At 43.0% G+C, this 288,358-nt stretch overlaps 6 protein-coding genes across 35 annotated transcripts; 3 read left to right on the top strand and 3 right to left on the bottom strand.

Moving 5' to 3' along the window:
- The first annotated feature begins 28,438 nt into the window (after positions 1-28,438).
- WFDC5 (WAP four-disulfide core domain 5) lies at positions 28,439-35,348 on the top strand. The gene is given in 4 exon segments (XM_023549889.2): positions 28,439-28,523; positions 34,503-34,640; positions 34,727-34,893; positions 35,199-35,348. Coding segments are annotated over 4 exon segments (540 nt in total).
- A 7,067-nt stretch (positions 35,349-42,415) lies between these two features.
- On the top strand, positions 42,416-51,190 carry KCNS1 (potassium voltage-gated channel modifier subfamily S member 1). Its single transcript, XM_064276430.1, has 5 exons — positions 42,416-42,572; positions 43,980-44,257; positions 46,294-46,432; positions 47,182-48,338; positions 50,720-51,190. Exons 1-5 carry the CDS (start codon positions 42,416-42,418, stop codon positions 51,188-51,190), a joined length of 2,202 nt encoding a protein of 733 aa, XP_064132500.1.
- A 13,464-nt stretch (positions 51,191-64,654) lies between these two features.
- Positions 64,655-164,973, bottom strand: STK4 (serine/threonine kinase 4). Of its 2 annotated transcripts, none has more exons than XM_003411728.4 (11): positions 164,854-164,973; positions 159,188-159,268; positions 155,773-155,901; positions 153,349-153,463; positions 150,688-150,852; positions 142,981-143,148; positions 141,242-141,379; positions 132,978-133,106; positions 132,158-132,344; positions 112,135-112,292; positions 64,655-68,783 (listed from the first exon to the last, which is right to left on the bottom strand). In XM_003411728.4, the coding sequence occupies exons 1-11, from the start codon at positions 164,886-164,888 to the stop codon at positions 68,625-68,627; spliced, it is 1,464 nt and encodes a 487-aa protein (XP_003411776.1). In that variant the 5' UTR covers positions 164,889-164,973; the 3' UTR covers positions 64,655-68,624. The 2 variants fall into 2 exon arrangements, with proteins under 2 accessions (XP_003411776.1, XP_023406049.1); XM_023550281.2 differs by lacking the exon at positions 64,655-68,783 and adding an exon at positions 83,656-85,925.
- Positions 164,974-171,559: 6,586 nt separating this feature from the next.
- On the top strand, positions 171,560-216,383 carry TOMM34 (translocase of outer mitochondrial membrane 34). 11 transcript variants are annotated; one of them, XR_010319290.1, is made up of 9 exons: positions 173,473-175,990; positions 177,361-177,513; positions 179,831-180,000; positions 182,813-182,960; positions 185,032-185,158; positions 187,205-187,318; positions 198,009-198,219; positions 207,088-207,241; positions 215,650-216,383. XR_010319290.1 is itself a non-coding variant. In XM_010591715.3 (7 exons), the coding sequence occupies exons 1-7, from the start codon at positions 171,636-171,638 to the stop codon at positions 185,510-185,512; spliced, it is 945 nt and encodes a 314-aa protein (XP_010590017.1). In that variant the 5' UTR covers positions 171,560-171,635; the 3' UTR covers positions 185,513-186,379. The 11 variants fall into 11 exon arrangements, 7 of the variants coding, with proteins under 7 accessions (XP_010590017.1, XP_064132195.1, XP_064132196.1 ...); XR_010319289.1 differs by lacking the exon at positions 215,650-216,383 and having other exon boundaries at positions 207,088-209,365; XM_010591715.3 differs by lacking the exons at positions 187,205-187,318; positions 198,009-198,219; positions 207,088-207,241; positions 215,650-216,383 and adding exons at positions 171,560-171,762; positions 185,408-186,379 and having other exon boundaries at positions 175,876-175,990.
- Positions 171,873-222,077, bottom strand: PABPC1L (poly(A) binding protein cytoplasmic 1 like). Of its 19 annotated transcripts, XM_010591711.3 has the most exons (15): positions 221,852-222,073; positions 218,943-219,136; positions 210,793-210,908; positions 209,365-209,504; positions 209,099-209,193; positions 203,574-203,711; positions 200,640-200,735; positions 196,400-196,666; positions 194,351-194,441; positions 193,623-193,751; positions 193,026-193,132; positions 191,724-191,811; positions 190,198-190,328; positions 189,648-189,722; positions 189,150-189,260 (listed from the first exon to the last, which is right to left on the bottom strand). In XM_010591711.3, the coding sequence occupies exons 1-14, from the start codon at positions 222,042-222,044 to the stop codon at positions 189,654-189,656; spliced, it is 1,854 nt and encodes a 617-aa protein (XP_010590013.1). In that variant the 5' UTR covers positions 222,045-222,073; the 3' UTR covers positions 189,150-189,260; positions 189,648-189,653. The 19 variants fall into 19 exon arrangements, 13 of the variants coding, with proteins under 13 accessions (XP_064132194.1, XP_064132187.1, XP_064132188.1 ...); XM_023550273.2 differs by lacking the exon at positions 190,198-190,328; XM_023550275.2 differs by lacking the exons at positions 189,150-189,260; positions 189,648-189,722 and adding an exon at positions 191,224-191,340 and having other exon boundaries at positions 190,243-190,328; positions 221,852-222,074.
- Positions 222,078-223,926: 1,849 nt separating this feature from the next.
- YWHAB (tyrosine 3-monooxygenase/tryptophan 5-monooxygenase activation protein beta) lies at positions 223,927-249,600 on the bottom strand. The gene is made up of 6 exons (XM_010591710.3): positions 249,468-249,600; positions 231,649-231,951; positions 229,423-229,546; positions 227,798-227,961; positions 226,302-226,397; positions 223,927-225,914 (listed from the first exon to the last, which is right to left on the bottom strand). Exons 2-6 carry the CDS (start codon positions 231,940-231,942, stop codon positions 225,858-225,860), a joined length of 735 nt encoding a protein of 244 aa, XP_010590012.2. The 5' UTR covers positions 231,943-231,951; positions 249,468-249,600; the 3' UTR covers positions 223,927-225,857.
- Between the last annotated feature and the right edge of the window lie 38,758 nt (positions 249,601-288,358).

Below are 288,358 nucleotides of genomic sequence, written 5' to 3'. Positions count from 1 at the left end.
AATTTTTGGCTCGCGTCCCCACAAACTTATACTCTGTGGGTCTAGAGGCCTTAGTTCCAAAGGGAGGCATGCTCCCACCTACAGACAGAACACGGATTACATTAAACTGAAAGTTAATAATACCACTTGGCCACTTTGGGCTCCTCATGCCTCTGGATCAACAGGCAAAGAAGGGAATTACCATACTGGTACTGGATTGGTGTTGTGTAACGGAGGTAAAGAAAATTATGTCTGGAATATAGGAGATCCCTTGGGGCATCTCTTAGTACTACCACACTGTATGATTAAAGTCAATGGATATCTACAGCAACCCAAGTCCGACATGACTACTAATGGCCCACACTCTTCAGGAATGAAGTTTTGGGTCATTCCACCAGTCAAAGAACCATGACCAGCTGAAGTGCTTACTGAGGGTTAAGGGAATATGGAATGGGTGGTGGAAGAAGGTAGTTCTAAGTACCAGCTACAACCATGTGACCGGATGCAGAAACAAGGACTATAATTGTTATGAGTATTCCTTCCTTGCATGTGTGCATCAAATATTTTTGTTCTTTGCACTTATAAAATATAAGCTGTAAACTGGGCTACCATATTTTCAGTTGTATGCATGTTATAGTTGTATCATGTTAGGCACAAGTATGACTTTATAATTATCTTTATTTAGAGACTGTAGGGTTTAGGGAGATGTGTACAGGTGCCAAGCTGACAAGGCGTGGGCTGTGATGGTTAAGGTTGTGTGTCAACTTGTCTGGGCCATGATTCTCAGTTGTTTGGATGCTACACAATGATGTAGTTTGGCCATTATGTAATGATGCAGTTTGGCAGTTATGTAATTTTGCAGCTTTGTAATGATTTAATCACCTCCATAATGTGATCAGCCAATTAGTTGCAAGGGTAGTTTCCTTGGAGGGTATGCCTGCATCCAATATATATGGCCTTTTGGGCAAAACTCGCTAGCTTTTGCTCATTCCAGATTCTGCATCTGGTTGGTCATCATCTGACCTCTGATTCTTGGGACTTGAGATAGCAGCCTGCTATACTGCCTGCTGATCTTGAGATTCATCAGTCTCTGCAGCCTGTGAGCCAGCAGCCTGCTGTCTCACCTGCCCATCTTGAATTCATCTGCCTCTGCAGCCCGTGAGCCAGCAGTCTGCCATCCGACCTGTTGATCTTGGGTTTGTCAGCCCCTGCAGCTACATAAATCAGGAGAAGCCTGATGCCTAACCCAAGGACTTGGGACTTGCCAGCCTCTATAACCACATAAGCCATTTAAAATCTCTCTCTCTCTTTATATATATATACACACACACACATGCACACATACATACACTTCACTGGTTTTGCTTCTCTAGAGAACCCAGCCAAAAACATCCATCTTGTTTAGCTATTGTTATTTTGATGCTCTGTTCCTAGCAAGCTCATCACAATTCCTAACTGAGACACAAGGTCTCAAAATATTTACTGCCTATGTTGCCTCTCTGTGGAATCTATGGCAGGAAATGCTCTACCAAAATGATGGAGCAAAACGAAAAAGAGAGAGACGTGGAATCCAGAAAACAGAGGTAAAATACAAAAGACAGGTAAAAGTATTTCCCAAGAGGAAGCAAACATAGAAAACTAGCAGGGATTGGCTCAGGAATACAAATGTGTAGGGATGTTTCCAAGAAGAAAATGCCTCATGTGTATCAATGTATTGAGACTAGATTTGGGGATGAATCAGTGATAGAAACATAGAAAACTAAACAAATGATAAAGGCAATTATGAATTCCAAGGGAAAAAATTATTATTTTTAAAAAAAAAGTAGGTGTGATTATGTGTACCACTTGGCTGCACTGCAAAACATATTTATATACTCATACTAATATAAAAACTGAATATTCATTTAACCAAATGGTATGATAATGGGGAGGGAGGGTGAGCTTGTAAGAAAGTTAAATCTTCCCTTTGCAAAGACCAAAGTCAAAAGATAAACTCTAAATCAAAATTTTCAGAAATGGCAACATAATATGTTATTTAGAATCATGAAGGCAAACATTAGAAAGAGCCAGAGTAGATAAAAGTGATTACTTTGGCGAATCCAGGTAAACAGGAGTTATAGAGGAGACAGTTTCCCATTTAAAACTTGGTTTTAAACTTTCCATTTTATACTATCTACACCCTGCACTTTACACTATGTACATCTATCATACATAAATACACATATCATGCAATAAATCCCACAAAAGAAGCTCATGCCCTTTAGGGAGAACATTATTAAACTGTATTAAAAGACATTAACAGAGACTTACATAAATGGAGAAATAAGCTAAGTACTCAAATAGTAAGACCCAATATCATAAATATGTTCAATTCTCCCTAAATTGTCTAATAGACAATGTAATGCTAATCAAAATCCCAATAACTTTTTCATGGAACTTGGCAAAACGATTCTAAAATTTATATGGAAAAGCAAAGAGACAGGAAGAGACTTCTATTTTCAGTAAAAATGGGCTAGGATATATGAAACATCTGTCCCACTAAAGATAACTGAAAATGCTGGATGAAACTTTTAATCCACCTAAAGACACTGAAAGTCTGGTAGGATAATGGAGAAGGGTGAGGTCAAATCATAGGAGAAAACAGAAACCCAAAGAGGTAAGCAGAAAACTAGAGCCACACTTTTGCCCTGAGAAGGAATTCTGGCCAACTTGAATTTAGATCAGCTATTTCACCATCAGAGAGGGCAGAAGTCAAGGCCCGTGGCCCCCGTCAGGTAGGAAGTCTTATAGGAAGCCCTACCTACATTAAACTAAGACCCCCAAAGCTCTAAACTCTCAACATAATGGTGAACAAGATCTATATTTACCCTCTCAACTCCAAGGGCTGCAGGAAAAGTAGTTGCTGAACAAGACAGGTAAAAGGGGGAAAAAAAATCATCCTGATGGTGGCCACAGACTAGCCCTCATATTTACATGCAGCCCAGTTATTTAGAGTTTGGGTGATCCCTGATTCGAGGTTCCTCCAGGCACCTGGCAAAAACAAACCTGAATCCTCTCTGTTGGACAGTACCTTTATCTGAGCCTTGGGGTAAACCCATAAATCATTTTTAAGGGCAATGACCAGCACACAATCAAAGATACTAAGTACATGAGGAAAGAAGCAAATATAAAATCAGCTCAAGTGAAAAACAGCCAGTAGAAACAGACCACAGAGACTTCAGGTACTGGAATCATCAAACACAAATTATAAAATTACAATGCTTAGTGTGTTTAAAGACAAGCTTCAAAATATCTGCAGGAAACTATAAAATATGACTTAAGATTTGAAAGAAAAAACAAATGTTTAAAACATACCATTTGTTATAGCATCAAAAATATGAAATAGCCAGGAGTAACTCTAAAGAAATATGTGCCATGTATGTGCCAGTAAAATTATAAAACTTTTTTGAACAATATTAAAGAAAATCTAGTAAATGAAGAGACGATGTTCATAGGTTGAAAAACTTAGTATTGTTAAGTATGTCAATTTCCCCAAATTGTTTTACAGATGCAATGTAATCGCAATAAAAATACTAGCAAATTGTGTGGGTTTGTTTTCTTTTTTTAAAATACCACTTGGAAAGCTGATTTGGAGATCGTGATGAAAATACAAAGGGCCAAGAATAGTCAAGACATGCTTAAAGAAGAGCAAGAATAGCAACGCTTAACATAAAGCAATAGCAATTACGATACAGTGGCAATGACAGAAAAGTAGACAAACAGACCAATGGAGCACAGCATGGAAGTCAGAAACAGACTTAAGCATATGTGGAAATATGACTGATTTCCATGCAGTGAGTGTAGAAAAGATAGTACATCAATAAATGGTGCTAAGAATATTGTTTATAAAAAAAAAAAGAATACTGTTTATCAATATAAAGAAAAGTTTAAATTGGATTCCTACCTCCCATAATACATAAAAATCACTTCTGGGTTGTTAAACATCCAAATGTGAAAAAATAAAACTAAGAAACATTTAGGAAAAAAAAAGAAATACCTTTATGATCTACCTTACTCTAGGGAAGGAGTTCTTAAACATAACCTACAAATGTAAGCTATAAAAGAAAACATCAATAAAATCAATTAAAATCACCAGCCAACTGACTGGAAGAGATCCATATTTATGCCTATTCCCAAGAAAGGTGATCCAACTGAATGTGGAAATTATAGAACAATATCATTAACATCACACGCAAGCAAAATTTTGCTGAAGATCATTCAAAAACGGCAGCAGCAGTATATTGACAGGGAACTGCCAGAAATTCAGGCCGGTTTCAGAAGAGGACATGGAACCAGGGATATCATTGCTGATGTGAGATGGATCCTGGATGAAAGCAGAGAATACCAGAAGGATGTTTACCTGTGTTTTATTGACTATGCAAAGGCATTCGACTGTGTGGATCATAACAAATTATGGATAACATTGCGAAGAATGGGAATTCCAGAACACTTAATTGTGCTCATGAGGAACCTTTACATAGATCAAGAGGCAGTTGTTGGGACAGAACAAGGGGATACTGATTGGTTTAAAATCAGGAAAGGTGTGCTTCAGGGTTGTATTCTTTCACCATACCTATTTTATCTGTATGCGGAACAGATAATAAGAGAAGCTGGACTATATGAAGAAGAAAGGGGCATCAGGATTAGAGGAAGACTCGTTAAAAACTGCGTTATGCAGATGACACAACCTTGCTTGCTGAAAGTGAAGAGGACTTGAAGCACTTACTAATGAAGACCAAAGACCACAGCCTTCAGTATGGATTACACCTCAACATAAAGAAAACAAAAATCCTCACAACTGGACGAATGAGCAACATCATGATAAACAGACAGAGGATTAAAGTTGTCAAGGATTTCATTTTACTTGGATCCACAATCAACACCCATGGAAGCAGCAGTCAAGAAATCAAAAGACGCATTGCATTGGGCAAATCTGCTGCAAAGGACCTCTTCAAAGTGTTGAAGAGCAAAGACGTCACCTTGAAGACTAAGGTGTGCCTGATCCAAGCCATGGTATTTTCAATCACATCATATGCATGTGAAATGTGGACAATGAATAAGGAAGACCAAAGAAGAGTTGACTCCTTTGAATTGTGGTGTTGGCGAAGAATATTGAATATACCATGGACTGCCAAAAGAATGAACAAATCTGTCTTGGAAGAAGTGCGGCCATAATGCTCCTTAGAGGCAAGGACCTTGGACATGTTGTCAGGAGGGATGAGTCCCTGGAGAAGGACATCATGCTTGGCAGAGTACAGGGTCAGCGGAAAAGAGGAAGACCCTCAATGAGGTGGATTGACACAGTGGCCGCAACAATAAGCTCAAACATAACAACGATTGTAAGGATGGCACAGGACCGAGCAGTGTTTCGTTCTGTTGTGCATAGGGTTGCTATGAGTTGGAACTGACTCGACGGCACCTAACATTAAAATTAAGACACTGTAAAGAGTATAAAAAGACAAAACCAGAAACTAGGAGACAATATTTGCCACACTAATAACTAACAAAGGATTAGTATCCAGAATATGTAAAGAAGTCCTACACATCAATTTTTAGAAAAGCCAAACACCCAATAGAGTACAGAGAAATTAAAAGAAATTTCACTAAATGAAAGACAAGTGATCCATAAACACACGAAATGAGATTAAACTTAGTTATAGACATGCAAAGTACAGCCAAAATTTCCATATCACATCCTCCAGTTTGAATTATTGATTAGTACTAAATGATGCAGAGGAAGTGGGACAACGGCAATTCTCACACACTGCTGATGAGGGTGTAAACTGGTGCAATCACATTAGGAAACGAGCTGGCATTGCCTAATAAAACTGAATATGTGCATTTGCTTTGACCTTGAAATTTCATCCGAGGTATACACTAGACCTAGGATGGAACTCTTAGGAACGAAAAAAACTCTTGCACATGTGCACCCATGTACATGTACAATAATGTCCATAGCAGCATTGCTCAGGACACCGAGAAACCAAAAAGAATGCAAATGTCCATCAACTACAAAATACATAGATCGGTTGTGGTATTTTCTGACAACAAAATGGCATTTGGCAAAGGAAGGGAAAAAACTGCTGTAAGCACTCACTTCAAAAACAGTATTGAGCAAAACACATAAAACATAAAGGAATAATTAGAGAGTGGTGATGCTGATAGAAAGTTCAACAACATGCACACCTGAGCAAGCCATACAGAAGTAAGACTTTAAAGGAAAACAGGGAAATGATTAACACAAACTTCAAGATAGTGCTTACTTCTGGGAGCAGTGATGGTCATGTCCCATTTCTAAACCTATTGGTTCATAAGTGCTGATTTATTATTACTCCCTGAAAGGTACAGAATAGTTATTACATTCTTTTGCATGTATGATTTATTTATTTATTTTTAAGTACCTTCAAAAAACAACTATGAAAGACATTTTGGGGACAAACGCAGAAACTTGACTATAAAGTGGCTATAAAACATGTCAGAATTATTGTAAATTTTCTTAGATGTGATAATAGTTTTGAGGATATGTGGAAGAATATCTTTATTCTTAAAATTTGCAGGCTAAGGTATTGAGGGGTAAGTGACATGATGTCTGCGATTTACTTTTTTAAATTTTTAGCAATAAATATATATATATATACACATATATGTGTATATAAATAACAGGAGCCCTGGTGGCGTGGTGGTTAAGTGTTCGGCTGCTAACCAAAAGGTCAGCAGTTGGAATCCACCAGCCACTCCCTGGATACACCCTGGGGCAGTTCTACTCTGTCCTATAGGGTCGCTATGAGTTGGAAGTGACTCAACAACAATGGGTTGGGTGTGTGTGTGTATATATATATATATATATATATGCATAACTGAAGATTTTTACCAACTTCTGCAGTCTGAAATTGATCAAACATGCAATCGAGATGCATTTATTACTGGTGATTGGAATGTGAAAGTTGGAAACAAAGGATCGGTAGTTGGAAAACTTGGCCTTGGTAATAGAGACAATGCTGGAAATCGCATGACAGAATTTTGCAAGACCAATGACTTCTTCATTGCAAATACCTTTTATGAACAACATAAACAAGCAACTATATACGTGGACCTTACCAGATGTAATATACAGGAATCAAATCGACTACATCTGTAGAAAAAGACAATGGAGAAGCTTAATATCATCAGTCAGAACAAGGCCAGGGGCCAACTGAGGAACAGTCCATCAATTGCTCATATGCAAGTTCAAAATGAAGCTGAAGAAAATTAAAACAAGTCCACAGGAGCCAAAGCACAACCGTGAATATATCCCCCCCTGAATTTAGAGACCATCTCAAGAATAGATTTGACACATGGAACACTAATGACCAAAGACCAGACAAGCTTTGAGATAACATCAGGGACATCACACATGAAGAAAGCAAAAGGTCGTTAAAAAGACAGGAAAGAAAGAAAAGACCAAACTGGATATCAGAAGAGACTCTGAAACTTGCTCTTGAATGCTGGGTAGCTAAAGTGAGCAGAAGAAAGGATCACATAAAAGGGCTGAATAGAAAATTTCAAAGGGGGGCTTGAGAAGACAAAGTACTAAAATGAAATGTGTAAAGACCTGGAGTTAGACGACCAAAAGGGAAGAACACACTTGGCATTCCTCAAGCTGGAAGAACTGAAGAGAAAGTTAAAGCCTTGAGTTGCAATACTTAAGGATTCTATGGGCAAAACATTGAACAATGCAGGAAACATCAAAACAAGATGGAAGGCATAACATAGTTCATAAAGAAAATGTTCTACATCCTACCTTGGAGAGTAGCATCTGGGGTCTTAAAAGCTTGCAAGCAGCCATCTAAGACACATCTATTCAGGGCAAAGGAGAATGAAGAAAACCAAAGACACAAGGAAAATATTAGTCCAAAGGACCAACGGACCACATGAACCACAGCCTCCACCAGCCTGAGACCAGAAGAGCTAGATGGTGCCTGGCTACCATCACCTACTGCTCTAACAGAGAGCACAATAGAGAGTCCTGGACAGAGCAGGAGAAAAATGTAAAACAAAATTCAAATTCACAAAAAGAGACCAGATTTACTCATCAGACAGAGACTGGAGAAACCCCTAAGACTTTGGCTTCCGGACACCCTAACTCAGAACTGAAGCCACTCCTGAAGTCCACCTTTCAACCAAAGAGTAAACAGGCCTAGGAAACAAACAATAACACATGTGGGGAACATGCTTCTTAGTTCAATCAAGTATAGGCAACCAAATGGGCAACACCTGCCCAAAAGCAAAGATTAGAAGGCAGGAAAGAACAGGAAAACTGGACAAATGGACACGGGGAACCCGGGGTGGAAAGGAAAAGGGGGAGAGTGCAGACACACTGCAGGGATTGCAACCAATGTCACAAAACAATTTGCGTACAAATTTTTTTAATGAAAAACTAATTTGTGCTGTAAACTTTCACCTAAGAGGCAGTTCTATTCCGTCATATAGGGTCACTGTGAGTCTGAATCTACGCAAACAACAACAACAACAAAAAGATGGAAGAAATACACAGAGTCACTGTTCCAAAAAGAATTGGTTGATGTTCAACCATTTCAGGAGGTAGCATATGATCAAGAATCAGTGGTACTGATTGAAGGAAGAAGTCCAAACTGCACCGAAGGCATTGGTGAAAAACAAGGCCCAGGTATTGATAAAATACCAACTGAGATGTTTCAACAAACAAAGGCAACATTGGAGGTGCTCACTCGTCTATGCCAAGAAATTTGGAAGACAGCTACCTAGCCAAACTGCTGGAAGAGATCCATATTTGTGACCATTCCAAAGAAAGATGAGCCAATAGAATGCGGAAACTACTGAACAATATCATTAATACCACATGCAAGTAAAATTTTGCTGACGATCATTCAACAATGGTTATAGCAGTACTTTGACAGGGAACTGCCAGAAATGCAAGCCAGATTCAGAAGAGGATGTGGAACCAAGGATATCATTGCTGATATCAGATAGATCTTGGTTGAAAGCAGAGAATGCTAGAAAGATGTTTACCTGTGTTTTATTGGCTATGCAAAGGCATTCAACTTTGTTGATCATAATAAATTACAGATAACACTGCGAGGAACGGGAATTCCAGAGCACTTAGTTGTGCTCACATGGAACCTGTACACAGACCAAGAGGGAACCATTCGCACAGAACAAGGGGATACTGCGTGGTTTAAAGCCAGGAAAGGTGTGCATCAGGATTGTATCCTTTCACCATACTTATTCAATCTGTATGCTGAGCAAATAACCCGAGAAGATGGACTATATGAAGAATGCAGCTTCAGGATTGGAGGAAGACTCATTAACAACCTACATTATGGACCTAATACAACCTTGCTTGCTGAACACAAAGAGGATGTGAAGCACTTACTAATGAAGATCAAACACTACAGCCTTCAGTATGGATTGCACCTCAACATAAAGAAAACAAAAATCCTCACAACTGGACCAATAAGCAATATCAGGATAAATGGAGAAAATGCAGAAGTTGTTAAAGACTGTATTGTATTTGGATCCACAATCAACACCCATTGAAGCAGCAGTCAAGAAATCAAACAACATATTGCATTGGGCAAATGTGCTATAAAAGATCTCTTTAAATAAAGTGTTGAAAAGCAAAGATGTCACTTTGAGGACTAAGGTGCACCTGAATCGAGCCATGGTGTTTTCAGTCGCCTCATACACATGCAAAAGTTGGACAATGAGTAAGGAAGACTAAAGAAGAACTGATGCCTTTGAATTATGGTGTTGGCGGAGAATACTGAATATACCATTGACTGCTAGAAGAACAAATAAATCTGTCTTGGATGAAGTATAGCTGGAACGCTCCTTAGAAACACAGATGGCAAGACTTCATCTCATATTTTTTGGACATGTTATCAGAAGGGACCAGTCCCTGGAGAAGGACATCATGCTTCTTAAAGTAGAGAGTCAGGAAAAATGAGAAAGACCCTCAAAGAGATGGACTGACAGTGTCTGCAACACTAGGCTCAAACCAGTCAGTGTGTGTTTCATTCTATTGTACATAGGGTCTCTATGAGTCAGAACACACTCAACAACACCTAACGACAACAACGTATAGAGATATAGATACAGATCCCAACATGTTAACAATTGTTAAACCATCCAGTTGTGGATCACGTATCGTTGTTCTGTTTTCTCAACTTTTTAGTATGTTTCAAACATTAATAATAAAAAGCTAGGGGAGGAAATAGCCAGCATACTCCGACATTCTCCCATTTGTCCATCAGTCCCCAGACTTTAGCCCTATTGCACACATGGTCTAGGTTCAAGGAGACAACTGGTTAGATTGCATTCAATGGCTCACCACCCAGTAAGGAATTTGATCTCTTCCTGGGATGGAGCGATCCTCCCTACACCTCTTCCAATCTCAATTCAGCCCTTTCCACACTTTAGGTGCTGTCTCTGACCATGCCCCATTCCCAAATTTCGGTAACTTAGGATTCTTGGCAGCAAATTTCAGAAACCCAACTTAGACAAGCTTAGACAGAAAAGTGAATTTATTGGGTGATAACCAAACCATGAGAAAGGTACAAGTGGGGCTGACAATAAAGGGAAATAAAGGACTGGATAGCCTCAAAAATATTCTCTGTCCATCTCTCATCTCTGCTTCTAAGCATTTTAGATTCATCTTCTCAGACATTCTTTCTCACCAGGGCTGGAACCATGGTTCTGAGTTCCTGGGCTTGTACGTGCCAACTTCACCAAAAGAAATGACTTCTCTCTCTTTAGTGCCAGTTAAAATAAAGGACTTCAAAGGGCCTAGGCCACAGTCTGGAGTTGGGGGTAGTTGGGCTTTCATGAGGAGTAGGCCCCACAGGGTTGAAAGGAGGGAGGAGAGGTCCCCCAAAGGAAAGTGGGGGCACTCTTCCCAGAAGGAGGGAGAGAGACTAGACAGACAGCATCATAGATGTCCACTACATGGGTGATGTTTGTTTTCTTCCTTTCTCATTTCTGCACTTCCCCAATTTGCTTCAATGAACAAAAGCTTCTTTTGTAATCAGAAAAATACATAAATAAATATTACTTTGTAAAACATGATAAGATGGTCCTCAAGAGTAGGATTTCTCAACCTAGGCACTACTGACATTTTGGGCGAGATAATTCTTTGTTGTGGGGCTGCCTGTGCACTGCGAAGTGTTTAGCAGCATCCCTGGTGTCTACCAACTAGATGACAGTCGCCCCCCTACACACAAAGTCGTGGAGGTGCACCCACCCCCAGCACCAGCAGCCTTCCAAAAGAAATTCTAAAACCCAGAAATCTAGAGAATACATTCAAAATCCTGGGGGGAAAGAGGTCCAAAATGAGAAACGGAGATGCTGGTTTTCTTTCAGGATTGCTCAGTGGCCAGGAGAACAATTCCTAGGAAGGAAGTACCATTATTAAGTCCGTTTTATGAATGAGAAAACTGAAGCAGAGACAGGTGGAGCTGCTTGCAGAGTCATGCAGTTGGTGGGAGGTCCCAAGTCTGCTTTGTACCATATCACATTGCTTTGGGGTGGCCACGACATGGGCCGGTCAAGGAGACACGGAAGATGGAAACTAGAGCTTAAAGGCTTCAATGCATGGTCATGAGGCCCAGGACATTTTGAGGACTGTCATTCAGATTCTTCCCTGGGGTCAAAAGAGAACTCAGGATGAGCCCAGGGCCATGCAGGAAGGCATGATGGTGCTGGCCTGGGGTGAGGCACACATGAAGAGGGCTGAGCAGAGAACATCCTGGATTTGAAGTAAGAAGTCTGGCCCTGCCACTGCTGGGCTGTGTGACCTTTTTTCCTTTTTCTGAGTGATCGCTTTCCTTTTCCTGTATTGCTGTTCCATCTTCCAAAAACAATTTGGTCCCAGTAGCTCCTAACAATCAAGCAGCTCTTCTCTTTACGTGAAGAAAGAAGGTCAGGTCTTGGGACAATCAGAGTGATGTCCCAGTTTCTGTTCCCCTCCCTGGAAAGGGGTAGACATTTCCTGAGATAGCTGGGAAAGTGCAGTCCTTGCCATCTGTGAACCTTCAGCCCCACCCACTGGCACGCCCAGCAGTGACCATATAAAGCCAGGCTCAGCCTCAGCTCTCAGTCAAGCACCTTCCAGCAACATGAGGCCCACCAGCTTCTTGGTCCTTACAGTGTTTCTCGTTTTTGTGACTCTGGTGGCTGGGAAAAGAACCCAAAAGGGTGAGTGGATGGAGTGAATTTGGGTGGGGCTGGGCCAGAACAAGGCGCTAAGGGGCCTTCTAGAGCTCTAGGCATGGCTGGACCCCCCACCTCACTGCTCTGGCCTCCTCCATCAGATAAAGTGAAAGCAGGAATTTGCCCAGTGGACAACAGAATTTGCTTCCAAGCTGATCTGCCCCGGTGTGAGAGAGACAAGCACTGTGCAGGGAATAAGAAGTGTTGCTTTATGGACTGTGGCTCTAGGTGTGTGGTCCCTATGAAGACACAGAAAAAAGGTGAGTAGGCCCTGCCCCCTAGGTTTGGTGCTGCTTGCTTCCACTGCCCCTGTCTGTTCCATGAAAGTGCCAGAGGAATCAGTCCTTTTAGTGCGGTATGGGCAGGGATGGTTAATAGCTGGCAGGGCCCTCAGAGATCAACTAGTCTGAACATTCCTAGTGTAGGAACAAGGAAACCAAGGCGTAAAGAATCGTCAAGCTATACCAGAGCCAGAAAGGGAGCCCAGGTCTTCGAGCACACGGCTCAGGGATCGTCCCCCTCCACCAAGTTTCCCCCTCTGGGAGTTGCTCTCACCTGGCACCTGCCTCTGAGGGTCCTGGGGCTTGGAATGTGGGAGAAGCTGAGATGGGCAACCCCGGTGCTGAAGTCCCTTTCCCCAAAGAAAGGGAAGAGTCTCCCAAGAGTCTCCCAAGAGTCCAGAACCCAGAGGCTAGCTTTCCTTCTGGGTCCCTGGTGCCCCCTCCCATCCGAGGCCATGGTTTGGGGTCATCACAATGAGTGGCATCTGGTTCCAGGGGAAAATGTGATAGTTGAAATAGGGAACAGGGTCTGAATATGGGCTTCCCTTCTTTTGGAAAATCCAGTCAGACGTTACAGCCTAGTCCAAGGCTCAGTCAAAGGAAGACTCAAAGGCAGAAGTCAAGTTCAACATCTAAACCAAGGTCAAGTCAAAAGAAAAGCCAAAGGCAAACATCAAGTTCCAGCAAAGGTCAATAAGCGTGGCACCTGCCCCACTATTCTGATCTATTGCACCGTGTTGAATCCCCCTAAACTCTGTCATAGCGACGCTGAGTGCCCAGGAGCCAAGAAGTGCTGTACAGGCCACTGTGGGATGACGTGTTTGGAGCCCCAGTGAGGTGAGGACTGGGTGGAGGAGACAATCCTGGTTGGTGGGGAGAAAGGAAATGGGGAGGGGATGGAGAAGCTGAAGCCTCAGAGGCCAGTTCTTCAGAGGTAGAGGGAATAGGGAGGGATAACAGTAGCCCTGAGTGGGCCACATAAGGAAGGGCCCTTGTCTATTGCAGAAAATCTTACGTCTCTGAGAAGAAAGCAACAAGAGTGCTCTGAACAGTGTTGCCCCATGTAGGTAACTCCCTCCTCTCTCCCCAGGTGAGGCCTGTCTGTAGGGCACCTCTGTGAAGTAGCTGGGCTGCAGGCTCCAGTCTGGTCCCAAGTCACCACACCCCCCATTGTTCCTGCCATCAGGTTGCCCAAGTATATCATGCACTGACCAATAAAGGGTCCTGTCTGCTGCACGTGTTTCTGGTTCCTGTTACTTCTGGTCTCCTGAAAGCTCTGGGGAAAGTTGAGAGATCCCCTCTCCAGGGGAGAGAAAAGAAAGGCCCCTGTGAATGAAGTGGAACAGGAGTGGGAAGAGAAGGCCTGTTCCCAGGGTGTTTTAGTAGAAACCCAGTATCACACCTGACGGCCGAAGTCACCACACTGGATCTTGGAAATCTGGAAATCCCTTCCCCACACCTGCAGGCCTACCTACGTTCACCCCAACTATTCCGCCACATCTGATGAAAGACCTTCAACTCTGAGAGTTCTGCCACTTTCACCAGTCAAATCCTGAAGCCCAACCTGCACTTCCCTCGTCCCCTTTATCTAAGGACTCCTAGAGCCTAATTATATTCCAGAAAGATCAGAAAAGTTCTAAGGCAACAGTTACTGGGTGGTCCTTGCTCTTTAGGCATTTCCCCTGTAGAAGCCTGAGGTTCCTCCATTAGCACTCCAAACCTCGGTTAAAAAAAAGATCACATTAATGAAAGATCACATTAATGAAAAGATCAATAAAATCAGCAAACTCTTAGCTGGACTAACAAAGAAAAAGAGAGAGAAGATGCAAATATCTAAAATCAGAAAGAAAAGTGGGGACATTACAACTGACCCTGTAGAAATAAAAGGGATCATAAGGAAATACTATGAACCATTGTAAGTAAAAATAAATAAATAAATAGATAACTTTGACGAAATGGACAAATCTCAAGAAATAAACTACAGAAATTGACTCAAGAAGAAACAGAAAATCTCAACATAGCCATAACAAGTGAAGAGATTGAATCAGTAATCAACAAAACTCAACAAAAATAGTCCTGGACTAAAAGGCTTCACTGGGAAATTTGACCAAACATTTATAGAAGTAGTGACACCGATTCTTCTTAAACTGTTCCAAAAAATAGAGTAGGGAACACTTTCAAATTGACTCTATGAGCATTACCCTGATGGCAAAGCCAAACAAAGACAGCACAAGAAAAGAAAATTGCAGGTCAATGTCCCTTATAAATACAGATACAAAAATCCTCAACAAAATACTAGCAGACCAAATCCAACAGTATATTAAAAGGATTATACACCATGATCAAGTAGGATTCTGTATTCCAGAAATGCAAAGATGTTTCGACATTAGACAATGAATCAACGTAATATACAACATGTAGGGTCGCTATGAGCAGGAATTGACCTGATGGTGATGAGTTTTTGGTTTGTTTTAATATATCACATTAATAGAACAAAGAAAAAGAACTATCATCATCTCAACTGACAGAAAAAGCATTTGCCCAAGCCCAACAGTCTGTCATAATAAAAACACTCACCTAAGAAGAGAAAGGAGATCCCTCAATATGATAAAGGGCGCTTATGAAAAGCCCACAATCTAACATCATACTCAATGGAAAAGACCGATAGCTTTTCCCTTAAGACTAGGATGCCCACTCTCACCACTGATATTTAATATTGTCCTGGAAGTCCTAGCCAGGGAAATTAGGCAAGAAAAATATACTGAAGTATCCAAATCAGGGAGAAGTAAAGCTATTTTTATTTACAGATGACCAAAAAAATATATAGAAAATCCCAAAGAAGTCACAAGAAACTTTTAGAGCTAATAAATAAATTTACCAAAGTTACAGGGTACAAGGTCAACACACAAATATCAGTTGAGTTTCTATATGCCAGCAATGAATAACCTGAAAGGGAAGTTAAGAAAACAATTCCATTTACAATAGAATAAAATATTTAGGAATAAATTTAACCCGGGAGGTGAAAGACTTGTGCACTGAAAACTATAAAACATAGCTGAAATTAAGAAGATCTAAATAAATGAAAAGACATTCTGTGTTCATAGATCGAAAGACTTAATATTGTAAAGATGACAATACTACCCAAAGCAATCTATAGATTCCACACAATTCCTATTAAAAATCCAACAGCCTTCTTTCCAGAAATGGAAAAGCCAATCCTCCAATTCGTATGGAACTGCAAGAGGCCCCAAATAGCCAAAGCAAAAAGAACAAAGTAGGAGGACTCACACTTTTAAATTTCAAAGCATAAAGCTATAGCAACCAAAACAGCCCGGTACTGGTATAAAGACAAACACACAGGACAATGAAACAGAATTGAGAGTCCAAAAATAAACCCATATACTTATGGCCAATTGATTTTCAGTAAGGTTGCTAAATCCATTCAACAGGGAAAGAATAGTCTCTTCAATAAATGATGCTCAGACAACTGAATTTCCACACGCAAAAGAGCAAAGTTGGACCCATACCTCAAACCATACGTGAAAATTAACTCAAATAACCAGCTGTAAGAACTAAAACCATAAAATTCTTAAAACAGGAGCAAAGCTTTGGGACAGATTTCAACAACTGATTCTTAGATATGACACCAAAAACATGAGTAACAAAAGACTAAATAAATTGGACTTCAAAATTAAAACCTTGTGCATCAAAAGACTTTACCAACAAAGTGAAGAGACAACCCACAAAAATGGGAGAAAATGTTTGGTAAACATATATTTGATAAGGGTTTAATATCAAGAGTATAAAAAGAATGACTACAAATAAGCAAGACAAACAACACAAGAAATGGGCAAAGGACGTGAATAGGCATCTCACCAACAAAGATATACAAATGGCCAACAAGCACATAAAAAGATGTTCAATGTCAGTCATTAGGTAAATGCGAATCAAAACCAAAATTAGATACTACTTCACCTCCACTAGGACAGCTATTATCAGAAAAATGAAAAATAATAAGTATTGGCAAGGATGTAGGGAAACTGGAAACCTTATCCGCTGCTGGTGAGATTGAAAAATGATGTAGTTGCTGAAGAAAACTGTGGCAGTTTCTCAAAAGAGTAAACAAAGAATTACCATGTTGTTGTTGTTAGGTGCCGTAGAGTTGGTTCCAACTCACAGAGACCCTGTGTAGAACTGAATGAAACACTGCCTGGTCCTGCGCCATCCTCACAATCATTGCTATGTTTCAGCCTGTTGTTGCAATCACTGTGTCAATCCATCTTGTCAAAAGTCTCCCTCTTTTTCGCTGACCCTCTACCTTACTATGCTCGATGTCCTTCTCCAGGGACTGGTCCCTTCTTTTTTTTTTTTTAATTTTTATTGTGCTTTAAAGTGAAAGTTTACAAATCAAGTCAGTTTCTCATACAAAAATTTATATTAAAAAATCTATATACTCCTAGTTGCTCTCCCCTAATGAGACAGCACACTCCTCCTCTCCGCCCTCTATTTCCCTGTCCATTCAGCCAGCTTCTGTTTCCCTCTGCCTTCACATCTGCCTCCGGACAGGAGCTGCCCACATCGTCTCATGTGTCTACCTAATCCAAGAAGCTCACTCCTCACCAGTATCATTTTCTATCCCATAGCCCAGTCCAATCCTTGTTTGAAGAGTTGGCTTTGGGAATGGTTCCTGTCTTGGGCTAACAGAAGGTCTGGGGACCATGACCTCCGGGGTCCTTTTAGTCTCAGTCAGACCATTAAGTCTGATCTTTTTATGAGAATTTGAGGTCTGCATCCCACTGTTCTCCTGCTCCCTCAGGGATTCTCTGTTGTGTTTCCTGTCAGAGCGGTCATCAGTTGTACCTGGGCACCATCTAGTTCTTCTGGTCTCAGGCTGATGCAGACTCTGATCTATATGGCCCTTTCTGTCTCTTGGGCTCATAATTACTGTGTGTCCTTGGTGCTCTTTATTCTCCTTTGCTCCAGATGGGTTGAGACCAATTGTTGCACCTTAGGTGGCCGCTTGATAGCGTTTAAGACCCCAGACACCACTCTCCAAAGTGGGATGCAGAATGTTTTCTGAATAAATTTTATTATGCCAATTGACCTAGATGTCCCCTGAAACTGGGCTTCAAAGCATTTGGCTTATTCAGGAAACTTCTTTGCTTTTGGTTTAGTCCAGCTGTGCTGACTTCTCCTGTATTGTGTGTTGTCCTTCCCTTCACATAAAATAGTTCTTGTCTACTATCTAATTAGTGAATACCTCTCTCCCTCCCTTCCTCCCTCCCCACTCTCATGACCATCAAAGGATATTTTCTTCTCTGTTTAAACTATTTCTTGAGTTCTTATAATAGTGGTTTCACACAATATTTGTCCTCTGGCAACTGACTAAATTCACTCAGCATAATGCCTTCCAGATTCCTCCATGTTATGAAATGTTTTATGGATTCATTATTGTTCTTTGTTGATGCATAGTATTCCATTGCGTGAATATACCATAATTTATCCATTCATCTGCTGATGGGCACCTTGGTTGTGTCCATCTTTTTGCTATTGTAAACAGTGCTGCAATGAACATGAGTGTGCATGTATCTGTTCGTGTAAAGGCTCTTATTTCTCTAGGATATACTGCAAGGAGTGGGACTGCTGGATCGTATGGTAGTTCTATTTCTAGCTTTTTAAGGAAGCACCAGATCAATTTCCAAAGTGGCTGTACCATTTGACATTCCCACCAACAGTGTATAAGTGTTCCAATCTCTCCACAAACCTCTCCAGCATTTGTTATTTTGTGTTTTTTGGATTAAGGCCAGCCTTGTTGGAGTGAGATAGAATCTCACTGTAGTTTTGATTTGCATTTCTCTAATGGCTAATGATCATGAACATTTCCTCATGTATCTGTTAGCTACCTGAATGTCTTCTTTAGTGAAATGCCTGTTCATATCCTCTGCCCATTTTTTAATTGGGTTGTCTTTTTGTGGTTGAGTTTTTGCAGTATCGTGTAGATTTAGAGATCAGACACTGATCGGAAATGTAGCTAAAAACTTTTTCCCAATTTGTAGGTAATCTTTTTACTCTTTTGGTGAAGTCTTTGGAGGAGCATAGGTGATTTTTAGGAGCTCCCAGTTATCTAGTTTCTCTTCCGGTGTTTGTACATTGTTAGTAATGTTTTGTATACTGTTTATGCCATGTATTAGGGCTCCTAGCATTGGGACTGATCCCTTCTGATAACATGTCCAAAGTTGTGAGATGAAGTCTTGCTATCCTTGCTTCTAAGGAGCATTCTGGCTGAACTCCATCTGAGACACATTCATTAGTTCTTCTGGCAGCCCATGGTATATTCAATATTCTTCACCAACACCATAGTTCAAAGGCATCAATTCTTCTTCGGTTTTCCTTATTCATTGTCCAGCTCTCTCACGCATATAAGGTGACTGAAAATATCATGGCTTGATTCAGGTGCACCTTGATCTTCAAATCAACATCTTTGCTTTTCAACACTTTAAAGAGATCTTTTGCAGCAGATTTGCCCAATGCAATGCATCTTTCGATTACTTGACTGCTGCTTCCAGTGTTGGTTGTGGATCCAAGTAAAATGAAATCCTTGACAACTTCAATCTTTTCTCCATTTATCATGATGTTGCTTATTGGTCTTGTTGTGAGGATTTTTTTTTCTTTATGCTGAGGTGTAATCCATACAGAAGGCTGTAGTCTTTGATCTGGATCCGTAAGTGCTTCAAGTCTTCTTTGAGTTCAGCAAGTAAGTTTTTTTCCTTTTTGCATTCAGCAAGCAAGGTTGTGCTATCTACATATTGTAGGTTGTAAATGAGGCTTCCTCCAATCCTGATGCCATGTTCTTCTTCATATAGTCCAGGTTCTCGGATTATTTGCTCAGTATACAGATTGAATAATCATGGTGAAAGGATACAACCCTGACACACACCTTTCCTGATTTTAAACCACTCAGTATCTCCTTGTTCTGTTAGAATGACTGCCTCTTGGTCTATGTACAGGTTCCATGTGAGCACAATTAAGTGTTCTGAAATTCCCATTTTTCGCAATGTTATCTATAATTTATTATGATCAACAAAGTGCTGATCATACGGTAGTTCTATTTCCAGCTTTTTGCATAGTCAATAAAACACAGGTAAACATCTTTCTGGTATTCTCTGCTTTCAGCCAAGATCCATCTGACATCAGCAATGATATCCCTGGTTCCACGTTCTCTTCTGAATCCAGCTTGAATTTCTGGCAGTTCCCTGTCAATGTACTGCTGCAATCGTTGTTGAATTATCTTCAGCAAAAATTTACTTGCGTGTCATATTAATGATATTGATCAATAATTTCTGCATTCTGTTGGATCACCTTCTTTGGAATGGGCACAAACATGGATCTCTTCCACTCAGTTGGCCAGATAGCGAGCTGTCTTCCAAACTTCTGGGCATAGATGAGTGAGCACCTCCAGAGCTGCATCCATTTGTAGCAACATCTCAACTGGCATTAAGTCAATTCCTGGAGCCTTGTTTTTCATCAATGCCCTCAGTGCAGCTTGGACTTCTTCCTTCAATATCATAGGTTCTTGATCATATGCTACCTCCTGAAATGGTTGAATGTCGACCAATTCTTTTTGGTACAGTGACTCTGCGTATTCTTTCCATCTTCTTTTGATGCTTCCTGCATCATTCAATATTTTTCCCATAGAATCCTTCAATATTGCAACTTGAGGCTTGAATTTTTTTTTCAGTTCTTTCAGCTTGAGAAATGCCAAGCATGTTCTTCCCTTTTGATTTTCTAATTCCAGGTTTTTGTACATTTCATTATAGTACTGTACCTTGTCTTCTCAAGTCGCCCTCTGAAATCTTCTGCCCAGCTCTTTCACTTCACCATTTCTTGCTTTTGCTTTAGCTACTCTACATTCAAAAGCAAGTTTTAGGGTCTCAACTTACATCCATTTTGGTCTTTTCTTTCTTTCCTATCTTTTTAATGACCTCTTGCTTTCTTCATGTATGATGTCCTTGATGTCATTCCACAACTTGTCTGGTGTTTGGTCATTAGTGTTCAATGTGTCAAATCTATTCTTGAGATGGTCTCCAAATCCAGGTGGGATATACCCAAGGTTGTATTTTGTTTCTCGTGGACTTGTTTTAATTTTCTTCAGCTTCATTTTGAACTTGCATATGAGCAATTGATGGTCTGTTCTGCAGGTGCCTTGTTCTGACTAATGATACTGAACTTTTCCATTGTCTCTTTCCACAGATGTAGTCAATTTGATTCCTGTGTATTTCATCCTGTGAGATACACGTGAGTGGTTGCCATTTATGTTGTTGAAAAAAGGTATTTGTGATGAACAAGTCATTGGTCTTGCAAGATTTTATCATGCAATCTCTGGCATCATTTCTATCACCAAGGCCATGTTTTCTAACTACTGAGCCTTCTTCTTTGTTTCCAACTTTTTCATTCCAATCACCAGTAATTATAGATGCATCTTAATTGCATTTTTTTTTTATCAACTTCAGACTCCGGAAGTTGGTGAAAATCTTCAATTTCTTCATCTTTGGCGCTAATGGTTGGTGTGTAAATTTGAATAACAGTCATATCAACTAGTCTTCCTTGTAGGTGCATGGATACTATTGTATCATTGACAGTGCATTGTACTTCAGGATAGATCTTGAAATGTTCTTTTTGATGATGAATGCGATGCCATTCCTCTTCAATTTCTCATTGCTGGTATAGCAGACCATATGACTGTCAGATTCAAAATGGCCAATACCAGTCCATTTCACCTCACCAATGCCTAGGATATCCATCTAAGCACTCCATTTTATTTTTTATGACTTTCAATATTCCTAGATTCATATTTTGTACATTCCACCTTCCAATTATTAATGGATGTTTGCATCTGTTTCTTCTCATTTTTAGTCATGTCATATCAGCAAATGAAGATCTCAAAAGCTTTACTCCACTCACGTCAAGGTCAACTCTACTTTGAGGAGGTAGCTCCTCCCCAGCCATATTCTGAGTGCATCCCAACCTGAGGGGTTCATAGATAGATACAACAGAATATTATGTATAGACACAACAGAATATTATGCAGACAAAAAGAAATGAAGTTCTGATACATGCTGCAACACAGTGAACCCTGACAAGATTATGCTGAGTGAAACAAGTCAGACACCAAAGGACACATATACTGTGATATATCTAGATATAGGAAATATCTAGAATAGGCACATGCATAGATGCCAAGGCTTATCAGTGGTTACCAAAGCCAGGTGGGAGGGGGCTATGAGGAGGTATTGCCTCAGGGGTACTTTATTTCTGTTAAGGATGATTAAAAAAAAATTAGAAATGGATAGTGGTGACGGCTGCACAATATTCATGTAACTGAACTGTAGGCTTAAGAGTGGCTGGATTGGTGAATGTTCTGTTATACATATTTCACCACGATCAAAAATTTAAGTTAAAAAAGAACAACCATGGATTGGTTTTTTAGAATTTAGCAAAATGATTACTAGGTTCATGTGGAAGAATAAAATGCTTGTGACATGGAAACTGAAAATGTAGATTAGTGAGGGGTAACTGGCACAATACTTCAGTTACTAAGTGTATTGTGAAGCTACAATAACTACAGCAGTACTGGCACAAGAATCAACAGTCAAAAGAAAAGACAGAAAACCCAGGAACAGTCCCTTTTACATACAGGACTTGAGTTTTTTATAGAAGTTCTGATTTCTAATCAATGTAAAAAATTTGCGTTATTCACTAAATGATAATGGGACAACTGCTAAATAACTTTTCATAAAAGTTCTTTCTCTATCTCACACTCTATGCTAAATTAAATTTCAGCTGGATTAAAGAATTTTTTTTTAATCACAAAAGAATTATGAATAAATATAGTGAATATTTATCTGGCATCAGAATCAAAAGGACTTTTTCAGCATAAAAACAAAGGGAGAAAATATAAATGAAAAGACTTTTGACTACCTCAAAATTTAAAACTTTGATACAAAGCAAAAATAAGGAAAAAACATTTCCAGTACCAGATTAAAATAAGCATTTATCAAGCTCATCTCATTCAATCTTATAAATACTCTCTCTTTTATGGAAGAGTAAACTTAGGCTTAAAAAAGTAACTTGTCCAAAGTCACTCAACTAGTAATTGGTGGCACTAGGATTCAAAACCAGGTATGCCCGACTCCAGTATCTAAGTACTAACCACTCTACTATGCTGCCTCTCGTGTAAGACAAATTATGTTCATAACATATAAACAGCTCTTATTTCAAGACCCAACTATTTTCTCCTTTGAACTGTTTGGTGATACTATGTGTTTTCACTAATGAAGACATGCTGATTAAGGGACCAATTCAGAATTTTTGTTGAGTTATAGATTTCGATACCCACTACCTGGGATCCCAATTGTCCCAGCAGACCCTGGACGATATAAATCCTACCACTATGAGTCAATGATAAAATTGGGGTTTTATTTCATTTTTTTTTTTAATTTCTTGAAAATTTGCAAAATATGAGGTAAAACATGAAGGCACCTGGCAATGACTGCACATACATTTTATTCTAGTCTCCTTCTTATCCTTTGTTTTTTTTTAATGAAACTTTTCAAATCATGGTAAAATACATTCTTCAATACTGCAAAAGCAGTACTTACAACCCAAATAATTAAAACCAAGGGATTTTTTTTTTTTTTATCTCAGGAAAATTACCACTACAATGCATTCTTCAATACTGTGAAAGTATTACTTACAGGCAAGTAAAACTGAAGAAACTTGAGTCTCAGGAAATTACCACTACTATGTATTCTTGGTTATAACAAAAGCAGTTCTAACAGCTAAGAAGCGGAAACAGCTGGCCTGGAATACTGCAGAACTGCTCACAGTGGTGCATTCCACCTGCTACACGTTGAAGCAATGATTGGGCCCTAAGATTGAATGTAGGCTAAGAATAACCTACAGGAGTTCCAATCTCTTGAAAAGTACCACCGCAATGCATTATTCCTAGTAAACCAAACCTGTTGCCGCCAAGTCGACTCTGACTCATAGCGACGTTATTTACTGTTCAGAAGCTAGAAAAGCAGGAAGCCAGTAATATTTGGAAAGAAAGAACAGCATCAAGGAGAAAATGGCCACAATGACTGAATGAAGACTGGAAATAGCTTATTCTCATGATAAGTACATGAGAGAACATGAGAGTACTAGAGAACAAAATAACTGGGAAACATAGTGAGGAGGCTTATCTCACAGAAATAAAGGCAAATCTGTAAAAAATTAGGAAAATTCACACATCTGAGAGGCATCACCTAAGAAAATGCTCAAGCTACACAAATATGAGGCACAAAGGGTTCTAGAGTTTCACACATTTCAAATGGTTCCTTCCTTGAGGTTTATGGGGCTACCTCCTTTCGAAAGAACTCCAGAGGCATAAAAAGTGGGTGGGATACCGTATGTTCCACTGTCTTGAAAGGGTCAATAATAAAAATGAAAGGACCTCCAATAAAAATGGGAAAAATACAAAACTCACAAAAGAAAAAATACAAATGACCAGTATAAACATAGGAAAATTTTTCACTCTCACTAATGACGAAAGACCAGACGAGTTGTGGAATGACATCAAGGACAACATACATGAAGAAAGCAAGAGGTCATTAAAAAGACACCAAAGAAAGAAAAGACCAAATTGGATGTCAGAAGAGACTCTGAAATTTGCTCTTGAACGTTGAGTAATGAAGAAGAAATGATGAAGAAAAAGAGCTGAAGAGAAGATTTCAAAGGGCTGCTCAAGAAGACAAATCAAAGTATTATAACGACATGTGCAAAGGCCTGAAGATAGAAAACCAAAAGTGAAGAACACACTTGACATTCCTCAAGCTGAAAGAACTTAAGAAAAAATTCAAATTGCACTATTGAAGGATTCTATGGCGGAAATATTGAATGACGCAGGAATCATCAAAAGAAGATGGAAGGAATACACAGGGTCACTATACCAAAAAGAACTGGTTGACATTCAACCATTTCAGAAGGCAGTATATGATCAGGAGCCGAAGGTACTAAAGGAAGAAGTCCAAGCTACACTGAAGACACTGGTGAAAAACAAGGCTCCGGGAACTGATGGAACACCAACTGAGATGTTTCAACAAATGGATGCAGCACTGGAAGTACTCACTTGTCTATGCCAAGAAATTTGGAAGACAACTACCTGGCCAACCATCTGGAAGAGATCCATATTTATGCCTATTCTCAAGAAAGGTGATCCAACCAAATGTGGAAATTATCAAACAATATCACTAGTATCACACGCAAGTAAAATTTTGCTGAAGATCATTCAAAAGCGGCTGCAGCACTGTATCGACACGGAACTACCAGAAATTCAGGCCGGATTCACAAGAGGACGTGGAATGAGGGATATCATTGCTGATGTCAGATGGATCCTGGCTGAAAGCAGAGAAAACCAGTAAGAATACCAGTTAAGATGCTTACCTGCATTTTATTAACTATACAAAGGCATTCGACTGTGTGGATCTTAACAAACTATGGATAACACTGAGAAGAATGGGAATTCCAGAACACTCAATTGTGCTCATGCAGAACCTGTACATAGTTCGACAGGTAGTCATTTGAACAGAACAAGGGGATATTGCGTGGTTTAAAGTCAGGAAAGGTGTGCGTCAAGGTTGTATCCTTTCACCGTACTTATTCAATTTGCATGCTGAGCAAATAATGCAAGAAGCTGGACTGGGCATCAGGATTGGAGAAAGACTAATTAACAACATGAGTTATGCAGATGACACAACCTTGCTTGCTGCAAGTGAAAAGGACTTGAAGCACGTACTGATGAAGATCAAAGACTACAGCCTTCAGCATGGATTACAACTCAACATAAAGAAAACAAAAATCCTTACAAGTGGACCAATAGGCAACATCATGATAAACAGAGAAAAGACTGAAGTCAAGGATTTCATTTTACTTGGATCCACAATCAACACCCATGGAACCAGCAGTCAAGAAATAAAACAACATATTGCATTGGGCAAATCTGCTGCAAGAGACCTCTTTAAAGTGTTGAAAAACAAAGATGTCACCTTGAAGTCTAAGGTGCACCTGACCCAAGCCATGGTGTTTTCAATTGCCTCATATGCTGCAAAAGCTGGACAATGAATAAGGAAGACCAAAGAAGAATTGAGGCCTTTGAATTGTAGTGTTGGTGAAGAATATTGACTATACCATGGACTGCCAAAAGAAAGAACAAATCTGTCTTGGAAGAGACACAACCAGAATGCTCTTTGGAAGCAAGGATGGTGAGACTACATCTCACATACTGTGGACGTGTCATCAGGAGGGATCAGTCCGTGGAGAAGGACATCATGCTTGGTAAAGTAGAGAGCCAGCAAAAAAGAGGAAGACCCTCAGCAAGACGGATTGACGGAAGACCCCCAACAAGATGGATTGACACAGTGGCTGCAACAATGGACTCAAGCATAACAACAACTGTGAGGATGGTGCAGGACCAGGCAGTGTTTCTTTCTGTTGTCGCTATGAGTCGGAACCGACTCGATGGCACCTAACAACGACAAAGTATTCAAAGAAAGCCAATTAAAATGAGATACCATTTTTCATCGGCAAAGATATTTATATAATTGCTACTTACTATCCTATATTTGGTGAGTGTATCTGTTAAGGGTATTTGGTTGTAAGCAACAGCAACTAAACTGTGGACTTTTCTCTTTAAAACACCGCCTGCTCTGGTCAGGGTGCAAATGGAGGTTTTGGAAAGAAAGTCCAATGAGTCTAACCTGGGTCAAGTGCCCTCACCTGTGACAAAAAATGTACCTGGTGATTGGTAGCCAACCAGAATTACAGGAGTTGGGAGCACTGGCTCCACCAAATGAAGGGATGCTAGGCAGACAAAAACAACAGATGTCTACTGCAGAGTGCGTGGAGGCTCCCAGACAGGCCTGTACTTCCTTTTTGAAATGAAATTTCACCAGATATATTCAAAGCCTGAAAATTGATCATGCTCTTTGAGCCAACATTTCTACTTTGAGAAATTGACCCTAAGGAAACGGAGATGTTTGCCAAACTATATGCAAAAGATTGCTAACACAGCTTTATTTATGAGTGAAAAATTGGAAAGACCTACACATTTTGCAATATACATTTTGGCACATCGATCTTACAAAATCCCCTGTACCCATCAGAAATCATAATACTGGAGAACATGTCACGATATAGGAAAAAACCTACAAAATAATCTTAGTTGAAAAAGCATGTCTTCAATGAACATGTGTAATTTGTAATCAGGGGGAAAAAATAGCTTCATAAGCTTTTCCTCTAAAATAAAGCTGCCAAGTGGGGGGCGGTCAGAATTTCAAAAGTACTATCAGATCACAGAAGACAGGGCCCCTCTTCTCCTGAGGGCTTATAAGGCAGCATGAGGGATTCAAGTTAAACCTTAAGAAGAACTTCCTGACTCTAAGGGCTGTCCTGGACAGGAATGTGTGAGTGGATTGTCACCTTCCTTTCTCAGGGCCACATGAGCTCCTGCCCTGCTTCCAGGGCTCAGGAACTGGATGGGAATCCTGTGGAAGCCATGGCAGAAGTCCCAGATTAGTCAGGAAGTAGCTGTGTGTCCTTGGGCCAGTCCCCTCCCATCTCTGGCCCCCAGTTTCCTCATTTTTCAAATGCGAGGGCGTAGAGGAAGGACTTGCTCACCTCCGGTCCTGATACAGTACTATGCCTCTCCAGAGTTTCTGTCTGAGGCCCCTTACCAGCACCCCCGTGCTCTTCCCACACCAAGTCCAGGTGCCTCTCCTCTGTCAAATGCAGAAACCAGCATAGCAGATGTGAAATCCAAGGTGGGGTCCGTGACTGAAATGATTTTTTTTTTCCCTCATATCCCTTAGGGCAAAAACCTGTTGCTGTCCAGTCGATTCCGACTCGTAGCATTCCTATGAGTTGGAATCAGCTTGATGGCAGTGGGTTTGGTCTTTTCCTATGAGTTGGAATCAGCTTGATGGCAGTGGGTTTGGTCTTTTCCTATGAGTTGGAATCGGCTTGATGGCAGTGGGTTTGGTCTTTTTTTTTTTTTTTTGCTTATCCCTTAGGACCAAGGAAGGTAGCCCAGAGGCCACCTATCAGAGACCCCAGCCAAACCAAAACCCATGACCCACAGGCCCCAGACAGCTACAGCAGGTCCAGGCAGGGGGCAGGTCTACCTGATGCCACGGGAGGTGATCTCACCAAAGGCAGAGTGGCCTCCCTGCCGTCCATCACAGGGGCCAACAGGAAAGGACCTTACTAGGTGTTGTCCTCACCGGGGCCAGCCTGGGCCAGCCTTTTCCAGCAAGGAGCTCTGACCCTAATCCCTAATGCTATCTCCCTTCCCAGGCATGCAGGAACCCCTCCTTGCCATTCCCAAGCTGACTTCATATCTCCTGCCTGAGCCATTGCTGGGGCTTCAAGCCCCTTAAAAAAAGTTGCCTCCGAGAGGATTGTGACTCACGCGACCCCGTGTGAATGCTTAACCATTTGTACCAGCAAGGACCCGAGATCTAGAAACCTACAAAAGAGGGCATCTGTTTCAACCATCCTCTCACCCTTTATACAGATGAAGGAAACTGAGGCCTAAAGAAAGACAAAACTTGCCCGAAATCACAGTAATACAGGCAGGACTTGATCCTCGTCCCCCAACAGCCAGGACATGCTTCACCCTGCCATCCGGTCTTGCACAAGCACCCCCTTGCATGGAAGCCCTTGGGTAGTGGGTGGGGCCAGGATGAGACAGACAAGTGCCACTCCATCCATGTCCACCTCCTCTCTTTCCTCCCCTGACTCAGCTGCTTTAGCCTCCCCAGAGGTGTTAATTTGAAGGCCCACGGGCACTGACCTTACTAGGTGCCCAGGGCAGAAACATGAGGGCCCAGAGACTCTTCCTCCTGGTTGCCCTCCTGGCTTTGGGGAGCCAGCTGCCTGCTGCCTCAGGCCGGAGGAAGGGAGGTGAGTGACGGTAAGGTGGCTGGGAAGTTCACCAGGGGTCCGGGGAAGCTTCCAGCCCTGGGTCAGAAGTTGGTAAGAAAGGGAATTGAGTTGAAAACGAGACATACAGATAGAAAAACCCTGTGAACAGATTATGGAGTCACCTCTGAAGGGCTTTACCCATCTCCTCTGGGAAACTCTGGGCTGGACTTGGATCCTCAGCTCCAGAGGCCAGGTAGAGAGTAGGGGCCTGGTGAAAAGCAGGCAATGCAGTGAGTTTACATGCGTGCGTGCACGCATCTCTGGATATGGGGACACCTGCCTTCTAAGTCTTCCTGCAGCTTGTGTTTTTGCGTCTGGCAGCCTGCCTGTGTCTGTGAGTATCTGAACGTGTCTTCTGCCAGTTTCTCAGTGCTTGTCTGTGCCTGCATAACCTTCTGAGTGAGTGTGTGTGTGTGGACACGTGCACACACACTTCTCTGTGTATACGTGTGTCTTTGAGCCTACTGGTCTGTGTTACTCTCTGTCAGCACATGTAGACTTAGGAAAGAGTGCACACATGTGTGTTTGAAGTTGTGTGCCTATGTGTGTGTACATGTGTGTCTCTCTGTGCCTCTGGGGGGGTGCTGTCCGTGCATGCTGTTTTGTGGTTGTACCCACAGAGGTGTGTCTGGATCTGTGGGCCTTCACAGCAGGATGATGACCCTTTCTGTGATGGGCTTTCTCTGGCCCTCCCCATCCTCTCAGTGCAATCTGTGGAAGGAACTGGAGAGTTGAGTGGGGGCACGGTTTCTGGAGTCTATTGGGAAGAGGCTCAATCACAACAGAATCCCCTCCCTACCCCACCCCTGAAAGCCTGGGGCTGGCCTGTTGACAGGTGAAGGGGACGAAGCCACCGGAGAGGCTAGACAGGTGCCTACCCACGTGGGTGAGGCCTCCTCCACCATCCCCTTCTGGAGCTGGAACACCCTGTCCTACATTCACAAGTGCAGCCTTGGCTCTGCCTTGAGGGAAGGGGACAGTAATTGGGACATGTCCCCCTCTTCCACAGGGTCTTGGGGAGTGGTTCACTGCATCCTTTCTTCCACCCAGCCCACATAAGCTTCCTCAGAGACAGGGGTCTCTCCCTGGAACGTAAGCACTTTGGAGAGGAGGGTGCTCAGAGACACCCTGGGCTGAGGAAGGAAGGAAGGCACTACGTTCCCAGCCCAGGTCTAGTCCCAAGGCCCACTGGGATTCCTGAATTCCTGAGCCATGAACACTCCTTGCTGCAATGTTGTGAGGCTGGGACTATTCTCATCCTCATTTCACAGAGGAAGTAGAGGCACGGTGAGAAAGCGACTTGCGCAAGGCCAAAGACTAACTCTGAGCTAGTGTCAAAGGTGGCATTTGAGTATAGGTCTTTGGAATCAGGAAGGCTCGCCTCCCCAGCTCACTCCTTGTAAAATGGGATCCGATGCCTCCCTCAGGGTTAAATATGTCTTGAGTAATTACAGGACCTCCAAAGGCCTGGCATACAGTTGGTACTGAGTAAGTGGATGATTTGGGGGGCACTGGGAGGGCACTCCCCGATCCTGAGCCCACTCAGAACCTCTCTGCAGACCCAAGTGTGACATGCTGTATGTATGTCTGATACATGCGTATCTCCTGCAATTGACCCCATCCCCATCCTTCCCAGGTTTCCCTCGCATGAGGCATCTGCCCTGGCTCGCGGGGAGACAGGGTTGAGGCAAGGACAGTCTCGGTTTGTTGTCTGTGAAAGCACAGCCAATTCTGTTTATAAGTCCCCCTCCCAACTCACTCAAATGTCTGAATGTCTGATATAAAGGGCATGGCACAGCCCCTGGTGTGCAGTAAGTGCTTATAAGGTTTTGGTGAATATATCTGTATCTGTGTAGTCCTGTGCATGTCTGTGTGTCTAGGAATGTGTACGTGTGTATATGTCTCTGCTCATACACACGCTTATATATATGACAGTGTATGTCTGAATGTGTATGTGTAACTATCTGTGCACACATCCATGTGCGCAGGCATGTATGCTGCTGTTGTTAGGAGACATCAAGTGGACTTTGACTCACAGAGACCCCATGTAGCAGCAGAACAGCCCCATAGGGTTTTCTGGGCTGTAATCTTTACGGGAGCAGATCGCCAGGTCTTTCTCCCACAGAGCCGCTGGGTGGGTTCCAAGCACTGACCTTTAGGTTAGCAGCCGAGCACTTAACCATTGTGTCACCAGGGTTCCTTGTTGGCAGTATATATGACAGTATATTTCTGTACTAGACTATATGCATACTTCCCCGTTCATATATATAAATATGACTGTGTCTGTGATTATACATATATAATCATCTGCATGTATGTCTGAATGTGTGTACATACTTGGTTTATCCATATGAAACTGCTGTTTTTGTAGATCAAAAAAAGGTGAATATTAGCAATTCCATGTGGTTAATTCTATAGCTAATTTTGTATATATGTCTAAGTGTGCTTGTATGTTTGATTGCATATTTGTATGTATGTCTGTTTGTAGAAATATACATATTTAACTGTGTCTGGGTATGATTGGAAACCCTGGCGGCGTAGTGGTTAAGAGCTACACTGGCTAACCAAAAGGTGAGCAATTCAAGTCCACCAGGTGCTCCTTGGAAACCCTATGGGCAGTTCTGCTCTGTCCTATAGGGTCACTATGAGTCAGAATCAACTTGATGGCAGTGGGTTTGGTTTCGGTTTTGGTTGGGTATGATTATTTTATTCTCTGAGTCTACATATCTATGGGTGGAGTCCCTGGGTGGTGCAAACAGTTAACCACACTCAGCTGCTAACCCAAAGGCTGGAGGTTTGAGTTCCCCCGGAGGTGGTCTCTGAAGAAAAGCCTGGCAACCTACTTCTGAAAAATTAGCCACTGAAAACCCTATGGAGCACAGTTCTGCTCTGACACACATGCCATGAGTCAGAGTCAACTCGATGCAGCTGGTTGGTGGTATAGCTGTATGACTGCCTGTGTGTATGCGACTGTGCTTCAACGCATGCATCTGTGATGGGGAACCTAGCTTCAGTGCCTACATCTGTGACGGGGAACCTAGCTTCAGTGCGTACATCTGTGATGGGGAACCTAGCTCCAGTGCGTACATCTGTGATGGGGAACCTAGCTCCAGTGCGTACATCTGTGATGGGGAACCTAGCTTCAGTGCCTACATCTGTGACGGGGAACCTAGCTTCAGTGCGTACATCTGTGATGGGGAACCTAGCTCCAGTGCGTACATCTGTGATGGGGAACCTAGCTCCAGTGCGTACATCTGTGATGGGGAACCTAGCTTCAGTGCCTACATCTGTGATGGGGAACCTAGCTTCAGTGCCTACATCTGTGATGGGGAACCTAGCTTCAGTGCCTACATCTGTGATGGGGAACCTAGCTCCAGTGCCTACATCTGTGATGGGGAACCTAGCTCCAGTGCCTACATCTGTGATGGGGAACCTAGCTCCAGTGCGTACATCTGTGATGGGGAACCTAGCTTCAATGCATACATCTGTGATGGGGAACCTAGCTTCAATGAGTACATCTGTGATGGGGAACCTAGCTTCAATGCGTACATCTGTGATGGGGAACCTAGCTTCAGTGCGTACATCTGTGATGGGGAACCTAGCTTCAGTGCGTACATCTGTGATGGGGAACCTAGCTTCAGTGCGTACATCTGTGATGGGGAACCTAGCTTCAGTGCCTACATCTGTGATGGGGAACCTAGCTTCAATGTGTACATCTGTGATGGGGAACCTAGCTTCAATGCGTACATCTGTGATGGGGAACCTAGCTTCAGTGCGTACATCTGTGATGGGGAACCTAGCTTCAGTGCGTACATCTGTGATGGGCAACCTAGCTTCAATGCGTACATCTGTGATGGGGAACCTAGCTTCAATGCGTACATCTGTGATGGGGAACCTAGCTTCAGTGCCTACATCTGTGATGGGGAACCTAGCTTCAATGCGTACATCTGTGATGGGGAACCTAGCTTCAATGCATACATCTGTGATGGGGAACCTAGCTTCAGTGCCTACATCTGTGATGGGGAACCTAGCTTCAGTGCGTACATCTGTGATGGGCAACCTAGCTTCAGTGCGTACATCTGTGATGGGGAACCTAGCTTCAATGCGTACATCTGTGATGGGGAACCTAGCTTCAATGCGTACATCTGTGATGGGGAACCTAGCTTCAATGCGTACATCTGTGATGGGGAACCTAGCTTCAGTGCGTACATCTGTGATGGGGAACCTAGCTCCAGTGCGTACATCTGTGATGGGGAACCTAGCTTCAGTGCGTACATCTGTGATGGGGAACCTAGCTTCAATGCGTACATCTGTGATGGGGAACCTAGCTTTGGAGGGAGGGTTAGGAAAGGCAGGTGGACAGAGTTGAGGGTGACTTCCCAGACCCTTTCACTGTCCCTACACACTCCAGGCTTTTATTCCCACCTCCACAATTTGCCACTTGAAATGCCAATTCTCATCCCCTTTCCTTAGCTGTCTCTTCTCCAAGGCTCAGTTCCTGCCCCTCCTCCCAAAAGCTCTCCCTGACTCCATCGCCTGGCCCACCCATCCTGCCCCAGCCCATTGGGTGCTCCCGGCTCTGCATTCAGGCAGCTTCCTCTGGCCTGGGCTTATGAGTTCAGGACTAAACCCTGGGCCTCAGGCAGTCTCCCAGGTCCCATCACAGCCCGAGCCTGGGGAGGAGCCACTAATCAGAGTAAGGGTGCCCTCACAGGCTAAGCCACTCTTTCTCCAGCTGGGGGCAACAATTCAATTCAAGCCAACCCAAACCAGCAAATGAAGTTGAGCACTTACAGTGTGAGGAGGGTCCCTACGGTATGTGCACCCAGCACCCAGGCAGGGGCTGGAGGCGGGAAGGGGGACACAGAGGTAAAATCCCAGCACTGGATCCAGCTGCTGGGTGGCACTTGAACCCTTCTCAGTCGAGGTGAAGGTGGGCATCCAGCCCCTTTCCCGACAGTTCAGCATTGGCCAGAGCAGAAGGTAGAAGTGGGCAGAGGAAGCACTGCGCTGGGAGATAAGGATTCAGATCCCAGCCCAGGCTGTGTGGGTCTGCCCAAGTCACGGCCCTTTCAGACCTTGATTCCTCCCTCTAAGTGGAGGGAGAAACGGAATTCAAGCCTTTGGTGTAAACTCTGGAAATGCGCCCAAAATCCTAACAAGAGGAGTGGTTAGTCCAGCCTGGGACAGAACATTCTATAGCTGTTCAGAAAAACACCTCAAAGACTGAGTTAATACTCCATGCCTGAAACAATGCCACTTGTGACAGTGACGAGCACCACACGATGCAGATGTGCCCACCCGAGGCCACGTGACAAGCCTGGCAATGGCTGACACACAGGTGAGGCTTGATCTCACATCAAAGTCCTTTCTTTCAGATGTGCACAGAGGCCCTGGCATTTTGCACCAAGCACTGTGCTAGGGACCAATAGTCAGCAAAGGAGACATGCTCACACAGCCTCGTGCCAAGTGGGTACCCAGACACACAGATGCAGAGTGACAGGCTCTGAAGGAAGGATGCTGTGGGAGAGTATGGGTCAGAGGGAGGGCTGATCTAGTCAATCTGGGGGGACGAGAGGTCTCCCTGAGGGCGTGAGGTTTTTAGTTGAGACCTAGTGAGCTGGCCAGGTGAGCTGAGTGTAGGAGAGAGTGCCAGGCAAAAGGCAGACCAAAAGCAAGGGCCCTGCAGAGGGAAGTGGCTTGGAGTAAGTCAGGAGCCACAAAGCAGAAAGAGTGCCAGAGAGATGGGCATGGCCTTCTATCATGTGAGTTTCAAGCCCTGGGAGGTGCGTGTCAGCTTTCCTTTCAAGGACAGAACACTGAGGTTGGAGTAGTAAGAGACTGGCCAAAGGACAAGCAAGAAGTAAGGGGTGGAGAATTCGGATGTGTTTCCCAGGCCTGTGCATATTACCTAACTCTGAGCATGTCTAGGTGCAAGGTTTGGGGGTTTTCTTATAGAGAAATCAGGGGGCTGCCCACCAGACGACGGGCCCTGCCTATCAGTGCCTGACCAGTGTATGGATGACAGCCAGTGTCCCTTCCGCAAGAAGTGCTGCTACCGAGCTTGCTTCCGCCAGTGCCTCCCCAGGGTCTTTGGTAGGTGCCCCCCAACCACCTTGCTGACCCCCACATCCCAGGACCAGCAGGCATGGGCAGGGCTCACCCAGGCCCCTGTGTTGCAGTCAAGCAGGGTCGCTGCCCCAAGGACCGCCTGTACTGCCTGAGCCCCACGCAGCACCTGTGCCATAAGGACTCGGACTGCTCAGGCCCCAAGCGGTGCTGCCACGCAGCCTGCGGCCGGGACTGCCGAGACCCCGCCAGAGGTATGGCTCCTGTGTGCATGGGGTAGGTGCCTTCCGCCTCAAGCCCCAGCTTAACAAACCCAACATGATACTTCCCCAGAAGCCAGGTCTCCCTGGGACCAGAATTGGGGTGGGTAGGGGCAGGAGAGTCCTGTTAGGATGTGAGAGGAGCTACGGAGCCTTGGTTCTCCTACTGGGCTTGCTGTGTTACCTTCACCACCCCCTAAATTGCTCTGGGCTTCAGTTTACCCTTTTGAAGATGGTTGGAGAGTGCTGCCTTGGTGGGAAACTAAGCCCAAACCCAGAGCCCTACCTTGAGAGGTATTAACCCCTTCCTTCTGTCTCTCCTCAGGCTAATTCTGGTTCAGGATCCATGGCTCTGAACCTCAGGGTGGGGTTCCCAGGAAGAACAGGTGACAGCGGAGAGCCTGGGACCCTGATGCCCAGGCAGCACCATGTCTGCCAGCAGAAGCTCCAACCCTCTGATCAAACACCGATCTGATGTCACTTCCTTGGAGTGGTGCTCACCCCCATTATCCTCCTCCTGAGCATCAAGGGTCTCAATAGACTAACCTCAAGGGAACTCCTTTCTGCCCACCACCTAAGCACCTTGTTCTACTGCCTCATGGAGCTTCTGGCCCCTCCTAACACTCACTGGGTTCCTTCTCATTCCTTTGCACACACTGTTCCTTCCACCTGAAATGCCTGTCCCCTTCTGCCCCTCCCAATTTTCTACTTGACCTCCAAGGCCCAATTCAGGCAGCCCCCTCTTTGTGGAGCCCTGAGCCCTCCTTGAGGCAGCCCGGCCACCTAAAACAAGTTCCAGCAGGGGTGTGGAAGCAACAGTCCGCTGACATACCCCATTCACGATTTTTGCCATGCCTGCAAAACGCCAACGTGACAATTTGTGTACTACCTGTACTATTATTTACCCTAATGGTTTTCTTTAAAATAACTCACTTTGGTATACAAATAAATTTATTTCAAAAATATATATATCACTGCTATAAATGAGATAGTCAAGACCACCTGCCACAAAGAATGTAACAGTGACCATAAATACATGGAAACAGTTAAGTTCCATTAAGGTCAATTATGTCAGATTAAACTATATTAAATGTTATTAAATTCTAGCTGGTTATTGCCACCTACCAAGACTATGAGCCTGAGACCTACTCTCTGTCTCTGCTTTTAGAAATGAACATTAAAAAAAAAAAAGTTTCCATCGAGTCAGTGCCGACTCATGGCAACCCCACGTGTGTCAGAGTAGAACTGTGCTCGATGGGTTTTCAATGGCTGATTTTTCAGAAGTAGATCACCAGACCCTTCTTCTGAGGTACCTCTGGGTGAACTTGAACTCCAACCTCTCAGTTAGTAGTCGAAAGCGGTAACTGTTTACACCACCCAGAGACAGTAAGAAATGAACATCAGCAAGGGCTAAAGTGGTGTTAAAGACATGGATCTCTAAACTGAGACTTTCTCCCTGGTGTAATCAGAAGGGTTGAAAAGAGAGCAATTATCTCACTCCAAGAGTCAATACTGTGCAACGTTGCATCCAGACGCACTCTGAGATCACTTCAATTGCCCCACACTTAGGGAAACAGTGCCTGAGCTGCTGGGTATGGCAGACCGTGTTGTTTGGCCCCAGTTACCCCTTCCTCCCCATGCTTACCACGGCTTCCCTGTGGGAAAGGTGTACATCCCCGCCCCAATGATTGGGGCTTGGCCATGGGACTTGCTTCGGCTAACGGAATGTGGGTGGAAGTGATAGCGTGCTAGTTTCAAGGCGAGGCACTGGCCTTCTTGGAGCTTCCACCCCCTACGGTGAGAGCAGCATTCTTCCAGGGCAGCTGGTCTCAGGGTAAGAGACACGGGGCACAGGCCTGACGCTGAGCTGTCCCAGCCAATACTCCAGATTGGGAGAGAAATAAATGTTTGTGGTAGGAAGCCACTGAGATGGGAGGGGGGTGTTCGTTACACAGAAGCATCAGGATAAGAGCTTGACTAGTTCAGATAATGAATATTAGCTTCTAATGAGTGTCTGTGCCCCACCCATGCCATTCTGCTATCCCATAATCCTGAGGAAGATGGGCATTGTCATTCTCATCTGATAATGAAGAAGTCAAAACTTTGAGATAAGTGACTTGCCCAAGACCCCACAGCTGAGAAGTGGTCTAGCCAGGATTCAACCATACCACATTCCTTTTTACTCATTGCCATCAAGTCGATTTCAACACATAGCAACCCTACAGGACAGAGCAGAAGTGCCCCACAGGGTTTCCAAAGAGTGCCTGGTGGATTTGAACTGCCAACCTTTATGGTTAGTGGCTGTAGCTCTTAACCACTACCACCAGGGTTTCTCGTTCCCTTTTAGATAATAACAAATTCAGTACAAGCTAACAATTATGGAGCAATTACCCCAAGCCCACCATCCGTCAGTTTGTCATACTGTGGTGGCTTGTATGTTGCTGTGATGTTGGAAGCTATGCCACCAATGTTTCAACTACCAGCAGGGTCACTCATGGTGTACAAGTTTCAGCCGAGCTTCCAGACTAAAAAGGCCTGACAATCTACTTCCAAAAATTAGCCCATGAAAAACCATGTAGATCACAATGGACCATTATCCGACTCACTTGCTTTGGACACGTCATCAGGAAGATTCACTTGCTGGAGGAGGATATCATGTTTGTTGACAAAGACCGTCAGCAAGGGTGAGGGAGACCCTCAGTGAGATGGACTGCCATAAAGGCCTTAACGGTGAACTCAGACATGCCAGTGACCCTGAGGATGACATAGGATCAGGCAACATTTTGTTCTGTTGTACGTAAGATCGCCATGAGTCACAGTCAGTCAACTGGATGGCATCTATCTATCTTTCTATCTATATACCCTGTAGTAGGTGTCATTTTAATTGCCTTAAAGGTATAATCTCATCAAATTCTCCCAACCTTACTAAGTAGGTTTTATTATTTTTCCTCCTTTCGCATATGAGGAAACTGAGGCACAGAGAGGTTAATTTGGCCAATGTCATACAGCTTATAAGCAGTAGAGTTGGGATTCAAACCCATCAGTTTGGCCCCCAGAGTCTACATTCTTAGTGACACATTAATTAAATTCTTTCTTCGAAGATTCCTTCCAGGTCTAAAGACTCAGTTTGCACATATGAAAAATAGGGATAACAAAGACCCAAGAAGGTTAAGTGATCAGTCTCAATTCTAGGCAGCTGGAATCTAGGCCTGCTGTGCACAGCTCACTCTCCTCGGCTTCTTTCCTGAGAGGCTTCAGGGAGAAAATTAAGGGGCTTAGCAGGAGGCATCCAGGTAAGCCATTTAAGACTTGACTGCTAAAGGAGCCCGTGGCTATCCTGGGGCTCTGAGTTCTGAGCTAGCAGCAGGATGTGGGAGGTCACAGGGTGTGGCTTCTCTGACTATAGGTGGCATCATCTGCATAGTCTGTCCTAGGCGTTACCTGTTCTGCTTCCTGGCTCACTATCTGTACCATCTATGGAGTGCTGCTCTGTCCTCAGCTACCAAACCCCAACCCTGCTCCATTTCTACTGCCTATCACTGCCCTTCTAGTAACTCTCCTAGGTCCATTTCAGGCTCCAACCTTGCTTTCCTCCACTCGCTTATTCAGTAAATCTTTGCTGAGCACTTAGTATATGCTCTGGGTCCTGCTTTCACAGAGCTCATGTACTAGCGAATAAGACAAAGCCCCTGCATGGTATGTGAGGGATGGAGAAATCCAGGAGGCTATGGGGGCCCAGCTTGGAGTCCCTAGGCCATGCAAACAGTTAATGTGCTTGGCTGCTAACTGAAAGGTTGGAGGTTTGAGTCCATCCAGAAGTACCTTGGAAGAAAGGTCTGGAGATCTACTTCCAAAAAATCAGCCACTGAAAACCCTATGGAACACAGTTCGACACATGTGATGAGGTCACCACGAGTCGGTATCAACTGGATGGCAACAGGTTTTTGTTTTTTACCCTTCAGTCATCAGTTAAGATCTGCTGGTGGGCTGGGACTCTTTAGACTCTCCTTGTATGCAGGCATAGCAGCCTTGGGGAAGCCCTTTGACAAAGAGATGCAGGTGCTAGCTGTCAGAAGGGAAAACATACCAAGAACCAGTATGTGCAAAAGTGGTAAAGGGATCCGAGGGGACACGGGCAGAGCGCTGACATCGCCTGCTACATGGATGAGAGCCACACAAGCCACACACTAAGAATGGTGTGAGGGGAAGTGAGAAGTAGCCTGGGTCTCCAGTGCCACGCATAAGCAGCTGCACCAGCCCTGCCCTCCCTGCCCTGCCCTGTCCTAAAGAAAAAAGAAGTATTCCCTCTGGTTAGGCCATCACAGTTCAGCTTCTTTTCCTAAAGCTAAATTCAATCCTAACTGATAGCCAGTTAAGCACTGAACTACTAACTGAAAGGCTGGCAGTTCAAACTCACCCAGAGGCGCCGAGGAAGATAGGCCTGGCAATCTGTTGCCAAAAGGTCACAGCCATGAAAACAACCCATGATGTCACCATGTTTCAGAATTTACTTGATGGCAAGTGGTTTTTTGGTTTTTAACTGGTATGCCGGATAGAGGACAGGAAGAGTTGTTCACGGAGAGAGAATGGCATGTGCTAATCCTCTCCACAATCTTGAGAGGTAAGTGTTGTCCCCATTTTACAGACAAGGAAGACAAGGATCCAAGAGGACAGATCACTTGGCCCAAGGTCACACAGCAATTTAGTGGCAGAGGCAGGATTCAAACCCAGTGTATTAGTTAGCTATTGCCGTGTAACCAATTACTGCATACGTAAGGGCATAAAACAACATGCATTTATTATCTCATAGTTTCTGTGACTCGAGAATCCAGGCACAGCTTAGCTGGGTCCTCTGCTTCAAGGTCTGCTTTGTCAGCCAGGGCATGAGTCTCATCTGAGCCTCGCCTGGGCAAGGATCCGCTGTCAAGTTTGTGTGGTTGTTGGCAGAATTTCCAACTTCTCCAGGGCTGTTGGACTGAGGTGCTCATTTCCTAGCTGTTTGTTGGCCAGTAACTGCTTACATTTCCTTGTCTTTCTAACTTGCTTCATCAAAGCCAGCCAGAAGTCAGGATGTTACCTGACCTAATCATAGAACGGCACATCCTATCACCTTTGTCTTGTTCTACTCATTAGAAGTGAGTCAGTGAGTCCAGTCCATGCTCAAGGGCTGGGCATGAATACCAAGAGACAGGCATCATTAGAAGCTTCCTGCCACACCAAGGTCTACGTAATTCCAAAAGTGTCTGTGCTTTCTGCAACATCCAGCCTGCTCTTTAAGGCCAAGCTCAATGGGCTCACGTGGCCATTTCTGTCCAGGGACTGAGGCAGAGTCTGGGGACAGCCTGTGCACGGCACATAAAGGGTAAGGTAGCCCCAGAGGCCCCTAACGCACCCCTTCCCACTCCTGTCATTCATGAACTCATCTAAAACTTGGTCTACCTCTCACAATATGAGCTGGGGATGAAGCTAGATCCTGGCTTCATTCTCTTCTGCCCCTGGGAAATAGGTCTGTCTTTTCTCTTTTTGGGAACCACCTCTCCAGCTCTAGGAAGAACTACTGAGTTTTCGGTTAGTACAGGCTGCCTCAGTTTCCCACTAGTAAAATGAAAGCATTAGGCAAGAGGATCACTAAGCACCTTCCTACTCTAACTTCTTGCTCTGAGAGAGAAACTAAAATGGCACAGTCTATAGCTACGCTGTCCAATATGGTGGCCACTAGTCACATGAAGCTACTGAGCAGGTGAAATGTGGTTAGTCCAAACTGAGATATGCTGTAAGTGCATGTGGTAAGCAGAATTCTAAGATGACTCCCAAAGTCCCTGGTGCCTGTATAATCTCCTTCTCTTTGAGTGTGGGTAGACCTGTGAATGTGTCTTATATGGCTAAAGGGAGCTTGCCCCAGGTGGGCCTGACCTAATCAGGTCAGTCCTTAAAAACCAGAGTTTCCTTGGCTGGTCACTGAAGAGCAAGCCAGCACTCCAGGCTGTGCAGGAGAAATGAAACATCCATGTTGTGAACTACCCATAAGGGGCACGTGGCAAGGAACCACAGGCAACCTCTGGGATCTGAGAGCGGTGCCTAGGGAACAGCTGCAGGAAAACAGGGACCTCAGTCCTACATCTGCAAGGAAATGAATTCTGCCCACAATCTGTGAGAATCACAGCCCTGGCGGACACCTTGCCTCCAGCCCAGAAGTCTGAACAGGGACCCTGAGCAGAGGATCCAGCCATGTGCCATGCTCAGACTTCTGACCTACAGAAACCGAGATATTAAATTTGCATTGTTTGAAGCCGCTAAGCTTATAGTGATGTGTTATGCAGCCATAAAAAACTAATACACTAGAATGCAAAGGCAGTACAAAATGTGAAATACCTCACTAATAATTTATGTATTAATCAAGTATACAAGATAAATGGGCAACACCTGCCCAAAAGCAAAGACAAGAAGGTAGGAAGGGACAGGAAAACTGGACAAATGGACAAGGGGGAACAGGGGTGAAACACAGGGAGAGTGCTGACACAATGCAGGGATTGCAACCGATGTCACAAAACAACTTGTGTATAAATTTTTGAATGAGAAAATAATTTGTGCTGTAAACATTCACCTAAAGCACAATAAACCTAAAAAAAAAAACAACTTAGCAATCAAGACAAATAATATTTTAATGCAAAATAAAATTCTGATCCATGTTGCAATGATAATATGTTGAATATACCGAGTTAAATAAAATATAATCAAAGTTAGCTTCACCTGTTTCTTTTTACTTTTTTTTTAAAATACTGCAACCAGAAAAATTTTAATTATATGTGTGGCTCGCATTATATTTACATTGAACAGTGCTGGCCTAGAGGTCTAAGAAGTCAGTCTTATGAGCTCAGGTAAGTCACCTTGCCTCTCAAAGCCTTGCTTATCTGTGCGATTTGAATAATAATTGCACCTATGCCATTTGCAAGGGGCCCTGGTGGCATAATGGTAAGGCACTGGGGAAGCTGCTCTCCGGGAGAAAAAGCTGGCAATCTGCTCCTGTAAAGATGACAGCCTAGGAAACCCTTTGGGGGCAGTTCTACCCTGTCACATGGGTCACTATGAGTCAAAATTGACTGCATAGAACCTAACAACCACCACCCCATCTGCTACTTAAATGAGATGAGGCTTGTAGATTACTTGGCCCAAGGTAGGTACTCAATAAATGTTTTATTATCATCAGGATTAGTTGTCAAATAAAAACAAATCCAGATTTAGACAGGGAGAAGCTTCAGAAAGAAAGAGGACTGCAATAGAGAGAGTGTCCTCATCTCAGAAAACAGAAAACGGATTTTCTTTTATAGGTAAGGAGGGGCAAGCAGCTATAAGCAGAATCTTTTAAGGGGATGCCAGACAAGCAATCGGCTGCTAACCAAAAGGTCTGCAGTTCAAATCCACCAGCCGCTCCTTGGAAACCTTATCAGGCAGTTCTACTCTGTTCTATTGGGTCACTGTGAGTCGGAATCGACTCGACAGCAACGGGCTTGGTTTCGTTTGGGTTTGGACAAGCAAGGGAAAATGACCACTGGGGTCTTGCTGTGGTCAGCTGATTCCCAGGAGAAACTGAGAATCACATTCCACTTTTTTAGCGCTTGCTCCAACTTGGAGCAAGCAGAGTTCAGGGGCTGTAGGAAGGAGAGAAACCTGACCAAGTTTGGTCAAGCCAAATCAGAGGGTAAGACATGGGCAACCTTGGGTCACAGTAGTAATACTACTTGTAAAATAGTAATCCTTTCTTGTATTGAGTCTCCAGTGCCCTCTCCCCAGCCGGGCACACATGCTTGGCTGCTGAGCAATGTGTGCTTGCTGATTACACAACCTTTGTGAAGCTCTTTCACACAAGCTCTTCCTTTACCCTCAGAACCCTCCTGGAAGGTGAGAATTTGGGCCCCATTGGCAGCTGAGGAAATGGAACCTCAGGGGGGAAATGCTGTAGGCTTCCCAGCCAAGAAGGGGAAGAGCCAGGACATGAGCCCAGCTCGGTGAGAGCCTCTTGGCTCACAGGGTGGAAGAACGTTCTACGAAAAAACAAAAAATGCTTTACCATCGTGGATTCCGACTCATAGCAACCCTACAGGACAGAGTAGAACTGCTCCAAAGGATTTCCAAGGCTGTAACCTTTTTTTTTTAACCTTAACCTGGAAACCTTGGTGGCGTAGTGGTTAAGTGCTATGGCTGCTAACCAAAAGGTTGGCAGTTCAAGTCCACCAGGTACTCCTTGGAAACTCTATGGGGCAGTTCTACTCTGTCCTATAGGGTCGCTATGGGTCGGAATCAACTTGATGGCACTGGGTTTGGTTTGTTTTTTTTTAACCTTTACCTGTGAAAACCCTGGTGGTGTAGTTGTTAAGTGCTACAGCTGCTAACCAAGAGGTCTGCAGTTAGAATCCACCAGGCGCTCCATGCAAACTCTATGGGGCAGTTCTACCCTGTCTTATACGGTTGCTATGAGTTACAATTGACTCCACCGCAGTGAGGTTTTCTTGGTATTTGTTTGTTTGTTTGTTTGTTTTGGAACCTTTACCCACACAGCAGTTGGTGGGTTCCAACCACCAACCTTTCAGTTAGCAGCCTAGTGCTAAACCACTGTGCCAGTTCTCCCGCTCCCTAATTCAGACCCCAGTGGCAGCCTTGGAAGACGTGAGTTCCAATCCTAGGTCCACAGCTCCTAGCTGAATGCCCCAAGCCAGTGACTGGGCCTCGTGTGTAAGATGGGGGACCAAGGCACCTGTCCCTGTCAAGTTTGTCAAGAATGAAAGAGAGAATTCACCTAAAGCTGACTGCCACACACACTAAACGCTCCGTTAAGGAAGCTATTATTACTGTCTGGAAATCCTGGTGGCATAGTGGTTAAGAGCTAGGGCTGCTAACCAAAAAGCCTGCAGTTCGAATCCACCAGGCACTCCTTGGAAACCCTCTAGGGCAGCTCTACCCTCTACTACCCGGTCGCTATGAGTCTGAATCCACTCAAGGGCAATGGGGTTTGGATTACTTGTTACTGTTGTTGTTCCTTTCCCAGAGAAGCTTTCCCTGAAAGCCCTCTCTTGGGGGATCCCATCCCTGCAATGACCCCTGTCCCCAGGTCCCTGGTCTCCAGACACCAGCCCCCCCCCCACCAAGTCAGGAATAGAAACCACCGCCTCCGCGGCATCCCTCCCTCCCCCGAAGCGGCCCGGCAGCGATCGATGCGGCCTCAGCCGCGGGGGACCGAGGGAGGCCAGCAAGGAGCAGCGGCGGGGCCTCCGACAGCAGCGCGACTCTGCAGAACCGGGCAGAGACAACACCAGGCGCGGCCCATGGCTCCCAACCTCGGCGCCTTCAGGGACTGACGCTCAGGGCGCCTGGAAGGGGCCGCGACAGGTAAGGGATGCCCCTCGGGTAGGGGCGTGGTCCGGGAAAGGGGTGGAAGGAAGGTTGACTGGGGTTCCAGTGACTTCCCCCTCCCCGGTATCCCCAAGGAGGGAGCCATGTGGGGAGGATGACTGCGTTTCGGGGAGACCGAGGCAGGCTCTTTGCTGATCTGTAAAATGGGTTAAAAAGCCTGTAGGGATTAAGCAGAATGCAGTGTATGGTGCCCAGTGCTGTGACCCACACACACCAAAACAAACCAACCAACCCGTTGCCATCGAGTCAATTCCAACTCATGGTGATTCTACAGAACAGAGCAGAACCGCCCCACAGGGTTTCCAAGGAGCGCCTGGTAGATTCGAACTACCCACCTTTTCATTAGTACCTGTAGCTCTTAACCACTACCACCAGGGTTGCCTGATCACACATAGTGGAATTCAAAATAAGTGTGTGGAGACTGGAGTCAAAAAGTTTGGTTTCTAATCTCAACTGTGCCATGGACTAGCTGGGCGATTCTGAACAAGCCACTTAATCTTCTTAACTGTCCTTCAGATTATCCCCAAGAAATGTTTGTTGAATTAATTACTCCATTTCCTGGAGCAGGAAAGTGAGTTCCAGAAAGAGGAAAGGGATTTGCCTGAAGTCACGTAGCTAGTGGGTGATGGAACTGGATTAGAAACCTCCTCTTCTGACTCCAAGTCCAGGTGCAGGGGTGCGAATGGAGCTGCATCACACGTGCATTTAATATGCACCATTTATATGCCAGGGACCATGCTTCAGATAAGCACCTTGCATCATTTAATCCTCATAACTTCATCAAATCATAAAGTATGGTATTCCCCAGTTTACAGATGGGAAACTGAAGCTCAGAGAGGGGAAAGGACCTGCTCAAAGTCACATAGCTAGTAAGAGGCAGACTCGGAATTTGAACTCAGGTCTGACCAGAGGGAAATACAGGGGATTGATTTTTACAGAGCCCCTACTGGGATGCAGGGGCTTTGCACATTTACTCCTGTGAGCCTTCACCGGAGGTGCTATTATTCCCGTTCTGTAGATTACAGAGCTGAAGCCAGAGCGGGGAGGAGACTGGCCTGAGGGTTCACAAGTGACACAGCCAAAGACAGAACGCTGACTTGCCTGACACCAAGCTCAGAGTAAGCGAAGGGCACCCCACTTCCTGCCAGGCACTGGGCCAGGTGCTTGGTGACACTCAGTCCTCACATCAGCCCAGGAAGCAGGCATTACTGGGAAGCAGGCATTATTGAACCCACAGTGCAGATGAGACACTGGAAGGCAGGGGGTGAGCCACTGGCCCTCACTTCCAGCAGAGTCAGGAGTCGGTGGGCAGTGGAAGGATCTTGCATTTCTTTAATATCCACTAAAGCCATAATTACCTTAATCCTCCAGCGATCCTTGGTGGTAGGTGCTATTGTCTGCATTGTTCAGATAAGGAAACAGGCCTGAAGGACAGGCATCTTCCTCAGGGCCCCAAGGTTCAACAAAAACCCACTGCCGTGGAGTCGATTCTGACGCACAGTCAGCCCTATAGGACAGAATAGAACTGCCTATAGAGCTTCCAAGGCTGTAAATCTTTTGGAGCAGACTGCCACATCCTTCCTCCTAGGAGTGGCTGGCGGGTTTGAACAGTCGACCTTTTGGTTAGGAGCCTCCGGGCCTAACCAAAAGCAGTCACCAGGCCTCCTTTTAAGGTGCAACGAGGGAGAGATACACCCAGGTTTGCCTGACTCCAGAAGACAGCGGAAACAGGTGGGTAATTTCAGAAACCTATTCTGTGAAGCAGGCCTGATAAAAACATTCGGTCATTTAATCTCTTTAACCACACTGGAGGTGGATATTTTTACTCTGATTTAACCACACTGAGAGGTGGTATGGCTTGACAAGGTCACACAACAGAGCCAAGGTCCAAGGTCAGGTCTGACTGACTACAGATGCTTTACAAGGTCGAAGCTAGTGGCTTTCTGACTTGAACATGCATCAGATCACCCTCCAGGCTTGTTAAAATACTGGCTGCTGGACCCCACTCCCAGAATTTCTCATTCATTAAGTCTAGGGCAGGCTGCCAATCTACACCTCTAACAAATTCCCAGGTCATACTGATGCTGCTGGTCCGGGGAACACACTCTGAGAACCGTGGGACTAAATTCATCTTCCCGACAACCCCGAGTGGTAAGTACTTCTATTCTCATTTTGCAGTGGAGTAAACTGAGGTTCAGAGTGCTAGCATGTCCAACATCCCACAGTAGGTCTCTGGTTTATGTAAATCCAAGTTTGCCTGCAAAAGGGAGACATATATGAGCACCTACTAGGTGCTATGGAGCCCTGGTGATGCAATGGTTAAGCGCTCGGTGGTTTCAACCCATCAGCTGCTCCCTGGGAGAAAAGACCCGTCTCTCTGCTCCTGTAAAGATTATCTGCTCCTGTAAAGATTACACCCTAGGAAACTCTGGGGCAGCTCTACTCTGTTCTATAGGGTCACTATAAGAAGGAATCTATTCAATGGCACACAACAACTACAACAGGTGCCAGGCCATTCTGCCATTTATCCACTTACATAATCCTTCAAGAAAGAGTTCAGCATGTTTTTTTACAGGCGGAAAATGAAATGAGACGGGGGAGGGTCAGTGATCTGGCCAAATGGGGGAGGGAGAGAGAGAGATTAAAACCCAGGCCTGACTTTGAGTTCAGAGGACATCTGTATACAGGCGATTCCCATAGAGCCTCCAGCATCTCTGGCTGGTGGATATTGTTGTTGTTACGTGCCGTCCAGGCGATTTTGACTCATAGCGACCCCATGTGACAGAGCAGAACTACCCCATAGGGTTTTCTAAGCTATGATCTTTATGGAAGCAGATCGCCACGTCTTTCTCCCACAGAGCCGCTGTATAGGTTCAAACCGCCAAACTTTCGGTTAGCAGACGAGCGCTTAACCGTTGCACCACCAGGGCTGGTGGATGAGGCCCGGGACTTTAACCTGAACCTCCCGGAAGAGGTCGGAGATCGCCCTCAACTCACCCTTCTGACAGCCGCAGGCTGGCGCTCAGCAGCCACTGTGAGGGTGTCCCATGGCCCCCGCGCTGCAGTCTCCTGGCGGCGAAGGGACGAGGTGCTGCGTGTGAACGTGGGCGGTGTGCGCCGGCGGCTGAGCGCGTCCTCTGTGGCGCGCTTCCCGGGCACACGGCTGGGCCGCCTGCAGGCCGCGACGTCGGAGGAGCAGGCGCGACGCCTGTGCGACGACTATGACGCAGTAGCGCGCGAGTTCTACTTTGACCGGCACCCGGGCTTCTTCCTGGTCCTGCTGCACTTCTACCGCACCGGCCGTCTCCACCTGCTCGACGAGCTGTGCGTCTTCGCCTTCAACCAGGAGGCCGACTACTGGGGCCTGAACGAGGGCGCGTTGGCCGCGTGCTGCCGCGCACGCTACCTGGAGCGTTGCGTGGCGGGGCCGCACGCCTGGGACGAGGACAGCGACACGCCGAGCAGCGTGGACCCGTGCCCAGACGAGATCTCCGACGTGCAGCGCCAGCTGGCGCGTTACGGCGCGGCCCGCTGCGGTCGCCTGCGTCGCCGCCTCTGGCTCACCATGGAGAACCCGGGCTACTCGCTGCCCAGCAAGCTCTTCAGCTGCGTCTCCATCGGCGTGGTGCTCGCCTCCATCGCCGCCATGTGCATCCACAGCCTGCCCGAGTACCAGGCCCGCGAGGCCGCGGCCGCGGTGGCTGCTGTGGCCGCGGGTCGTAGCGCGGAGGAGGCCAACGACGACCCAGTGCTGCGGCGCCTCGAGTACTTCTGCATCGCCTGGTTCAGCTTCGAGGTGTCGTCGCGCCTCCTGCTGGCCCCCAGCGCGCGCAACTTCTTCTGCCACCCGCTCAACCTCATCGACATCGTGTCTGTGCTGCCCTTCTATCTCACCCTAGTGGCAGGGGCTGCGCTCGGCAACCGGGGCGGCGCAGGCGGCGAGGAGCTCGGAGACCTGGGCAAGGTGGTGCAGGTCTTTCGCCTCATGCGCATCTTCCGTGTGCTCAAGCTGGCACGCCACTCCACGGGGCTGCGATCACTGGGCGCCACACTCAAGGTAGGTTCTCCGAGGCAGGATTGGAGGACGGCAGGTGTAACCACCCGGCAGGTTAGCAGGTGAAATTGCATACAGGCCTACCGTGTCTAGGCACACAGTCAACTGAGACGGCCTCCTTTGTGCCAGGCGTGGGGCTATTTTACACCCAATCAGACCCAACAGCCATGTAAGGAAGGAGTTATGTCCGTTTCCCAGGGTAGAAAACTAGGGCATAGCTTTGCTTGTCTTTCTTAAAAAAAAAAAAAAAAAGACAAAGGTCACTTCTGATATAGGTGTCAAACATCATATAATATACAGCAGAAAAATATGCAAAGCGGGAAGCTAGCTGGCTTCTCTCCTAGAGCCTTTTTTTGGGCATTATCAGGAGCACAGATAGTCACAGGTCACCCTTAATAGGCTAAGTCTAGCAATAGCCCAGGAGCTAACACTCACTAAGCACTAATTCTGTACCAATTTCACAGCCATTATCGATCCAGTCCTTAGGACAACTTTCTCAGGAAGATGCTATTATTAACCCCCTTCCTGTAGATGAAGAGCCCGAGGTTCAGAGGGTCAACTTTTTAAAGCGTCCTTGCAAGGTCTGGTACCCTCCTTGTGCCAGGCAGGCCCTGTGCTGGGGTGAAGCACAGCCCTGGAGAACTCACAATTTGGAGGGGTGAGGTTAGCCTGGGATGGGGAGGAAGGCAGAGCAAACAGCCGTGCCAAGGCTTGGAGGTGAGAGAGGTCAGGCAGAATGCTGGGAGGAAGGACCTGGAGGAGGGGGGTGCCAAGATTGGTGAGTGGGACAGGGTACTGAAGGGCCGCGGTCTCAGCCCACTGTTTGGGCCCGTGATGGGTTTAAGCAGCGGCAGATGCTATTGTCATTATTTTGTAGGTGTTGAAACTGACGCTCTGAGAGGTGGCAGGATTTGTCAGAAGTCCCTCAGTGAGTAAGTGGCAGAGCTCAAGGAGAACCCAGCTGTGCCTGACTCCAGCACCCTCATGCTTTCTCCTAAAGCTCACTTCAACCCTGCTAAGAATCTCTAGAAGGTGCTGAAAGATTCCTCCCATCCCATGGCTTAGGGAAGCCTCTTGCCGGCCCTCACAGCAGGACTGCCAGAATACTGGACACAGGCAGGGTGTCTGGGCATAACCTTAGTGCCGATGGACGGGTGCTGGGAATTGCATTAGCCAGCTCCTCTGAGCTCCGCGTCTCTGCAGAGAACATCCTTCTGCCCCAGAACTCTCCTCTGCTCCCACCATGCCAGGTGCCAGAGCTTGACTGGACCAGCTTTATTCTGCAGAGAGGGAGAAGAGCATTGATCAGGGCTGCGAGGGTCCAAGATGCCCTAAGACCACCTTGCCACTTAAAGTGAGGCCCCTGACCAACAGCAGCTTTGTTGTCATCACCTAGAAGCTTGGTAGAAACGGAGATGCTCAGGCCCTCCTCCAGAGGGCTGAGTTAGGTTCTGCCTTTCAAACAAGATCCCCAGGTGATTCTTTTAGAGGCCCTGCTCTGGACTCAGGGTTCTCAACCTCAGCACTATTGACATTTGGGGCTGCAAAATTCTTTCTTGTGGGAGGGTGGCCCTGTGCATTGTAGAATGTTCAGCAGCATCCCTGGTTTCCACCCACTAGACGCCAGTAGCACACCTGTCCCAGTTGTGACAACCAAAAATGTCTCCAAACCCGTTGCTCTCAGGTTGACTCCAAGTCATAGCAACCCTAGAGGACAGAGTAGAACTGCCCCATGAGGTTTCCAAGGAGCAGCTGGTGGTTTTGAATTGCCAGCCTTTTGGTTAGCAGCCACGCTCTTAACCACTGTGCCACCAGTGCCAGATGTCCCCTGGGGCACAGAGTCGCCCTCAGTTGAGAACCACTGCTCTAGGTCTTGGTCTCAGGGACAAAGCCCACACTCATAGGCAGGACATCCTATGAGGGGTCTAGGGAGCACGCATCCTTTTCCCAGCTTCCTCAGGGGGCAGAAAATATTCAGTACTTGTCAGAAATGTGATAGACCAGTCAAAATACATGAAGCTAACTCTGCATTGTGCAGTATAAGCTGGTTTACTTGGTTCTGCAACAGCATAAGAGCCATAAGCTTTTCATTCATTGGCCGCTGCCAACAGTGTCTTCTGCGTTAGGAAAAAAACAATTGTGGCCTAGCAGGCACCCTGGAAAACAGAAATTAGGCCTGTGTTCCAATGCCCTGGAGTCTTGCTGCCTATTATAGTTAGAAGATCTTAGTTTGAAGTCAGGGAGCTGGGTCGTGGCACCAGATCTACCTTCCAGGGTGGCTTTGGGCCTGTCCCTTCTGCTCTCTGAGCCTCACTTTCCCCATGTGTCCACTATGAGGTCTGTATGCCCACCTGGCTCTGACGGGTTCCTGCATTTTCTTCCAGCACAGCTACCGCGAGGTGGGCATCTTACTGCTGTACCTGGCCGTAGGCGTGTCTGTGTTCTCTGGCGTGGCCTACACAGCTGAGAAGGAGGAAGATGTGGGCTTCGACACCATCCCAGCCTGCTGGTGGTGGGGCACAGTGAGCATGACCACCGTGGGCTACGGGGATGTGGTACCAGTGACGGTGACTGGCAAGCTGGCCGCCTCAGGCTGCATCCTGGGGGGCATCCTGGTAGTAGCGCTCCCTATCACCATCATCTTCAACAAGTTCTCCCACTTCTACCGGCGCCAGAAGGCCCTGGAGGCAGCCGTGCGCAACAGTGACCCCCGGGAGTTTGAAGACCCGCTGAGCAGCGTTGATGGGGTGTCAGAAGCGTCCCTGGAGATGTCCCATGAGACCTCTCAGGAGGGAAGTTCTGCAGACTTGGAGGCCCAACACCCCAGGGAGCCTCCAAACTCTAAGGCTTATTAAAGCCAGGGCTCCATGTCCCCCTTTCCATGCCCCAAAAATCAGCTGAAACAGAGCAGAGATTCCTCCCTAGTTGAGTTCTTCATGAGAGCATGGCCTGCTCAGGAGCCCTCACCCTGGCCTGAGAGATGAGACCCAGAGGCTGGGTCCCTTCCTCCAAAGGCCCAGGGCAAGTAGTGTTACCTGAGCTTCTGTGAGTCTGGAGAGTGACCTGGAGACCTTTATAAATGAAACTTCCAAGCCATCCATGGAGCAGGCATGAGCCAGAGGGGGAAGGCCGAAAGGATGCTCTTTCTGTGTACCTCCTATTAGTCATATATCACATTTGACCCTAGGTTGGAGGCTGAGAATTATCCCCATTTCACAGATGAGAAAACTGAGGCTCAAAGAGGTACAGCTGAGTCGCGTAAATGTCACACAACTAGAAGCAGTGGAGCCAGTTTTGGAATGCAGGCTTGTTGATCTGCCATGATCAGTGTATCTCCCACCCCTTTCTTCTGTCCTCACAAAGTTTGCATGCGGGTTTAGGGGATTCGGGGATCCCTGAAGTTGATCTATAGAGTTAGAACCGTCTGTGAGAGCAACGGAAAAGACCAGACAAGAGATTCAGAAGCAGGAGCCCTGGACCTCAGCTGTGTGTTCAGCAGGAGCTTCCAACACCAACAGGCATCAGCTCTGAAATGAGGCTTTGGAGCAAAGAGGAGAGAGCTGCCTCCTTAGCTGATTTGCAAAATTTGCTAAGCAGTCATATCCTGCAGCTTCCTCCCAAGACTGGCCTGAGATCAAGAAAATCTGAAGGAGCTCTTGCTGGGTTGCCGAACACCTGAGGTCTCCAGTGGGACCTGCTGTGTGAAGTACACAAGTCCCTGCCCCATCTCCAGATTCAGCCCACCTGTCACACAGTCACAATCTGTGACCCAGCGGGAGATGAAAGCCTAATGGAGCAGGGGAGACACTGACTTAAAGCCAGCTCACCTCTGAAATGTTGGTGGCAAGGAGCTGCCAAGCATGGACGCCTTCCCCTTCTTCACCTCCCTACCCCCAATCTCCAGTGCTACACTGAGTTTCCATCCAGGAAAATGCTCAGGAACTCCGGTCCCTGTTGGCCAGCTCTAGTTCCCCATCCTCAATGGGAGCATATCTCTCATATCACTTGCTGAGTCCCTTCTCTTCTTGCTTAAAAAGTGGGCAGAGGGACAGCTCCTGTAGCAGTTTGCGCATGCCGTTGCTAGAGCACTTGTCACTGTAGACATTGCCTGACTGGATCGCCCTGTCCCACCACTGAGCTTCAGGATGGGAGATGTCGTGTAGTTGACCCTTGGGCTTGGTGCAGAGTAGGCGCTCGGGAAATGTTGAATGGGCCAATGGTCCATCCAGCCTACCCTGTGCGAGCACTGAGAGCAAAGAGAGACCCAGCCCTCAAGAGGGGGTAGACAAGACTGAAAAGGAGGTCCTTGCAGTTCAGCTCCCCTTCTCCCTCCTTGGTTTTTGAGGCTTTTGCAATGATTTCCTTGTAGGCTTTTCATTCACTCATTCAGCAGTTATTGAAAGGATCATAAACTAGGGCTTTACACATGGCCTGCACATATGTTTTGTTTAGCTGAACATTTTTTTTTAACTTGAATGCCTTTGGGTGGGGCGTACACTCTTCAGTTCCCTGCAGTGTCCTCTACCTACCACCCCCCCCACACACACCACAGTGCTACACCCCACCACCTCTTAGATTTAATTTACCCCCTATGGCCTCTGACTTCTTGAGTATTTGAGAGAACTGGGTTTAAGAGATACAATGGCAGACAAAATATATAATCCCTGGGTGGTGCAAAGAGTAAATGCACTCAGCTGCTTAAAAAAAAGTTGGAAGTTCTAGTGTACCCAGAGAAACCTGGGAGGAAAGTCCTTGTGACCTGCTGCTGAAAAATCAGGCATTGACAATCCTGCGGAACAGTGTTCTCCTCTGACACACGTGGGGTCGCCATGAGTCAGCATGGACTCAACAGCAACTGTTTTTTGGTTTTTATACCCCTGAAGCTTACAGACTAGGGAATTCTAAGCATGCATAATGTAACAGGGACCATTACCTGAGAAGGTAAAAAAAAGGCTTCCCTGAGGATGTGACCATCTGACCTGCCACTGTAGGATTAATAGCAGCTAATTAAAAAAAAAAAAAAAAATTTTTTTTTTTTTTTTTTTTTAAATTAAAAGGAGATCCAAGCAGAGGGAATTGCATGGGTGAGGTCTTACGGCAGATACAGAACCTAGTACATAGTAGGCCCTCAACACCTGTTACATGGATGGATTCCAAGTCTCCAGATTGGAGTAGTGACTGGAGCTAAGCCAAGGGGCCTCTAAAGAAGTCACCATGCACCAGCCCTCCTGCACACCTTTTAACATCTGGGCCCAGCTGTTCCCAGGTTGGGGTACAGAGACTGCACGAACCACTCTTATACTCTTGCTGGCACACCAAGCAGCCGTGTAGCTTCCCGATTTTCTGATCCCACAACAAGTCCCTAAAGCCGGTGTAGGGAAACATCAGGGGAGAACTGTCTGGCCTTCATCCATCAGGAGACTGTGTCTGGTCCTGGCAGAAGAGGACCAGCTCACTCCCACCTGAGTGTATCAATTAAAACCATTATGCAAATAAAGAGCCTGGTCCCAGGGACCTGTTTCTGCCTGTATGAAGCTTGCTGCCTGACTAGCTTTCTGGGTGATTGGGGAGGGTGGGCCATTCGTGGAGTGATTCGGAAATCCACATTCTCTGGTTCCAGTCTTGGATTTGACACGGGCTTCATCTGTGTTGTACCAGCCAGTACAGGTTGCAAGTGACAGGAGCCCAATTGGAAGTAACTTGGTCAAAAAAGTAATTAATTAGAATAAATTGAAGTGATTAACAAATGTTATAATTAGGGTTTTTTTGGTTGAAACAAAACAGAAACTGGTAGACTAAGCAAAAAATGAATTTATTGCAAGGTGCTATTAATTTCCTGTGGTTGTCTTAACAAACTTCCACAAACTTGATGGCTCAAAACAACAAATTTATTGTTTCACAGTTCTGAAGTCCAGACATCCAAAATCAAGGTGTTGACAGGGTCATGGCCCTTCAGCAGCTGTAGGGGAACCTCTGCTAGTGTCTCATGGCTTTCAGCATACCTTGGCCTTCCCTGGCTTTATAGCTGCATCATTCCAGTCTCTGCTTCTGCTTCACATCACCTTCTCCTTTGTGTGTGTCAAATCTCCCTCTGCTTCTCTCTTTCAAAGATACCTGTGATAACATTTGGGACCCACCCAGGTAATCCATGATGACCTCATCTTCAGATCCTTAATCGCATTTGCAAAGACCATTTTTCCAAATAAAGTAACACTTAAAGAAGTTCCAGAGATTAGGATGTGGACATATCTTTAGAGCCACCATTCAGCTCACTACAAAAGGGCATCAGGGAAGCCCATCCAAGCAAAGGGAAAGTTGACCGATCATACCTCAGGGAATGTAGAAACGAGGGGAGATCTGGGGACCTCAACAGCAGGACTCATGAACCTGTTTTGGACACTGCCATCCAAATGATCCACCTCCAATCACCTTTCTTCCCTGTATCATTCAGCTCATACAGTTCAAATCCCAAGAGAGAGGTTGGTTTGCCTAGATTGGTTCATATATCTCCTTTGGTGGAGAAGGAGGGCAGGGTACCTGGAGTCACATCTGTACCAGATCACATGGGGGAGAAAAGGTGGTTGCCCAAAGAAAAGTCAGTGTGTTGTCACCAAAATAAAGGGGAAGCATGTTAAGAGACAAAAACAGCAGGTGCCCACTACATTCCAACCCTTGACTTCCCAGCATACGCACATACACTCCTACCTTCTTCCTATACGCATAGTTTTATAAGTGCTTCTCTCTAACCTAAGGAAACTACCTGGTATATAACCAAAAATACACTGATCATCTCCCCAAAGAGAAGAAACCCTAAGGTCATGCCCTGTTACTAAATCTAGCTCTAAATTCATTTTTCATTCTTCCACTGATCCTGTCTCAATGTTGTACAACATAAGGAATAAATGGGGCACATAACTGCCACCAGCACACACTATATACAATAGTAGACGAAAGGGACGGCCAACAAAGATGCATCAAGGAGGAAGGAAGACAGGCCATGCTGCGTTCTCATTCTTTCGGTGGTAATGAGGCTGCAAGTTGGCATTTATAACTTTCCTTCTTTGCTAGCCATGTCATTGTCTCTCTGCCTTTGGCCAGCACCTCAGTTGGCTAGGATTCTTTGCTCAGTGGGGTGACCCAAACCTTTATTCCTAGAGAATTAGAGCCGTTGGTAGTCCTGCCTGTATAGGGAGATGCCTCAGAATTCCCTCGTTGATACTTGTACTCCTTTCTGCCTCCTTTGTGTAGCAGTAACTGTATTTCCTCTGGGCAGTTATGGTTGATGACCTTAGCCAACATTGTAATTCTCCTTATATTTGTCCACCTAGGGATGAGAGGAGCTAAAAATGTCCAGGTGGCAGTCTGAGTCTCCAATGGATACAGGGTTGTACCCCTTAGTAGAAGTATTTTTCTCTTGGATACAAAAATCTCCAAGTCAACAGAACTCAGAGTCAGGGATTGCTGTTAAAAAAAAAAAAATTTTTTTTTTTTTTTTGTTGTTAGGTACCGTCACATTGGTTTGGACTCATTGCAAACCCGTGTTACAACAGAACGAAACGCTGCTTTGTCCTGCACCATCCTCACAGTCGTTATGCTTGAGCCCATTGTTGCAGCCACTGTGTCAATCCATTTCCTTGAGGTCCTTCCTCTTTTTTACTGACACTTCACTTTACCAAGCATAATCTCCTTCTCCAGGGACTGGTCCCTCCTAATAACTTGTCCAAAGTAAGTGAGACAAAGTTTCACCATTCTTGCTTCTAAGAAGCAACCTGCCTGCACTTCTTCCCAGACAGATTTGTTCATTCTTCTGGCAGTCCATGGTATATGCAATATTCTTCACCAACACATAATTCAAAGGCGTCGATTTTTCTTCACTCTTCCTTATTCATTGTCCAGTTTCGTGTGCATATGAGGCAATTGTAAATACCACGGCTTGGGTCAGGTGCACCTTAGTTATCAAAGTGACATCTTTTCTGTCAATTCCCTGTACAGAGTCAGGGAAAAAAACAAAAAAAAAGAAAAACAAAAAACCCATTGCCATCTAGTCAATTCCAACTCATAGTGACCCTGTAGGACAGGGTAAAACTGCCCCATAGGGTTTCCGAGGAGTAGCTGGTGGATTTAAACTGCTGACCTTTTGGTTACCAGTCAATCTCTTAACCACTGCACCACCAGGGCTCTGAGTCAGGAATAGGAAGTAATAAATTTTCAAGTGGGTTGTTAGGATTATCTGGTAGAGATGCAATTCCTTGATGGTGAGCAACTTCTCATGCAATCAACTTGTACTTTTAGGGTCTGCTTGAGCCCAGTCTTGTGCCCATGGGGGTACACTTGATGATGAGAGTCTTTATCAGGCGTGCTTGACTTTATGTCTGGGTGGATGATACAGTACCTGGATTACGATGGGCACTTTGGATCACAGGGCTACCTGTTATACTGTAGTTATACCTTCATTCATCACCAAACCCAGTAGCAAGCCAGGATCTGATAGCAACAAAACTAACAAAATCCAAATAACATTACGCCTCTTTTGTGGTGGTAGAAGTTCCAAGGTATAGCTACTTGTCTTTCACTTTGAAAGGGAAGGGGTTGAGGTTTGAGGAACTTGTGAGCCAAAAAAAAAACAAAACCCACTGCCGTCGAGTCGATTCCAACCCATAGAGACCTTATAGGACAGAGTAGAACTGCACCATAGAGTTTCCAAGGAGTGCCTGGAGGATTCGAACTGCTGACCTCTTGGTTAACAGCCATAGCACTTAACCACTATGCCACCAGGGTTTCCGAATTTGTTAGCAGGAGGCATAAAACCCATCCAATCCAGCATCAGTCCAATCCAGTCCTATGGCATGAGATCTTGCTTCATTCAGAGCCTGATGAATATTTTGATGACCAACCATTCCCACATAATCTGAGGGTTAAATGCTAACACTGGCCTCCTGCACCTCTGGATTCTTCCTCCTCTTGAGGAACCCATTTCAATTGGAGCCCCTCACCTAGCATTCCTGGTCTAGACTTTTCTCAAAACAACGATAAAGAAAGTGTTCTGGGTTCACTGGGGAGCATGGTTGGAGGCATTTGTGGGCAGGAAGCCCAAGATCGATCCAATCCAGCATCCCTGTCTTCAGAAGCTTTGAATTCCTTCCTCTACATGATGCCAAAGGATATGAGGCCTTTATGTTCTATTTTATGTGGCCAGTGTCTGGTCCAAGTTTGCATTAGCTAATCCATCAAATTGTTCCAACATTGCCAGCTCCAGGAGTTAGCCCAGTAAATGCAGAATCCCTGGTAAGTGCATCTATATCAGTAAGATCAGCCTGGTCCAAAGTTACATTTCCCCTTCCTTCATCAAGGACCACAAATATCCCCCAAATTTCTGTTGGTATCAGTTAGCAAGGTTCTGCAATTCTATGTGAGCCCAAGGTTCTTTCCTACTCAGAGCCTACTTTTTATCCCCTAGACCAAACTGATCCAACCTCCAGCTAGGCAGCCTGAGGTGGTGGGGCAGGGGTTGGGAGGAGCAGGAAGTTGTGAGCTTTTTCCTGTAAGGGCCTGCTTCCCAACTGGTGTTTTCTAGGGCCTTGGAATTCTCCCACATCCTCTCATATGGCCATTCCACTTGTAATAAACCCACTCCATCAATGCCCAACTTCTGAAATGTGCAGCAGGGTTATGAATTCAGCAACCTGCATAATTAGTTTGCCTGCTATGGTTTTGGGAGATCTCAACCCTACTGCAAGTCATGAGGCTCTTTGATCATGAGCATAGAAATGCTCTACATTTCATTCTGGCCCTTAAGGTGAAAAAGTGATATCAGGGTTTCCTTTGTTGACTTTCCCTTTACATTTAGTCTATGCAGTCAAAACGAAGCATTCTATTCCATAGCCTGGGCATTCCTCACCTCCTTGAAACTGAACTAACCTTTCTCAGAGAACCACATCCTCAGTGGCCAAATGATACCAAGTAATACAGGAAACAGCTCTCTACCACTGTATACTGTGGTCTGCTAGTTTCCCAGACCAGAGACCAAACAGCAACCTTCCTGTGTTTTGCCCCATCACAGTCCAGTAATTTTGAATACCCCACATTTCCTGGAGGATATGTTGTGTGCAACTTGATTCTAGTTCCATTCACTGTATCGGTTAGGAGTCTTTGTTTGCAAACAACAGAATCCAACTGACAAACTTAAGCCAAAAAAAGAAAAAAGACATCTTTGGAGAAATAATGGATTAGGATCAAAGTAAAAAAACAGGCTTTGAGAAAGATAGGAATGAGGGCAATAGAGGGATCTAGGTAGTTAGAACCCATGAATCACCTCTTTAGAGCACTACAATTAAAACAACTTAGTGACAATTGCCTCCTTTTTTTGTGTCACTCCACTCAGGCTAAAAGCTCCTTGAAGATGGAGTCTAACTGGACTGGTTCTGAGGAGCCCTGGTGGTGCAGTGGTTAAAGGCCTGGCTGCTAACCAAAAGGTCAGCAGTTCGAACCCACCAGGTGCTCAGTGGGAGAAAGATGTGGCAGTCTGCTTCCATAAAGATTTAAGGTCTTAGAAACCCTATTGGGCAGTTCTACTCTGTCCTATAGGGTCACTATGAGTCAGAATTGCCTCAACAGCTGTGGGTTTGGGGCTGGTTTTGGGTCACCTGCCCATCTTTTGACTGGGGGTGGCAGGGGAGGAGCTATAATAGACAATATCACCAGGACATAGAATGACAGAGAGGTAGTTCCCTAAAGGAAAAGTGGGGCGGTCTCAACATGAGGGAAATGGGCCCTGGGTAGGCAAAAACAACACTTATCTATTACAACACCCTGGGTGGGAATAGAGGGAGGTAGCTGGGCTCCAGCAACAAGAGAAACCAGGAACTCAGGAGAAAGAGAGAGATTGATTTCTGCGTCACATGGTTACTAACATCTCCTAAGTGCTACATCTTGTAGAGCCTCCACCAGAGAACTTGCCAGTTCCAGTTTGAAAAGTCCATCAGAAGGACTCTGACTGACCCAGCTCGATGAAGTGACTGGATTCCTCAACTGTGGCCAAGGGGCTGGGTCTGTGAGCACATGGCAGTCACCCTACGGACCCCATGGCTGGTGTGGGAGTTGAGCAGTTCCCAGGAGAGAAAGGGAGTGCTGGACAGATCCCATAGTTATCCCTCAGGGTCTTGTTCCCTTGGGCCTCAGCTTTATCCTCTGTAAAATGGAGAGATGATGTCCATATAGGCTTAGGAGTAATTGGGTCCTGGGCCTAATGGGTAGATGGGATAGCTGCTCAGGATATCTTGGGCTCTGGGATGTGATGTGCTCATTGTTAATGCTGAAGAAACTGTCTGTGATAGTTTCTCCCTATTTGTAGTGGCCTCAGGGTGGAAACTTCCCTGGTGAGTGAGACAAAATGTTCTTTAGGGGCTGTCAGATCTAACCCTTGATCTGCCCCCTCCCCAGCCTCATATTAGAGATCAGAAAACTGAGGCCCAGAGAGCTCCAAGGTCACACAAGAGGTCAATCCCATACCTGAGTCCCTTTGGATAGGGAAGAAATTTTTCAGCTCAAATAAGGACCCAGCCTATTGGAAAATGAGCGTGAAAGGGAATCTGGTTGACGTATAAAGAATTTTTTGAGGCTCCCAAGAGTGAAGATGACCTAGAAAATAACAATAACTACCCTTCACATGTCTGTGCCACTTCACAGTTTACAAAGTGATTTCACGTCAGTTATCTCATATACTTCTCACAACAACCCTGGATGCCATTGCAAAACACTACCGTCATCATTGGACAGATGAGAAAACTGTGGCCCATGATCAGACAGTTAAGTAGTGAATCAGGGATTCAAACCTAGGCTTCTAATACTAGATTGTACTCACTTGGCATCATATGCCACTATGGTTACTTTGGATTTGGCAAGCTTAACTCCCCAGGCACCACTGAAGGAAGTGGCCTTGAGCATGGACCCTATTATGAATTTTTTCTCTCCTCAGGCTCTGGACACAGCCCTTAGGTGCTGGCTGGGATGGTCCTCACTGACTGCCAGACATCATATCCCAGTCCAGTCAGGTCCCATGCCTGAGCATAGAAAAAATGCTCCAGGAAGTTGAATAAGTTGAGAAGCTAAACTTTGAGAAGAAACAGACACAGTCTTTCAGAGTCCTATCTGCTAGAATTGAAGAGAAGGACAAGAGCAGATACCGAACTGGTGTTTAACCTTTTCAGGAGCACTGAGTTCAGGAGCCTCGGGAAACGCATTCATCTAGGAATCTGGAATCAGACCTGGGTTTAAATATTGGCACTGCCACTTACCATTTGTGTGAGCTTGGATTGGATCTGTTACACGCTAAGGAGCACCATCTCATGCCAACTGGCAACTGGTATCCAAAGCCCTCCTCCTCCTTTCCTATCTAACTAGATTGGTAAGGAATTTGTTACAAGTGATGAAAAACCCAACCAAATGCCTTAAGTACAGGTGGATTCAAAAGTTCAACTGAAGTCACCCCGTCTCCTCTCCCCACCTCTCTCTCTGCTCCGCCATCCTGTGTTGGCTTCATTCTCAGGCAACGGGTTGCTAAAATCGTTTGAATATGATGGGAGAATGTGAGGGATGCCACTTGGGCCAGAGAGAAGAACATGGGCCTCGAGGCCAGACAGACATGGGCTTGACTTCCTGCTATTTATGAGCTATATGATCTTGGTTGGGTTTCTTTGCCTCCCTGAGCCTCACTTTCTTCACTTGTCTTAGTCTAACGTGAAGTTCAAGTGAGATATAAGTGAAAGTGCCTGGCACAATAAATGTTAAATATTAAACAAACCAACAAAAAGCATAGGAAGGAAATAGAGCTCAACGTTGTCTACCAAGGCTCTTGCTTTCCTTGGTGGTTGAGCAACTCTGAGAAGAAGACCTTGGGTATGGAAGTAGTTTGCATGTCTGTTGTTGTTGTGTGTCATCGGTGGATTCCAACTCATAGTGACCCTATAGGACTGAGTAGAATTGTCCCATCGGGTTTCCTAGGCTGAAATCTTTATGAGACCAGATTGGCATATCTTTTCTCCCATGGAGTCATGGTGAGTTCAAACATCAACCTTTAGGTTAGCAGCCTAGGGCTTAACCATTGCACCACCAGAGCATGCCTAGAGATCACAAACCAGACTCACTCTTACACTTGAGGCCACAGTTAGGGTCTCAGAATGAACACCCGAGTCAAATAGCCTGAGCTGGAGTCCAGATTCAACCACTGACAAACCCTGGGCCTCAGTTGAATCACCTTCAGCAAAGGCTAATGGGCTAAGAGTCATCATTCCTTACATTTGCATAGGACTGGGTGGTTTCTAAGGGCTTTCCAATCCACCATCATGGAAACTTCCAAAAACAGAACAGTGGAGTAGAAGGCAGAGGGTTTTTAGTTTGTTTTTCAAAGTATAATATACACACACCAAAAAAACCACAAATCCTAAGTGTTCATCTCAATGAGTTTTCTCAATGTGAACAGACACATGTAACTAGCACTCAGATAAAGAACTAGACCAGCACCTAGAAGACCTCCTCATGCTTTCGTTCAATCACTGCCCCCCACCATCAAGGGTAAGCATTATCCTGACTTGTAACATCACAGATTAGGTTTCCCTGGTTTCAAACTTTCGGCCATATTGTTGTATGTAGCTATAGTTAGTTCATTCTTATTGTTGTAATCAATTATATGAATCTACATTTGTCCATTCTATATTGCTGGGTATCTGGATGGTTTCAAGTTTGACAAAATAATGAATTATAATGCTGCTATGAATATTCTTGTACATGTCTTTTGGTGAGAATATGTACATATTTCTGTTGAGGAAATAGCTAAGGGTGGAAAACTGCTGAGTCATAAGGTAAACCCACCAGAGTTCCGGTTGCTCCACAGCCTCACAATTAGCATATTCTGTCATCTTCATTTTAGCTGTCACGGTGAGTGTGTAGTGGAAGCACATTATAGTTTTAATTTGCATTTTCCTGATAACGAAGGAAGCTGAGCTCTATTTCATGAAGGCATAGTTTTGAAAAGCTGACCATCAGATCATGTCATTTGCCTGCTTGAAAAGCTGACCATCTGATCATGTCATTTGCCTGCTTAAAACCCTCTGGTGGCTCTCCATCTCACGGGGAATACATCCAAACCTTTTCCCGTGACCCATGAAGCCCTGCACACTCTTGCCTTCACCCACCTCTCCAACCTTACTGCCACTTACTCTCTCCATTGTACACTGTTCCAGCCATAATGGCCATCCTTTCATTTTTCCGATAAAACTTTTATTCCTGCCTCAGGGCTTTTGTTCTTGCTGTTCCCTCCGGAACTTCCACCTGCCTGGCTCCTTCTTGTCATTCAGTGCTAAGAGGTCTTATTTCAAAAGCCATCTTTTCAGAGGCTTTCCTCAATCATCCTGTATAAAGCTGCCTCCCAACACAGACACACACACACACACACACACACACAAACGTCACTCTCAATCCCATGGCTGTTTTCTCTATGGTATCTCATTATTCTGAGATGATCATTTATGCATTTACATGTTTCACAGAATCACTGTGAATGACAGCTACAAGTCTAAGCCTCTGTCGGCATGCTATGCTGCAACAGTGACTCAAGATACCAGCGTTGCTGCCCCCAGTGACGCAATTTTTTGAAACAGAGACCAACTCTTGGTAAAGCTCCAAACAAAACAAACTACAATATCTCTCCGTTTCTACATCGTTCATTCCCGGAAAATTACACGTGTAGTTAAACTGTGCACAGAGAACTTCGTGTTCAGATGTAAATGAGGTTTGGTTTAAAATCAGGTATTCATAAATAAGTTCTGCCCTGACATAAATGTCCAGTGGGGCACTTGCAGGGCAAATTTCTTGTTGTGCAGGACTGTTCCAGAATGCACTGCAGCACGTCGAGCATCCCTGGCCTTGCCCATTAAATGCCCAATTGTTGTCACAACTAAAAACACTCCTACACCAAAACTCCCAAACACCTCCTAGTGGGCAGTCTTGCACCCTTTGAGGATCACTGTCAGACTGAGAACCTATGACCAGAAGGAGGAGGGAGGGAGAAAGTAAATTCACATTTACTAAGCACTTACATTACTAAGCACTTACATGCCAGGCGCAATGCAGAGCCTTTAAAATTATTTTGTTCTCACAAAGACTTTGAGGTATGGTAGTATAATATAGAATTATGCATCTACAGAAAGGGTATACCCTCCCTCCTCCTTCCAACCATACGTTCTCAGTCTGGCAATAGGGGACCTCTAGGGTCGCTATGGAAACCCTGATGGCACAGTGGTTAAGTACTATGGCTGCTAACCAAAAGGTTGGCAGTTCAAATCCACCAGGTGCTCCTTGGAAACTCTATGGGGCAGTTTTACCCTGTCCTGTAGGGTCACTATGAGTCGGAATTGACAACGGCAACAGGTTTGGTTTGGCTTTTGGGGTCACTATGAGTGGGAATCAGACTTGACCGATGGGTTTGGTTTTGGTTTGTTATCAGCCCTGGTAACAGGCAAGTACACTGAGTATTTGAGGGAATACAGCAAGTTAATTACATAACAAGAAACACACACAAATCACCCCAACTCCCAGAAAAGCTGGCAGAATAGCATGACAGATATACAAAGAGTAGAACTACCATATTAAATACTGTAGAACTATTTGACTTAGGTGTAATTGTGTTACACGTAAGTGTTAACTCTGCTTCCTCACTGCTGTGGAGTGACTTCCTGAAGGAGGAAGGGCCATCCAAGGGCAGCAACACCCTGCTGCTCTTCTCTGAGTGCTGGGCCGTGCCCGGCCTGGCTCCACGCAACAGCACATGGGGATGAAGGATTCCAAGGTGGTCCTAAACCCAGGCTCTCTGTTCAGGCTGGTCCCTCCACCCAGGACACCTTTGCTCCATTTCCTACTCTTTATCCACCAGGCCAACTCTTGCTCAGTTTTCAAGTTTCAGGAAAAGCTCCCCTGGACACCCAGCAGAACTGGTTGTCATTCCCTCCTCTGCGTCCACAGGCCCTGCACTTGCTTCTGCCGTAGCAGTTCCAATGTTGTGACATACTTGTGTGCTTGACTGCCCCCTCCCACTGGCCTGCAAGAACTGTGTCTGGTTCGTCTTTATATCCCTGACTGCTAGTTCAGTACCTGGCACGCAGTAGGTGCTCAACAAAAATTTACTCCCTCCTGTAACTATCCGCCCTCCCCACTTTGGGTCCTGGAATAAACACACCATAGCCTCAGTGACAGGAAGGCTGACAATACCATTTTCCAGGATATATATGGAGAATCTCATTTTTTAAAAAAAGAGGGGATAGTCTGTGTTCCAAAGGGCAGTTTATTTAAAACAAAGATGACAAGGTGTAGGAAGAAAAAAGGAGGGAAAACAACAATTCTAATATAAAAGCTCACAGGAAGCATCTCAAAAAAAAGGCGGGGGGAGGGCAATGGAGGACGCTGTGTCTCATACATATACAAACTGCTGACCTTGATTGATTATGTACATCCAAACCTTACAAAATAGCATTTCAAGTAGCATTTAAGCCAGTGTTATTAGTTTCCGTTACAAAAAGTTAAAGCTACAAACTTCACATTTTAAAACTGTACATCAGTAACAGCATTTAAGCTTTTTTTTTTCCAAGTTGGTCCAGTGCGAGCTGGTGGAAGAGATGTTTTTCCAAACACAAACAAGAACATGGATTTGAAAGACTATGAATATAATCCTGATGAAACCACCAACACAGAGCTTAAGACAGGATGGGGTGGGGAGACTGGATTGGGCGAGAACAATTTTCCAGTAAATAAGGAGCTGCAATCTTTAGAGGCAACATGGTATGCTAGAAAGGGCACTGCAGTAAGAATCAGAAGACCTGGAGCCGAATCCTGGCTCTGCCATATTCTAGCTGCATGACCTTGAGCAACAGACTTCACCTCTCTGAGCCTCGGTTTTCTCATCTGTAAATGAGGGCAGTAATACCTGTATCTCCCAGAGCTAAGATGGAATAGATACGGGACTATTCAGATCTATCTATTTCCTCTTGTGTGAGCTTTGGTAGTTTGTATCCTTCAAGGAGTTTGTCCACTTCACTAAGTTGTTGAATATATTGGCATAAAGTTGTTGATAATATTCTGTTATTATTCTTTTAATATCTGTAGGATCTGTAGTGATGTTACCTCTCTCATTGCTGATACTGGTAAGACCTACTGGGTTTTAAATGGTATAATACATTTCTGGCACCTGGTAGATGCTAAATGTTTCCTGGATCACAGTCTATAGCCTCAAGTAGTCAAGGCTACAGTTCCTAAATTGCCTCAGATTATTGGTTGGTCCCTATCTATCTAATCTTATCTATCTAATTGATCTATCTCCATCCATCCAACCTCCACCCACCCACCCACCGAGCCAAACATTCATCCACTCAATTGTTGGTTGTGGGAAGGAACAAAGGAGGAATACAGAAATCTAATTTGAAATTACTGATGGGGAGGCAATTAAGACATTCTTAGAGAATCTGAAATATTTTTAAAGACACAATTAGGTCTTTAAAGACACGATTGTTTTCTTTGAGGCAGAAAACAAGTGAGGGGCTCAGAGCTCCCTGACAGCTTGAATACTAAGTGCTCAAGCAATGATTGAAGCTCAGGTCTCAATAAAAGCAAGCTGACATATCCTGAATTTAGTATTCAAGGAAAAAATGACTAGGAATGCTCCTCTGCCATTCTGCTACTAGAAACAAATACACCTTCTCAGGAAATTTTTCTGATCCAAAACAAATAGGCTTCTGGCCAAAGGGCTCTGTCTAGCCAGGCTGGTGAGTTAACGTACTGTGTTGGACCAGACTGTGGGTGCACACATGCTTGAGACCAAATAAACTACAGATCAAGGCTCATGACCCAAGAATATTTATGGGGAAAAACTGAACCTTTTTTTACGTGGATCTGGCCTAGGAAAGGAAAAATGGGCATTTCCCTCCTGTCTGGCCAATTGCAAAGTCTTTTGTTTTAAGAAAGAAAGAGACTGAGACAGGACTGTCAATTAGCACAGCAGACGGTATGGGCGATACACATTCAATGCTTTGGTTTCTAAAACTCACTTGGCTGTTACACTTGATTACTAATTCAGCTGCTTCCCAACCCAAAATGCCAGCTAGAGTACAGACTGAGTCTACGCAAGAAAAGGTGGTCACTTTATTTGAAACAGGCTTGTTACTTTCCTTTTCCCTATAAATATTGGTCCCATATGGTGATGCTATGAATCCTAGTTCTACTAGCTGTATTGTCTTGGGAGAGAACCTTTTCTTCTCTGAACTTTTTTTTTTTCATTTATGAAATGGAGATAAAGTACTTAACTCACAGGGTTATTGTGAAGTCTGGAGCTGACATATGTAAAGAGCCTCATGGCACACAATCAGTGGTCAACAAATGCTAGTTGCCATTATCATCCCAAGAGATCCTCAAACTGTCCTGTCTTTCTGTATCTGCCACACAGCTGCTTACCTGGCTAAACCCTGAAGACTAACAACTGCCTCTTGCATTTTGTAAATCTTGTTTTAAATGCAAGGGACAGAAACTGGCCACAGGAACATTCCCCACCTTTCCACTGATTCCCAGGTTTGGGGAGCAAAAGCAATTATGGAGTCAGATTACAGGATCCTCAGGAGCAACCCAGTCATGGCTCCCCTACTGAGGGGAAGAGAGATTAGAAAATAAATAAGTAAAAAAAGACATCTGTCCTTTCCAACTGTCTGCTTTTTGCTGGTGACTAATGCCATGTGGTCCTGAGCCAAAACTTTAGAAGGATGGCTCTGTGCTGTCTCATCTGCTTCAGGCTCTAGATCTGCCTGCACGGATGCTGGGCTGCTGTCCGTCAGACCCTGCAGAGCTCAGACTTGATAAAATGAACAAACTGGCTTCCCTTGGGAGCCTCTTCACAGCCAGGTCATCCACTTAAGAAGCAAAGCAAAAGCAAGTTTCCTTAGCAGGGTCCCCAGAGGCAGCTTAACCAAGTGACACAAGTCTCTTCCCAGGAAGAAGAGGCTGCTCTGCTTGGTTCAATGGCCCAGGAGTGAGGAGCCTCAAGTTCTTGCCCGAGCTCTTCTCTAACTTGCTTTGTGATTTTGGCCACGTCACTTCCCCTCTCTAAGCCCCAGCTTTCCCATTTATGCAGCGGGGGGGTCGGACCAGATGATCTGACGGTCCCTTCCAGCCCTCCGTGTCGAATTGATCCTCTTGGAGAAATCTGATTTTCATCTACACTTTCCAGACCCCTTAGCAGTAAAATGAAAAAGAAAATAAGTCACATATTTGAATACGGGTCACAAAGCAATGAATGCCCTCTACCCCTCTCTGTAAGGAATGCAGAGCAAAACGCAAAGTGTGGGATCTTCGCACAAACAACGAGAGCTTCGGAAACCCTCTCCCTTTTATGGACTGAACATGGCCCTGTGTTTGCGAGAGTTCCTGGTCAGCCTGTCCCCTCCCTGGATTGCATCTCCTCTTAAGGCACTGGGCAGAATCTGTGCTGTCACTTAGGCAGTTGGGAGAGTGGAGATGGATGAGAGGCGTTAACACAGTAAAGACCAATTTGCAAAAAGGGGGCCAGGCTTCTCTTGGAACTCAGAGAGGAAACACACCCACCTGGGGCTCTCTTGGATATCACCGGTGGCTGTGGAAGCCACCGGTGACGCACACAAGGCTGAAACCATGGCAAAAAAACTGGCTCCAACTTAGTTTATAAATGCAGCCCTGCAAAGGGTAGGGCTGCTCCTCGGATCCCAGTGTCTCAACAGCCTCCCGGTGTCCTCTTCCTCGTGTTCCACAGTACCATCATCTTACAGAAAAGAGGCAAACTGTTTAAAACTGTACCTGTACAGAGATGCCACCACACTCAGTGGGGAATCTATAATTTATATATATATGTATATTTATATATTTTAAAAAGTCTTCCAGAAAGAACAATTAAAAGCTATTGGGAGAGGAAAAACAAAAGACAACGTAGAACTTTCCCAGCTAACACTCAACTAGGAAGGAGTCTCTGTTCCTGGGACTTAAAACTCTGGTTTAAAACACCAATATAAATCTCTGAAATAATATACCCGACCCATTTAAATACACATCAAGGTGGCGCGCTGACTGTCAAAGTAGCCCTTCCCTCTGGCGCACATTCCTGAGTTCACAAAGGTGCTGTGGAGAAACGACAGGGCAGGACTGCTGGCTAACGAGCGTGAGTGGCGAGCAATCACAGCATTCACGGGAGGCCGGGTATGCAGACAGGGCTCCGGGGCCTGGCCATGCTCAGAAGTTCTGCTGCCGCCGCTTCTTAGCCTCAATGGCATCCAGGATTGGCTGCCGCTTGGACTGGTACTTCTGCCGGATCTCTTCGATCTCTTGCTCCATCATGGGGTCAAGGGCCAAGAGCCTCTTCTGAAGGTCTTCCACCGTCCAACTCTTAAGCTAGAAGAGAATTAGAAAGCACAGTCATCATAAAGCCTCGATCAGTGGAGAACAGTCTTTCCAGGAAGCCAGGGAAAAAGGAGACAAAGAGGATAGTGTGGTCAGACCAAGTCTGGGTAGGGGTAGTTGGACAGTTCATTCAAATGAATGAAATACCCAGAAGCTTTTTGGAGATGGTTTATCCCTGGAAGAGTTCTAGGTGTTAATCTCTTTGATCTACTGTGTCCTGACCAGGAACTTAATTGCCGTCAGGTCGGCTCACCATATGCAACAAAACAAAACATTGCCCGGTTCTGTACCATCTTCATCACCATTGGTATGCTTGAGTCCATTGTTGTAGCCACTGTGTATTTTGAGTGCCTTCCAACCTACAGGGCCCATCTTCCAGGGCTACAAAATATTCTGTTGTGATTCATAATGTTTTCGTTGGCTAATGTTCTGAAGTAGATTGCCAAACCTTTCTTCCTAGTCTGTCTTAGTCTAGAAGCTCCACTGAAACCTATCCACCATCAGCGACCCAGCTGGTATTTGAAATACTGGTAGCATAGCTTCCAGCATCATAGCAACACACAAGTGACTACAGTATGACAAACTGACAGACAGGCAGTGGGCCAGGAACTCAGTGAATAATACTTTATGACCCTTGTCTTTTAAATTAATTAAATATAGGACCATCGTTTAAAAAAAATGTTGCCACTGAGTCGATTCCAACTCATAACAGCCCTATAAGGCAGAGTACAACTGCTTCATAGGGTTCCCAAGGAGCAACTGGTGGATTCCAACTGCCGACCTTTTGGTTAGCAGCCAAGCTCTTAACCACTGTGCCACCAGGGCTCTGATTTGTTGTTAGGGCACAGAAGTAACACTAACAGTGTGCAAAACAGTCGTTTCCTCTGGGTTCCTGAGCATCTGGACAGTGGCTCTCTTTGAGGATGCTGCACCAGGGTAGACGCTGAATGAGGATCACATGCTTTCCCCCGACCCCTGCCTCCAATCCCATTCTTCCACTGTCTTTGCACTATAATATGAATCACCACTCACATTCATTGGGAGCTAATTCTATGGAGCCCTGGTGACGCAGAGGTTAAGAACTATGGCTGCAAACCAAAAGGGTGGCAGTTTGAATCCACCAGCCACTCCTTGGAAACCCTATGGTGCAGTTCTACTCTGTTCTATAGAGTCACTGTGAGTCGGAATCGACTTGATGGAACCTAACAACAACAATTCTATGCCAGGCACCACTCTAAGCTCTTTATGTGGATTATCTGTGTAAATGACTTGGGAATATAGATGCAACCCTTGGAGGAGGGGATGGATGGAGAAACGCTGAAACTTTTGAGATTAAGTTTCTATCATCCAGAGAAAAAATAGGGCTCAATATATAAATTAATAATAACAGCTAGCATTTGAGCAGTGTTTTCTATGAGCCAGATACTAAGTGCTTTACGTACATTGATTTATTTAATACTCAACAACTCTACGATTTCAGTACATTATTAACCACATGTTAAAGATGAAGTCAAAGAAGAGGGTGGTAGCTAATTTGCCCAAGGTCTCACAGCCAGTAAGTGGCAGAGTCAAGGTTCAAATCCAAGCACTGTGGCTCCAGAGTCCATGCTTTTAACCATTACCGCAGTAGAGCAGAAAAGCAAAGCACAGGCTTTAGAACCAACTCAACCTATGTTTACAACATGGCTCTCTGCTCCTGCAGATGCAATGAGAGTCTGGCCAATTACCAATGTCTCCAGGCCTTCCTTATCTACAGATGTGGGATACCATGTTTGCTATAAGAATTAAATGAGACCATGGCCATAAAGTTCTTAGCACAGTGCCTGGTGCACTGTGTGCTTTAAAAATGGCAGTGGCTGTCAGAACCCTTTGTCTTCACCAAAGCCCAGGAGTAGGCCTGCACTTGACCGGGGTCTGCAGCTGTTGGACGGGAGGCTTTGGTGCTGTATGTATGGAGTGTTTACTGACTCAAAGCAGGGCCAGTCCTTGCTGGCAGGGTGGGGGGTGGGAATGAATGCCAATGTTATGCACAGCAGGTGGTGACAATTTATTTTGTGAGCTCACAACCAGTTTAATAGATACAGTGTTTCTAGAACTCAAAGGCTAGCCCAAGTCTTACAAGGGATCTGTTGTGTCCACATTTATAAAACCATCATCTCCCTCAACCCCTTCCTGAGGCCTCAACAGGGAAGTGGGTACAGAAAGGTGGGTGAAGGAGCCTCTTTCTGTGCACCCTTCCCTTTCGGAAGGTTGGGATGTAAGCTAAGTGTGAAGGGCTACAGTGGACTCTCTAGAAATGTGGTTCAGTGACCTGTCCCCACAGAAATTTTCCTTGGCCTGCTCCAGAGAGGTTGACTGAGAAGTGAGAAAAGCCTAACAGTTCAAGACGAAAGGTTCTTTGTAATGTCAGCATGGAAAGACTCGAGAGTGTGGGGAAATGCTGGCAAGTTGGGCTGCAAAAAACACATCTTTCTTTCCAGTCTATGGTCTTATACCACCATGGAGGTTGGTGTTCTTGGCCCAGTGACACCCCAAAGAGTGATGCTTGCCTAGTCTTTAGCTTTTTCAATTCCTTCTCCAAAGACGGAATACCCCAAACTCAGAAATAAATGTTACCAGAGACAAAGAACTTAATCTTTGGGATCATAAATCCTAGATCCATACTTGCTGTGCAACCTTAGACAAGTTACTTCTCCTCTTGCACCTCAGTTTCCTCATCTAGAAAAGAGACATTACTAGTTCCTTCATCCTTGGGTTGTAATAAGGATTAGATGAGATAATGGGTATGAAGTTCCTAACCCGGAACTTCACAGGGAATTTCATGGGATGTGTTTGGCAGGTAACACACAGCCCATAAATGGCAGCTATCATCGATATTATTGTTGCTGTAATTAATATCATTGGAAGGTCTCTAATTGTAATCTTCCATAAACAAGCTGTTCCTGTAAGCTCTGACCCAAGCTAGAATCAGATAAGTGAAAAAGAAAATATTCTATTTCCTGTTAGCACTGCTGAAGAGCTGGCACTTTCCCACAACGTCCCTTATTTATTGTTAGTCAGTTTTAACAAAATACTTTTCATCCACCCAGCCATTCAACCATTTATGAAATATTTATTTTTAACAGCTTTATTGAGATAAAAATAGAACCATATAATTCACCTATTTGAAGTATACAACTCAATAGTTTTTAGTATATTCACAGATATGTGTAACCATCACTATAGTCAATTTTAGAATGTTTTTATGACCTCAGAAAGAAAACTCATACCCTTTAGCTATCAACCTTCAAATATTTACTGATCACCTACTATGGACCAGGCACTGCTCAAGGCACAAAAGATACTTCGGTGAAAAAAACAAAACAAAAAACATAATAACAATTAAAAAAAAAATCACTGCCCTGTGAAGCTTACATTTTAGTGGAGAAAGATGGACAAAAATAAATAAATGAATGAACACAGTGACTTAGCAGACTATTCTTACATTAAACCCCCCCCCAAAAAAATTCTAAACCCCTCCTCCCCAAAAATTCTTACACTAGAAGGTGATATATGCTATGGGGGAAAAAAGAAAGAAAAAATGGGGTAAAGGAAGGGGAGTCAGGATTTCAGAGGGGAGACCTGCTTTTATCCATCCATTAGGGTGAAGAGTAAAATGCAAAATGAAGAACTTGCTCCCTAACTTCGGCTAAGTCCCTGCTCCTCCCTAGGCCTCAATTTCCCCGTTTGTAAAAGAGAGGGCTGCCTCTCCTAGGTCTTTCCAGACTCAATGTTTCTCCTGCATGGAGAATGGATCACCGACATTAGAATCACTGGTTAAAAATACAGATTTCTGAGCCCCTACCCAGTTACTTGATCAGATTCTGGGAGGTGAGGTATAGGATTTGGCATTTTAAAGACGCTATTCAGGTGTTAACTTATACATCCTCAAGTTTGAGAAGCATGATTCTACACTTTCCTTTTTTTGTTCTTCTGTCATCAAAATTCTCACAAATAACTGCTGCCTGTCTCTAGCCGCAAGCTTCTTCTAGGTTTCCAAGTTCTAGGTTGTTGCCCTTGATTCTGATCTGAAGGCAAAAACAAACACCCTTGCTTTATCTCAGCCACCTTCAGACTAATTTATGTGCCCTGCAGCCTCTGGGGCTTAAGTTACACCTGACCTATAAGGACGCAGCCAGCCAGTCACTGTGGATGACTCGGTCACACCATCCTGATATGGATTTTTCTGAAAAACAAGCTCAGAGAATGGTGTTATGGCGCCAAGTACCAAATTTCACTTTCCTGGCCCTGGGTGGCATAAATAAATTTCAAATGGATCTCCTGCAAGCAATAACATAACTGTGGTTCTACTGTTTTGTTGTGGCCAGCATCCTGGAGGAGCAAGTTCTTAAACCAGCCATATAGGCCGCTTGAGCTGTTCTCATTAGGTAAAGAAGATCTCACCATTTAGCATCTCATCCCTCTCTGTGAGGTGACTCGCACATTTCTAGACCAGACCGCAAGTCTCCTCTGAATTCTCCAGATCAAATCCTGTTGGTTATCTTGGATCCTGATTATTTCATGGCAGCCTGCAACTCAACACATCTAAAGCAAAACTCTTGATTCCTAGCCTCCTTTATCCCCAAACCTCTTCTCCCTATTTCCCAGACTTCCCCATCTCAGGAATGATACCACCATCCTCCCAGGTGCTCGAAATCATCCCCAACTCTTCCTTCCCCTCACCAGGCCCCTGCCCACACCCAATCCTTCAGCAGGCCTATGGATCTAAGCTCTGAAACACACTGGTATAACTCAGATCCACCACTTCTTTCCATCTCCACCTCCAACCCCTCAGTCCAGGCCAGCATCATCTCTCAGCAACAAGCAGAATTAAAGTTATATGATGAACCTGGTCACATTGCCCTTATGTTTCCTACTGCACTCAGAATAAAATCCAAACAACACTCCAGGGGCTACAAAGGCCCTGGCTCCCCCTCCAACTTCATTACCTACCACTTTCCCCTTTGCTCACGACCCTCTAACCACACTTTATTTCAGATCCTCAAACAGGACACTCTTTCCGGGCCTACGCAGTTAATGATCCTTCTGCCCGGATGGCTCCTCCCATTCTGTCCTTATCCTTTAGGTCTTAGCTCAGATGTCAAAACCTCAGAGAAGGTGAACAAACCTCCTGTGACCATCTTATCTAGAAAGGTCACTTCCTCACCATTATTCTCCAACCAAAAAAAAAAAAAAGCACCTTGTAATTAAGTTTATGTATTGCCTTTTTCTTGTTTTGTGTCTGTCTCTTACTAGGAAGGCAGTGACCTTGTCTGTCTTGTTCACTAAGCTAAGCATAATACCAGTTAAAGGAATGAGTAAGTTACCCTTCATTTTGGGGCAAACAATAATGAAAGTCACTGAACAGAGCAAGTTACACTAAAAGCACCACCATGTACAACAAGGGTCGGGTTCAGTGTTGAGAGGATGGAGTGTGATGTAAGAGCGAGCTCTGCCCTCAAGGAGCTTATAAGCTTACAAAGGCGATGCCTCTCAATATTCTTTTGAAATCGAAGAATGTTGTATTAACTGCCAGGAAGCAGGTGTCCAATGCTGGGACTGTAATCTTCTGTAAAGGGCATGTCCATTTTAATTCTTCATTTGGACAAAAAAGAACTTCTACTACAGGAAATGTGCTTTGGAAGAAATGAAATAATCAAAAGAATAAGAGACATGACCGTCCAGACATGAAGAAATGAATGCCTACCCCAGAGCTCGAGGCTTATTGCTGAAGGTCAGTTATGCTACAGGATGGATCAAGCGCAGGGATAGGTCACAGTAGGAAGGAGAAACTAAAATAAGCCTCTTAATGATGGTGATTTAGAATTTCCTGACCACTTAGAAGTTAGTCAACACGTCAGTCTTGGGTAAATGGAAGAGCCTGGGCTCTGAGTCCGAAAGACAGCACTGCTGTCTTGCAGCTGCACTCAATCACCATTGTCTCATGGACACTGAGACCTGACTCACCACAGCCTTTTACCCAGCGTGACGACAATTCCTACCGAGGTCTGCGCAAGTAAAGGCGGCGACATACGTGCAGGTGGGATCGCTCTTAAAAGATGTGGTCTTTGGAAATGTGTTGTATCTTGAAGTACACATTTTTTAGTCCACCTTACTACTGGATTCAACACACAGACATGGAAGAAATATATTAATTACTTGAGCATCTGCCGTGTGTTAGGCACCGAGCTAGGCATTTTACTGGCAATATTCCATTGACTCCACACAATATCTCTGTTAGGTAGGTACTATTCTTATCCTCATTTTACAGATGAGGTCAGTGACGATAAGAACAGGCAAGCAATTTGTCCAAAGTGATATGGCAAGTAACTGGAAGAGACTGTAACCATAACTTGAAGGATTTCTGGAAATGAGGCTGCGTTAGTGTAAAACATGGGAAGCCTGGAAGAACTAAGAATTTAGCTGACACGTTAAATACGTCAGGTGGTCTTCACATTAAAAAATGCCACCATTAGCAGTGCCTAGTGACCTGACCTGTCCGGGATTTAGTTTCCTCATCTGTAAAATGGGGATGATGCTGCCTACTTCACTGCCTACTCCATGGACGACGCTGCTGCTGAGGTGCAGCAACTCAATCGCAGGTTGCTGAACACAACTTAAATCAAATGGATACAACTTCGCTGGCAGCTACATTAGGCCTACAACAGTGTGGGGCAACTTCGCTGGCAGCTACCTTAGGCCTACAACAGTGTGGGGCAACGTTGGGTAACGTGAAAACAGAGGACAATACCTTCAGAGAACCAACTGGGTTTATGGGCAAGAGCGCTGGCTTTGAGTCAGATGGACCTGGGTTCTCACAGGAGCTCTGTCCCAGGGAGCAGGATGCCTGTGGACAAGTTACCCAATATGTGCCTCAGTTTTCTCATCTATTCAATAGAGGACAATAGTGTGAAGTTTCGAGATATTAGTAAAACATATAACATAGTATCTGGTGAGCACAGAAAGCACTGGATCAATGGAAGCTACCACCTTAAATACTTTTTCGGAAAATGGAGTAAATAAGTGATATAAATACAGTGAAATCTGTGAGAGCCGAAACGTGGCCGGAATACCTTGTTTTTCCAGGTCTCACAAGTTTTTCATCTTTGACAGGGTGCAATCTTACCACTTCTCTGTGGCTCGGTTTAGTGGAAAATATTTGAGTTTCTCTTCTCTGACAGGTTTCTGCCTCACCCAGGTCCTGGCTTTCATAGGTTTTACTGCAGCAGCTGCTGTTGCTGTAAGAACTGCACTGGATGAGCTCACAATATGGTACAGAACACACAACACACACTAGTGAGGTTTCTTAGTGAACTCTGTGAGGAACCCAAAGCAGACGAACTGGCCTTGTTCCCTCTAGGGCAAACCACACCCAAATCCTCAGACTCCCTACATTGGTACGAATACGGGAGACTAATGGGAACTGACTTCTTCTCAAGTAGCCTCAGCAACTCGGAAGTTTTGGATCACACCATGTCAGTGTCAGTTGCGTAACTGGCCCCAAAGACCAACTGAGAAGATCCAGCTGATATTTCATCACAAGAGATAATTCACAGGAATTACACTGACAATGAGCCTATCTTGAGTCAGCGGAGTGAAGCTGAACTAAGCACATGAGAACGCAGAGCAGAGCTTCCCCTGCCTCTGATGCTGCCTACTTCACTGCCCACAGTAACGAGCAGCTCTGGTTCATACCCAAGGTACAAGGTTTAGACCTAGTTCAAAATTTTGTTCCAATGCTGCGAAAAACTCTCACCTCAGAAGTCTACTGAGCAATGGTGTAATGTGATATCCCTATAAAACCATCAAAGACTTTCCAAAGCTTTTAAAGAAAAGCTTTCATGCCATACCTACTGTACCTGAGCACGCACAATCCTGCCTCCAACGGCACAAACAGGATTTCTCAAACGCATCATCCGTTCTTTGACAGGCGAGTCAGGCCAAAGCGTGTCACAGGTGATGTTTTACTGTGGCCAAGAATGAGGAAAGAACACACCCTTGGAATTTACCAAGATTACAGGGAAGCTTGATAGAAGCTAAAAAGTCAAATCAAGCCATCAATGTGCCATTCTACACTTCAGCACCATCTACTATAAAGTAAACACAAAAATGTCAGTCAAAAGGCATCTAGGGCATTGATTTAGCTCCACCAGAGACACATGTTTACCTTTCTTGATGTGAACTTGTCTCTACCTAGGGATGGATTCTAGTTTGGGGAGAGGTGACTCTAGTAAGGTCAGATTTTCAGGTGATGCAGTCATTTGCAGCAGATGAGTGAGAAGACAGCCAAGTTGAAAAGCCAGGAAGCTGATACAGCGAAAAACAACTTGTGTAGATTAAGTAAACACCAGATCATTCCATTTCAAAAGATTTTGTTCCTTAAAGCCTGTGAGAATTTTAATGAGAAATTTCCTCTGATTCAAATTATGGTCATGCCAAATTATGCTTCCCTCAGACCCCAGTAACATCTTCCTAATGCTTCTCCAAGAGGGAGGAAAAGTAGCCAAACTATTCTCAGTTAACGGTCACTTTGATTCCCTTTTGGGTAGCCAAACTATTACCGGTTAACGATTACTTTGATCTCCTTTTGGATTTGTTACTTCAAATCAACACATGGAATTCCTCTGTCATCAGACTTGCAACCAAAGAAAACATGACTGCATGTACAAAATATTGACCCAGAAGACTTGAATGAAATGTTGACCTTAGGCCTGGGTAAAACACAGAAACTTAGTTCCAGGCATGGTGTAATGACAAGGCTCTAACCTGGATCAGAAGGCTGGGCTCAAGCAACCTGGAGACTGTGTCCACATAGCCTCATACCTAGGGAGGTTTCAATACATATACTGTGCGTGTGTGTGTGCGTGTAAATAAGGGATACGATTTGATAAATGGTATGACTAAAAACATAAAAGGCAAAAGGTTTTTTTTTTTTAAATAATGAGGTTTTACTATAAAGTATCATTTGTATACCGTTAGTTGTGGTTTGTTGAGGATCATTCTTAAATTTACATGACAAAATTAATTTTTAAAGTAGTACTTTTGTATGCTTAGAATTTACTCCAACTCTGTTCCAGCATAATCTTTCACAACTTATTCTGAAAGTCATAATGTACCTGTGTTGTTTGTTTGTTTGTTTTGTTTTGTTCTGAGAGTTTTCAGAATGGCCTTTGGCCAAAAAGGTATTAAAGTTTTGACCAAACCCAGATGTTTTCCTACCCTCATGACTCTGGCTCTCAACAGCAATAATCCACAAGGAACTTCCATCTTCCCAAATGCAAAAGGTCATGGATCCCAAAGACACTGCATTCCTAACACCTAGCATTTTATCATTAATTATAAAGATGCAGCAAGCGCCTGCTCTGTGTCAGACACTTGTGTAGCCTGGACTGGGGCAGAGCTTAGGATGACAGAGAGGTGTGGCTGAGTATGGGTGGGTATGGGATGGAAGGAATATAGCAGGATCCCTTCCCACTAGAAGTGAAATGAGGGAGATAAATCATGAAAACAAGCTACAGTATGAGACATTATCTCATGTAATCTTCACAGCAGTCCATGAAATAAGTAGCATTATTCCATTTTACAGAGGCAGAAACTGAGGCTCAAAAGGACACAGGAATTTTCCCAAGATCCCAGAGTAGTCCAGTTAGGATAAAAAAAAAGCCCAAACCAATCTCATCAAGGCAAAAGGTGCTACAGGAGTTGAAAGAAGCGGTCAAAGTCTCTGAGAGAAGGACCTTACCTTTTTATACAGTTATAGTGCAAAAAAGGGATCATCACTCTAATTTCTGGAGAAGTCTGAACTGCAGAATTTTTTAAAAATGAAATGCAAAAATTTTATTCCAAGTAACTATGACACATTGAGTACAGGGAACTAGTAAAGATAGATTAAACTTAGGTAAATGAAAAGATTTACGAGCTCAGTTGTCACTGTTACTAATAATGGCTCAAAATTCCTCCAGGTGCCATGTTTTTTCACACCTCCAAGCTGCTGCTGAATAGAACTCTGTCTTCTGCTTTGGGAATACCTATTCCACCTTCCAGCTCAGCTCCAGCTCCAGCTCCTCTCTTGCTCTCACTATTTTTTCCTTTTACTAAAGTGGGAGCTATTTCAGAACAGGGACTATGTTTTATACATCTTCAGAGAGTCAGGCCAGCAGATGGAGTTTTCAATAAATATTTTATAAAGGATATATCCTTCATCTTTAAGCCTTTACTTGAGAATGATACTGACTTTTTTTACAGGGTTCCCTCAATTGCTAGTAAGATGCTGAGCTTTTCAGAAGCTTTGAAAGGATATAATCGATACATAAGCCTAAGAGGATAATATAAGTTCGTTAAATAAGGTTATGTCAATTACTCAAGATCGACCCATGCATGCCAAAATGAAAATGAACAGCAATGTGGCAATTGCAATAAAGTTAAAGGAAAAATGGATGTAAAAATCCACTCTAATTCTGGTTGATCAGGACTACCCTTTAAGAAAAACTCTATTTTAGAGTAGCTCTAAATTGGTGCTTAAATTTCACATTTAAGAAGCCAAACTGTGAATGGAACACTTTCCGGATGTTAGTACACACGTTAAACCTCCTAGGAGAACTGTGAATGCCCGAAGGAGGTGCTGTACAAGAATAGGGCTGAATATGACGATCCGAATATTTGAAAGCACTAAAGGGACATCAAGAGTATCATCATTCTTACAGGGATATCGATCTTTCAGAAAATGTGAAACCCTAAAACACATACTGCACCAAGGGGCTGTTTTAATGTAGCTTAATAATTCAGGTAAAGAGCTAGCTAATCACGTAAGAATCCCTGCAAGCTGTGCCTCTGTATACTTCCTGGGCTGGAAATTTCCAAAACAGCAGAGAGGCCAGGATATTTTCCTCTCTTCCTGCCAAATAAAAGAAGCCCCAAGAATCCCAAGCATAATCTGAAAGCTAATATGCAAACTGATCTCACTTTAACAGATGTATCCCTAAAAAGTATCTTCAGACTAAATAGGATCCAATTTTGAACACATTAAAAGAACAAAATGTTTCCAGAAAACTAGTCAAGAATGCAAATAAACGCACTCTGAGCAAGCTACTTTATAGGTCTGGATTTTTACAACTTGGGCCTTCTTAAAGTGGGAAAACTTGTAAGTAAATGACACTCAATTTCTGAAAAGCATTTAAACCCCTGTAAGGCCTGTGACTGCCTGGCACTCCAATGCAATGAAGGGTCAGAGATTCTCAACCTGAATAAGACATATTCTTATTCAAAAAGACATATTCTCTCCAGCAATCCTATGAGAAAAAAGAACTCTGAAACAAAAGTACACAGCCAGCTTACCTGTGCGGTGCAATGGATTGCTTTTGCATGGCCTTTCTCGCCATGGTCTTGTAACTCCCACCCAAGTGACTGGGTGGACTGTGCAAATACGATAACTGGGGCCCACCAAGGGCATTGGTCCATTTTGCCTTAAAAGACAATTCCAGAGCAGAGAGGGGATCCCATCATCACCAAGGAAGAACAGCCAGAAGGAGAAAGCACGTCTTTTGGACCCGTAATCTCTGCACTGAGAGGCTCCTAGACCCATGAGACAGAGAGCGAACTGTAACCCTGAAGATGGTGAAGAGTGGTGGCAGAGAAACGGCACCGTGCAGTGGGCTTCTCGGCCCATGGAGCAAGAAAGCTGAGTACGTTTGGGCCAAGGCTTACTGGTAGAGTGGGGTGCCTCTGAGCACTTATTGGCAGGGGCTAAAAGAGCTTTTTAACATTTGCCTGGGCAGGTCAACGGCCTAGGGCCAGAGAGAAGTATTCCTGGGAGCACAGCTAAAAAGAGGTTGTCCTAATAGAAGAACTATATCCTGAGTGTTCCTGAGCCTGAACTATAACCTTTAACTTCCCTAATAAGCCCTAATAAACTTCCCTAACAGAACTCTGTGAGTTCTATGTGACCACTGCCATGAATTATCAAATGCAGCAGAGAAGTAGAGAGAGCCATGAGAGGGAGGGATGGTGTCCAAATTGGTAAAGATGGCGGAGAGAGGAGGTATGTCTGACCTCTGCCTCATAGGAATTGGCCTTAGGCTATTGATGTGGATTCTTCTTCTCCCTTGTTAAGTTAGAGGAGGTCAGGCGCTGCCTCCACGCAGTTTTTACAACCTGCAAGGCACGTCAGCAATCTCTCTGCAACAGCCATAATCAAGTCTTGGGATGTGAACCCCCTGAAGTGTCAAGAACATAAATGAGGTCTAGATAGAGGTGTGTGTGTCTGTACACACTCAAGACTATCAAATCTGCCACACCCCATATATGCTAGGAATTTCTATCTTATTCCTTCATTTTTCTGATTTAAGACTGAAAAAGATGGTTTCATTCCTTATTCTATAAAAGCATTAATACACATATGTCCCAGATACTTTGGGATATCCTTATTTCATGAAATTAGATTCTTTTCAATAAGTATTTGTTACAGATAACAAAATGTGACCTAATTTATGCCTTGGTAATACTTTTCAAATGTCTATAAATTCACAAACCAGAAAATATTCTTTGTAAAGACCACGTGTCTTAATTTTACGATTCAGAAAGCTTGCTCATCATTTTCATAGCAGTAAGCTCATTTATGCTCAGCCCTTCTGGTATGAAACTAGTCTAACATTTGCATCCTAAGTGTTTTCTTCAAGTGAACAAGCATCTGGAAGAAAGAAAGAAACTGTTCCCCATCTGGGATCTGACGTACAACCTGGAATGTATAATGGCGGGGAGAGGGGAGAACAGTAATAACACCGTAAGTGTACATATCACAGACAGGTCCCACGGGAAGGTCTAGAATGTAATGTTTACATGTCTATAAACCTGAAACTATGTAAGTTGTAACTTTCATAAACCCTTTTCCCCTCATCAAGAGGCTGATTATTAACAGCACAAGCATATGCTTGTTACTGCTTTTGACTTGATAGTATTCCTCCTCAAGAGAACAGGGAGAGCCTATCAGTTATCAATTTACTGGCTCTCAGCTCCACACGCACCCTCTACATACCCTCTGTGATACACATAGGAATTCCTTTGAGCACGTCTCCTTTGGAGTACATGCTGTTAAGCTTTCTCAATAAAGAGGCTGGAAGGACAGTACAGGGGGAAAGGGGGCTTGGCAGTGTGGGTATGAGGACAGCTGGTGGAGCAGCTCAGCCACTGCCTTCTATGTGACCTTGTAGCCTCAGCCTGGTCAGGACCTCTTGGCTGTGACACAGAGCCCCACCTTGGCCCACATGCTCTGAAAGCCTCCTGCCCTACACCAGGGTCTGGACTCTCTCTGTAAGCTCTGGCACCACTTGCACATGGCCGCCTGTGGCCTGGTGGGTCACACGCAAGCTGGCACTCCCTCTTTAAGCTCCCTGTGCCCCCGTGGGCCCTATACATTCTGAAGGCCTCCTGCCCCTGCCAGTGCCCAGACCCGTAATGCACACCCAGGCCCCCAGATGCTGACTGCCTGTTCCCTGCCTGAACTCTGGGGGACTGCACCCCAGAGACTGGTCCAGCTTTGGGCTAGCCAAACCAGCAAATGTTTCTGCTATTCCACAGCTGAACCACACCTCTTTCAATAAGGTCTAAAACCCTGGCAAGTCTGTCCTTCTTTGGGTACTCTCCCTGAACTCAAAGGTATCATATAAAGTTTCCTAATATCCTATAGTTGCTCTTTTATCATAGTTAGCAATGCTTTATATTAAATTTCTCCTCTTTAACTTACTGTGTGGTTTCTGTCTCCTGCTTGAACCCAGATTACTACAGGGTACAAAGTGAGTACATATGGGCATATGCTGGCCCACTAAAGGAAAAACTTCCCAAATGCCAAACCCCAAATCAAACTTTAAATTTGAAACATGCCAAAGTAACTTCAGATCCAGAGCTGTCTGGTACATGTACTTACAGGCTAAGTGCAGAATTAAAATACTCTCATTTTCTTTCACAGTAACTATCTTAATGGTAAATAGATGAACGAATTATACTATATCCACACAACTGAAACCACTCAGCAATAAAAGGCACAAACCCAGATAGATGAAACAACATGGGTGGATCTCAAAACAGCATGCTCGGTGAAAGAAGCCAAACATGGAGAACTATACACGGTATGCTTCCATTCATATGGCATCTAAAAGAAATCAAAACTACAGGGACAAAAAATAGGGCATGAGGAAATTTCTGGGGGGGGTGACAGAAATGTTCCATATCTTGATCATGGTGTCGTGTACACACGTGTGCCTTTGTCAAAACCCATCAAACTGTACACTCACTAAACCTCAATAAACCTGACTTTAAAAAATAACAATCCTATCAAATATTGTGGAAGGTAGCTAACATAATATTTAAAGGGAATTTTATAGCCTTAAATGCATATATTAGAAAAGATGAATGACCGAAAATTAATAAGCTTAACTCTCCAGATGAAAAAGGAAAAATAAATAAATAGATAAATCCATAGACAGTATAAAGAAGAAAATTATAAAGGCAAGAACAGAAATTAATGACTTCAAAAGCTAACACTCAATAGCAAGGATCAACAAAACTAAAAGTTGGTTCTTTAAAATGACTGAATAAAATAGAAAACCTCCGATTAGTTTGATAAAGAAAAAAAAGAAGATAAGGGGGCAGGGAACTAAGAGCCCTGGAAATAGAACAACCAGAATGCAACTAAAGAGAGTGCTGACACACTGTGGAAAATGTAACTAATGTCACTGAACCACGTATACAGAAATTATCAGTAAACTTTCACTGAAAATACTGTATTTATATATATATATATATATATATATACACACACGGAATGAAAAGCAAGATATAACTTTTTTTTTTATAGTAGATACAGCAAATTTAAAAATGCAAAACTTCATGCCAATAAATCTGAAAACTTAGATGAAAGCCAAGTGGGGGGAGGTGTGGGAGGGGAAGAGACTAGATTAATCTGGAATGAAACCAAAAAAATCCAAGGACAGAAATCTGGACCCCAAGGACAAAGTAAGACGAGCAAGATTGTTTAAAACACGGACTCAAATAACAGAGTCACGCGGGATGAAACAATCTTTGAAAACAAAGCCAACCATGATGTTATTCAGCAAAGGCACTTTCCCCACAAGCAGAAAAACAATTAACTCCCAACTTCCAGTTCTGGCAATTTGGCAGACTACTGAGATAACCAGAAACTTCCTCCTGTGAAAGAGGGAGCAATCCCAAGGGAAAGAACCATTGTGTGTATGCTCCCTCCTTTCTCAGGACGCTAACATTGTTATTCCAGTAAAGCTCATTAAATGAACAGCAGAAAGACAACAAAGAGAGTTAGGACAGAAGGGTGAACAGAAGCCCTGCCCGTGTGGCCTTGGCGAGAGGCAGGATTTAAGGACCTTGTTGTGTAATGATAATAGTAACAATAACAATGATAAAAGGCAATTATTTTTAAAACATGTATTAACTGTTCATTATTAGCCAGTCACTACTTGTGTGCTTTATATGCATTACCTCATTTGATCATCACTAAATTTTGTAGTTGTGATTATTAACCCCATTCTATAGAAGGGGAGTTGAGGCTTAGAAGGATTACAGAATTGTCTGAGACTGCACAGTCAGCAAGCGGCAGAGACCAGCATGGAGTGTGGTTCTAGCTGACTCTAGAGTCTGTACTTTTAAAGAAAGTATCACCCTACATCTACTATTCGTTAGGTGCTTTCACACTCATTATCTCAAATATACAGAAAGAATGAAGGACACTGGCACCACTAAAGCCCATATGGTGTGCAACATAGGAAAACAGAGAACACCCAAGACATAAAGTAAAACGTGTAAAAGCCAGAGCCTGTGTAAGGTGGAAACCTGTCAGAGAAGGAAAAGTCAAATATTTTCCACTAAAACAAGTGACAGAAAAGTAGTAAGACTGTCAAAGTGGAAAGGTGGAAAACTTGCAAGACCTTGAAAAACAAGGCAGTCCTGTCAAGTTCTGGCTCTCACAGGTTCTGCTGTAGTTGCCTGCCTTAGTAGCTATGAGTTAGAGTAAGGCTGGTGAGTTACCATAATAGTAAGTGGTTAGGGGCAAGAGACTGGCTTTCTCCATCTGTAAAATGGAAAATCCAGATAATCCCAACTAACCTTCCGTAAGGTCTCTGTGAGAAATAATCAAAATAAACCCATGACAGAATTTCCTTGGGGATAAATTTTGGCTGAAATAAAAAAACAATGTCATCAGGCAGAACTTTTGAGGAATGGTATGGACTACATCCCTACTTCTGGAATTCTGTCTTCTTCTCAGAAACGACCAGAGTTGGTCAGGAGAACATTGGACAATGCCACTAGTTACGGACTAGCAGCTAGGATCTGGAACCCATGCCCTTTGAAGCCCCTTTCATCCGGAAAGCCTGTAATTCTCTGACTCACAGAGCACTGGAGAAGCTTATTGAGAGAGACAATGGCTTCTGGGAATTCAAGATATATGCCCATTTGTCAGCTGTGCTTCCAGTTAAGCCACACAGAAGTGACCCCGGCATAGTCCTAGGGCCCACGGTGCCCAGATTACTTGTTTGCAGTTTTTAGGATTTCTTTCTGAACTTCTGTTCTAAGCCATCCAGATCTAAATTATTTCTTGCCACTATTCACACTGCCTCTACCAAGATTCGCAAAACCCACAGTCTGGATGCAGCTCATTGGCTGTGTTGAGATAAAAAAAATCACCCTATATTTTAACACCAGGGAATAATTAGCCATGAAGAGTGAACTCCAGAGAAGGCTGCCAAGCAGCCACGGATCAAGCAGAATCAACCAAAGGAAATGAAGAGCAACATCAAGCTCACAAAGGCTGATATCATTTTAAACAACCTCCTGGGGCCGCAAACCACAAGAATTTAAGTCTTACCCTCCATGCCATTTCAAAAACTGAGCTAAAAACCAAGCTCAAATCAGCTAGCACGATTCACCAGCAGAACCAGGCTACTGTGGTTGCGGGACAAAGACGACATTCATTTGCCGTGTGGTTTCCCAGAAAGCATATCTAAACAGCAGGTTTCCCTGGCAATTCTGGATACATATTTCTTTTTCAGACTGCTGTTCTTGGCTGGTTTTCTAAAAGTAAAAAGGACAAGATCTCATTATATTCCAAAGTACAAATGAATTCAGCCCCAACGTACCTTAAACCTGGCTATACCAGAAAAATAAATTTGAAATGAAAATAGTGTACCCTGTCAAGAACAATTTGGGATATTCTTCTCACCAGGAAACTGCTCAGCATGATTACCTCAGTAAAGATCCATTAACATGCAGCTGGTGTTTACCCTGGCTAGCTCCTGGGCACTCACATGGCACTGCCAGAACAGAGACCTGTGGTCTCCATTCACCTTTCTTCAAGCATAACGAGTTGCTCTCCAGTCAATTCTGACTCATGGCGACCCCACGTCTGTCAGAGTAGAACTGTCCTCCATAAGGTTTTCAATGGTTGATTTTTCAGAAATAGGTCACCAGGCCTTTCCTCCGAGGCATCTCTAGGTGGACTCTAACTACCAACTTTTTGGTTAGCAGCCGAGCACATAACGTTTGCACCACCCAGGGACTCTTCACCCAGCATAATGTTGTTGTTAGTTGCTGCCAAGTCAATTTCAACGCATGGCGACCCCACGTCTGTAGGGTAGAACTGCCCCACAGGGTTTTCAAGGCTGTGACCTTTTAGAAGCAGGCCTGCCTTCTGAGGTGCCTCTGGGTGGATTCGATCTGCCAATATTTTGGCTAGTAGTCCAGAGCGTAACCGTGTGCACCACTGAGGGACTCCTCCTCCAGAATCTAATAAATCATATTCGAAAAGGGTTAAAAAGCAAACAAGCCTGGAGATAAGCCAGAAAGGTGGTGGCAAAGTCTGAGGCACAAGGTTTGATATTTAAAATCCTGGCTTAATTCACACACTCAACAGACCAAAAAAACAACAAAAAGCAAACATGAAGCCTCGACTCCTAAATCTCTCAATGATAATAAGAAAGCCTGGCTTAATGAGTTAGAATGGTCTAAAAGCAACCTAACTCCAAACTACTGAATGCCAAACAAAAAGATAATAATTAGAAAAAGATAATATAACATGATGAACTACTATGTAACCATTAAAAGTGATGACTTAAAATGCTTTTAATGATGTGAAAAACTGTTCAAGATACATTTGGTGAAAAAAATCAAGATACCAGATTATACATACAGAATAAACTCAGCTGTGTAAAATAATATATAAGAAAGTGGAAGGAAATATCTTGAACGTAAACAGTCACTGTGGCTGGAGGGTGGTGGAATTATAATGACATTTTCTTCTTAATGTAAGCTTTTCTTCAACATCTAAACTTTCTACAATGGGCATCTACTCTTTTTACAACTGGGAGGGGGAAATGGCATTGCAACACCCTAGAAGAACAAACCTACACTAAGAAAAAAGAAAAACAGTGATATTTATTAAGTGTTTACATGCATTATCTCACTGGATACTCATAACAGCTCTATGACATAGGTATGACTTTTGTCCTTATCTGACAGAAATTGAGGGTTAGACAGGTGGCATACCTTGCCCAGGTGACATGACAGGTAGAGAAGAAGCGATATGAACCCTAACAGAATGACGCCAGCAATTTTAACACCCTGTATACTTCCTCTCAACCACAATAACTGAACCTGCCTCATTACCTGCAAGCTTGAACACCTGAAAACAAGCATCAATGATAAAATCCACTTTCGAAGGCAATGTGGTAATTTAGGAGAATATGACTACAAAAGATCAATCTGCCAAGAGACTAAGACACTCAGGTAAAATTTCAAACTACGGGAAGTGAAAGCAGCTCTAATTGAAGCAATACAGAGAATCTGTGTGATAAATGGAACATCACTGAGGTTGAAAACATACAAGCACAACAAACTCAATCCACAGCTAGAGTCCACAGTGCAAGAGAAAGCTAGGAATAACGCTCAGAGACAGATCCTTGATAGCTATCAAATTTCCAAGAAAAAAAGGAAAGCATTTAAAGATACAATCACTAGGACCTGGACAGAAAGCATATGAATTTGCCAAAAAAAAAAAAAAAGTCCCCCAGTAACAAAAGACTAGAGAACAGAAAAAAACTGAGGAGAAAAATAAAAAGCTCTGTACTTGATGCCCAATTATATAATCTGCGACCAACCTAGGTGAACCCCATCACTCTTTTTTCAGTCCAGCACTGAAGGCCTTATGGTTAGAAATAATCAATTTTGCTTGGCAAAAAGGCATCAAAACACAGAAGTACTTTGGATCAAATTCTGTAGAATCAGCCTATTTAAAATGCATTAAAGTTAATGCCAAAACCAATACGGTGTTCTGGTCACAGTTCCCTTCTAGAGGTTTTAAAAGCAGAAAAATACTGAAACTCAGTTTGATACGGCAACTTTCTATCTGTAAATATAGGCAACTTTAAGATACTAGAAGCCACCAAGATTGGGTAAATCCATATTCATCACGTGTATTAAAAAGCCTTGATTGTTAGGAAAACTAACTAGCTGTTTAAGAAAATATAAAGCTAGGTTGCTACTTTACTCTTTACAGCAAGACAAACTCTAGATGGATTAAATATCGAAAAAGAAAGCACATAAACATTCTAAAACAAAGTAGGGGTTAATATTTTTATAATTTCAGGATGTAAAACACTTTTATACACCTGACATAAAATTCCAGAAACCACAAAGGAAAAGCTGATAAATCAAAATACATAAAAATAAAAAATTTCTGACACAATGTGCGAAATTTTTCTTTAAAACATGGAAAATATTTTTACCATGTATGTTAAAAGGTTCAAAACCTTACCTGATATACATATTTGCATTTATGTACCCAACCAAACCAAACCCATTGCCGTTGAGTTGATTCTGACTCAAAGCAATCTCACAGGACAGTAGAACTGCCCCATAGGATTTCCAAGGCTGTAATCTGAACCATGGACCTTTCAGTCACTTAACCACTGTGCCACCAGGGTTCCTTCATATTTATATTAAAAAAAAAAAACAACAAAAAAAACCTGTTGCTACTGAGTCATTTCCAACTTGTTGCAACCCCACAGGACAGAGCAGAACTGCTCCATAGGGTTTCCAAGGAGCGGCTGGTAGATTCGAACTGCTAACCTTTTGGTTGGCAGCCGTAGCTCTTAACCACTGTGCCTCCAGGGCTCCTACTTGTATATTATGTATAATATATAATAAACTATTTATATATACAACTCTTAAAATCAGTGTGGAGGAGGCAGGTCCAAGATGGCAGAGTAGCCAGACGCTTCCTGCGATCCCTCTTACAACAAAGACCCAAAAAACAAGTGAAACAGTTATATTTATGACAAGGTAGGAGCCCTGAACATCAAAGGCAAAGTCAGAAAACAGACTGAGCAGCAGGGGAAGAGAGAGACAGTTCAGAGGCAGAGAGGAGCTGCCGGACCTGAATCGCCGGGATCCCTCAGGCGCCATTCCCAGGTGCAGCTGTGGCAGGCTGGTGGTAGCGTTCGGCTGCAGTTTCCTCAGGGAGAAGCAGCCAGTTGCACAGCCTACTCACACCTCCGGAACCAGAGAAGAATGGCGCTCTCAGCAAAAGCTAAGTACTTGTGTATATTTTCCTGTGCCCCCACCCCCCAAGCCAGCTTCAGCGGCTGTTGATTTCCCTGGGCCTGAGATAGACACTGTTGAGCACCCAGAGCCATCCTCCCAGCCTTGGTGTAGGAATAAATTCACAATTAGGGGAAAAGATAATCTGACAACTCCACTAACTGGGGGAGCTCAGGACAGAAGCGGCTCCTGTCCAGGCATAAACAGTCTGTGGACTTTGAATACCTTTCCCCCCTGCATGGATCTGTGTGGGCCTATTTCAGGAGAACTGGCTCTTGTTGGCAGACTGCAACAGTTTTAGCTGTGCAGCAAAGAGGTGGGTGTTTGATACTTGACACCACTTTGCCTATTAAATACAATCCTCACCTACCTACATCGGGGTATAAGGACTGGTGGCTCCACTCAGGTCACCCAGCCACCTGCAACATGGGTCCAAGGATAACTGGTACCTCCCAGTCCTTACAAACAAAAGCACTGGGTGCCCACAGTCTGTCTGCAGAACCCATGAACCTGTACACTCTAGGGAAAAGGGATGCATTCCTCACAGACATTTGGGGGACGGTACTCATCCCCCTGCCTTGTTCAGAATGTGACCCCCTGCTGCAACCAGATACCGGTACCTACACCAATTACCCCTGCCCCTCTAAGACTGTAGAACAGGGCCTGTACCACACACTTGATGATCAGCTACCTGGACACCTGAGCTGAATTCATACAAGAAAACTGAATGGACTCTTAGACTGATATACCTGATCACAGCTCTAGCCATCTGGTGACAGGACATCAGAGGTTCAAAGGTGAAAATAATCAAGTTACCCATCTGGGCATATCAAAACAAAATAAAACATGAAGCTAGGATACAGTAAGCAAACATAAAATAAACTAATACAATAACTTATAGGTGGCTTGGAGACAAGAGTCAATATCAAGTCACATAAAGAAACAGACCATGATCGCCTCAACAAGCTCTCAAAACAAAGAATCAACAGATCTTCTGGATGAAGGTGTCTTCCTGGAATTGCCAGATGCAGAATTAAAAACATTAACATACAGAACTCTTCAAGACATCAGGAACGAAATTAGGAAGGAGATCAGGCAACACGCAGAACAAGCCAAGGAACACACAAAGTAGCTGAAGAAATTAAAAAGTTTATTCAAAAACATAATGAAAAATTTCATAAGCTGCAAGAATCCACAGAGAGACAGCAATCAGTAATTCAGAAGATTTACCAAAAAATTACAGAATTAGACAACTCAATAGAAAGTCAGAGGAGCAGAACTAAGCAAATGGAAGGCAGAATTGGTGAGCTCGAAAATAAAGCACTTGGCACCAATATATCTGAAGAAAAATTGGTTAAAAGAATTTTTAAAAATGAAGAAACTTTAAGAATCATGTGGGACTCTATCAAGAGAAATAACCTACGAGTGACTAGAGAACCAGAACAGGGAGGGACAACACAAAATACAGAGAGAATTGAAGATCTGTTGGAAGAAAAGTTCCTTGATATCATGAAAGATGAGAACATATCTATCCAAGATGCTCATTGAACTCTACATAAGGTAGATTCTAAAAGAAAGTCACCAAGACCTATTATAATCAAACTTGCCAAAACCAAAGATAAAGAGAGACTTTTAAGAGCAGCTAGGGGTAAACAAAAAGTCACCTACACAGAACAGTCAATAAGCATAAGCTCGGACTACTCGGCAGAAACCATGCAGGCAAGAAGGTGACGGGATGACTTACATAAAGCACTGAAGGAAAAACATTGCAGCCAAGAATCATATATTCAGCAAAACTGTCTCTCAAATATGATGGTGAAATTAAAACATTTCTAGATAAACAGAAGTGTGGGGAATTCATGAAAACCAAACCAAAACTACAAGAAGTACTAAAGGGAGTTCTTTGGTTAGAAAATCAATAATATCAGGTATCAACCCAAGACTAGAACACTGGACAGAGCAATAGATGTCAACCCAGACAGGGAAATCACAAAAATAAATCAAGATAAACAAACAGTCACAACAGGGAAACAGCAATGTTATTATGTAACAGAAGACAAAATTAAAACACTAAAGAGGGACTAAGAAATGTAATCATAGATCTTTTATGCGCAGAGGCAGACAAGGCGATACAAAGTGTTAAAAGTTAGGTTTAAACTTAGAAAAATAGCGCTAAATGTTAAGGTACCCACAAAGGAGATTAACTACCCTACTTATCAAAATAAAATACAACAAAAAAATAGAGACTCAGCAGATACAAAATCAGAAACAACAAATAAGAGGAAAAGACAATATATAAACTACTCAGCACAAAAAATTAAGTGGGAAAAAGAAACTGCCAACAACACACAAAAAAAGACATCAAAATGACAGCACTAAACTCATAACTATCTATAATTACACTGAATGTAAATGGACTAAATGCACCAATAAAGAGACAGAGAGTGGCAGAACGGATTAAAAAACACGATCTGTCTATATGCTGCCTACAAGAGACACACCTTAGACTTAGAGACACAAACAAACTAAAACTCAAAGGATGGAAAAAAATGTATCAAGCAAACAACAATAAAAAAAGAGCAGGAGTGACAGTATTAATTTCTGACAAAACAGACTTTAAAATTAAATCCACCACAAAGGATACGGAAGGACACTATAGAATGATTAAAGGGACAATATACCAGGAAGATATATCCATATTAAATATTTATGCACCCAATGACAGGGCTATAGATACATAAAACAAACCCCAACAGCACTGAAAAGTGAGATAGACAGTTCCACAATAACAGCAGGAGATTTCAACACGCCACTTTCAGTGAAGGACAGGACATCCAGAAAGAAGCTCCATAAAGACACGGAAGATCTAAATGCTACAATCAACCAACCTGACCTCATAGAGATATACAGAACATTCCACCCAACGGCAGCCAAGTATACTTTCTTTTCTAGTACACATGGAACATTCTCTAGAATAGACCACATATTAGGTCGTAAAGCAAGCCTTAGCAGAATCCAAAACACTGAAATATTACAAAGCATCTTCTCTGACCATAGGCCATAAAAGTAGAAATCAATTACAGAAAAAGCAGAGAAAAGAAATCAAACACTTGGAAACTGAACAACACCCTGCTCAAAAGGACTGGTTTACAGAAGACATTAAAGATGGAATAAAGAGTTTCATACAATCCAATGAGAATGAAAACACTTCCTATCAGAACCTTTAGGACACAGCTAAAGCAGTGCTCAGAGGTCAATTTATATCAATAAATGCACACATCCAAAAAGAAGAAAGGGGCCAAAATCAAAGAATTATCCCTACAACTTGAACAAATAGAAAGAGAGCAACAAAAGAAACTCTCAGCCACCAGAAGAAAACAAATGATAAAAATTAGAGCAGAATTAAATGAAATAGAAAAAAGAAAAACAATTGAATTAACAAGACCAAAAGCTGGTTCTTTGAAAGTTAACAAAATTGATAAACCATTGGCCAAACTGACAAAAGAAAAACAGGAGAGGAAGCAAATAACCCGAATAAGAAATGAGATGGGCGATATTACAACAGACTCAACTGAAATTAAAAGAATCATATCAGATTACCATGAAAAATTGTACTCTAACAAATTTGAAAACCTAGAAGAAATGGATGGAAACCTTGGTGGCGTAGGGGTTAAGTGTTATGGCTGCTAACCAGAAGGTCAGCAGTTTGAGTCCACCAGGTGCTATAGGGTCGCTATGAGTTGCAAGTGACTCGATGGCAACAGGTTTTTTTTTTTAGAAGAAATGGATGAATTCCTAGAAACACACTACCTACCTAAACTAACACATTCAGAAGTAGAACAACTAAATAGACCCATAACAAAAAAAGAGATTGAAACGGTAATCAAAAAACTCCCAACAAAAAAAAGCCCTGGCCCGGATGGCTTCACTGCAGAGTTCTACCAAACTTTCAGAGAAGAGTTAACACCACTACTACTAAAGGTATTTCAAAGCACAGAAAAAGACGGAATACTACCCAACTCATTCTATGAAGCCACCATCTCCCTGATACCAAAACCAGGTAAAGACATTACAAAAAAAGAAAATTACAGACCTATATCCCTCATGAACATAGATGCAAAAATCCTCAACAAAATTCTAGCCAATAGAATTCAACAACGTATCAAAAAAATAATTCACCACGACCAAGTGGGATTTATACCAGGTTATGCAAGGCTGGTTTAATATTAGAAAAACCATTAATGTAATCCACCACATAAATAAAACAAAAGACAAAAACCACATGATCTTATCAATTGATGCAGAAAAGGCATTTGACAAAGTCCAACACCCATTTATGATAAAAAATCTCACCAAAATAGGAATTGAAGGAAAATTCCTCTACATAATAAAGGGCATCTTTTATGCAGAGCCAACAGCCAACATCACTCTAAATGGAGACAACCTAAAAGCATTTCCCTTGAGAACGGGAACCAGACAAGGATGCCCTTTATCACCGCTCTTATTCAACATTGTGCTAGAAGTCCTAGCCAGTACAATTAGGCTAGACAAAGAAATAAAGGGCATCCGGATCGGCAAAGAGGAAGTAAAATTATCTCTATTTGCAGATGACATGATCTTATACACAGAAAACCCCAACGAATCCACCAGAAAACTACTGAAACTAATAGAAGAGTCTGGCAGAATCTCAGGTTATAAGATAAACATAAAAAATCACTTGGATTCCTCCACATCAACAAAAAGAACATCGAAGAGGAAATCACCAAATCAATACCATTCACAGTAGCCCCCAAGAAGATAAAACACTTAGGAATAAATCTTACCAACGATGTAAAAGACCTATACAAAGAAAACTACAAAGCTCTACTACAAGAAATTCAAAAGGACATACTTAAGTGGAAAAACATACCTTGCTCATGGATAGGAAGACTTAACATAGTAAAAATGTCTATTCTACCAAAAGCCATCTATATATACAATGCACTTCCGATCCAAATTCCAATGTCATTTTTTAAGGGGATAGAGAAACAAATCACCAACTTCATATAGAAGGGATAGAAGCCTCGGATAAGCAAAGCATTACTGAAAAAGAAGAAGAAAGTGGGAGGCCTCACTCTACCTGGTTTCAGAACCTATTATACAGCCACAGTAGTCAAAACAGCCTGGTATTGGTACAACAACAGGCACATAGACCAGTGGAACAGAATTGAGAACCCAGATATAAATCCATCCACATACGAGCAGCTGATATTTGACAAAGGCTCAGAGTCAGTTAATTGGGGAAAAGATAGTCTTTTTAACAAATGGGGCTGGCATAACTGGGTATCTATTTGCAAAAAAATGAAACAGGACCCATACCTCACACCAAGCACAAAAACTAACTCCAAGTGGATCAAAGACCTAAACATAAAGACTAAAACGATAAAGATCATGGAAGAAAAAATAGGGACAACCTTAGGAACCCTAATACAAGGCATAAACAGAATACAAAACATTACCAAAAATGACAAAGAGAAACCAGATAACTGGGAGCTCCTAAAAATCAAACACCTATGCTCATCTAAAGACTTCACCAAAAGAGTAAAAAGACCACCTACAGATTGGGAAAGAATTTTCAGCTACGACATCTCCGACCAGCACCTGATCTCTAAAATCTATATGATTCTGTCAAAACTCAACCACAAAAAGACAAACAACCCAATCAAGAAGTGGGCAAAGGATATGAACACACACTTCACTAAAGAAGATATTCAGGCAGCTAGCAGATACATGAGAAAATGCTCTCGATCATTAGCCATAAGAGAAATGCAAATTAAAACCACGATGAGATTCCATTTCACTCCAAAAAACACAAAATAATAAATGTTGGAGAGGCTGCGGAGAGATTGGAACTCTTATACACTGCTGGTGGGAATGTAAAATGGTACAACCACTTTGGAAATCTATCTGGCGATATCTTAAACAGTTAGAAATAGAACTACCATACAACCCAGAAATCCCACTCCTCGGAATATACCCTAGAGAAATAAGAGCCTTCACACAAACAGATATATGCACACCCATGTTTATTGCAGCTCTGTTTACAATAGCAAAAAGCTGGAAGCGACCAAGGTGTCCATTAACGAATGAATGGCTAAATAAATTGTGGTATATTCACACAATGGAATACTATGCATCGATAAAGAATAGTGACGATTCTATGAAGCATTTCATAACATGGAGGAACCTGGAAGGCATTATGCTGAGCGAAATTAGTCAGAGGCAAAAGGACAAATATTGTATAAGACCACTATTATAAGATCTTGAGAAATAGTATAAACTGAGAAGAACACATACTTCTGTGGTTACGAGGGGGGGAGGGAGGGAGGGTGGGAGAGGGTTTTTAACTGATTAATTAATAGATAAGAACTGCTTTAGGTGAAGGGAAGGACAACACTCAATACATGGAAGATCAGCTCAACTGGACTGGACCAAAAGCAAAGAAGTTTCCGGGATAAAATGAATGCTTCAAAGGTCAGCGGAGCAAGGGCGGGGGTTTGGGAACCATGGTTTAAGGGGACTTCTAAGTCAATTGGCAAAATAATTCTATTATGAAATCATTCTGCATCCCACTTTGAAATGTGGCGTCTGGGGTCTTAAATGCTAACAAGCGGCCATCTAAGATGCAGCAATTGGTCTCAACCCACCTGGAGCAAAGGAAAATGAAGAACACCAAGGCCATACGACAACTAAGAGCCCAAGAGACAGAAAGGGCCACATGAACCAGAGACCTACATCATCCTGAGACCAGAAGAACTAGTTGGTGCCCGGCCACAATCGATGACTGCCCTGACAGGGAGCACAGCAGAGGACCCCTGAGAGAGCAGGAGATCAGTGGGATACAGATCCCAAATTCTCATAAAAAGACCAAACTTGATGGTCTGACTGAGACTAGAGGAATCCCGGCGGCCATGGTCCCCAGACCTTCTGTTGGCACAGAACAGGAACCATCCCTGAAGACAACTCATCAGACATGAAAGGGACTGGTCAGCGGGTGGGAGAGAGACACTGATGAAGAGTGAGCTAATTATATCAGGTGGACACTTGAGATTGTGTTGGCAACTCTTGTCTGGAGGGGGGATGGGAGGATAGAGAGAGAGAGAAGCCGGCAAAATTGTCACGAAAGGAGAGACTGAAAGGGCTGACTCAAGAAGGGGAGAGCAAGTGGGAGTAGGGAGTGAGATGTATGTAAACTTATATGTGACAGACTGATTGGATTTGTAAACGTTCACTTGAAGCTTAATAAAAGTTAATAAAAAAAAGAAAAAAAATGCAAAAAAAAAAAAGGTCAGCAGAGCAAGGACGGGGGTTTGGGGAACATGGTTTAAGGGGACTTCTAAGTCAATTGGCAAAATAATTCTATTATGAAATCATTCTGCATCCCACTTTGAAATGTGGCGCCTGGGGTCTTAAATGCTAACAAGCGGCCATCTAAGATGCATCAATTGGTCTCAACCCACCTGGAGCAAAGGAGAATGAAGAACACCAAGGTCACACGATAACTAAGAGCCCAAGAGACAGAAAGGGCCACATGAACCAGAGACCTACATCATCCTGAGACCAGAAGAACTAGTTGGTGCCCGGCCACAATCGATGACTGCCCTGACAGGGAGCGCAACAGAGAACCCCTGAGGGAACAGGAGATCAGTGGGATGCAGACCCCAAGTTCTCATAAAAAGACCAGACTTAATGGTCTGACTGAGACTAGAGGAATCCCGGCGGTCATGGTCCCCAAACCTTCTGTTGGCACAGGAGAGGAACCATCCCTGAAGACAACTCATCAGACATGAAAGGGACTGGACAGTGGGTAGGTGAGAGATGCTGATGAAGAGTGAGCTAATTATATCAAGTGGTCACTTGAGACTGTGTTGGCATCTCCTATCTGGAGGGGGTTGGGAGGATAGAGAGAGTTGGAAGCTGGCAAAATTGTCACGAAAGGAGAGACTGGAAGGGCTGACTCATTAGGGGGAAAGCAAGTGGGAGTATGGAGTAAGGTGTATATAAACTTGTATGTGACAGTCTGACCTGATTTGTAAACGTTCACTTGAAGCTCAATAAAAGTTAATTAAAAAAAAAAGTCAGTATGGAAAATAAGAAATTCAAGGAAAATTAGTTAAACAGCACAAACTAGCAAGTCACATACCAAAAAAGACAGGGAAATTTGGCAATATGTATCACAATATTGAATTTATAACTGTTTGACCCAATATTTCCACTTCCAGGAATTAATTCTAGAGACATATATGCCACGCGAAGATGTTCAGTAAAACGATGTTTATTGATATTGAAAAGCTGTAGGTCACCTAAATGTCCATGAATTGGGGATTCATGATTTGTCAGAGGTGACAACCACAAATGTTTATAGGGGCCAGGACAGGCTCAACAAGCCAGTTAGAAGACAAAAAACAGGAAGTGGCAGAAGCTGTAGGGAACTGGAGTGCGCACACCCATTTTAGTAATCCAAATTGTAAAAATTCTATGTGCCACAACCAAAGTGGCTCTCCCTCCCCCAGCCGGCACACACTCTTGGGGTTAGACGTGTAAACCATAGCCAAAGGGTAAGTACTGCTGTCTGTTCTCTCTGCGGCCAGCCTAAAAGGACCCCCTTACTCTGAATGCTCATGGATTCTATCACATTTGAGTAGCTACAACAGAGTTAACTGGTGTAGCATCAGAGATCTGCAGGAATGGACAAAGCCTTAAAGGTCATCTAGTCCAACACTAAGCCTTTCTTGAGGCTGCAATCATTCCGCCTTGTCTCGGTCCAGGTAAAGACAGCAGAGAGGGGAAGCAGGAGGATAGGGTGGAAGGCCAATGATCAGGAAATAAGGACTAGGCTCTCCCATGGGACTTTCATTTTCTACATGACCAAAATGGGATGGGGGGAGAGGTGGTGGGGATGATAATAAATAGGTGAAATCTTCTACACCACGTATCTTCTGTGTAACTGTGCACAAAGCTACATATACTGATCAAATACCAGGAACTCAAGCACTAGTTCTTAAAATTCTCACATAAAGTGCTGGACTCACATAACTTCTGTGTGAGCTATGCATTACCTCCACTTTAAAGATTAGCAAACAAAGACCCAGAGAGTTTAAGAGCCCTTGAAGACCTTCAACTCCATCTTTATTTAGCAGATAAAGATTCGGAGCCCCAGAAAGGTTAGGTGGCTTCTGTAAGGACACAAAACTAGCTACTGTCAGGTCCCAACCCACTACTCCCAATCCACTGCTCTTTTTAACCATATCTAAGCTGACTCTCTGAAGGAGCCAATTCATCAATAATACAGGAGTGCCAGGCACTTTGCTAAACACTTTACATGTTTTACCCAACTCTGATCTAGTGGATTCCCAAAATCACAGTTCTGATACTGAACTTTTATCAAGGGGGTAAAAATCTAAACTCCACATCTATCAAACTTATAATCCAATCAACATGTTCCTATACACAGAAACGACTGGATATTACCCAAAAAGAATCTGCAAAGCTCTGGAACCTTTTGCAAATAATGCACAATGTGCTCAAACAACACAGTCTGCTGAGCACCTGTGCGCCATGGCTGTTGGCCAAGGGTTGGGCACTTCAGACAAAGAAAACGCACAGTACCTGGATTAGATGAATACTCACCACCAGCGCATATATGACTTCTCATGCAAACAAATGCATACTATTTCAAGAAGAATAATGGTCTGGACATCAGATAATCTAGATTTAAAGCCTAACTCAATCAGTTATCAATCATGTGCCACTGGACACGTCACCTAGCGTCTCCGGACCTCTCTGCTAAATGAGTGGGAATAAGATCTATTGTGCAAGGATGTTGTGAGAGGCCAAAACATTCAAAGGAGCCTAAAACACAATAGGAAGAAAGGCCTGGCAGTCTATTTTCAATAAATCAGCCAATGAAAATCCTATGGATCACAATGGTTCAATTTGTGCATGCGGCTGCCATGACTCGGGGGCCGACTTAACGGCAGCTAACAGCAATGACCTCACACATGAGTACGTAATAATTGTTATTTTCATCTCAAATTCTACAACCTAGTTTTAAGAGAACAAGTGTCTGTGCCAATAAAATTTAAAATAAGACAACAATGAGCAACCAATACGAGAATTACTAAAAATGTTCAGTATCTCCCACTGGGGTAAAAAAGCAAACTAACAGAAAACCCCACACTAATCAGACAACAGACAATAGGGTATGACAGAGGGACAACTGGGGAATAAGTGTCCAAATGAGAACAGCAGACTGTGACAGAGGTATCACCACACAACATATCAAATGTGTGCTTCAAGTCCCCTTGACTTCCAGCAAGCAAGGTTGTGCCATCTCCATATTGCTGGTTGTTAATGAGTCTTCTACCAATCCTGATGTCACATTCTTCTTTGTACAGTTCAGTTTCACTAATTATTTGCCCAGCATACAGACTGAATAAGTATGGTGAAAGGATACAACCCTGACACACACCCTTCCACAGTATCTCCTTGTCCTGCTGGAACGACTTCCTCTTGGTCTATGTACAGATTCCACACGATCAGAGTTAAGTGTTCTGTAATTCTCATTCTTTGCAATGTTATCCATAATTTGTTATGATCTGCACAGTCAAACGTCTTTGCACAGTTAATAAAACATGGGTAAACATCTTTTCTGGTATCCTCTACTTTCAGCCAAGATCCATCTGACTTCAGCAATGATATCCCATATTCCACATCCTCTTCTGAATTCGGCTTGAATTTCTGGCAGTTCCCTGATGATGTGCCATTGCAATTGCTTTTGAATGATCTTCAGCAAAATTTTACTTGCGTGTGATATTAACGATACTCTTCGATAAAGTCTATCTTAGTCTGGAAGCTCCACTGAAACCTGCCCACCATGGGCAACCTGGCTGGTATCTGAAATACCAGTAGCATAGATTCCAGCATCACAGCAACATGTAAGCCACCACAGTACAACAAACTGACAGATGTGTGGTGGGAAGGGCACAGTGGGCTGACTGGGCTGGGAACTGAACCTGGGCTTCCCACATGGCAAGTGAGAATTCCACCATTGAGCCACCCATGTGCTGCTGGCGGCCTGCCTGTGGCTTGGCCAATCATTCTGGCACAATTATAAACCCAAGGCCAGAAAAGCCGTATATAAGAGAAACCTACTGCACCACAGTTGCCATTGTTGTTAGTTGCCATCAAGTAGATTCTGATTCATGATGACCCCATGTGCGCAGGATAAAACTGTGTTTTCAAGGCTGTGACCTTCTGGAAGCAGATTAACAGGCCTGTCTTCTGAGGCACCCCTGGGTAGGTTTGAACCACAAACCTTTTTTCTCACTCACATACGCACAAATCTATCCTATTGGTATGGTTATTACCTCCATTTTACAGATGAAGAAATTGAGGCTCAAAGAAGAGAAGAAACTGGTCCAAAGCAGCTCAGTAAATGGTGAGATCAGGATTAGAACCTTAGAAGCCTGACTCCAAAAGTTTTAACTACCAGGCATACTGCCCCTTAACCAAAACGGCAGAATATGTACCACTGTCTGAAAGCAGAGGGAAGAAAATCATACAGGAAATACCTAGAGAAATTTTTCCAGAATTGCAAGACAGAGTTTCCCGATAGAACGGGGTCTCCTAGGCCTTGAACAATGAATGAAATAATGTCCACACTAAGGCTCATTATTGTGAAATTTCATAACACTGAGAACAAAGATTCTACGTGTTTCCTAAAAAGCAGGGTAAAGAGCAGGAAAATAAATAGTAAAAGCTAATAAAAGACCAGATATCCAGGAATCAGAACAGCATCGGACTTACCAACAGCAACACTAGATGCAAACAACAATGAATCAGTGCCTTCAAAAAATCTGAAGGAACTTTTCCAGTCTAGATTTCCATACCGAGCCAAATTATGAAGTGAATGTGTGGAAAGGGGAAAATCAATTTTCAGATATACAAAGTTACAAAAAAATTACCTCTTGTTTACATTTTTCTCTGGAATTACTACAGAGTGTTCTCCACTAAAATAAGAGATAAACCAAGAAAAAGAAACCACTGGACTCAGGAAACTGGAGGTTCAACACATAGATGTGAGAAAAATGATCATGGTGAGAAGAGATAAACCAGGATGACAACTAAGTACCAGGCACAGAGACCAGCCAGTTCAGATAAGTGTATGTTAGAAAGCTTCAGGAGTAACGGATTTTCTTAAGAAACAATGATTTCTTTAACAAATTGACCAACTATCTGATGCATCTAAACATTCTGAGATTTAGAGGTTATTTTTGTGATAATTACATAGAAAACTATATATTGTGTATACAGAAAACCAAAATAGCAAAACAAAAACAAATATTTCCAGGAAAAACGAAAATGTGCAAAAATGAAAAAATAATCATAGTATACTATATAAATCAGCTCTGAACAGCATACAAACCCATTTATAGCCATTAATGTAAATACTGAATACTGATCTAATTAAAATTAAAAGCCAATTATATAGGATACAAGGCAGGAAAGACTGAGTGCTTGCATGTGGTGAGGGTGGGGAGAGGAAAGAAAGCTAAATTCTTCTTTTCCCAAGTGTGAAGTCAAAAGATAATGCCTACCACTGAAAAGTCAGGAAGTCATAATATAAGAATGCTCTCTCTTAAAAGATATGATGGTAAAGTAGGGGTTCTCATAGAAGAAGAAAGGAGATAAATATAGGGAGTGAGGGAGTCAGGAAGAATGTGGGGTTATATCTGAATTGGCAGATCATCATGACTTAAAAAGAAAAATACACACTCACACACACATTTGTTTATTGGCACCTACACATGGATTCAAGGAGCCCTGGTGGCACAACCGTTAAGGACTCAGCTGCTAACAAAAAGGTTGGCAGTTCGAACCTACTACCCAGTGGCTCTGTGAGAAAAACACCTGGCAATCTTCTCCTGTAAAGATTAAACCAAACAAACCAAACCTGCTGCCATCAAGTCGATTCCGACTCATAGTGACCCTACAGGAGAGAGTAGAACTGCCCCATAGGGGTTCCAAAGAGTGGCTGGGGGATACAAACTGCCAACCTTTTGGTTAACAGCCGAGCTCTTAACCACTGCACCACCAGGGCCCTGTAAAGATTACAGCCTATAAAGCCCTACGGGGCAGTTCTATTCTGTCGCACTGGGTCACTACAAGTTGAAACCAACTCAACGGCACCTAACAACAACATACAGGGATTCTACTAGACATCAGAGACACAAAGATGAACAGGCATGGCAGTAGCTTAACAATCAGTTTACCAAGTCTAGGGGTGAATGTCTCCAAGGACAGAGGAAACAGATTTTTGCCTACTGACCCCCTCCAAAAAACCATGCATTTGAGGACATGTCAACATCAAATTCCTCACACAAGGGATAACGAGTGCCAGAAAAATGAGGTAAATATTAAAACTATCTTTAAAAGATAACCGACAGTTTAAAACAAAAACAACATATTATGGGGTTTATAGCATGTGTATAAGTAACATGTACAAAAATAGCACAAACAAGGCGGCGGGGAATAAAAGTGATTTTTTTAAGAGGTACAGAATGATAAACCCCAACCTAGTGATGGAGGGTACGCTTTTTCTTTCAGAGGCCCTGGGCTACATAAGCAAATAGCTACTTTCAGAATTCTAATAGAGATTCTTACTTTGGATAACGGTGAGAAAATTGGCAAAAATCTCCTACCTTGTCTTCTCAACATTTCATGTCTCAGGAATACAGATTACTGCTGTCAAGAGTCCATGGGAGAAAAAAATGTGAGGTAAAGCTGAGAAAAAAGGCTGAAGAAAGTGTCTTTGACAGCTCAAAGGAAGAAGAGTGAAAAAGGATATGTTTAGGTGAATGAGATCACAAACCAAATTCATGGCCGTGGGTACGATAATGGGAAAAACAATTACGTTACCTAGGCTGAAAATTAAAAACTCTGCTTGCTAGATCAATAATTAACTTACATTTAAAAGTAACCTTCTTACTGATGAAGAGTAAACGGTACTCAGAGTTGTTTTTCCTTTTCTTTGATGATCTCAAGTTATAGCAAAACTAAAGTATCGGAACCAAATCTGAAACCTGGCCTTAGCTCTAATAAGATTCAAAGTTAAGAAATTCTAGGTTCTGAAGACAAGTAGGAATTTCAGGCCTTCAGGGACTCCTTCACTTTTTAATATCAACCTGGCAACATTCTGACACCAAACGTTTGCGGGAGATTGATTATTCATTCTCCTGTGTGTGACACAAGGTTGTTATGACTAAATTAAAGTCTGCTCCGTTTATATAAACAGCACCAGAGTTAGCAAAGAGACGAAACAAAAAACCTACCTGCATACTGAGTTTGTAGCATAACCGCATAGATAGAAATTATGCCAAGTGGCTTCAACATACAATAATTTGACTATATGTATACCTCTAGTGGGATATGACTTAAGGACAAAGAGAACTGCAATACAAATCTGAAATTATTTTCAGTTATTCTTGTTGGTGGTAATGTTGGTATTGTTATTTTGAGGCTGACTTATTTTTGTGGGATATAAAACAAATGAGTAATTATATCAGTATTGCTGGAAACTGACATTTGGCATGGGGGAAAAGTTAAGAGGTGTAGGATAGAAGCGATTAAGTAAAAACTCTGTAGTCTTAAGTCTGTACTGAAAACAACATACAAACTCATGAGTTTTAAAAAAATACACTACCTTGTTTTGTCTATTGAAAAGGCCTAGAAAAAAAACTATCTAACTGCAATGAGCCCTTCTTGTACTCAGACTGTAGTCTCTAAATACCATTTTCCACTAAAAAGAACCAAAGTTCCTTCAAAAACTGGCTGTTTCCAGGTTTGGAGCACGAAATGTACAAGATCAGCCTGGAACACCTGGTCATACTAGAAGGCAAGAAGCTATCAAAAACTGGGGGGTATGTAAACCATACCGCAATAAACCAGATGTAAAATAAAAAATGCTACTAAGGTCATATCAAGACGAGACAATCTGAATTTAAAAAAATTAAAATGATAAGTACTGAAAAACATCAAATATTTTTAAACCCATTAATTTATAATGATACTAAAGAAAATTATTGGTTACCTTTGAAGGATGCTAGGGAACCAACTCATCATTTTGAGAACTGGTGAATAGAGAAAAATTCAACTACAGTCATCCCTTGGTCTCCACAGGGCATTGGTTCCAGGACCCCATAGTAAAATTCGAGGATGCTCAAGTCCTTTATATAAAATGGCATAGTATTTACATATAACCTAGGCATGTCTTTCTGTACACTTTACACATCATCTCTAGATGACTTGCCTGGTACAATGTAAATCCTATGTAAATAGTTGTTAACGCATACACTTAACACTTAATGCTTTCTCAGTCTTTGCAAGCACTTTATCAGCAACGAGAGAGACCGTTTTTTTGCAGTTGTAGGGGCAGCACTAACACTTCCACCAATTGCAGCTTCTTTCTGCTTTATTGTGAGACTGCTCGATTTGTTCTTATTGACCTTACAGCCCTCTTTTCAAAAGATCTAAGATATTTGTCTTGTTGAGAGATGGCACTTTACACTCCCTCTTAGCCTTTGAGGGATTGCTTTGACTATTTCATTGCTTTTTAGGAGTCATTTTTTCACACAAACAAAGGCAGCACACAACACAAGTAGCGAACGCACGAGACTCAAGGCGAATGATGTTCAAACACTGCGTGCTGGAGAGAGACTGGGGATCTGGGAAATGGTGGAGGCTCAGCAGGGGATGCTTACACACTACTTCATTTGCGTGGATTCAGTGTAGTGCTTCTCAGTGCATGACAAATTCAGGTTTTGCTTTTTGGAACTAAGTTTTTTCTCCCCCCAAATATTTTCTATCCGTGGTTGGTTGAATCCATTATGCAGATGTAGAACCCACAGATACAGACAGCCAACTGTACATATCCTGTCTTTCCTATAAACACTGTACCTGGGAGAATCTACATAATTAGTGAATGGGAAGTGTTACCTTACAGAAGTATTTCAGCTGGTAAAAGAAACCAAAAAAACCAAACCAAACCCAGTGCCATCGAGTCGATTCTGACTCATAGCGACCCTATAGGACAGAGTAGAGCTGCCCCACAGAGTTTCCAAGGAGCGCCTGGCGGATTCAAACTGCCGATCCTTTGGTTAGCAGCCGTAGCACTTAACCACTACGCCATCAGGGTTTCCTGGTAAAAGAAGGAATGATAAAATGCCACTACAGTGAATCCTGTGAGAGCTGGAACTCAAGGGGACTGCCTTGTTTTTCCAAGTCTCACAAGTTTTCCAGCTTTGACAGGGTGCAGGCTCTCACAGGTTTCACTGTATACATATAGAGAGAGGGGAGGGGGGACTGACCAATTCATTGATTTTAAGGAATTGGCTCACGTGATTACAGAGACTGGCAAGTCCCAAATCCGTAGGCCAGAAAGCGGGCTAGAAACTCTAGCAGGATATCTATGTTACAGTCTTGAGTCAGAATTCTTTGTCTCTGGGAAACCTAAGTTTTTGTTCTTAATAAGAAGCCTCCAACTGATTGGATGAAGCCTGTCCACATTATTGAGGGTAATCTACTCAGAGTCAATTGACTATAAATGTTAATCACATCCAAAATATCTTCACAGCAACATCTGAACTAGCATATGACCAATTAGTTGGGCACCACAGCCTAGCCAAGTTGACACACAGTTAACCAGTGGGTAAAACTGCTAGTACCTTGGTATAACCCAAATAAGTGGCCAATAGTTACTGTACTCTTCACAACCACTATTTCCAGTTAAAAATTAAATAAAGGCAGTTCCCTTAAGAATATTCTTGATGAAGTAGTAAAAGGCTTTAACTATGTAAAAGTCAACCCCGAGTACATGTCTTTTTAATGCTATCTGTGATGAAACAGGAAGTTTGCATAAAGCGCTTCTGCCACATACTAACATATGATGGTTGTCTTGAAGAAAAGCACTTGGAGAGCTGAGCTGCAAGCTAAACTAGCTGCTTCTTTCACAGAACACCATTTTTACTTGAAAGAATGACTGACAGACAAAATGGGATTATTCAGACTTCGGGAGATGACAGGTATTTTCTTCAAAATGAACAGAGTAATCTTGTCTCTTCAAAGAAACCAACTGCGAGTATTTGCTGCCAATGATAAAATCCAAGCTTTCAAGTGAAAAATCAGAATTTTGGAAAGCTTGATTCCACCACTTAACATAACTTGAGTTTCCCAAATGCTTGGGCTTTTCTGACGGTGATATCAAAGAATGTGATTTTTGTTTATATTGTATAATGAAATGTGCCAACATTTGGAAGATCTATGTAACTCAGTGAACCAATATTTTCCAAACAACCAATACATGATGTTATAAAATCATGTATGAGTAAAAGTTCCATTCAAAGTACAAGACAGACCAATGGATTTTAACGTGTAGGGTAAGAAAAGTTCACTGATAATGGTTTTGGATTCTACACTGCAACTAACCTTTAAAAAACCACCACCACTTGTTGAGTTTCAGTGTATAGTCAAAGAAGAATATCCACAATTATCTGAAAAAGCTATTAAAATACTCCATTTTCCAACTGCATACCTGTGTTAGGCCAGATTTTCTTCATATACTTCAACCAAAACAATATATTACAACAGACTGAATGCAGAAATAGATAAGATAATCTAGCCTCCTTCTATTCAGACATTGAAGAGATCTGAAAAAATGTTAACAATGCCATTCTTCTAATTCTTTGTGTTTTGGAAAACATGGTTATTTTTCATAAAAATAAGTTTATATAAATTAATCAAAAAATTTTTAAATAGGTTTATTATTATTTTAAATAAATTAATAAAATTAAACATTTCAATTTGTAATTCAGTAAATACTGTTAGATAGAACTCACATAAACAAAAGCTCTTCGGGGCCTAGAAAACATCAAGACATCAAGACGCAGCCACAAAGGCATTAATTTTAACATTAGTAAACAAAGCATCTCCGTACCACATCAGTCATGATTTTAAATTACAAATAATAAGGCAGCAATAATTCTTGCCTCCCACCAAACATCACATTTTTAAGCATATAGCCAAAAGCAAAAACTACAACCTAATAAAAACAAAAATGAATAATTGACTATGTCCTGACAATTCAGTAATGCGTCTTTATAAAAATCCAAAGAAATCTCTACTTCCCATCAGATTTGGAGCCCTGACACAGGACAGAATGGGAAAGATAAAAAGTTTCATGAGATCACAGACTGTTGTCATCCACCTGGGAAAAACCCAGGACTAAAGTTTACCCTTCTCTACCACAAACAGCCAGGTGAATGGCATCTAATTATCCAGAGAGTCCAATCAATCAATCTCATTCAGGCTCTGTTACTTTCATCAAATTAAATTTGTATCAACATTTTGGTAGCTTTGTCCCCTGATGGACCCATCACCTCTTAACTTCAGAGGGACACTAGCTCTCTGTGCTGCATTAGGATTCTATTTTTAATTTCTCCGATAAATCAAGGGAAAATCTAAAAGAGAACTAAACATTTCCAAAAACGTAAGGGCATACTGGGCACTAATTTACTCTTACTTCACTTGAAGGTCTCTCCTTCAGTCCATTTCCCCTTCCTCACACACCCACACCCTCTCTCCCCCAAACACAGTTACGCAGTACTTCCTGACCCTTCTACATTCCTTAATGCCTCCACAGACACACTTCTCTCTGCCCAGAGTGTCCTTTCTCTCCTTTTCTGGCTCAAGAATTCCTATTCATCTTTCAAAATACACTTCAAATGAGGATTCTTGGTGCCTTCCCTAGGGGTTCTTGCTCCCTCTTCTGGGCTCCTATAGCATTCTTATATGTACTTTAACCAAACCAAACCAAACCCGTTCCCATCGAGGCGGTTCCAACTCATAGCGACCCTACAGGACAAGGTAGAACTGCCCCATAGAGTTTCCAAGCAGTGCCTGGTGGATGTGAACTGCCTACCTTTTGGTTAGCAGCCGTAGATCTTTACTATCACACCACCAGAGTTTCCATATGTACTTCAGGAACAGAATTTATCAGAATAGCTTTGAGAGAGGCCATACAATGGAGGTGGTTAAGAGCATGTGCTCTGGAGCCAAACTGCTTTGGTTCAAATCCTTGCTTTGCCACTTACTATTTGTATAACCTTAGTGAGTTCCTTACCCCTCAGTTCCTTACCCCCTTTAAGCCTTACTTTATCACTCATAAAATGGCAATAATAACATTACCTACCTCATACAATGGTTGTGAGGACTGAATTAATATACGTAAGGCACTTATTAACATTCTAAGGTATTAATAAAATACGAATATATCCTTATCTCTGAATTTCTATAGTACTGACAGGAAAGAAGGAAGAAACGTACACAAAGATAAACTACACTCTAAAAATCTTTTAGATTAGTGGCTTGTAGACTTTAATGGGTAGAATCACCTGGAGAGCAGGTTAAAATACAAGATTACTGGTCCCTGCACCTCAGAATTTCTGATTCAGCATGTCCAGGGTGGGACCTGAGAAAATGCATTTCTGACAAGTTTCCCAGGGATGCCAACACTGCTGGGCCAGGGACCACACTTTGAGGACTACTTTTTTAGACTACTGATTCAAATGGTTGCTTTGAGATTAAGATAAGAGCTATATATCAAGAATGTTGTTGTCATTAGGTGCCACTGAGTCAGTTCCGATTCACAACCTTATGTACAACAGAACGAAACATGGCCTGGTCCTGCATCACCCTCACAGTCGTCGTTACACTTGAGCCTATTGTTGCAGTCGCTGTGTCAATCCATCTCGTTGAGGGTCTTCCTCTTTTTTCAATGACCCTTTACTTCACCAAGCATGACATCCTTCTCCAGAGACTGATCCCTCCCGATAACATGCTCAAAGTATTTAAGACGTAGTCTCCCCATTCTTACTTCTAAGGAGCATTTCTGCTGCTATTCCGAAGGTTTTCACTGGCTAACTCTTTTCAGAAGCAGACTGCCAGGTCCTTTTTCCTAGTCTTAGTCTGGGAGCTCAGCTGAAACCTGTCGGCCATGGGTGACCCTGCTGGTATCTGAATACCAGTGGCATAGCTGCCGGCATCACAGCAACACACAAGACCCCACAGTATGACAAGCTGACAGATGCATGAAGGATCAAGAATGTTAAGGCATTAAAAGCAGTTTCCATTTGTGTTCTGGTACTTTTTGGTGTAGCAGCTCACGTATCTCCCCACCTCAACTTTCTTTCACTGGTTAGTTTGAAATTCTCTAAAAAGAGAATAAATTCTCTTGAAATTCACAAGGTAAAATAGAATAACATTTTATACATAAAGATGGGTTGGCTAAGGCACAATGTGGGCATATACCCATCCAAATGATATAGTGCGAGGGTCCCAACATCATATACCCACAGGCACCAGACAGCTCAGCCAGTTAACATAGAGAAGCAAGCCAGGGATTGTGGAGAACTGGGGAGGCCATGCCCACAGAGGGCAGCTGCTACTTCGCTCCAGACAACCATAATCCAATAATGTAGGTCTGTGATGGCTAGATCATCTAAGTTCTCAAGATAAGCTAGAGATCCAACATTTTATGTAAAATGTCTCAATTTTTAAACATAGGCAACTAATTAAAATATTTTCAACACTGTACAGAATGCACAGAAATGTCTGCAGACTGGAGGCTGTGAGCTTATGACCTATAGCTTAGAGGGAAGTCGCAGGGCTTGTCTCCTGCATGGACCAGGGCTAATACAGGTTGGCTATGTGCTGTCCTATCCACTGTGCTCAAGGGCCCACTCCCTCCAGCAGCCATCTGCTTCCAAAATAAAAGCACACTCTCTAAAGACCTACTTAAAGCCCTTTTGTAGAAGTAGCCTGCACATCAAATATGGTCTCTGCCAATGATCTTTGTATGGAAAAACCATGGCGAAGAAAAGTGAAGTCTTCATGCATTGGAAAAACTGATACACAAACTATAAAAAAAAAATTGTGTATCAGTTTTTCCAATGCATGAAGAGGTAGGATTAAAATGACTAGAATTTTAGGATTAGTAACGTCTACATTAACAAAAGAAAAAAATTAGGCTTAGAAATTCTACCACAATGATGATGTCATTAGGTATCTGGCAGTTATTTAAATACCTTTACCTAAGACTTGCTAAACTGAGAAAACCAGCCCTTACAAATTCTTATAAGAGAACTACACAGACAACATGGAAGAGCAAGTACAGTAACTCAAGTCTCCAGGGTCTACTCTGATTAATAGTGGCAGCCTGGGGCACTCTCCTCTCTGGCTGTCTCCCTGTGTCTCTGTCTCCCCTCCATCCAACCTCCCTTTCCTGATTTATATTTTCCATAGCACTTATCACCATCTGACACACTGAATATTTTACTTCTTTATTTCCCTTCTACTAGAAAGGAAGCTCCATTAGGGAGGGGCATTTGTCTGTTTTGCTCACTAATCTATTCCCAGAAAAGTATCACATACATATTGGTGCTCAAAAAACACAGCATAAATAAATGAATGAACAAGTAGATGACAAAACAAATGAGCCTGGGTTCTAGCATGGGTTCAGCGACTAACTGGTTAAACAGCCTTAAGTGAATTACTTTGGTCTTCAAAAGATTTCTGTCATTCGTTGTATAAACTATGACATTCCTCACACTTTACAAAAATAGGAAGAATGGCATCATTTCCTCTAGGCCAGTCAGTTGGGTAGTAGGAAGGCAGGACTAGAAAGGCTTCCCAGAGTCCAAATTCAATGGCCAACCTAAGCTCTTTTATAAACAACAACAGCACTATACAGCTGACTAACAAACTTCAGAATTTAAGAACGCAAAAATTAAAAAATTCTTAAAGAGAAAATTATTTACACTCAGAAAAGGAATGTAGATTGCTTACCTTAGGTTTCTCCAAAATTTTTATTACCTCTACTCACTAAATCCCTGTGAACATTAGTAAGTATCTGTGGTTGAGGGAAAATGGTCCATAGCAAAGACAGGAAAAACAACTAGTTTTTCAAAAGAAAGTTTAGAACAATTTAATATTCATCCTCCGATAAAAAAAATCCTCTCAGACAGCCTAAAATTAAGAGAAACTAAAAAAAAAAAAACCATTGCCATAGAGTCAATTCCGACTCATAGCGACCCTATAGAACTGCCGATCTTTTGGATAGCAGCCAAATGCTTACCCACTGCACCACCAGGGCTCCAGGGTTAGCAAAACAACAGACACTGCAAAACAGCATCAACTGCTCTCCAGTCTAATTCTTAAATACAAAATCACAATCCCAAATAAACTACCGAAGACAGTTACAGCTTTTGATGGCAGAATATTTCTTTTATCATTAACAATTTCAAACTTGACAAGAAGAAAAACGGTAAGTGAATAAAAAATTTTTAAGGCAAAAAACAAACAAACAAACTACCAACCAGTGGTCCTAGAACTGCTCAGATGTCAGTCAAAATGCTGCTCTCTCAAACTGATAAATGCCTCAGCCCAGGAGCTGCTGTCAGAGATGCTCAGAGGAGACAGAAGCTGCCATGAGGAATTGCCCAGGCACTTCCAGCTAACTGACAGGGTTAGATGTGTGATACTTCAAGTAATTTCCCTCAGAAGTCATAACCACTTGACTTCCAACACTACTTACAAACTCATAGTCTCCATCCTGTGGTACTTTCCAATCTGAAGAATTTTTCAGTGGGCCAGGTACACTCTTGCCAAAGCTGTTGATCTGATTTTCCTTTTCTTTTTGTTCAAAGTATTCAAGGAAAGATGGTTTTGCAGGCTGCATGGTCTCATCTCTTCCTAAAAACCCAGAAAAACAGAACATGAAAAGGGATGCTCGTATTTTAGATACGTTAAAAAAGGAGATCTCTCTCTGGGTGGGCCACAGTCTCCATTAGTGGCTCTTTTGGGTAGACAAGGACTCCTTCTAGAATCTAACGAAAACTACAGAAAAATGCACAGATGCTTATGCAAAATATTTCTCACAGAATCTGACAGGATTCACGGTCTCCCTAAAATCCATGCAAAGATCCCCCTTTTTCCGGATGGAAAGGCTTAGGTGATGCAGTGACTCTGAATAAGCTGCAAGTAATACTTTTTTGGGTCTCTGATGGCAAAGAGTTCCTATAATATTCAGACTGAAAACAAAGAAGCAAACAAAACCTATTTATTTAGCATTTACCAAGTGTGATACTCTCCACAGGCACTAGAGCAGGGAGGTGGGGTCAGATAGCAGGGTGGCTTCCCCTGATAACCTCATGATCTGATTGGATTAATGAGAAAAACGTGCACGAAAAAGAATATACAAATGGATCATCATTCATTCACTCTATGAAATACTATGTAACTTTTAAAATGTTCTTTCCAAATGTTCTACAAAGGGTGAGAGGAAAAAGAAGATATCATATATACGGTATGATTTCAACTCTGTCAGAACACACACACAGGAGAAAAAAAGCACACGACTGAAAGAAAATACAGTAAAATGTTAACAGCATTTGTCTCTGATAGAAGGATTACAGGTGACTTTATTTACTTCCTTATATATATGTTTTCAAAAACACAGTACAGGATAAATATTAAATGAGTAGAGCTGATGATAAAAGTCACAGGTGCCCAAAAGTTGGCATGATCATGCAAGCTGGGGCAGTCAGCGAAGACTGGTAAAGGAAGCCTTAGGCTGGCCTTTGAACAATCCCTGAGAACAGAACTAATGGCTACAACTAGTGACAGAAAGAATGGTTGTACCTGGCATGGCTTAGCAACCGAGCTAGCTAAATGGACCTATTTCACATGTTGACCTATTTTTGTGTCTGTGATTAGTATCTTAACATCGGGAAGTGCAGGAAGCTTTGCTAGTGCTTCCTGTGAACATGCAGGTTTATACTACCCTTTTCCCCAGTAACCAGAATGTTCTGGATTGAATTGTGGCCCCCCGCCCCCAAAATGTGTGTCAGCATGGGTATGCCATGACTCCCAGTATTGTGTGATTGCCCATCATTTTGTCATCTGATGTGATTTTCCTATGTGTTGTAAATCATACCTCTATGATGTTAATGAAGCGGGATTTAGAGGCAATTATGTTAATGAGGCAGGACTCAATCTACAAGATTACGCTGTGTCTTGAGTCAATCTCTTTTGAGATATAAAAGAGGGATGTAAGCAGAGAGACACGGGAACATCATATCACCAAGAGAGTAGTGTCAGGAGCAGAGAACATCCTTTGGACCTGGGGTTCCTGCACTGAGGAGCTCCTAGACCAGGGGAAGCTTGATGACAAGGACCTTCCTCCAGAGCTGACAGAGAGAGAAGGCCTTCCCCTGGAGCTGGTGCCCTGAATTCAGACTTGTAGCCTACTAGACTGTGAGAGAATTTCTGTTTGTTAAAGACATCCACTTGTGGTATTTCTGTTATAGCAACACTAGATAAGTAAGACACAGAAGAAAGGCCTAGAAGGTCCAGAGTCCTAAGAAGCTGATGGCGAGGTGTCTAGAAGATAAATAACAGCAAGTGCTTCTCTCCTGGTACCCTTGTTCCATGCAATCTTATCTCCTGACACTTGCCTAGTACAGTTTCGAGCCAGCACCCTGATTGCCTCTCAGATGTTTGTTACCTATCTCACTATCACAATTGCCAGGTTCAACAGCAGCCAATCCCAGTTTTGACCATTTCCAGATGCTGCCAGTAGCATATTTCACTGTTGCCTCCTCACTTACTAGGGACTAAAAACAGCATTTGTTAGGACCAGTCAATGGGTATGTGGTCAATCTGTGTTTTGCTTTGTTTGCTCTAGGTGGGATGTTAAGTGTTTTTCAAGCTTATTGTGTTTAATTTTCAAATTAAATTTGTTATTACTTCATAATATATTTCTGCAGAAACTACAACAAAATAAGACTTGTAAAAGCAAGTGCTTGGGATTTGCCGAAAAGTCAGGAAGCTATGCCCCTTTGATCAGTCCCCTCCTCTGGGACCACCAGAAGGGAGGACAGACACAAAATCACCCACATGAAAAGATGAGTGCTCAGAGAGCCTTCTGGAGCCCAACAACCTAACAGTACTACTTTCGACAGAGGCAGCATACTTTTATATAAAATAGCCCAACTACAGAGAGCAATCGGTTGAACAGAATGAGAAGTCCAGAAACAAAACAGAAAGTCCAAATGGCTACCCAGTTGTTTGGGAAAAGATTAAGCTGGATTCATACTTCATACCTTGAATCACAAAAACTCCAAACAGATAAGATATCTAGTTGTAAAAACAGAAACCATAAATACTAGAAGAAAACATGTGTGAATTCATTTAAAACCTGGGTGTGGAAAAAGATTTTCTAACTATGACAAAAATCCAGATGTAAAAAAAATAGATAAAAACCTTGTGTGTGGTAAAAACATCATAAATTTTAACAATAGGCATACACACACTATAGCCAAGACAAAAGATAATGACAATCTGGAAGAAAATATTTACAACAAATATCACAAATTTTTAAAATTTTTAGGAATTCATTATATAATAGGGAGGTAAGCTCCCAATAAAGAATTCTTAAAATCAAGGAAAAAAGGACAAAAAAAGGTAGAAAAAGAGTTAAAGTTTTGAAAAGATATCCAACTAGTCCTTAAACATACAAAAACATGGCTTGGGTTCACTCACAATAAGAGAAACTCAAATTAAAACTACTCAGAGGTACCATTTGTTCATGTTTCAGACTGGCAAAATTCAAAAGCTTAACAACACACAATCTGTTGTAACGGCTACAAAATCATATACCTAGTATGAAAGGGACTTGACAAAACCTAAATATCAAAATATGAAATGGGGGAAGGATGGAAGAACCCTGTGGCACTGTATTTGAACTGGAGATATTAATAAAAGCTCATGATTAGGATTTAAGGCAAAACGGATGTCAGAAGAGACTCCGAAACTTGCTCTTGAATGCAGCGTAGCAAAAGCAAAAGGAAGAAATGATGAAAAGCTGAACAGAATATTTCAAAGGGCGGCTCAAGAAAACAAAGTAAAGTATTATAATGACATGTGCAAAGACCTATAGTTAGAAAACCAAAAGGGAAGCACACACTTGGCATTTCTCAAGCTGAAAGAACCGAAGAAAAAAATTCAAGCCTTAAGTTGTAATACTGAAGGATTCTACAGGGAAAACGTTAAACGACACAGGAAGCATCAAAAGAAGAGGGAAGGAATACACAGTCACTGTCCCAAAAAGCAATGGTCGACAGTCAGCCATCTCAGGAGGTGGCATATGATCAGGAACCGACGGTACTGAAGGAGGAAGTTCAAGCTGCACCGAAGGCACTGGTGAAAACAATGCTTATGCTCCAGGAATTGACACAGTAACAACTGACATGTTTCAACAAACAGATGCAGCATTAGAACTGTTCACTGGTCTATGCCAAGAAATTTGGAAGACAGCTAACTGGTTGACTGGAAGAGATCCACATCTGTACCCATTCCAAAGAAAGGTGACTCAACAGAATGTGGAAATTATTGAACAATATCATTAATATCACACATAAGTGAAATTTTACTGAAGATTAGTCAAAAGCAGTTGTAGCAGTACACAGACAGGGAACTGCCAGAAATTCAAGCCGGATTCAGAAGAGAACGTGGAATGAGGGATATCATTGCTGATGTCAGATGGACCTTGGCGAGAAGAGAGAATAGCAGAAAGATGTTTACCTGTGTTTTATTAACTATGCAAAGGCATTTGACTGTGTGGATCATTAACAAATTGTGGATAACATTGCGAAGAATGGGAATTCCAGGACACTTAGTTGTGCTCATTCGGAACCTCTGCATAGACCAAAAGGCAGTCATTCGAACAGAACGAGGGGATACCACGTGGTTTAAAATCAGGAAAGGTGTGCATCAGGGTTGTATCCTTTTGCCATACTTATTCGATCTGTATGCTGAGCAAATAATTCAAGAAGTTGGACTGTGTGAAGAAGAACATGGCATCAGGATTAGAGGAGGGCTCATTAACAACCTGCAATATGCACATGACACAACCTTGCTTGCTGAAAGTGAAGAGGACTTGAAGCACTTACTGATGAAGATCAAAGATCATAGCCTCCAGTATGGATTGCACCATTCATACATGAAACCAAAAAAAACCCATTGCTGTCACGTCAATTCTGACTTACAGAAACTCCATAGGACAGAGTAGAACTGCCCCATAGGGTTTCCAAGGATCAGCTGGTGGATTCAAAATGCTGATCTTTTGGTTAGCAGCCAAGCTCTTAACCACTGCACCACTAGGGCTCCCTTTAATATAAAGAAAACAAAAATCCTAACAACTGGACCAATAAGCAACATCGTGATAAATGGAAAAATGACTGAAGTTGTCAAGAATTGCATTTTACTTGGATCCGGAATCAACGCCCATGGAAGCAGTAGTCAAGAAATCAAATAATGCATTGAATTGGGTAAATCTGCTGCAAAAGACCTCTTTAAAGTGTTAAAAAGCAAAGATGGCACTTAAGGACTGAGGTATGCCTGACCCAAGCCATCTATTTTCAATTGCCTCATATGCATGTGAAGGCCGGGCAATGAATAAGGAAGACCGAAGAAGTCATGCCTTTGAATTATGGTGTTGGCGAAGAATGCTGAACATAATACCATGGATTGACAGACGAATGAACAAATTTGTCTTGGAAGAAGTACAGCCAGAATGCTCCTTAGAAGCAAGGATAGCAAGACTTCATCTCCCATACTTTGGACATGTTGTCAGGAGGGAATAACCAGTCCCTGGAGAAGGACATCACGCTTGGTAAGGTAGAGGCTCAGTGAAAAAGCGGAAGATCCTCAATGAGATGGACTGACACAGTGGGTGAAACAATGGGCTCAAGCATAACAATTGTGAGGATGGTGCAGGACCAGCCGGTGTTTTGCTCTGTTGTACACAGTCGGTGTGAGTTGGAACTGACTGCGCAGCACCTAACAACATGTATATATATGTATTTCCAAGCTTTTTTCATTGAAAGAACTTGAAGCAAAGCAATGAGCACACCGAAGCACCCAGATCTTACTTTTCAAATACCCTTCCCTACTGATAGGAACTAAGGCTTCTTTAAGAGAAATGGCTGCTTCCAGGTCTGGGAGAGGAAATGTACAAAATGAGCTTGGAATACCTTTTTGTGCCAAAAAAACAAGCAAGTGCTTAAGAACTGATGGAGACATATCTAAAGGACTCTTTGAGCATCAAAATGAACACACTGAATAAAAGAGAATCTATGCACTCAGAGTGATACCCTCCAAGTGAGGGCAAGCTGGCAGAAAAGAGAAAGCTCTTCTTTAGAAAACTCACCATTTGACAACTGCATTGTAGTTATAAAACAAAATATTCTCTTTCTTAGGAAATACACGCAAAAAGAATATTTCCTTTCTTAGGGCATATCACTTCATGTTTGAGAGTAAGTTACATATAACATACACCATTCTCTCAGTGCTTTTGTCATTTCACGTCCGTTTATCCCTTCACTTTTATACATGCACAGAGAAACAACCGAAATGAGTTCATAAACAACAGTGGCAACTTACAGAAAGAAATGTTATGTAATTAAAAATTTTTTTTCTCCTATCGAATTTCTACAAAAACGGTAGGGACGTCATTCTTTAAAGAAAAAAAAATACCATCATACACAAAATTAAAATTGTGTAATCACTACAATAGGCTTCGGTGGTGCTTCATTAATTCCTTTCAGCTGCACTGCAGTTGGGCTGTACAAATTCAAGTCTTTAAACCAGGGATGAAATACTGAAGATTTCATTTCTGGGGTCTAATTTTTTACACCATGTCATGAAAATCAAAGCAGCATCCGTAAGCTAGAGTATGAACATTTGCCTAACTTCCATCAGTGAAGATAAGGAAGCGAGGACATTTGCTTTCCCCGTATTTGCGTTTTTCTCTTGGTTGATGATAGCCACTTAAAGCTTCTAGTATTTTGGGAGATGAAACACTGTTCTTCGTCTCTTTCAACAACTAAAGGTCAGAAATGTGAAATTCTATCTAAAGTTTCTTTGCTTTCACCTTTTGATATCAATGTTAGGGGCCTTATTACATCTGACATTTATTAAAAATCAAAGTTCCAAAAACTGTAGTGAATTGTGTAATAAGAGAACTTTTAATCTAGTCACACATTCATATATAAGCTAGAAGCAAAACTCACACATGCATTAGAAATTTAATTATAGTGAAATGATTAGCCAAAAGGTGTAAGACATTACCAAAAAAAAGCTAAAACCAATTCTGGAGACAGTATAATACACTAGAAAAATTCCTAGCCTAGGGTCTTCAAAAAGATCTAGATTCTAGTCCTGATTACGTGATCTTGGGAAAATCACAGGTTCCCAATCTGCAAAAAGAGGACACTGGACCAGATCATTACTAACGCCCCTTGCAGCTTTGAAAATTTCATGATTCTATAACCTGGCAGCAGCTTATAGAAACGTATTTATGCCCCAGCTACTGATAATCATTCAGAAGAAGTCCTTATCCCTTGAGGGACAACTGATAGTCTGTAATCTACACCACAATTGATTTGCATGGGCATAAACTAGAGACCAACATGAAAAACAGTTAGAATTCAATTAACAAATATTTCAGGGACATGACTGTCTCTGATTTTTTTTTTTTTTAAAACAAATGGGAGAAGTGGCCAAATTTTTCTTAACCCAAAGTGTAAGAAAAGATTTTCTACAGATGGAGGTTATGCAAATATTTCATGTAACTAAAGCTGAAGAAATGAATCCATCAACTAACAGTGGAAGCCAACTAAACTGGCCAGAAACAGTATACATTCAAAAATAGGTAGGCAAACCATGTATTTATGGATTCCAGAAATTAGTTGCTTACACTATATTGTTTCTTTCTTTACGTGTGACATTGCATCACTGTTGGATTAAGGTGATATGGGGGAGACAGCATTCCTTAATGACACCAGAATTAAACCGTAGCCCTGCTCTTAGTCTGATTCTATATACTGATCATAATTCTCAGTAAATAGATCTATATTTCTATCACAATTAGTATCTAAGGTCAAGTGCTTGCAAAAATGACCACAATTATTTCCTCCTGGTATTCGTGCCCACCCACAATGACCCAGAACTAGGCCCTGTGACTTGCTTTGGCCAATGAGACAGTAACAAATGTACCAGGAGCAGAGACTTGAAAAGAGCATGTATATTCCACCCACCACGTAAATAAACCTGAGCAAGCCTGCTAGATGGTGAGAGACCTAGCCTCAGCTGAGGCCTTCATAAATCAACCTGCCCCACCTGCTATCTCACCAGCTGACCCACAGACAGGAGCCAGCTAGCCCAAACCAGCCAGAACTGGCTGAGGCCAACCCATGGAATCCAGAATTAGATAAAATGGTTGTTTTAAGCCTCTAACTTCTGGGGTAGTTTGTTATGCTGCAAAAGCTATTGATAAAATGCTTGTCTCTATCTCACTCTCTCACACATGCACACATACACACGCCACTATATATCCATGAAAAGAGTTCTTTCAGAACTTAGCTTCAAGTTCAATTAATACTTACTGAATATCTTCTAAGTTTAAGGCTTTTTATTGGGTGCTTTCAAATGATGTTCTCATCCAAACCTCATGGCCATCATGTACAGTAGGGGGGTTCAGGCTTTCACTTATTAGACACCTAAATCTGCTGCTATTGAGTTGATTCTGACTCACAGCAACCTTATAGGACAGAGTAGAACTGTCCCATAGGGTTTCCAAGACTGTAATCTTTACGGAAGCAGACTGCCACATTTTCTCCCCATGGAGTGGCTGGTGGGTTTGAACCACCAACCTTTCAGTTAGCAGCTTCATGCTTAACGACTGAGCCACCAGGAATCCTTTATAAGATACCTACCAAGGCCCAATGTACAATTTCACTTAATCCTCAAAGAACCTCTTGAGGTATATATTATTATTCACATTTTATAAATGAGAAGTTTGCCTAAGATTTCACAGCTAGTAACTGGCAAGGTCAGGATTGAAACCCTGCTCGTCAGGTCTGAAGTCTGGTGAGCTGCATCTCACAGTGCAAATTCTCTGAAATCAAACAGAAGATTCTGGACACGTCAGAATTGCCACTGAGTGTAGAAAGAGCAGGGGGAATGGAATTTTCCCAGGAAGCTTATCCTTCAACTTTTCTTTCAGAACCCTTCAGCTAGGTGATCAAGTTCGCGGGTCACTAGTCTGTCAGGACTGAAAAGCTTAAGAGACTCATTCCATGCTGATTAAAGGCAATGCTGCCCCCAGGGCTCAGCTGGCAGGTAGGCTTTTTGTTTCAACTTGAACTAGGGTATTTCTTAAGATGTAGCCCAAGAAATGAAGACATTCAGTCGAATGATGATATAAGAAACTTGAAGCCACAGGGAGAACAGGCTAAGCAGAGAAATAAAAAGGTTGTGAAAACACCACATCTTGCTCTGATTCTTTTACCTGATGCAGGAAATGCATGAACTCGTACGCTAAGGCTGGCTCATTTTTCTTTGAAACAGCATCTGGCAAGCTAAGCAGACAATCTGTAGAAGCCCACAGACAAAGCAGTGAATTCAAAAGCAAATCTACTATATTTTTCTTTGAAAATGCCATGTGAAAGCTGAAAGACCCAGAAAACAAAATGTCCACCAACTGGTGAATGGATAAGTAAAATGTCTATTCATATGGAACGCACTGTCATGGAGTCGATTCTGACTCATAATGACCCTACAGGACAGAGTAGAACTGCCCCACAGGATTTCCAAGGAGTGGTTGGGGGATTCAAACAGCCAACCTTTTGGTTAGCAGCCGTAGCTCTTAACCACTCCACCACCAGGCTCCATCCAAACAGAGGGATATTAAAAGAGAATGAAGTACTGATAGATGCTACGACATGAATGAACCTTAATAATAATATGCTAAATGAAAGAAGTCAGTCACAAAGACCATATGCTGTGTGAGTCCATTTAAATGAAATGCCCAGAATAGGCAAATCTACAGAAGCAGAAAGGAGATTAGTATTTGCCTGGGGTTAGATTGTGGATAAACAAAATGTGGTATATCCATACAATGGAATATTATTTAGCCACAAAAAAGGAACGAAGTACTGATACGTGCAACAATATGGATGAAACTTCAAAACATTATGCTAAATGAAAGTCTGACACAAAAGGTCACATACTGTATGATTTATTAAAAAAATATCCAGAATAGGCAAATCCACAGAGACAGAAAGTAGATTAGTGGTTGCCAGGGATGGAGAGAGGAAGGAACGGGAAGTGACTGCTAACGGGATTGAGGTTTCTTTTTAGAGTGATGAAAATGTCTGGAATTCAATAGTGGTGATGGCTGCACAGCTTTGTGACTACATTAAAAACCACTGAGCTGTACACTGTAAAATGGTGAATTTTATAATAATGTGAAATGTAACTCAATTTAAAACACAGTAAACTTTAGAAAATTAGATTGTGGTGATGGTTCAAAAACTCTGGCTATTCTAAACACCACTGCGTTGTACACCTTAAATGAGTGAACTGTATGATACATGACATACAGTGTAACCAAGAGAGCCAGAACTCAACGGGACTGCCTTGTTCTTCTGGGTCTCCAAAGTTCTCCACCTTTGGCAGAGTGCACGCTTACCACTTTTCTATAGCTCTCTATTAGTGGGAAATATTTGTGTTTTCCTTCTCTGATAGGTTTCTGCCTTACACAGGTTCTGGCTTTTGCAGCCTTTACCAGTTATTACTCAATTTTTTAAAAAGCAAAAAGACCCCTTTCTTCTACTATTTGTTTTTATTTCTGAGCTGTAATGCCAAGGCAGTCATATCTGGGGAGGAGCTTGACAAAAGACTGAAGCCCATCTTTTCCTTTGGAATGACCATCTACCAGACCTTAAATTTTATGCCCTTCCACTTCAAACATTCATTTTCAGATTGTCAGTAAGTAAACCACAATGGTCAACCTACTCATTCCTTAATCTTTATAATAACTCTTCTCTCTCAATAATAATTCATTCTGTTTGAACAAAAGTACTGGGCAGAGCCTGCATTTTCTTCTCTGTCTCAAGCGTAAATATTTGCAACAAAAAAAAACCCTCGAGTAATCCCTCAAATGTTTTCTTCTGGCTTGGAATAATATGCTTTAATATATACTTCTCATCATAGGGCTGGGTTTTTTTTTTTTTTTGGTCTAACATTTATTATGTTTGTGTGGTTTTTTGGTTTTGTTTTTGGAACCAGGCACCTAAGTGTTTTACATGTATTAACTCATTTAATTACACAAGTTATTATCCAAGTTCCTGTGCGTAGCCATAAATACTCCTTTGAATGTTCTTTGAAACCACTAGGAATTACAGGAACTAGAATATTAAGATTCCCTGGAACCAAAACAGGAATAATTCTTCCAGTTAACCCAGCTTCAGTAATTGACTCTACGCAAATTCACTTGATTTCTGGGCAACGGTGCTCTAGTTGTATGCAGTATCTATTCAAAGAGATGTAAATCAGATTTCAAGGAGTTTACTAACTACAGTAATAGGGACGGCATATCTAAAAAGACACAAAAGGCTTACAGCTATGAATGATCCCCACACCTTGACGATTGTAAGAATTTCCTAATTGGTCTCTCTCTCCAGTCTCTTCAAACTCCATGTCATCCAACTGATCTTCCTAAAAAACTGCTTTGTCATAACACTCTTCTGATCAAAGTGTCTTTATACTACCCTATATTACTCACAGACTCAAGTTCAAACTCTACTTTGGCATTCAAGGTTCTCCAATATCCAGTCATCACCCACATCGTTCCATCATTCTCTTACATGAACTCTGCTTTAGCCAAACTGAATACTACACAGACATTTCTACCTTTCTGTCTTTGTACATGCCTGGAATGTCCTCCCCCAGCCTTTCTGCATATCTAAGCCTTCCTTCTTATAACTCATTAACACTTTTCTGTACCGCTTACCCAGCATTTTACCTCTTCATATGTAGAGGTCGCAGCTCCTCAACGAGGCTACAAGGTTATGTCAATATCAAATGCCACTATTTGAAACACCCTGGGTAATGTACCATACATAGAAGGAATTAGGGCAGTTATAGTACAGCAGGCATCTATAAACATTAAATAGTCATGATACTGACAGATGGCATCTCCCCCTTTTAATCTACAAGTTTCTGGTCAGCAATGTCTCATTTGATTTTTATACATACATTACATGGTAAGACACGTAGTGACTACCTACCTAATAAAAACTGCGTGGTTGACATTAAGCATTCATTTTTAACCAATACTGATTTCAAGTTGTTACATTTATTAAAACATAAACATTTAAGGGAATCATCTACTTTTTCTTTATACCAAAAACCCACTGCCGTCAAGTCGATTTCGACTCATAGCGACCCTACAGGACAGAGTAGAACTGCCCCATAGAGTTTGCAAGGAGCGCCTGGAAGATTCGAACTGTCGACCTCTTGGTTAGCAGCCGTAGCACTTAACCATTGCACCACCAGGGTTTCCTTTTTCTTTATAAACCCATTCAAACTTTATATATCAAAATGCATCTCCATTTTCTTAATGAACAAGAGTAGGCAGGTCAGAGCAGCTTACAGCACCAGAGAAATAATATTCTAACTGACCAAGATTGATTTATCTGGCTCTGAGACATAAGAATCAAGGTATATCTTGTAGTATTCACTTCTCTTTCTTCTTCATCACTATTATGTTCTTTCCCTCTCTTGGAAATATATTTCCCCCATGGTTATTCTTGACTCTCCTTTTATCAATACGACTATACTGGGGCCCTTTATTTTCCCAAAAACAGAGGCCATCAGCCCTTCACCCAAGTCACACTGAGCTCTGGTACTCTCATATCCTAATATGTGGCCTGGCAGGGTCATGTGAATGAATTTTCAGGCACCAAGAGTCTGTGCTTTTTGGCTCAACTCAAAGGAATCAAGAATGTTAATGGTTTCCAATGATACAAGTGTGCCCAACATCTGGACCCAATTAGAAAAACTGCACAAACCATTAGGATTTGGTCTCCACTCTAGCAGAATGATTCAAGGATGACCTTGAATTGTTTGTGCAACTGTGAGAAAAGTCTAAGTGCCAAGATGTCTGTGCTTCTATTGTAAACCTCACCCAGGAGGGAGCTTGTGATAAAATGGACAGTGAGCCACAGTGAGTATCTTTCAGGGATGGGAACAAATCAACAAGTAACAAATTCCACAGTATTACGATAAGAGTTTGAAACTTTACAAAGAAAGGCTCATGTAGATCTGAAGTCTGGCTTTCTTTAAAATCTGCCATCTTGTATTTTGAGCTACTTAACAGATTCGCAGAACATCTATCATCTTATTGCCAAAGGATTTAAACACACACACATTCCCTCTCTTCTCAGCACATTTGTAAGTGACCTTCCCTTAGGGCAACAATTTTCACACCAGTGCTCAGACATGGAGATGGCACTTAGGAAACACCATTAATGCCAAGAGTAAAAACTAAAAACCTAAGCAGCAAGAGAAAAGATGCAGGAAAGTAGTCTTGGTTGAAGGAATTTCTGAGTCCAGTGAAAAAGCCACTCTCATATTCATTATAATACCTACCACCTTAGAGCATTTATATGTTAAGTATTTTACGTGTATTATCTCAAATCTTCTTAGCAACCCTACAAAGCAGGAACTTTTATGCTTCATTTTTTATGGACTAGAAAACTGAGGCTCAAAAAAAGGAAATAACTTGCCCAAGGTGACTCAGTCTATAAGACCCTGAACCAAGTTCCAAACCAAAGACTCTGACTCCAAAATCTATGCTCTTTCCACTACTCCTTTTTTCTTCTCTTGGCCTTACTCAGAGATGTGATCCCAACAAAACTAAATGTTTTAAGGTTTTAGCTTTGGTATGTATAACTGCACTAACGCTACCTGCAATTCTCATATGATGCTGACTGTGAGTGGTAAGCATAGACGGACACTTAATACTCTCTGATGGGATCAGAAATTGGACAGTAAACCTATCGTGGTAAAAGAAGTGTTAAAATACCTGTAGCACTTTATGTCTTACTGTACTTGCAAATGCTATAATCTCAGAGAGAATCAGATAGATAAAACACAAAGGAAGCAATGTTATAACATTCTCCTTCAAACAACTGCAGGTGGAAAAAAAAATAGGCTGTGAGTCAAGAATTTCTATCTTATATGCAGCTCTAAAATTAGTATCTGATGGACAGTATTGAAATAAAATCATTTCAGCAAGAGCGTGTCCTTTGGTTTTAATATAAGGAAACACACAGCAACAATAGGTGCTTTCATGAGACTTAAAAGACTTTCTGGGGGACTACAAATGCATAATATTGTCACAGTAATTTACCTAAAATATGATTCTGAGTTTCCCCAATTACACCTCTATGCTTCAAAATCTATTTCCAAGAGATTAATGTGCTCTAGAGAAAAGATTAGAATTTTATGAACTTAATGTGGGTTTTAAGAGAAATTATTCACTTGATCCTTTTAGTTCAGAGTCTAATTTGAAAGGCTTGAGTCAGGGAAACAATTTTTCAATTCAGTAGTCCAAGTTCTGCCTCCCACTACCCTAGTAAGCCTAGAGGTGAGAAAGGGGTCAGGTAGCCAGGCATCTCTTGGGAATACAATAAAGACAAGAAGACTATGACATTTTAGCCTACGAGCCTTGGGAGGGAGGACCGCTGCATGCCAAATCTTTAGTAGATGGGTACATATTATTGCAAGTGGCCATCCACTGGCCTGTCATCACCTCATATGGGGCAAAAGCATTTAATTGTTGAATTATAAAATGTGCAAGTCAACCTCATCAACTATCTCAGTTGCTCCAACATTCTCTTTATCAAAAAAAAATCTTGCTTTTTTTTTTTGTTCCAAGTATATACTTTATATACCAAAATATTTTTAATGTATTTTTGAAAGTTTGGATTCTTTCTATATTTAACTTCCAGTTTTCATTTAAACTCCTAAATATTAGTAACACTCTATTTGATAGTGACCGGATAAAGCATAAGGAGAAATTGTCTTCCTTTAAAAAAGATGTTTGCCTGAGAATGAGTAATGGTGAAATCATTTTTCTGCATATTAAGGGCCCACCCAAAAATGAGGTAACACATATAGTTTAATAGAAAACACACAGAAGACAAGATGTACACAAATTTCATTATTTTCACAGCACTACTAATCGTATTCAGTGCCAATATATTACTTTGGATGACAGATACTAATAACAATAATTAACATTTTCCTAGACCTCTATAATGTGATCTGCAGAAGCACGTATTTTTTAATCAATATTAATGACAGAAACAATGCCTGAATCAGACAGTAACAACTAGTAGCCTCAAGATATCATTTTATGAGGAAACTCATACATGAAGCTCTTTAAATTTATAAACTATCCAAATTAATCTCTTGAAGCTCATTTTATAAAACTGAAAATCATGAGTTAAAAGTTACTTAGTTTTATGTTGACACAATTTCAAGCTTACAAAATAGTTGCAATATTATAAAAACTACCAAGATATCCTTTACCCAGAACCCCAAATGTCAAGTTTACTACATTTGCTTTATCTATCCATCCATCCATCATTTATCTATCTATAAAATCTTTCCTGCTTACTATCACACAAAAATTAATGATATACTAGGCTATAATGTTTCAAGAAAATGCCAAAGAACTGATATCGCACAGACCACATTCTTTGACCACAATTCTCTGAAATTGAAAATTAAAAATAGACAGTTTTAAAAACCATGTATTTGGTTTTTAAAAACCACTTCTAAATAATTCATGGGCTTAACAAGAAATCCGTAAAAAGCACAAGCAACACAAGCTGGGGAAAATGTTTATAACGTACCACACATGAAAACTTACGGGATGTGGCTAAAATAGAACTTAGAGAAGAAATTACAACGTTAACTGAATGTATTATAGTAAGCGGGAAAATCAAACAGCTAAGTGTTGAATTCATAAAACAATTTAATACCAATTTTGACTAAAAGCAAAACAAACCAACAAATTTTTAAAAAACCCTCTTAAACTAGAAATAGACAATAACTTCTTTAACCTGGTAAGGGGTATCTACCAAACACTGCTGCAAAATCAGACTGAATGGTAAAACATTAGAAGAATTTTCTTAAAGGTGAGGAATGAGACAAGAATTCCCACTAACACCTCTACCATTCAATATTATACTGGAGGTTTTAGTAGAACAGAAAAATACATAAAGATTGAGATAAAAAATAAGATTGTAATTCACAATGTCTTCATTAAATACACACACGTGAACATGCGCACACAAAAATATCTCCAGAAAATCTACTAGAAAGAATAAAACAATCCATAAAAATCAGTAGCCATTGCCTACAAAAGCAAAAATGTTAAAAAAAAAAAAAGTTTACAGAAGTATGCCATTTATAATAGCAACAAAAACTACAAAGTATCTGAAAATAATTTTTTTTTAAATATCTAAAACAACCTTGTGGATAAAATCATAAAATGTTACCGAGAAATACAAGAAATAAACCAAATAAATGAAAAGATAAACCATAGTAATGAATAAGAAGAATTAACATCATAAGAATGGAAGAACAGTGATAAAAATTTCAAGTAGTAATCTACGTTGAAAAGAAAAATAAGGAGAAGGGGAATCTGGTTTAAACAGATGGTCAAAGAAGACCTGAGAAGGTAACAGGACCAAAGATCTCAGTGGAGGGAGAAAGCAAGTCTTTCAGATGGAAAAATAAAATCAGAGGACTATAGGTCATATTATAAACAAAAACAAATTCCCAATATATTAGAGAAAGTCCTGGTGCAAAGGAGAATGAAGAATACCAAAGACATAAGGAAAATTTTAGCTCAAGAGACAGAAAGGGCCACATAAACCAGAGACTCCACCAACCTGAGACCAGAAAAACTAGATGGTGCCTGGCTACCACCAATGACTGCCCTGATAGGGAATACAAGGCAGAGTCCCGGATGAAGCAGAAGAAAAGTGGGGTACAGAACTCAAATTCTAATAAAAAGGTCAGACTTAACGGTCTGCCTGAGACTGGAGGGACCCCAGAAAACATGGCCCCCAGACTCTCCGTTAGCCCAAAACTAAAACCATTCCCAAAGCCAACTCTGCAGACAAAGATTAGGCTGGATTATAAGACATAAAATGGTATTTGTGAAGAGTGTGCTTCTTAGCTCAAGCAGATACATGAGACTAAATGGGCAGCTCCTGTCTGGAGGTAAGATGAGAAGGCAGAAAGGGATAGGAGCTGGTTGAATGGATACAAGAAATCGGGGTGGAAAGAAGGAGTGTGCTGTTACATTACAGGGACAGCAACTGGGGTCACATAACAATGCGTGTATAAATTTTTGTACAAGAAACTAAATTGAACTGTAAACTTTCACTTAAAGCACAATAAAAAAAATTATTCAATTATTTGGGTACTACCATTTTGGGTGATAATAGTTTCAAAACTACACAAATGGTCATCATGCTGCAGAAAGACATGGGTTCTGGCTAAAGTCCACTGAAAAACCTGAGAAGGGAGAGGAAAAGTTGTCAACTACTTTACCAAGTATGAGGTACCCAGTCTCCTACCTAGAGAAAATAAAAGACACTGCCCTAGTGTTGCCATGGATACTTAATAGTCTTGATCTAGAATTTAAAGCCTTCCATAGAAAAAGGAGTTGAGAACACAAATGGAAACACAATTTTAACTCATCAGCTATTACAGAGCTCCCTCTGCTGGCCCAGGAAAAGCAAAATCATCCTAACACGGCCACCAATCCTATCACCTTAGGAATGCACCATCAGTTCCTGGGGGCAAGCAAGGTCCTTCTAGAGCCCTTGTCAAAAAAAAAATTAAAAAAAAAAACTGATACCAAGACATATAGAAGAAGTCTTCCAAAGTCCCCAAACTGATATTTTATGCAGACAGGGGTTTTCAAAGTAGTGTGGGTCATGGTTTGCCACTATAGTTCTTACAGGGTTGTTACAGCCTCTTACAAAGCAATCATATCTTACCCGTCCACCCTAAATCCCCTTCCTCCAATTACAATATGACTCCTTAATGTAGACTCAGACACACAAAACCACATTCCCTCCGATGTAACAGTATCATTCATCTATCATCAGAGGCACGTCCCTTTAAAAACCACCCGTCCTTTCCTTCTGGAAATCCTGGGGACACAGGCAGAGGCTCGTGATATTCTCTGTAACTGTGTACATGTTTTAATTTCCCATAATGTTTAAATAACTCTTAAAACAATAAAAGGTAAAGGTAATCAAAGTAAGTGGCAAGTCTGTCAAACTTGTGGCCGCAAATGTGAACTACAAAACCTACAGCAGGCTGTTTGTGAATTGAGTTTATTTAATGTCACTCAGCCTGTGACTGCTGAGTGGGTTTTAAATGGTTTTTGTCATGACGATAATAAAAGATGCTTGTTTCTCATTAGACATGCTAAAACTATGCAAGCTCAGAAACTGAAAAGAACAAACAACCCATGGAATTAATTAGCACTTGGAATATGAAAACTCCATTTGGAACAAAATTAATTCCTTAAATAAAAAAGGATAGATTTGCCATGCACAGCACTTGTGGGTCAGGCTAGTTGTATTGCACAGTGATTACAATCATTTGCATAATTAAAGCCCCTAAAATAAGTAGCACTAAGAGTCGATGGAAAGAACTAGAGGTCAACATTACTCTCTCATTACTGCAACACAAACCTTCCTAACAAATCGCACTGGTTACTTAAAAAAATCAAAAGAAAAACTACGGTTAGTACATAGTATTCACTTCATGACTTAGGTAACGCCAAATATCTAGAGTATTTTAAATGTTAAGTTTAGGCGATGAAACATAACCTAAGAGCACTGAATAAGAGAAGAATTTAGAGCCTAGCATAGGGCCTGACATTCCTTTTGTAAAGCTTCTGTAAAAAGCTTTTTTTTGGACAAAGTTTTTGTAAAGCTTTGATAAAAGAAGGGGAGAAAAAGGGGATTCATAAGGTAATGCTGAGTTCAACATTCTAATTTACAGGAAGAAGTTATGACAGAAAGACATGATGCTTAGTACAGTACAGGGTCAGTGAAAAAGAGGGAGACTCTCAACGAGATGGATGGATTGACACAGTGGCTGCAACAATGGGCTCAAACACAGCGAGGATGGCGCAGGACCAGGCAAGGTTTTGCTCTGTTTATACACAGGGTTGCTATGAGTCGGAGCTGACTCAACCACACTGGAACAACATAATCCTACCACCAATGATAATAAGGTGGAATGTAGACCGTGACAAATGAATCTAACTGTATGCGAATGAATTCACATAACTACACTGAGGGAGTGGGGAAGAAAGGAGCTGACCCAATTAACTCTGGAAACAGTGCTTTGGCTGGATAGCGGAGGATAAAGACAAAAAGAACTGTCATGTTATTCTAGCTAGTTAACCTGTTTCACCCAGGAGTGGGTCTAGTCATTTTGAAGATATGCTATAGGTATGCCAGCATTGAACAAATAGGTATTCTGTAAAAAAATGGGAGTCCTCACTGTAGGGAAAGAGACGTTACAAGTTAAAAAGAAAGAGGAAGGCTAGAATCAATTCTCTGGTACCGCATCAGAGCCAAAAGTATCATAATGGACTCACAGCTTTTATATATATATACACATATATAAATGATATATGTATAAATGATTATATACATACACACAGACACACACATATACACTCATGTATATATACATATACACACATACATGCAGATGATAGATACACAGATAAATACAGACATGTATGAATGTGTGGGTTTCTACACATATACATATTTCCGAGCTCTGTCCACCAAGAGAACCTAGAAACAATGATCTTAGTTTCTAAACACCATTCTTTAATAAAAGGTACCAGAACTCTTTGGAGACAGGGGTGATTCTGGAATTGGAGCAGGGAAAATACAAGATAAGGTGTTGGTCCTTAGTCACAGAAAAAAAACAGATCAGAGGAAAAGAAGCCAAGATAGGATTCAACTAGAAGGGACTTGATGACTTTTAAACTTATCCACTCATCTTTAATAGATTAAAAAAAAAAAAAAAAAAACAAGTGCCGGCGAGTCGATTCCTACTCATACCGACTCTATAGGACAGAGCAGAACTGCCCCACAGAGTTTCCAAGGAGCACCTGGCGGATTCGAACTGCTGACCCTTTGGTTAGCAGCCATAGCACTTAACCACTATGCAACCAGGGTTTCCTTTAATGGATTAGGTGTTGGTAAACCTGGGTTAGAAAAACAAAGTGTCATGAAAATGGACTGAAGATATGTAAATAGCTCAGAATTTCATTACACTTTGAGTTGAATTATGCATTAAAACAATGTATGTGCTTGCCTCCAGGGATCAAGGGTAAAATTGTAACATTCAATGAGAGAATGGCTGTTCAGGTGTAAAAGTCAGTCCCTTTTCACTGCTGATGCTTTCTTGTCTGTGATTCCACATGCCAGTGGACCCGCCTCAGCCCTCCCAGCCCCACCAAAACCTCTGCTGGTGGCAGCAGAAGAGGGGGCTCAAGACAGAGACGGCATCGACCACAAGAACCTGTCCTCTCTAAAATGTGTGTACAGTTTGTCTCAGCAGTTAATATACTTAATCAGTCTTACTTTTCATAGTCCCTTCCTCTTCCTCGTCCTCCGCATTGATCACCATGGTGCCCAGCTGTGACGGCAACGTGTCATCATGCTCAATCATAGTATTGGCTCCATCACTCATAGTGCTGGCAACTCGGACAGTGCCCATGTCATCACCCACTGCTCGAACCATCGTGCCAGAATCCATTTCATCCTCCTCCTGGGAAAGGAAAGAACCTCAAATTGTGGCTAATTTGATCAAATGATTTTGAGTTTTCTGAATGACTTTTACCCACCTGGGTATACATATTTATGGTTTTGACACATTCACATTCTAAACTCACCCTGTAGAACTGAAAGCACTCATTTTACACACAGATCATAAATTCTCGCACGTGAGAACAGCACATCTAGCCCTAAAAGGACCCTTTCCCTCTCCCCTTCTTCCTTTCTTCTTAGAAGAGACCTGGCATCTCAGGGTTGTGAGGGGGGTCTAAGTACAAAAGCTACAAGTTTAGCACAGATTGCAGATGCTCAATAGGACATGGAAGGACCAAGTCTCAGATTTGAGCATTCCCTCTTCTGGATAAAAAGTTATCAGAATATAAGATATGTTGGTGAAAAAATAAAATTGAAAAGTGCCCCAGAAGGCACTGGAAGAAGAGCAATTACAGATTCAGCACGATGAGATCCAATGCCTCAAGCAAGCTTTGGCCCACGATAGCACACAGTCATGTGAGAAGAGTCTCCAGCTCCAGGCTGATCCACCATCTCCTATTCACCTTACCTGGCTTTGCAATCATAAGATAACAAGCATGGGTGCCCAAGGCCCACAGCAATGGCTGCCACTCACTGAGTTCTCTTCATCATCCTGGTCCACCTCCCGCTGCTGGGCTTCCTGGCGTTTCAGCTTGACGTCCATGGCTTCATTGATTAAGTCCCGCAGTATCGACACTCCTTTGGCACTCTTGACAAATGGGTGCTTAAACAAGAGAGCGGGAAACTCTGGAGACAGTCGATATGACATCACTGCCAAAACAGTGTCTGGCACACAGAAGGTACTTAAATATTTGTTGAATCACTGAATTTACTTTTTCGCTTTATGCTTTGGACAATAGCTAAACCACACTCACTGTATAACTCTGAACATGCATATTCAAGCTTTGCTCATCTTTTTACTGCCTAGCTGGAATGTCTACTCCACTTCTCTCTGCTGAATCTCAAGGTTCTCAGCAGGGTCGCACCACCACCTAGAGGACATTGTGTGGGAGTATGTTATAGTTGTCCCATGGCTGGGAGAGCACAAATGGCAAACGAGGGGAGGTCGGGACGCCAAGCGGTCCTGCAATGTTTGGAATAGTCCACACAACAGAAAATTGTGCCACGTTCTGCACATCTTCCAAATGCTGCAGAGATATTTACACTTTAGTAAATAATGCCAAAAAGTTTCTTCAAGGGGTATGCAAAAAGCCTAGTAACTTGGGAAGTCTCTTTGGATTGGAGAGTAAAATTTAAATGGAATAAAGACACTGGTTAGAAATCACGGAGTAATTTACTCACTGCATTTATTCTTACCAACTACGTATTTAGGCAGAAAGAATTTTAGCACAAGAGTGCAGTTACTGCAGAAATACTAAAACTAATCACAAATACATAACAGATGTGGACTCAAACATTATTCAGTCAGCAAAGACACCTGAAACCCACAGTCATTACTGAGTTCCATCAATAAAAACCGTTTAAAAATTTTAATATTAATGCCATCTTACGTTTTATTGTTGTTATTGATAGCACAATGATAAAAAAAAAAAATCTATGCTGTGAAAGCTACACATGGAAATTCCCTTTAGGGGGTGCCTGTTGTTTTCCAAAGTTATTCTGATATTGTCCAGCATTTTTCTTTGTAATCAACCTTCTATTTCCATCAGCTATCAAAGGATATGGTCCCCATGGCCTTTTTAGTTACTTCAGAGATTAAAAGTATGTCTCAAAGTATTTCAGTAGATATATTTTCCATTAAATTTCATCACTACCCTATCCAGGCAGAAAAAAAGAAAAAATTTTGGTACACTTAGAAGTAAGACCCAGCTCGTTTGCAAGCATCTTACTTCCTTGTTCTCTCCACTTCGATAGTAAGATCGTTCCCCTCTTTCTCTTATATACGAGTAAATCTGGTCAGTTATTATTTAATATCAGTTTTTATTCTGGTGCCCACCTATACAGCTCTGATGTTTCATTTTCCTGTATTTCTTGAATGCAATGGTTTCTGATCTTCTTACTGCTCTTAAGCCTAAAGTCATTCATGACGCTAGATATAGGTATCTAACTACTTCATTATGTCTTCACATTGGGTCATGAAGGAACATTATATTGAAATACATATTATTTTACTATAAAGTATTATCTTTATACATCTTCGTTATATCACAGGTATGACATTATGCTGATTTTTTTTTTAATTATGAGGATAACAGATTTTATTATCTATGAGTTTCATTCCAGAAGAGTTACTAGAGTGTTAAAAATATATATTGGTTATAAAAAAGGGGCCATTCGGTCCCCAACAAGATAAGATACTTAGGAATAAATCTAACCAAGGACATAAAAGACCTATACAAAGAAAACTACAAAACATTACTGCAAGAAACCAAAAGAGACCTACCTAAATTGGAAAACACACCATGCTCATGAATAGGAAGACTCAACACTGTAAAAATATCAATACTACTCAAAGCAATCTACAGATACAATGCAACCCCGGTCCAAATTCCAACAGCCTTCTTTAACAAGACGGAGAAACTAATCACCAACTTTATATGGAAAGGGAAGCGGTCCCAGACAAGTAAAGCATTACTGAAGAAAAAGAACAAAGTGGGAGGCCTCATACTACCTGATCTTAGAACCTACTACAGAGCCACGGTAGTCAAAACAGCTGGTACTGGTATAATGACAGACACGTAGGCCAAAAGAACAGAACTGAGAACCCAGATGTAAGTCTATCCAACTACAGGCTGATATATGACAAAGGGCCAAAGTCCATTAAGTAGGGAAAAAACAGTCTCTTTAACAAATGGTGCCAACGTATCTGGATGTCCACCTGTAAAAAAATGACACAGGATCCATACCTCACACCATACAAAAAAAACTAACTCAAAATGGATAAAGACCTCAATATAAAATCTAAAATGATAAAGATCATGGAACAAAAAATAGGGACAACACTAGGGGCCCTAATACATGGCATAAATACAATACGAACTCTAACAACGTATAAACAAAAGACGATAAACTTGATAACTGGGAGCTTCTAAAAATTAAACACTTACACTCATCAAAAGACTTCACCAAAAGAGTAAAAAGAGAACCTACAGACTGGGGGAAAATTTTTGGCTACAACGTATCCAACAAGGGTCTAATCTCTAAAATCTATAGAATATTTCAACACCTCAACAACAAAAAGACAAATAATCCAACTAAAAAATGGGCAAAGGATATGAATAGACATTTCACCAAAGAAGACATTCAGGTGGCTAACAAACACATGAACAGATGCTCACAATCATTAGCCATTAGAGAAATGGAAATCAAAACTACCGTGAGATACCATCTCACCCCAACATTACTGGGCACTAATCAAAAAAATAGAAAATAATAAATGTTTGAGAGGTTGCAGGGAAATTGGAACTCTTATGCACTGCCGGTGGGAATGTAAAATGGCATAGCCACTATGGAAATGATACAGTGCCTCCTTAGAAAGCTAGAAATAGAAATACTATACAATCCAGCAATCTTACTCCTAGGAATATATCCTAGAGAAATAAGGGGCAGTCATATGAGTAGATATATGCACACCCATGTTCACTGCAGTATTATTCACAATAGTAAAAACATGGAAACAACCTAGGTGCCCATCAAAAGATCAATGGATAAACAAATCGTGGAATATACACACAATGGAACACTATGCAACAATAAAGAACAATGATGAATCCATGAAACACCTCACAACATGGATGAATTTGGAGGGCATCATGGTGAATAAGGTAAGTCAATTCCAAAAGGACAAATATTGTATGAGACACTACTATAAAAATTCAAGAACAGGCTTACACACAGAAAAAGAACAATCTTTGGTGGTTATGAGGGAGGGAAGGGATGGGGAGGGGAAATCACTAACTAGATAGTAAATAAATATCAAACTTTGGTGAAAGGAAAGACAGCACACAATATAGGGGAAGGCAGCACAACCTGACCAAGGCAAAGTCATAAAAGCTTCCTAGATACATCCAAATACCTTGAGGGACCAAGTTGCTGAGGTTGAGGGTTGGGGACTGGTCTTCGGAGACATCTAGATCAACTGGCATAACAAAGTTCATAAAGAAAATGTACTACATCCTACTTTAGTGAGTAGCGTCTAGGGTCTTAAAAGCATGTGGGTGGCAATCTAAGATACATCTATTGCTAGCATCCTGTCTGTTGCAAAGGAGAATGAAGAAAACCAAAGACAAATGGAAAATATTAGTCCAAAGGAGTAAAGGACCACATGAACCACAGCCTTCACAAGCCTGAGCCCAAAAGAACTAGATGGTGCCCGGCTACCACCATTGACTGCTCTGACAGGGATCACAATAGAGAGTCCCAGACAGAGCAAGAGAAAAATGTAGAATAAAATTCAAATTCACAAAAATGACCAGACTTACTGGTCCAACAGAGACTGGAGGAACCCCCAAGACTGTGGCCCGAAACACCCTGCAAACTCAGGACTGAAGCTACTTCCAAAAGCTCACTTTTCCGACAAAGATTAGACAGGTCACACATGGGAAGAACGTGCATCTTAGTTCAATCAAGTATTTGAGACCAATGGGCAACTCCTGCCCAAATGCAAGATGAGAGGGCAGAAAAGGACAGGAAAGGGGGAGAGCGCTGTCATATTGCAGAGATTGTAACCAATGTCACAAAACAATCTGTGTATAAATTTTTCAATGAGAAACTAACCTGTGCTGTAAATTTTCACCTACACCACAATAAAATAAAAAAGGAGGGGGAAGGGCATTGGATCTGATGTGGTTGAAAAAAACTGGCCTACCCCAATAATAGCAGGTATTTGTAAAGTTCATACCGCACTATCTGTAATACATGTAAAACACTATTCAAAGTTACATTATATCACTTGCTGTTGTCGTTGGTAGGTGCCGTCGAGTCAGTTCCAACTCATAGCCACCCTATGCACAACAGAACGAAATACTGCCCAGTCCTGTACCATCTTTAAAATCGTTGTTATACTTGAGCTCATTGTTGCAGCCACCGTCAGTCCACCTTGTTGAGGGTCTTCCTCTTTTCCGCTGACCCTGTACTCTGCCAAGCATGATGTCCTTCTCCAGGGACTGATCCCTCCTGACAACATGTCCAAAGTATGTAAGCTGCAGTTTCACCATCCTTGCCTCTAAGGAGCATTCTGGCTGCACTTCTTCCAAGACAGATTTGTTCATTCTTTTGCCAGTCCATGGTATATTCAATAGTCTTTGCCAACACCACAATTCAAAGGCATCAATTCTTTTGTCTTTCTTATTCATTGTCCAGCTTTCACATGTATATAATGTGACTGAAAATGCCATGGCTTGGGTCAGGTGCACCTTAGTCTTCAGGGTGACATCTTTGCTCTTCAACACTTTAAAGAGGTCCTTTGCAGCAGATTTACCCAATGCAATGTGTCTTTTGATTTCTTGACTGCTGCTTCCACGGCTGTTGATTGTGGATCCAAGTAAAATGAAATCCTTGACAACTTTAATCCTCTGTCTGTTTATCATGATATTGCTCAGTGGTCCAGTTGTGAGGATTTTTGTTTTCTTTATGTTGAGGTGTAATCCATACTGAAGGCTGTGGTCTTTGATCTTCATTAGTAAGTGCTTCAAGTCCTCTTCACTTTCAGCAAGCAAGGTTGTGTCATCTGCATAACACAGGTTGTTAATAAGTCTTCCTCCAATCCTGATGCCCTGTTCTTCTTCATATAGTCCAGCTTCTCGTATTACTTGTTCAGCATACAGATTAATAGGTATGGTGAAAGAATACAACCCTGAAGCACACCTTTCCTGACTTTAAACCAATCAGTATCCCCTTGTTCTGTCCAAACAATTGCCTCTTGAGCTATGTAAAGGTTCCTCATGAGCACAATTAAGTGTTCTGGAATTCCCATTCTTCGCAGTGTTATCCATAGTTTGTTATGATCCACACAGTTGAATGCCTTTGCATAGTCAATAAAATACAGGTAAACATCCTTCTGGTGTTCTCTGCTTTCGGCCAGGATCCATCTCACATCAGCAATGATATCCCTGGTTCCACGTCCACTTCTGAAACTGGTCTGAATTTCGGGCAGTTCCCTACTGACATGCTGCTGCAGCCGTTTTGAATGATCTTCAGCAAAATTTTGCTTGCATGTGATATTAATGATATTGTTCTATAATTCCCACATTCGGTTGGATCACCTTTCTTGGGAATAGGCATAAATATGGATCTCTTCCAGTCAGTTGGCCAGGAAGCTGTCTTCTATATTTCTCGGCATGGACGAGTGAGCACCTCCAGCGCTGCATCTGTTTGTTGAAACATCTCAATTGATATTCCATCAATTCCTGGAGCCTTGTTTTTCGCCAGCACCTTCAGAGCAGCTTGGACTTCTTCCTTCAGTATCATCGGTTCCTGATCATATGCCACCTCCTGAAATGGTTGAACATTGACTAATTCTTTTTGGTATAATGACTCTGTGTATTCCTTCCATCTTCTTTTGATGCTTCCTGCATCGTTTAACATTTTCCCCATGGAATCCTTCACTATCGCAACTTGAGGCTTGAATTTTTTCTTCAGTTCTTTCGGCTTGAGAAACGCCAAGTGTGTTCTTCCCTTTTGGTTTTCCATCTCCAGCTCTTTGCACATGTCATTATAATACTTTGTCTTCTCGAGAGGCCCGTTGAAATTTTCTGTTCGGTTCTTTTACTTCATCAATTCTTCCTTTTGCTTTAGCTGCTCGATGCCCAAGAGGAAGTTTCAGAGACTCCTTTGACATCCATCTTGGTCTTTTGTTTCTTTCCCGTCTTTTCAGTGACCTCTTGCTTTCTTCATGAATGATGTCCTTGATGTCATTCCACAACCCGTCTGGTCTTCGGTCACTAGTGTTCAGTGCATCAAATCTGTTCTTCAGATGGTCTCTAAATTCAGGTGGGATATACCCAAGGTCATATTTTGGCTCTCATGGACTTGCTCTGATTTTCTTCAGTTTCAGCTTCACCTTGCATATGAGCAATTGATGGTCCGTTCCACAGTCGGCCCCTGGCCTTGTTCTGACTGATGATATTGAGATTTTCCATCGTCTCTTTCCACAGATATAGTTAATTTGATTTCTGTGTGTTCCATCTGGCAAGGTCCATGTGTATAGTCGCCATTTATGTTGCTGAAAGAAGGTATTTTCAATGAAGAAGTTGCTGGCCTTGCAAAATTTTATCATTCGATCTCCAGCATTGTTTCTATCACCAAGGCCATATTTTCCAACTACTGGTCCTTCTTCTTTGTTTCCAACTTTCTCATTCCAATCGCCAGTAATTATCAATGCATCTTGATTGCATGTTCAACCAATTTCAGACTGCAGCAGCTGATAAAAATCTTCTGTTTCTTCATCTTTGGCCCTAGTGGTTGGTGTGTAAATTTGAATAATCGTCATATTAACTGGTCTTCCTTCTAGGCTTATGGATATTTTCCTATCACTGACAGCACTGTACTTCAGGATAGATCTCGAAACATTCTTTTTGACGATGAATGCAACACCATTCCTCTTGGAGTTGTCATTCCCAGCATAGTAGACTATATGACTGTCTGATTCAAAATGGTCAATACCAGTCCATTTCAGCTCACTAATGCCTAGGATATCGATGTTTACGCATTCCATTTCATTTTTGATGATTTCCAGTTTTCCTAGATTCATACTTCATACATTTCAGGTTCCGATTACTAATGGATGTTTGCAGATGTCTCCTCTCATTTTGAGTCATGCCACATCAGCAGATGAAGGTCCTGAAAGCTTTACTCCATCCACATCATTAAGGTTGACTACTTTGAGGAGGCAGCTCTTCCCCAGTCATCTTTTGAGTGCCTTCCAACCTGGGGGGCTCATCTTCCAGCACTATATCAGACAATGTTCCGCTGCTATTCATAAGGTTTTCAGTGGCTAATGCTTTTCAGAAGTAGACTGCCGGGTCCTTCTTCCTAGTTTGTCTTAAGTCTGGAAGCTCAGCTGAAACCTGTCCTCCATGGGTGACCCTGCTGGTATCTGAATACCAGTGGCATAGCTTCCAGCATCACAGCAACACACAAGCCCCCACAGTACGACAAACTGACAGACATGTGCGGTATTATATCACTTAATCTTCACAATATATAAAGCAAGTACTTCATGCCTATTTTATACACAATAAAACTACGGTACAAAGAGGTTAAGTTACTTGTCCAAGGTCACAAACCTAGTAAATAGGTAGTCAAGATTCAAACCTGGATGGTCTGACTCCAGAATCCAAGCTCCTGTCCACTAAGCATATTGCCTGCCAAATCAAATCCATCATTCAAGGCCCAGGTGTAGAAACTACCTCCTCCAAGAAAGCATTCCTAGTGCCTCCATCCCAAAGTGGCTTCTCCCTACCCTAAGCAATAGCACCTATCACTCATCTCAATTCTTTGTCAGTGAGATAGACCTGATGGCACTCCTGTGTTGGCGTCAGAAAGACCTAGGCTCTAATCTTGGCTCTGCTGTTTACAAGCTGAGTGACTCTAAATAAGTTAACCTCTCTAAGCTTCCATTTCCTCACCTGTAAAAATGAAATGATACCCATCCCTTACAAGGTGCCCCTTAAATGTCAGTTCTCTCTCTCTAATCCCATGCATCCTTGTATTTTGTTGCAATACTGCTTTGTTCAATGACTTAACATTCCTTTTTATGTCTTTTCCAATCAATTAGATTCCAACCTAGAGGCAGGGAATGTCTTCTCTGTCTTTGCTATTTCCAAGTAGGTGACCTAATAGCAACTTTTCATCAGTATGTGAATGAAATGGAAAGGTGAAATGTCAGGGGGATCATACCTGTAGGAGCTGAGTAGCTGTGGCTCTCTGATCAGGGCTCTTTACAAGACACTGCTTCACAAAATCCATGAAGTTATCGGACCACAGCTCTGGTTTTCGGAATGTGGGAGGAGGGTTTGTAGGAATCATGAAGATTGCCTGGTTTAAAACAAAAAAAAAGAAGAGTCTACAAAATTAAAGTGATACTCTGGGATTACATTTGAAGCTTGGTAAAATGATATTTCTCTTACCCAGTGAAAAATCCATCCAAATTCCAGCAAAAGTCTAAGTATCTCAAAGAAGGAAGTTGGACAACTGGAGAACCTGGTATCTCTCTCTCTCTTTCCTCTCTCCCTCTCTTCCTCTCTCTCTACACACTCTTCATGTAATAGTCTGGTCCCCTGAGCCTCACATTATCTGAAGCATTTCTTTTTAACCACAGTTCATTGCTTTCCAGTATGAAAGGGCAAGAAAATTCATATCCAGAAGATAACTCAGCCCCATAGTAGTCAAGTTTCCCTCCCCGCTACATGTAACCACCACCCCTGGCTGTCAGCAGTGACTGCAAGGAAATCCTAAACCCAAAAGCCCCCCAAATCACGAGGGATTCACTAACCTACAAACCAAGCCAATCCGACATACTTGAAACCAACAAAATACAATTAAAAAACTGGTCCATTAAATTCTATTATTTAAAAAAATAAGACAAATTATTTGTTGAGTTTCCAGTAAAGGAAAAGCCACAGTTTTTATAAAATGAAACTCTTGCAATAAGCAACTTAAATTATATTCTCTAAACCTAAAAATACCACCAGTAAATTCCCTCACCCTCCCTGCTTCTACCCCCAAGAAAGGGGAAGGAGCTTATCTCTGGACATAGCTCATGAATACTTTAAAAAAAAGCCAAGTCTCTTAATAGGAGAACTAACTAATCTGAGAAGGGAGGAGCTGGGGTTGGGAACTATTGCAAGAGCTATGGAGTCTCAAAGAAAGGCAGGGCCGGGGTCTTATAAGTGTTGTCATGAGGCGCCCTGAGGGTGGGGAAAACCTGGGAACCCTGTAGGGTGTTCACATTAGGGAATGTCAGCACAGATGCATCAACGATCTCCTAACACTCTAGAAGTAGACGAAGACAGGAGAGTACAGATGAACCGAGCCTGGGGACTTAAAAAACTTACCAATTCAAATGCCTACAGGGGCCAGGCAGGGAAAAGACTACAAATGGACAAGGCTTGGTGTTAGAGACGAGAGTGCAAAAAAATAGTTTGCTTTCCTCTTAATATTTACAGGTAAAACATCAGAGAAAACCCTATAATAAATGACAACTGATGCTTGGTGACACTATAGGTAACCTTGGAGACTGGTAAAGTGGAAAGCCCATGCCTTATATAAAGGAGGTAATTTTTCTGGGTAAGCACTGCTCAACTCCAGTTAATGGTGTCATGTTAAAAGGCAGGCCCCTAAAGTATTTTTGAAAATATTGCACAGGTGAAACTAAGCATTTCTGTGGCCCATGTCCTGTCAGAGGGCTATAAATACACAATCTCAGCAGTGGAGAGGGCTGGATCAGGCTTGAATTAATTAGTGACTACAACTAGAGTCAGCAGCAATGTACCATCTAGAGTCTAGAGTGACACTTATCACTTACATACAATAAATTCATTTATTGTTCAGTCTCAAACCAAGTAAGTCATTAACTAACTTTCTAATGATGACCCGTAACTAATTGCCCCACTGGTTGTCCGTCCATTTCCTCTTACCCTCATGGGGTGGATATCGGCATACGGGGGCTTTCCTTCTGCCATCTCGATGGCGGTTATTCCCAGTGACCAGATGTCTGCCACACAGTTGTACCCAATTTCCTGAATCACTTCTGGAGCCATCCAAAATGGTGTTCCTATCACTGTATTTCGCTTGGCCATGGTATCCTAAAATAGAAAGAAAAGAGAACAACACTAAGCAGTAAAACTACTGAGAAAAAGAGACTTTTCCAGTAATAAGAAATGCCTTGTATCTGAAATATATCTAAAACCCATACTCAAGACATGATCCAGCAAGCCACAAAAGAAGTTCAAATGACCAAGAAATACATAAAAAGATTATCAATCAATTATTAAAATACAAACTAAAACAAGATATCATCCTGTAAGTTTGAGAAAAATTTAAAAGATGAATAATAACTACTGCCCGTGAAAAACAGGCACTCAAAAACAATGTTACTGGAGTATAAATTGGTACAACTTTTTGACATGCACTTTGGCAGAATTTATTAAACTCTTAAATGTTCCTATCTTTGTTCCAAATCTACTTCTAGACATTTACCCTGTCTGCAAATGCCCAAAGATATATACATAAAGACTGCAGAAATGTTTATCACAGAGGGAGGAAAAGAAAAATGAGACAACCCAAATGACCACCATAAGGGGTAAGTTAAATACAATAAATATCCATAAAATAAAATACCACATACAAGAAAAGAAGCTATACAGATGCTGGCATTAAAAAAAAATGTAGAAGATACATTGTGAAGCAAAAAAATTAGGTTATGTATAACATACCCCTATTTTTGGAAAAGAAAATTACATATTAACGTCAGTATGATCGTAATAATAAAAACAACTAATAAGAGTTGTCGTTATACGCATAGTAAAAAAAATCTGGAGTAATATACACAAAATTTTTAACAACAGCAATCGTTAATATTAATTTTAATAAAATGTAGAATCACTAAGGACTTTTACTTTCCATTCAGTATACTTTTGCAACACTCTGATTGTTTATATGAGTAATCCAGAAAAGAAAAATACATGAAAAGATTTGTAAAAAGTCTTGGTTTGGGGCTTAAAGAAGGATATCTGGATGCGGTGCCCATGGCAAATAAACGTGTGCACACTTTCCCATAATGGCTTGGCCTAATGAAAGAGAACCCTCCCACAGTTCCTCTACTTTAGGAAGAGAGGGATTTTAAACAGAACTAAATATGCAATCAGATTTCTCAGCATCATCACCCCATGTTCCTGCTCACATGCCTGTAGCTTAAGTTAGGTGATGCCAGTGAGGAGCAAACAACAGGCAATATTTCTCAATCAATCTCACCATTAGTCCTACGTAATAAATTAACACAGGAGCTAACTAACTGCTTAGTCATTTCCTTAGCTCTGAAACTTCAAATTTGCAGGCGTGTTTTCAAACGATGGTAGTCAAAGCTGTTTTCACAGAATTATTTCAATGAGAAATGGGTACCTGAAGAACCAGAAATTTTTTGAAAATTAAAAGTAATGAAGGGATCAAGTAAATGCACATGCCTGTCTAGGTGTATCTGGAGGCATATGTATACCCATGTTGGTGTGTGCTCCGTATGTATCCATACATATAACAAAGCCCAATGGGGCATAGTTACAGAGGCTTCTTAGACATATCCAAGCAGTTCACGGGATCGGTTTACTGGGTTAAAATGCTTAGGACCATAGTGTCACGGGACAGCTTAGTCAATTGGAACAACCTAGTTCATAAAGATAATGTTCTATATCCTAGTTGGTTGAGTAGCACCTGGGGTCTAAAAAACCTGCAAGCAGTCATCTAAGATACAACTATTGGTCTCTACTCATATAGAGCAAAAGAGAATGAAGGAAATCAAAGGCTCAAAGAAGAAACTAGCCCAAAGGACTAACAACCCACACAAACCATGGCCTCTTCTAACCTGAGACCAGAAAAACTAGATGGTGCCCGGCTACCACTACTAACCGTTCTGACCAGGGACACAACACAAGGTCCCGGATAGAATGGGAGAAAAATGAAGAACAAAATTCAAATTCCTAAAAAAGGCCAGACCTACTAGACCAATAGAGACTAGAGAAGACCCCAAGACTGTAGTTCTAAGATACTCTTTGAGCTTGGAACTGAAGCTACTTCCGGAGGTCACCTTTCAGCCAAATAATAGCTTGGCTTATAAAATAAACAATATCACCCCGAGTAATGTGCTCCCTTAAACAATCAACTATATGAGGCCAAACAGTCAAAATTTACCCAAAAGCAAAGATGAGAAGGCAAGGAGGGGAACGGAAGCTAGATCAATGGAAATGCAACAAACACAATGGAAATAATGAGAATGCTGACACGCTGAAAAAACTGTAATCAATGGCATGGAACCATGTGTATAAAAACTGTTAAATGGGAAACTAATTTGCTGTGTAAACATTCACCTAAAACACACTATTATTTTTAAAAAAGAATCAATGAGTGAACACTATATTTCTAAGACAGAAAGGAAATACGATATTCAGCAAGTTGCTCAGAAGAAAGGACTTCATCAGCCACTGTTAAGAAAAAAAAAAAAAAGCAGATAATTCTGTTTTGCAAAAAAGACTTGTGACGATAGTTTTCATTTCTATTATGTTTGCCAAAATTTACTTGATACAGTGAGGACTGCTATGTTTACATTCATATTGAAATGTCTAGTAAAATTTGTCTTCATACTATGTTTTTATTCTTCTATAAGTTATTCTTAACATGACTTAAAAATGTAAAAAAATAAAAAGGGTCCATAGAACCTAAAAGAAAGTAATGAGGGGATACTAACTCAAGTAGATCTGTATTGCAAGGCAATATTAATACAGTAGCATAAACCTAAAACCAAAACCCATAGCCATCAAGTCAATTCTCCTCATAGCAACCTATAGGACAGAATAGAACTGCTCCACAGGGTTCCCAAGAACCAGCTGGTGGATTCCAACAGCCAACCTTTTGGCTGTAGCTCACAATCACCATGCCACACAGCAATAGAAAATATTAAGTCCAGAAACAGACTGTGGCATATACATCTACTCCTCACTTACTATCTTGTTATCCATCATTTTGCACTTAAAACAACAGTAAAAAATCTACTATCCAACTATTTTGAGCATTAACGACATACATCTGGCAGTAGCGAACAGCAGGCTGCGAGGTGTGAGTAAGGCTGGCCATGATGGTTACGGTCATATGTCAGCTTGGCTAGGCCACGATTCTCAGTGGTTTGCCAGTTATGTAAAGATGTAACTTGGCAGTTATGTAATGATATAGTCATTCTCCATTTTTGTGATCTGATGTGGTCATCCTCCATTTTCACGTAACAACAATTTTTGCATAACGACCTGGTCTTTGGAACCAAACCATGTCGATAAGTCAGGAGTGGGTGTATATGATTTGAAGATGTCGTTAAAATGGACAAACAAAGGATAAAGTATGCAAAACAAAACAGAAGTTACCGGGTATCTGGCTAGTCATTTGTACAACTACATTTAAATTCCTCCTACCTCATACTTTCACCAAAATAAGTTCAAATAGCTTAAAATTTTTAATATAAAAAACAAAAACCAAATGAGTAATAGAAGAAAGTGTAGATAAACAGTTATATTATAGTCTCGGAGTAGAAAACGACTTTTTAAGCATGACATTAAAGGTAGAAATCACAAAATAAAAGGTAGATTTGTCTACATAAAATTGGAAAACTTCTGTACTTAAAAACAAATAAATAAAAATACCAATAGCAAACTAAGAAAGCCAATTTCAACAATATATGACAAAGGATTAACATCTTTTAATGTACAATTTTTTTTTTTTACTTTGGTTTATCTTTTTGAACAAATACTTTTTTTTTTAAAGATCAACATTTCGTTAGAAAAACTGGCAAATACAGTGAACAGTTAATTTATAAAAGAATTACAAGTGGCCAATAATTTTTAATTGCTTTGAAAATGTTAAGGTACATTTTATTGCCCAGCAAGAATTGGAAAACATTCAGGAAAATGGACATATTTATATACTGAAATTGGAAGCATAAATTGCTCCCTTCAACAGCAATGCGGCAATATGCATCAAAAGGTTTAAGATTTCACACATTTAAAACTTCTGACCCAGATTCCAATGTTAAGAAATTATCCTCAGGAAATACTCAAGGAGGTGTCCAAATGTTTAACTGCAAGGTGTTTATCACAGAATTTATGCTTATGATGGCAGGAAAACTAGAAGCAACCGAAATGGGAATCCAACGTCCAATTTCAGGGAATGACTTAAATAAATCAAGGTATATCCACAGAATGAATATACCCACATTGCCATGAGAAATAATATTACAGATTTTCTTTTTTTGTCAAAATGACAAATTGAACAAACACATTTTGTTTTTGCTCCTCCCAAAACCCACTAAAAAGGTACTAAAAGGATTTTTTTTTTTAAGAAGTAAATCCATTATAACAAGAAACAAAACGAAAAAAAGTGACAAAATTTTGGAAGCTGGAAACCAAATAAATAACAGACTATGGAAAATGAATCCTGAGTCAGCTGCTGGAAAAATGGAAAAACAATCTGATTTTAACACCAACTCCTCCAAAAGGCTTAGAAACTGGTAGCACTAGGTAACCTTATAAAACCAAAACCAAAATCCATTGACGTCAAGTTGATTCCGACTCATAGTGACCCTACAGGATGGGGCAGAAGTGCCCCATAGGGTTTCCAAGGAGAGCTTGGTGGATTCGAACTGCTGACCAAAGCTGCTGAACTCTTAACCACTACGCCACCAGGGTGTCCAGGTACCCTTATAAGAGGGATGAAAAAAACCTGTTGCCATATAGTTGATTCTGGCTCATGGTAATCCCACGTGTGTCAGAGTAGAACTGTGCTCTACAGTGTTTTCAAAGGCTGATTTTTCAGAAGTAGGTGGCCAGGCCTTCCTTCTGAAGTAGATCTTCTATAGTGCTGCCTTACTTTATTTTAGTGAAGTGGCCTCTCCTTCCTTAGCAAAATGATACATGTTCAGCAAGTTTACAGTATACAAAATATATACAAAATAAGTTGTATTTCTATACACTAGTAATGAAAACTCCAAAAATAAAATTAAGAAAACAATTTCATGTAAAATGGCATCAAAGGGAACAAACTATGTAGGAGTAAATTTAACCAAATAAGTGCTAGACTTGTAAACTGAAAACTACAAAACATATTTGAAAGAAATTAAAGAGAATCTAAATAAATGGGAGGACATCTTGGATTCATGGATTACAAAACTTATTATTACTAAGATGGCAATACTTTCCAAATGGATCTAAGTTTCAACATAATTCCTAGCAAAATCTCAAAGGTCTTTTTTTGCAGAAATTGATAAGCTGATCCTAAAATTCATATGGAAATGCAAGAGACCCAGAATAGTAGAAAAATCTTGAAAAAAAAAAAAAACAAAATTTGAAAATTCACACTTCCCTATTTCAAAACTTAGTACAAACCCCTTGCTGTAGAATCAATTCTGACTCATAGTGACCCTATGTACACCAGAATGAAACACTGCCTGGTCCTACACCATCCTCACAATCGTTGTTATGTTTGAATCCACTGTTGTAGCTCCCCCCCCGCCCCACTAGTGTGGCTATTATCGAAAAAATAAGTAAATAAACAGAAAGTAAGTGTCGGCTAGACGTGGAGAAATTGGAACCTTCATCCCTCATACACTGCTGGTGGGAATGTAAAATGATGACGCTGCTTTGGAAAACAGTTTGGCAGTTCCTTAAAGAGTTACAAATACAGTTGCTGTCTGACCCAACAATTCCGTATGTCATGTGAAAACACACGCTCACAAAAACATCTGTAAATGAACTTCGATGCAGCATTATTCATAATAACCAAAAAGTGGAAACAACCCAAATGGACAACTAATGAGTAGATAAACCAAATGTGGTATATCCACACGATGGAATATTATTCAGCCATAAAAAGGAACGAAATATTGATACAACATGGATGAACCTTGAAAACATTATGCTAAATGAAAGAAGCCAGAACAAAAAGCCACATATTTTACAATCTGATTTGCGTGAAACGTTCCGAATAGGCAAAGTGACACAGACAGAAAGCAGATTAGTGGTTGCCAGGGTCCAGGTGGGGGAGAGAATGAGCCATGACTGCTAATGGGTAAGAAGTTTTAAAATGATTCAAATGTTCTCGAATTAGGTAGTAGTGATGGTTATACAACCTTGTGAACATACTGAAAAAACTGAATCGTAAATTTTAAAAGAGAAAAAAAAAAATTCTGCCAAGGCAGGTATTATGGCAACAAAAACATTACAAGTAATTATTAAATAATCAACCAATTGCTAAAATCATAAATATATGCATATATATGTATGTATACACATACACACACATACATATACATATATGTTGTTGTTGGGTGCCACCCAGTTTGTACCTACTCATAGTGACTCTATGTACAACAGAATGAAACGCTGCCTAGTCTCAGGCCATCCTCACAATTGTTATGTCTGAGCCCACTGTGGCAGCCGCTGTATCAATTCATCTCATTGAGGGTCCCTCCTCTTTTTCGCTGACCCTCTGCTTTACGAAGGCATGTTGTCCTCCTCCAGGGACTGGTCCTTCCTGATAGCATGTCCAAAGTAAGGGAGACGAAGTCTCACCATCCTCATTTCTAAGAAGCATTCTCGCTGTACTTCTTCCAAGACAGATGTGTTCGTTTTTCTGGTAGTCCACGGCATATTCAATATTTTTCACTAACGCCATAATTCAAATGCATCAATTCTGATGGTCCAGTGGTTAAGTGCTCAGCTGCTAACCGAAAGGTCAGCAGTTTGAACTCACCAGGCGCTAAAGATTACAGCCTAGGAAACTATATGGGGCAGTTCTACCCTGTCCTATAGAGTGACTATGAGCCAGAATATATAAAATTTCTACCATCCAGGAAAACCACTTGATGTATGTTCTTGCAAATTTTAGTGTATACCTACCCCAAACTTGGAAACCCTGGTGACATAGTGGTTAAGAGCTACGACTGCCAACCAAAGGGTCAGCAGTTCGAATCCACCAGGTGCTCCTTGGAAATTCTATGGAGCAGTTCTACTCTTGGCCTATAGGGTCGCTATGAGTTGGAGCCGACTCAACAGCAACGGGTTTTGGTTTATCCCAAACGTTTTCTACATATTCTTTCATATGTATTCATGTATTTTACAAAATCAGGTAATTTAAGACTTTCTGTCTGAAATGTGTGTTTTCACAGCCATGCACCAATGAGATAGTACAAGAATCCAGAGACTGGTATTCTAGAAGCAAGTGAGGAGACTTTTCGGCAAAATAACTTTCAAGCACTGTCTGGAGGCTGAATGAGATGATGTTACGTCTTATGCAAGAAAAGGAGTGTGAATTTAATTTTTCTTCCTTTTTTAACGTGTTCATGTAGCCGTACAGAATTCAAACTTCTACTCTATTTTATCAGAGTTAAATACGCACATAAAGAGTCAACTATGTGACTCTGAACCCCTGGAACGGATCTAAAATAACCGGCTGACTCTTCTGTGACCTGCTGCTAGAGTCTACAGTTTTTGACCAACACGATTAAGTCAAGTATTTTACTTAAAATAAAAAAATAAAAGGCAATGATTTCAAGAGAGCTGGAAGTGACTGACGTAAGTAGCATTTTCACTTACTGTAAGTTGGCCTGCTACCCCAAAATCTGCAAGTTTTGCATGTCCTTCTGTATTTAGCAAAATATTTCCCGCCTTGATATCTCGATGAATTTTTCTCATAAAATGAAGGTATTCCAGTCCCTTAAGCGTTGACTGTAATATTGTAGCTATTTCATCTTCTGTTAACTGAAAAGAAGAATGAGAGGATCGATCAGTTTATATCAGCACATGTGGAGGAAGAAAAAACTTCAGATCCAAACAACTTTCCTCCAATATAAACAGAATATCTTACTCAACCTGTGAACATTTGGTAGTCCCATCGCTTATAATACCATCAATATGCTGACCATTCCCAGTTATATTTCCAGTCCAGATCTCTCCCCAAACATAAGATTCATGTATCTACCCAGTCAACATCTCTACCTAGGTATCTAACAGGCATTATAAACACAACATGTCAAAATCAATCTTTTTTTCTACCACCACCCAATGTACTCTTCCCACAGTCTACCTTCTCTCAGTAAAATGCAACTTCATTCTTCAGTTGCTCTGGCCAAAAGCCTGAGGTCATCCTTAACTCCTGCCACTCTTCAAAATATATACAAATATATGCTCTGTTACCACCTGATTCAAGCCACCATCATGACCTGCCTGAACTAATCTAATAATCTCCTGACTAATCTCCCTGCTTCCACCCAGCAACCGCAAGAAACATTTTAAAATCTAAGGTAGATCTGTTCAACACCCTCCCATGGCTTCCTAAGTCACTCAAAGGCCAGTGCTCACAAAGTCCTGAAGACCTTACATGATCTGACTCCCAGCTGCCTCTCTAACTTACTCTTCTACCACTCTCCACCCTGCTCATTCTGTTCCAGCTGCACTGGCATCTTTGTGTTTCTTGAATACTCCAACCACACTCCCACCTTTTCCCCTGCTTTTCCCCCTGCCTAGAATGCTCTTCGCCCAGGTATCTGTACAACTTGTTCCCTTACTTCACGTTTCTGTCCAAATGTCATCTCATCAAAAAATCAGAAAGGCCTTTTCTAGATCCCTTCTATTCCGAGATCATTCTCTACCCCCTTAACCTACCGAAAAGAGCCCTGGTGGCACAGTGGGTAAGTGCTCGGCTGCCAAAAAGTTAGTGGTTCAAACCCACCAGCCGCTCCATGGGAAAAAAGAACTGGCAATCTGTTCCCATAAAGACTACAGCCTAGGAACCCTATAGGGCAGTTCTACTCTGTCTTATAGAGTCACTATGAGTGAGAACTGACTTGACAGCAAGTTTATCTTACAGTTATTTGTCATCACAGCATCATCACCATCTGACATGTTATGTATTAACTGTATACCTACTTGGTATACAAGCAGTGCTTGTACTACTTGAAATAAAATTCAAACTCATGAGCCTGGCTGGCAATACCCAGCAAAATCTGGCCCTGCCTTTCTGTCTAACCTCATCTCCTACCAGTTTCCCTCTTGCCTATTCTCCTCTAGTCACAGGGCCTTCTTTCTATCACTCAAACATGCCAAACTCATCCAGCCTCAGAGTCTTGGCACTGGTTATTTCCCCAGCTAAAATGTTCTTTCCAGGGTCTTAGCACTTTCTTGTCATTCAGGTCTTAATTTAAATGTTACCACCTCTTAGTGACAGTCCTCAGTTGTTACTCTGAAGTGTCCGATCAAGTACTCTATCACTTTACCATTACTTCACCCTGATGCGTTTTCTTCATAGCAATTACAGTGACCTGATAGTTCTTTTATGGTTATCATTAATTTGTTTTTTGTTGTCCTACGAGAGTATGCTACCACGAGAGCAGGGTCATTGTCTGTTTTAACTACTACTGTATCCCTACAGCCTAGAACAGTCCTCTGGAAATATTTCCTGAATAAATGAGTTAAGGAGCTGAGCCCATGACTTCAAACTCTTATTCCAGCTCTTATATTAACAGGAAATAATCTTTCATAATGACATTACACTTTGATTAATGATGAAGTTGATTTCCAGACTTTGAGTATATAGAGCATCGCTGTTAGTTGCCATCAAGTCAGTTCCAACTCATGGTGAGCCCATGTGTGCAGAGCAGAACTGCTCTATAGAGTTTTCAAGGCTGTGACTTTTAGGAAGCCGATCTCCAGGCCTGTCTCTGGAGGTGCCTCTGGGTGGGTTTAAACTTTCAACCTTTTGGCTAGAAGTTGACCGCTTAACCATTTACACCACACAGGGACCCCCAATATGGGATGTAGAGGAAGTTAATCTGTGAACATTTCAGGTTCATGTATCTGAGAAGAAATTCAAATCCAAATTAAAAGTCAATTTCTCTCCTCATAAGAGAGAAGCAGGAACTTGAAGAGTGTAAACAATGTCACTGAATGCTACATGGAGAATTTGTGGAAATGGTATATCCTTTGCTGTGTTTATCTTCTTAAAAAAATAAGTAAAATATTTAAAAATTTTACAAATTAATAAAAAAAGGAAATAAGCAGAAGATGCTTAAAATGATTGGGTTGGGTTAGTGTCAAAACTGCTACATCTAGGAGAGGTCGATGGGGAAAGATCCAAAGGAAAGGGGAAGTTTGCCAGTCATCACTGGCAGTAGCAGAATGGACATGAATAATAGCCCACAGAAAAGAAGACTGCAGACAAGACTAGTTCAGCTGCATCGTTCCAGGAAGTAAACTTACCGTTTTATTCCGTAATCGAATGATATCAGACACAGAGCCAGCTCCGCAGTACTCCATAACAATCCACAAGTCTGTGTTCTTAAAATAACTGCCATAATATTTGACTACATGAGGGCTTAGAGAGAGAGAGTTAGAATACAAATTAGCAGAAGAGACTTCAAACATCTTTCTGAATCCTTGTTGTTAGGTACACGAAAATTAATTTCTCAGCTCAAAAGGTCAATTCAAATTCAATGTTAAAACAGGTACCCTCCTTGTAAGAATTTAAAATGGTATAGCTTTCCTGGAGGGCACTAAATAACAAAAACTCAAAAAATATACAGGTCCTTTAACCCAGCATTTCTAAGAAAATTTCTTTTCCTAAGAATTACAGATGTTCAAAAAGAAACAGTTACCATCCCAGTGCTGTTCATAAAAATGAAAATTTAGATACCATCTAAATGTCTAACGTTAGGGAGTTTATTAAGGAAATGACAATATACCCAGATAATGAAATACGATGAACCCATGAAAAATATTATAGAATATTTAACTTGAGAATATATCCTTTACACACACACACAAAAGCAGGTTACAAAAGAGTAAGCATAGTAAAACTCCAAAAAGAGATATGGAAGACATGTACACCAAGGAGTATCTAACAATGATTATTTCTGCAAAGAGGGTTACAAGTGATTTTATTTTCTTCTTTTTATTTATTTGCCTCTTTTCAAGAAGTCATATGCATTCTGCAGTAAGACTACAATTTATACTACAATCTTTTATAAAGAAAAGTTAGTCAGGGTCAGACCTGAAATTTTAGGTCTCAAGCTTGAAGACAGATACCAAACAAGAAATTTCAGAGAAAAGTCAACCCTCCCATTAAAACGAAACCATCTGCTCTCAGAGAGGTCCCAGCTTTAACTGACTAGATTGTTCAGATCAAAATAATGTTGCCTAACAACTGAAGATGCTAAAACCAACTCTCAGTTTCATTTCTCTCAGAATTTCAAATGTTCCTTCATCCTTGGGAAACAAGCCAATGACAAGGAAATAGAAGAAGAAGAAAAAAAAAAACCTCACAAAGCAAATATTAATGAAGAGCTGGATGAATAAGTCTCTTAAGGTCCAGGTCACCACGTCTGCTGTCCCCTCCCTAAACTCCTGTACTATTTACTGTCTCTACCAGGCAATTACTGTCAGAGTATGTCCTATACAGCCTTGCAACGTCTGCTAGATTTTCCTGTATGTATACATATCTGGTCTGTCCAGTCTATAAACTCCTGGTGGACAAAGACTCTGTCCCACATTTTTTTGTATTCTTCACAGTGCCTAGCACAGAGTCACCTCTTCATCAATACCTCTTCTTTAACTGGAGACATGTACACCCTTTCTGGAACACAGCTCTTAAGGAGTCTCTCAGAAGTGACAAAGTCACAATCTGCCAACTGGAAACAGCTTCCATTGTGCATCTCATAGACGAGGAAAAACTGCAACCTTAATCTGGTCAGTCTAATCTAGAAAATGGGGGTTTCATCTGGTAGCCAGTAACCACAAAAATAGAAAGAAAGAAAGGAAGAGAGGGAGGAGAGAAATGACTGTATTTACGGGACTGTGAGATTTAAGGGCTCCTAAGCAAATCACCTGGTGCATAACCCCACCTGCCCTAATTTTGAAGGTTTACTAATAAGAGGTAGTAAGTTGGCCTGCTGACTAAAAGGGCTTCAGAAGAATGGATGCAGCCTTAAGTGCAAAGCTTTCTCATGCCCCTTCCATCTCCCCAGAGCTGGCACTGCCCCTCAGGTGGTATTTCTCTGAGTCTAAGCAGCGCTGGGGAAGCCTGCTCTATCACAGCGACCAGTCCATGTTGTCACGGAATTACACAGCAGGCCACGTGCTTTTCTGTGGTCGCCTGTTGGCCTGATTTCCTGCTTACAGCATTTGACAAACCTTAGTTCCTCAAAAATAAAATACTGAACTACTCTTAGCTTGAATTGTTTTTTAAAAATATACAGAAATCGAAATACATAAGCATTCTCTTCTCATAAACTTCTGTTATATTCGAATATTTCTGCGCTTAAAAACATCTGAATTCTCTCTTCTTAGCTGTCTCTGAAGAAATGTTTTCTCAATAGGAAGTAAAAGAGATCATTATCGGAGGGGAAAGAAAAAAAAAAAGAAAAAGCCAGCACCCGCTTATGCCTCTTCCTAGTTTCTAAAAGAGCTTACAAAAAAAAAAAACTGCACAAATAAATTATAAAAGTTTAGCTACTAAAGCACACAAATATTTTCTTTTTTTTTTTTCTGAAAAGAACATGCAAAGTGATTCCATTAAACTTCTCTTCTGCAAAGTATCTAAAAAAATGCATCTCTAGGAGTTAAACTCTAAATATTCACACCAAATTCAAAACCGTACTCTCTCCAAAGTAAGGCCCGTGCCCTTACCTGTCACATTGCTGCATTATAGAGATTTCCTTGATTATCTCCTGCAGGTCTGACTCCACAGGAACTTGCTTTATGGCAACAATCTGACCGGTCTCTTTATGAATAGCTTTGTATACGCTGCCATAGGACCTATCATCGGGAGAAGGAGAACACTAGTCAATAAAGTCAAAGCAAGACACAGGCAACTCACAGTTTAATTTACACTCCCAAGTCCTAATACGTATGTACTTAACTACACTTGTAAACCTAAAAAAACAGAAACATTTTTGGGAAAAAAATGCCAAGAGAACTACCACAACATGACATCTTAAAAGCTTTACATTTCAGCTTTAATGAATGAGTTATTATGAAATAATAACAATCACAGTAGCTACCACACACTGCATGCCTGCTGTCTGCTAGAAATGGTACATCACCTCGGTACATCCTTACAAAAAAACCAGGAAAGGGTATCCCTATTTTACAGTTAAATGTAAAAAGGCTCAGAGAGGTTACATGACTTCCCAACATCACATAAATAGGTGGTCAATCCAGGACTTAAACCCAGGTGTGTCTGAATACAAAGCCTGCGTTCTTTCCATATCTACACTGGAGTGCAACATGGAAGTGCAATCTCCTGATAAGGACAGGGTATGTCTTCCTATTCCTGGTCCGTAGCTAATCATGTATTTTTAAATTAAAAAAAAAAAAAAAATCATTCATCATTCTCATGTTTGAAATGAGAAGTCTTTGCATGTGCTAAACAGCAATCTCCACCAGCCGCTCCTTGGAAACCCTGTGGGGCAGTTCTACTCTGTGCTATAGGGTAGCTATGAGTCAGAATTGACTCAACGGCAATGAGTTATACGTTTTTGTTATCATCCTATGATAAAAAATTAGTCAATCTGTAAAACTTCAAGTATAACAGAATGAATAAGATGCCAGGGTCTGATTCATAACACTTTCCAAGTGCTCTCCACTCATCCTTGTCTTGAGCAGACTTTGCCTCTACTCTGCCATAGATTCACAGGATCTCCTCAAAACACAGGATGACCGCAGTCTTCAGAGTCCAACACAGTCCTTTAGCCAGGATTCTTTTCACAAAACACAAGTCAGTGAGAATTCATGAACTATTCATTGTCCAGAACAATGTAAGGATGGCGTGGCAGTTTGTGTTTAGAAAGGAACTGCAGTTGAGATCTTTCTTCAAGAGTTTTCTAGTTAAATGAAGCATACTCAGGTTTATTATTCAGGATGACAGAAATCCAAGCATCTGTGGTATTTGAACAATAGCAAAAATACAGTAAACCTAACTCTTTAATAAAAGGGCTATGTACGTGGTGACAGAATGGAAGAAAGATTTGAAGCTTTGTTTTCTCCGTGGTGGTATCATCATGTGGAAATTTCTAAGTCCCTTGCTGAAAATATCCATGAATCTGAAACACACACAAAAAATTTTTTTTAAACCGTAATTAGGTAAGTCTTTCCATAAACTATATTCCTGATATGTTCTCTGACATTCTCAAGCCAAATTAACTCAAACACAGCTTGCCACAGAAACACCTAAGCATACTTAAGATTGAATATGACACGGTCAGAAAAATGCTTCAATTGACACGCTTAAAGATAGTTAACAGCTGTCACTACTGAGCACTATGTGCCGAGGACTGTACTAAGTACCCTAACCCCATTATCTCATGTAATAATCACGTAACCCTCTGAGGTAGATACTATTGCTATCCCCACTTCAAAGATGAGGAAGGCAAGGCTTCCAAATAGTATGCAATTTGCTCAAGGTCACATGATTAATAAACAGTAAAGCAAGGACGCGAACCCATGTCTGTTTGACTTCAGAGTCTATGCTCATCCTGTTGTGATAAACTTTTATTAAAGGTAAAAGAAACAAGTTAATTACAGTCAATTATGCCTTCTTGTCTCTGTCTTATTCCAAGAATAACCTACAAACTTCGCTAGATTAAAGAACTTGGACTAATTACTTTGAGGCAAAAAGTAAGGATATCAACCTAAAGCTGAAAACAGCAAGCAAGAGATCTCGAGGGACTGCCGTTTTTTCATACCTTTAATGATGCCAGTCAACTTGCAGTCTTCAGGTTTGTCTTGGATTTATCTTTTAGCAGCACAGCTGGTGTCATCTTTTATTTCTCTTCTCTGCTTAATTCCAAAGAGTATTTTTCCAACTTACAAAAAGACAATGACTAATGTTTTCTACAAAGAGGTAATCTATCAAAACCTATTCTGTGTAATCCAGGATTGGGTTTAACATTATTACACATCTATATTAGACGTAACTCAAAAACCCGTTGCCATCAAGTCAATTCTAACTCATAGTAACACTAAATCCAAAAAACAATCTAACAATGTGTAAGAACTGATTTTTAAAAAGCGTACAGTTATTAGAGAATAGGCATTTTTTAAATGTTGCTTTTTAATATGTCAAGTATTCTCTTGAAGTATCCTCAAGGAATTAAAAACACACACACACATTTATTTGCTTATTGCTTAAGCAAAAACTATCTCTGAAAGATACACAAGAAACTGCTACATTGGTTGCTTCACCGTGGCTGACAGCAAATTGAGGGGCAGATTTTTTACTATATATATATATATATACATATATATATATATTTTAAAATTTTAAACCATATGAACTTATTATTTATTCAAAAACTAACAACCAGCACCACTCAAAAAAGCCTTAAGAAAGGGTGTCCTTAATATTTTAGTGTCCTGGTCACTAAGAAGAATAAATACACAAGGATTAATTGAAAGGGTCTGTAAAAGCACAGAAAATTTATGCTGTAGCCTTTATTACATCATGGAAGTCAGTGATGCCTACTGTCTATTACTAAGTATCATTTCATCAATATTTTATAAACTCATTCACAAATCTGTTTCAAAATGTTGTTCCCATCAAGGATTTTGGATTTCACAGAAAACTATAAAGGTGGTAACAGTCTTTGACTTATTTATTCTAGTTCACAAAGCTGTATTAACTACAATACTGAATTCCATTTTTTTTTTTTACTGAAACAACAGTCACTGTATACCAACCAGAAGCTATGAGCAACAAATATGAATGTCTGATTAATAAATATAGAAAAATGAATTATAATTAGTGCAATCTATTAAATAGGCAAAATCTTTCAAACCATGGATTCCACAAGAGAGAAAACCACAGATGTCCCTGGTGTAAGAAGACCAGGAATCACTAAATCTGTGTGTAACAGTAATGGGAAAGAGGGCATTTCCAGCTGTAAATTTACCTCCCGCCTAACCAGAGCTGTGATGATATGCAAAACTCCCCTTCCTTCTTCTCAGGTTTGAGAATTGTCACAAGAAGGGTTCATATCCTTCTGGTGTTGGGTAGGAAAAAAGCTAGAACCAACTGGTCTACCAATATTTTCTGTATACTCACCCTTCTCCAAGTTTCTCTAGGACATCAAACACTTCTTCTGGTTGTTTGGTTAAACTATCTTCATCCAGCTTTTTCAGTTGCCTGTGAATGGAGAAATATAAACATAAAATGTATTTTACTTGCTAGCTACTAGAACACGAAATACATTATTTATTTTACAATTAGCATCCTGGGAATTTCTCTACAAAGTTTTTACTAGCAAACAACAACGAGGTAAGCTAAGAGACTTTTAGGGAAGCTGAAGGCTGTTTTCTAGAAGGATTACACTTGTTCTGGGTCATCAAGGTGAGTAAAATCAGGACCAGAGGGTGGAGAGTCACAAGAGGTTCAACTTGTGTAAGAATAAGACACCCTTTAATAGTCCCTAGTTCCCTATTGTTGAAGATTTTAAACAGAAAATGAATCATCCCGTGCCTGAAATACTGTAGAATAGATTCAAGCATTAGATATAACCTTTAATGTCCATTTAAATTTTCAGTTCTAAAAATTACAGTGGCATAACTATCTCTTTGGAAAAGATGTGTATGTAAGGCTAGTTATGAATCAAAACACAGCCTTGGACTGGAGACCAAGGAAGATATAGGATACCGTCACTCTCCATTAGCAAAGTTTGGGTAATTTTGTCAAAGCACATAGATTATAAATTTCAGAAAAGGAAAATAAGAGACACAGAGAGATTTGGTACACATACAAGGAAGAAAAGAGGAGGTGGCAAAGTGACCTTGAAGGCAGAGATTGGAGTGATGCAGCCACAAGCAAAGGAATTCTGACAGCCACCAGGGGCTGGAAGGGGCAAGAAATGGATTCTCTCCTACAGCCTCCAGAAGGAGGGTGCCCCTGACAACATCTTGATTATGGCTCAGTGAAAAAGGTGTTGAACTTCTGGCCTCCACAACTGTGTGAGAAAAAATTTCTATTGTTTTCAGAAACAAACAAAAAAAGGTAGACTTATGGTATCGCAGACACAAAAAGTGTAACGTACACCTTTAGAAATGATCACAAGTGAGAAACAACTAGGCAGCTGGCACTTTCAAAAAGTCTCTCAAAGCCTCACCCATGACTAGACCCCAAAACCAAAGGTCCATGGCTGCTGGCAACTTATGCTAGAGAACCATATCAAACCGGGGATGTTATAAATTACCAACTTTTTTTTTTAAACTTTGGGATCTCTGAAAACTAAAGCCCAAAATAACTACATTCATTGATTCTATCTTTATATTATTAATGGGTTTAAAGAAGGAGCTTGCTAAGAAATCTGTGTATAAGTGTGTGTGTCCCTGAGTGTGTATCTTCTACACAATGGCTTCCTGAAACTACAAAGGACAAAAAAGAAAAGTGAGCTCAGGAAATGGTGAAATATGGAAGTAGTCAAGCTAGGGAGTTCTTTGTAAAGAAAAAAGTCTAAACTAGGTGGACAATACCAATTCTTAATAAAAAAAAAAGATTTGAATTAAAAAAAAATTATACACACACATACACAAATGTGTATCTTCCTTGAGACAATGGCAAAACCAGAAGAGAAGAGAAGAAACCTGAACAGATTAAGTGTATCTACCAACAAAGACTGATCTCAAAAGGACAACCTTACAGAATCATAAATATCAAGGACCATGTATGTACTAACAAAATGAAGAACTGCTCCAAGCCAATAACTGCCTTAACATGAAAATTAATATAAAATGCCACACTGACCTTTGAAATCAAAAGGCCCTAAAAATTAAATTCCAATGACATCATAAAAACTCCCAGCTTCTAAACACATTTTTTTTTTTTTAAACACAAGGGGCTGAAGTGAAACTCCTCTTAAACTTCAGAAGCAAATTTTCTACGAATTCAGAAATTCGAGCGAACATCTCAAAAACCAGGGTTTCTGGTTTGGCTTTTCTTTTTAAGCCCTGAATTTTTTAACTGTATGAACAATAGACAATACCTCATTTCTTAAGTGTAATTAAAGTTTTATAAATAGTTTATATAAAGGAAGATCAAATGTATTCCTTCGAAGTGTTCACTGCTACCGTTTACAAAAAGCAAAACTCACTATTTCAACTTCTACAGAAACCACAGCATAACAAAGGAAACTGCCAATGCCATGAGTGAAACGGCTGCAAACCTCTGATAATACTTTGACAGACAAACTTCATGCAGCTGCTCAGATAAAAAAAGTCCTTTATAAAAATCTAAGTGGTTCCTTGTTTGTTTGTGTTGAGTCCAGAGTTATTTTAAAACAACCTGAACTTCAGGGGCCTTTACATCTCTGGTGCCTGATAAAAAATAGTGGTCAATAAATATTTGCTAAATGCATTAATGAATATAATGATAGGAATCATAACCATCGTCAACAAGTTTTGTGAGTTTTCAAAATAAAACAGTATTTCACCTAAGAGTAAGATTTCTATGGAAAATCTTCTGATAAGTGACTCTTAATGATATTTCATACCGTGAGTCTTCATGGAACAAGTACGATGACCAAAACAGCCCAACTTTGATGATGCAGCTCTCTTGGCTGGGACTTACCCAGGTCCCAGGTTGTTTCGGCACTTGCTCATGAGCAAACAGGCCTGGCCAACACAGCCTCCGTGGACCTAATACCGGTGGATGCTCCTCTCCAGTCAGATGACCAGGTAGGTGGCCAGCATCCCAGGAATGCAATCTACATGTTCCACCACCCCGACATTATTTAACAGCACTCACTTTTTTAAATCATCAAGTCCTACATAAGATACCAACTTTAATCCAGCATCATTCACTTAGTCACACACAACAATCAAACTCATGAACACAAAGAGCATTTCCTGCCTTGGAGTTGCTAGCCCTTGTTGGAAAGGCATACCAACTGCATCTCTGAAAAGACATTGGTATCTTTTAAAAGGGTGCTTATGAAGTGGTCACACAGGTTTCTCAAACTTCTTTCTCCCAACTTAGAACTCCTGTTGTTGTCACTCACGGCGACCTTATACACAATAGAATGAAACTCTGCCTGGTCCTGCACCATCGTCATGATCTTTGATATATCAGAGCCCACTGTTGTGGCTATCTTATCAATCCAGCTCACTGAGGGTTCCCCTCATTTTTGCTGACCCTCTACTTTACAAAACATGATGTCTTTTTCTAAGGATTGGTCTTTCCTAATGACACGTCCAAAGAACTCCTGTAAGATTTATTTTATTGATATACACCTACCCCTCTTTCCATGAGTCAGAATCGACTCGAGAGCAACTGGTTTAGTTTTGTTTTTCTCTTTCACACAGAATTTGATAGGGTTTGCAATAAATATATAAGATAAACCGATGGAGTTTTTTAAAAACTTATCGGCTGTAGTCCCACTAGTTATGATGATCATGAAAGCACTAATCATCCAAGAACTCGGTCTTGAATGCTCTTCTCTTGCAGTTTTAATTAAAAAAAAAAAATCCAAAAGATACAGGAACAAGCATGTCAGAAAGTGAAAAAGGCTTATTCCTTAGCCCAAGATTATACAACACAAGGCAATCATAGAAACAAAATTTAGATTCTTAATCCTCTTTTCAGTTAAACCAAGGCCTGGTTCTCAAGGAGAAAGAATGCACATACATCAGATAGAAACAACCAGTGTACATTTATAATTGGTTCTCTATGGTGCTACGGTAAATATCTGCTAATATACACAAGGTCCTGCGAAACGGGGGTACTTCCAGAGAAGCAGTGGAATGAAGAGTTGAGAGCATGAACATTGGTCCAGACTGCCTGGATTAAAATCCCAGTTTTGCCACTTACTGGAGCCCTGGTGACACAGTGGTTGAGAGCCTGGCTGCTAACCAAAGGCACAGGAGTTGGAATCTACCAACCACTGGAGTAGTTCTACTCTGTCCTATAAGGGCCACTATGAGTCGGAATCGGCTCAATGGGTTTTTGCCACTTATTAGCTGCGGGACCTCCAGCAAATCACTAACCTCTCTGTGCCTCAATTTTATCATCTGTAAAATAGGATATAGAGATATTCTCTTTACAGGATTGTTTTGAGGGCTAAACCAAAACCAAAGCCAGTGCTGTCGAGTCGATTCCGACCCATAGCGACCCTACAGGACAGAGTAGAATTGCCCCATAGAGTTTCCAGGAAGCGCCTGGCAGATTCGAACTGCCAACCCTTTGGTTGGCAGCCGTAGCACTTAACCACTACGCCACAACGGTTTCCTTTGAGGACTAAACGAGTTAATAATAAATTGAACCATATGACATCACAATTTTTACAGGTCCAAAAAAATGAAGAAACCAAACCCATTGCCGCTGAGTCAATTCCAACTGATAGCGATCCTATAGGACAGAGTAGAAGTACCCCATAAGGGTTTCCAAGGAGAGGCTGGTGGTCTTGAACTGCCAACCTTTTGGTTAACAGCTGAGCTCTTAACCACTGTGCCACCAGGCCTCCTTTTACAGGTCAATAATAGTCAAATATCAGCAATTTCATACAGTTCAACAGAAGACATGGAAAGCACTTGAACAATGCCTGGCACAGTATACACTCACTCTATGTGTGCTAATCATTTCTATTACAGTCTCTGCACACTACACAAGAGTGAATTCTGAGTCCTTCCCAACCAGCTATTTGCCTTCTGAAATGTTTGCCCACCTCAAACAACCCCAAGTGTGCTGCCTAATCCTTTGGCTTCATCTCTCCCTTGCCCCTAACTCCCACACACTGAACACTTCCTACTTCAGTGATCCTTCTGCTGCAGGAAGTCAGAGGGCTCTGCGAAATAGAAGCGAAGTACACTGCACTTCAGAGAAGTATGATTCTCTCAGCATCTACTCCCCACTTTTCTCTAGATGCAACAAGGTGACAAAAACTCTGGTGACCACAGAGCAAATCAAAGACAACTGCGACCAAACTTTCTAAGGTCAGTCATCTCCCTGATCTTGGCCTAAAGACAACTCCAGTGGAGGCCAGAAAAGGACACAGCCTAGCTGGGTCCAGTGACCCAGACCTACAGCAAAGAAGGAAACAAATAGGGCTCTGTCTCAACTCTTTTGGGTCTCAGTTTGCCCATCTTGAAAATATCCTCCTATTTCCTAACCTACCTCCCCAAATCAGGTTTTGAAGGGATAAGGACGAGAGGAAGGCACTCTGGACATCAGGAATGAAAATGCCACCATCAACCTAGAGAGTGGGGATATTACCAAGAGCATCCCCCCGAAATGCTACCTTCCACGGACTGCTCCCTAGCTAGACCCTCACACCTGTCTTCCCACGCCTTCAGCCTTAGGCGCAGAGCTTTTCCCCTCAGCAGAGCGTCCCCCGTTGGGTCGTTCAGGTGGGACTCCCTCCCTTAGAAGTCCACTCCAGCCTCCCTCCTGCTAGGAAGGCTAGCAACCCCTTAGACAGGCCCCTCATGGGTTCTCATCCTGCTTCAGAGCCCACCAGCCCCCACCCCAGTAAGTCCTCTTGGAGAGCCTTCGCCCGAGTGATCCTCGCCTTGAGCATGCGCTCCTCCTAACTTGTCCCCAGGTTTATCCTCCTCAACCACCACTTTCCAGAGATCTCCACTCCGCAGGTGCCCCCAGCAGCCAGGTCGCCCGCCCCGCAGGTCCCTCCTCCCCGGGGGTTCCCACACAGGTATCTCCCCGCAGCCAGCTCGCGCCTTTCTCCTACGCCCCGTCGGCACCCTTCCTCTTAACCACTGCCCCCTCACCGGCGCGGTGGGTTCCTCAGCTGCACCGTCTCCATGGCGCTGCCGGCAGCGGCCCGTACCCGCTCACTGCTCCATCCTCCTTCTGGACCTCCCCAAGCCCGCCCCACAGACCCTCCCACACTTCCGCTTTCCGCCCCTACCGGAAGCGGCGTGCAGGGCGGGAGCGGGGCGGAGCCGCCAGGGGGCGGGGAAGCGGACCTGGATCACGTGGTCAGAAATCTAAGTCACGTGGCCCGGCAAGGAGGGAACACGGAACCGCCCAGCGAAAGAGTGTTTTCCCTGCTGTGTCCTCGCCTGAGCTTCAGACTGTTGGTGGTGGAGTCTCCTAGCGGCATCGTTTGCCAGAGACACTCGGTCCCTGGTCGGGAACCCACTTCTGTGCCGGTTCTGGCCCTCCCTTTCTCAGATGGAGATACTGAATCTTCTTGCGAAACGCTGACTTGTTGAGAACTGTCGATTTTTAGCAATCTAAATTCTACACTGTTTATGGGAAGCCCTGCTTCAGGGGCTCCTGGAGAACTCTTACCTGCTTGAACTCTTGTCCCAGTGCAAACCCTTCCCTTGGATGTCACAGAACATCTATCTGCAAATTGCCCCACCCTGTCTAACTGCCTCGCCTTTGAGTCAGTTTTGGACATAGAAATAGCAAACATTTACATAGCATTTGCCACGTGTTTGCATTCATTTAGTATCTCATTTAAGCCTCACATCAAGTCTGTAAGGTTATCCCTGTCTTTATGTGTTTGCATAACTATTTTGGGAGTCGCTTAGTGATACAACTCATAGCAACCGTGTATGAGTCAAATCGACTCCACCAGCCACGGGTTTGGTTTTTTGTTTTGAGTGATACAAACGGTTAATGCAGTAGGCTTGGTGGTTTCAGTTCACCAGAGGTGCCTCGGAAGAAAGGCCTGGGGATCTACTTCCAAAAAATCAGCCACTGAAAACCCTATGGAGCACAGTTCTACTGAGACACACCTGGAGTAGCCATGAGTTGAAACCAACTTGATGGCTATTGGTTATAACTATTTGAAAAAGAGTGCTCTGTTCTCAGCACTGTACTAACATTAACTCATTTAATCCTCCTACCAGTCCTACAGGAAACCATGGTGGCATAGTGGTTAAGTGCTACGGCTGCTAACCAAGTGGTCTGCAGTTTGAATTCACCAGGCGTTCCTTGGAAACGTTATGGTGCAGTTCTACTCTGTCCTATAGGGTCTCTATGAGTCAGAATTGACTGAATGGCAGTGGGTTTGGTTTTTTGGTTTACCAGTCCTACAAGATAAGTACTATCATTAACGTTATTTTATAAGCCCTTAGAGGTGAAGTGTGTTGCTTCAAGGTCACAGCTAAAAGTAGAGGTTTGGAGATTCAAATCTAGGTCTGATTCCAGAGCCTGCCCCACCAAACTAGATAACTGGTTATGCGTATCTTCTAGTTGGGCAAGAGAGACAGACCTCCCCCTGCCAACTCAGAGTTCCAGTTCCAGATATTACAATTCAGAAATACTCAGTCGCTACCACCATCAGTGTTCTTCCCAATTTACTGAAGAGAAGAGTTAGAGGAGAAAGCTTACCCAAAGCAAACTCTCAGAAGTTTCAATTGTCCTGTTTTTCCAAAAGGTATGCCATCTACTGTTTTAGGAAATAATATTGGAATCATTATTCTCTGTCCTTGAGCATAGAGAATGTGACCCAGCTGCAGCTGGACTCACAAGAAGTCACGAGAATAAATCAACCAGGCCATGAAGTATAAAGACAATAGGTAGGATAATCTTGGAAAATGTCTTTCAGGGAACCTTTCACATAAGCCAATCAACAGTGCACAAAAGACTTTCCACTCTTACTATTAGCATTTAGTGAATGGAAAATTTGTTGGACCAATGAAGACCCTATTGACTGTCATTACTGAAACCTGTACCAATGATTGTTAAGAAAGGCAATTCCAAATGTAGGATCACAGTTTCTACCCAATCTATGAAAAGATGAAGCTTTTGATGGTTTTCCCCATTTTGTAATGTTAATATATACTGATGATCTGTAACTTTCCTTGGACTCCGGCAGACATGGCTGTGGCAACATGCTTGTCCGTTTTCCCATTCTTGCCTATTCTGTAATATTCCTTGGACTCTGGCAGACGTGACTCTGGCAGCATGGTTGTCCACTTCCCACTTTTGCCTTTTTGAATATATGCCAAATAAAACTTCCTTTTTGCTTTATTAGACTTTGTGACTACAAAACTTAGCACTTAAACAACACCCTCCAGGGCCACCTATCTATGGCACCCCACGTGCCAAAAATGACAAGGTATAATAGAACCATTCTCCTGATGTCATATGGAAGACCGTTTACTGAGAATATACTATGTGCCAGGCACTGTTCTGATCTTTGACTTAACCCTCAAAATAACCTTATGAAGTAAGGATTATTATCCCCAGTTTATAAATCAATTAACTCAGGGGAGAAATATTTAAAAGGCAAAAAAAAAAATTTTTTTTGTTTTACATATTTCTCCAATAATGTCTGTCTTAGTTATCTAGTGCTGCTATAACAGAAATACCACAAACGCATGGCTTTAATAAAGAGAAGTTTATTTCGTCACAGTAAAATAGGCTAACAGTCCAAACTCAGGGCATCAGTTCCAGGGAGAGGCTTTCTCTCTCTGTTGGCCTTCTCGACAATGTTCCCCTGGACTAGGAGCTCCTCTGTGCAGGGACCCCAAGTCCAAATGACATGCGTTCTTCCTGGCATTGCTTTCTTGGTGGTATCAGGTCCCCCACTCTCTGCATGCTTTACTTCCTTTTGCTGCTTGTAAGATAAAAGGTGGTACAGGCCACACGCCAGGGAAACTCCCTTTACATTGGATCAGGGAGGTGACCTAACCAAGGGTGTTACATCCCGCCCTAATCCTCTTTAACATAAAATTACAATCACAAAATGGAGGACAACCACACAATAGTGGGAATCACGGCCAAGCCAAATTGATACACTCATTTTTGGGGGGACATAATTCAATCCATGACAATCTGTGTGCATATTACCCTATTAAAATGACTTCATCTATAATATCTGTTCTTTCCCCAGTTATGTTAAATGCGGCCTTGACGAGATGGCTAACTCTGAGAGAGATCTTAATGTCAAAAAGTCACCTGTTGAAAAATGAAAACAACACAAATGTCCATCAATGGGTGGTTGGATAAACAAAATGTGGTATATCCCTTCAATGGAATATTGTTTAACAATAAAAAGAAATGGAGAACTGATACGTGCTACAACATGGATGAACCTTGAAATGTGAGGCATGCAAAAAGTCAGTTACAAAGCACCAAATATTATATGATTCCATACATATGACATGTCCAGAAGCTGTGGTGCATTTTAATGGCCTGCCTTTGCAAGTTACATAGAGTCACTTCCACTGTTGAGGGGCCCACAAAGACCTGCCCATTTTCAATGACAGGAGACATAGATTCCATCTCTTGATGGGGGAGCTGTAAGGTTCTGGAAGAGCGTGTGGGTCTGGAAATATTGTTGTGGCTATTTTTCAAAAACACAATTTGCCACAAGTGTACTTGTCTGGCGTATTAATTAGGACATATCCAGCTGCAAGTAATTGACAATATCTAAAAGACAGCTTAAGGCACTGTTACCAATCGCCAATCTGACACAAAGGGTCCTTGTCTTTTCCCTAGTAAAAATACACGTGAAAGGCAAACTTTATCTTCAGCAAGCTTTATTTTCCTTGGGTCAAGTCAAAGGAGTCAGTAGGGGACTAAGCCTCTCCAAAAGACTGACTCAAAAAGGGAAGCAAGGCTAGGGATTATATGGGTTCGGCGGAGACAACAGAGTAATGAATACTTAGTGGGCTTCTTTCAAGGGACAGGTACTTCTCAGGATGGTGGTGCATGTTAATTAGGTTGTATGTGCATCTGGCTTCTGTGCATGTGGCGCCTGTACAGGGGGAAGGGACTAGAAAAACACTAAGAAGAGATAGTAATTCATGGGTTGTTTCAACCTTTCCCATGTTGACAGGGTGTGTTTCCTGTTTACCCAACTTCAGATGGTAATCTTTTAACAGCTCTTAGTCCGCCAGCACAGTTAACCCTATCTGTCTCAGCGCCATGACATTTGTTGTTTATCAATAAGAAGTCCTGAAGTCAGCAGTTCCAGGGTTGATTCAGTGGCTCAACAATGTTAATTTTATTTTTCCTCACCCATCCTACTCAGCAGGTTGGCTCTTCATACTTGTACTTATTGCCTCACAGTTGCAAAATGGCTACCACACACCTCCAGGTATCACATCCTTAACCTAACACTACCCAAAGTAGAAAGAGAGCCAAAAAGATTATTCTATCTTGTACCTGTCTTTTTCTTCAGGGAGGACAAACTTTCCCATAAGCACCCAGTAGCCTTCCTCTTACCTCATTGGCCAGATCAGGGTCACATGCCCACTTCTGGACCAATCACTGACAAAAAAGAATGAGGTTATTGTGATTGGTTTGAAGCAATCCTGATTCCTTTCCAGGACCTGAGAGAATTCCAGGCAAAAATCGGGACTCTGGAAGCAAAGATGGAGGCTATTGAGTAGACCACTAACACAGTATGCCTCATCTGGTTTCCCCACCAAGGTGTCATTCTTTCTTCTTGGGTGGGACTTTCTCTGGCCTGAGGGGATTCAGATGGAACAGCCACCCAACACTCAGCAAGTTTATAGTCTGGTGAGTTTAGGAATTTACACAAATAATTTGAACTGTAAACTCCCAAAGGGCAGTGTGTGACCCTAACACTTCGCAACATGTTTTCTCCTTTTCAAAATGGGCGACTGAGAGCTTGACATAACTAATGCCATAACCATACTCTAAGTAACCTATAAGTTTTTTTTATTGCACCAGCTGCACTGGCCTCTTTCCAAAAGGGTGCAGGGTCTTCTGGGCTCATTGCAGCCTTGGTCTCCCTCCTCTTCTTTATTCTCTTGGAAGATGGCCTTCAGCCTGCAAGATGGCAGCTAGGAAGGCTGCCTGGAGCTTTTGGTCTGTAACTTTCCTTCTTGCTCCTCACCTCCTCGGTCAGAGTAAACTTGGCAGGCCAGTTCCACTAGCTGAGAGATTTTCATATAAGTTTTTTTTTTTTTTGCCTGTTACAAACATACAGATTAGAGTCCAGATGTCCGACATGCATATCTTTAGTTTAATAGTTTCTCGTAGTTGTGATGTATACTCATCCGCCCATCTGTGGGCCACATGCTTGAAAACATTGTGTAATCCTTGCAAAAATGAAGTATATGCTCTGATCTAGAAATTGATTTTTGGGACTTCATGAAGACAGCCTGCATTGCTGCTGGACTCCCTGTCGATGTTACCACCTAATAAACTTTCTCTTTCACTATAGATATTGGGGAGACAAAGGTGAAGAAGACCTACTTTCTGCCTTTAAAGACCTCCCACTCTTTGAGAAAAATCTATAAAGTGATAATCACAGAGTGATAAACGCCAAATGAAGGATAAGCCCAAGGAGCAATAGGAGCAGAGGAGGCACAGAATATGTGTTTGAGACTTTTCAGAGGAAATGATGTGGGAGTTGAGTATTACAGGTTCAGTCAGGATTGTTATTGTTGTTGTTGCTAGGTGCCATCAGTTGATTTCAACTCATAGCGACCCCATGTGACAGAGTAGAACTGCTGTAGTGTTTTCTAGGCTGTATTCTTTACAGGAGGAGCCCTGGTGGCACAGTGGTTAAAGCGCTGGGCTGCTAACCCAAAGGTCGGCAGCTCGAATCCACCAGCGGCTCTGAGGGAGAAAGATGTGGCAGTCTGCGTCCATGAAGATGTACAGCCTTGGAAACCCTATGGGACATTTCTACTCTGTCCTATAAGGTTGTGATGAGTCTGCATCAAAATCGACTACGGGTTGGACTCAACTCTGCAGCAATAGGTTTTTGCTTTTTTAAAATCCTTACAGGAGCAGATCACCAGGTTTTTCTCCCTGGAAGCCCCTTAGAGTGTATCTAAAGGAAATCCGCCCCGGAGGGAGATAGTGTGCAGCAGGCGGCAACAAGCAGTTTCAAAAAGAATTGGAGTATTAAGTGGGGCACAGTGAAATCAGATGTGGCTGGAGATAAGCTGAAGTCACGCTAGGTGGCCTTTTATGCCTTGGTAAAAATTATATTGTAAGATCTTCATCCATGAATCTATCTGTACTTTCATTCATTTTATCTAATCAATATCTATAGAGTACTAGGTGCCTCAGTGCTCTTGCACCTGCTTTTCCCTCTGTCTGGGACAGCATCCCCTACATCTTTCTACGGCTCGGCTCACTTATTGCCCCTTTAGAGAAGCCATCTTCCTCCTCCTATCTCAAATAGTCCCCACGTGGTTACTACATACTGCTTTACCCTGCGTTGTTTTCCCCATAGCCCTAATCACATTATGAAATTATTGTTTTCACCTGTTGCTGAGTTAATTGTCAGGCCTTACTAGACTGTAAGCTCCAAGAGAGCAGAAACCCAGCTTCCTCCACTGTTTCCTGTTCAGCGACTGACAGCACAATTAACCCAGCGAAACCCTAAACGCTAGAGAGCTTCGGCCCCTCAACTCCGAACTGATCAAGAGCAGGGGGCGGGGTTACGTGCTGCCGGCCGGCGAGGCCCCGCCCCGCCCCGCCCCCTTCCGGCCAGTCTGTTGGCGGATCCAGCGCGCGCAGCCGGCACTTCATCCCGGAAGCGGTTCCGACGCGCCGGGAAGACGGAGGCGCCCTCTTCCTCCCCACTTGACGGCCGTTCCCCACGATGGCCCCCAAATCCCCAGACTCTGTGGAGGGGCTCCGCGCCGCCGGCAACCAGAGCTTCCGCAACGGCCAGTACGCCGAGGCCTCGGCGCTCTACGACCGCGCGCTGCGGCTGCTGCAGGCGCGAGGTACGACCCCAGCCCTGCGGACCTCGGCCGGGCCCGGTGCTCCCGCCTCCGCTCGCCGCCGACCCGCGCAGACCTCGCTCGCTCTGCTCTCTCCTGGGCCTGCCTTCCCCCCGGCCGGCCGCCCCCAGGCCCTGCCACCCACCCCTGACTTTAGCATCCTGCGGGAAGCTTCCTTGGCGCTCTCCTTCTGCCTGGTTTTCACTACGCTACTGTCCCTCGTCCTCAGTCCTTTAGGTCTCCCCTTCTGATCCTTGAGGTTATGTATGCTCAGCCTTCCTTTCCCCCAAGCATTCTTTCTTCAGTTAATGTTTGTTGAATGCGTGCTGTAAACAGGGTGTATAACAAGACAAAGAAGGCCCTTTACATTCTCTAACCCACTTTACAGACAAGGAGTCCAGAAGAGTTAAATTACCTGCCTCGGGGTTACACAGTGAGGACATGTCAGAGCCACGGTTTGAGTATGTATGGATCTTTCTCATTACTAAGTCCAGCATCTTAATCATTTTGCTAGACGTCTATAGAGGTCTCCGCAACTCCTCTCCAAATTCCGGTCTGTTTGAACTTTTGCAGTTTCAACTCACTCCTTTGCCCCTTCTTTTTTTCTAGAACAGTCCTCTTTAGGCCCACCTCCTTATGCCAACTTTTCGTGATGAAGTCACTGAGGAATCTGAGGTATTGACGTTTCTGCCTTTGTCTTTTCTCTCATCCCAGCCGTGGAGGCTGACCTAGAAGAACCTGTGCGCTTGCATGGGTTTATTCTGGGTCCCTAGAAGAGCTGGCTTGGTATCTAGATTTGATAGGGGGTGAGAGTTTGGTGTTGATCCTGCTACTGATTTTCTAGGTAATTTGTGGGCAAGTCCCTTGATTCCTCTGATCTTGAAAGGAGGGCAGGGAGCATCCTAACACAAGGAACCCTTTCAGCCAGCCTGTGAAGTGGCAAGATTTTCATGTGATAGGCAAGCATGCACAGTCGGAGGGTTGAGGGACTTGTGCGGGATCTCAGGCTGGATTTTAGGCTCTGATTCCCTTTCCAATACCCGACTGCTGCCTTTAGCCACCCTTCTCTAGTGAGCTGAGATGCATTACCGGTTTTGCATACTTGTATTTATCTCTGTATTTTGATGTCTCACTCAAACAAACAGTTGTGCAGTGGATTCCCACTCGGGACACCCCCTGTGTTCTGGGCCTGGCAAAATAAGAAAAAAACAAGTTATTAATTTATTATGTTTGTTATTGTCAGGATTGAATGAAAGATATCATGTATCAACATGGTAGCATGATACTTAGTGAAAAGGGCAAGTTGCAGAAAGGTAGGCAACACGATGCCACTTAGGAAATACTTTAAAAGATACAAAATGGCACTGTGTCTGACCTGTGAATACATAGTGTAATAAAGGTGTACAAACTGCATGAGAATGCTACACACCAAATTTAGAATTGTGCTGGCCTCTGGGGACCAGGGGAGGGAGTAACAAAAGAGATTGGGGCTTTAGCCAGATCAAAAATAAAAAAAGGTTGGAAGCAAATATAATGTGTGCTAGATTTAGTGGCAGACACTAGGTATCTGTTACATCGTTTTCTACATTTCAGATTTTTCAAGAGAGAACCTGAAAAGATGAATAGAGAGATACCAGGCCTGCCTCCCTGTCTCCTGGAGAGGATTGAGATGGGAAGTGCTTGGCTTCACATCTCACACTACATAGGGTAGTATCCTGTGGAATTGTCAAGTGTGGCAGCCAGTGGTGGTAGCTGTGGCCTTCGTGTTCTGTTCTGTAGTTGTTATAAGGGATGCCTCCTAGGCTTATTCAGTTATGCCCACAATAGATTGTTAAATAGGAAAAGTTATTAAAAACAGTATATGTGTTACAGTTTCAATTACCTGTGCATGTAGGACTGAAATGAAAGACCAAAGTGTTCACAATAGGTGAGGTCATGATGGTGTGCAGTTTTTATGTTCGTTTTCCAGATTTTCTAAAATGAACATGTATTACCTTTTGTCATCTGAAAAAAAAACTTATTGTGGTAAAATACACATAACATTTACCATTTGAACCATTTTAAAGTGTTCCATTGAGTGGCCTTAAGTACATTCCCAGTGTTGTGCAACCATCACTGCTATCTAGTTCCAGGGCTTTATCAGTCTGGATGGAAAGCCCCTATCCGTTAAGCAGTCACTCCTCATTCTCCCCTCCCCTGGCCCCTGGCAACCACTAATCTGCTTTCTGTCTCTATGGATTTGCCTATTCTAGACATTCCATATAAATAGGATTATACAACATGTGGCCTTTTGTGACTGGCTTCTTTCACTCCGCGTAATGTTTTCAAGGTTCATCCGAGTTGTAGCGTGTACCAGTACTTCCTGCTGTGCTGTGGAGAGACCACATCTTGCTTTTCCATTCATCAGCCGATGAACATTTGGTTGTTTTCACTTTTTGGCTATTATGAATAGTGCTGCAGTGAACATTCATGTAAAGTTTTTGTTTGAATACCTGTCTTCAGTCCCTTTGGGCATGTACCTAGGAGTAGAATTGCTGGTTTGTGTGTTAACTTCATGTTTAAATTTTGGAGGAACCGTCAAACTGCTTTCCCCAGTGGCTGTACCATCTTATATTCTCCCCAGCCGCGTATCGGTGTACGAGCATTCCAGTTTCTCCACATCCTCACCAACACTTATTTTTCATTTTTTGTTTATGTCCATCTTGTTGGATGTGAAGTGGGTAGAACAGTAACTTTAAAAAAACTTATTAAAAAAAAAATCTTCATTTCTTAGTGCTCCTATGACAGAAATACCACAGATGGGTTTCTTTAACAAATTTATTTTCTCACAGTTTAGGAGGCTAAAAAACCCCTTTGCCATCAGGTCATTTCCAACTCATAGTGACCCTTATAGGACAGAGGAGAACTGGCCCGTGGAGTTTCGAAGGAGCGCCTGATGGATTTAAACTGCCAGGCATTTGGCTAGCAGCAGTACACTTAACCACTATACCATCAGGGTTTCCCGAGGAGGATAGAAGTCTGAATTCAAGGCTTTCTCTCCCTGTGGCTCTGGGGGAAGGTCCTTGTCTCTCTTTAGCTTCTGTTCCTGGATTCCTTAGCAATCTCCAGTCTCCACCTGGTGTGTATCTTCCCCTCCATTTGTGCTTCCTTCTCTATGCCTAACCTGTTCTTTTGCATCTCAAAGGTGATTGGCTTAAAATAAACCCTACACTGTTACGGCAATGGGTTTTTGGTTATGGCTTCATTAATGTAACAAAGAAAGTTCTATTCCCAAACAGGATTATATCCACAGGTACAGGGGTTTAGGATTTAAACATATTTTAGGAGGACCCATTTCAATCCATAACAGGCCAAAAAAAAAAAAAAGTGCTTCTGAGATTCCTGAGGGTAAAGGCTGCCTTTGGAGAACTTTCAATCCCTAGAACTGCTCCATAGGGTTTTTTGGATGTGATCTTTACGGAAGCAAATTGCCAGATCCTTCTCCTGAGGAGCCTCCGAGTGGGTCTGAACAGCCAACACTTAACCATTTGTGCCACCAGGGCTCCTTAAAGAACTGTCAGCTCTCTAATAATTTTCCACCCCGCTGGGTGGCCTGAATCCTTCCCCTGATTAAGTTCTTCGTAATCCTGCAAGACCTAGCTCGGATATCACTTCCCTGGCAAAGTCCTCTGTGACTTGACAAGGTAGAGTTAGTCTCTATATCGCCACAACACTTGGTCAGCCTGTTTATTACAGCAGGTACCGTACTGTTCATTATTTTTCTCATTAAGTTTACATGCTTTTTGTACTAATATTAAGTACACACACACAAATAGTTACAGCATGGATGTCTTTAAGACAGCCAGCTATTTCATATTTTTCTTTGCCTGGTGTACCAAGTTCAGTGGCAGGTGAGTAAATGAGAATATGCTTGGTGCCCTTGTGGAAGGCAGAAAGGTCAGTGTCCTCACTCTCCTGTAACAATGACAAACATGCCAGCCCATCAGACCAACAAGCCTAATCAGTTTAAGTCATCTCTGCTGCCTTTCACCAGAGCCCAGAGAGCTTGGGGTGGGACATGCAGTCCTGTGTCCCAGGCATCAGTTTCCCAACCTCATAATCTTCTCTCTCTTTCAGTCTCCACGAGAGCAGGTTCTTCGGACCCTGAAGAAGAAAGTGTTCTCTACTCCAACCGAGCGGCATGCCACTTGAAGAATGGAAACTGCTCAGACTGCATCAAAGATTGTACTTTGTAAGTGACCAAGGATAACTTTCAGGATGCCTGAGGGTCTCAGAAGAGGGGGCTGGGTTTATCCGGCTTGTATCTTTTCTGGGCTGATCCTACCAGTTACATCAGTGGTATTAGAAGGTGGCTTTTCCCAAGTCACTGAGAATGGGGGGTCCCATTTGGTCCTTACGGCCCCTGACTTTTTTCAGGAGTCTCAGCTGCACTGCTGCTGCAAAAAGAGTAGGCTGGGCAGTTCAAGGTAGGTCTTAAAGTCTCTGTGATACTGAGGTCCTGAGATGAGGTGGAATTGCATACCAGTGATTAGCTTGCCCAGTTGTTTCCCTGATGTATGTGTGTGTGTGTGTGTGTGTGTGTGTGTTTGTAAGAGAGAAGAGGGGAGGAAGAGATGGGGGCTAATAGAACATCTTAAAAGAAAGAAAATGAGAAAGTGGTCTTTATCAGTGACCAGCTGTAGGAGTCCCAGGGTGATGCAAACAATTAACACACTTGATTGCTAACCAAAAGGTTGGAGGTTCAAGACCACCCAGAGGTGCCTTGGAGGAAAGGCCTGGTGATCAACTTCCAGAAAATCAACCATTGACAACCCTGTGGCGGACAGTTCTACTCTGACACACATGGGGTCACCATGAGTTGAAATCAGCTTGACAACTGGTTACTACTGGTTAGAGGACATTAAACAAATTTTTTATCATCTGCCTTCTCCAAGCTATTTTATTATTGCCTTCTCTCATCACTGAACTCACGCATGTACTGTAATATGTTCTCAGATCTGACGTCCTATGACATTGCCTTAGATGCTTACACTGTGATAAACAGCTGAGGAGGGGGGTGAGCATGCTCACAGAGCCTGGACTCAGTTGGTTTGTACCAGGCCCTGTGTCAGGTTTGCTTCCTTTAGTGCTCATAGCCACTCCATGGGGTGAGTTTACCATCCTTCCCGTGCGAGAACTGGGAAGCTGAAGATGGGGGCAGTAAAGTGATTTGCCTGGGATCCCAAAGTGGAATTCATACGCTACCGCATATGACTCCAAAGCCTGTTCTTCCCACCAGGCCACAGCTCAGGAGAACACATGGGAGCATGCTGAAAATCATGAGGCATTCACTCTTGACTTTGGGGGGATTGAGACTAGGAGCACTGGTACACATGCATACGATTTCCATAATATTAGTGGTTCTCTGGCCTGTTCCTCCTTTCTGTTTCAGTCCAAGTCAAGAAGTCCTTGTTCTAAGGTTTGAGATTTTTAGTGGTATCTTAGCCAGAAGTAACCTCCAATATAACAAAGTGCTGCAGTTGACCTGCCTGGAAGGAACTGTGTGGCGGAGTGCTGGTGGCTCAGGAGCCAGATAACAAACACTCTTGCCTCCCACTCTAGAGCACTGGGCTTGGTTCCCTTCAGCATTAAGCCTCTGCTGCGACGGGCAGCTGCCTATGAGGCTCTGGAGAAGTACCCACTGGCTTATGTCGATTACATGACTGTGCTGCAGATTGATAAGAGTATGACGTCAGCCCTGGAAGGCATCAACAGGTGAGCCCAGTTCACTGCACGCAGTCTCTGTGGAAACCCCTTGTCCTCCTTGACTGGGTCTGGGCAGTACTTTGGATGCCTTCTGGGGAGATCCTTCTGGACTAGGCTTAGGAAACTCCTGATGAGTATTGGGGGGTGGAGGGGATGTATGGAAGAAGCAGCTGCTTTTGTATTTAGCAGGTATTTGAGAAGTCAGAATTACTTCTCAGCTAAGGATGGGTCGGTGAGGACAGATCACAAAGGGCCTGCCGTTCATGGGCCTGGACTTTATCCTGAGCACAACGAGGCATCAGGAGAGGGACTTTAGCAGCCTCATAACATGAGCAGGTTTGTATTTTAGAGAAAAGCTCATTGGCTGCCATGTTGAGGGATGGCATGATGAGAGACAGTAATTTGTGTATGTGTGAGGGAACGGTAATCCAGGAGGGTGGTGGAGATAGTGGAAAGAGAATGGTGGGACCAATTTAAGGGATGCTATTTTTTTTTTTTTTTTTAATGAAGTATATCAGCAAGCTTGGTGGTTAGGGGGTGCTAAGAAGGGAGGAACAGAAGAGGCTATCTAAGAGAGGTTGTTGACATTGAGATAGAGATGACTGAGACATGAGTGCAGAGATGTGAGGAAGGCAGCAGGAATTTACACAGGTTGGCAGCAAAGAGAATATACAGGCCAGACATTCAGATTTGAGAGTCATCAGCACGGAGGTGCATTGAGGTTGGGGGAGGAAAAAACACCACAGCAAGAGTGTAATGGGAAGAGGATGGAACTCTGAGAAACTCCCAGCACTTGAGAGACTGATAAGGAAAGCTCAGAAAGGAGGAGTAGCCAGAGAGGTAGGAGGCCAGGTGGAGCATTTAGTGTCACGGGGGGGGGGGGGGGGGAGTGTTTTCAGAAGGATGGAGATGCCATTAGTGCCAGGTGTTGCAATGAATTTAAGTATTAAGCCCAAGGGTTTAGCAATGAAAAAAAAAAATTTTTTTTTTTTTTTCATTGCAATGAACTAGTCACTGGTAATTCAGTTCAGTGGGGTCAACAGCCAGATGGCTGTGGATTTAAGAAGTCTGGCTGTTCAGGGAGGGAGGGGAGCGTCCAGGAAGGGTTTTGTAAGTGAAGAAGGAGTTCAGGGGATTTAAATGCTGAGGTTGGAGTTGATACAGAGAAAAGATGAAGATCTAGGAGAGGGTGGTGTTGGCTGAGCGAGGGCCCTGCGAGACAGGCGGAGATGGATCCAGAACTTAGGTGGAGGGATTGGCCTCGGTCGTCTGTTCTCTTGTGGCAGGAGAGAAGTAAGTAGGAAGGGGTAGGAGCCCATGCAGGTAGGTTTGTACTTAAGAGTATGAGGAAGTTTGCTTTGAAAAAGGAGATGGGTTGGGGAACAGGTTTGAGGAGAGTAGAGGTTTAAAATAGCTGGGCCAACCAGGAAAACAGCTTTAGGGGCCTAGCTGGAGACCCTGAATTTGTAGTGGTGTCAACCTGTGTGGTTTTCATCCCAGTAGCGTATAGGAATGTGGCTGTAGGAGCAGAAAAAGTGTACAGTTGGCTTTATCCACACATTCAATGTGTATTTATAGGCCCCGAGGGGTGTGGGCGGTCTCCTAGTACTACAGATCAGTAGTTAACAACATGAACACAGCCACTGAGCAACATTTTAACCCAAGACTTAAGGAACAAGCGTCAGCTGGGTCTAGAAGGTGGGAATGGGAAGTGATAGAGGAAAACGGATGTGCAAAGCCGTGGACTTACAGACAAAAGGGAACGTGGTACACAGTGTAGATGAAGACGGGGGATGGACCAGATCTCACAGGCCGTGTTAGCCTAGGGAAATGGAACCAGTGAAGGGTTTTAAGATTTGCGAATGACTTGATATGATTTGCATTTTTTAAAATCTCGAGTATTTATCAAATGCCAAGCGCTTGCATGGCCTTGTACTAGATCCAGTGAGAAAGTACAAAATAATTAGAATACATGATCCTTTCTTGGTGAATGTGTGGTTTTACGGAGGCAAGGTTTAGGCATCTTGCCTCCATAAAACCATAAAAGGCAATAGATCACCACTATGAAGTTAACATAGTGTGGCCAAGCTCGAGGGACAGGCAGGGAAAGAGCGTCCTGGTGGTTGATCTGAGAAGGCATTTATGGGTGACAGGCTCCTGTTCCTTTCTTGCAGCATGAAGGAAGGATAGAAAAGGGGGTGGTTCAGACCAGGAGGTGGATGAGAACTCTGGCTCTTCTGAAAAGGCCTACCTCCCTTGGCTTTATCAGAGGACGAGTATCTTCTTGGCCCAGCTGGAAACCTTGCAACCTTGCCTTCCTTTCCAGAATGACCAGAGCTCTCATGGACTCCCTGGGGCCCGACTGGCGTCAGAAGCTGCCTCCTACCCCCGTCGTGCCTGTTTCAGCTCAGAAGAGATGGGATTCCAGGCCTTCGGAGAATCACAAAGATTCAGCTAAAAGCAAACCCAAAGAACCCACAACAGCAAAGAACAAGGGTAAACTGTGACTCCCTCCCCAGAGAGTCATGCAGTCTCCCTGCGACCGTTTTCTTTAGAGTAGTCCTGTAAAAACTGGCCTTGTTTAAGCTGCGTTGTACAAGTAATCTTATAAACAAAGTTAAACAACAACAACAAAAAGTTTTAACCTTTTACAGACTGTTTTCTTAGCTACAGTGAGGGTGATGATAAAACCTACGCAGCAGCTGTGAGGATGAAATACTGTAAGGCATGTAAAGCTCCCAGCCTGTGCGAGTCAGTGCCCTCTCTTTCCTCTGGCAGCAACTGGGGTGTGTCACTTAGGATGCTTTTGGTACCAAGAACAGAAAACTCAACTTTATAAAGATAATATAACTGAAAAGGCGAGAGATTCAGGTTCAGGCGAGGTTTTATCTAGCATTTCACTACATCTTCAGGCTCTTCTCCATTTCTCTGCACTGCGCTCCCTGTTGGCTCTCCTAGTAGTAAAATAGCTGCGCAGTTCTTGGCCTCTCATGTGTACACCATGCCTCAGGACGTGGAAAAAGAAAGAGACAAAGTCTTTTTCAGATACTTCCTAGGAAAAGAGATCTCTTTCCCCAAAGCCCCTAGCTCACGTATTTTCTCAACTTTTTCTGGCCTACATTTGGTGACAGGTCATACTCTGAACCAGTCACTGTGACCAGGGGATAAGATTTCGTGATTAGCTCAGCCCTAAGCCACCCGCTCCACCTCTATAGCTGGAGGGCAGTGCTTCCCCAGAAACACACGCACTGGCTGAGGAAGGGTGAACTCCTGGAAGAGGATGAGTAGGAGAAGGGAGATAAAGCTGGGAAGCCCGAAACGGGAGACTGTCCACCTCTGCTATGTAAGATGGGTTGGGGAGGAGCTGCTTCGCAGCAAGGGGCTCAGCTGGAATCCCTGATGCTGATCCGGAAGGTGTTCTCAGCCCAGCATGCTGCAAGTATTGAGCATAGGGAGGGCCAGGGGAGCAGGGCTGGAGCCCTGTAAATGACTTGTGGGTGTTAGAGAGGGTAGGCCAGGGGTAGCACTCACTCTGGTTTGTGGGAGCCTGGTAAGTATTCCCCACTGTTCCCTAGATGGGAGCATTGGTGGTTTAGTAGTAGAATTCTCGCCTTCTATGCCGGAGATCCAGGTTCAATTCTCAGCCAGTGCACCTCAGGCACAGCCATCACCCATCTGTCAGTGGAGATTCCAGACTAAGGTGGACTAACGAGAAAGGCCTGGTGCTCTTCTTCCAGAAGACAGCCAGTGGCAACATCCCTTGGGTCACAATGGTCTGATGTGCAACTGATCATGGGGATGGTACAGGACCAAGCAGCATTTTGTCCTGTTGTGCGTAAGGTCACCAGGAGTCAGGAGCCAACTTGACAGCAGCTAGCAACAAAAAAGAAAAGTTTTTTTTTTTTTTTTTTAAAAGGGTTTACAGACTGTTGTCGTTGTTAGGTGCTGTTGAGTTAGTTCCTACTCATAGCGTACAACAGAAACACTGTCTGGTCCCATGCCATCCTCACAATAGTTACGCTTGAGCTCCTTATTGCAGCCACAGTGTTATTCCATCTCATAGAGGGTCGTCGTCTTTTTCCCTGACCCTCTACCTTAGCAAGCATGGTGTCTTTCTTCAGGGACTAATCCCTCCAGATAACATGTCTGGACTTAATGAGACAAAGTCTCACCGTCCTTGCTTCTGATTCTGGCTGTTCTTCCAAGGCAGATTTGTTTGTTCTTCTGGCAGTCCGTGGTGTAGTCAATATTCTTTGCCAACACCATAATTAAAAGGCATCGGTTCTTTGGTCTTCCTTATTCATTGTCCAGCTTTCACATGCATATGAAGCAATTAAAAACTCCATGGCTTGGGTCAGGTGCACCTTAGTCTTCAAGATGACATCTTTGCTTTATAACACTTTAAAGAGCGGTTAAACTAAAAAAAAAAAAAAGACAACGGAAGGAAGCACAGAATTCAGGATAATGGTTTCCTCCGGGAAGGACTGAGTTGGGTAGGGGCCATAGGGCTTCGGAGGTCTTAGTAATGTTCTGTCTTATAAGCCGGGGATCAGTGCAAGGGTGTTAGTTTTATTCCTAACGCCTTACCCTGTCATAAAAATTTGGTAGTTTATAGTTTTTAAAAACTAACAGAGCAGGTGGTGTTGGAGCTGAGTCTGGAGTTGGTTCAGTGGGGCTGAGCAGCGAAGGGCCTGAGCACCAGGCTGAGCAGCTTGGATTTCACCTTATTCTCTCTGCAAAGGCTGGGGCAGAGCTGCTTGTTAGTGAGGAAGGACACTCACAGGCACAGACCAAACCGGAGTGGAGGAATAGTGGGCCCATCTGCCCTTTTCTGGAAGCCAAAACTACCCCCTTTCTTTACCTGATGCTTGTTTATTAGCACTTTTTCACCTGCTTTAAGTTTACCGAGTGCTTGGTACTTTCTCGTATATTCTCATATTTGATCCTGCCTGTGTGGAATAAGTATTGTCCCCACTGTATTGGTGAGGAACTTAAAGTCTAAAAGAGTTAAGTTGGTCACACAAGACCTTCCAGCTACTGAGTGACAGTACCAAGGCTAGAACCTGGGTTGCTTTTTATCATGTATGTGGTGTGTATCAGGGGTTCCCAACTTCTTTTGGATGAGAAACTATGTTTAATTTCCCAGAAGCCATAAATTCGGGAGAAATCAATCAGGAAGATGCTTTACAGTGTAGCAAACTTCTGGGGAAGAGAGGGTTGGAGACAACTTCGAAGAGATGCTGCTGAAGAGTTCTCATTGATCTCACTTGGTACCTGCTCCATGTTTTTCTCCTCTTTGGATGTCTAGTGCCTTCTGCTGGGGATGTGGAGAGAGCCAGAGTTCTGAAGGAAGAAGGCAATGAGTTTGTAAAGAAGGGAAACCATAAGAAAGCTATCGAGAAGTACAGCGAAAGCCTCTCATTTAGTCACCTGGAATCCGCCACCTATACCAACAGGTATCGTCTACATAACTGCTGGCCTGGGGGATGCCAGGGCATTGGGTTTTTCATCCCATGGTCTTCACTTGGACTTTGGTGGGCTCGTCATTCTGAGCATTTATTGAGTGTAAGTCAAAATATGCATTCATACCTGTGTCAGTCATTGTGAGGTAGGTACTCCTGGGAGCATTCACTCTCTCTTAATGGGGTAGAAACAGAGGGATGCCAAAGGGTAGCCTGGGTTTTGGCAGCCCCCCTGCCCGGAACTTTGAGTAACCACCCCAAAGAAGTATAAGTAAAAGCAGCGGGCTTGCTATACAAATATAGCCATAACACACGGCTCTTCGTCTCTCCTCTCTCCACCCTCCCCTGCTCCTTACCCCATGGCTTCTACCAGAGCCTCCTGTTGGAAATGTGGCACTGTCTCTTCTCTTTGAGAGCACTAGCCCAGAGCTGGGGTGTGGAGTAGCTGTGCTGGCTGGGAGCGAGAGGTGACCGGTCTGGCTGAGGGGTTAGCCTTGGAGACGGTAAAAGGCCCCGCCCCAGGAGCTGCTGTTGATGGTCGGTGATTCTCACCACTGTCAGATGAGGGGCAGAGAAGCTCCACACATTCAGCCAGGGATCACATTTGATCCAAACATTTATTATAAAACATTTATTTAAAAATGTTATCTTTTTCTCCTTCCTTACCACATGTACACATACTGCTCTCTAGTTCAAAATTCTTGGATCTGCTACAACTCATCATTCCTTATCCAAGATCCTTGGGATGAAATGTGTTGCAGAATGTTTTAGAAAGGTAATATGGCCCACATACTGAATTACATTACATCGCAGCAGGGTCTGGGGCAGCGTGCTGAAGTCAATGACTAGTATTTCTACAGTGAAACACATGGGAATTTCACACTTACGAAGGTTAGGATAAGAAAAGACTTAAGTAGCCTCATGTTAGTTCACATCAGGCTTTGCCACCAAAGGAGTTGAAAATAGAACTTTTAGTTAATAATGCTTTTGGGATTTTTGAGTTTTGATTAAGGAATTTGGGGCCTACAGTTTTACTGGCTGGTTGGCCCAGGGGTGCCTCAATTTGCCAGGCTAACTTGAAAAAGAGGGCTGCAGCCCATTTGTTCATCTTTGTGTGGCATCTCCTCACACCTCCTCGGGGCTCTCTTTCGCCTTGCTTACCTCACACTGCTGGGGACCTTTATTAACCCATTTTCCTGGATTTTTACCACAGCCAGACAGGTTTTTTTTTTTTTTTTCTGGATACTATTCTTTATGTACATTTATCTATACCACACAGTTTTAATTACTGTTGCTTTATAATATCTTTAAGGCTGGTCTTTTCCTCATTCTCTCTTACTGAAGATCCCTGGCCATTTTCCCATGTTTGTACTTCTAACTAAACCTCAGGGTCAGTTTGATAAGGTCGAAAAGATAATCATGTTGGGCTTTTGGTTGTGATTGCATTGAATTTATAAATTCAGAGAACTGATAACTTTATGCAAAACAGAATTTTCTATCCATTGTGGCTGAAATTACACCATATCCTGGGGACCGTGTTTTAATGCTCATCCTTGTGCACCTGTATGGAGCAGTGCAGTCTTTGGCTTATTTCAATCCTCGTTGTGCCCTGTATTTCAAAATAAGGTGCAGACGTCTTTACATTTCACCCCTCAACACGTCCACGTGCATATCAGGAACTAGAGTTCAGTATTTGCTTATGTGTTTTTTTGGTAGATAATTTTCTAATCGGTTAGGGGAAGGCTTCAGGAAGCCTTTTCTTTCCTGGAAGGAGCATGGTATGTGAGAGCGAAGTAGAACGACAGATCTAAACGAGATCAGAATCTGCGGTCACGCAGACCTGGTTTGAATCCTAGTGCTGGTACTTTGGGCAGGTCCTCTCACCCTTCCTCTAAGCCAGTGTTTTCCACCTATAAGAAGGGGCTGCAATTGTTGTGAGGCTTTGCAGAACATATAAAGCAACTAGCAGAGAAGGTGTTCAGCAAATCTTAGATGACTCCGCCAACTACTTTGGGTGGACCCCTGGGAAGTGACTGACACCTCTGAGACAGTCTGTCCCCATCAGAGCACTCTGCTACCTGGCCCTGAAGCAGTACAAGGAAGCAGTGAAGGACTGTACGGATGCCCTCAAGCTGGATGGAAAGAATGTGAAGGCATTTTACAGACGGGCTCAAGCTTACAAGGCACTCAAGGTAAAAAGATCCTGAGAAAAAGCACCAGTGTCGCTACTGATTGTGTGCCTGTGGTAACACTTCTCAAGGACAGTCCAGGTAAGGGCTGTCTGCCACTTTCCTTCCATAAGGGGCCCCAGAGTAGCTCAGGGCAGGCCTGCCGGCTGGGGGTTGAGACCCCTTTGCCGTCTCAGCCGCTGTCCCCACCCCAGCTGGATCCCACAAGCTGTCAGGGTACCTTCCCCACACCCTTCTCCTCTCTTCTGCTAGGACCATAAATCCAGCCTTGCAGACATCAGCAGCCTCCTGCAAATTGAGCCCAAGAACGGCCCTGCACAGAAGTTGCAGCAGGAAGTTAACCAGAGTTTAAAATAAAACCCCAAAGGGGCAGCAGGAAATCTCTGCCTGACCTTACTCAGAGAAGCCAGGGGCCTCCTTCCTCTGTGCCTGCTCCTGAGACCCAGCACGCCCCAGAGCGAGCTCTGAACACCCGCTTCTCCCCTCGAGAAGCCGTGGCCTCCTACCCCTTTTCCCCCGAGGCTTTGCTTGTTCACATTAAGTGCAGTGCAGTTCTGCTGGAAAAGGTCCCTACTAGAGCTGATGTATGAGGTCCATGCCCTGTTGCCCACTCCCTCCTACCTCAGACAGCTAGTGGGTCACACAAACAGGTCTCATTAGCAAACTTCTGGCTTTGTCCCTCCCCTAAGCATGCTTCAGACCTAGTGCACGCACCTCTGTAGCTTCACCAGACCCCACCTCACTGTGATTAATCTCTTCATAGGAGCAGCACTGAGCTCCTGGGTAGAAGCACAGGTTAGAGGTAAGGGATACTCTAGAAAACCCTGGCCCTGCCACTTCCCAGCAGCCTGTTGAGCTGGTTCTCCAGGGCTGTCCTCCCCGTCCTGCCTTTGGCAGTCTCCTGTGTTCTGAGCCCCAGTGCCTTTTGTTTGGGTCCTCATTTGATGGGTTTGCAGAACCCTGATCCTTGATGGTTTTGTTTTTGACCCTCTGTGCTGCTGCCTCCTGCATGGAGGTGCCTGTTTCAAGAGCCTGTGGTTGTGGCTGCTCTGCTGGGAGGTGGGAGGGGAAACAAGGCCTCCTTGAGGTCAGTGCCCTTCCTCTGTGGGCAGGGCCTTGCCGCCTCCAGACCTCCTAGTTCTTTGTAATATGTTGACTTTTGAGTTGAACTGCTTTTGTTGAACTGTGTGTGTAAGCTATTGCATTAAACGTCTTCTACATAAATGTCTGTTGTACTTTCATTTGTGCTTTTCTCAGTTCTGTGCCCGGAGCTTTGTAGTAAAAATAACGAAAGCTACTGCTTTTGTGCATTCGTCTGTTCGTTAAACAAATGTACTGGAATGTCTGCATGGGCCAGGGACTCTCTGTAGCGCTGGGGAGGTGAGTGAATGAGTGGACCTGGTCCCTGCTCTCAGGAAGCTGACAGTCCAGCGCTGAGGCAGGAAGTCATTCAGATAATCACACAAAGGCAAAACTGCAGAATTGCAGCAGCTTAAGCATTTTGGAGGAGGAGCCAAACAGTGCTTTACCTGTCTATGTGGGAGATTTGACCCAGCTGAAGAAGGGTCCCTGAAGAAGTCATGCTTGAAGTGAGCGCGGAAGGATGAGCAGGCAAGCCCTTGGTGGTGGTGTGGGGAGCATCCCAAGCAGGTCGAACTCGGATGGCAAGGCCCTGGTCAGCAGAACAGCATGAGTCCAAGGGACCAAAAGAAGGCCAAGTGCAGCTCAAGGAGACAAAGTATCGAATGGGGCAAGGCTAGAGTGTTTTAGGACCTGGCCACAATTAAGGGCTGCCTGCCCTTCCTGAACTGTGTCCTTAGTAACTGAAGTGGACGGTTTTTACTATCCCTTCGCTTCCCATCACGTACAGTGCTAGGCAATCTTCAGCTGTTAACCACCCTGCTCCCAACCTCTCTGAAGGATGAGTCTTTGCTGTCCGAGCACTCAGACCTCCAAGCTGAAGTAAATTTTAGTGTCCAGAGACAAACTCCATGGGTGTGCCCAGGGGACCACAATTGGAGCTGTTCCCCTTTTATTACCTCTTTTTAGGCAGGAGGACCAGTCTCATTTGCGGCAGGATTAAGCAGGGACATCCAGGCAGTTGACTTACCTCAGCTTCTCAGGCCCAAGATGACAAGTGTCTGGATTTACTAGTGAAAACAGGTGAGCCAGCACCACCTTGAGGAGGCTTTTTTTTTTTACTTTTAAAATTTCAAAGAGAGTAGTGTACCAAGCCTCCTTGTACCCATTAGCCATCTTTGAAACTTAACACCATTCTGTCATTTCCAAAGAGACTCTGAGCAAGACACGTTACGAGTATCAGAATTTCTCCTTCCTCAAAGGTTAACATTTCTAGGAATGGAGGCACCAGATATTGATATAACTGTCGTCATGGTCATGACTGAACTGTTTTCCCCTTAAGGGAATGTAAAAAGTCATTACATGGTGATGACAGGGTCTTCTGGAGACCTGTGTTGGGACCAGATCATGCAGGGTCTGGTAAGTCATGCAAAGCTTGTCCTTATGATAATGGGAAGCTTCTGGGGGATTTATACACAGGTGAGACATCAGATTTACATTTTGAGAAAAGCACTTTGACTGCACCAGGGAGGACAGATTGGAGGCGACCAGAGTAGATGCAATTAAACCAGTGTCCAGCTGAGCTCCAACTACCCAACTAGGATGGAAGCAGATTTGGAGAGAAAGAGAATGATCTGAGAGCAGGAGGTAAAATGGATTTCACATGGGAGAGGACAGGGACAGTGAAGTGGGGGCAGGGGTGAGGCTCAGGGTTTTGACTTTTGCAGCAGAATGGACAGTGAGGCCACTTAATGGAGACAGAACACTGGAAGACCACAGAAAGGGGAAGGAGAAACAGTGGGGAGGAGGCTTAAATCATCATCCTGGTTTTAGACAGGAGTTTGAAATGTTGAGCTAACCAAGAGGCAGTGATGGGTAGGCAATGTTATACAGGGGCCTGGAGCTCAAGAATGGACTGGGCTGAAAAATGCACGAGTCATCTGGGAACAGGTGCAAATTGAAGATGGGGTGGTAAATTCCACAGCCTAGAAGAACACGGAGAGAGAAAGAGGGCCCAGGATAAGGCTGAAGAAATGTCAGCTTTCAGCATTTGGGGGGAAGATGAATCTGCACAGGGGATAGTTTAAAAGCAGCAGTGACCATGGGATGGCAGTTTGAGTGGCGAGAGTCTGAAATAGTATTTGGGGAGAATGGAAGTATGGGTAGTAGAGGTGGGATGGCAGAGCAACCTTGAGGGCTTAGTTGAATTTATGGATGGTGACTTCTAAGCAGGATCCACCGTCTGCTGGGTTATGGTTTTCTCTAGTGATTTGGCTATTCAGGTGCAGGGGAGGGTGGAGAGCTGGGACACAGTACCCTGATGTGAGGTGAGCACTAACTCACCCGAAGAACTTATCTGACAGCCTCCCCCATTCCCAGTAGAGGAGGAAAACCATGACCTGGGAAGGTATTCTAAAGTGGTTCTAGAAAGTTCCTCTTAATTATATTCATTAACCCCTTAGCGGGGAGCCTAGAAGCAATTGCTTGATTCCAGGGTGTTTACCTGCACTGCATGATGCTGAGCCAAGAGTCCAGAAGCACCATGCCCATTGGGCGTGGGCACCTGTAGCTTTCTCCATTTTCTCGGAGCTATGCTGTGGTCCACTGCATGGTGGTGATGCCCATGTACTCAACCACCACACTGTTGAGGGCGGGTACTTTCTAGTGTGGGGCTCTTACAAATAGTCCTGCTCAGTTCCTGATCTAGGGCATACACCCTGGTTTACTAACTTTAGCTCGTCTGGGTTTCTGTTCCTTACAGCTAAGGTACCAAGCCAGTCAAATGTACTCTGCCCCAGCTCCCTCAGATACAACAAGGCCTCCTGGGAGGTGAGACAGATTTTGCAACACTTTTAATACACAAAGCAAAGGTAAAGGCATGGTTGGGTGACAAGCCTTCAGTCCACATACACAGCTTAAGTACAGATACAGCCCAACTGGGAAACAAGTCACAGTTTACAGCCCTTGTAGCCAAGAGCAGGAGACAGTGTTCTCTTGCCAGCCATGGGAGAGAGGATTCCATTTTCTGGGGAGCAAAGGGTAAAAATAAACATTTCAAAAATATAGTAAACACGGGTCTTCAGTTGTAGACTACCCAGGCCAGGCCAGGCCTTGTGGCAAACAGAATGGAGCCAGGCAGTGCCCAGGAAAACTCCAAGTCATTCTGAAGGAGGCCAGGCAGGACAGCTGGCAAGACAGCACCTCCCTCCCTCTGCACTCTAACAAATAAACCAATCCCAGGCACACAGTGCCACTTCCTTTGATGCTCACACTTCCCCCAAACTCCCTCTTGGTGCCTCAGGGAAAGTCAGGGACCCGATAAGGTGCTTGGTGAGTTTGTGAAAATTCTCCCTGTCCAGTTCTTTTCAGCTTCTCCTGGGTCTGGCTGCTTCTGTCACCCCACCTCACCCACCTGGCATCAGAGCAGGTCTGCTCTCGGGTGCTCCATGGCCTGGTGTGCCTGTAGCACTGCCACTGCCTCTTCTATCTGTGGGGCAAGGGTGGAGGGGCTTTGTGCAGCTGCCCAGCAGGGTCCCAGGAGGGTGTGGACCCTGTCCCACCCCCACCCTCCATGCTTGATACAAGAATTCCCCACCCTCCATGGCGTTTCTGCAGAGCCATCATCCAACTACAACTTGCAAGTTCCAGTGACAGAAATCCACTGTCACCTTCTTAAGACAGATGTGCATTTCTATGCAGCTAGAAGAAATTTAACCCTTACATTGGGTCAGAACACAGCTCCTTGCACCCAAACCTTGGAGCAAAAACAATCCAACTGCTAAAGGGCTGAAGTAGCAGATCCTTTAAGGGCCTCTCCCATGCCAAGATTCAGCAGATCGTGCAGTATTAGCAAGAAGATGAACTTCATGTGGCCAAGCAGCAGCACATTAGCTTGTGTAGAAGATGCTAGCTCTCCTGCCCACTCGTACTCGGAACTCCCTGCTGCCCCAGCTCTGGCCTACCTTGGCTTGGAGGGACTCTGGGGACTCCAGCATGAGCAGTAGCTCCGAATTGTCAATCTCGAGCAGCATGCCCGTGATCTTGCCAGCCAGGTGGGGGTAGACACCGTAGATAAGGGGGTAGAGCCGCTCACCTGTTCAGAACAACCTCTGAGGGCTTTTGCACACACCTGGGATGGCTGATACCCTGGCACTCCACGATGGTATTGTGGAGTGGAGCAGTGAGGACATCTGGGTTCTTGTTCCAGAACTGCTCTTTCAAGGCTGTGTCACCCAAATTTACTGGGACCCTCTTTCCCAACCATAAAGTGGGCAGGGTAAACCCCACCTTAAAAGGATAATTTGAAGAAATCGATTTTGAAGGGAAAAAAAAAAAAAAAACTTTGATACTAAAAAAAAATTTTTTTTTTTTTTGATACTACAGGTGAAGTAATCTGTAAGTTGGTTTCTCCATTAGGTAAAGTCACTTTCCACCATCAAGGATTTCTAGTGGCAGGGCCTGATGCTGGTGGTCAGCCCACCTCAGCAAGGTATGGTGGCCCTAGCCAGGACAGGGTGCCTTAGGTGGAGTTAGAAGGGGTCTTCCCATGACAAAATTGAAGATGTTTATGGAGAGCTGCTAGCAACGCCTTAACCTCCATTAAGCCCACTTAGAATTTTTCTTTGGTGGGGGCAAGAGGGGTGCCAGGAAAATGGCAAAACCTGAATGAGCTTAGGAGACAAGGGAGTGGTGGCAATGGCGGCCTTCAGTGACGGGCCTGGAGAGCTTGGCAGCCATAAGGAAAAGGATCTGCCAACCAGTAACAAGCCTGCTCATTCATTTGGCAGTTAGTGGCATCCTAAGCAGGGCTTGTCCTAGACACTGGGGATAGAGATGGCATGACAAGTTCAGAGTCCAGTGGGGAACGACATTTATCCACCCAACACAAGCTTATTCCCCACCTCCCTGCAATGGGCACTGGGAGACGGAGGACATTTGGCAACAGCTTCCTCCCATTCAGGAGAGGTGCCTAGAGCTGCAATACCCACCTCGTGGGCCACTTTGCAGCAGAAACTCAAGGCTATACCCTCACTTCTGCTTCGGATCCCAATCTCCCCACATCTGGGGTCTCTCCCAGAGTAAGTCCGAGTCGTAGAAGACTAGAGCTGGAAGAAACCCAGGGACCACTGGTCTGGCAAGTGTTGTTAGAGAACAGGGAAAAGAGGAGTCACCGTTTAGGAAGCACTGAGTTTCTGTATACAACAGCGATGGAAAATGTGGCAATGGGTGTCAGCAATGGCTGCACGACATGAGTAATGTGACTGATGTCACAAAATTGTACACAAGAGAAACAAACTGGCAAATGTTGGGTTATGTATGTTTTTAACAACTAAAAAAAAGGGACAACAAGGGCCTAGTGGGTTAGCAGGATGGTCAGCGGCAAGGCTGGACCGTGTCCTCACACCCCCTGGCTTCCAGGGAGTTTCCCAGCAGACCAGCCACCTCCCAGCCCTTCTCTTGCTGCTCTAGATGAGCACCAGCCACTTACCAATCATCTGCTTTTGCTCGTGCGGCAGGGCTGCAGCCAGCATGGATGCGGTTAGGGGCTCCTGTCTGTGCATAGGTGACTCCAGGACCTGTACATGGAGCAAGGGACACAGCCCTCAGCCACTGAGGACACACAAGGCCTTAAAGCACTTGCCCTGTCCAGTAAACACAAGGTTTCCAGGAAGGCTCCCTGGAGAAAGGGAGCAAGGAGCAAGGTCTGGAAGAGTGGGTGGGGTACAGCATCCCTAAGGAGGGCATGGTGGAATAGAAAACAAAGTGGAGCTCTAATGAACAAGTTATTCGTGGTGCTATGAATATTAGCAAGTGAAAGCCACACTCTATACTAGTCACTTCGTGCCAAATAAAATACTTCCCCTTCACATCTTGGTAACTTTAAAAGGATTCTGATGTTTAAAGACTACTTCTTATAATCAGACTTACTAGATCCATCCAGACTGGGGAAACCTCCGAAATCTAATGCCTGGAAATAATCTTTAAACCTTGAATTGAAACTACCCCATGAAGCAATCTTTAAACAAGTTTTTTGCTCAATCAATAAAGAATGTTTGCTTTGGGCATTGTGCTCTTATAAAAAATTATCTGTATGAGTTTAAGCTGACAACAGTTAATCGAAAGCACAGATGAGTACTCTAAAAGGGGCCAGAGTCTAAATTAATAGTGATCAAACAATATGGGTAGTGACAGCGAAAATGGTGACACAATGTGATATATGGAACCAAGGTCACTGAACTGTTCATGTAGGAATTGTGGATGAATGTATGTTTGGTTGGATATATTGCCATCAAAAACAACAAAAAAGACTGCTTCTTGCTAGTATTGTGAGAAATAGTTTGACGTTTACACACTGAGATACTACACAGGATATAGTAATGCTGTAACTTGAGACGCTTCTAGGAGGGGGAGAACATTTGACAAAATACCCCGGCCTTTTTGATTGCAGTAGGTATTTTCAGCTGTTTTGTGGATTAATCACATCCCTTTACCACTCAGCAGATTCTCAGAATACCTTCCCTTGCTGCCCAACATACAAATATTAAGGAAACCCAAATTAATTTTGATAATAGCTCAGGCAAACCAAATCGTAAATTAGTAAACAAAATGAGATCTGGGCCCCTTTCTCCTCCTGTTAGTTTGGGCTGTTTGATTGTGCACATTAATAAAAGAAACATCATGAGCCAAGAAAAGAAAGAAAACCAAGGCCCAGCCCAGGGTGCATCAACACCTTAGTTGGGAGGCAGGCCCCCTGGTGCCCAGGCTGCGAGGGCAGCTGAGCCGACCTTACCCGGTGAACGTTGTGTGCTGCTGAGGAATGTCTATACGGCAGGAGGAGCTGGCCTGATGTACAGCCTTCTGCTCCACCAGGTCCTGTGGTCTGGGTGCCAATATTGGCTGTAAGAAATAAGCAGGGACTTCAGTGTCTGGCAGCAATGGATGGCCAGGGACTGGGTCTGGCTTGGTCACGCAAAGGACTGGCACGTAGTAGATGTGCAAAACAGTTGCCAAATGAAGGAACGGATGTGTTTTTGCCTTACAGCCAAAAGCTACACCCTTGTTCAAAACCACTGCAATGTTTACTAAGGCGCAGGTCCTGTGAGAAGCCCTTGCCTGTGTGATCTCGTTAATCCTCACAACAAAATGGGAGTACAATTTTTATCTCAATTTTAAAGATGAGGCAATCAGAAACAGTAGTCAACAAGGCCACAGAGTGAGTTAGCCCCCATAAATAGGTCTGTCACTAACTGCTTATTACTATGGTGACATGGCCTCCAAAGAGGAAGTATTACAAGGTCACCACAGGGCCAACTCATCATCCCTCTAGTGCCAACCCCAGCAAGGACCTCCTCACACCCCTATCCCTCTTGGCCCTGCCCACACTCACCCACTCTTTGAGTGTGGGGGACCGGGTGTGGCACCTGGGTGGAGGCCTGCCTGACAGTGCTGAGCTGAGCCAGGGGGCGCCGAGGCGTGGCTGGTGGCCGAACCATTGAGGCAGTTGGAGGGTAGGCAGCTTGTGGTGGGGAGAATATGGAGAGTGTAAGGTTGGGGTAGGATAATCAGAGTGACACTCTGCTCCCTGAAGGCGTGGGGGTGTGGAAGGGGAACTAGAAGGTTCACAGAAGGATGAGAGAATTCACCCAGTCAGGCAGACCCGGAACCCCAGGGGTGGGGACATGGAAAGCTGTGATTACAAAGCCCACATGTGTCTACCCACAGCCCCGAGGGCATGGCACCATGATCATACACCCTTGTCCTCCAAGATGGTGCGTGAACTGCACTCTCACAGAGAAGGGCCCTTCGCTGGCAACAGCTCTGCAGGAATTTTCAGAGTCACAGATCTGACAAGCCTTGGGCTACAGCTGACACTAACAGCTACGCTACGTGTCTTCTGTAGGCCCAGCGCTGTGCTTGGTGCTTTACACACGTTTCCTTCAGGTCCACATTACAGAAGAGGAAACAGAGTCAGGTGAAATCACCTGCCCAAATTCACACCCTAGGCAAGGGGCAGAGCCAGATTTGACCCCCAAGCCTGTGTTCTTAACCGCTATGTTACACACTGCCCCACGGCCCACACCCAAGTGCTGAGGGTGGAAGGGGCTGGTCACTCACATGATGGTCTAGGTGGCTGGGCTGCCCACCTGGGGGCAGGCTGGATGGTGGCCACGGAGCCAGAACCATAGTATGCAGCCCGGGCTGGAGGCTGTGTGGGAGAAGAGGACCTAGTGAGGGGTCTGTTGTGGAGCAAGGGAGGAACTGCACCCCCTTGGGGACATCATGGCAGGAACTTCCCTGTCCCCACCAGGAGGCTGGTTAGTAAAGACCCACAAAGCTGGGACAAAGGCTCCTTCCTCCCATCTCAGAATGGCCATTAGCCATGATCCATTCAGGGCAAGACCTCAGATTTCATCAGAACAGGCCCACTGAACCAGACACATCGTAAAAGGTGACCCATCTTACTCCAACTTGTCCCAGCTTGGGCAACTGCTAAAAGGAGAGGGAATGTGCCCATCCTAGCAGCCTTTAATGGCTGACATCCTTCTACTTCTACTAAAACTTCTACCAGGCTGTGTGAATTCCTTTCCCAAACCAGGCTCCTTAGAACATTCATGTTCAAGAGAGATGGAAGCAGATATCCCACAAAAACTGACCATCTAAGTTGCTACATACTCTATGCCTGTTTCAGAGAGTCATAATACATACTGGCATATTTGGATACGGTAAGGTACAACATGGAGCCCTGGTGGCACAGTGGTTAAGAGCTCGGCTGCTAAACCAAAAGGTCAGCACTTTGAATCCACCTGCTGCTCCTTGGAAACCCTATGGGGCAGTTCTACTCTGTCCTATAAGGTTGCTGTAAGTTGGAATCAACCTGACAGCAACAGGTTTGGTTTTTTATTTTGGATTAGGGTATAAGAAAGTCAGAAAAAAGGCCTGGCAATCTACTTTCAAAAAATCAGCCATTGAAAACCCTATGCAGCACAGTTCTACTCTGACACACATGGGGTCATCATGAGTCAGAGTCAATTCGGTAGCAACTTTTTTTTTTTTTTTCCAGTGTGTAATAGGGGGCAGTGGTGGTTCAGTGGTAGAATTCTTGCCTTCCCACGCAGGAGGCCCAGGTTCGATTCCCAGCCAATTCACCTCAAGCACAGGACCACCTGCCTGTCAGTGGAGACTTGTGTGTTGCTAAGATGCTAAACAGGTTTCGGCAGAGACTCCAGACTAAGACAGACTAAGAAGAAGGGCCTGGTGATCTACCTTCAAAATATCAGCCACGAAAACCCTGTGGATCACAACAGTCAGATTCTGTTGTGCACGGCGTCATCATGAGTCAATGACAAACATACACACAACAACAACGTATGATACATTTAGGCTCTTTTTGTTTATCACAACTGTTTCTCAAACTTACCTGATCACTTTGCTGTTGTTAGTTACCATCGAGTAGGCCCCCAACTCACGAGACCCCACACACCATCCCCATGATTGGTTGAAGACTGGAGCGTTCTGATCTATATGGTTTTCACTGGCTGATTTTTAGATCTCCAGGCCGTTCTTCCTAGTCTGTCTTAGGCTGGAAGCTCTGCTAAACCTGTTCAGCATCAAAGCCTCCGCTGACAGACAGGTAGTGGGTATGCATGTGGTACCTTGGCTGGGAATCAAACCCAGGTCTCCCAGGTGGAAAGCGAAAACTCTATCACTGAACTACCACCTACCCTCTATCTGAACATAAACCAAAAACCAAACCTGTTGCTGCTGAGTCAGTTCCAATTCACAGCAGCCTTATAGGACAGAGCAGAACTGCCCCACAGGGTTTCCAAGGAGCGGCCGGTGGACTCAAATTGCTGACCTTCTGGTTAACAGCCTGAACTCTTAGGCTCTTAACCACTATGCCTCCAGGGCTCCTATTTGGTTGCAGAGAATCCTTTCTCAGTGTAACATTTACAAATCTCTTTGATTGGGAAATGGTGTTTGACAGCAAGATTACTACCCCATTTTACAGAAGGGGAAACTAAAACTTAGGAAGTTAACACAGCCTCCCTAGGGAGTAACTGGCAGAAGCAACCTGGGAACCTACGTTTGCCTGTGAAGCTCTAGTCTTCCTGCTCTACCTGGCTGCCAGGGAGGGGGTGTGGCGGGAGTTGTGTGCAGGCGGACCTGGGGCATGGCGGGCAGGAAGTAGCTGGTGGGCTGCTGGGAGGAGCCCAGGAGGGGGACGCCAAGGGCCCGCATGGTGGAGAGGCGCTGCATGTACTGGTTGGACAAGATAGCCCTCCGCTCCTCTTTGCGCTGGGCCAGTGCCACGTACAGCGGCTTCGTGCCAATGATGCGCCCATTCATCTCTGTCACGGCCTTTGTCGCCTCTTCTGGAGAGGAAAAACACACAAAGCCAAACCCCTTGCTGTGGCCACCCTCTGTCATCACCTAAAAGCAAGAAAGACAAGGGCTGCTGGGGGTGGGGAAGGGAGACTCCTGGGGCAGTGCTCCCCCCGCCCCTTCCCCAGGCAAAGCCCAGCACTGAGCAGGCCCATGAGGAACCTGGGACTGAGGAATGTACTGTTAAACCCACATTTACTGAGGCCTACTGCATGCCAGCTCCCTTCCATGCACTGCCACTCCCACCTTACAGGGGAGGAAAGTGAGGCTCCAGAGATGGTCACCTGTCCAAGGTCACCCAGCCAATGGGTCACATCAGCCAAAACTCAAACTCAGCACTGTTGTTGTATGCTACTGAGTCGATTCTGACTCACAGCGACCCTACAGGACAAAGTGGAATTCCCCACAGGGTTTCCTAGGCTGTAATCTTTATGGAAACAGATCACCAGGTCTTTTTTCCCTTGGAGTCACTGGTGGGTTCAAACCGCTGACCTTTCGGTTAGCAACCAAGTGCTTAACCACTGAGCCACCAGGGCTCCAAACCCAACACTACTTCCGGGTAAACCTACACTGCCTTCGAAAGACACTGAGCCAAGTTCTTTAGTCAGGCGTTTGGGGACGAGGTTCTTAACCTATTTCTTCCTTTTAAAATAACTTCTTTTAAAATTTTGGAATTAATTTCGGATTTATTGAAAAGCTGCAAAAATAGCAGAGTGGCTGTATACCTTTCATCCAGCCTCCCCTAACGTTCAGATGGTGTATTTGTCACAACGACATTAACAGTGGTACAACACAACTATTACGCTAATAATTACAGTGCCATTAATCAAACTCTAGCCTTCCTTTGATCTCGCCAGTTTTTCCACTAAAGTCCTTTTTCTGTTTCAGGATCCGATCCACACTGCATTTTGGGTTCTTAGTCTTTTTTAGGGTCAAGACACTGGCCTACCTCTAGTGTGTAAGGATTAGAGCTGAGATATAAAAATATCTGCCTATGAGAAGCCATGCTCTTAATCAATGATTTTTCAAGCTGTACTTTTGCTACCCTCTAGTCGAGAAGTCTTAACCTGGGCTCCGTGATTTCCCGAAGGGGACGCTCACAGGCAGAATCCAGGGGGTCTGTGAACTTAGATGGGAATAAGAGGGACATCTTTAGTTTCACTAACCTTTAACTCAGGTCTGGATTATGGATGTGGACAATAAAAATGTAACAACATTAGATCTCAAAATAGCTTCACAGCATTAACAGATCTCAAAATATTACTTAACTGCTACTTTGCTAAAAACTATTTTTTTATTTATTGTTTAATGCATTAATAAAAAAAAAACCTGCTGTCATTTTAGTATTTTGATAATTATATTTCAATATTATTATCTTTTCTAATCCTAGGAATTTTACGAAGGAGCCCTGGTGATACAGGGGTTAGGCACTTGGCTACTAACCAAAAGGTCGGCAGTTCAAACACACCAGCTGCTTTGAGACAGAAAGATGTGGCAGTCTGCTTCTGTAAAGATTACAGGCTTGGGAACCCTGTGGGGCAGCTCTACTCTGTCCTATAGGGTCGTTACAAGCTGAATTGACACGACAGCAACGGGTCTTGGTATGAGTTTTATTTTACGCATTTAAAAAACATTCTGAGAAGGGCGTCTGCTGGTAGCACAGCTAAGACTTATGCAGAGCTTACTATAACAAGCACTTATAAATACGTTAATGAAGTCTGCATAACCACCCATTTTATATGAGCAATATATATACAAAATTATAGAAAAACATAAAATTATATAAAATTCCCATTCATAACCTGTTTAGCCCATTAACAGGAGGGACACCGTCAGGTGAGCCTCAACTCAAAGCCATTCAGATTTGTACAATCCCCTTCATTCCAGAAGTCTCAATGAGTTTCTAATCAGTGGTCTGTGAGTCTATGAAACTACACGCGCCTGTATGACTACTGGTGGCCCAGTGCTTAAGAGCTACAGGCTGCTAACCAAAAGGTCCAGCAGTTCGAATCCACCAGGTGCTCCCTGGAAACCCTACTGAAGCAGTTCTACTCTGTCCTAGAGGGTCACTATGAGTTGGAATCCACTTGACAGCACTGGGTTGGGTTTTTTGGTGTGACTAATAATTATAACCAATTGTCACAGTACTGTGCTTCACTGGGTTTCCAATGGCCGATTTTTCTGAAATAGATCACTATGCCCTTCTTCTGGAGGGCCTCTGGGTGGACTCAAATCTCCAACCTCTCAGTTAGCAGCTGAGTGCCATTAACCATTTGTACCACCCAGGGACTCCACTAATAATTCCAACAATCACCATCTCACTGCTCACTGTGTGCAGGTGCTTTACGGCACCCTCGAGGAATTCCCAGGTCCCCTCTCAAGGTGGGTAATGTTACTCCCGCTTTACAGGTGGGTAAAAAGAGCCCTGGTGGTTCAGTAGTTAAGTGTTTGACTACTAACCAAGGTCAGCCGTTCAAACCCACCAGCTGCTCTGAGGGAGAAGAGACCTGGCAATCTGCTCCCATAAAGGTTACAGCTTAGGAAACCCTATGGGGCAGTGCTACCCTGTCCCATAGGCTCTCTCTGAGTTGGAGTTGGACTTGACTTGATGGCACATGAAAACAAACAGGATCTGAAAGGCAACATCACTTGCCTTAGGTACTTCTGCTAGTAAATCGTAGGGCTGGAATTTAGATCTACATCTGATTAAAATCCCAGCTTCCAACGCAGTATTATACCAAGTACAAGAGGGCTCACAGTTTTTTAGAAATACTTAAACAAATTTACTGATGCTTAATTTACACGTCCTTATAGATTTCTGAATTGACTTGACAGCAGTGGGTTTGTTTTTTGGTTTATAGCTTTCTGTCACTTTTTCCAAAAGGACCTCAACCCCCAAAATGTTACATCCTCTTCCTCAAACACCAGGCTCCTAAAGGACATTTTAATTTGGATTAAATGGGCAAGAGACCTTCAGACAATTTCCTAAGAACCCAAGCTATCACAACAGAAGCATAAGTCCCCAGCCCCATCACCCACGCTGATCTCCTTAGAAAGTTCTATATTCTTACCTGCAACTCCCAACCTCCTGCAGTCACAGCCACATCAAATGCTGCTGCCACTGCCACTTCTTCCAGGAAACCCACCCTCCTGTTCCACCCTCCGGAAGCCCTGCCTCCAGTACGCACACCTTCTACCTTATAATACAAGTCAGTTAGTGATCTGTCTGACTTCCCCACTAGACTATAAGCTACTCAAGGCACCACAATCTGATTTGTTCCTTCTCCCTCCCACAGGGCCTGTAAGACAGGAGGAGCCCCAGTATGGAATGAAGGAACACTAGATCATCTAAAAAGCATCTGGGGTGCTTTTAAAAATAAAATGACAGGCCCTACCCCCAGAGATCTACATCCAATTTGCCTGGCCCAAACATCTGTATTTAAGAGCTCCCCAGGAGATTCTACTGAGCAGCTAAGGTTGAGAACCATCCAGGAAGTCCAGCCCCACCCCACATCTTATAAAGAAGGCTCTGAAGTTAAGACAGCTGCTGAAGATTAGAGCTACTAGATAGAACAGCCAGAGTCACATCTCCGGTGCCTAACATGGCTGGGCACACAGCAGGTGCCCAATAAATGGGGATGAATGACTGAAGATATGGTCCAGACAGGGAGACTGTTGCTGGCCAGGGCCATACAACAAGTCAGTGGAAATGCTCAGATCTGAATTTCTAAAGCCTGGCATACAGTAGGCGCTCAATAAATGCTTGTTCAATGAACTAAGGTCACAGTGAGCCCCAATAAGTCCAGCTGTGTGACTGGGACTGTATCCTCAACCTGGTCCTCCCTCCACCCCAGGAGAGAGCTTCATATAAGGATGCAAGGAGACAAAGAGCTCAGCTGGCTCAGACACAGCCCCAGGGGGGCAGCATGGCATCAACCCCTGGGCATGTGGTAGTGGGGGGTGGGGGCAGTGACAGGACAGAAAGGAAGGCTGTCCTCCTGCAGGTGCCCCGGGCCCTCACCTTTGCACTGGTAATCACTCCATAGGGTGAGAACTCTTTCCTCAGTTTCTCGTCATCGATGGAGTCATCCAGGTTCTTCACATACAGGTTCACACCCTGGAAGGAAGGGGTACTGCTAGATACGCCCCTCTCCCTCCAAGCCCCAGGCTGTATTCTGGAGGGCAGGGGGCTGATGCTAGTGTGAGGGGCACCGAAGCCCTGCAGCCAGGCCTCCTGTTTTCGGTCTCCCACAGCACCCATGCACCCCATCGCCTGGAAGCTGCTACCCCACCACCCCAAGTCCCCCAGCAGTTCTCAGACACCTGTGCCCACCCTATCCTCACCACAAGCCTCTGCCCATTTCATAGATGGCTCCCACAGAGGGAAGCCCAAGGTCCCACAGCCAGGCAGAGGCATGAAACTAAGCCAGAGCATAGCTCTCCAGACGGTCGACATGGAGCAGCCCCAGGCAGAGCTCCTGGCATGCGGGAGGCTGGGCACGAGCTGCCACTCCACAGCCTGGCAGCTGAGAAACCGCAGGCACACTGTACATACAGTACAAAAAAAAAAAAACCCATTGCTGTCGAGTTGATTCCGACTCACAGTGACCCTACAGGACAGACTAGAACTGCCCCATAGAGTTTCCAAGGAGCGCCTGGTAGATTCAAACTGCTGACCCTTTGGTTAGCAGCTGTAGCACTTAACCACTATGTCATCGGGGTTTCCCATTGTACAGTAATCCCCCCTTATTTGCAGGGACATGTTCCAAGACTCCCCCATGGATGCCTGAAACTGCAGATAGTACTGAACCCTACATATACTATGTTTTGACCTACACATACATACCTATGATAGTTTACTTTATAAATCAGACACAGTAAGAGATTAACAATAATTAAATGGAACGACTTAAATAAATAGTAGTAAGAATTATGTAAATGTGGTCCCTGAGGAAGGATGGAGTAGGCAGGTGAGAGATTTCACCATGCTACTCATTAAACATTTTCAGACCACAGTTGACTGCAGGTAACTGAAACCATGGATAAGGGAGTAGAGGGCTACTGTACGTTACTCATACTTGGTGCCAGGAGCCGCTCTAAACCCTTCACGCACTTAATATTTAATCCTCACAAAACTTTAATTCCCATTTTACAGATGAGAAAATTGAAGCACCGACAGGTTAAGTGAAATGTCCAAGATGACACAACCCTTAAGTGGCAGGGACAAGCCTAACCCAGGCGGTCTAATTTCAGAGTCCGTGCTCCTAGCCACAGCACAACTCTGCGCTCCAGCACCGTGACTTTCTCCTTCCAGGCCTCCACACACAAAAACGTGAACACACAACAGGCTACATCATAAGTGTCTTCTTCTGTAAGAAAGCCTACCCCCCCCAAAAAAAAAGCTAAACCCAGTGCCATTGAGTCAATTCTGACTCACAGTGACCCCACAGGACAAAGGAGAACTGCCCCATAGAGTTTCCAAGGAGTGCCTGGTGGATTCAAACTGCCGACCCTTTGGTTAGCAGCCATAGCACTTAACCACTACGCCACCAGGGTTTCCGAAGAAAGTCTATAAGCCCCTTAAAAATGTTATATGTGCAAACCAGGGTGTGCGTGTATGTACAAAGGGTTCTCAACCCTGGCACTATCAACATTTTGGGCCAGATAATTCTTTATTATGGGACTGTCCTGTGCATTGTAGGATGTTTAACAGCATCCATAGCTGGTACAGACCTACTCAATGCCAGCAGCACCCTTCCTAAAAGGGGCAACCGAAATTCCAGACATTGCCAAATGTCTCCTCACCCCACTGAGAGCCACTGATATCTGATCTATTTACCAGTTTCCATGGAGACAATTCTGACTCATGGCTACCCCACGTGTCTCCGAGTACAAACAGGCTCCACAGGGTTTCCAACAGCTGATTTTTTTAAGTAGATTGCTAGCCCTTTATTCCACGGCACCTGAGTGGACTTGAACCTCTAACCTTTTAATCAGCAGCTGAGCAACTGTTTGCACCACCCAGGGACTCCATCAGGTACGTACAAAGCATAATACACATATACACACACCTCTCCATGAGACATCTACAACTTTTATCCAATATTTTAAAGGAGCTCATTGCTCAAAAAACCCAAACCAAACTCACTGCCATCAAGTTGATTCCAATTCATAGCAACCCTATAGGACAAAGAACTGCCCCATACGGTTTCCAAGGAGCACCTGGTGGATGTGAACTGCCACCGTTTGGTTGGCAGCTGTAGCTCTTAACCACCATGCCACCAGGTTTCTGAAAAAAAGTCAAACCACTAATCTGCAATATTTTAATGTATTAACTGAATAGCTGTACAATAGTCTGACTTCTAAATTAAACCAGCCTAATTATTCTCATCTGAGACTAGGACTTTCCTAGAGGCACCTAGAAATACGTAGGAAGCTTTGAAGAAGCCCGGATGGTGCAACAGTTAAGCACTCACTCAGCTGCTAATCCAAAGGTCAGCGGTTCAGACCCCCTAGTGTCTCCACGGGAGAAAAGACCTGGAAATCTGCTCCTGAAGAGATTACTGACTGGGAACCCCTATGGAGCAGTTCTACTCGGTCATTTAGGGTCGCTATGAGTCCGAATCAACTCAGCACACAACAATAGGGCACTCTGGCTGTCCTTAAGTGGAGGTGGCAACTGGCATTTAATGAGCGTGGACTAGGGATGGGAAACAGTCCCATACACGGTAATTCCAACAGAAAAGGCAGTAGCACTCCCAACCAATTCCCTGTGGTTGGGCAGTTGGGTTGTATCTAGTTTCTCCACTGTTACAAATAAGAGCGAAGAGCATCCCGCTACTCATCTGATCCCTCCTGAGCCAAGTTCCAGGAAATGAGACTGCTAAGAGAAAGGAGTCACGTTCACAGCGGTCCACAAATAGACGCAGCTGCCACCAGGAGGCCTGACCCTCACCTGGTAGCGGTTCAGCCGGTCCTGCTTCATCTGCTCGAACTTGCGTTTCAGTTCGTTCTGCCGCTCCACTCTCTTCTGGGCCCGGCCCACATAGAGCTGCCGCCCGCTCACCTCCTTCCCATTCATGTCCATCACTGCCTGCAGTGACAAGGGGAGAGTGTGCTTGGTAACTACCCTGGCGTGGCTGATGCTCTGACTCTGATGCTACCCTTGACCCTAGTGCCAAGGAGGGGCCACCTGTAAACCAGGACGGCCTTGTTTACCGAGAATAATCACTACCAGGAAAAGGGCCACTTAAAAAAGTGAGCCCACTTTTTAAAAACATGAGACAAAACTGCGGAGTAAAATGCAGATAAAAACATTTGATTGGGGTTCCATCTTGAAAAAATGAAACTGGAATTCAGAGTACCCCACATTGAAGATTTAGGATCTAACCATGAGTATACACTGATTATTTTAACGGAGCAGCAAGCATAACTCTTTCCAAATTGCATGACAGTGTAATCGACAGCCTTCATGTCACGTCTGATTTCGCAGCACAGAAAACTTTCTTTTTTTTAATAATTTTTATTGTGCTTTAAGTTAAAGTTTACAAATCAAGTCAGTCTCTCACACAAAAACCCATATACACCTTGCTACACACCCTCCCAGTTACTCTCCCCCTAATGAGACAGCCCGCTCTCTCCCTCCACTCTCTCTTTTTGTGTCCATTTTGCCAGCTTCTAGCCCCCTCCACCCTCTCATCTCCCCTCCAGGACGGAGATGCCAACATAGTCTCACGTGTCCACCTAATCCAAGAAGCTCACTCCTCACCAGCATCCCTCTCCAACCCATTTGTCCAGTCCAATCCATGCCTGAAGAGTTGGCTTCGGGAATGGCTCCTGTCCTGGGCCAACAGAAGGCCTGGGGGCCATGACCACTGGGGTCCTTCCAGTCTCAGTCAGACCATTAAATCTGGTCTTATGAGAGTTTGGGGTCTGCATTCTACTGCTCTCCTGCTCCCTCAGGGGTTCTCTGTTGAGTTCCCTGTCAGGGCAGTCATCGGTTGTAGCCAGGCACCATCTAGTTCTTCTGGTCTCAGGATGATGCAGTCTCTGGTTCATGTGGCCCTTTCTGTCTCTTGGGCTCGTAATCACCTTGTGTCCTCGGTATTCTTCATCCTCCTTTGATCCAGGTGGGCTGAGACCAATTGATGCATCTTAGATGGGTACTTGCTGGCATTTAAGACCCCAGAACCCACTCTTCAAGGTAGGATGCAGAACGTTTTGCTAATAGATTTTATTATGCCAATTGACTTAGATGTCCCCTGAAACCATGGTCCCCAGACCCCTGCCCCTGCTACGCTGGCCTTCGAAGCATTCAGTTTATTCAGGAAACTTCTTTACTTTTGGTTTAGTCCACTGTGCTGACCTCCCCTGTATTGTGTGCTGTCTTTCCCTTCACCTAAAATAGTTACCTACTATCTAATCAGTGAATACCCCTCTCCCACCTTCCGTCCCTCCCTCCCTCCTCTCGTAACCACAAAAGAATGTTTTCTTCTCAGTTTAAACTATTTCTCAAGTTCTTATAATAGCGGTCTTATACAATATTTGTCCTTTTGCAACTTATTTCACTCAGCATAATGCCTTCCAGGTTCCTCCATGTTATGAAATGTTTCACAGATTCCTCGCTGTTCTTTATCGATGCGTAATATTCCATTGTGTGAATATACCATAATTTATTCATTCATCCGCTGATGGGCATCTTGGTTGCTTCCATCTTTTTGCTACGGTAAACAGTGTTGCAAAAAACGTGGGTGTGTATATATCTGTTCGTGTAAAGGCTCTTATTTCTCTAGGATATATTCCAAGGAGTGGGATTGCTGGATCGTATGGTAGTTCTATTTCTAACTTTAAAAAAAAAAAATTTAAAGAAGTGCCAAATTGATTTCCAAAGTGGTTGTACCATTTGACATTCCCACCAGCAGTGTAGAAGTGCTCCGATCTCTCCATAGCCTCTCCAACATTTATTATTTTGTGTTTTTTGGATTAATGCCAGCCTTGTTGGAGTGAAATGAAATCTTATTGCAGTTTTGATCTGCATTTCTCTAATGGCTAATAATCGTGAACATTTCCTCATGTATCTGTTAACTACCTGAATGTCTTCTTTAGTGAAGTATCTATTCATATCTTTTGCCCATTTTTTAATTGGGTTATTTGCCTTTTTGCAGTTGAGTTTTTGCAGTATCATGTACATTTTAGACATCAGGCGCTGATCAGAAATGTCATAGCTAAAAACTTTTTCCCAAACTGTAGGTAGTCTTTTTACTCTTTTGGTGAAGTCTTTGGATGATCATAAGTGTTTGATTTTCAGGAGCTCCCAGTTATCTAGTTTTTCTTCTACATTCTTTAAAAGGTTTTGTATACTGTTTATGCCATGTATTAGGGCTCCTAACATTGTCCCTATTTTTTCTTCCATAATCTTTATCGTTTTAGATTTTATATTTAGGTCTCTGATCCATTTTGAGTTAGTTTTTGTGCATGGAGTGAGGTATGGGTCTTGTTTCATTTTTTTTGCAGATGGATATCCAGTTATGCTAGCACCATTTGTTAAAAAGACTGTCTTTTCCCCATTTAACTGTTTTGGGGCCTTTGTCAAATATCAACCACTCATATGTGGATGGATTTATGTCTGGAGTCTCAATTCTGTTCCATTGGTCCATGTATCTGTTGTTGTACCAATACCAGGCTATTTTGACTACTGTGGCGGTATATTAGGTTCTAAAATCAGGTAAAGTAAGGCCTCCCACTTTGTTCTTCTTTTTCAGTAATGACTCATTTATCCGGGGCCTCTTTCCCTTCCATATGAAATTGGTGATTTGTTTCTCCATCTCATTAAAGAATGTCCTCGGGATTTGGATCAGAATTGCATTAAATGTATAGATCGCTTTTGTTAGAATAGACATTTTTATTAAGTCTTCCTATCCATGAGCAAGGTATGTTCTCCCACTTACGTAAATCCCCTTTGCTTTCTTGCAGAAGTGTACTGTAGTTTTCTTTGTATAAGTCTTTTATATTTCTGGTAAGATTTATTCATAAGTATTTTATCTTCTTGGGGGCTACTGTAAATGGCATTGACTTGCTGATTTCCTCTTCGAAGTTCTTTTTGTTGGTGTAGAGGAATCCAACTGATTTTTGTATGTTTATCTTGTATTCCGATACTCGGAAAATCCTTTTTATTAAACTGTAAGGGTTTTCATGAATGAGCCCTGGTGATGCAGTAGTTAAATGCTCGATTGCTAATTGAAAGGTTGATGGTTCAAATGCACCAGGGGCTCCACGAAACAAATGACCCGCGCAATCTGTTCTTGGAAGGATCACAGCACAGAGAACCCTATGGGACAGTTCTCCTCTGTTCCTGTAGAGTTGCTATGAGTCAGTCACCAACAGCACACAACAACAAAAAAGGGTTTTAATTCCTGTTTTTAGAACCATCTGTGTGTGTCTTAACCCTCGCTGGTTTTTCTATCCTTCAGTTAACTGCCCTAACCCGTCAGGCCCTCGTCTGTCAGTGGCTTTGGCCGCGTAAAGCCCGCATCCTCTGCAAAATCTGCCACCTCCCTGTGCCGTCCATCTTCCTGAACTGAACATACACCGACCTGCCCAAATCAGCAGAAGGTCGATCCGCAGGTACGCTAACTCAGCGGTCGGGATAAGACACTGGTGCCGTGAGGGTGTGGTGATGACGAACGTTTGAAAGGGGACTTTCCAAGTGATTAGTACATTAATAACTATTTTCACATGATGGTGACTTTTTGCCTCCCTACCCAAAAACGCAATTCCGCCGACTCCTGGACTGCCTGTTCTACGTTAGTCTTCAAAGGTCATTATCGAAGTCTCTAAGCCCTTGGAGTCTGTGGACTCCTACAGCTTTGCCCATCTCCTCCACTTTATCATTTTACAGCTGAGAAGACCAACGTCTAGAGAGAAGGTGCGACTTGTCCTAAGACATGCGAGAAGTTATCTTTCAAAGGAACTGTCTAGTAAAGAACAAAGCTTCGGGGTCAGAAAGACATGGATTCTAATCCCAGCTGTCTCTCAGTACCTGCTGCAACCTTGTAGAACCTCAATTTCCTTATCCATAACATACGGTCAATAGTAACAGTAGAGCCCACATTGGTGGGAATAGTAATGAGAATGTATGCGAGACATGCAGCACACTGCCTGGCCTATGGTAAGTGCTCAAGGCAAAAAGGGCTACAATCAAGATGGTGGCAGGAACCAGGTTTCCAGCCAAATCCACCATAGCTGAGACCCTCCATGTCCAATGATCTTAATAGGATGGCGGCCATAGAAAGAGCCATAGAAACAGCTTTGCTGTTAACGAGCTGACCCTGAACCATTCACTTGTTCAGCAAATGATATACCCACTGGCAAGCACAGTATCAGAGATTTAACAGTGAAACAAGACACAGCCCTGCCCTCAGTTTATACATGGTGATCTGCGCTAATGATGGAGAGGGATAAAGGACATCTCATCAGAAGCATGTGAAGACTAGAAGGGGCAGATTCCTGGAGGAGGGAAAATATAAGCTGAGACCCAAAGCATAGGCATTGAATTGTTTAAAGTTACTCTGTTCGACAAGGAGCCCTGGTGGTACAATGGCTAGGTACTTGGCTGCTAACTGAAAGGTTGACAGTTTGAACCCACCAGCAGCTCCGCAGGAAAAAGGCCTGGCGATCTGCTTCTGAGAAGATTACAGCCAAGAAAACCCTATGGGGCAGCTCTACTCTGTCACATGGGGTCACCCTGAGTCCTAATTGACTCAATGGTGCCTACCAATACACCATCCAATATGTTCGCCGCTAGCCATAGGCAGCTATTGAGCACTTGAAATGTGGCTAGTTCAAACCCGAGATGTGCTTTATCAGATTTCAAAAAATGAATACAAAAAAGGAATGTAAAATATCTCAATTTTTATCTTGATTACAAGTTGACGTGATAATATTTCGGATATATTAGGTTTAATGATATATCAATAAAATGAATTTCCCTGTTTTTCTTTTTTTACCTTTTTCAACGTGAATGACTGGAAAAATTTCAATTATATATGTAGCTCACATTTCTATTACATTGCATTGGTCTAAAAAGCAGAGAAAGGAAGTGTTTTGAGAAAATAGCATTTGTAAAGGCCTGGAAGCAAGAAATAATATGGCACTTCCCGCCCCTGGCCTCAATCCCACCAGGAAAAGGGTTAAGGGTGACCTCGAAGGCCCTTCTAGCTCCCATGGGCCAAGAGTTATGAAAAGAAACCAACCGTAGGGATAGGGTTAAGTAGCAACCAAAGGAGGACTAGGCCTGCTGGCTTGTCATCACAGGCAGAAAGGGCCCTGGCTGTGTGTTGGAGTCTCCCACTCCTCTGGGTCCAGGACGAGGAGGGACTTTCTTCCCCTCCATGGGGGGATGGAGCACCCTGCTTCTGATCTCCATTCCTCCTAGTCCTGGCTTGGTGCCTCCTCCCTGGAAGGTCACAGGGAGACTCCTACCTTCTGGGCTTCCTCGTGCTTCTCAAAGTTGACAAAGCCAAAGCCCCGGGAGTGGCCATTGTTGTCCTTCATCACCTTCACACTCAGCAGCTTCCCTGGGAAGGATCAACCTGGCTCAATGGAGAGTTGAGGAAGCCCCAGGAGGTCTCCCTACCTTCCCATGAGTCCTCAGGAAGCCGGAGGGTAGCCCTCCTCCCAGCCAGACCTGGGGATGGAAGAAAAGATAATGATACCTCCTCATCCCAGGCCTCAGGGCACACACCTACCAAACTGAGAGAAGAGGTCCTGTAGGCCCTGCTCATCCATGTCCACTTGGAGGTTCTTCACGTAGATGTTGGTGAACTCCATGGCCCGAGCCCTCAGCTCTGCCTCCCTTTCCCGTCGGGACTTGAAGTGGCCAACGAAGCTGTGAACAACAACAGGGTGGGCAGCTGCCAGCCATCAGCCATCTCCCTCCCCACCCCCGCATCACCCTCAGCCCTACTCAAGGCCTCCACATCCCTTATCAGGAAACTGGCTAGGGCGATCTCTTTAGAGGGAGCACATCCAAGACCCAAGCACCTCCCTCCAACAGCCAGGACTCTATGCTGCAGAGCTTGCCCCCAGCATAAGGTCAAGGAGACTTCACTCTTGTGACAAATAACACAGAACTCCTGCTGTATTCCAGGCAGCTCAGACCACAGGAGGCAGGGGCATGAACTTAGGAGTCAGGAAGGTGAGGGCTTGAATTCTGGATCTGCAGCTACCTAGCTGTACAGTCCTGGGTAAGTCACTTAACCTCTCTGAGCTTCAGTTTTTATTCCTGTAAAACTGGGAATCGAACTCATATCCTGTGGATTGGTTTACTCATTTAATATATACTGGGCACATTAGGAAAGCAGTAGTAAGCAAACGACACAGGGTCCATACCAGTGTTACTAAGGGGGCGGGGGCAACAGGGACCTGAGATACAACAGTAGTTTTTTAGATTGTCTATTATTTCCAAGTTCATGTACACACATCTAAGACAGTAACATAGATTAAGACAAAAGCCAAGCATAAGAAATTTTCATGGTTATCTATAGCACATTTAGCACAAAGCTGAAGCAGCCACCAAAAATTGAAGGAGACTGAGGCAAAGGTAAGCTTGAGCAAACTGCAGCTCACAAAGCTAGAACCCTCCTGAGAATCAAAACTGCGGGAGTTCTGTTAAATATATTTTACCACAAGGAAAAAAAAAAGTTAAAAAATAAATAAAAACTGAGGAAGAACTGCCAGAAGCAGATTCCCTTCAGCATCTGCATCCCAATCTTCCCATCTGTGAAATGGGGATGCTGCCACACTTAAATGTCTGAAGATGGCACGGGCCTTCCCATCACAAAATCCCTTGAAACGACACAAAAGGCTTCAGGAAAACTTCACAGCCACGCTGAGCAGGCTGGAAAGCAGGTGGAATCACTGTGTCTACTGATGACTTAGCCATTAGCCATTCCCTCTACTGAGCCATCCCCCAAGGCATGTTATCAGCCCCACTTTTACGTGAGGAAAACGAGTCCCCGAGTGCCTAAGTGACTCATTCAAGGCCAGGAGCAACACTGTCTGCTGTTCAGTGCCTGGTGCCTATTAGAGGGTGGCAGGTGGCATCAGTCCATACTTGGTGGCGCTATGATTCCATCCCTTCTGCCTTGGTTCCTCCCCTGGGCCCAGCCACTCACACTTTGCGGTCGTTCAGTAGCATCCCGTTCATGGTGCTGATGGCCTGCTGCGCGGCCTCGTGGGTCTCAAAATGGACGAACCCGAAGCCCCGGGAACCGTGCTCGTCACACACCACCTGAGCCACAGGAAGAAGGGCAGGGAGAGTGTCTGACAGAGTTCAGGTAGAAAACAATGGTAAAAGGGATAATGACTGGCATCCAAGCACTTGCTATCTGCACGTGAAAGACAATACTATGTCATACTTAGAACAGCCCCAACTTACAGATGGGCAACCAAAGCTGAAAGGCCAATTCACTAGCTTAAGATCACAGAGTAAAAACGGACAGTCTTCACCTTGAGCAGAGGTCTCACCTATACTACAGTCCACCTTTAAATTCTCCCTTAGGCGATGGGCAAAAAGATTAAATTCTAACTCCCACATTCCTGCGTCCTTGTTTCTTTTAGCCATTTAATGGTTTTAGTTCTCACATTTAGGTCCTTAATCCATTTTGAATTAGTTTTTGCATATGATGTGACGTATAGATCAGCTTCATGCTCCTGCAAATGGAAATCCAGTTTTCCCGGCGCCATTTATTAAAGAGACTCTACTGAAAGCAGCAACAAAAATAGACATATGTTTGCCAATGCTCACTGCAGCACTATTCACAGTAGCCAAGATGTGGAAGCTACCTAATGTCCATCAAGAGATGAATGGAGAAACAAAATGTGGTACACAGTGACAATGGAATACTACCCAGCCAGAGAGAAAAATGAAGTCCTGGTCCATGCTACACCATGGATGAACCCTGAAAACCTTATGCTGAGTGAAATTAAGCCAATCAGAAAAACGACAAACACCGTATGATCTCACCTATACGAAACAACAAGAATTGGCAAAGGTATAGAGACTAAAGTCTATTAATGGTTACCAGGCATAGGAAGTAAGGGAAAGGCAGAGCCATTGTTTATGAAGCGGTGGGTATTTGTTTACGGTGCGGGAAATCTGGCAATGACTGCAGGTGAGGGTTGCACATGATTAATGTAACTGATATCACCCAACTGTACACCTAAAAATGTTGAATTGGCAAATGTGTTAAATATATTTTTACAACAATAAAAAAAAAAGAGACTCTTTTTTTCCTCACAGAACGGAGTTAGCACCTGTTATGGATTGAATTGTGTCCCCACCCAAAATGTGTGTCAACTTGGCTAGGCCATGAGTCCTAGTACTGTGTGATTGTCTACCATTTTGTAATCTGATGTGATTTTCCTATGTGTTGCAAATCCTACCTCTGTGATGTTAATGAGGCAGGATTAGAGTCAGTTATGTTAATCAGGCAGGACTCAACCCAGAAAATTAAGTTGTATCTTCAATCAATCTCTTTTGAAATATAAAAGAAAGAAGTGAGCAGAGAGACAGGGGAACCTCATACCACCAAGGAACAAGAGCCAGGAAAACAGTGTGTCCTTTGGACCTGGGTCCCTGCACTGAGAAGCTTCTAGACTAGGAGAAGATTTATGACAAGGAGCTTCCCCCAGAGCCGACAGAGAGAAAGCCTTCTCTTGGAGTTGGCGCCCTCAATCTGTACGTCCAGCCTCCTAAACTGTGAGAGTATAAATTTCTCTTTGTTAAAGCCATTCACTTGTGGTATTTCTGTTATAGCAGCACTAGATAACTAAGACAGCACCCTTGTCAAAAATCAACTGACCATAGATATACAGGTTAATTTCTAGACTCTCAATTCTATTCTGTTGGCCTATATGTCTACCATTACACCAACACCAGACTGTTTTGACTACTATAGCTTTGTAATACGTTTTGAAATCAGGAAGTTTGAGTCTTCCTACTTTATTCTTCTTTTCCAAGGTGTCTTTGGCTACTTGGGACCCCTGCAGCCTTGTTTTTAAAAGCAAAGTAGAAACAACCTGAGTCTCCACCCAGATAGGACTGGTTATCAGGACATTCATACTACTCTATGTGCACCGCTGAGGAGAACGTGATTACAGGGCTGTGTGATTACACAGGTTACACAGCTGGCATGGAGTTATCTGATAGGTTACTGTTCTATGAAAGAGAAAAATCAAGCCCAACTTGGCTAAAGTGGAAGTTCTGAAACAGACACATGCAAAACTGTTAAAAGCAATTGTTTCCGGGGACTAGGGCTGGAAAAAAAAAAAAAAAAAATCAAAGGAATAGAACCGTCTCTTCTTACTTTATTGCCTTTCACACTGTTTAGACTTTACCACTTGATGTACGATTTCAACAAAAAATTAGTTTCAACTTTTCAAAAGATGCATAAACATCCTACTCTCATTCTGTAACCCTTCTGACTCAAGTTAGAAGTACACGTCTTGAAAACAGGACCTTCTAGTTCACGTAATTCATTCCCACCCCTCTGGTTGAACGTGCACTAAGACCAGTAACCCCAATCTCAGTGACTTTTCAAGGTGTGGACAGCTCCACTGATGCCTGCAGTCACTGCCCCAGCTCGCTTAAGGAGCATCTCCTGCCTACAAGACCATACCAGTCTCCCATCCTAGCTTCCACGCTGACCACTGGGATCCTCTTTCCAAAATGTAATCTGACCACATCCCTTTAAGACTTAACCCCTAGTAGCTTCTACTTTCTAAAGAACTGTATCAACTTGGCATTTGAGGCTCACCAGTTGGCCAGACATGACTTTCCTACACAACAAGTCCTACTTCCAAACCCTCACCATCACATGCCCCCCACCTCTCCAGCCCCAAACAGGGTCCTTCCACTTTCAACCCAAGACCTAGCTCTTCTATTCGGATTCAATGCATGTTGCCTAAGTCCCCACCCTGGGTCAAACACCTGCTAAGGGCATCATTTACCGATCTTGTCATATTTGCCATAACAGCCCTTCCAAGCAATTCTAACTTCTGAGCCCCAGCTGCCTTATTGGTGAAAGTGGGAATAACAACTTGTCCAAGATCAGCCAACCACAGGAAGTTACTTTTAGATGCTTTAATACCGTGCCAGGTACCCTTCCAAGGGCTATACGTGGATTAACTCAAATAATCACCTCACAACCACCCGATAAAGTGGGTTCTATCACTGCCCCTTTTAGAGGAAAGGTTGGAGGTTTGTGTCCACCCAGAAACACCTAGAAGAATGGCCTGGTGATCTGCTTCAGAAAAAAAGCCATTAAAAATTCCACGGAGCAGTTCTACTCTGATACACATGGGGTCACCATGAGTTGGAATCCACTTGACGGCAACTTTTTTTTTTTTTTTTTTTACTGGCAGCATGGAGAAGTGAGGCAACTAGCCCAAGTTCACACAGCAGGTGGAAGAAGCACGATCTGAACCCAGAAGTTTGGCCCCAAATTCCACAGTCTGACTCACTATGTCATGCTGCCTCTCTGCTAAGCAGCTGGGATCTGCATTTGGGTGGCCCAACTCCAGGTCTAGTCCTCTTCCCACCATGCTACAGAAACCTCTCCTGACCAGCCATGTGCTTCTCTCCCCCTTGGGCCTCTGACTACACTCGTCATTACACTTTTCCCTCAGGGCCCAATTTCTGGTTATTCCTACAAGTCTTGCCATCTTCAATCAGCATGAGAACTCCTCAAGGGTAGGGACCACAACAGGGCTTCATTAGACCTGCAAAGGCTTGCCTGGGTAATGCAGGCTTTCTAGTCAACCCTCCATGGCCCAGAGAAAGCCTCAAGGCCTGGATAAGGGGAAAAGACATACTGTGCCCTGCTAAACTGGCTTCAACTAAGCCGGCAAGTGGACTCAAACATAACAAGGATTGTTAGGATGGCACAGGACTGGGTAATATTTTGTTACGTCATGCTAAGGTCTCCATGAGCTGGAACCAACTAGATCGCAACTAACAACAAGTTGGCAAATATGTTGGTTCAAATTCTGACTCTACCACTCACACTCGACCCTTCCATGTAACCGTGGACAAGTAACCCCACCTCTCTGAGTCTCTTGCTTCAATTTAACTCAGGGATCCTACTATTACAACTTAAGGGGCTGCTGTGAGGAATTCAATGAGGCTGTGGATGCAGAAAACTGAGCACACAGGAAGTACTTGATAAATCTGCTATTACTGTTAAGAACTTAATAACTAAGGAGTCTCTCTCTCCTTTGGTCCTCAAAGACAGGAGACGGCCCCTTCTGTCTCTCTATCGTGGAGAGCCCTTCGCACGTTACTGCACCTCTCTCCAAGCCTCAGTCTCCTCCTCTGAGTCACAAGGATAGTCCCTCATTCAAAGGGAGGCTGAGACAAATATTGCACGATCCCACTTTTATAAGAATAGATCATCCAGCGACCAATATTCCTTGTAGTTACCAGGGAGGGGGCTGTGAGGGGAGGGGAAATCACACTCTAGATGAGATACTATTTTTGGTGATGCGAAAAGTGGCACCAAATGTGGGTGTAGCAGGTACAGCTTGATCAAAGTGAATGATGTTACTAAGAAGTACTCAAAAGGATTCTGACATACATAATCTGGCAACACCACCAACAATGACCAGAAAACAAGCATGTGGTCACATCAAGTATGTGTATAGGCATTTACATATACAGGTAAGTACAGGCGTTGTGTATCATATGTGCCCAGATAGAAGTTTCTATATGTACTTGTAAGTACAGATATCTGTGTGCAGCCACATATATGCACAGAAGGTACAAACACTCCTCAGATATAACCAAACACCTTGCAAGACTGGCTTTCTAGGTTTGAAAGCTTAGGACCATAGTCTCATGGGACAACTCAGTCAAGTGGCATAATAAAGTTCACGAAGTGCATGTTCTGCATCCTAGTGAAGTGAGTAGTGTCTGGGGTCTAAAAGTTTGTGAGCAACCATTTAACATACAACTGTTGGTCTCTATTTGTCAGAAGCAAAAGAATAAGAAGAAAATCAGAGTCTCAGAGAAGAAACAAGTCTACAGGACTAATAGCCTACATGAGCCACAGCTTCATCTACCCTGAGACCAGATGAACTAGATGGTGCCGGGCTACCACTACCGACTGTTCTGACCAGGGCCACAACTGTAGAACAAAATTCAAATTCTTAAAAAAGGCCAGAATACTGGACCAGTTGAGACCAGAGGACTCCCTGAGACTATTACCCTGAGATACTCCTTAAACCCTGAACTGAAACTATCCCGCAAGATCACCTTTTAGCGAAATAACGCAGTGGCACACAAAATAAAGAATATTATCTGTATATATGGTGCTCTACTAAAAAACTATATGAGAATGTAAAATGGTACAACCACTTTGGAAATCGATTTTGCGCTTCCTTAAAAAGCTAGAAATAGAACTACCATACGATCCAGCAATCCCACTCCTTGGAACATATCCTAGAGAAATAAGAGCCTTCACATGAACAGATACGTGCACACCCATGTTTACTGCTGCACTGTTTACAATAGCAAAAACATGGTAGCAACCAAGGTGCCCATGAGCAGATGAATGGATAAATTATGGTATATTCACACAATGAAATATTATGCATCGATAAAGAACACTGAGGAATCTATGAAACATTTCATAACGTGGAGGGACCTGGAAGGCATTATGCTGAATGAAATTAGTCAGTTGCAAAAAGACAAATATTGTATAAGACCACTATTATAAGAACTTGAGAAACAGTTTAAACTGAGAAGAAAACATTCTTTTGTGGTTACAAGATGGGGAAGGAGGGAGGGTAAGAGAGGGGCATTCACTAATTAGTAGATAAGAGCTACTTTAGGTGGAAGAAAAGACAGCACACAATACAGGACAGGTCAGCACAATTGGACTAAACCAAAAGCAAAGAAGTTTCCTGAATAAACTGAATACTTCGAAGGCCAGCGTAGCAGGGGCGGGGGTCTGGGGACCATGGTTTCAGGGACATCTAAGTCAACTAGCATCATAACATCTATTAGGAAAACATTCTGCATCCTACTTTGAAAAGTGGCATCTGGGGTCTTAAACACTAGCAAGTACCCACCTATGATGCATCAATTGGTCTCAAACCACCTGGATCAAGGAAGAATAAAGAACACCAAGAACACGAGGTAATTACAACGAGCCCAAGAGACAGAAAGGGCCACATGAACCAGAGACCTACATCATCCTGAGACCAGAAGAACTAGATGGTGCCCGGCTACAACCGATGACTGCCCTGACAGGGAACACAACAGAGAACCCCTGAGGGAGCAGGAGAGCAGTGGGATGCAGACCCCAAATTCTCATAAAAAGGCCAGACTTAATGGTTTGACTGAGACTGGAAGGACCCCAGTGGTCATGGCCCCCAGGCCTTCTGTTGGCCCAGGACAGGAACCATTCCCGAAGCCAACTCTTCACACATGGATTGGATTGGACAATGGGTTGGAGAGGGATGCTGGTGAGGAGTGAGCTTCTTGGATCAGGTGAACACTTGAGACTATGTTGGCATCTCCGTCCTGGAGGGGAGATGAGAGGGTGTAGGGGGTTAGAAGCTGGTGAAATGGACATGAAAAGAGAGAGTGGAAAGAGAGAGAGCGGGCTGTCTCATTAGGGAGAGAGTAATTGGGAGTGTTGCAAGGTGTATATGGGTTTTTGTGTGAGAGACTGACTTGATTTGTAAACTTTCACTTAAAGCACAATAAAATTTAAAAACAAAACAAAACTGTAAGGCCAATGAGTCAACACTTACTCTAAAGCAAAAATAAGAAGCGGACAGGGAAACTAGTGTACTAGAAATGGAACAACCAGAACACAACTGGAGAATGTTGACGCAGTGTGAAAAATCTAACTAATGTCACTGAACAATCTGTATAGAAATTGTCAGATGGGAACCTAATTTACTATGTAAACTTTCCCCCAAAACACAGTAAAATATTTAAAATAAAATAAACTAACTTGGACAACAACTGAAAAAACAACAAACGAAGGGAGTTTGTCAAGCCCAGTTGAGAACTCAAGGATTATGCCTGGCACATAGTAGGTGCTCAAATAGGAGATCTGCCATAGAGATCACCATGAGTCCCCCAAGCCTCCCCAGAAGAATGAGCACTCCAAAGGCTACAAGCGAACTGGCCATTCTAATGACATCTATGAGCAAAACACCCAGGTTTAAGCCTTCTGGTGAGGCACTGACTAACTTGCTGTATGATCTGATTCCAATTTTCTCATATACACAGAGAAATCAAAAGAACCCTTGTCAAATGATAACACATCCATTTGGTCAACAAGTATTTACTGAGTACCTACTATGTGTCAGGTCTTATTCCAGATACAACAATACGGTGATGAATAAGAACAAGCTCACTGCTTTCGTGGAGCTTATGTTCTAGAACAAGAAAAATCTTTAATCAAATGTGTGGTCCACTGACAGCCTTGATGGCACCAATTAATGGGCTCCTTATCTCCATACCTTTTGACCTGTAACTTTCTACTTCCCTCTCATTCTGCATTTGGGCTGGCCTTGGAACTTGGGTTGGCCAAAAGTATACTGCAGAAGTGAGGGTCTGCCAATTCCATGCTTAGCCCTCAAGAGGCCCAGTGAGCTTCTACTCTGTCTTCTGGAACCCTGTCACTGCCATGAGAATAGCCTAGGCTAGTCTGCTGGAGGAGAAAAGACCACAGTGAGGCGAGTGGAGATGCCCCAGCTGACAGCCAGCCAATCCCCAGAAGGAGAGCCATCCAGCCAACCTCGGTGGACATATGAGAGAGCCCAGCCAAAATCAAAAGAACCGCCCAGCTGAACTTAGCCCCAACTGCCAAGTAAAGAATTATAAGCTAAATAAATGGTTGTCATTTATAGCCACGAAGTTTTGGGGTGATCTGTTACACAGTGAGAGCTAACTGACACACAGGTAACCTCTGACAGTGTTATGAATACTGAAAGAACAGGTACCATTCAGGTGCTTGCTGTGCCTGGAGCTTTACAGGAGCAAACAAAAAAACATAGCTGTTGAGTCGATTCCAACTCATGGTGACCTTACAGGACAGAGTAAAATTGCCCCGCGTGATTTCCAAGGAGTAGCTGATGGATCTGAACTGCTGACCTTTTGGTTAGCAGCCGAGTTCTTAGCCACTGCACGGGGAAAGTGTAAGACATAAAGTTGAGAACCACAACAAAAAAATAAAGTGAGATGTGGCTTGGCATCCCACTACCGCACAGCTATCTGGCACAGGACCTTCCAAACAGGTACACCCACCTTGCAAGAAAGGATGTTCCCAAAAGTAGAGAAGGTATCGTATAAGGCTTTGTTGTCAATGGAGTCCTCTAGGTTCTTGATGAAGATGTTTCCCACACCCGACTTGCGAAGTCCTGGGTCTCGCTGGGACCACATGATACGGATGGGCTGGCCTTTGATCACCTCAAAGTTCATTGTGTCCAGGGCCCGCTCCGCTGGACAGGAGGAGGAGAGAAAGGAGCAAGTTTAGGGGATTTTCTTTCCTTTAGCCACCAGGGACAGCCTTCATATCAATTGGGAGCCAAGACTCATTGTTTGAGTTTCACCTGAGATGAGAGCCTGAAGGCTCAGGAAGAATAAGCAGAAAAAATTAATGTATATGGTGCTCCTCCCACCTTTGATCTCATTCAACTCCACTGTAGCCGCAGGAGCATGGATTTCTATCCCCATTTTACACATGGGAAAACTGAGGCTCAGATAGGCACAAGGTCAGTGGCAAAGCTAGGCCACTCTGCCCTCTAAAGCATATTGAGTGGATAGGAGGGGTCTATATGACATGGGGTAGCAGCAGTTTGAGAAAATTAAAGCTCAGAGAAGCTGAACAGCAGAGCTGAGGTTTGTATCCAAGCAGTGGCTTTGGGGACATGAACTTTACCTCTCTGAGCCCATTTCCTCACCTGTAAAGTGGAGACAATGATGACATTACCTACTTTTCCCCATCTGCCAAAGGGTATCCCACCTACCTCCAGATTGTCGGATAGACTGAAAATTAAATACGGTGCGCAAGGTGCTTTACACTTTGTGCCTGGCACAAAAATAGGTGTTAGATACACGGTACCAGTTACTGTCAAGTCCGTGGCAATTCATGGCGACTCTGTGCGTCAGCAGAACTGTGTTCCACAGGGTTTTCAATGGCTGATTTTTCAGAAGTGGGTCGCTAGGCATTTCTTCCAAGCAACTTCCGGATGGACTCAAACCCGCACTACCCAGGGACTCCTTGGTAAAACGTTGTTGTTGTGTGCCATTCAGTCAACGCTGACCCGTAGCAACCCAATCTGACAGAGAAGCGGTGCCCCATAGAATTTCCTAGGCTATTTAATCTTTATGGGAGCCCTGGTGGTGCAGTGGTTAAGAGTTCAGGCTGCTAACCAAAAGGTGGGCAGTTTGAATCCACCAGCTGCTCCTTGAAAACCCTATGGGGGCAGTTCTACTCTGTCCCATAGGGTCGGTATGAGTCGGAATTAACTGATGGCAACAAGTTAATCTTTATGAGAGCAAATCACCAGGTATTTTCTCCTGCGAAGCTGCTGGGTGGGTTGAACTGCCGACCTTTCGGTTACCAGCTGATCTCTTAACTGTTGTATCACCAGGTAGTGTGTCTGAAACCAGCAGCCTATGCCCATTCTTCTGTCACTACTACAGCCTGTCCCTTCTCCCACTGCCCTATCAGCACAGGAAACACACTGTCCATTGTTTCAGAGGCAGGGAGGGGGTCTGTGGGGAACCCAGTGGAAAAAGCTTCAGAATCTAAGTTCTTGGCATTAAAAAAAGTTGCCATCGAGTTGATTCCGACTCAGAGCAACCCTACAAGACAGAGTACAACTGCCCAACAGTGTTTCCAAGGAGTGCCTGGTGGATTCAATCTGCCGACCTTTTGGTTAGTGGCCATCCTCTTAATCACTACGCCACTAGGGTTTCTGTCCTTGGCTTAGTCCTGCCATAAATCACAGTGGCAAAATCCCTCCTCTCTGGAGCTCAGTTTCCCCATCTATGAAGTGGAGCAAAAAAGATAGGTCCTGCTTCACTCACAGGACTCTAAAAGAGGAGGGAGGAGGAAGTGCTGGGGTAAAACACAGCCAAGGGGAAGGCTCCCTGCAATCCAGTCCAGTCACCCACTGGGAAACAGGCTCTGCAGAACAATCCCTGCCCCCAGGAAGCCCCCAACTCAGAGGAACCGCCCCATCCACCCAGAAGACATGGAGCTAGGGTGCCCTCTTTTGGACCTGGCTGGGACAAGCCTTTTTTTGGTTGTTTCCGGAATCTCTGCACATTATAGCTACTGCTATTTTTCTGAAGTTATTCCTTACTGACTGCTTACTACATGATAAAGGAGATACTTTATAACCTCCAGTTGTGCAATCTTCCCATGTCATCGGGGAATAAGTCCTAGCCCGTTTTTAGAGATGAAGAAACTAGGTGCCGGCATAGTGATGCCTTACTCAAGATCACAGCCTAGCGGTACAGCCCGAGCCCAAAGGAGTGCTCTTAATCTTTACCCACCCGCTCTTAACAGACGTGCACGCAGGCCCATCTGATGAACTGTAATCTCTCCTATCAGCTCTGAGAAACCCGTTTTAGAGCCCGAACATGGAGGAGGCTTTTTGAAGCTTCGGAGGTGGAGGCGCTTGGTGCAGACCTCAAGTCACGCTACCCCTAAAGGCCCCAGGCCCAGCCCTCCTGGCGTCCCCACTCGCCAGCTATGCCGTCTTGGGCTTCTTTCTCACCAGGTGCTCACCCTCACAACCACTCTACGAGGCAGTTACGTCCCCTATTTCTCAGAAAGGCAACTAATGCTCAGAGTGGGTGAGCAACCCTTCCAAACTCACACAGCTGCTGGGTCTCTATCCCAAGTCTGCCTGACCCCGACGCTCTCTGCTTCCCCTTGGCCTAATTGTTTCTCATCTGTAAAATGGGACAATACCAGTAAAACACACAGTAGGAACCCACGAATGGCTACTTCCTGTCTCAGGAGCAGGGCCGCTTCCAACGCCCAGTGTCTCTGGATCTAGCTTCCTTAGCTGCAAAATGGAAACCACAGGAGAAGCTGGAGATGCAAGTGGCCGAGGCAGGCGGGAAGCCAGCCGCGAACGCCGTCCGTCCGTCCGTCCGTCCATCGGTCGGTCGGTCGGTCCCCTCTCCCCCGGGCTCACCGTCGGCTGGCTGCTGGAAGTTGATGTACGCGTAGCGCAGCGAGCGGCGGGTGGCCACGTCGCGGCACACGCGGATGGACAGGATCGGGCCGGCGGGCAGGAACTTCTCGTAGAGCATGGCCTCGGTCACGTCGGCGTGCAGGTCGCCCACGTAGAGCGAGGCCAGCGGGTACCCCGGGCCGCTGGCGTTCATGGCGGGCGGCGCGGAGGGGCGAGGAGGACCGGCTCACCGAGCGAACCCCGCGCTCCGAGGACCGCCCCCTGCCCGACGGCGCCCGGATCTGCTGACGCCGGCGGCAACCCGGGAAGCGGAGCGCGCAGGGCAGCGCGGGGGTCTCTCCCTCGCCAGCGCCGGCCCGCCCCTTCTTTAAGGACCCCGGGCCCTGCGGGCCAATCACGGGCGCGCTAGCCCCGGAACTCCTGCCCTCCCCCCGGACCGCACGTGGGACCCCTCTGCGTTCTAGAAGCTTCAGGTGGGGGTTTCTCTGACCCTGCCCGGGGAGGCGGGGAAAGCCCTCAACCTGGCGGAATAGAGCTGCGGGGTCCAGGGTGGGCTCCGAGACCCTCTCAGCGCAGAAAGGGCGGAGGACTGGGGTGGCAGGAGACTGGGGCTGTAACCTCAGCCTTTGAGTACGTCATTACCTTTTCGGGCCCGTTTTTTCTGTAAAACATGGACGATCCCTCTAGGATTAAAGGAGACCGTGGTTTTTAATGCATGTTTCAAGTACAAAACCCACTGTCCTGGAGTCAATTCTGGCTCGTAGGGACTCTACAGGATAGAGTGTAACTGCCGCATAAGGTTTCCAAGGCTGTAATCTTTATAGAAACAGACTGCCACATCCTTCTCCCTCGGAGAAGTTGGTTGGTGGGAACCACCGAACTTTTAATTAACTGCAGAGCACTTTAACCACTACGCCACCAGGGATCGCCTAAAATACCGAGGTGGGTACTTTTTCAAAGCTGTATAAGAGAATTTTATCCTGCTCCTGAAAGGCGTCTTTAATTGTGGAGAGCCCGGATCCAGTTCCACCTTTCAGCGCCAACGTGGAAAAAGTTTTATGACTTGGGGCTGTAAGGGGAGAAGGCTACGTGTGAGCCTTCCTCGGCACTGGTTCTTACATCTGCTGAGACTTTTCTGGGATATTATCCTTTGCCCATCTTTTTCTCTTGGCTAAGCCATTCATTCCACCTGGGGACCCAAAAAGGTTCACCAATTACTTCTGAACCAGCGTGTGTGAGAACAGTTGAAGCCCAACTGAGCAAGGGCAAGGTAGTGGCCCCAGGGCTGAGCAACAGCACTCCCCTGCCAAACTGAGAAGCTTGCCGCAGCAAACTATCTGTAGTGTAAAGCCGTTTTTAGAAACTCTAATCCACCGTGCACCAATACTTCACCTTGCCTCTCATGGGGAACTCTCCTGCAGCTGCAGCAAAGCAGGTAGGCTCCCACTGGGTGTAATTCTACCGTACAGCTGGGGGAGCTTCCCAGCCAGGAGGAAGAGCTGGCTGGCCTGGCTGTCCAGCCTCACAGCAGCAAGGATGCACCAATTAGTTCTGATCCTGGCCTAACAAACAGAGGCTATCTTGTTTTTTTCTCTCCTTATAGGAGTGGATGTCTTGGGGGGGGGGGGGGGCAGATCCCATGAAGAGAGATAAAGCTGCAGGCTGCAGGCTAATCAAAAGCAGTGTTATGACAGACTGGTATAACCTTGGAGATGACCAAGCCCTCAGGCTGTGCAACCATCTCTCACTGCTGTGTCACACCTAACGGAGGGCCTGAGGTAGGGCTTTTGAAGGCTGTGCGAAATAATTGCCCACACCAATTCTCAGAGGCCACAAAAGAGGACATAACACCAGGAGGGTTTGTTTGTAGGGGAAGGTGGAGGAAGCATCATCAGGTGGAAAGAGGTTCTGTGTTAAGTGATGGTAATTTTGTCCTTTTTACAACACCTTGACATGGTTCTAAAGAGTGAAATAAAGCTATCGCCTACTTTTAAACAAAGGGCAGAGTCAAAAATAAGTGCGATCAGAATAGCTACCTAGGTTCTCGTAGTGACAGAGACAGAGTGACACACCGATTCACAGGCAACTAACTGATAAAATTTTTTATTTCACTTTCGAATTTTTACACTTTTCCTGATTATTCCATGTAAGGTGAAACCAGAACTGTTTTAAAAGACATACACAAATCTAGTACATCAATAACCAGAGATTTTTCTTTTTTGCTATACTATTTTCACAACCACGGGTGTGCTTGCTAGGCAGTATAACCATCACAGAAGCAAACGTTAGGCAGAATACTGGTAAGGAAAAACAAAGCAAGAAAGAGCTACCAGATATACAGACAGGCTCGGTTCCACATTCACTACTGTATTTATCAAGCGCCAAGTATTAACTGCACGTTTTTGTTCAGCTAGGAAGGAGAAGGGGGATTTTTTTTGTTGCTGTTTTTTTTTTTTCTCTTTTTTTTTTTTGGTTTGTTTTATATCAGTGCATGAATTTTTCTTTTTTCGTTTCAGCAGATGGACAAACGGATGGACTTTACAGGTACACGGAATGTTAAGGGTAGAGGGTGATCCTGTGAGACGGATAGGCCTGGCTGTTCTTGATTCTCTCCACTGCAGTGTCCACGCACCTTCCCTGCATTATAGGGTCTTGTTTCAACACGTCTGGGAACTTAGCTGGATGAGTACACTTGGGAGATCCAGTGACAGGTACTAACAAGCATTATCAGGGCTGGCTGCATTTCAGGGAGAAATCATGGGTATTTAAAAATACTTTTTTGATTCAGATCCTGGTATGACCAAAGAGCAACAACCATGCTGAGAACTGGAGGAAGAGAGAGCTAGGGTGCCCACAGCTCTTTTCAACTCTCTGAAGCTAGGCCTGCTCACCAGGGTGAGCAACTTCTCTCACTGCCCCCAGGCCTCCCGGCCCTGCCCATACAGTATTAAACAGTGAACAAAAGACAAAGAAAATTCAGAAAGGAAAAAAAAAAAAAACTGTGAGGCAGAAGGACAGAAATTTAAAGAGCGATGAGAAAGCCAATGTCAAAAGCACCCCCCCCCCCAAGAGGACAGTGGGAAAGAATGTTTAGATTTCAAAATTTAAAACCCCAAACTAGGAAGAACCCAAAGATTTGAGCACTCCTCAAGTGAAAGGCAATCTCTGCAGAACATTATTCTTAAAGGAATTATCCAGTAAACAGGTAAGACCATTCATAGGATACACAGCATTTTTTTCCCCCTTTAGCTCAATGGTTATGAGGAAAACAGATTCCGCTATTGAAGCACAAGTTGCAAATTGATAACATATTGCTGTAGGAAAGGGGGTCTAGTCACATGTGTTATATGAGCACTGGACCTTTTTAGAGTGTCATAACCCAGTTATCTGCCAAAAGGAATTTCAATTTCAGGCTTCGAGTTTCCTCAGAAGAAGACACTATGGACATCTGCGATCATGAGTGCCAACAGCCCAAACTGGTCAAGTGTCTATAAGCCCTGAACAACAGGCAGAATTACTGAGTTACCATTAACTCAAATGCCAAATGATAGATGTCTCACTTGAACTCCCAGCGTCACAATATAGTCTCTATAACTTTCTGTACAACTTTACAACGGAATTGTATTTCAGTGACTATTTTGATATCAGATTAAACTTTCCAAAAAGTTACACGTAATTCAGGTCTATTTTTTCTACCAGTAAGAGTTCTGCTAAGTTACAAAACCCCATAATCACAGTGTTCAGTTAAAAAAAAAAAAAAAAAAAAAAACAACACGCGGTAATCCCGTCAACGTTAATCAAAATCAAAACTTTTGAATGCCGTGGCATTTATGTGACCAATCGGAGTTTAAGATACAGATACCAGCTATTTATCCCATGGATCATTTTTGCTAGGCTGAGGCTGTGAAAAATCGAGAATCGATGTACGATTCTTTTTTTATCGCACAAAGGGATATATGTGGAAGGTACAGAGTGACACTGAACAGATCACGAAGCACAGGAGACATTAGTTCTCTCCCTCCCCAGCGTCTGCTTCATCTCCCTGGTTTTCCGACGTCCACAGCTGCAAGAGAAAAATAAAGCTAAAACTCAGTAAAGCTATAACATAATCATAATAGGGCTACTGAGATTTACTCAGAGAGGTGGCCAGATCAGTAGTCTTAACTCACACCACTATTTATATTCTTCCTGTATCACTGCAGACAGTGATGACTGCAGAGGGCAAAACTTGAGCTGTCATATTTACAAGCTATTTAAACAATTTAAAATTTTAACTACACTTAAACCAAACCAAATCCATTGCCACTGAGTCGATTCCGACTCATACCTACACTTAACAGGCTACAACTCCTCTCTACGAGCCTGGGATAACAAGTGAGTTAGTAAACAAGTGAATAGGAAAGAGACTATAAACCATCCAGAAGTAGTCCCTGAGATGAGCAATACTTACAGTCAGATTGTCCCTAAGTAGCTGCATGATCAGGGTACTGTCTTTGTAAGACTCTTCGTTCAGTGTATCCAGTTCAGCGATCGCTTCATCAAATGCCTAAAACAAAGAGCCTTTAAAAAAGAATTCACAGGTTCTCTGGAGCAAGATTAGCCTACCTTTTTTTCCTACTAACAAGTAAATGGAGATAACACAGGCTATCATTAAATTATTTGCTAATTATTTCAAAAAATTACTTCATGTATGTTTACAAAGCACCCACCAAGAATGAGAGAATTTCTAAATAAGAACTCTGCTATACCCAACAACGCAGCAGTATTACTGTTAACCCAGCACGTACACTCCAGGCAAATGCACCTGATTTTTTAATTACAAAGACACTGCTTGTAAGTAATCCTTTTGTAAAAAAAACTCAGTCAAAAGCTCTCGGTATAAAGGATAAAGGAAGGAAGAGAAGCTCGTATCGCTAAATGTGATTTAAGTGACAGAACTCTGAAAATTCAATTAAGACATTTCCATTAAAAAAAACAGTGAAGTAACAACTGCCTCCTTTTCTATGAGACCAGAAGAACTGGACGGAGCCCAGCAACCATTTCTGAACATTTTGATCAAAGATTCTATCGAAGAATTCTGATCAAAAGGGGGAAAATGCAGAACAGAATTTCAAATTCTCATGGAATCCAGACTTTCTGGAGCCACGGAAGCTAAATGAATCCCCAAAACTACTGCCCTGAGATAATCTTTAAACCTTAAACTAAAAATATCCCCTAAGACGTCTTAAAGCCAAACAGTTTAGCTTAACTAGTAAAGAATGTCTGCCTTGAGCACTGTGCTCTCTTAACATCGATCTATATGGGATCAAACTGACAACAGCAACTTGGAAGATCAGACAGGGAACTTAGGGGGCAATGGCTATGTCAGTGGAGGGGAACATATCAGAAAAGAAGGATGAGCCTGGTTGCACACTCGAAAGATGCAATCGCTGGAACTGAATTGTACGGGTAGAAACTAACTGTTCAGTTGGTGCATGTTGTGTATACTCTCAACAACAACAAAATTATAAAATAAAAAATATTAAAGTAACAGTGTGCATGCTGAAAGACTATGAAAATACGTTGAAAAGGCTGCTGGGTTACCAAAAAAAGAATACAGGAGGTAATATAGCACACAATGAAAAAAGTGATCTGATGTCTTTCATTTACACAGCCATAACCTCAGATCCTGACAGAAGGATGACAGTATATATCCAAGGCCTGCAGCCCAAGCTTGACCATCAACAGCCCACTACTCTACCTGCACCCTGAATTTTCTACAACCTCTCCCCGCAAATAAAGAAGTAATAGGTCTGTATTTATTGCCTAAGAGATAAACTGCCAACCCCATAAAAATCTTCAAAAAGTCCAAGACAATGAGTTATGTTCAGATTATAAAAAGAAATTATTAGAAAGCACAAGCACAGTTTTACTCAGATCAGAAACCACAGAGAAGGTCTGTCTCACCGTTTTTGCCAGGCTGCAGGCCTTTTCAGGAGAATTTAGAATCTCATAGTAAAAGACTGAGAAATTTAACGCCAGGCCAAGTCGAATTGGGTGTGTAGGCTGCATTTCTTTCTTGCTAATTTCAAATGCTTCCTGGTAAGCCTGCTGGGAGTTCGACACAGTGGCTATAAGAAAGATGAACAACGTTAAAAGCTGGGCTAATATGCTGCATCGTACACTGGATCTGCTACCAAACTGTCTTACCACACTGGGCTGGAGCAAATGACCTATCAGATGGGGTGTCAGTGCCTGACATTTGTTAAATACTTTTTCTAACCCAAGTATGTTATGGAGGAAAACAAAGACAATTATGACTAAGCCTACTAAAGCAGTTAAGAAATAGAGAAATAAACTTTAATAAGATAAAAACCAAACCTGTAATCATCTCTTTGCTTGTCTCTTCCCTTCTAGTCTGTGACCTTACGAGAGTACCCGTTGGAACCTGCTTCTGTCGAGTCGATTTCAACTCCTAGTGACCCTGTAGGACAGAGTAGAACTGCCCCACAGGGTGTCCAAAGCTGTGAATCTTTACGGAAGCAGACTGTCACATCTTTCTCCCATGGAGCGGCTGGTGGGTTCTAACTGCCAACTTTTTGGTTAGCAGCCGAGCACTTTAACCACTGTGCCACCAGGGCTCCTTTTAACAAGATGGAATGTGAAAATCATTATGTTCTAGTGGAAAGATCATGGACTTCGGAGTCACCAGGCTCAAACCCAAACTTAAATTCCTAATTCTTAATCAGTAGGTGTATGGCTTAGAGCAAATGAAGACCTCCATGGGCCTTGGTTTCCCTTACCAGAAAATGGGCAGCCTCCTACCTAAACTCACAGGGTTGTATGAGGACAAATGATATGCAAATGAGGCTCTAAAGGATTTGGCACATAAAACCAAAAACCAAACCTGGTGCCATTGAGTCAATTCCGACTCATAGCGACCCTATATAACCCAAAAACCAGACCCAGTGCCGTCAATTCCGACTCATAGTGACCCTATATAGTAGGCACTTAATAAGGTGTAGCTGTAATTATAACTATCACAATAATGTGTGATAAAAGTACATCATTATGGTAGTAGTTTATACCATCAACCATTTAAAGTTTCACCTCCAGAAAGAGAACTACCAAATAGTCCTCAAGCTAAAGATCTCTGCAGTGAGTTTATGTCAATGGGGGAGGGACAAGTCAGAAAAGCAGGGGGAGAATGGTCATACGACTTGAAGAACATAATCAATGTCACACATAATCAATGTCACTGAGTTGTACATGCAGGAATTGTTGAGTACCATGGTATATGTCTTGCTGTGTATATTTTCAACAATAACAACAACAAAAAAAGATAAAGATCTCCTTAAATGCACTACTACACTAGACTTTTAATAACTTCCATAGTTTGTCCCTCAGAAACATCCTGACTCGTCAGACCCCACAATCCTGTTCATCATAAGTCAGCACAATGCTGCGGTCTTTTCAATTCTGAGTGCTGTGCTGCTAGTCATGGTGAACAGACAAAGCAAAAACTGTTACAGTCATTATGAAGGGAAACTGGCTCCATTATTGGTCAAATTTTCTTAAAAAATATAACTTACTTTGTTTATTGTCTCCAGATGCCACCTCAGAAAGGTATCTAAAATAATCTCCTTTCATTTTCAAGTAGAACACCTTACTTTCTGGTTGTGTAGCATTGGGAATAAGATATTTGTCCAACAGCTCCTAAAAAGTGATCCACACTTTGTTAAGAATCTGGAAATCTTATTATTTATGTTTAAAAAAAAAAAAAAAAACTATGCGATTCAAAATACACACTACCAATTCTAAATAATTTTTTTTTTCTTAATTAAAAACAAACAGGTATGTTTCATCCAAAGCTTTTAAATGCTATTTAGCCCAGGTCATAATAAAGATGCCTGTATCCTTCTGTTAAAAATTACTTTGACCATCCATAAGGGGTTGATTAAATATAGCCATACAATGAAATGCTATGTAGGCCTTGAAAATGATAATGCAGAACCATACCGATAACACGGAAAGGCTCTCACAAGAAAACTGAGTGAAAAAGAGCAGATTATAAATGCCACATGAATCCTATTAATATCCAATATCTAATAATGGAAGGATATATACACCAATATGTTAACAATGGTTCTCTGAGTAATAGGATTAGAAGTGATTTTTACTTATTTATACTCTCCTACCTTGTCCTTTTTATTTCTGTAACTAGAGGGGATAAAAGGTATTAATAGAGCAAAACTGCCAAGCACTACATTTAGATTCAAAAAGACCTGGGTTCAAATCCTTCCCCTTCCACTTACTATCTGTATGACCCTGGACAAAATACCTAGTCACCCCGAGCCTCAGTTTCCTCAGCTATACAATGAAGATCTTAAGAGCCATCTTCTAGGAGAATCATGAGGATAAATCAGCTAACGTACATATAGTCCTTCAAAGGTGCCTAGCACATAGTAAGCACTCAAAAGAGTAGCTAATACTATTATTAATAATAAATTCCTTTAAACATTTATGCTTACAACAAAAGTAGTTCTGAAGGAGTCCACGCTTCGTATACAGAGCAATATTTTCGAAGAGTTGTTTTAGAATGTGGCATCCTGAAAAACTGGTTAAGAGGCAGTAAGTACCATGCTCTTCTTCATATTCTTTCAGATGCTCTTAAAAGCTGGTCTAGAGTTCAGGAATTATGGAACTTTCTTGCCCTTGGAATGCATGCCATACTTCATCTGAATACCAGATGTACCTAACATTCAGGAATTAGTGCACCATTAACAAACCCCCAAATAACCAATAGGAAACAAGTTTAGCCATGACACCCTCACACCATGAGTCTAATAAAAAGAAGCTCAATGCAAAAGCTTAGTTATATGGAGATGTAATCAAGTAAAGTGAGAAGATGCAAGGGGCAGTAGTCATTTTAATATTCTTTGCAGACAGACGGGGGTAACTCCTTATGGGTTAGGAAGGAGGAATACTGTCTGGGTGGCTGACAGGTTTTGTACTGGTTTTCAAAAGAAAAGTGTCATGGGCAGTGATTCAGGGAGGCAGCCAGCAGGGGAGGAGGTAGATCCACAAGTGTGAATTCCTTTTCCCTTCAAAGCAGCCCTTACCGTTCATATTTACCTGATTTCACCTGGAAGAAAAAAAAAGTTCCCAGTGGGCTCAGGGTGTGAGGGAAAGACAGTATGATCACGATTTGCTGTAAGATACACACCCCTCCCATCCAACCCCAGATGGTGGCCAGAGGAAAAGCAGGTAGGACTCAATCTTCTGACTAACGCATATATAAAACACAAGAGGGCAGAATCCTCAAACCATTTACTCGGAATTGGGATACATGCCCAAACTAATGGAAGTGCCTAATTTTCAGACAAAACAGGACTGTACACTGTGAAGGTTATGACTGGGGAGAGGCTGGAAGGCAGCTCGGCTTCTTGATCCTGCCTCTCCTTACTGGAGATGATGCCACTACTTAGACCAGTATTTAGAATAAATAGCCTGTCTGTGGCTGTGTCTGGCCTCAATTTCTGAAGAAAAGATGGAGGGATGACGACTAAATGTTCCTGCTTCTCACAGATCTCTTTGATGACAGAGAATACTCCATAAGTGATGAGCAAGCGCTGATGAGGCAGGAAGTGAGAAAATCACATTCTATGCTTTAAAACTAGTTGCGAACAGTCTGCAGCTTTCCGGTATATTCAGACACCTTCGCCTCTCTCTCACAGGCTGTTTCAGAGTTTGCACTTGTACATTAAGTTAATACTATTTAGAAAGCATTGTTTAAAACAGAAACACTGGCCTCTTACCAGAACATCATTGCAGATGTCCTGCAGCTCTGCCTCTATCTTCTCACGGTATTCTTTGCCCATCTGCTGCTTCTTCTCATTCCTCTCCGTTTTCTGTTCAATGCTGGAGATGACACGCCAGGAAGAGCGGCGGGCACCTACCACATTCTTATAGGCAACAGAGAGCAGATTTCTCTCTTCGTTGGAGAGTTCGTGCCCCTGTTCCGTGACTGCCTTCATGGCTGCAGCCATATCATCATAGCGTTCAGCCTGCTCGGCGAGTTTGGCTTTCTGTACCAGCTCACTCTTATCCATGGTTATTAACTAGAATGAGAGCAAGAGGGGAGAAAAAAAGAAAGCAAATGTCAGGCAGGGCCCAAGAAACGCATAAGGGAATCTTTCCAACCTATCTGCAAAGACGCATACCTAAATGTCAAACATCTACTTCCAAATGCCATCAACAATACTGACCATGTATTGGGCACCTATAGGGTTAGGTATGTTGCTAAGTAAGGCTTTTATATTATTTTGGTCAATTAATTTTCCCAATAGTCCTCCAGGGTAGGTATGTTCACAACAACCTCTTCTCCCTTTCTAGAGGTGAAGAAATGGAGGTTCAGAAAAGGTCAGAAATGTGCCTAGGTCAACCCTGCTAGTAGATGGTGGTGGGGCTGGCTGACCGGAGTTGGCTCCAACTCATGGTGAGCCCATGTACAACAGAATAAAAGGTTGCCCAGTCCTGCACCATCTTCATGATTATCATTGGTATGCTCAAGTCCATTGCCGTGGTCACTGTATTTTGAGTGCCTTCCAATCTAGGGGGCCCCTCTTACAGCTCTATATAGAACAATATTCTGCTGTGATCCACAGTCTTCCTTAGCTGATTTTGAGAAGTACATCACCAGGCCTTTCTTCATTAGTCTGGAAGCTCCACTGAAACCTGTCCACCACAGGTGACCCTGTCGGTATTTGAAATTTTGGTGGCGTAGCTTCCAGCATCATAGCAACGTGCAAATCACACAGTACAACAAAACAAACAGACGGGTTGTGGTAGTAGATGGTAGAGAGCCAGACTTCAAACTCAAGTCTATCTGGTTCTAAAGCTTTTGTTTTCTTCCATTATCGTGTCTCCCAACATATAAAAACAGCTTAATAACTATTTCCTTGAAAGCTTATGCTGAATACATGTCCTTTACTGCTTTCAAAAATTGTTTTATTTTTACCAAATCTGTTTTGCCCTATAGAATAGGAGGGAAAAAAAAAGCTAAATATGATTATTGCTTCAATCTTAAAACAAAAGATATGATTTTAAATGCCATATTTGACAGTGCCCATCAAGCAATAGGCACCTGAAAAATGGGAGTCATTACTATATTGTATGAAATTTGCTAACTCTGTTACAAAGACATACTGTAGGAAAAGAACACAAACTATGGGCAGCCAGACTTGAGCTCTATCTAGCACAAGTTCCGCTACTTCCTAGTTGTATGACACCTAACCTCTGAGAGCTCCAGTTTGCTTCCTGGAAAATAAGAGCACTACCAACTCTCTTACAGGGCTGCTTTGAGGAACACATGACCTGAGAGAAGTGAAGGCACTTTGAAAAGTTCAAAGTATTATATACCAGGCAATAATTTTGTACACGGGTAAAGGCTGCAAGAAATATGACTATACTCAACAAGATTCACAGTAACAGAATTTAAAACCATAATTGAGTTCATTTAAAAGTTTTTTTCTGAAATAAATATAAATCTTTGTGACTTCAGTTTACCATTTTATCAAGCCTCTACGCCAGTGAAATTCCTCACTTCACTGTAGTCAATTCTCCATTGTAACAGTCACCATTTATAGAGTGCAGTAATTTTTTGGTAATACATAGCTAAAAAATTATTAACCAATAATCAGACTTAGTTTGTATGTGCTGCTGGTTTAAAATCTTAATATATCCATCTTTGCCACACAGTGTAAAAATATGCTAATATCTTAAGGTATAAAAAGATGAAATACAACTTTGAACAGTAGTAGCAATGTCAGTATTTTTTAAGCAAATTTTTTCACTACTAGATACATGGTATAATTTAAGACTAAAAATGATTAATAATTTAAAAATAGCAAATAAGGTATAACCCCTACTCATAAAATTATCTGCCTCAAAAGTCATTTCTCTACATTTAATGGAGAAATTCTACAGACAGGGCCCTATCACATTAAAATGTTTTTAATAAATGGAGCACAATGATAAGATACACCCCAAATCTAGGCAATTTAGAAAGAGTGGGTCTTGTCATTTAGAACTACAGTTTCTCTTTCCTAGCATGTATTATCTAAATCATATTCAGAGCTGTGTCCTATATACCAAAAACCAAACCAAACCCGGTGCCGTTGAGTCAATTCCAATTCATAGCGACACTACTGGACAGAGTAGAACTGCCCCATAGGGTTTCCAAGGAGCGCCTGGTTGATCTGGCTGCCAGCCTTTTGGTTAGCAGCTGTAGTTCTTAACCACTATGCCACCAGGGTTTCCGTGTCCTATAATTCTAAGTTTACACTCAGAGAAGTAAGTCTCACCATGATCCATCTGACATCTTCACTCACATCACTAGACTGAAACTACAGGAGAGAGAGTTATCCTCACAAAGCATTCCAGTTGCTCCCCTACATTTCCCAGCAACCCTCTGCAGGCAGGAGGAACCATGTGGTAGTTCTGTCCAATAAAACATAAACAGAAGGGATGCTACTTCCAGGCTAAAACTGAAAAGCCTATGTGCAATCCTCCAGTCTGTCTCTTCCACAGCTACCACCTAAAAGGCCATGTGTTTTAGGTGGGACAGTCACAAAACGGTGAAGTTCCTGAGTATGTCACGCAGAAATTCCTGCAGACCTGCACTGGACAGGTGGTGTAAAAGACGCTTTTGTTGGGGGAAACCACTGATGTGTTGGGGCTTTCGTTGCCACAGAACAAACTAGTCTAATACAAGTACATCAAAAATACATTATTTATCATCTTGACATTATATATTCTCTCAGTATGTCTAACTTTCTTGACCATAAAGGCTTTGAAATTAGGGTAATATCTCCATCATTAAACCTGTTTCATTGTTCTGAAAGTGCCAGGTACAGCAGGAAGAAGTCAACTTTTGAGGACTTGATAAACTTTAGAAAATTTCCAGTCTATAGACTTATTCAAAGTGAGCAGTCATTTAGTGGCCCTCTTCAAAGTTCACCTGTGCAACTCTGCCTATGAAAGATTCCAATTAATAAAGTGCTGGCGAAAAGCCAAGTCAGAGCTAAGCCATCCCATGCAGTATTCTAACAGAGGATCAACGAAGTTGATCAACACAGCTAACAGACGCCAAGGAACTCTTTGGTCCTAGTAGGTCCGCAAATTAAACCCTTCCCCCACTTCCTCTCTCCCCCACAAACATTAAAAGCTATACCACACCTCTCCAAAGAATCCTGATGACTCCTTGGAACTGTCCAAATATACACACCCTATTTCCCAAAATAAAATGTGGCCTTTCTGGTATGGGGCTAACTGTTTCAACTTCTTTGGGATCAAAGAACTGTTGGAGATGTACACCTTAAAAAATCTGTACCCAACTAATTAGTAGATAAGAACTATTTTAGGTGAAGGGAAAGACAACATACAATACAGGCGAGGTCAGCACAATTGTACTAAACCAAAAAGAAACAAGTTTCCTGAATAAACTGAACACTTCGAAGGCCAGCATAGCAGGGGCGGGGGTTTGGGAACCATGGTTTCAGGGAACATCTAAGTCAACTGGCATAATAAAATCTGTTAGGAAAACATTCTGCATCTCACTTTGGAGAGTGGCACCTGGGGTCTTAAAAAAGGTCTTAAAACGCTAGCAAGAGGCCATCTAAGATGCATCGACTGGTCTCAACCCACCTGGAGCAAAGGAGAATGAAGAACACCAACAATACAAGGTAATTATGAGCCCAAGAGACAGACAAGGCCACATAAACCAGAGACTACATCAGCCTGAGACCAGAAAAACTAGGTGGTGCCCGGCTACAACCAATGACTGCCCTGACAGGGAACACAACAGATGGAGCACGAGAGCAGTGGGATGCACACCTCAAATTCTCATAAAAAGACCAGACTTAATGGTCTGATACTAGAAGGACCCCAGAGGTCCTGGTCCCCAGACCTTCTGTTAGCCCAAGACAGTAACCATTCCCAAAGCCAACTCTTCAGACAGGGATTGGACTGGCCTATGGGATAGAAAATGATACTGGTGAAGAGTGAGCTTCTTGGATCAAGTAGACACATGAGACTATGTGGGCAGCTCCTGTCCAGACAGGAGATGAGAGGGCAGAGGGGGTCAGAAGCTGGCTGAATGGACACGAAAATACAGAGTGGAGGGAGGGAGTATGCTGGCTCATTAGGGGGAGAGCAACTAGGAGTATATAAACCAAGAAACCAAACCCACTACCGTTGAGTCAATTCCGACTCATAGCGACCCTATAGGACAGGGTAGAACTGCCCCGTAGAGTCTCCATGGAGTGCCTGGCAGATTCAAACTGCCGACCTTTTGGTTAGCAGCAGTAGCACTTAACCACTACGCCACCAGGGTTTCCAAGGAGTATATAGCAAGGTGTGTATAAATTTTTGTATGAGAGACTGGCTTGATTTGTAAACTTTCACTTAAAGCACAATAAAAAAAAAAAAATCTGTATCCATAATTGGTTTATTTCTTTTTAATTACACAGACACCAAAACAACTCACAATAATCAAAATCCATCCTAAATGTTCTGATGCCTACCACTTATACAACTTTTGACTTATATAACATAGATTTTGAAGCAGCTAGACCAATTTCAACAGGAAATGGGTTACACAACACCCAGCAGTTTGGAGAAAGGCAGGAAGCAAGGGAGAAATGAAACTGTTCTTATTTCTACATGGACAATACGTCTCCCATCCATTACTCTCGCTCTCCTCACTGCTTTCAGTCTCTCATCTCTAGCCATTTCAGGTCTTTGCTATCAGAACCATCTTCTTAAAGCTCTGATCAAGTCACGTCCTCTTCAAAGATTCCTGCTGCCCACAGTAGTTGTTGTCAGCCATCCTGGACTCACAGCAACCCCACGCACAACACAACAAAATGCTGCCCGGTCCTGTGCCACCCCCATGATCAGTTACGTATTGGGACCATTGTGATCCAAAGGGTTTTCAATACAACGGAGCATCAGATTTCCTCCCAGCAGTGAAAGCTTCCCAACCTCTGGCCCCAGAGTTTCCCACTACATGCCTTCTACACAATAATGTGCTTCTACCAAAATGCTGTCTTACAAAGTGTGCTTCTGTCTTTGTGCCACTCCCTCTACCAGGAATGTCCGTTCTCATTTACCTTGCATACAAAATTCTTCGGGCCACAGATCAAATGCCATCCCCTTGATGAAGCCTTTCTTAAACCACTAAGTCTGCACTATCTGCTAGCCACTAGCCACACGTGGCTATTCACCTGAAATGTGGCTGGCGCTACACGTTGAAATCATAACACAATGAAACCTCTGAGAACCGGAACCTGACCGGACTGCTTTGTCTCTCCCGGTCTCACAAGTTTTCCACTTTTGACAGGATGCACTCATACCACTTTCCTATTACTCCTTTTAGTGCAAATGTTTTTTCAGTTTTCCTTCTCTGACAGGTTTCCACCTTACACAGGTTTTACTGTATTTTGCATATACTGCATTAAGTAAAATATATTATTAAAATTAATTCCACTTGTTTCTTTTCACCACTAGAAAATTTTAAATTATATCTGCCTCATCATTCTGTTTCTATTGGACAAGTACTACTCTAAGCTAAACTTAATTAAATTCAGTCTCAAAGCATTTCACCTATACCTCCCAATGTGTTATCACATTTCTTCAGTACTAAAAGTATTTGTATATAAAGTCCCTTGTTGACGTTCCCACCACCAAAAAACCCAGTGCCCTCGAGTCGATTCCGACTCATAGCGACCCTATAGGATGGAGTAGAACTGCCCCACAGTTTCCAAGGAGTGCCTGGCGGATTTGAACTGCCGACCCCTTGGTTAGCAGCCGTAGCACTTAACCACTACACCACCAGGATCTCCTTGTTGACGGTCCGTACCATTGAATTGGCTTCAACTCAGGGCGACCTTATTTTCTAATTTCCTGAGTTTATATACTTTATTCTCTTATATGCTATCGTAGTCAGTTGTCATCGAGCGGGCTCTGGCTCATGGCGATCCCATGTACAACAGAATGAAATGCTGCCTAGTCTTGCATCATCTTCACGATCGTTGGTATATTTGAGTCCATTGTTTTGGCTACTGCATAGATCCATCTCACTGAGTCTTCCTCATTTTCACTGACGCTTACTACACCATAAGCTCCTTTAGGGCATATCTCCCACAGCACCTTGTACTTGGAAACCCTGGTGGCATAGTGGTTAAGTGCTACAGCTGCTAACCTAAGGGTCGGCAGTTCAAATCCACCAGGCGCTCCTTAGAAACTCTACGGGGCAGTTCTACTCTGTCCTATAGGGTTGCCATAAGTCGGAATCGACTCGACGGCACTGGGTTTAGTTCTTTTTTTTTTTACCTTGTACTTAACTGGTATGAACAAGTATCTTCTGAATGAACAGATGTCAAAATCAAAGAATAGTGTAACTGCACATTTGGTAGAGTTCTCTTTTTCCTCAAATAATCCAAAGTACCTATTCTCTAAAAGTACATTAAATTCTCATCACGTTTGTACCTCATTCCTTGCACACTACTTTAACATCACTGTTCCTAAACTACCCCTTCAGTTGTGCCTTCGCCCTGACTCAATAACTTTCAATGACCCCCCTTTGGCTACTCCACCAAACCTAAACTCTATCTGGCTTTCAAAGTCCTTCATAATGTTAGGCTTTCTCACCCACCATTTTCCAACATGTAGCCTTCTCTCAGGCTGGCCATCACCACATGCCCTATAAAGGCCGTGCTCAAACATACACGAGTCTACTTCATCTAGAATGCTCTATTTACCTCCTGCCAATCTACACAAGCCCTTCCCATCCACCTAGGGCTAGAAAGCCTTCCCTGATTACTCCAGCCCTCAGTGATCTACCTGCTTATGAATTCATGCCTATTACACAGACTAGGGCTTGTTTATGCTGTTCTGTGTTACAATGAGGACCATACTAATAACCACTGTTTCTCGAGTGTATGGCCCAAAGGAAAGCTTCACATTTGTTTCTCATTTAACACCTAAACTGTGCCAAGCACAAAACTAATGCTCAAATAAGTATCTGATAATTTTTTCAACAAATTATTTCTTGGGGGGCAGAAAGCACACAGGCTACTTTCATCTGGTGTAGCAAAAAAGCAACAGGGCTATATGGAAGAGCATAAACTGCCACTTCTTAGCCAGGTAACCCTGTTAAATCTCGGTCTTCCGATCTATAAAATGGAAACCTCTGAGAGCTGGAACTCGATGAGACTGCCTTGTTTTTCTGGATCTCCTAAGTTTTCCACTTAGGAGTCTTAACCACTTTTCTATAGCTCTCCATTAGTGGAAAATATTTGCATTTTCCACCTTACACAGGTTCTGGCTTTTGCTGTAACAGAATCTACCTCAAAGGAGTTGCTGTGAGATGGAGCATGGGGAATTAAAGAATAGTCAATGTGGAAATCTTTTTTTAAAAAATGCACAGTGCAAAACAAATCTGAAGTATTATTATTCCTTTCAGAGTACCTACACATCACTGTTTTAGCCCACAAAATGTGAGCCTGGATTTTTGTTAATCCAAATTCCATGAGAAGGAAGAGCAAAAGTCTAGATTAATCTTGTACAGGAAGTGAATATGTTACAAGTTAACATTCCCAGATAAGACCCTAGATCTGAATGTCCTCAAACCGGACAAACATTGACTGCAACTGTTTAGTTCCTTACTGAACCTTCTTGAGGCGACAAGTATAGATAGTTCACAATCAGGATGTACTTTTCTTCTGAGACTCTGACTCAAGATCCCACCAAGAAAAACAATGGCAGGAGAACCTTTGTCTCTTAAAAAGTCTTAACAGATTGTAGTCTACTTCAGCTCTGGCACTAATAGCACCCAGAGTCAAGATAACCAGAGCAGACAACTACTCATTAGAGGTTGCAGGAGTCTAGCCCTGGAGTGAGCCAAGAGATTTTCCCTGATATGAACATATACCAGGAACACATTGACATGATTTATGGTAGAGAACAAGCTCTATACAGCATATGCACACCCACCTGATGGATGTCAGTCTGTTCTAAGCCACTGGGTGCAGCAAGTCAGAGGACTGGGAAGCATTTGCTGATAAAACAGCAACTGCTTAGTGAAAAATTGGAAACAATCTAATTATTCAAAAATGCGAATGTTAGTAGATTGCAACTCACAGTGGCTCTATAGGACAGAGCAGAACTGCCCCATAGGGCTTCCAAAGAGCGGCTAGTGGATTCGACCTGCTCATCTTTTGGTTAGCAGCTAAGCTCTTAACCACTGCAGCACCAGCGCTCCAGTTTAAAAAATACAAAGATAGATGGTGCAAGATTACATGACCACTAAAACAAGGGGTTTAATGTCGTGGAAAGATTTGTTAAGGAGACAGGGAGGAGGGGGAAGTGTACAACAGTTCATTTTTGTAAAATATCCCCTCAAGAGCATACAAACACGAACAGAAAAGTTGACACCAACCCTATCGTGATGATAACATTATTATAATCTTCATTTTCTTATTTTCTGAATTTTAGGAGCTCTGGTGGCACAATGGTTAAAGTGTTCAGCTGCCAATGGAAAGGGCAGCAGTTCGAACCCACGAGCCACTCTACAGGAGAAAGATGTGGCAATACAATGCCATAAAGATTTACAGCCTTGGAAACCCTATGGGGCAGCTCTACTCTGTCCTATAGGATTGCTATGAGTCAGGATCAACCGAACAGCCAGAAGGTTTTGTTTTTTGTACTACTTTAAAAATTTTTTATAAGAAAAAGTTTTTAAGGAGAAGCCACCAATGCAGATAAACAGGAAGTTAATTTCCTTCAAATAAATGAAACCCCAAGTCAGACGGTAAAGGCTGAACCAAGAGTATCTATGAACTAACCTAGCCCCTCTTTTTCAAGGGTTTTTTGGTTGGGTAACTATCGGGTATTTCCCTAGCAGGGCTCCAAGTTCTCGGAGGCCACTTTCCAGTGGCCAGAAGCAGATATCCAAGGATAAGGAAAAAATGACTAACCATTTCTACTTCATATTCTAAACGCACTGCAAAGGAAGAAAGGAATTGAAAATGACAGCTGTGGTGTTTAGAATTAACTTTTGGCTATGTTTTGTTTTCCGGGAAAACGAACAAACTTAACTCTAGAATAATGAACTTTAATTGAGTTTAACAATTTGTTAGAAATTTAAAACAAGGATTCCGTTATCTACTACGTGTCAGGAATTACCGAAGCGCTATATAACACACACAAGCAGGACCCGTTGCTAGGCAAGGCCTACATACAATAAATCTGGATTCTCAAGAGAAACAAAGTGATTTCTCCACATTTTCATATTATAACTTCTCTGAATCTCAGTCTCCTCCAAAGTTAAAAGCGGACACTAATAGCTATGAAGTGAGAGAACGTACATAAAACGCCAGTCTGAGGAAAGGCTCAAAAGGCAAACATTCTTACTCTTAAGCTACTTCATGAAAATGTAGTGGACATACTGTGTGCTGAAATAACTGCAAATGGAAACACTACCAATTTTTCTAAGAACTCTTGATTATTCACTGAGAGGAATGGAAAAGAAATACAAGCGGAACAGTGTAGACCTACCCTCCCAAAGCTTATACTCCAATGATAGGGACATGAGAAGACAAACACATATTTAAGGGTTACAAAGCTTCCCCTTGGAGTAGCAACCAGCTAAAATTTGAGGAAAGAGGTTTAAAGTTAAAAGTGGCTGGTTTTATGGGATGGGAGTTCCTGGGTGGTGCAAAGAGTTAAGTGCTCGACTACTAGCAGAAAGGTTGGCAGTTCAAACCCACCCAGAGGCACCTTGGAAGGCAGGCCTGGCCATCTGCTTCTGAAAGGACACAGCCTTGAAAATCCTATGGAGCAGTTGTACTCTGCACACATAAGGTCACCACGGGTCGGAATCGCCTCGATGGCAACTAATAACAACAGGGCTCTGTATAGGAGAGAAAAAGTGAGCTCCAGATGGGGACAGGAAGAACAGACGTATCAATAAAGTATAAGTATGTGGTTCTAGATGGAACAGAAACCAAGAGCCGAAGTAGATACAGAATGAGAACAATTATCAATTGGAGAAGGGAAACTGATGGGCATCTTAAAAATCCAGACTCAAAAGTTTCAACGGGGAGACAGAAAGAGCCACATAAACCAGAGACTACATCAGCCTGAGACCAAAAGAATGAAGATAGTGCCCGGCTACAACCGGTGACTGCCCTAACAGGGAACACAACAAAGAACCCCTGAAGGAGCAGGAGAGCAGTGGGATGCACACCTCAAATTCTCATAAAAAGACCAGATTTAATGGTCTGACTGAGACTAGAAGGACTCCGGAGGTCATGGTCCCCAGACCTTCTGTTAGCCCAAGACAGGAACCATTCCCAAAGCCGACTCTTCAGACAGGGATTGTACTGGACTATGTCATTGAAAATGATACTGGTGAGGAGTGCGCTTCTTGGATTAAGTAAACACATGAGACTACGCGGGCAGCTCCTGTCTAAAGGGGAGATGAGAGGGCAGAGGGGGTCAGAAGCTGGCTGAATGGACATGAAAACGGAGTGTGTTGTCTCATTAGGGGGAGAGCAACTAGGAGTATACAGCAAGGTGTATGCAAATCTTTGTATAACAGACTGACTTGATTTGTAAACTTTCACTTAAAGCACAATTAAAAAAAAAAGTTTCAATGGGGTCTAAGGAACTGAGAGTGAATTCTCAACAGCATTCAGACGTACCATTCCAGAGGGCATCCACAGTGCCATGAAGCGAAAGTTACAGTTCTGGAGTCATTCTGCTGAAGGAAAACAGATGCCAGGGTACTGCAGGAGGACCGAGAAAGGAAGTGGACCAGGTGGTTTGTGGGTGTTACCCGGAAAAAGTTCAGTACTTCTGGCTCTCAAAGAAAACTATTCACTGAAAAACACCCACTCTAAGAATGTCTGTGTGCCATTTTATACAAAATACCAAGGAGTCCTGGTGGCTCAGAGGTTAAGCATTTGGCTGCTAACGGAAAGGTCAGCAGTTCGAACCTACGAGCCACCCCACGGGAGAAAGACGCAGCAGCAGTCTGCTTCCATAGAGATTACAGCCTGGGAGACCCTACAGGGCAGTTCTACTCTATCCTACAGGGCTGCTGGGAGTCGGAGTCGACCTCAGGGCAATGGAATTGGTTGGGGTTTTTTTTTTTTAATAATAAATGTAATTTTATTCAAACATTTACAGGCCATTTATTAGAAAATAAGACACAACATATCTGAAATAGAACACTTAGAACTTACATCCAGTGGACATTTAATTGTGGAGGAAAACTACATCTCTCTTTCAAAATCCCTTGACCTCTTTTGTATCAGTTGTTGAGTATCATTGCTAAAGGGATGTCCAAATGCTCAAGGTTACACTGAAAACAACGGTGGAGGTGTTACGTGATTTGCCAAGGTCACACAATGGGCATCAACAACAGATACGACAATAAATTGATCCCCGGGTTGATCAATCCAAAAAGACAATATGCTCATTCTGTTCCATAAAAACAGCCCGTCTGTTGATCTTGTAAAGTGGTGTCAAAAGCCTGGGGCCCAAACAAACAAATGAAGCCTGTGCAGTAATGGGGGGCAAGGTAACCAATTAAAAAAAAAAAAAAAGCTTCAGACTCGCCAATATAATGGAATGACCCTGTCCAATTTACCAGCACCACATGCCACTTCTATATGGGGCAGTCCCAGGTAGCTCTAGAATACCTGCCCTCTTTGAGCCTCAGTTTTTTCATCCATAAAACAGGCCAATCTACTTAATAGGGTTCTTGGAAAGAGTAAATGAGTTCATGAAGCGAAACATTTAATACAGTTTCCGCACACTGTAAGAGCTCAAGTGGCAGCCAGAGTATATTGCATACATAAGGCTAACGAACAAATGGTCAGCCCAGTTAAGGGATGCTTATTACGTACCTCATTTTCTTGTAAATCCAGGCTGCTTTCTTTAGAGACTTTTAAAAGAAAGCACACATGGTAACTTATCTACGCCTACTTATAAAATAACGCTTATCACAGTTTACTTCAAACGTTTCTGTTGGCTCCCACACTGGACTGTGGGCTTAAGGCAGGGACTCAGGCTTTCATCTTTGAACACCCAATGTGTAGCACAATGCCTGCCCGTTGAATATAAACTATTTGATCAATTGATGCATTTTTTTTTTAAAGGTGAAGAAGGCTGATCTTCCTGTGTAGACAGAAAGAGGCAGACCATATTTTATCTGTAAAATACAGACTATATCTATTGTCTGCCTTAGACTCCTTTTTGAAAAGAGCCATCTCAGCTCTAATCAGGAGGCAACGCTACCCTTCTTTTTTTTTTTTTTAAACTAATATTCCTCAGCTACTAATCATTATATTTATAGATTCAAAAATCCAATCGGTTTCGGTTAAGGATGATGAAAAGCATTTGGTGATGGTTGCTCAACATGAAGAAGGCAATTAAAAAAAGAAAACAAACCCGTTGCCATCGAGTCAATTCCGACTCACAGCAACCCTATAGGACAAAGCAGAACTGCCCCATAGGGTTTCCAAGCAGCGCCTGGTGGATTGGAACTGCTGACCTTTTGGTTAGCAGCTGTGGCTCTTAACCACTACACCACCAGGGTTTCCAACAGGACAGAGCAATGAAGGTAATTAGTGTCACTGAATTATGCACTCAAAAATGGTTAAAATGGCAAATGTTATACATGTTTTACCATGATTAAAAAAAAAATCCAACTACTAAGCTATACAGAAAGTCATATCAGCTAACTGGCTTAGTAAATAATTACAACCAAAATATCCACCATTTAAAATCCACCTGAAGTGCCAAGCACTGAGGAGTTTATAATAGTTCATGTAATCCTAAGTATCTGAGACCCCTATTACAGATGCCAGGAGTTAACTTGCCCAGGGACACACGGCCACATACAGCAGAGCTGGGATCTAAAACAACATTCATTTTAAAATTAATGCTCTTTCCTGTATGCTTCACTATTTCCTAAACATCAATTATAACTCCAATACTTACTTAACGGAAAAGATGGACTAGACAATTTTTTCAAGAGTCATGTAAAGTTACTACAGTTGAGATTTTAGTATAACTAGCTTAAAAAAAACCAAAATAAAATTAAGTTAAAAATAGCATATGCCAAAAACTTATCAAACTGTCAAACGAACTTTAAGGCAAATAATAACAAATGAGAGGGCTCATATCTACTTTATTATAGCCTTTGATCTCTTTGCCCTGGTCAAAAGCAAACACCAAACTGGTCGCCACTGAGTCAACTCTGATTCATGGTGGCCCTCTAGGACAGAGCAGAGTCGCCCCGTAGGGTTTCTAAAGTTGTAAATGTTTACGGAAGCAGACTGCCATATCTTTCTCCGTCAGAGCAGCTGGTGCGTTCGAACTACCAACCTTTCAGTTAGCAGCCGAGCGATTAATCACTGCACCACCAGGGCTCCTCGTCCTCGTCAAGGCATCAAGGACACTCAGAAATAACTTTTCTTGTCCGGTCTCTTTGGAAAAACAATGAAATAAACTAATCAGTACAGGAAAAAACTTACATAAGAGGACTAGCCAGTTTTTTTTTTTTTTTAAATCATCTTCCCTAACCTACAGTCAGCTTAGAATGACTTGTTCTTTTGAGGCAAAATAGGCCACCGATCATTTCCATCTCATTCCAAGTATCAGAACTACATGAACTATGCTGATTGGAGTTCTTTTAGCTGAGAAAGCGGCAGGATGAGTGGTTTGTAGTACACATATTACAAAAAACTGCACATTAGTCTGATTTTCCTCCTCCAGTATCAACCTTAGAAAAATTCCCTCAGATTCCAGCTCCAACTGCTAGTTTCTCCATCATGACGCGTAGATGACTAAACCAAAAAAACCACACCCGTTGCGGCTGAGTTCATCCCGACTCACAGCGACCCTATAGGACAGAGTAGAGCTGCCCCATAGGATTTCCAAGGAGTCGCTGGTGGATTCAACTGCCGACCTTTTGGCTAGCAGCCCAGGGCTGCGCCACCAGGGCTCCATGTAGATGACTACCAGGACCATCTTCACGTAGACAGCCAAGTGGTTTCAAAGCTTGAAAGTTGCTATTATGTAATTTCTTACCCGGGCTAGTGTGAATTGTCGCCTCCCTTAGAAAAACACAGAAACCAAGGAACTTAAAGCACCTTTACAAGTAAATTTTAATTCGTGCTCTCAGGTATCCTCATAGTTTGATGCCAATGAAAGAACAGGCAGCGTAACAGGATGTTATAATTTAGAACTTGCTTTCTACTTACATAGATATAGTCCCTCATCTCCTCCTCCTCAACAAAATATGAGAAGTCTAAAAGTCTACAGGGAAAGCAATATAATAAACAGAAATAAATAACGATGATCCTGACTAAATTCCCTAAGATGAAGAAGCTAGGGATGGATAAATCCATGTGCCACAAAGTAACTGATGAGCTTTTTCCCTAAGTATGAAGCAAGTACTAGAAAAACTGGATTTTTCACAGGCTTGTTACTAATGTACACCAGCAGTATTAAGGGATCCCTACGCGCCAGGATGGAGATACCCGTACCCCGTCGCCATCTTGTCGATTCCAACTCACAGAGACCCTATACAACAGAGGAGAACTGCTCCATAAGGTTACCAAGGCTATAATCTTTATGGGAGCAGACTGGTACATCCTTCTCCTGCAGAACAGCTGGTGGATTCGAACTGCCCACCTTTCAGTTAGCAGCTGAGCACTTAACCACTGTGCCACCAGCGCTCCCTAGGGTGGAGATATTTCCTCCCAATAAATTATATCTTCAAAAATAGTTAAAATTCCTGTTCAAACACATCTATTTTAGTAGAATACATGTAGAGAAAAACTAAGGACTAAATGGTGTTCACATGAAGAAAATGCATGTGTTGTTCTACCACACTTAGAAATCTATCATTCCCTGGAGCCAGACTGCCTTGGTTTGATTCCTGACTCCAGCACTTACCATCTGTGTAACCTTGGGAAATTTATTTACCTTCTCTGTGCCTGCGTTTCCTCTTCTGTAAAATGAGGCTAACAGAGTTATCTATTGTTGGGTGTTATAAGGACTGAGTTTATATGTGTAAAGTGCTTACAGCAAAGCTTGTCACATTGTAAGTGATAAGCGGTAGCTATGCCTGATGCTACCTCATCGGTTGATAAATAAATCCCAAATAGATGGAATGCATACATACATCTACCTACATACATGTTTCTGTGTGTTTGTGTTCATGAATACACGATCGAATAACATCAAACACTTACTACTATGTGCCAGATACTTATTTTAATTATTGGATTTGCCGCAACAACCCAGCTAAGACTACATTACCATTCCTGTTGTACAGATGAGAACATGGGCTCGGAAAGACCAGAAATGGTATATACAAAATAAAGTTCTACAATAATATTTTTTGAAAGCAACATGTGTACAAGAGGGTTCGGTTTCATCAGGTTACAACTGAAGAAAAAAGCCATTAGTAGTGAACACTGTGGTTAAAAAACAAAACCAAAAGCTTATATTTAACAATTTACAGGTTGTAAAAATGCCTCATGGCAACTCTGCAGATAGGGAAACTAAGAACCAGAGATTTAAGTAATAAGCTGAAGTTCACACAGCTAGAAAATGCTGCAGGCAAGACCTGAATCAGATTTCTCTGACTCCAGGTTCACTGCTCTTTTCGCTTCTGTATCCACACAGCCAAATGGGCAAAACGCACTTTTTGCAGTTCCAAATCTCCGGAGACACAGCCTAGGGAACTAGCATCATGGGAATTTGCCCAGCCTGTTTTATGGAGCCTGCCTAGCTGATCTATAGAGCTCCAATTCTAAAATGGCTTCAACTTAACACAGGCACTGCATGATGGGAAATGTACAGAAGATTATAGGGTAGGAGCCATACTCCTGGGACTGACAGTCCATAAATATTTGCTACCGATGAATGAGGATATTCAATCTAAAAACTAGGTGTGTGGCCTAGGCCAAATCGCCTCATTTTTCATAAAGACTGCATCTGTAAGATGAGTGAATGGTTTCTTATCTCACTGAAACGAAAGATTAGGAAAATAATTCAGCAGCTGCCACTGGATCATCAGCCTTCCGTTTTGAAAGCCACACTTAAATTCTCACTTGTGTCCAGTAAAACCGATAGGTTTTCCCCTCACCACAACATGGGCTGCTAAGGGCATGAATTCTAGAAAAATGAGGGGCTCAGACCACTGATATCCATCCCCAAAAAAGAAATGGGTGTACTAGAAGCAGTCAAGAAAAAATTCATTAAGGACTAATATTTATAAATTTCCAAAAGGAAAACGCAAAAAGCTAAGTAGCCGCATACATATCCAATTCTATAAACAGCGTTATGTTCTATACACTGCATCCGAACATTTGAGACAGAGAGAGAAGTCCACACGATTTTCATATTCTTACAAGCCCTTCACCTTTCTGCTTTGGCTTCTGTGGCTGTCTGATTTTCTATGATCATGACATCGTCTTGCCAAATTCCATCTCCCACACAGGCCAAGTAAAATCAGAGCTTGATGCTACCTAGCCTTAACAAAGAGAAATGCAGTGAGGGCAAGCATAAGAGACATGATTTTTATCGAAAGGTTGGCAAATTGTCTTACCAATACTGCCACCTTTGAAAGCCCCGTTACGTGCGAGTTCTCCATTTGCAATAGACAAGGGTGTATTTATTTTCTGAAAAAAAGGGGCACAAATCATGTCCACTCCTTCCTCACCACCAGGGAGCCCACCAAGCAAATTTCAGACCAAAAAACATGCTCTCATACAGTATGGGGGAATTTCGGGGGAGGACACAAAATACCTGAGCATTAAATGAAGGTAAATGCTGTGGGAAAATGCTTGGATTCCCAGCCTTTGATAATTTTTTTTTTTCCCCCTGGGGATTCCACCTACCTCAGTAACCGGTTCCAACAAATGCATTTTCTTAACTCAAAACCTCAGCCCAGTGCTTCCCGGGTTAATCTCGGGTCCTCCCAGGCTCCATAACCAATGAACGACGATGAAATGGCTTTACTGCAAAGTGGGAGGGGGTTTTCCCCCCCGCTGTCTCCCAAGGTTAAACCCCTTACTCATCCAAAGAGAGTGATGCACGGGCCCCGGGGCTCGAGAACTCGCCCGTATTTGGTTATATCTCAATTTTTGGAAACCGGAAAACAGGGAGGAGGAGGTGATAGAGCTGAAAGGGGCCGCTCTCGCCGCCTGCGGCGAAGGGAGGGGTCGCGCGGGGATCGGAGCTGGAGAGGGAGGGCCCCGGGTCCACGGTCGGCGGTCTTGGCCGGCTCAGCATGGAACCGCACCCCGCCGCCAGGGCAGGGCAGGGCCGCAGGAGGCGAGGGAGGCCCGCGCCGCTCGAGGAGGCAAAGGGCCCGGCCCCGGAAGCAGGGAGGGGCCGCGGTGAGAACAGGCCCGCACCGCAGGCGGCCGCGCGGGACCTAGAAGGCCGCTCGGCTCTCGCCGGAGCCCACCCGCGCGGCCGCCGGAGCCGAAAAGGAGCCTCAGGCTTGGGTTCCCAGGGGCTTTGGGCGGACCCGGCGCGCACTCACCGTAGGAGGACTGCAGGCAGCAAAGACACTTCCCAGCGAAGCTCAGAGCGCGATGACCGCTTCCTTCCCAACCCCGCTTCTCAGGCGGCGACGGCGGCGGCGGCGGCGGCAGCAGCGGCGGCGGCAACTGCAGTGGCGGCGGCGGCGGCAGCTACCCCGGCTCCGGAATCGGCGGCGGGTGGCGGCAGCTCCACTTCCGCTCCGGTCGCCACTTCCGCTCCGGCCCAAGCCCCTCCCCGCCCCTGCGCCGTCCCGTCATTGGGCGAGCGGGGCACGGGGTTGCACCGGCCTCGCGGGAGGGGCACTGGCTGGAGGCTGGAGGAAGGGGAGCGGGATACAGCTGGGCGGGGAAGTGCGGTGGGCCTAGGGTGGGAGCGCGGAGGAAGAAGGGGAAGGGGACGGAAATGGGGGGAAGCGAGGGGCGCGGGAAGAAGAAGTGGGAGGGAGGGTAGAGGGCGGAGCTGAGAGCGAGGGTCGGAGAAGGGGATCTGTGGGAACAAGGACAGGGAGACGGGACTGGGTTTAGGTGGAAGGGGGGCATCAGGGTTATTCTCTCTACCTAGGCTGGGAATTCGCCTGGACCAGCCCAGAGACTCCAGTCATCGGTTCCCACTCCACCCCAAAGTAATCCTCACGAGGTCGGAGGCTGAGGCCCATCCCTTTTTCCTGTGTGCTTTGAAAAGGCAGGACCAAGTGAAGAACAGAAATTGCTCATCCCCTAAATTGTCACTTAATCCTCCCTTCACTCTATCAAGGTGCTTAATTCCCCCTTTCATAAACGGAAGAGGCCACGTAAAGCGCCAGGTTTCGATGGCGAAGGTCGCAGTGCGTGCGATCGCTTCACTGAAATATCCCTCCTCAAGGCTCGGGGAGGAAGCTTCAGAGAAGGAAACGGGCCTCCCAAGGCTCGCAACTCCCTTGACAGCTCTCACGCAACATTCTCTTCCTCCGAGGCAGGTGACCCTTAAACCCAGTTCTTCAAAACTCCTCTTGCCTGCGTTTCCTCCCGCTTGTTCATTTTTTTCAACAAATATTTATCAAGCACCTACCATATTGCCAGGTATTGTGCTTAGCGCTGGGGACGTGGCAGTGAATAAGACACACGGGAGTTTACAGTCGGGTAGGAGAAGGTAAAAAGTAAGTAGGCCTCCAAAGTCTCTCCTTTAAAAAAAAAAAAATTAACCAGTTCAGAATAGTACTGTCCTCCATGTCCTTTACCCTTTTTTTTATAGTGATAACCACCTAATTCATTACCCAGCCATGCACTCATCAACTGCCAGAGTGATATTTTTAAAATGCTGTTCTAATGCGTGCTTTCCTTGCTTAAATCTTTTGGTGACTGCTCAGACCTAGAAGACAATATGTAAGCTCCTTTAGTGTGACAATCAACCTTCTCCAGAAGCTGCCTTACTTTCAGCCTTTACCTCCTATTTCTCCGCGTCCGAAACACCCCAGTTTTATCGGATGACCTCTTATCCTTCCAGTATGCCATGTCCAGTATTTCTAAACAGTTTGAATTAGTTGCCAATGTTTTTTACAAACAGATTTCACTTGGAAATTGGCATTTCTTCCTTGTTGGACAGCTCTGGGTCCACATTTCTGTGTGGCAATAATTGGCTGAAGCCGAAGAGTGCCCTTGCTATATTACGCATGGGTTTTTCAAGGGGTCCCCTCCCCACCTGAGCCTGCTTTCCTCATTTATGTTGCCTGTTTTGTAGGAATTTGTGTCAGTGACCCCTGTACTACCCACATTCTACACTGTTGTATGGTGTACACAGAGTAGGTTTAACTTCAAAACCTCTAAATTTGAACCGTAGTGAGGTTTCCTAGTGGAAAAACCTCTCTGGGGATCAGTCTTTGGCAGCCAAACACCAGTAATCCCGAGGCTGCTCAGATTGAAGTGTTAATGTCACATGACTGTACCTCATGCCCCCATCCAGAAAACAGCCTAGTGGGCCAGAGGACTCATGCTGATTACTCCCGCAAATGACGTCATCAGTGCCTTGAGGGAAGAGAAGTGTCCTTTGCCGGGCATCCCTGGGTGCCTGCAGATGTTACATGGATTAGCTCTTTTCACCAGCTCTGCATTCTAGGCCCAAAAAGGCCAGGTGTGGGCAAACAACAGCCCATGGGCTAAATTCTACCTGTTGTGTGCCCATCGAGTTGATTCCGACTCATAGCGACCCTATAGGACAGAGTAGAACTGCCCCATAGGATTTCCTAGGCTGAAATCTTTACAGGAACAGATCAAAATAACAAATTTCCAAGGCTCCTCTCTCCGTGGAGCAGCCGGTGGATTCAAACCACCAGCCTTTCGACTAGCAGCTGAGAGCCAAACGATTATGCCACCAAAAAAAAAGCTCCCTTAAATTCTACCTAGCACCTGTTTTTGTAAATAAGGTTTTATTACAACACGGCCTTCTCATTTGTTTACGTATTGTTGATGGCGGTTTTGGTGTTTCAGAGGCAGAGTTGTTGCAACAGAGACAGTATGGCACATAAAGTCTTTTTACTATTTGGCCTTTTATGGAAAAAGTTTACTGTGTTTTCGGTGAAGGTATTCATTTCCTAGGGCCCATGTAACAAAGCACCATAGATTGGATGACTTATAAGAACAGAAATTTATTGTCTCGCAATTCTGGAGGCTAGCAGTCCAAGTTCAGGGTGTCGGCAGGGCCATGCTCTCCGAAGGCTCTAGAGGAAGACCCTTTCTGGTCTTGCTCAGCTTCTGGAAGTCCCAGGAGTTCCTTGGCTTGAAGCTGTAGCATAGTGCCATTGTCACATGGTTGTCTTCCTCTTGTCTATGTTTCTTCTCTTTATGTGTTGTATAAAGAGGACACCACTCAGATTGCATTAGAGCCCCCCTACTCCAGTATCGAGGGTACTGGGTGTTTGTTTTTGGGTACTCCAGTATGACCTCGTGTTAATTTAACTGATAACACCTTCAAAAATCCTGTTTCCAAACAAGGTCACATTCATAGGTAACTGGGGTTAGGACTTCAATATATCTTTTTTGGGGACACAATCCAATCCAAAACAGACATTATTATGTCTGAATATGAAGCTCGGAAATGCTGCTGCCTCCTTGTTAGCAGCCTGATGATGATGCAGAACAGAGCGGTAGAATCTGCGTACTGGATAACAGTGATAAACTTCTGAATTGACCAACCCTTTTCTAAAGACTACGGTCTTTCTAGACTTGCTCGTACGTGAAATAACAAATTTCCTTAAAGTTTAAGTCACCTTGTGGCAGATTTTTTTTTTTTAATTTAAAGTTGAAAGCGTATTATCTGATAGGGACACAAAAGAGATATTAAAATATAATGTGGTAAATGAAAATCATGGAAATATATATGTGCATGGTCTTATAGAAGCCTGGGTAAAGTTTGGGGATATATTAGAAGATCAGGAAAGATTTGCTAAAAGAGGTGATACATGAGCCTTAAATTCCACAAAAGATTTTTTATTGAGTCCAAGGCAGTATTAAAAAAGAAAAGTGGCAACATTTTGCATAAAGGAAAAAGGTTTTACAACAGTTAGTAGGTACCCAGCTCACCACCATTTTGCATCCCCACCAGTGATAGATAAGGATTCCAATTTCCCCAGATCCTCACCAACGTTTGTTGTTTCCTGTTTTTTTTTCTTTTATCTTGTCCATCCTAGTGGGAGTGAAATGGTATCTCATTGTGATTTTGATTTGCATATCTCTGACGGCTAATGATGCTGAGCATCTTTTCATGTGATTGATGGCCACTTGAATGTCCTCTCTGGAGAATGTCTATTCAAGTCCTTTGCCCATTCTGTGGTTGGGTTATTTGTCTTTCTGTTGTTAAATTGGTGAAGTTTTATATATATTTTGGTTGTTGTTAGGTTCTTGTTGAATATATGGTTTCTTAAGATACTCTCTCAGTTGGTAGCTTGTCTCATAAGAATAAACTTGAGACAGCTAGTGTATTTCCTTTCTTTTTCCTTCCTTCTTTTCTTCTTTATCTTCCTTTCTTCTTCCTTCCCTCCTTCCTTTCTTTTTCTTTTTATTATGATAAATTTCAAATAAACACAAAACTAGAGGGTACAGTAGAAAGTACAGTAAACCACCAGGTATATCCATAATCCAGCTTTATTTTACTATTCTATCAATTTCTCACATTTTTGGGGGGGAGGGGGCAGGAATATTTTACAGCAAATCCCAAACATATCATTGCATTCATAAATATCTTAGTATGTAGCTCTAAAAGATCAGTTTTTTAAAAAAAAACGTAAGCATAATTCCATTATTACACTTAAGGAAATTATTAATAATTCCTTACTTTTTTTTCCTGATTGTCTCAAAAATACCTTTTTATGTTGGTTTATTCGAATCAGGATTTAAACTAGGCCTTCATGTTGCATTTGGTTGCTAAATCTCTTTTAATCTGTAGTAGTTTCCCCTCCTCCTCCTTTTCTTATATAATTTATTTGTTGAAGAAACTGCGTAAATTATTTTACAGAGTTTCTCATAGCCTAGATGTGTTTTTTTTTTTTTAGATGTGGCTGATTGGACCCTAGTGGTGTTTTTAGAATGTTACACTATCTCTTATATGTCTTGTAGACTGGTACTTAGATCTAGAGGCTTGAGTAGATTCTGCTTCAATTTTTTTGGTACGAATATTTTATACATGGGACTGTGTATTTCCCCTGGCATCATATCAGGAGACACATACTGTCTAATTGTTCCTCAGTGATCTTTTCAGCATGAAAACCCATTTCCTTTGGTTCTGGGATGTTGTAAAATATTTCTTTGACGATTCCCTCCCTTCCTGTCCCCATTTTCTATATTTTCACTTTCTGGAACTTCAGTTATTCAGATGTTTGGCTGTCTGAACTGGTTCTTTAATTTTATTATTCTTTTTTCCTTTCTTCTGTTTTTCATCTTTTGTCTTTGGCTCTACTTTCTGTATATTATTTTCAAACCTGCCGCCAGTCAAGGTTCTGTCCTGAAAACAGGAACAGAAACCATGGTAGGTATTTTAAGCAGAAAGGAATGTAATAGGGGGATTAGATGCTTACAAACGAATTGGAAGAGCTGTAGTAGCAGAAAACCCAAAACCAGACATGTTGGTCAAGTTGATCCTGACTCATAGCAACCAAAAGGACAGAGCAGAACTGCCCCACAGGGTTTCCAAGGCTGTAAATCTTCACAGAAGCAGACTGTTACATCTTTTTCCCTCGAGGCAGCTGCTGGGTTCAAACTGCCAACCTTTCAATTAGCAGCCAAGCGCTTAATCACTGCACCATCAGAGCTGCTAGAGTGGCAGACGTCAGGGGAAACTTGTTTCGAAGTCCCCATAGCTGTGATTGAGAAGTTGGGGCTGCTACTGGCACTCCTAGTGCTGCCACCGTAACTGCCTGGCACATAGGAAGCTGGGGACCAAGCACTGAGTCAGAGAGCCTGGCCCTTTTCACTCTGGTCAAAAGTAAATTTCAAAGACAAGAGGGCTATTGTTTGGTTTGAATAAGAAGTTGAAATTTCATGGTAGTCTGACACAGCAACTGGCATGAGTTATAATATTGCATATAACCTACGCATGAGGTCTTTGGTATCCATAATGCCAATTTTGACTTCATTTTAATAAAACAGGGCTGAGATCCTGACTCAGAAAGACCTGTAAGTGTAATCAGAAACGGAGTTCCCGTACCTCTCATTAACTTCGCCAGACAAGGGTAAAGGGTAGGCTGTGTCAAGAGTACTAGAGTTCTCCTAGACTCACAGAACTGAATTTTGGTCCTATAATCTCCTTTGTTCTCATGTAGATGAGGTCATTGGAAAGGTAGGCACCAGTAATGTAAAAAAATATATATATATTATGAATCTGCATTTCCATTTTATGATAGCTGAACCAGAAATAAGTTTTACAAGGTGTGTAGGCTCTGACAATTTCTACCTGCAGAGAAAGTGACAAGGACTTGTCACGCTTCAGTACTTCCTCTCTAGCCTTGGAAAGTTCACAGAACGATCCGCCTCCAGTCTCCTTCTTCGGAGTACCAGCTGGGCAAAAAGAACCATTAGTTTATTGGATGTTTATGTGTGTATTTTAAGAGCGATATTTTTTAGCATTTAAGTAGGAAAACACCTGCTGTATTTTAAATAATATATTTTTATTGCATAGTGTCTTAGGCTAAGTTCTCTAGACAAGCAAAACCAGTGAAGTATATATACAGTCATCCCTTCGTATCCACGGGGGATTGGTTCCAGGACCCCTGACAGATACCAAAATCCATGATGCTCAAGTCCCTTTTATAAAATGGCATAGAATTTGCATATAACCTACACATATCCTCCTGTATACTCTAAATCATCTCTAGATTATTTATAATACCTAATACAATATAAATGCTATGTAAGTAGTTATACTGTATTGTTTAGGGAAAAATGAGAAGAAAAAAGAAGTCTGTACATGTTCAGTACAGACGCAACCATTGTAGGCCTAACTACATGGTACACATCAGACGTGAGGTGAACGGTGCTCAAATACCAAGTGCTGGAGAGAGACTGAGGGTCTGTGAAATGGCTGGCAGGCACAGCAGGGGATGCCTACACATCACTTTTTTTTTTTTAATATTTTCGATTCACTGTTGGTTGAATCCACAGGTTTGGAACCCACCAATACAGAACCCATGGATATAGAAGGCCAATTATATCAATTATATATATATATAGACAGAGAGAGAGATTTAGATTCATCTCAAGGAAATGGCTCTCTTGGTTGTAGAGGCTGAAGTCCCAAGTCTGTGGGTCAGGCTCAGGCTGGAGGCCTCTCCTGATTGACGTAGCTGCAGGGGCTGACAAACCCAAGATCAGCAGCTCAGGTAGCTGGCTCACGGGCTGCAGAGGCTGGTGAATCCAAGATCACCAGGTGTCTTAGTCATCTAGTGCTGCTATAACAGAAACACCACAAGTGGATGGCTTTAACAAAGAGAAATTTATTTCTTTACACTAAAGTAGGCTAAAAATCTTAATTCAGGGCATCAGCTCCAGGGAAAGGCTTTCTCTCTTTGTCAGCCTTCTCATCAATCTTCCCCCAGACTAGGAGCTTCTCTACGCACGGACCCTGGGTCCAAAGGACACGCTCTGCTCCAGGCACTGCTTTCTTGGTGCTATGAGGTACCCCCCCTCTGCTAAATTCCCTTTCCTTTTATCTCTTGAGAGATAAAAGGTTGTGCAGGCTACACCCCAGGGAAACTCCCTTTACATTGGATCGGGGATGTGACCAGGTAAGGGTGTTACAATCCTGCCCTAATCCTCTTTAACATAAAATTACAATCACAAAATAGAGGACAACCACAGAATACTGGGAATCATGGCCTAACCAAATTGATACATTTTTAGGGGGCATAATTCAATCCATGACACCAGGTACGATGGCAGGCCACTGACTCACAGGCTGCAAAGAGTGACAAACCCCAAGACTGGCAGGCAGTACAGCAGGTCACTCACTCAAGTCCCAAGCACTGAAGGTCAGATGATGACGAGCCAGATGGAGGATCCAGAGCAAGCAAGAGAACTTTGCCAGAATATCCATATATACATATTGGATGCAGGACACACTCCTGAGGAAATTCCCCTTACAATTCACTGGCTGATCACATCAGAGCACATCATGGAGGATGACTACATCATTACGTAACTGCCAAACTACATCATGGCAAACCACTGAGAATCATGGCCCAGCCAAGATGACACACAACTTTAATCATCACAATTGCTAATGAAGTTGAAATCACTTTTACATCCTTTCCTACTTTGTTCTTCTCCCTCTCTCCTCAAGGAGATTGGTTATGTATATTTTCCTACCATGTTTTAATATTTTTACCACATATGTATATATCCATGGAAACCCTGGCGGCGTAGTGGTTAAGTGCGAATCCACCAGGCGCTCCTTTGAAACTCTATGGGCAGTTCTACTCCGTCCTACAGGGTCGCTATGAGTTGGAATCGACTCGACGGCACTGGGTTGGTTTTTTGGGGTATATATCCATGAACAATACATAGAGTTGCTTTGTGGGCTTTACAGTTTTATACGAATGCCATCTTATTGCGTGGATCATTGTGCTCTTCACATTTTTCATGCAGCGTTAAGTTCTTAAGACTTAACACATTTGGATTTACCGATCTGGTTGACTTTCACTGTTGTGACATTACTCCATTGCCTGAATATACCACAATGTATTTATTGATTGCATTTCTATAACACACATTGATGTTACAGGTTGTTTGCTCAACACTGCAGTGAAGACCCTGGAGCAGCTCATGGAGTGTCTCTAGGATGTATATTTAGAAGTGGAGCTGCTAGATCACAAAATGTGTACATTTTTCAGCTTTATTAAAAGTGGTTAAATTACATTGGTTGTACCTAGTAATATGCCCGTCAACACTGTAGCAAAATGCTGATTTTCCCCGTACCCACATCAACACCTAGAATTAAAAGGCGTTTTGAATTTGTGAATCTGATCTGTGTGAAATTGTATCTGCTTGTTTTAATTTGCATTTCTCTTATTGCCATAGAAGAAGGTAAGCAATTTTTTATATGTTTTTTGGTGATTCTGCTTCCTCTCCCAAACGTTCATTTTACTGATGAGGGAACTATGCAAGAGCACACAATTTGCTATAGAAATGGGACTAGAACTTGGGTCTTCTAACTCCAGTCTTTTTTTTTTTTCAAGTACACTGAATCACTTCCAAACATAAAATTTTAGTGTTATTGGTACTAACAGCAAAATTTATTGCTACTAATAGCAACAACAAAAGAAAAGATCTGTTTCTTTCCAACTGCTTGTAGAGAGTATGAATCCTCAATAGTTGGTTATTGTATCAGATAGGGTTAGGTTTGACTAATAATAACAGAGATGCCAAATATCAGTGACTCAAACAAGTTAGAAACTTTTATTTCCCCTCTCCTGTGAAAGTTGGAGATAGGAGGTTTGGGGCAATTTGGTCATTTGTACCGTGAAGACTTCTAGGACTTAGACTCCTTCTATCTTGTTACTTTGTGCAGTTGCCATTTCCAAGCTCATCTCATGGTCCAAAGTGGCTGCTCTGGCTCCTGCCATCACATCTGCACCTCAGCCAGCAGGAAGGAGGAAAAGACCATGAAAAAAGGGGGAGAATTAGGGTACAACCAGCTGCCTTTTAAGGACGTTTTCTAGAAGTTGCTATGTGATTATCTAATTTACAGCTCTTTGGACAGAACTCAGTAACATGGCCACACTTGGCTATAAGGGAGGCTGTGCAATTTGGTGTTTATTCTAGGGGACCATGAGCCTAGGTAAACATGGTGGGTTCTTAACTATGGAACAAGGGGAGGCAGGATATAGAGAGACAACAAATTGTTTTGTTTACAGTATGCCCTTATGCAGTCTTTCTCCCACACAAGGGAGCTGACCTCCAAATACCATTCGAAGTCCAGGATATCTAGGTTATGAATCCTGTCCATCAGATCTGGAGGTGGCTCCTCTAGTACGATGGCCTATGAACAAAAAGACAAAGTTACCTGCCCCCGGCACACCCCATATACAATGGTGGAATAGGAACACAATAACTGGGGCTGGGACAGGATTCTTCTCTGTATAAGGGAGACTGGGAAATCCAAGGCCATTGCTGGCTCACTATTAAAGCTTACTGGGCAGGAATTGCAAGAGACCTCCTTCTCTGACAGTTGAATTGTCCCTGCATTCTAGGAGGGGTATCCCTGTCCTCTGACCTGTATGGCCCCTGGCTCTGTCCTTTGGGAGGCTCTTCCTTGTCCAGTATCCTCATGGGCATATTTGGTAGAAATTAGATTTCACCTTCTTAGGGGCTATGCAGGTTTTATAGCCCTGTTTCCTGATGTTTTAGGAACCCTGGAGTTTCTTGTTGCATTACAAAAGAAAAAGAGATACATATAAGGGAACACTTAACCATCTCTGCCCCAGATACTGAGAAAAACACCCATCCCAATTTCCCCCATGTATCTATTAGTATAGGAGTCTCAACCAATGTGGAGATTAGGCCTAAAGACAGTTCTTAAGGAAAAATTATATACAGTCAAAATTACTCTTGACACGTCTATGACATAGCCTCGTAAATGTGTATCAGTCACCTATTGCTGCAGAACAAGCTGCCCCAAACATTCAGTGGTTTAATACAACAATCATTTATTCTCGCACTTCTGCAGGTTGGCTGATCTAGGCTGGGCTCAGCAGAGCTTGGCTGGGCTTGGCTCCAAGCTGCAGGTAGGGTCAAGGTCTGCTCTATGCGTCTCTCACCTTCCTTGACAAGCAGACCAGCCAGAGCATGTTCTCTGGCGCTGGCAGAAGCGTAAGAGTCTCCCCCTTTGCAAGCACCTTTCAAGCCAGTGGTTGAGTTACAACTACTAACAGCCCATTGGGCAAAGCAAGTCACATAGCCAAGCCTGATGCCAGTGGGTGAGAAAGTGTATGCTCTGCTCTCCAGTAGGCCAAAGAAGTCACATGATCAAGTCCAACTTCAAGGAAACCCAACATCAAAAAGGCACTCTCCCGTAGAGGTGGTGAGGGGGAGGGAGTGATATGTTTTTGAACAATTTAACCTACTACAAAATCATTGCTAAATCAGCTACTCTAACACATTAGTCAGTTTGTGGCCCTCGCTCCGGTCTTCACTTTCTTATTGAAGGCTGTCAAGGAATCCTTCATCATCACTTGCCCGGCCAGTCGAACATTGTATTTGATTTCCTTGTCAATGGTTTAGAATCCATAAAATAATGCGTATACTATTTGTGTGTGAATTGGCCAAAATGCATTGGTTATTTTAGCTGGATGGCAGCCATAGCCTGGGTCACAGGCTCATGAGTGGGTGGTGGGAAGAGTCATTCTCACTTTTTAAATCCTCCCTCTACTCACCCATGACGCCGATGTTGTCTATCTACAAGCCATTCCCCTTGTTTGAGCAGCAATGTGTGTGGCATAGGTGTGTGGGCTCTGTAGTAGATAGTGTGGTGCACTGCTCAAACCCCTCACTTTGGGACTGAAGCACTCATTCCCCCAGCTGCTAGGAGTATTGGCTGCCAACAAGTCTCAGCTGAGTCCCTCCTGGGGACTTGTCCTCAGCTGAAGAGAGCAACCTGGCCCATGGTCATACCCTCTTCCAGGGACAGTCTGCATCCAGAGATGCTGGGGGAGGTCCAAGGTCCAGCCTCCTTGCCTTAATCCGAAACAATTCTGAAGGTGACCCCAGCTCCATATTTCCCTGTGACATCAGCCGCAGCCTCTGTTGAGACTGCATTGCCATTCAACTTTTCCCTTCTGCAGATATGATCCTGAGAGAGCTTCACAATCAACTTCCTGCGTGCAGCTATCCATCTCAGAGCCTGCTTCCTGGGGAGCCTGACCCACAACAGGCTCTGAAGTCAGAGGGAACTGGGTTCGAGTCATCCCAAATACGGACTATGTGGCCGTGGGCATCGTAAGTCCACTATTAGCCTCTATTAACCTCAGATTTTTCATCTACAAAGATGCAATAATCATAGTACCTGCCTTTCAGGGTTGCCGTGAGGATGAAGGGATATAAGCACTTAGCACAGTGTCTGGCACACATGTGCAGAAAACATGTGCTAACGTGTTGGTAGTGGTATTATATTTTTAAAAAATCATCTTGGTGGAGTAACAGGGAGATCCAGGGCAAAGGAGAAGGAAACGTTTTGCTGAAATTTATTCTCCCGTGTGTACTCAGCTCTTTGTCTGCATTTCCAGAAGCCGGTGCCCTCATATGCCACTAAAGCAGAAACGGACCAGCTGTGGTAAGGAAATTCCAGCAGATGGCGCCAATGGATAAGGCTGCCTCCCCGCCTAGCTCAGTAAATTTTCATTATTCAGTTTACGCACCAGTTTCACACGCAGTATCTTCTGTGATTCTCCTTCATCAACCATTTACCAAGTGCTGATAGGGTCGCTAAGAGTCGGAATCGACTCCATGGCAAAGGTTTTTTTTTTTTTTACACGGACTATTCCATCATTCATTTCAAATGCTACCTGAGCACTTAACTCCAGCCAAGAAGGAGCTTTAAAACCGTGTTAAAGCATGATGGTGACTGACAAACAAAAAAAGAAAATTCCAAGCTCCCGCTGCAGAGCTGGATTTTGAGGGATGAATAAGCCGCTGATTTCTTCCAGGTTCTGGGTTGGTGCCAACGGATGCTCTCGAGGCAGATGCCTTAATAAAGCTGACGAAGCTTAACACCAGTAAAACAGAGTCAGGAAGAAAACGTTTCCTCCGCAGGAGCGGCGAAGTGCGTCCCCAGAGACCGTCGGGTCCTTCCCAAGGCCTATTGATCTGAGGACAGAGCAATTAGTCCCTGGTTGGCTAAAACTGCCCCCCAGGAGAAAGAAGAAGAAAACCCACAAAGAGAGAAAGAAGCTCTGACAGGCCTGGGGAGGGGGACGAGGCTACCTGGCCTGGATTCAGGAGCTCCAGGCACAGTGACTTTGCAGGTCCTTCAGCCTCTCAGACAAGCCAGCAAGCATTCCTGCAAGCCACGACAGGGGGCCAGCCGAGGTCTGTCTCTGCGGTGCGGACAGCGGGCGCCCACCTTCAATCTTCCCACACCCACCGCGGAAGTGTGGGGGAATAAGCTTACCTGAAGGTACCTAAGCAACGCCATTTTGGGGGTGCCAAGAAGGGCTTCCTCCACGGTTGAAATCTGTCTCAATAGCCACTCTCCGGTGTCCAAAATGGAAGCCCTGGTGGCGTAGTGGTTAAGTGCTAAGGCTGCTAACTGAAAGGTTGGCAGTTCGAATCCACCAGGTACTCCTTGGAAACTCTCTGGGGGCAGTTCTACTCTGTCCTCTAGGGTCTCTATGTGTCGAAATCAACTCCAGCGCAACAGGTTTATGGGTGTCTAAAATGCCACCATTAGTGTGACCTACTGTCCTTCAAAAATGATTATCACAGGAATTATAAGCAGGATTTTCTCTGTAGAGAGAGAGGGACCATCCGTGGGTGTTGGCAAACATGTAAGCCCTAGGCTGCTAACTGAAAGGTTGGTGGGTTAAGTCTGCCCAGAAGTGCTTGGGAACAAAGACCTGGTGGTCAGCTTCCAAAAATCAGCTGTTGAAACCCAGTGGAGGACAGTTCCACTCTGACACACACGGTGTTGCCCTGAGTCAGAACTGATTCAATGGCAACTGGTTTGCCTGAGGGATATATAAAACTGTGTAAGATTATATTGGTTTGGAGACAAGTCTGCAGATACACACATCAGTTGTTAACATGGGTTATCTTGAACCAAAGGGTGTGGAGGAAGGGAGGGAGATTAATAAAGAACCGGAAAGGAGAGGAAAATGAGGTAGGTAAGGGGGAAAAAAAATCACGTTAAAAAAGGACGTCCACGACTTGTTGTTGTTAGGTGCCATCGAGTCGGTTCCGACTCATAGCAACCCTCTGTACAACAGAACGAAACACTGCCCAGTCCTGCGCCATCCTCGCAATCGTCGTTATGCCGAAGCCCACTGTTGCAGCCACTGTGTCGATCCATCTCACTGAGGATCTTCCTCTTTTTCACTCCCTACTTTACCAAGCATGACGTCCTTCTCCAGGGACTGATCCCTCCTGACAACACATCCAAAGTATGTGAGACGTGGTCTCGCCATCCTTGTTTCTAAGGAGCATTCTGGTTGTACTTCTCCCAAGACAGGTTTGTTCATTCTTTTAGCAGTCTGTGGTACACTCTATATTCTCCAACACCAGAAAAAAAAAGTTTTTTTTTAAATTTTTCCTCCAACACTACAATTCAAAGGCGTCTTCTTTATTCATCATCCAACTTTCACGTGCATAGGAGGCTATTGAAAACACCATGGCTTGGGTCAGGCGCACCTTAGTCTTCAAGGTGACATCTTTGCTTTTCAACACTTCGGAGAGGTCTTTTGCAGCAGATTTGCCCACTGTAATGGCTCTTTTGATTTCTTCACTGGTGCTTCCATGGGCGTTGATTGTGGATCCAAGTAAATTGAAATCCTCCACAACATCAATCTTTTCTCCATTTATCATGATGTTGCTTATTGGTCCAGTTGTGAGGATTTTTGTTTTCTTTATCTTGAAGTATAATCCATACTGAAGGCTGTGGTCTTTGATCTTTATTAGTTAGTGCTTCAAGTCCTCTTCACTTTCAGCAAGGATGGTTGTGTCATCTGCATAATGCAGGTTGTTAATGAGTCTTCCTCCAATCCTGATGTTCTTCATCTAGTCCAGCTTCTCGGATTATTTGCTCAGCATACAGATTGAATACTTAAAAAAAACAACCCAAACCCGTTGCCATCGAGTCAATTCCGACTCATAGTGACATTATAGGACAGAGTAGAACTGCCCCATAGGGTTTCCAAGGAGCTCCTGGTGGATTCAAACTGCTGACTTTTTGGTCAGCAGCCATAGCTCTTAACCACTACACCATCAGGGTTTCTACAGGTTGAATAGGTATGGTGAAAGGATACAACTCTGACACACACCTTTCCTGACCTTAAACCAACCACACAGTATCTCCATGTTCTGTCTGAACAACTGCCTCTTGATCTATTTACAGGTTCCTCATGAGCACAAATATGTGTTCTGGAATTTCCATTCTTCGCAATGTTATCCATAATTTGTTATGATCCACACAGTCAAATGCCTTTGCATAGTCAATAAAACACAGGTAAGCGTCTTTCTGGTATTCTCTGCTTTCAGCCAGCATCTATCTGACATCAGTAATGATATCCCTGGTTCCACGTCCTCTTCTGAATCTGGCTTGAATCTCTGGCAGTTCCTTGTCGCTATACTGCTGCAGCCGCTTTTGAATAATCTTCAGCAAAATTTTATTGCATGTGATATCAATGATATTGTTTGATAATTTCCACATTCCATGATTAAAAGTGCTTATTATTTATTCTGATTTATATATAAAAGGCTGTTTCTGTTACCCATATGCATAAAGGGTTTCATGAAAAATGCCCACCAAAACGTTAACGCTAGTCATCATATGGTGATGAGGTTTAGAGAGATTTTACTTTCTTCTTTACAACTTCACGTATTTTAAAATATTTTTTACAGAGAACATTTAAATCAGGGAAATGGGAAAAACAAAACCGAGAAAGCTATTGCAAGCCAACTGGAAAAAGCAGTAACAAATGTTGAGCAGTTAATGTCAGGTAGAATTCAAATGCCAACTTCTCCATTCCCTAGCTGTGTGACTTTAAGTAAATTACTCAACCTCTCTGGGCCTTGGGTTCTTTCTCTTTAAAAGTAGGGAGGTAGTGGACAGCTTTTGATTTTGCCTGCCCAACTTCTTTTCACCCTGATTTCCTTTTGGGGAATCACCCCACTCTTACCTTCACTTCATTTGATTTGGGTGAGACCAACCCTGGCTGCAGGTGGACCTGTGACCTAGACCTAAACCAATCAGTTTATTTCATTGCTCTTATTGGCTGCAGTGATTGGTTCTGAAGTATGACCATAACTAAATTTGGGCCAATAAGAGTCAGGGCCAGGACACCTCCCCGAACTATCAGGAAAGAGATGATCTTTTCCTCTTTTAGGGCTGCCGAGCTGGTAGGAATATAAGCCTGGAGGTACTGGTGGCGATCTTGCCTCTGTCAGAGGACCATGTGACTAAAAGGGAAGTCAATACATGGAAAAGTAGAGTTGAAAGAAAAAAATGGAGGAACCTGATGATATCACTTATGGTCCTGGATCCAACTGTACCTGAAGCTGGGAAATACCTTTAGAAGCAACATAGAATACTGGTTAAAAGTGTGAACTCTGGGAGGCATGCTGCCTGCTTCCAAATCCAGTAAACAACAAAAAATGACTGACTGATTTGAGTAATAAAGGATTTTATTTAAAGGATATATGGTAGATCACAGAAGCATTGGGTGGGCTGGAGAATTACATTCACATTAATACAGCAGAATTGGCCTGGGGAAGACACTGCTGACCCTCTGGCCCTGGACATCCAATGCTGCCCATTGCCCCATAGCCCTTGTCACAGGAACTCAATCTTAATGCCCCCACCACGTCTGCCAAAGAACATTCTCTACAGTAGTTTGCAAATCAAAGTCCACAGCAGATGCATCTGATTGGCAAAGCATAAGTCATATACCCATGTCCTAGTTGCAAGGGAGGCTGGGAAAGTGAATGTTTGGCCTTTCCTGCGTACTCCATGGGAATCAAACTCCGGGCTCCAAGGAGTCTAATAAAGCAGGCAATTCCCTTAAACACACGAAAGGGATTGAGAATGACTTACTAGCTAGGTGACCACGGTAAATTGTTTAAATCTCAGTATCCAAGTGTCCCCATCTGTAAATTGGAAATAATAGCAGTACCCTCATTGAAGCAGTGTTTAGAGAACTAAAGGAATTAATGTATGTAAAATTCTTAGAACTGTGTCTGCCACATGTTAAGGGTTTAATGAATGCTAAATCTGATTTTTCAGTTATAAGCTACATTGAGTTTCTTCTTCTTCTCCTTCTTCTTCTCTTTCTCCTTCTTCCAGCTGACAGTCTGGACTAATCTGAGGACTAATAATACCTCATAGGGTAGTTGTAAAGCTTAAATGAGGGAAATCTATGTAAAGATCCTGGTACATGGGAAGCTCTCAATAAATATAAATTGTTCCTGTTTTTGTTAGTGCCATTGGGTAGATTCTAACTCACAGCCACCCCATGTGGCAGAGTAGAACTTCCCCATAAAAAAAAAAAAATTTTTTTTTTTAGGGAAGAGAAATGAGTGCTCAGATGCACTCAGTAAATAGTTGTGGAATGGACGGCTAAAGGGATGAAAGAATGTTAAAGAGGTCTCTTCTAACAGCAAGGGTTACGTTCATTCTTCCAACAAGTATTTATGGAGGACCGACTCTGAGCCAGGCCCTGGGCTGGTAATGCCCCTTCTCTTTCTCCTTTCCCTGCCTTCATTCCCTCCTCTAGTGTATGAAAGAAAATAAATCCTTTTGACCTTTGTCAGAACACCTTGGACTTGCCAGCACAGAAAGAAACAATTTGCACAGGAGGGAATATTTCAATTCCTCCCGGATTGCTTTCTTTTCTCTACCTGCAGAGCCAGATGCAGGTTCAGAGGTCCCAGAGGGGGCCAGTAGATGAGCAGTCAGGTTGGGTGGTGGTATGGATTGAATCGTTTCCTCCAAAAATGTGTGTCAACTTGGCTAGGCCAGGATTCCCGTGTTGTGTGGTTGTCCTCCGTTTTGTGATCTGATGTCATTTTCCTATGTGTTGTGAATCCTGACCTTTATGGTGTTTATGAGACAGAATTAGAGGCAGTTACGTTAGTAAAGCAGGACTCAAACTACAGGATTAGGTTCTATTTTGAGTCAATCTCTTTTGGGATATAGAAGAGAGAATCAAGCAGAGAGGGGAGGGACCTCATACCACCTAGAAAGAAGAGCCAGGAGAAAAGCACATCCTTTGGACCTAGGGTCCCTGTGATAAGAAACTCCTAGACCAGGGTAAGACTGATGACAATGACCTTCCCCTAGAGCCAAGAGAGGGAGAAAGCCTTTTCTGGAAGCTGGTGCCCTGAATTCAGACTTCAGTTCTCTTAGACTGTGAAAGAATAAATTTCTCTTTGTTAAAGCCACTCACTAATGGTATTTCTTTTATAGCAGTACTAGATAACTAAGGCAGAAGGTCTCCGAGAATCTGCAGTTTCTACTTCTGTATCAGGACCCAGGGCCCAAACCCCTTGCGCGCCCTTTGTCAGTATGGACCTGATGTCTTCCATTTAGCCAGCATTTATTTATGTGCCAGGATTGATTTTATTCAATCCTCACCGAAGTCCAAAAAGTAAATGGCATCACCTCTACTTCATAGAGAAGGAAGCTGAAGTACAGGCAAGCTAAGTAATGGCAACTTGTCCAATGTGGCAAAACTCATACGTCTGACCTTGAAAACTATACAGCATTCAAAAATTAAAAAAAAAAAAAAATCTCATCAAAGTAGTTCACGTACATGATAACACATTGAACAGCACGGGAGAGTTCATGATAAAAAAAAAAACAACACGCTCTTACCCTATTTCCCACCTCCAGTCCCATTCCCTCAAGGTAACCTCTTTTAATCATTTTGACTTTTGATTTTCTGGTGAGTATTGCCTCAAGTACAAACAAGAGCTAGACAGTATTTATTGATCATCCACTGTCAAGTTGACTTACGCTTTCTGCCTTCTCCTTCTCCCCCTGCCCTTGTTTGATATTTATATAATTATTTGTAGTTCTCCTGTTTCTCCTCATAAATTGAGTAAATGTAACCTCCATTTTTTTATTCCATCACATGGACAATTATCTCTTGAGACCACACTTTCTAAGACGAAGGTCTGAGCAATACTACTTTTCTCTCCCTCTTTCCTTCTTCGTCTACTTTCTACCTTCGGTCAGTCCCAACCTGATTTTTACACTGTCACTTTCTTTATGTGGTAGAGACTTCCAAGGTTCACCTGTATCCAGTTCCCCTCTGCTTTGGACACATGGGAGGATCATGCTTCCCTGCGTGGTTGGGTATAACCATGTGACTAATTCTGGCCAATAGGCTGTGGGGGAATGTGAGCTGCCTTACTTCTAGGCTGGAGCATTTAATGGCTGGTGTGAGACCACCTTGAACTCTCCTGCTTCCCTGAATACATTTTCTTTCTGCTGCCATTATTGTACCTAGCAACATCCCGTGTGTGGTGGAGTTTCTTGGGTCAGCATGGGCCCCAGGGGAGCAGACTGCCCCCCGACACACACACCAAGGATGGTAGTCTTCCACTGTTTGTTGTTATCTGATATCTGAAAACCATTGTTTCATATAATTTTATCCTTTTTTCCTAATTGTTTGAGGGACGGTAAACCAGCCTCTCTTAGTCTATCACAGCTGGAAATAGAAGTTTTTCCCAATACTTCTGAAAAAAATTTACAGGTCTGGAAAATTGAAAAGCCTGAAAGCCACTGCTATGGTTCTTTGGCTTTTTTTAACTTCTTTTAAAACCACTCCAGGACAAATAATAATAATAACATTCGTATTGTGGAATTTGACCAGTCCAGTCCAAACTGCACAATTTCTCCTAAAAATTGGAGTAAAAACCAGGCTAGGTGAGGGAAGGTGAGAGAAAAAAGGGAAAGGGACCATAAAGAACTTCTCTCCTCAACACCAAAATATACATTCTGTCTGACTTAGAGGCAGCATAGTGTAATAGTTGAGAGCTCAGTTGCTGGAGCTAACTGCCTAGGTTCAAATCCCAGCTCTTCCACTTACAGGCTTACCTTGAGTTAATTAGTTAATCTCTCTGTACCTCAGTTTCCTCATTTGTAAAATGGATGATGGCAATAATAGTGCCTACCTCAGCGTTGTTATGAAGATTGAATAAATTAAGATTTGGACAGTGAATTAATATAAGGACAATGAACTGCACATAGTAATTGCTAGATTAAAAAATGCGTATTTCTATCTCATTAAAGAAATAGTACACGTTCACAGTAGACGTAGAAGTTTGCCAGGGTGGAGGGGTGTGGCCTGGTAAGGCTGGTAAGGCTGTCTGATTTTCTCCCAACACGCCTGTAAGGGGAAACTTCCTTGACATGGTATGTTCACGCAAGCCCGGCATATGGCAGCCTAGCTTCTGGTTCTCAGTCTTGCCTTCAGTCTCACCAGCATGGGAGAAACAAAGCTTGCAGTAGTGATTGGATCGGCTCTACCAGACACAATTTTAATCTCTAGAGTATCAACCACTGTAAAATGACAATATGACTGTGTACTCAAAAATACTCTCTGGCCAATGAATAATTCACACATTCTTCGTAGGCAAAATTAATCACACAAGACTGGTCAATCTCTGCTTTTTACAATTTCAGTGGCCAAATAAAATTTCCTTTAACAAACACGTTTTATAACTTAGCTAGTTAAACTGTTACGAGTCTTATGGCTTAAAGATTATGTTTATAAGCCTTGTCAAGCGTTATAGCTCTCGGAAAGCCAAACTTCTTCTTTCAGATATTATGGAACCCGGGGAAAGAATGCGTAACTTCAATCACCCGGAAAAACGTTCATGTATTTGTATTTCTTCTTAGGGAATAGGTTATACACAATGACGGGCCAGGTTTCACGGGGTGGCTGGATGGAATTGTTGCCGTGTCGTGAGTTGCCGTTAGGTCGGCTCTGAGGCGCGCTGACCTCCCGTGTAACAGCGCGAGACGTAGCTTGGTCCAGCACTACCTTCACGACCTTTGACGTGTCGGAGTCCACTGCTGTGGCTGTTGTGTCAATTCATCTTGAGGGCTTTTCTCAGTTGCTGGCTTTCTTTTACTAAAGATGATATGGTGTGCTTTTCTAGAGATTAGTCTTTCTTTTTTTTTAATTAGAATGCTTTTTTTTAAAATAATTTTTATTGTGCTTTAAGTGAAAGTTGACAAATCAAGTCAGTCTCTCACACAAAAACCCATATACACCTTGCTACACACTCCCAGTTACTCTCCCCCTAATGAGACAGCCCACTCTCTCCCTCCACTCTCTCTTTTCGTGTCCATTTTGTCAGCTTCTAATCCCCTCCCCCCCCATCTCCCCTCCAGGCAGGAGATGCCAACATAGTCTCAAGTGTCCACCTGATCCAAGAAGCTCACTCCTCACCAGCATCCCTCTCCAACCCATTGTCCAGTCCAATCCATGTCTGAAGAGTTGGCTGCGGGAATGGTTCCTGTCCTGGGGCAACAGAAGGTCTGGGGGCCATGACCAATGGGGTCTTTCCAGCCTCAGTGAGACCATTAAGTCTGGTCTTATGAGAATTTGGGGTCTGCATCCCACTGCTCTCCTGCTCCCTCAGGGGTTCTCTGTTGTGTTCCCTGTCAGGGCAGTGGTCGGTTGTAGCCGGGCACCATCTAGTTCTTCTGGTCTCAGGATGATGTAGTCTCTGGTTCATGTGGCCCTTTCTGTCTCTTGGGCTCGTAATTGCCTTGTGTCCTTGGTGTTCCTCATTCTCTTTTGATCCAGGTGGGTTGAGACCAACTGATGCATCTTAGATGGCTGCTTGCTAGCGTTTAAGACCCCAGACACCACTCTTCAAAGTGGGATGCAGAATTTCTTAATAGATTTTATTATGCCAATTGACTTAGATGTCCCTGAAACCATGGTCCCCAGACCCCTGCCCCTGCTACACTGGCCTTTGAAGCATTCAGTTTATTCAGGAAACACCTTTGCTTTTGGTTTAGTCCAATTGTGCTGACCTCCCCTGTACTGTGTGCTGTCCTTCTCTTCACCTGAGGTAGTTCTTATCTACTATCTAATTAGTGAATGCCCCTCTCCCACCCTCCCTCCCTCCCCGCTCTTGTAACCACAAAAGAATGTTTTCTTCTCAGTTTAAACTATTTCTCAAGTTCTTATAATAGTGGTCTTATACAATATTTGTCCTTTTCCAACTGACTAACTTCACTCAGCATAATGCCTTCCAGGTTCCTCCATGCTATGAAATGTTTCACAGATTCCTCACTGTTCTTTATCGATGCGTAGTATTCCATTGTGTGAATATACCATAATTTATTTATCTATTCATCCATTGATGGGTACCTTGGTTGCTTCCGTCTTTTTGCTATTGTAAACAGTGCTACAATAAACATGGGCGTGCATATATCTGTTCATGTGAAGGCTCTTATTCCTCTAAGATATATTCCAAGGAGTGGGATTGCTGGATCATATGGTAGTTCTATTTCTAGCTTTTTAAGGAAGTGCCAAATTGATTTCCAAAGTGGTTGTACCATTTGACATTCCCACCAGCAGTGTAGAAGTGTTCCAATCTCTCCACAGCCTCTCCAACATTTATTATTTTGTGTTTTTTTGGATTAATGCCAGCCTTGTTGGAGTGAGATGAAATCTCATTGTAGTTTTGATCTGCATTTCTGTAATGGCTAATGATCAGGAACATTTCCTCATATATCTGCTAGCTACCTGAATGTCTTCTTTAGTGAAGTGTCTATTCATATCTTTCGCCCATTTTTTAATTGGGTTATTTGTCTTCTTGCAGTTGAGTTTTTGCAGTATCATGTAGATTTTAGACATCAGGCGCTGATCGGAAATGTCATAGCTAAAAATTTTTCCCCAGTCTGTAGGTAGTCTTTTTACTCTTTTGGCAAAGTCTTTGGATGAGCTTAGGTGTTTGATTTTTAGGAGCTCCCAGTTATCTAGTTTTTCTTCTACGTTCTTTAAAAGGTTTTGTATACTGTTTATGCCATGTATTAGGGCTCCTAAAGTTGTCCCTGTTTTTTCTTCCATGATCTTTATCGTTTTAGATTTTATATTTAGGTGTTTGATCCATTTTGAGTTAGTTTTTGTACATGGAATGAGGTATGGGTCTTGTTTCATTTTTTTGCAGATGGATATCCAGTTATGCCAGCACCATTTGTTAAAAAGACTGTCTTTTCCCCATTTAACTGTTTTGGGGGCTTTGTCAAATGGCAACTGCTCATATGTGGATGGATTTATGTCTGGATTCTCAATTCTGTTCCATTGGTCCATGTATCTGTTGTTGTACCAGTACCAGGCTGTTTTGGAGATTAGTCTTTCTTGATAACGTGTCCAAAGTAAGCAAGATGAAGTTTCACTATCCTTGCTTCTAAGGAACACTCTGATTCTGTATCTTCTAAGACCAATGTGTTTCTTCTTTGGCAGTCAATATTCTTCATCAACACCACCACTGTAATGCACATAAATTCTTCTTCTGTCTTCTTTTTTCATTGTCCAGTTTTCCCATGCATATGAGGCAACTGGGTCAGGTATACCTGACACATGTACATATCTATAAACTACCACCCAGTTTAAGATATATAGAATAGAATCCAAGCTTTCCAGAGCCATTGAGGCTGAATGAACCTCTGAAAGTATTGCCCTGAAGCAATCTTTAAACCTTAAACCAAAAATATTCCCTGAAGTCTTCTTTAAAGCAAACAGTAGTTTAGCTTAATTAGTAAAGGATGTCTGCCTTGAGCATTTTGCTCTTTTGAGAACTATCTACATGGGATCAAATTAAAAACAGCTACAATCAACATCCATGGAAACAGAAGCAAAAAAGTCAAATGATACATTTCATTGGGCAAGTGGGATGCAAAAGACCTCTTTAAAGTGTTAAAAAGCAAAGATGTCACTTTGAAGACTAAAGTGTGCCTGACCCAAGCCATGGTGTTTTCAATACCTCATACACATGTGAAAGCTGAAGAATGAATAAGAAGACTGAAGAAGTATTGACGCCTTTGAATTATGGTGTTGGCGAAGAATACTGAATATACCATGGACTGCCAAAAGAACAAACAAATCTGTCTTGGAAGAATTACAGCAGAATGCTCTTTAGAAGCAAGGATGGCAAGACTTCATCTCACATACTTTGGACATGTTATCAGGAGGGACAAGTCCCTGGAGAAGGACATCGTGTTTTGTAAAGTAGAGGGTCAGCAAAGAAGAGGAAGACCCTCAACGAGATGGACTGACAGACTGGCTGCAACAATGGGCTCAAGAATAACAATGATTGTAAGGATGGTGCAGGACTGGGCAGTTTTGTTCTGTTGCATATAAGGTTGCTAGGAGTTGGAACTGACTCGATAGTACCTAATAATAACAATAACAACACTTGAAAGATTAGATAGGAAACTTAGGGGACAATGAGTTTATGTTAATGGGGGAGGAATAACTTGGAAAAGGAGGGTGAGAATGGTTGCACAGTTTAAAAAATGTAATCAGTGTCATTGAATTGTACATGGAGAAATTGTTGAATTGGTGTAAATTCTGCTGTGTATATTCTCAACAACAATAAAAAATAAAATAAATAAATACAAAGATATATAGAACATTTCTAGGACTCCAGAAGCCTCCCTTCTGCCCTTCCCCAGCCGGTAACCCCCAAAGGTAACCCGTTCAGGGGCATGCATAGAGTTAATCTGATTTGTGACTTTTGCCCCATCTAGCCAGTTTCCAACAATGCCCTTGGTCTATTGTCATCTTATAGTCACAGCAATGTTAACATTCTATAACCTTGTCTTCCTTATCGTGCTGAGAGGGCAATTTCAGCCCAGCATTTAAAATTCTCCAAGTACTTACATCCACCAGATTACTCCTCCTCTCTTCACAAGTCTTAGCAGATTCAGTTGAGACTTATACTTCTGTAAACATGTTTCCTTTGACTCAAACATGCTTAAGAGCTGACGACTTCTCTCGACCTAGAACTACATTTACCAAGCTGCTGGGACTAATGTGGAAAATCAGAATGTCAGTGTATTCATTGATAACAAGAAATGTAATTGTTAAGCAGACTGGAATATTCTCATCAGCATGACAAGCACATTCTTTTTCTGAGGGCCCACGCACGTGAAAAGTCAAATTGCACAAAGAAGGTTGGTTGGTGAACAACTGATCATTCACCACTATTGACTGAGCGCCTGTTAGACATCAGCATTGTGTGCTAGGCACCAGGTGAAGAATAGTAAATAAGAGGGTTGGGGCTCCGTGTTTATGGGTCCTTACGTGCAGGAAGAAGGCAGGCCCTGAACAGATCATCAGACTTGTAGGGAGATAAAGACAGCATACCTACGTCTCTGCTTCCTCTTTGAGTTAACAGTACAGGGACCTTTGAAAAAGGCAATACACTAGAGTCAGCCAACAATGATTCATGGGCCAAATCCAATCCACTGGCCTTTTTGTAGAGTCTGCAGGCTAACAATAGTTTTTCTATTTTTTAATGGATGAAAAAAATCACAAGAGTGATATTTTAACACTTGAAAATTATATGAAATTCAGTCTTCACTGTTCATGTACAAAGCTTTGTTGGAACACAGCTCCGTGTTTCAATACTTGTTCTGCATGTTATCTACAACTGCTTTTGTGCCACCATGGCACAGTTGACTAGATGCAAGGGAAACTACATGACCTGCTAAGCTGAAAATATTTACTATCTGCCCCTTTAGAGAAAAAGTTTGTCAGCCCTTGTTCTATCTACAGCAGTGCTGCCCAATGGAACTTTCTGCAATGATGGAAATGTTCTGTGCTGTCCATTACAGTAGCCAGTCACTAGTTACATGTAGCTATTGAGCCCTTGGACATGTGACTAGTGTGACTAAGAAAAGAAAATTTTAATTAATTTAAATTTAATGAGCTGCATGTGGCCAATGGCTACCATATTGGATAGCTCAGCTCTAGGAAGAAGCAGAAAGGGTATCTGGATTGGGAGACACCCGGCATAGTGGAGGATAGGGTCACCACACTGAACACAGAAGGATTAAGTGAAAGTTTATAAATAGAAGCCCTGCCCTCGAGCTTCTTTCTCAACACGGATTCTAGAATGCTGGCAGGGAGGATCATACTGTCCTAGAAATAAACTAGAAGAGCTTCTGTGGTGAATCTGACTAGCTAAGAGGAAAAACCTAAAGATACTGACACTGGGGGCTCCTTAATGGATGGTCACACCTACACTCACAGTTAGTAAGCCTTCCTCACATGCACAGAGCTTACAATAAGCTTTGATCTATGCCCAACACTTCGACATGAGTAGATAGCCAAGGATCACCATACATTTGAGGAAAACCTATAATAAGAAAGGCATCCGATACCATAGTGAGTTGATAGGGTTCCCCCCAAATTCATGTCCACCTGGAACCTCAGAATATGACCTAATTTGGAAATAGGGCCTTTGCAGTGTTAAGTTATGGATGCTGAGATAAAATCATCCTGAATTTAGGGTTGGTCCTAAGTCCAATGAGTGGTGTCCTTATAAGAAGAGGTGAGGACACAGAGAGGCCCGCAGAAAAGAAGGCAATGTGAAGACAGAGGCAGAGATTGGAGTGATGTGTCTATAAGCCAAGAAGCCCCAAGGATTGCCAGCAAGCTACAGAAGCTAAGAGACAGACATGGGATGGTTTCTTCCCCAGAGCCTCCTGGAGGAACCAACCTGCCAATACCTTGATTTTGGACTTCTGTTCTCCAGAACTGTGAGAAAATAAATGTTTAAGACACCAGGTTTGTGGTAATTTGTTACAGCAGCCTTAGGAAACGAATGTACGTACTTAGACAAAGCTCTGCAGGAAAATAAAAATTATTAAATTATGAGGTCCCTGCATGTGGATGAGAAAAAAACAATATTTTCACTAGCTTCAACTCAAATTTAGTTTTTCCCTCAATTATGAACATAAACAACAAACTCTAGTGGTACTGGTAATTCCCCTGACTTTATCACCAGTAGAAATCAAAGATATATTTCTATCACATTGCTGCTGTAGCAGTTATCTAAAAATATCATTTATGCTCATCATGACTTTGAAATTACAGCAGTTATTAGAACCCTGCTAAATCTTGCAATAAAGAAGCCCATATGTTACTATATGACAGCTTTGTTTTGTAAATGTTTGGAGAACTGTATTTCAGTATCGACAGTTTCCTTTGTAATCCTATGTATGGAATTTTATTCATTTAAAAACATTAGGCTGAGAAGAAGTTCACAGGCTTCACCAGGCTCCGGAGGGGTCCCTGGCACAAGAAGGGTTAAGCACCGCTGCATTAGGGAATGCAGATAATAATTATTACTTACTGTTTATGTGTGAGATGTGAAACCTCATAATTCTAAGAGGTAGGTATTATTATTATCTTAACAGATTTCATTAGTATTTTAAAAGGTTTATTCTGTCATTGCAATGGGATATTCGGAGGGAGGAGAGGCGAATGGATGTGCACAGTCAGTCCTCCTGACCCCAAAATTCAGCTTTCTTTTATAAAAGTAGTACATGCACAACCAAAACAATTTAGAGACGTATAAAGAGGACAGCAAATATCACCCCAAATCTCACTACCTATTTGGTGAATGTCGTTCTAGACAGCACTCGATGCATGTACACATAAATAAATATACGTACACAAAAATTTGTATAAACATAAATATATATATATTTAAGTATTTGTTAACAAAACAGGGCTGAGTTACACCGCACTATTATTATTATTTTATTTTATTTTGTAGTAATCAATGCATCATGGTAGTCTTCCATAGCGATGATACGGGTTATTGCGAGTAATTACTGTCACCCCACAGGTAAGGAAACCAAGATTCGGATCATCAAAGCCTTGTCCACGATGACACATGGCGTCCTCCCAGAACTACTTAATCCTCAATGGCCTCATCTCTGTAAGGGGGCAGGACCAGGTGTATCTACCTGAAAGCCCGTAGCCTTTATAGCTGCAAGTCTTAGCGATTCGGGGGAATTCTAGCTCAGGTACAGGCGGCCCGTATGCTAAGTCCCATCAGAGATCCACCGCTGGCGGATAAACCACAACTGGCCTGTCACACCCACAGGCAGGGATCCGGCGCGTCCTGCGCTACCGCTTTATTTCCGGCCTGGTTCCTTCCAGGAGCGGATGGCAGAACGAGCCAATTCTTCCCATTAACCCCACTGCGGCAACTCACCACTAGGTGGCTCCGTGGGGACCGTGTGCCGCAGCCACTGGGGGACCGAGAGCAATTAGCAGGAGCCTTGACTCTCCATCCTGTCGGGCTTCCAGGAACCGGAGGAAGATGTGAGAAGCCATGTGCAGGTTCCAGGGAAGGTGGACCCCCTGAGGCCAGACCCAGGGTTTATTTAAATCAGCGGGCTCCCAAAGCTTGAACTGGCCGCATAAAAATCACCTAAGGAGCCTGCTGGGCGCCGTAATGCCGAGGTTTCTCTCCCAGACCTACACATTAGAATTACCAACACCCCGGAGCTTTTAAAAATCCAGCGCCCAGGCCTCACCCCAGCCTCATTACAGCAGACTCTTTGGGGGTGGGGCTCCCACATGAGGATTTTTTAATGCACTGCCAAGGTTGAGAACCACTGATTTGGGTCATTTTGCTTCCAACTCTGAGCTTCATTTTCACCATTTAGAAAACGAGGGAATTGAGCTAATGATAACTAACATGTGCTGGACACCTACGATGTACAGTTTATACATAGCGTCTTGTTTGAGGCACACAAAAGCCCTCCTTTTATAGATGAGAAAATTGAGAGGTCCAGAGAAGTTAAGCGACTTGCCCAAGGTGACAGAGTATTAGGCAGAGATGGGATTTAACACCAGGACTGTTTGACTCTTTTTTCACAAGCCCCTCACAGTTTGTGTTCGACTTCTAGCCTAAAGGTTGGCTGTTTGGACCCACCCAGCGGTGTCGTGGAAGAAAGGCCTGGCAATCTGCTTCCGTAAAGATTACAGCCCAAAAAAACCCTATGAAGCAGTTCTACTCTGTAACACATGGGGCCACCATGACTTGGAAGTGACTTGACGCAATGGGTTTGGTTTTTGGTTTTGGAGCTTTTCACACAATCCTCTAAGGGCCTTTCCATCTTTAAAGGGCCTATTTTCCTGGTTCCTTGCTTTCTCTGTAGAACACAGTGAGGATGAGGGAGGGGTGTGGACAACTCTAAGCCCATCCTCCCAACCTCTAACCCAGCTCCTCATATGCTGCCTTTAACACTGACCCATCCCCTGTCTCACCTTCTGCGATAGACACTGGTAGTTACTTAACCAATATCTATTCTTCCCTTCTTCCTTAGTAACACAGTCCCACTTTTGTTTGAGTGACAATGTCCCCAGTTAGAAGTATCTCCCTGTACTCTCTTGTAAGTAGGAATCTAGATGGGGCTTCCTGGGGAGCTGCTGTCTTCCTCAGACAAAAGAAAGAACTATTTTCCTCTTTCTCTTTCCCTTTTATTCCTGCCTGGAATGTAGGCAAGATGCCTGGATGTGTAGCAGCCGTCTTGTGGCTATGAGGGCATATGAGTCCCTTGCTCCTTAATGATTTCTCTGGGCCTTTCTGTCAGCCTGAACTGCCTACCTCTGGACTTCTTGTTACATGAAAGAAGGATTTATTTGGTCAGGTTTCTGTTACATGCAACTCATTGCAATTCTAACTGATAAGTCCTTCAAGAAGAGCCTCTCCTCTGTCCTATAGCCCTGATATGTGGTGCTAATAGGCACCTGTGATGACCCAAAAATAGGTCTGGGGGAGGAGGGATTGGCCTCGGCTGTGAATCTCAACATGCTGAGCCATCACCTGGTCTGTCCATGCTCTGAACAAGTGTATTGCTAATCACCACTCTCCTTGGCCAGCCAGAGCCCAGGAGGCTGCATTTCTGTGCTCTCAGGGAAGTTCAAATATAGCTCAGGCTCCTCCACTGCTTTTGCTGAGTGTGCAGCACCTGCAGGTCTGGCAGCTCCACTGCAAGATGGAGAAGTTTCTTCTGGGAGGTTAGGATCTGAAGAAGGGCTAGAAAGCAGGGATGTTGGCAAAACCTGGCTCGAGAAAACAAGATCTTCAGTCCTGCCACCTGTAAGGTGGGTGTTATACCTTCTAGTTAGTAGATGATGAAACTTGTTTGGGTTCAAACTGGGTGTCTTAGTTATCTGGTGCTTCTATAATAAAAATACCACAAGTCATGGCTTTAACAAACAGAAGTTTATTCTATCACAGTTTAGGAGGTTAGAAGTCTGAATTCAGGGCACCTGCTCCAGAGGAGGCTTTCTCTGTAGGCTCTGGGGGATGGTCCTTGCCATCAGTCTTCCCTTGGGTGAGTCTAGGGGTTTCTCAGCAAGGGGTCCTGGGTCCAAAGGATGTGCTTCCTTCCTGGTTCTTCATTCTGGGTGGTGGGAGTTCCCTCTGGCTCCCTGCTAGCTTCTCTCTTTTATATCTCAAAAGACATTGACTCAAGATACAACCTAATCTTGTTGATTCAGTCCTGCCTTATTAACATAACTGCCTCAATTCTGCCTTATTTACATCATAGAAGTAGGATTTACAACGCGTATGAAAATCACATCAGATGACAGAATGGTGGACAGTAACATAACACTGGGAATCATGGCCTAGCCAAGTTGACACACATTCTTTGGGGGACACAATTCAATCTATAACACTGGGGCTCAGAGGGTGAAGTGACTGTATGTTAATCAAGTTATTTGGTTGTGTGCAACAGAAGTGGACTCTGGATAACTGGAGAAAAAAGAATTTCCTGGAAGAATATGGGATGACTCACAGAATTACTGGCAAGGCAATCAACTTGGACACAAAGGGAACCATAGATCCAGAAGGTGTGGGTAGCAGAGGCAAGCATCAAATGGCACAGCTTGGATCATGAGCCCATTCCTCAGTTGAGGGAGGGCAGGATGCCTTGACTGACAGTCCTACTAGACTCTATTCAGTGGAGGAAGAGTGGTTTCCCCAAAGCAACCTGAGAGTCCTAACACCAGAAGAATGGGGAGAGGGTGCGGGGTGTTGAAAACAAAAATATCCACTGTAGATAGTATAGAATTGGTCAAGGACAGGGATTTTGAAGTCAAACTTAGTTAAAATCTTAGCTCTGCCCTTTGCTGTGTGTCTGTTGTGGATTAAATTGTACCCCCCCAAAGAGATATGTTCAGGTCCCAATCCCTGGCACCCATGGTTATGACCTTCTTTGGAAATAGGGTCTTTGAAGATGTTACGATCTAAGTTAACATGAGGTCATACCAGAGTAGGATGGGTCCTATTCCAATCTAAGTGCTGTCCTTATAAGAGAGAAGAGACACAGAGAGACACACAGGGGGAAGACAGCCATGGGAAGATGCATCTACAATCCAAGAAAAGCCAAGAAACTCTTGGGGCTACCAGAAACTGGAAGAGACAAGGAAGGATCTTCCCCTGGAGCAGAGAGAGAGCGCATGTCCCTGCCAACAGGCTGGATTCAGACTCTTTCTCCAGAACTGTGAGGCAATACATTTCTGTTCTCATAAGCCACCCAGTTTGTGGTATTTTGTTGTGGCAGCCCTAGGAAACGGATACAGCATCCTTGGTCAAGTCCACAAACCTCTTTAAGTCTGTTTCCTCATCTGTGTGTGATGAGAAGGAGACATTTGTAAGCCCACTGGAGTGTAAGCTCTATGAGGACAGGGATTGTTTTTTTCTTCTTTATTTCCCCCCCACTGTGGTATCTCAACACCTAGAGCAGTGCATGGCATGTAGTTGATGTTCAATAAGTATTTATTGAATGAATGAACTTTACATTTGCCCCAGAATGCTTCTTTCAAACTATTTTGTTTGAAAATATAATGCGATAAGTGCTTGGAGTGGAAAGTGAGCACCCCTCCCACTGCACTGACTCACCCGGGGAGGGAGGGGAAGGAGTGGGAGGATTTAGGCAGACACAGTGATAGATAAGACAGCACATACTGCTGACTCTTCGCCTGATAACACAACACCAGCTCACTGACCTGCTTACTCACATGCACAGTCACTCTGCCCTGGTGCTCACAAGCAAGGCTTTTGAGCTGAAAACAGCAATCTCACGTTGAATGCAGCATGGGTTTGTTCCAGCAATCTTCATGACTTCCTGGCCTAGTGCTGGCATGTTAAACTCTGCTCATAGGTTTGATGTGTTAAGAAGTCTGAAGCCAGCGCGTCCCTACACTTCACAGTGAACCATGACACATGGAGTGGCAAGTAGAATAAATTACAGCCCTGAGGAATGTGTGCATTATTTTAAAAAATGCACTCTGCAGGACTTCACCAGCAGAGTGAATGTATTTCAATTCTCTCAGTCATGTTTTCATCTGCTGGTCTTGATGAGATGAAAGTCTAAATTGTTTCATTCCCCAGGGCCAGTGTAGAAATACAAAGTATAAAGGAAAGAGATAACCTTTGAAGAAATTGAGATTTTGGTACTCATAACTCTGGTAGTGTAGTGGTTAAGTGCTACGGCTGCTAACCAACAGGTTGGCAGTTCACATCCGCCAGGTGCTCCTTGGAAACTCTATGGGGCAGTTCTGCTCTGTCCTATAAGGTTGCTATGAGTCAGAATCGACTCCACGGCGGTGGGTTTAATCTTTAGCCTCTACAATTACCAGCACCTTTGCCATGTTCATCATCACCTTCACAAGCACCGCCACTACCATGCCCCCAATTACCATTGCCACCACCATTCTACCAGTACTATTACCACCACCCACCAGTTGCTCCTTGGAAACCCTATGGGAGAGTTCTACTCTGTCCTATAGGGTCACTATGAGTTGGAATTGACTCAACGGCAATGGGTTTTTTGGTTTTGATCACTATCACCATTTTACCATGACTATTACCAACACTACCACCAGTATCACCTCCATCATCATGGCACCAAGCACTATCATTACTGCCACCATTTTGTCCCTGCTATTATCACCACCATTTTACCATGACTGTTACCAAAACTACCACCAGTACCACTTCCACCATCATGGCACCAGTTACCATCACCACCACCACCATTTTGTCTACTACTCTTATCACCGCCATTTTACCATGACTGTTACCAACACAAGAAGCCGTGGCGGCCCAGTGGTTAAAGCACTCAGCTGCTAACTGAAAGGTCTGTGGTTAGAGCCCACCAGGTACTCCACAGGAGAAAGATGTGGCAATCTACTTCCATAAAGATTTATAGCCTTGGAAACCCTGTGGGGCAGTTCTACTCTGTCCGATAGGGTCATTGTGAGTCGGAATTGACTCGACGCCAGTCGGTTTGGTTTTTTGGTTTATTACCAACACCACCACCAGTACCACCTCCACATCCTGTCACTAATTACCATCACAACCACCACCATTTTGCCACTACTATTAACTAACACCTCCACTGATTCCATCATCACCACCACCAGTCCAGCCAATGCCAATGTTGCCGTCAACACCAGTACTAGCACCACTACCACTACGTTTACCACTTCTAACATCTGCATCATTTTCTCAGTGAAAATTGCCATCAGCATTATTATCACTACAAAATAAATGCTGCTGGGGCCCATCCAGATGCCCTTTACTAGGCTGGTGTACTCATCCCCCAGCTGCTGTGAGAGTTGGTTATTCATGGCTCACTGCTGCCCCCTTCTTCTGAGAACTCCCCTCAGCCAATGGAGCTTCCTTGCTGGGAAACGCCTGAGAGGTTACACCCTTCTCCTGAAGGGACCCTGCACCCAGTGGCTGACTAACTGGGGTGTACAAATGCCACGCCCCTTTGCCTCAAGGTTGGACAACTCTGTGGGAGTTTTCATGCTCCAGCGCTGCCTGTGGGATCAGGCGGAGGCTAGACTTTAGCTGAACTCACATTTTTGCCACACTTTCTCCAGTGTCCTATTCTGTGTCCCTCATTCCCCTAACAGGTTTCACCTTAGACGTCCCTCAGGAAGTCACTTGTGCAAGAATTCCACCTCAGGTTTTGTTTCAAGAGAACCCAGCCTAAGACACCCTACCACCACTTTAATCACTACTCCAGTAGACGTGTTTTTGAATGCTTTCCCTGCCCATGTCCATTTCCCCGAGAAACTTCACCTGGACAGGCGGTGGTGTGCTGGGGTTAGCCCGAGGGCCAATTGTGCTCATTCTTTCCAAGTCTGTGTTCAGTGACATCACATTGATACCTTGAAATCGCCATGGTGGGAGTTATTTACACCATGGAAACTGGTAAAGTTTTTTTTTTTTTTTGCTTGTTTGTTTTGGAGAAGTGGTTGTTAATTATTCACCTGTACACCATCGAATTCCTACCCTTTGACCACAACTTAAGAGGCCGAGGTAGACTCCTACCCTTAGTGGGACTTACCCATAGGCTGCCAGTCACATATGAATTATGTGGCCTGGTGAGAAAAAATGGCTGAGGCTAACAGATATCTCATTAAGTTGGAATTGGAAAATCAATAAATCGTGGCCAGTTGGCAAGGAGAGTTGAATAATGATAATAATCACAGCTACCATTTATTGAATATTAAGCTAAATTTGTGCTCTGCTAAGCATCTTGCATGCATTATCTTGTATAATTTTTATAACATCCCTTGTAGAAAATTATCATCCCCATTTACCAGAGGTTGAGTCCTTGCTCCGCCATCGACAGGCTGTGTGGCTTTGGACAAGGACTCAACCTCTGGGTTTTCTGACTCCAGCACCTGTGTTCGTAACCACTCACAAAGCAGATTTGGTGGCCAAGACAGGCAAAAGCCACTAGCACAGTGATGTTATGATGTAACAGAAACTAGAGTAAATATAATGTGCTTGTAGGGATACTTTGGTTTCAGGCTGCAGAAACCAAACCTGAACTAGCTTCAGCAAGAAAGAGTTCTGCATTGGTTTATAGTCATCCTCAGGAGGGGCGAAAGGAGAGCTGAACTTAGGGGGGGCTGGAAGAGAGCGCTGGAATCGAAGCCCAAGCACCAGTTCTCGCTCTCCTTTCCTCTCTTTCTTCTGTCCTTCTCTTCCTTTCTTTCTCTTTGCACCTGGCGTTCTGCCAAGAAGGGACTAGGGATCACTGTCTGAACTACATCTCACTACCTCTGCCCAATCTAGAGAGTAGTCGTCCTAATCATCCAAAGGGTAGTGAAATCCTGAACCTGGGAATTCATGCCAGGTGACTCTGTGATCAATGAAGAGACAGAGTACGAAGAACATGAAAAATCATATGGATAGTAGTCGCCAAAGCTCATCATCTTCCCCTGTGGGTGGAATTCCTGTTCTCTCCTCACTGTTCTTCCCGGGGAGCGGGTGGTGTGAAGTGGAGGGCACATAGCATAGGTTGAATGTCACAGAGATCTGGATTCAAACCCTAGCTTCCCTGTGCCTACCCAGTACATTGCCAGATAGACATTTCATGGCTACCTGGCAGTGTGGCTTGGGAAAGTCACTTTACTTCTCTGAATCTCAATTGTCCCATCTATAAAATGGGATGATCACAATACTTAGTTAGCAGAGTTGTGAAGGTTAAACAATTGAGGTGAAGCACCTGAACCTAAGTGGTACTTAGTCAGTGCTGGTTTAGACACTCACTTGCCCTTCCAGCAGAACCAGCTCTTTTCTGTTACACCGTTTCTAACGAGGCTGGTAAGATAGCCCCCACTCTTTTCCAGGACTATAGGCTTAAGGGAAATACACTACGTTTAAAATATCTGGATGAGGCCCCAATTCTTTGCTCTGCTAACTACATAAATCCCAAAGTCATCTCCATCTTTCTCTGCCACGCTGGCTAGCCTCCAGAACAATTAAACATTGATGTTGTAGCTATTCTTATCTCGTCCCTCTTCCAGCCAAGCTTGGACATCAGCTCTCTCTTTCAAATGAAAAATTTAACCCTCACATTTGTGGAGCTCTTTGGTTAATGCGGAACTTGCAGGTTCACTGTTCCCACATACTTATTATAGAGAATTAAAGCAATATGGAAAAGTACAAAGAAGAAGGTAAAAAAGTCAAGTGATCAAGGTTAACATCACCAGTGATAACTTATTTCGATATCTTGTACCCCCTAATATAATGTGGTGAGAAGAACACATCGCTTCTGTGGTACAGTCCCCAAAATTCATAACCTCAGTCTAATCATGAGAAAACATCAGACAAATCCAAATTGAGACAAATTCTACAAAATATCTTACCGTTACTCTTTGAAAGGAGTTCCTGGGAAGTGTAAAGAGTTAATGTGTTTGACAGATAACCAAAAGATTAAAGGTTCAAGTCTGCCCAGAGATGCCTTGGAAGAAAGGTCTGGCAATCTTCTGAAAAACAAAAACAAAAAACAGCCATTGAAAACCATGTGGAGCGCAGTTCTACTCTGACACACATGGCATTGCCATGGGTCAGAATCGACTTGACGGCAACTGGTACTCTTTGAAATTGTCAAGGTTATGAAAGACAGAGAAAGTGTCACAGGCCAGAGGAAACTAAGGAAACACGGCATCTAAATGTAATGTGGTATCCTGGATTGGAAACTGCAAGAGAAAAAGGACACCAGCAGAAAAACTGGGGAAATCGGAAGTCTCTAGTGTAGTTAATAGTATTGCATCAATGTTGATTTCTTAATTTTGATAAATGCACCATGATTATATAAGATCTTAACACTCGAAGAATCTGGGTGAAGGGTAAATGGGAACCCTCCATACTAGCTTGGAAATTATCCTGTAAATCTACAATAATTTCCAAATTACAAGTTTAAAAACAAACAGAAGAGAGTGAAATCAGCACACTTCAAATTAGATGAGCATCATTCCAAACATCTCTCAGTGCATGTGAACAGACAGGTAATCAGAAATAATTTTAGAAAAATTGTTTCATGCTATAATATGCTTCTAAGTTTTGAAAGGTGTTTCCTTCATTTTACTTTGGATTTACAGAATTTAAAAAACAAAAGTAAAGACTAAAGAATTTCTGAACTTTAGAGAGCTATTTCTCTACCAAAAGAGATATTAGCTCCTCAAAGATCCCTCTAGAAAACATCAAGATGATGCAGTCATCATTGTTTTTAACTACATATTTCAATTTTAGATGGTGATTACCTGCAATGAAACGTTGGCACCGTTACATCTTTTTTCCCTTTTATCCCCAAACCTCCTGTTATGTATTAGTTATATTATTATTTTTATATTGTCAGATGGAACAACTAAAGATTGCTACAACCATGAATTATAAAAAACTTGAGTAGACAGTGGCTTAAATAAACAAGTAGTGAAGAGTTAGGCAGTTGCTGTCACTGGTTCAGTACCTTAAGGATGTCAGGGTTGAATTATGTGCAGTTCTCCTGGGCTTTTCCTCATGGTTGCAAAACAGCTGCTGCAGCTCCAGTCACCATGTCCTTGTTCCACACAGGAAGAAAGAGAAAATTACTATACAGAAAGGAAAGCTTTTCACAAATCCCCAGTGTATATTTCATGGGTCAGAACTGTGTTATATGTGGCCTCTAGCTGCAAAAGAGGCTAGGAAATGTGTGTTTTTGACTAGGCACATTTGATGTCCCCAATAAAATGGGCATTTCTTAGTAAGCAAGCTGGGAAGAACTGCTAATTCACACAGTTATTTTTCTTAGTTTCCTATTTAAACATTTAATATTTACCAGTAATCTTATATATCAAAGCTTCTTTGCATCTAAATTCTATATTTGGATTCACCTCTTGGTTGGCAAGATTTCATCGCCAGGGGTGAGCTAAGCTGGGTTCTCAGGAATTGACCACAGTAACCTGCCTTGTAACTTCCTTAATTTCTCCACTGCCCTGGAATCAGACTCCAAATAGAAAGAAAAAGCCAAGGTGGCCCAAACCTGGCTCTCTTTTACCCAGGTAGAAGCTGTCTCTTTAAAAGAGAGAGGAAGCAGAAAAGGCTTCTGATTGAAAGCAGGAGTGCTTGGTGTGCTCCCCAGAGGCCTGATGTCATCACCAGTAAGCAACAAGGCATCAGACTGGCAACAGAACAATGAGTTGTTGCTGTGACCAGAATCGCTCCCTGCTGTGCTTGCCTGCAAGATTTTAAAGTTGGAAGAATTTGTCTGAAGGGCGTTGCTTCCAGCCGTTCCTGGGCTCTAAGGTGCCTTATGGCCTCTCTCTGAGCTTTGCCTTCCAAGCAGGGCTGGGCCCTGGGCTTCTCTCCTCCATCCTTCCTATCCCTGCAGCCTGGCATCTTGCCTGCAAAATCAGCGTTGGGTGGGTGTGAAGACTGCAGAACCTATGTGTTTCCAGGCCACAACTACAACCCATGCAGCCCTATGGCTGTCCTTTCTTTTTGTTTGTTTGTTTTTCTCCAAATAATTAACTTGACTTTTTTTTTTCCTTCTTCTAATTAAACCAAAACAAAACCCCAAACCCATTGCCATTGAGTTGATTCTGATACACAGCGACCCTATAGGACAGAGTAGAATTGCCCCATAGGGTTTCCAAAGGAGAGCCTGGTGGATTCAAACTGCTGACCTTTTGGTTAGCAGCCTTCTAATTTTGGTTAGCAACCTTCTAACTGAAAAGGTAATATACCATTGTAAAAAAAAAAAATGGTAGAGGGGAGGAGGAAACATGGAAAAGAATAAAGAACAAAATTAAAATTAAAAAGAAGAAAATTAAAATTATACTTAGCAATAATCACTGTTAACATTTTTCTGTTCTTTTCTTCCAGGACGTTTTCTATGTAGGCATGCACTTTTTCCTTTTTAGTGACATATAACGTATACGAACTTCTATGGAACACACGGCCATAGCGCATCTCTCAGTTTGTCGTACTGTGGTGGCTCACATGTTGCTGTGATGCTCGAAGCTATGCCACTGAAATTTCAAATACCAGCAGGGTCATCCATGATGGGCAGGCTTCAGCAGAGCTTCCAAACTATGACAGACTAGGAAGAAGAACCTGGTGGTCTACTTCTGAAAAACCGGCCAGTGAAAACCTTGTGAATAGCAGTGGAACATTGTCTGATATAGCGCTGGAAGATGAGCCCCCCAGGCTGGAAGGCTCTCAAAACTGCCTCCTCAAAGTGAGTTGATCTTAGTGACATGGATGGAGTCAAGCTTTTGGGGCCTTCATTTGCTGGTGTGGCACAACTCAAAATGAGAAGAAATAGCTGTAAACATTCATTAATAATCAGAACATGGAATGTACGAAGTATGAACCTAGGAAAATTGAAAATCGCTAAAAATGAAATGGAATGCATAGGGATCGATATCCTAGGCATTAATGAGGTGAAATGGACTGATATTGGCCGTTTTAAATCAGACAATCATATGGCGTACTATGCCGGGAATGACAAATTGAAGAGGAATGGCATTGCATTCATAGTCAAAAAGAACATTTCAAGATCTATGCTGAAGTACAACATTGTCAGTGATAGGATAATACCCATACACTTACAAGGATGCTCAGCTAATATGACTATTATTCAAATTTATGCAACGACTGCTAATGCCAAAGATGAGGAAATTGAAGTTTTTTTTTTTTTTTTACCAAATTCTGCAGTCTGGAATTGATTGAAATGCATTGATAACTACTGGTGATTGGAATGTGAAAGGTGGAAACAAAGAAGAAGGATCAGTAGTTGGAAAATATGGTCTTGATGATAGAAACGATGCAGGAGATTACATGGTAGAATTTTGCAAAACAAACAACT

This window comes from Loxodonta africana, chromosome 24 (assembly GCF_030014295.1).
Source record: "Loxodonta africana isolate mLoxAfr1 chromosome 24, mLoxAfr1.hap2, whole genome shotgun sequence".
In the NCBI taxonomy this organism is placed as follows: domain Eukaryota; kingdom Metazoa; phylum Chordata; class Mammalia; order Proboscidea; family Elephantidae; genus Loxodonta; species Loxodonta africana.
This window is presented reverse-complemented; position numbering and strand designations above follow the sequence as displayed.

Bases quoted from the DNA above. Each gene is read 5' to 3' on its own strand.
- TOMM34 (XM_064276125.1), top strand. From the start codon at position 175,722: ATGACAAACATGCCAGCCCATCAGACCAACAAGCCTAATCAGTTTAAG. The intron at 175,991-177,360 runs GTAAGTGACCAA...CTCCCACTCTAG, and splicing joins TGCATCAAAGATTGTACTTT to AGCACTGGGCTTGGTTCCCT. The intron at 180,001-182,812 runs GTAAACTGTGAC...TTGGATGTCTAG, and splicing joins CACAACAGCAAAGAACAAGG to TGCCTTCTGCTGGGGATGTG.
- PABPC1L (XM_064276117.1), bottom strand. From the start codon at position 222,044: ATGAACGCCAGCGGCCCGGGGTACCCGCTGGCCTCGCTCTACGTGGGC. The intron at 210,909-218,942 runs GTGGGTGTACCT...CCTGTGGCTCAG, and splicing joins GGAACATCCTTTCTTGCAAG to GTGGTGTGTGACGAGCACGG. The intron at 209,505-210,792 runs GTGAGTGGCTGG...TGTTGTTCACAG, and splicing joins CTACTGAACGACCGCAAAGT to CTTCGTTGGCCACTTCAAGT.
- STK4 (XM_003411728.4), bottom strand. From the start codon at position 164,888: ATGGAGACGGTGCAGCTGAGGAACCCACCGCGCCG. The intron at 159,269-164,853 runs GTGAGGGGGCAG...CTCCATTCACAG, and splicing joins CTGAGGAACCCACCGCGCCG to GCAACTGAAAAAGCTGGATG. The intron at 153,464-155,772 runs GTAAGGGCACGG...TCTCTCTCTAAG, and splicing joins ATAATGCAGCAATGTGACAG to CCCTCATGTAGTCAAATATT.
- KCNS1 (XM_064276430.1), top strand. From the start codon at position 42,416: ATGACCACTGGGGTCTTGCTGTGGTCAGCTGATTCCCAGGAGAAACTG. The intron at 42,573-43,979 runs GTAAGACATGGG...CCCTGTCCCCAG, and splicing joins TGGTCAAGCCAAATCAGAGG to GTCCCTGGTCTCCAGACACC. The intron at 46,433-47,181 runs GTAAGTACTTCT...TTCGGTTAGCAG, and splicing joins CTTCCCGACAACCCCGAGTG to ACGAGCGCTTAACCGTTGCA.
- YWHAB (XM_010591710.3), bottom strand. From the start codon at position 231,942: ATGGATAAGAGTGAGCTGGTACAGAAAGCCAAACTCGCCGAGCAGGCT. The intron at 229,547-231,648 runs GTAAGAGGCCAG...ATCACTTTTTAG, and splicing joins ACATCTGCAATGATGTTCTG to GAGCTGTTGGACAAATATCT. The intron at 227,962-229,422 runs GTAAGTTATATT...TCTTTCTTATAG, and splicing joins ATCTGGAGACAATAAACAAA to CCACTGTGTCGAACTCCCAG.